The sequence below is a fragment of the Pelodiscus sinensis genome, chromosome 5, assembly GCF_049634645.1.
Source record: "Pelodiscus sinensis isolate JC-2024 chromosome 5, ASM4963464v1, whole genome shotgun sequence".
Taxonomy (NCBI): Eukaryota; Metazoa; Chordata; order Testudines; family Trionychidae; genus Pelodiscus; species Pelodiscus sinensis.
The window spans coordinates 35,207,417-35,428,008 of record NC_134715.1 but is presented as its reverse complement, the minus strand read 5'-3'; the positions used below and the strand labels follow the sequence as shown (position 1 = coordinate 35,428,008).

Here is a 220,592-nt window from a genome sequence, read left to right as displayed (position 1 = left end):
TGTAGAGGGAGGTGTTAGAAGAGGGGATGAGGAGAGGTAGCTCACATGATCAGAGTGGGGCTACTGGAGGAGTGGGCACAGGGGGGAGAGAAGGGCTGGTGGAGGGGGCCAGGTCGCAGGAGGGCTGAGGGCAGTGAGAAGGGCAGGAGTCAGGACAGCAGAGGAGGGTGAGGAGTTGGGGGGCAGCAGGCACCAGGGGAGCTGATGGAGCAAGGGGAGGAGACATGGCAGCAGAGAGAAAAGGTAAAGGTTTATAAAATATTTATTAATAACTTGGATGCCACAGTGGCACATCCAAACAAGCCACATGAACTCACTACTGGTGCACAACACAAAATTAATTATGCTCATGGGAGGAAACTCTTAGGCTATGTCTACACTGGCGGCTTTTTGCACAAGAACATCTTGTGCAAGCGTTCTTGTGCAAGAAGTCTTGTGCAAGAACACTTCCACACTGCCATGTGTGAACTGTGATTTTGCGCAAGAGCATCCATGGCAGTGTGGACGCTCTCTTGAGCAAGAAAGCTCCGATGGCCATTTTAACCATAGGGGTTTCTTGCACAAGAAATCCCTGCCGAGCATTCACACCGTCCTCTTGTGCAAGAGCTTACACCTGTTAGAAAAGAGCATAGCTCTTGTGCAAGATGCCCTCTCTTACCACGCTGTACTGTAAATTTCCTTGCACAAGAGCAGGCGGGCAGTGTGGATGCTCTGCGGGTTCTTGTACAAGAACGGCTGTACTTGCGCAAGAAGCCGCGGGTGTAGACATAGCCTTAGAGGGAACACTTCCCCCAGTCTCTCTGCCCCTGAGTTAATGTCACACACATTGGGTTAATGCAATTGCACGACAGTTGCATGAGGGTGGTGCATGGGGGCCAAACGAATCGCTGTTGGTAGGAAGACGGTGGGAAAAGTCCTTTGAGAAGGGTGACATGACACCTTTTACTTCTGGTCATGTGTCCATACCTCCAGGGGCTTGGCTAATGGGGGTCAGGGGCGAGGCTAACAGGGTTGGGGGCATGGCTAAAGGGACACCACCAAAAATGATAGAAACCTGCTGCCCCTGGCTGTGAAGCATGTTCTAATAGAAGCAGGGGCTAAACCAGTGAGGGGAGACCTAGACTAGTTAGTGGGCCACATGAGTAGCTTTCTTTCACCTCAGTGGGTTGCCAGATTGTTGTAACCAAGACAGTCCCAGGACAGGGTAGTTTTGCTAACTACACTTGCAAACCTAAAATTGGTGGGGTATGCCAGTTGATTGGCTGCAGAGGGAGTGTATGGCTCTCACAATGGGATGTGCAATCAGCATGCACCTCACTTTAAATGCCCTTGCTTTATGTGCATGTCACTTTAGTAATAATGGTAGGAAAAAACCCTACAGGGATGGAAACCAGCAGAATCTGGCAACCCTACATGTAATCAACAACAAACAAAATGTCTTGTAAGCCAAACATAGAATCCAGATGGGCGGAAGGTTGCCCGCCAGAGGGCTACACAGCTTAGTATGCTTGAACATTGGCCCTTTTTAACCTGCCTGTTTCCCAGCAGGCAGTATTTAAATTGGTGCTCCAGTAAAGATAAGACTGAAAGGTTACAGAAACATGTCAGCAAGCAAGGTTGGTAGCCCGTATAATTAGACACGAACATTTCTGGATTTCTTAGAATCATAGAATAATAGGACTGGAAGGGACCTCGAGAGGTCATCGAGACCAGTCCCCCGCCCTCAAGGCAGGACCAAGCTCCGTCTACACCATCCCTGACAGATGTCTATCTAACCTGTTCTTAAATATCTCCAGAGAAGGAGATTCCACCACCTCCCTTGGCAATTTATTCCAATATTTGACCACCCTGACAGTTAGGAATTTTTTCCTAATGTCCAATCTAAACCTCCCCTGCTGCACTTTAAGCCCATTACTCCTTGTCCTGTCCTCAGAAACCAAGAGGAACAATTTTTCTCCTTCCTCCTTGTGACACACTTTTAGATATTTGAAAACCGCTATCATGTCCCCCCTTAATCTTCTTTTTTCCAAACTAAACAAGCCCAGTTCATGAAGACTGGCTTCATAGGTCATGTTCTCTAGACCTTTAATCATTCTTGTCGCTCTTCTTTGTACCCTTTCCAATTTCTCCACATCTTTCTTGAAATGTGGCGCCCAGAACTGGACACAGTACTCCAGCTGAGGCCTAACTAGTGCAGAGTAGAGCGGCAGAATGACTTCACGAGTTTGCTTACAACACACCTGTTGATACAACCTAGAATCATATTTGCTTTTTTTGCAACAGTATCACACTGTTGACTCATATTCAACTTGTGGTCCACTATGACCCCTAGATCCCTTTCCGCCATGCTCCTTCCTAGACAGTCGCATCCCATCTTGTATGTATGGAACTGATTGTTCCTTCCTAAGTGGAGCACTTTGCATTTCTCTTTATTAAACCTCATCCTGTTTACCTCTGACCATTTCTCTAACTTGCTAAGGTCATTTTGAATTATGTCCCTATCCTCCAAAGAAGTTGCAACCCCACCCAGTTTGGTATCATCTGCAAACTTAATAAGCGTACTCTCTATCCCAATATCTACATCATTGATGAAGATATTGAACAGTACGGGTCCCAAAACAGACCCTTGCGGAACTCCACTTGTTATCCCTTTCCAGCAGTATTTAGCACCGTTAACAACAACTCTCTGACTACGGTTATCCAGCCAATTACGCATCCACCTTATCGTGGCCCTATCTAAGTTATATTTGCCTAGTTTATCAATAAGAAGTTATATTTGCCTAGTTTATCTTGTTTCTTTTTGCTTTATTTGCTGCAGTTTATTTATTGTAAAATATGCATGTAGCCTAGGACTTTAATTGGTGAGACTGGTTCTATTGTGTGTCTAAATAAGGACAGAAAACAACAATCTCCACATCTTTCTTGGTAACTAGAGATATTGGTCTTATACAGGAGGAGACATGGCTCTGCTTAAGCTTTTATGTTAGGGGGAAATAATCTGAGGCTATGTCTACACTATGGCTGTGTCTACACTGGGCCACTTATTCCGGAAAATCAGCCGCTTTTCCGGAATAAGCTGCGAGCTGTCTACACTGGCCCTTGAATTTCCGGAAAAGCAACGACGCTCTACTGTACAAAATCAGCCGCTATTCCGGAAAAACTATTCTGTTCCCGCTCGGGTATAAGTCCTTATTCCGGAATACTGCGAAAATGGCAGTCGGGGCTCTTTTCCGGAAAAGTGCGTCTACATTGGCCACAGACGATTTTCCGGAAAAAGGGCTTTTCCGGAAAAGCAGCCTGCCAATGTATACGCTCCTTTTCCGGAAAAACTGAAAACAGAATAGTATTCCGGTTTAAGCAGTTCCGGAAATTCATGCCAGTGTAGACACAGCCTATGGTTTTTGCCAGGGGAGGCATAAGGAGCTTGCGCAAAAAGGAAACATCCACGCTGCTTGTTTTTGTGCAAAAAACCCTTGAGCAAAAACGGCTCATTTACATTGCCTCTTTCGGAAAAAGCCATAGTGTAGACATAGCCAGAGTGACAGACAGACAAAGAATGGAGAGGAGAGCAGTGCTATCTTCTTCCTTGTCCCTCCAACACTTCCTATCATTTCAGGTGGCTAAAGCAGAATGGGTCTTTCCCCCAGGGGGCAGGGGACATGGAGGCTTCATCTACACAGCAGGGATTTTGCGGAAGAAATCTTTTGCGCAAGAGTTTTTGCACAAAAACTTCTTGCAGAAAAGTGCATCCAGACCTCAAAGCACATTGCAAAAGCCGTGTGCTTGTATGCAAGAGAGCGTCCACACTGCACGGATGCTCTAGTGCAAGAAAGCTCTGATGGCCATTTACAGAATGCTGTGCTTTCTCCAATAGGGGTTTCTTGTGCAAGAAACCCCTGCGGAGCGTCCACACCTGCCTTTTGGCGCAAGAGCTGTGGCACAAAAAGGAATTATTCCTCATGGGGAGAGGAATGACTCTACTGTCAAAAGCCCTCTGTCCTGTCGATTTTCTTGCACAAAAATGCGCTTGAGGTATGGAAGCTTTGCCGTTTTTTGTGCAAAAATGGCTGTTTTTACGCAAAAACCTTGTAGTGTAGACAAATCTGGAGAGTGCATGAGGAGAACATAAGGAGAGCCCTGTGCAGATACAAAATTTTGTATTCGCAACTGTATCTGCAAAAGTGAGCTGTGAATATCCGCATCTGGGGATGTGGCTGAGGGTGCCTGTGGATATAAAGCAGATATCTGCAGATATGCAGGGCTCGAGGGGTGAGAAGGGAAAAGAGTTGCAAAGCAAGCCCAGTCTGCACATACCCTGCAGCCACAGGTTCTGCTCTGTGGGACTGGCTGGGCTCAGTTCCCCATTCTGGCACTGCAGCCTGGTGCATGGAGTCACACGATTGCTCAGGTTTGGTCACCTCCCTGACTGGAGCAGACCAAATCTGAGTGAGTGTAGTGTTGTGACCTGGTGCCTGCCAGCCACTCATTTTTTAGCTCAGCTTCCTCTCCCCCATCAACCACTTGAACATGCACAGAGACTTTGGTGGGAAAAAGCGGGAAAGTCTCTGGACTGTACTCCAGCCATCCAGTGTAATTGCTCTCTCTATCCTTTCTTCCCCTCTTACATTTATTGTGATAGCCATAGAAGCTCCAACTAGCATCAGGTCCATGTTGTGCTAGCCAAATATACAGAAGAGACTACCCTGAAATGCTCAGAGTTTAAATTGACAAGCCAGAAAAAGAGATGGGAGACAAGGATACAGTTTAGAAGCCTAATACTGAGAACTGAGGAACAGAGAGATTAAGCAGATTAGCCAAGATCACACATAGAGTTCACAGCAGAGTCACAATTAAACTCTGATCTCCTGAGGCTTAATCCAGGGCCTTTACTTCATAGATGACCGAAGTCAGGCATCTGGCACTGGTCATCCAACTTTGCATTTTTTTCCCCTAAAAGTAAATGTTCCAAAAGTTTATATAGGTGAGTAGGCAGGAATTTAGTTTGAGATAAACAGTGTATCAGTGGATTGTATCCAACCAGGCTGACAGCTACCACAGATCCTGGGGCAAGATCGGGGCTGGGGGGAAGGTTCCAGCTCCCTGTACCCTAGAAAGGGTGGAGCCAAAATCAGAAGGGGGTGGAGCCAAAGGATGGAGCTAAGGGCACCCGGATTGCAGTGCAGCCCACCCCTCAGCCTCAGAGCCATGCAAAGTGGCATTCTGGCTCTCCCCTGGCAATTCAAAGGGGCTCAGGGCTCTGGCTGCTGCTGCTGCTGCAGTAGCAGTGGCAGCAGACAGGAACTCTAGGACTCCTTTGACTCTCCCAGGGCAATTGGCCCCTTCAATTCCCCCATGTTGGCGGGTCTGATTGTATCCTGAGGTACTTAATAAGTAAAGATAATGAGAGAATGGAAAAGACAAAAGGAAAAATGGATACTGTACAATGAGCTATTTAGTACCATGGTCTTCTTTGTTCTGTTTGTTCATCACCTCGCCCAATGGAGTCCCAGTGCATGACTAGACTCCTATGTGCTACACTAATGCAAGTAAAATAATGCCAACCACCATAAAGACAGTCTTTTTGTGAGAGGGAGAAGTCTAAGAGGAGAGCTACCCACTAAATACAATTCTAAGCATGCCTCACATACCTTGAAAGATACAGACATGATAGCCATACGCAGCTAAAGAGTGATAAACGTGTCATGAAGAAACTGGAGTTCATGGGTCATAGGCTATCCAGCATAAGTAAGCTTAGCTACAACTTATTATTATTGTATTACAAAACAATAGCATTTAGACCCTTCAGGAGACCTCACGGTCCACTGTGCTAGGCACTGTACATACACGTCGCAGCAGAGGGTTCCCTCTCTTGAATTTATAAATGAACAAGATTTATCGGGTGTTGCTCAGAACTGTAACTCAATTAATTTTGGGTTTTGGAAAATAAAAGGAAAATGTACATGCTTCATTTAAATTAGTGTTCTGGTGTGGGGCTGGGGATGAGGGGTTCACTATGCAGGCTGCCGTGGGGAAAGAGGACTACCCCAGCCATCCCTGACAGCAGCTTGGGGCCAGGTGAGAAGTGCCTCTCCAATCATGCTGTTTCTCCAGTGGGCATAGCCAGGGGAATGATGCATATCCCTCAGCTAGGGCAAGTCCAGGTTCAGCTGCCTCCTGCACTTCTCAGCCAGAGTGAGGAATGCAGCAAACTGTGCACTTCCCCTCACTCACTGACAAAGGAGAACAGCCAGCAATGTTCCTGTATGAAGGGGAGGGGGAGCTTCAGCCCCTCCATAAAGTGCGCCTGAAGGGTTGGAGGTTTGGAACTGGGGCAGTCCCAGATGGGGGGGGGGGGAACGTGCCCCCCAGCCAGTCTCTTTAACCTGCCTGGTGACTCTGTCTCTTTTCTGTTTTGTGTCTGAGAAGCAAACCCATTCTGGGCACATCCCATTTTTTCTGACACAACCAAACCATGACTGTGATCTCATTTATGATAAGAGGAAGCTGTATATTGAATTTGGTGGTCCTAGCTCTTACCATTTAGCAGGAGTTTTTGAACAGAAACACAGACACACGAACAGACAAACTCTCTAAGGGTATGTCTACACTACAAAGTTAATTCAAACTAACAGCTGTTAGTTCGAATTAAGTAGTTCAAATTAAGGGCTGTGTAGCCACTTAATTCGAACTAGTTGGAGGCTAGCCCTTCCCAGCTTGCCCTGGTGGCCACTCTGGGCACAAGCAGGGAAACTCTTCTGCCCCCCTCCTGGCCCCAGAGCCCTTAAAGAGGCACGGTTTGGCTACAGTGCTTGTGCCAGTGTAAGCAGGGTCAGGGTAAACTCTATCCTGACATCTAGTGGTGAACTGTGGCAAGTGGTGCAAAGAGACTTCAGGGGCTGAGCCCAATTTGCATAGACACACCCACCCTGTCTAGTATGTGCCACAGCAGCCCAAATCGTCACTTTGGCCACTGTGGGAGCCCCAGTCTCTCTGTTATTGAGGCGGAGGGGATAAAAGTGTTGTTACCCTGATTATGCGAATCAAGGACAATGGAATGGTGGAACTGTTTATGACAGAGGGATTCGCCATAAACTAAGTAGCACTCGCTAGACAAGGGGCATGGGTTCCAAACCCAGTCAAATTGAGAGAGGTTGGGGACAGGTCTTGATACCTGGTGGTGGGGCCCTGTCTGAGGGCCTAAACAACACTGATTGCACTCCCTCCTCCCTCCTCTCTCCACTGTGGACTATCAGAGTTAATTTAGATTCCATTAGGAGTCTAGTTGTGAGCTGTGGAGCTAACTTTGCTGTGGGCCAGCGCTAAGGCTCCTCTGTTATGAGCTGAAATCACTGTGTGCTGAGCTGTGGACAAGAGCTGAAATCACTGTTGCTGAGGGGAGCCTGGCGCTGTGCTGCTAGCAGAGTGGTTTGCAAGGGGCAACCAGCAAGCGCAGGCGGACAGTAGATGCAGCTGGCAGGGCGACCTGCGAGCAGACAGCAGAGCGGCTGATGGCAGCCTGCGGCTGGTAGGAGCGGCAGCTGGCGGAGCAGCGGCAGGAGCAACCAGCTGGCAGCCCGGAGCGTGGACAGAGACGGTTGGCGGATTTGCGGAGCCGGACAGTGGAGGCGGCTTACCTGACGACAAGTGGAGTGTGGTGGAGTGACTCGCGTTGACGGCGGCGGCACGGAGAGGCGGAGCCACCGCCGGGCCACGTAAGGTGCATCGATCCCCACCCCCCCCAGGTTGGGATGGTGAAACCCTGCCGGGTGGACTTTTGAACCCTGGGACGGCACTGACCCAGGGCTGAGACTCTTGGGGTGTTGGACTTTTGGGACGTTGGGGAGATTTGTGGCTGGGGGGAGGGCCTTTGATCATTGTTTGGTTGGTAAATCCGAGTTGTGGTGTTTCCCCAATTTAATGCAGATGTGGTTACCTCATGTTATTAAAGGTTTGCTACTATACTGAGGCTCTGTGCTTGCGAGAGGGGAAGAATTGCCTCTTTTGAGGCACCCAGAGGTGTATGTAAGATTTCCCAGGTCACTGGGTGGGGGCTCGAGCCGGTGTTGTATTACCTCGTTGGGAGGAGACCCCTAGATACTGAACCCGGCCCTTGCTGCTGCTATTTACTCGGCCTGGCAGAAGGGTTACACCAGTTGCAAGCCTACCAGCACCCAGCCAGCAGACCCTGCACCTGGCACGGCACGAGCCAGCCACCCGCTGCCACCCAGCCCTCCGCCTCTTCCCAGGACCAGGCTGGCGGCTCCCAGGAACATGCCCGGGGACGCAAGAGGCGGGTGCCCGCCTGGTCTAGTGCGGAGATCGTGGACCTCATCGAGGTTTGGGGGGAGGCCTCCAACGTCCATGACATCCACACTAGGCACAGGAATGCGGCTGTGTAGGGCAGGATAGCTGCCAGCCTGGCCACCAAAGGCCACATGCAAACCCAGCAGCAGGTTTGCATGAAAATCAAGTTGGTCCAGTGAGACCCCCGACCCTGAGCTCTGAGCTTAGAACATAAGAATGGCTGTACTGGGTCAGACCAAAGGTCCATCTAGCCCAGTAGCCTGTCTGTTGACAGTGGCCAGCAGCAGGTACCCTGGAGGGGATGGACCGAAGACAATGACCAAGCAATTTGTCTCATGCCATCCATTTCTAGCCTTCCACAAACAGAGGCCAGTGACACCATTCCTACCCCCTGGCTAATAGCACTCCATGGACCCAACCTCCATGAATTTATCTAATTTCTCTTTAAACTCCTGTTATAGTTCTAGCCTTCACAGCCTCCTGTGGCAAGGAGTTCCACAGGTTGACTATGTGCTGTGTGAAGAAGAACTTTCGCTTATTAGTTGTCCGTTCATTTCATTTGGTGTCCTCTAGTCCTTCTATTATGGAAACTAATGAAGAACTTTTCTTTATTCACCCTCTCCACACCACTCATGCTTTTATAGACCTCTATAATATCCCCCCTCAGTCTCCTCTTTTCTAAGCTGAAAAGTCCCAGTCTCTTTAGCCTCTCTTCATATGGGACCTGTTCCAAACCCCTAATCATTGTAGTTGCCCTTTTCTGAACCCTTTCCAAGGCCAAAATATCTTTTTTTTTGAGGTGAGGAGACCACGTCTGTACACAGTACTGAAGATATGGCGTACAATAGTTTTATACTTTCCCTCCTCCTTCTTCCCCTGGCTTCCCCCTTCCAGCTCCCTCCTCCTAGGTTTCCCCCTCCCCTCTCCCACCCTCTCTCTTCCCCACTCTCACCTCCTTTTCCAAGTCTCCCTAGAGGTTAATCCCATCTGCCCCCAGTTTTGTTAAATAAAGAGAGTTTCTATTGTTAAACACGCGTGTCCTTTATTTTTTACATCAGGAAGGGGGGCTAGGGAGGGATAAGTGGAAGGAGGTGAGGGAGGAATGGGGCATGAGCCCCCGATGGGGAGGGCAGGGATGGCTCTGCAGGCTCCTTGGGGTGGAAGCTCTCCTGCAGGGCCTCCTGGATCCTGACAACCCCCCAATTGACCCTCCCCCCCGGATGGCAGCCTGCGGCAAGTGCAGCCGGGCTGATGGCTGAGTGCTGTGATATGCCGAGTGAGGGCACTCAGGGCACTCCAAGACAGGACTGCTTTGCTGTCCCTCGTCAAGGTAGACAAGCAAGCGGGGAACCCTGAGAACTGTCTGTCCGGGGTGGGGGTCGGGTCCCTTTAAGCACAGCCCTCGGCTAGCCTGAGGCAGCAGCTCCACACTCTAAGTCCTAACCTGTTGCCCTGCCGGCACTGGTTCCAGCCAGCCTTAACTTCGGTTTAGGGTCCACTCAATGTGGACATGCTATTTCGAATTAGCAAAACACAAATTCGAATTAGTTTTTAGGTCTAGATGCACTAATTCGAATTAGCTTAGTTCAAATTAACTAATTCAAATTAAGTTAGTTCGAATTAGTGCTGTAGTGTAGACATACCCTAAAACATACAGCGAAAGCTGTCCCTTTCTCTCGCTCTGTCCCCTGTTGCTCAAATAGCTGTCCCAGTACCCATCTCTGGCCTCTTGCTGACTTTCTACCCCATATGCCCTGCTTCTCCACTGTGGTGATCAAATAGCAAAGCCCTCCATTTCCGTTTTACGAGAAGCAATCCCATTCCAGGAAATCCCATCTTCCTGGCACAACCAAACCCTTACCCTTAATTCTGATAAGAGAAAGCTGCATCCCAAAGTTGGTGGTCCTAGCTTTTATCATTTAGGAGGGGTTCTCGAACAAACAGACAGACAAATTCTCAAATATATAGTAGTTTTATAAACAGGCAAGATAGGAAAAAAATTCTGGGAGAGGTTATTATTCCCGTTTTATAGCCAGTGAACTGTGGTGTTTGCCAAAGGCCACGCAGTTCATTTCTGGCAGTGCCAACTTTTCTGAGGCCCAACCCTTCCAGTTTTTATTTCTTTAGTGAGAATTGTGCCTAATTTTATCAGTGATGAATTCGATCTTATGAGACTTTCAGATAAAAAAAAAAGCTACATTTATTTTAAAATGGCAAGAGAAAATTGCCTACGCTAACTTTTAAACTGGATAGCCATCCTTTGTGTAATAACTTACTCTGCTTTATTAGAGCTATATTCAGTGAATGGATCAAATTGTCACTATATGCAAATGTCCTGAAATACTCTATACTCTTGCACTATATATATATATATATATATATATATATATATATAGCTCTATACTCTATCTATACATAGCTGAGTAAATGAAAACTAGAGAAGAAATTTAGATCTGGTGTATAAATATCAGGCTAGTATTAAACCTTCAGTTCAACAGGGTCAGCTACAGTTTAATAGCCCATTCTGGGCCAAATTCTGCAGTAACGTATACCATTTAAAATTTAGAGTTCTGGTAAAGGTTATAGAATTATTCTGGGTTTACATAAGTGTTGGGCATGAGGAGCAGAGATTACTATATTTACTAGTCATGAAAGATTTGCATGGAGTTCTTTCAGTAGGAAGATGGATTATATTGGGGTCAGCAACCTTTTCAAACCTAAGAGCCAAATTACATCAAAATTCAGAACAAGTGGTCAACAAAGAGCCACATAAGAATGCCCATTTGAATGACTGAAAATATACAACTTAGTGTTATTGATAACTAGCTGGACTTACCTGGTGTTGCCCGGGATACCAGAGGAACAAAATTTAGAAAAACAGAAGCTGATCCTGACAGCCTCCAGGACACCGCAGCTGCCAGTGCCTGACATCTGGCCATTATGGCAGACCCCCATGCTTTTCTACTGCTGCATAAAGCAAAATCTCTGACTCAAAAAAGAGGCATTGCAATGTTGAGAATCAGAGCTATTTGACTTGGCAAACTTAGATACAAAAGTCACAATATAAACTATGTCTCTGTTTTCTTCCTGTGTCATGGGTCTTGGAGCCATTAAAAGCACAGTGGAAGGGAGAGCCCCCAAATCGCCATAGCTGGAAGCATATGGAGGTCCCTCTTTAATAGTGCAATGGTTTGCTTCCTATCAGATGGTATTTTTGCTAATTATCCTTGTAGCAGCTAATGTTTTTTTGGTAGGGGATAGGTATGCTGGGTCTGCAAATTCTCATCCAAGAGCTGAGTACAGGGATGCTTCAATCAATGGGGCTGGCCCTACTGAATCTGAGAGATTTCAAGGTGACACCTCAAACTCTTCTCAACATCTTTTTTGATGAAACTATAAATCAACTACCTGAGCCTGCTGGCACCTCTATAGGCCCTCCTGCAGCACCACTCCCTTGACCAGCTGCCCCTCCCATGCACTGCATCTCTCCCTCCCCCTCCCCCCGGATCATCCAGTATCAAACCCAAGACCAGTACCCAGATTTGAGGGATCCCCCCCAGCTGCTGAAGAAAGGGGGAGGGGAGGGGAAGAAAAGGTGGAGAGGGGAAAGAAAGGAAAGAAAAGGCAGCTGGTTTGGGTTCTCTAGTGGCTTAGTGAGCCTGGGGTTGTGGGTTTGAGTCCCCATGCACCTCCCCAGGAGCAGCTGGGTAGCCACCACCAGCTTTGCTGGGGCAGGCTTGGTGATTTGCTTGGGGCTGTGCTCTGACAGCCAGGCATTCCATTCCCTCCTCCAATTTTCCTGGGGCCGGAGCTGGCGGCAGGGAAGATAAGGCAGCTGCTGAAGGGATGTGGGGTGGAACCCAGTGGCTCAGCCCAATGCAGCTGCCCAGCTTCCCCCAGGGCTGTAGCTGGCATCACCTGAAGGTAAGGAGGGTCCTTGTAGCCTAATGGATATGACATCAGCCTCCTGGGACTGGGTTTGAGTCCTACCTACATGCTCCCTGCTGGTATGCATAGAAATCCCCCAGAGGAACAGCAGAGCATGGACACACTGCCTGGAAACTTTCCCCACTGCTCCCATTGGGCAAATTGCAGTCAAGGGGAGCATCAGGAGTTGGTCCCCCCTCCCCCAATCTCTCTTATGCCCAGATCCTGTACCACCTTCCCAAAGGCTGGAACTGAGATCAGGACAGGCTTCATGGCAAGCCTAGGGAAGCTGGTGGTGGCTGCTTCCAGGGCAGGGGCCTGCACCAAAGGCCCACTCTGGCACATGGCTGGGTGGAAGCAGCACTGTGGCCCAGACAGCATGCTAAGGCCTGCTTGCTCCCCACTTATTCTGGGGATGTGGAGCCATCCCCACGCCCATCTTGTCCTGGGGCTTGTGGTAGCTGATGGCCCCACTGCGTGTGGAGGCAGGCAGGGGGTCTGGCTAGGAGGAAGGATGTCGGAGCTGCCTGGGGGCTTGGCAGGAGTGTGGGTGCTCCAGCCTCTGTGGGAAGGTGACATGGGTGGGACTCAAACCCACAATCTCAAGCACTAGAGGCTGATGCTGATGCCTTATCCAGTGGGGGCTTGCTCAGATTTACCAATTCCAAACTCAGTGATCATTGCCCTCTTGCCCTTTCTGCTTTGTGTAAACTGGTGAAATGCCAGCTTTAGGAAGCTGGGAGATACGCATTTTAATAGGCATGAACTTCGGGATTATGACAACTAAATGATGAGATGCATAAATCCCAAATATTGAACTGCACAATATTACACTGACTATTCAGAATTCTGCTTCTTGATAAATGATATTCTCCCAAAGGTGTTTTCCCTTTTCCTTATTTCCTGTGAAATCACCTCATCTCTGTGGTCAGTTGCCATGATGCTATGGGCTTACACAGAGGTCTAAGCATTCTCTGAAGAATGTCTATGATCAGGCCTTTATGTGGCTGAGAATGGGTGTGACTTTATTTGTTGTATGACTAGAAGGCACCACACACACCTAAATAAATGTAAAAAACGGTAAAGTTGTATTTTGCCTTTTCTTGCTAATCTCCATAAGCAGTTGTACATGTTACCAAAGTAGTAGAATTTTATGTCTACTAAAAAGTCATTTTTGTGTGGACATCAAAATGTTAATTTTATCTCAGTGCTTTTGATTGTGATGGGAAACTCATAGCCTGTCCATGCATTTTTTCCTGATTTTTAATTATTTTCTTATTTTATTCACGTTCTCTTTCTACTTGACGTTTTGCGTCAACTTATCTTTTTTGAAAATAGCACTTACTTTAAAAGATTTGATACATACTTTGTGTTCATCAAATCAAAAACATTTGTAATGTCTAGTATACTTTGCTACCTAAGCTGAATAGATAGATGAAGAGGTCTTGTGCTAATTAAGCTTTGCCTTTTAATGGTAACTTGAATATCAGTACTGTATGAAGTATTATATCAATGCAAAAGAGTGTTTATATATCTTGTTCAGTTCAAGATCCAAAAGCTTTTGTAAAGAAGCTGCATGTTATGTAAAATGAAAGGAAAATGCAAAAAAAAAAATCCTCTTTTTTTTTTATTCAGAAGAAATTCACCTAACTAATTAAACTGAATTTTAGCCATTTCTGCATATTATTTTTCAGAGCATCAAAATCAAATTAATCTTGAGTTGCTAAAGTCAAGCACTAGGATTGGGCAAATCTGCCAATGTAATGACTGCTGGCACCAGGCAGATTAAGGCCCAGGTTCATGAAATTTGCTCAGGCTCACCAACTTTTTGGTGATTTCATTTTATCTGAGTTTTATTCTTTCCTGCAAACATTGCCTTGGACTTCTCATTTGACTTAAATCTTTTGTGGGTGTTCTACACATTACTTCTCCTGCACATCGCAGCTCTAGAGCCTATAAAGGCTGGGGTTTGGACCCTTCTTGCAGCCTTTGGAGAGCCTGTAAGTAAGACTTCTACTTCATAACTCACCCAGCGTTCAGAAAAGTATCATTGGCGTGCGCACGGGGTGTGCCAGGTGTGCCCAGGCACACCCTAATGTTTCAAAGGGCCGCCCTGGTGCACTGGGGAATGGACACTGCGCAGGGTTTGCCACACATGTGTGGCTAAAACCGGTGAGTCTTAGGACCCCACGGAAACAGGCAGCAGGGAGCAGAATCGTCACCCCGCCTCCCCAGCAAGCGAGGTAAGTTTAAACCCTGGGCGGGAAGGCAGGGGGTGGGAGCAGCGCGGGTAGGCTGGGGGTCGGCTCGGCTTGGCTTGGCTCAGCTCGGGAGCAGCACAGCTGGGCTCGGGGTTGGGAGCAGCGCGGCTGGGCTCGGCCCAGGGTCTGGGGCAACGTGGCTGGTCTGGCCCGGCCCGGCCCGGGGGGCGTGTGGGTCGGTGGCAACACAGCTGGCCCGGAGTCAGGGGACAGCATGGCTGGGTCTAGGCAACAAGGCTGGCCTGGAGAGGGAGGGGAGGGGGCAGCGCGGTTGGTCGGGGAGGAGGGGGTCGTGGGCAGTGCGGCTGGCCTCCGCCCTCCCAGAGCTGCTTCCCATCCCCCCTTCCTCCCAGCCCCCCTCTTCTTCCCTGCCAAACCCGCGTTCCTTGACCCCCCCCCCCCAGCTCTGCTTCCTGCACCTACTTTCTCCCGCCCCCCTTTCTCTCGGCCAGCCCTGTGACCCCTGACTCCCCGCCAGCTATGCTTCCTGCCCCCCCTTCCTCCTGGCCAGCCCCCCCCCACTAGAGGCTCCCAGTGCTGATTGCGCCCCACCTTCCAGTCATTCCCCTCATCACCACCAGGCTTCAGTCTGGCGCCCAGCCGGAAAACCAGGAAATACCAGACATTGCATGTGTCGGGTATTTTCTGGATTTTTTTTTTACCAGACAGAGGGCCCAAAAACTGGTCTGTCTGGTAGAAAACCGGACACCTGGCAACCTTATGAGTCGGACCCAGTGCAGGCACCAAGTGATGGGGAGATTGCCGGAACTTTGGGAACCAGAGACTGCGGGGTGGGGGGAGACAGACAAAGTAGGGGGAGCACCAGAAGGGTGACAGTCAGGGTGATCCTAGAACTCTGTTAGGGTATGTCTACACTACCATCCTAGTTTGAACTAGGGTGGTAATGTAGGCAACCGGAGTTGCAAATGAAGCCCGGGATTTGAATTTCCCGGGCTTCATTTGCATAAAGCCGGGCGCCGCCATTTTTAAATGTCCGCTAGTGCGGACTCCGTGCCGCGTGGCTACACGTTGCATGGACTAAGTAGTTCGGACTAGGCTTCCTAGTCCGAACTACCGTTACTCCTCATTTCACGAGGAAGCCTAGTCCGAACTACCTAGTCCGTGCCGCGTGTAGCCGCGTGGCACAGAGTCCGCACTAGCGGACATTTAAAAATGGCGGCGTCCGGCTTTATGCAAATGAAGCCCGGGAAATTCAAATCCCGGGCTTCATTTGCAACTCCGGTTGCCTACATTACCACCCTAGATCGAACTAGGGTGGTAGTGTAGACATACCCTAACAGACCAGCTGGCGGCTGCTGGAGGAGGAGGGAAAAATAGGGGGAAAGGGTCAGAGAGGAAAGGGCTTGTGCTGAGGGGAGGGGGGCAGGTCAAGAGAAGAAAGGAGATGGCATCAAGGGACAGAGTGGAGGAGAGACTAATGCCAGGGGGCCAAGTGGAGACAATGAGGAAAAGGGCAAGAGGGGAAGTGTCAGTGAGAGGGGGGACAGGATGCTGCTAGGAGAAGAGAGGGGAAGGGCTTTGGGGGGCTAGAGGGGAGAAGGGGAGGTGCCGGGAGAAGGTTTGAAAGAAGGGGTAGGCATGAGGAAGGCAAGGATGGAGCAAGGCATATGTGAGGGAACGGGGGAATGAAGGGAACAGGGGCAGAGGGTCATGAGGGGGTGGGCATCAGTGAAAAAGGGAGAAGTGGCAGTGAGGGAAGGGGAAGGCACCAGGAGGGTGCAGGGCTAAGGGAAGGTGCAGGTGCCAGGGGATTCTGGGGGTGAAGCAGAAGGGCAGACACCAGCAGGGGAGGGACCAGCACCAGGGTGTTAGACGAGGGGATGAGGAGGCATAGCTCACATGATCAGCATGGGGCTACTGGAGGAGTGGGCACAGGGGGGAGAGAAGGGCTGGTGGAGGGGGGCAGGTCTCAGGAAGGCTGAGGGCAGTGAGAAGGGCAGGAGTCAGGACAACAGAAGTGGGTGAGGGGTTGGGGGTGGGGGTGGGGGCGGGAGCAGCAGGCACCAGGGGAGCTGATGGAGCAAGGGGAGGAGATTTGGCAGCAGAGGGAAAGGGTAGAGGTTTATAAGATACTTATGAATAACTTGGGTGCCACAGTACTGGTGCACAACACAAAATTTATTGTGCTCATGGGAGGAAACTCTTAGCGAGGACACTTCCTCCAGCCTCTCCACCCCCACTCCGAGTTAATGTTACACACATTGGGTTAAAGGAATTGCAGGATAGTTGCATGGTGGGGGTGGGGGTGGGGGTGGTGGTGGGGGTGAGGGCCAAACTAATCCCTATTGGTAAGAGGATGGTGGGAAAAGTCCTTGGGGGGGGGGGTATCACATGACACCTTTTATTTCTGGTCATGTGTCCAAATTGCCCCAAAAGTATTACCCCCAGAGGCGTGGCTAATGGGAGGTCAAAGAGTACATTTTAAAAAAATGCTTTGAGTGCACACCCTAATGAAATGTTCTGCGCATGCCTATGGAAAATATATTCTGGTGAATGATGTTTGTTCTAGCTAGTGAGGGGCAAACAGTATAAGGAAGTCAATGTGAGTTCTGTTCAAATAGACACTCACACTTATGTCTATTTAGCTAAATTACCCACTCCCCACTCTTCCACTGTCCTCCTGCAATGTAACACTCTGGCTATGTCTACACTGCAGAGTTTTTGTGCAAAAACAGCAGGTTTTGTGCAAAAACTCGTGGAGCGTCCACACCTCAAGTGCATTTTTGCACAAGAAAATTTACAGTGAATCGACAGAACAGAGGGGGTTTTGCAGTATAGGTATTTCTCTTTCTACAAGGAATAACTCCTTTTTGCACAAGAGCTCTTGCGCAAAAAGGTGTGTGTGGATGGGAAACAGGGGTTTTTTGCACAAAAGCAGCCTATTGAGAGAAGCACAGGTGCCCGGGTGGCCATTCTGTTAATGGCAATCAGAGTTTTCTTGCGAGAGAGCATCCATGGATGCTCTCTTGCACAAAAGCGCATTGCTTTTCTGATGCGCTTTTGCAGTGTGGACGCTCTCTTGCGCAAGAAGCCTGCAATGTACACATAGCCTCCATCTCCAATTTCTCAGTTGCCCTCAGCCCCTAATGGGTCATGAGACCTTCCTCTCCAGCAACTATCCAGTCCTCTCTTCTCAGCAGACTGCAGCTTCTTCCTAACTGGTGCAGTCTCTGTGACCTGCTGCCGCTGGAATTTCAGTCTCTTTTTCAGAGTTTGACTAAGCGATCATTTCCCAGTTTTCAAGATGCCAGTAGGTGATGCTGAGGAATATAGAACATAATTCCTGGGTTTTGTAGGACTAAAATACCTCCATGCTGTTGTGCAGTACAAAGGGCTTCCTTTGTAAAGCTCTTTACTCATAGTAAATCCACGTAGGCTGCCTGGGATGGCACAACATAGAGTCCAATCACTGAAAAAGGAAGGGCCTACATGGGCCTGGGATGGAAAATTTTTGGTTTTCTGCTGAGCTCAGTTGATTTGAGTTGTTTTGCTACCACACCGAGGAGGCCATTTAAGTCTACACAGCAATTAAACACCCCTGGTTGACCTGTGTCAGTAACTCAGCTTGGGGCTTCAGCTCCAGTTCTGTTTAATTGCCATGGAGACATTGGGCTCTGGCTGGAGTCTGGGCTCTGGGACTCTTCCCACTCATGGGATCCTAGAGCAAGACATAGCTTATTGCCCAGGACAGGCTGGAAAGTTAATCTCTTTAAAACTTGGTAGCGTGGACCTGTGTATTTTAGTTAAGAGAAAACTATTTACTTTTTGAAGATAGTATCAACATTGCTTTAGAATTACAAGAATCCAACTTCCTATCACCATGATATCTGAGGGAAAAAAAATCTCTAAAAGCTGTGGATCATCCAGATCCTTTTTTGTTGTTGGTAGTGTATGTTTGTTTTCCCAGTACATATTTGAAATTTGGGGTAGGAACAGTCCTGAAATCCATGAGTTAAAACCACCACACAAAAATAATAATCTGCATGCTATACCAGATTCTGAAGCCTGTATCGAGATTAGTGAGTAGTTTGTCATGCTACTCATGTGAGTAATGATTTCATAATCTATCCTTTTGTAAATACGAGGGTTAGTTTCCTTGACATTGGCTGACAATATAACATAGTTATTTTCTTTTTTTTGTACAAAGCATTTGGTATTACTTTTTTAATAATAGTGCCTCTCTGTCTGTATTTGCCTTCAGTTAGCAGGCCTTTTGTTTTGAGTACTTTGCTAAATCTTTCACGTAATCACAACATCTGGATCCTATTCTTTTCTTGTGCAGGATGCAAGGAATTTGAGGAGAAAAGATGAAGTGCAATCAACTTTAATGAGTGCTATCTGACTTGAGCTGTGGACTTGAAGTTTTCCACAACATATTTTCAGTTGACCCTCATTTTGTACCATTTCTATAAAACTGAATTATTTAAACTGTGGCTCTGTTCCTTTCTGCTTCTTCTTGGTAGAAAATGTTAGAATTGTTTTCTTAAAAACAGAAAACTTCATAATATTCTAGGGCAGGAATTAAGCAGATACATCTCTGTCAACTTACATTAGGCTTGGGATAAATTTCATTCAGCTATGATTTTATAATTTGCTTTGATTTACGGTAGCTGTTAGAATAAATTTTGTTCAATATAATTTAGCTTGAGAACATCACAAGGCTGGGACTTCTACTAGTGCATTTGCATCAGCAAGATATTTTATCAGGAAGAGAATATTAGGTCAGTTTTGTTTTGAATAGATGAGATTGTAATTCATTTTTTCCCGAATAAACATTTTTCTTTTCTATTTAACTGATCATTTAAAGGCATTTTTCTTGTCATTTTAAAAAATGAAAAGCATTGGCTAAAACACTTTTTGCTATTGATTTTCCTAATCAGATCCTTAAAAAAAGGTCACATGATCCCAGCTAAACCTGGTTTTTAAATTGTTTTATAGCAGATATCATTAGAATCAACTATAGCAGTGATTGATATGTTTGTATGTTGTTGTAAAGCTAAGACAGATATATATAACTGCTTTACTCAGATTTTCTGTCTATGAATTCAAACAAAACAACTTCATATTTCAGCTACAGATGGAAACTTACATACATATTAAACAGGGCATTATTTCTGTTTATTTTTATCTATACAGGCAGTCCCCAGGTTACGTACAAGATAGGGATTGTAGGTTTGTTCTTAAGTTGAATTTGTATGTAAGTCGGAACTGGTACATATTGTAGGGGAAACTAGCCAAACATTTCTCTAGAGCTCAGTTTTATTCTCCCACACCTCACTTCCCTCAGTCCTTTATTCTCAAGCTGAGGTGTCTGCTGAGAAAAACGCTCCGCGTCTCCGTGGTCTGCTGGGGGGAAGCAGCTAGTGCGGGGTTGCCTCACCCCGTTTGTAAGTAGGGATCCGATGTAAGTCGGATCCATGTAACCCGGGGACTGCCTGTACACTTATATGACCCTCATCACCACAGTGTCTGAATCCTTTCTCTAGATTTGATAATAATGTCTCCTCTCTTTTGCTCATTCACTCTCTCTCCCTCCTAACAAGAAGCAAACTCAAGAGATGTGTTTTTTTGTTTTAATTAATCCATGACAGCACTGGTATTATCGGAAGAAAGCCTGTGTGAAGAGAGAGCTTTTCATATAGCCCTGACTAAGATGAGGGTGATGGACATTCTTATTCCTTCTGGCAATGAGTTCCATGTTCTTTGCCTGGCTCCTATCAAGAGCAATCTGACTGAAAGTTGATTTTTATACAAATCCATTGATACCTTCACTATTGCTTGGGTAGTACTGTAATGAACAAATGACCTGTATAAAGAGCTGCTAGTTGAAACTGCACTGAGATTGTGAAGACCAATCCATGTCTCAGGTATCAAAAACGTCAAACACAGGCAGACAGAGCTTGACACCGCATCTCCATTCTGCCATTTTTCATATAGGGAATTTATTTTTCTCTCAGATCAGATCCAGGCCACATTTTACCAGCATGTGGGTGGAGGGAATGGGAGTAGATTTATGAGATCAAGAACTATCCACATTTATTCTGTTTGGATGCGTCTAGACTGGCAAGATTTTGTGCAAAAGCAGCTGCTTTTGTGCAAAAACTTGCCAGCTGTATACACTGGCCGCTTGAATTTTCACAAGAGTACTGACTTTGTAATGTACAAAATCAGTGCTTCTTGCGCAAATACTTTGACGCTCCTGCTCAGGAAAAAGCCCTCTTATGCAAGTGTTCTTGCACAAGAGGGCCGGTGTAGACAGGGAAGAAGTTTTTTGCGTAAAAAAGCCCCAATGGCAAAAATGGCCGCCGGAGCTTTCTTGCACAAAATCGCATCTCTACTGGCAACGGATGCTTTTGCGCAAAAGCACTTTTTGCGCAAAAGCATCCGTGCCAATCTAGACGCGCTTTTGCGGAAATACTTTTACTGGAAAAACTTTTCCGTTAAAAGTATTTCTGCAAAATCATGCCAGTCTAGACGCAGCCTTTAAGTTTTGCCAAATATAATTCACTGTGGTGTTGTAGTCAAAAGAGAAGCTTTGGCCAAATACAAATCTTACTAGTTAGTGCCCAGCTTCTAATTTTGTTGGGGTTTTTGGGGGGGGGGGGGTGCAGGGGATAGAATTGAGAAAATTGTTGCAGAATAGATTTTTTATTATTATTCCTTTCAATCCAGCTCACTTACATCAGCCTCCATTTTATCTTGCACAAATGTCACAAAAATGGATTGTTCTGTCTTTATCAGGACTCCTGTATGATTTCTGACCAGTGGAGCAGAAATCCCAAAGGATGAAGAGAATGTGGAAAAAAGATAAGAATAGCATTAAAAATCAAGACACGCTGATACATAAACATGTAAGAAACACATATGGCACATGGGATTTTCTTTAGTGCTCATTGAAGAGTATTTCCTAGAGATTAGGAAGATCTTGACCTCTCTACTATAGGAAAATGGGAGTCACAGACTTCCGTTGTTTTTGTCACTCCTGGGTTACATGCAACAAGTATGGTCTTAAGAAAATAAAAGTCACTTGGACTGAATACAGTTACATTAACACACACAAAAATAGTAAAAAGAGGAATTCTACATTGCTTTTGGCCTCCTGGCAAGACCCTGTTCTTGGCTTTCAGTCCTAGACTGTGTCTAGACTACATCCCTCTTTTGACAGAGGGATGTAAATTAGACACTTCGAAATTGCAAATGAAGCGGGGATTTAAATATCCCGCACTTCATTTGCATAATCGCCTTATGGCGCTCTTTCGAAAAAGCGCCAATTTGAAAGTAAAACCGCGGTCTAGACGCGGTTCTGTCAAAAACTGCAGGCTTTTTCAAAAGATCCTGTACACGATTATGCAAATGAAGCACGAGATATTTAAATCCCCACTTCATTTGCAATTTCGAAGTGTCTAATGTACATCCCTCTGTCGAAAGAGGGATGTAGTCTAGACACAATCTTAGTGTCCCAGACCAATAGTGTATGCTCCAGGTTAGAAGTGAGCAAACAGTTGTTGTCATCACTTTACAGTTTTCCTTACCATCCGCCAAACCAGCTTTTCATCTTCCTCTGGAAAATGAACATTTGCCTTTCTCCCAAATTGGTGACTCTACCTCTCTCCCCCAGCCACTGGGGCAGACCCAACAACAGGAAGGGGAAGATAAAAGTGAAACAGCCCTGGCGTCCGGCGGTTCAAAAGGGCCTTGGGCCCCGTGCCACTGGAAGCATAGGCTCTTTAAATCACCGCTGGAGCCCCAATAGCATGGCACACTCTGGACAATGCTGAGGGCTGCCTGGGGAGGCTAGCTCTAGTTCCATCCCTTCTCCTCAAGCCCCACCTCTTGTGAGGGTATGGAAACCTCCCGCCTAGCCTAGGGGCCTGGCGACTGTGTCAGCCCCAGTGCACCAGAGACGTGCTTTTCTCCCCGGATATACACCACCTCTGAGGTGCAAAATAATACAACCTGCATTTAAAACATCATAAACAATTCTACAAGTGGGAGCCTTGGATGTTTCCAATCTTATGGCAGGCAGTCTGCCCATAGAATTGCCCGTTGACTATTAGTTAGCTTACATACTGAGGACAGCCAGTCACAAAGCACAAAGATTTATTACCCTAAAACACTGGGTATTGTTTGGAAACCTGACTGGATAACCAAAACTTGTTAAAACAGGAGAATAGCATGCGGCAAATAGTGAATTATGACTATTGTGAATAGTGAATGATGACTATTATAAAAGCAACAAGTAGTCCTGTGACACCTTAGAGAGTAACAAAAATATAATATAATAATGAGATATACCATCTCAGTGAGCTAGAGGGGCCCTTGAGAGGACATTGAATCCAGTCCCCTGCCCTCACTGCAGAGCCAAGTACCATCCCTGACAGATTTGACCCAGCTCCCTAAATGGCCCCCTCAAGGGCTGAGCTCACAAGCCTAGGCTTAGTAGACCAATACTCAACCCACTAAGCTATCGCATACATATAGTATCACCCTACCCAGCCGGGGCACTCTGAGGCTCTGGCGGGCGGTTGGAGCAATCTCACTATGGCACCAATTCCAGCTCCAGTGCCAACCACGTGGCCCAGCTTGTGGGCTGCTACCTTGAGGCGCTCTGACTAGAGCCAAGGCTGCACTGAGGCTGTTCCAACTGGTGCAGCCTCCCCAAGACCCTGGTTCCAGTTCCAGCAGCCACGTGGCCCGGCTGGCAGGGTGCATGGTCGGTGGCTGTCCCGGCTGGAGCCGGGCACAGTGAGGCTTTGACAGGCAGCTGAAGCCATGGCTACAATGCATCTTTCACTGCTGGGGCCACATATGCCAAGATTGGAGCCAGGGCTGTGATTGCTTGTAAATAGATAAAGATCTCCTTCCTCTTTTGTCTTGCTCAGTGTGGGGTTTTCTACCCCAGTACAAATGTCTATGGCATAAAAATATGTATTCAGTTATGTGCAAAGTTAGCATGTATCTATAGAACAGAGCTGGGATTAATTTGTTTTTCTAATATGCACATATGTTTCATATATGAAATATTCAAAGGGTTCATTTAAACTTCTTGTTTCTTTTCCTAAATCATTAAATCACATTTATATCAGTAGATAAATTAATTTAATTATTCTGTGACTTTACTGGCAATCTTAAGTGCAGAATTATGGATCTGATCCTCTTTTTCTTATCTTGTTCTTTTTTACAATTGTATTTGTTATAAAAAACATGGGGTATTGTTTAACCTGAATGAGTACACCTTTGGGTTCAAATTTCATTTGGTGTTATTGAGGGACAATAATCAGGAAACCTCACAATGCTGTTTTTACCACACTGCTTTCCAGAGCAGAATTACACTATATTCCTTAATGGTGTTCCCCCATTTCCAACATTGAAGACACACAGGCTTGAAAACTGTAGCATCAGACAAATATTAACCTTAGTATAGTTCTTAGAAGCTTGATCAAATCCTGAAGCGTGCTGAATGCTTCTTCTGCAGATTCTTATTACCCTCAAATTCCGGGAAATCGGTGGAAAATTAGGCTACCCAAAACTTCAAAGGAGGCCATAGTCCACTGAAAGATTGGGCTCAAAGTGAAGGAAAGGAAAAATTACTCAGAGATTTTTAGCTATCTTTTTTTCCTCCCTTTTTCATCTCATCCTGACAATTTCAAAGGAGCCAACTTCAAGAGAAAGAAATGTGATAGCGTTCAATGGCAAAAATTAGTGCAGGATTCATATGTGCTGAATTATTCATAGCTGCATAATGTTTAGTAGCCAAAATCAAGGCATTGGTAAACAGGGACTGAATCCATTATCTTTGTACAAAATATCCTGCTTCAAACCCCATATTATATAGATCACTTAAGCAATAGTTCTCCCCATAGTAGTGTCTGCATTTCAGAAAGAATTTATATTCCTTCAGACAACTACACTTTTTTATAATCTTAAGTATTTTTTTTATAAAAAGAGAATAGGCACTTCTTCTTCGAGCAGTGTCCCATGGGTGCTCCACTGTAGGTGTCGGGCTTGTCCTGGCACCACAGATCGGAGATCTTTTCAACCGTAGTCTGCCGGATCGCGCATGCACAAAGCACATCTCGTGTCTTTTCGCGCCATTTGTGTGCACGTGGTTCGGTTCCTGCCAGTTCCTCCTGAGCATCCTCGGCCACTGACGGAGAGAACCCCTTCTCCTCAGACTTCTGTCAGGGAGAGAGAGAGACAATTAATTAGTTAATTAGTTAGTTAGTCAGTAGTTATTCTTATAGTCGTAGTCGTTTGTATATATAAACATTTTATCGTTTAAAAAATAATAATAATCTTTATTTCCTCTTGTTTCCTGAAAATAGTTAGCACATTAGCAGAGTTGCCTTAAAATTACTTAGACAAATGAGGAGGACGACCACATTGGAGTCACCTGGCTTCAAAAAATGCGGTGCATGCCATAAGGCAATGCCCGCTTCCGATGGGCATACACTCTTTATAAGGTGCCTCGGCGAGGGGCACATTCCCCAAAAATGTCCCCATTGCTCAAAACTTATGGTGAGAGCAAGGAGGGACAGAGACATGTGGCTAATAATGCTCCTCTTTGATAGGGCACAAGACAGTGCCGCTCCCCATTCGTCAGAGTCCATGGAGCCCACTACACGACCATTTCCTAAGAAGACGAAGAAAAGACCATCGCCTTCTTAGTCTCTGGTCCCGACACGTGTTAGTGTGGGAGACAAACCAGGCACCTCTGGCATGTTCATCACACGTGGCCCGAACAAGCCCAAACAGAACCGCAGCACTGTACCTGTCCTCCTCCGGGTATACAGCACTGAACGCAGCGTTGGTTCCGTCACCAACACCGAAAGCAGCTCTGGCACCGACACATCATCAGGCATGGAAGCATGCATCGGCACCGACCACCGTCTCAACACCGCAAAGACAGATGGCACCGGTACCCAAGGCACCAGAGACCGCTCCAACAGTGGAACCACCGTCACATAAGACACCCAGGGAAGTCTCTACTCTCGCTTCATCCTCACCGGACCAATTCCCAGCACACACCACCACACGACAAAAAGCGCGAAGGTTGCCTACATCTTCTCCCAGCCTGGAGCACTTGCGTTTTTCATGGGAGCCGCCTTCACCTTCCTCAGTGCACTCCAGACTCTTGCTGAGACACTCACAGCAAAGTTACTGTTCCCCACATGTCTCACTGCAGAACCACCACTGTTACCGTCGGTCACCTGCGCCCACCTATGCATACCAGGGGAAGATCACGATCACCCAGATCTCCGACGTTTTCCACTCTTTCAGGGTACTATGTGACACACAGATGTCATTATTACTCAAGGTCTCCGCACAGATCGCATTACTATGATTGTTCACCCGACCGTTACCGTTACTACAGACATCTCTACCTTTCATCGCATCGAGACACATTCTTGTCACCATCTCCTCAACGATCTTAAGTATCGCCTGCCGAAGAGCGTCTGTCTGTGCCACCTCCAACAAGGCCACCCACCCCAACTGGCATTCCACCTTCCTTGCTGTCCACATCACAGGCTCAACAACAGCAACAAGCGTCTTCCGTACAGGAGGAGCTGCAGGAACAGTCACCCACCGATCAATCATCACCAGATGATGCGGTTTTTCAGGGTGATATATCTCCTTCTGATGACCTTCGTCAGCTCCAAGATTTATTCAGGAGAGTGGCAGACAGCTAAAATGTGCAGCTTGCCGAAATACAGCAAAAACACCATGGCTACGTCTACACTGGCATGTTCTCATGCAAAAACTCTTTTGTAGAAGAGTTCTTCTGTAAAAACTCTTCCAGAAGAGAGCGTCTACACTGGCGTGTGCTTTTGCTCAAGAGATGTGCTTTTGCACAAGAGCATCATGTTGCCTGTCTACATTGGCCTCTTCTGGAAGAGCTTTTGTGCAAGAGGGATTATTCCTGAGTGGGAGCATCAGAGTTCTGGTGCAAGAAGCCCTGATTTCATACATTAGAACGTCAGTTTACTTGTGTAAGAACATGTGGCCAGTGTAGACAGGCAGCAAGTTTTTGTGCAAGAGCGGCCGCTTTTGCACGAGATCGTGCCAGTGTAGACACAGCCCATTTGCTTAGGAATTTACAACCATCACACCAAGCTAAAGTGGCATTGCCGCTAGACAATGCCATCCTGGAAATAGCAGATGATATATGGCAGGTGCCAGCCTCAACTCCCGCTACAAATAAGAAAGCGGACAAGAACTACTTTGTCCCAGCAAAAGGGATGGAGTTACCCATCTACAACCAAGATTTTTTACCCATCTACAACCAAATTCACTGGTTGTGGGTGCAGCTCAACAAAGAGTGAAGGGCCCTCAACAAAAATCCAACTGCTCCGATAAAGATAACAAATGCCTGGATCTGTTTGGCCGAAAGATATACTCTTCCGCAACGCTGACTCTCCGCATGGCCAACTGTGCAGCATTATTAGCTAACCACAACTTTGATAATTATTCGCAGTTAGTCCCTCTCATGGAACACTTACCGGACAATAAGCGTGATATCCTCAAAGCAGTGGTCCAGGAAGGCTATATGGCTTCAAGAACAGCCCTACACATAACCTTGGACACAGCTGACACTGCAGCATGGACCACAGCCACCTCGGTGGTCATGCACAAAGCATCATGGCTGCAACAAGCAGCTGTGCCAAAAGATCTCCTGTCCAAAGTAGAAGATCTTCCCTTTGACAGGCAGAATCTCTTCTTGGAGAAAACCGAGCAAATCCTTCACTCCGGTAAAGACTCCAGGACTACATTCAGAACCCTAGGGATGTACATGCCCCCTTTCTGACACAAGAGGTACACTCCTTATCAAAGGCAAAGACCGTTCTCCTACCAATCGACCCAATACAGACAGCATGATCAGCAGCTCAACAAACAGCGCCAACAAAGGAGACAGCCTCAACCAAAAGCGTCTGGGCAACACAATACCAGGCAACAGGTTTGATGCTTCTGTCGAGGGACTGCAAACCATACCTCTCAACAACCACCCCCATGCCGCAGATACATTATTTCACCATTGTCTAAGACCATTCCAACACCAATGGTCTCACATTACCACCGACAGATGGGTTCTGCAAACCATCGCACTAGGTTATACCATCCCCTTCATCTCACTGCCTCCTCCCCACCCCCCATCCAGTCCCTCTTTAGGGACCCATCTCACGAACCTCTGCTAAAACAAGAAGCTCTTCATCTACTAACCAGTGGAGCAATAGAGAGGGTTCCAGACAAGTTCAGGGGCAGGGGTTTTTATTCCTGATACTTCTTGACAGAGAAAAAGTCGGGAGGATGGATGGAGGCCGATTCTAGGTCTTCAGGGCTTAAATTGGTATCTTCAAAAGCAGCATTTCAGGATGGTTACCCTAGCTACTGCCATTCCGACACTACACAGCGGAGATTTGTTCATGTCCCTTGATCGGCAGGACGCGTATTTTCATGTGGCAATACATCCGGCCCACAGAAGGTTCCTTCATTCCAAATAGGTACAGACCGTTTCCAATACAAGGTCCTGCCCTTTGGTCTCTCATCAGCTCTCAGGGTTTTCTACAAGACTCTGGCAGTTGTTTCAGTGTACCTCTGTTGTCTGGGTATAATGATATTCCCTTACTTGGACGACTGCCTAATGAGAGTACCTTCGTCAATAGAAGTGCTTCATGCAACGAACACCGCCATAGCAGTTTTTGAGGCATTGGGCCTGATTCTCAATATTGTGAAGTCAGTCATGATGCCCCACCAATCAATACAGTTCATAGGCGCGCACCTCAACTCAACCAAGACGCGAGCCTTCTTACCAATGACCAGGTTTCAAGCAATCCAAGACCCGATACAAATGCTTTCTATCAGTCCCAAAACATCTATACTTCACTGTCTACAGCTCATGGGATGCATAGCATCCATGACATATGTCATCAAACACGCGAGACTATATTTTCTGTGTCTTCAACACTGGATAGCCACTGGATAGCCACTCCAAGTACTCACGACATTCACAGGAAGGTTACAATACCTCTTTATGTCAAGAAATCATTAACTTGGTGGACTATCCCCAAAAATCTGATGTCCGGCATACCATTCCACGGTCCCAAACCGACAATGCAGCTGACTACTGATGCATCACTAGTCGGATGGGGCACCCACTTGAAACACGAACAGGTACCAGGCCTATGGTCTCCCACAGAATCGTTGATGCACATCAATTTCCTAGAACTACGGGCAGTATGCAGTGCCTGTCAGCATTTCCTCCCTGTGATCCATGACCAAGTCATACGAGTCCTCACCGACAATATGACTATGGTATATTACATAAACAGGCAGGGAGGAGCTCGATCCCAGTCGCTTTGTGCTGAAGCGATATGTTTGTGGAACTGATGCAACTGCCACAAAATCTCCCTCCTTGCGGAATACCTACCCAGCCAGCAAAATTCCACAGCCAATGCACTGAGCAGACGCTTCTCCTTGAATCACGAGTGGGAACTACATCCAGAAGTACTCTCCACAATATTCCACTGCTGGGGCTTTCCGGCAGTAGATCTGTTTGCCATATGCCTCAATGTAAAATGTCCCCAATACTGCTCTAGAGCCGGGATTGGGCGGAACTCCAAAGGGAACGCTTTCTTGTGCAGTTGGACAGTTGCCACTGTCTCCTATACACATTCCCTCCCATGCCCCTAATCCCCAGAGTCCTAGAGAAAATAGCCATAGACGGAGCTACTGTGATTCTGATAGTTCCCTTCTGGCCACGACAAACATGGTTCCCTTACCTCCATCGCATGTCGGCTTGCCCTCTATATCCTCTGCCCAGACACCACGACCTGCTCATGCAGAATCACTGGTGCACACTTCATCCGCAGATCGACCACCTTGCATTGACAGCCTGGTACCTGGTTGGTTCCAACAAATAAGGATGATCTGTTCACAAGCTGCTAAACACATTCTTTTACATAGTAGAACACACGCAAACCCTTAGAACCTCTAGCAACATGTGACCTGCACATTCTCACAATGAAGGTTATCTTCCTACTCGCAATAACCTCTGTGAGAAGAGCTGGCGAATTGGCTGCCCTATCAGCTTCGCCACCCTATACAGTGTTCACCCCTTCAAGGAACCATATTACCCCCCCAACCGAGCTTTCTCCCTAAAGTGAACGCACAGTTTCACATAAATGAACTGATAGTCCTCCCCATATTCTACCCGAAACCTCATTCCTCGGTGAAGCAAGCATGTCTTCATACCCTAGACGTCAGGCAGGTGTTGGCCTTTTACATAAAAAGAACTAGATCCTTCCAAAAGTTGAACACGCTCCTAGTGTCTACTGCTGAGTGCTCCATGGGCCATCCATTATCGGCACAACGCATTTCGTCAATCATCATTGCCTGCATAAAGAAATGTTATTCCTTGCACAATAGACCGCTACTACGCATACCGAGAGCGCACTCAACGCGAGCAATAACCACGTCAACCATCTTCCTCAAAGGTGTGCCATTGAGAGACATTTTCAGGGCTGCTACATGGTCTTCGGACTTCATGTTCGCCAAACACTATGCCATCTCCAACCTCCTCCAACCAGATGTGGCAGTGGCATCAGCAGTCCTCTCCACGGTTACAGCACGATAGCGCCAAATCTCTCCTCCGCTACAGAGGCTACTGCTGTAAATTCACTGATAGTGGAGCACCCATGGGACACAGCTCTAAGAAGAAGAAGTTACTCACCTTGTGCAGTAACGATGGTTCTTCGAGATGCGTGTCCCATGGGTGCTCCATGACCCGCCCTCCTCCCTTCTTCGGAGTATCTCTTTCTTATGTCTTTTAGACCAACAGGATCAGGAGGAACTGGTGGGAGCTGGACCACACACACACACAAATGGCGCAAAAAGACATGAGACACGCTTCGCACATGCGCAGTCCAGCGGACTACGGCTGAAAAGATCTCTGATCTGCAGCACTGGGACAAGCCCAACACCTACAGTGGAGCACCCACGGGACACGCATCTCAAAGAACCATTGTTACTGCACAAGGTTAGTAACTACTTCATCTCAATCAACAGCACGGTCACACTGAGGAAAAACAAATGTTTCTGTACCTTCCTCATAAAGTAGCCACTGGGAATGCTCCAGGTAAATCACAATTACTTAAATGCTCCATTTTCCCCACTACATTTCATATTAGAAGATTTGCCCGGTGTTGCTCATATCTTTAACTGAAATAAGTTTTGATTTTCTTCATTTAAATCATTGTTCTGGGATGGGCCTGGGGATGAGGGGTTCAGGATGCAGGCTTCCCTGGGGAGAGAGGACAACCCCAGCCCTCTCACACCACAGCTTGGGGCCATGTGAAAAGTGCTTGTCCATAGCTGCTGCACAGAGGCACAGCTGAAAGAGGGGTGCATGTCCCCTGTTTGACAGACACACACATACACACACAAACTCTCTGAAACATATAGTAGATAGCTGTGCCTTTTTCCACCTTTATCCCCTGCTGGTCCAATGGGTTTATGGCTCTCCCAGCCCCCATCGCTGCCCCCTTGCTACCCCTGTGGTCATTCCACAGTATAACTCCCTCCTACCAGATCTCTCTTTTTATTTCATGAGAAACAATTAAATTCCATACACATCCCATTGTCCTGGCACACCCAGGTGCTGACTACACAGCATTTATTTCGAAATAGAGCACTCGTCCTCCGATTTCCCTTATTCCTCATACGATGAGGGTTACAGGAGTTCGAGTAAGAAGCCCTCCAGCTTGACAGTATTTCGACATTGTTTTGAAATAACTGCTTGCTGTATAGATGTGGACTAAGTTATTTTGAAATAACGCTGGTTATTTTGAAATAATGTTGCTTTATAGACGTACCCTTAGAAATTACTACTTGTGTTGTGACACATTATTCTAATGAATTAACCAGAAAAATATGGAAGCTTTCCAGTGACCAAAATAATCCTGTAAATTCCCATACCCATGCATAATCACTAAAGTTAGAATAGCCTTGAGGATAAAATCACTGCATTATGTTTCACGCTTAATGAATTTAGTCTTGAAAATATTGCTGCACCTCCCACATATGTAATGGAGAGATGCTGCATTAGGCTTTTGAAGGCTTTTCTTTATACAAACTCACACCACTTCTTAGTTTATGTTAGGATTTTTCAGGGAAGAATGGAGTTCATAAACCATCTGTCAGATTAGGCTATTTATGCCTTTGTTTATTAGCAACATCTCAAGTACAAACAAATGACTAAAAAGGTTATCTTGACACATACTAAGTCTCGATCTTTCAAAGACTTACATACGTGCTTAACTCGATGCACACAAGAGGTACCAATGACTCAGAAGTTAAGCACATATCTTTGCAAAATCAGAGCTAAGTGATTCTATTCTGTATTTTCTACTCAAGCAAAGTTTCTAGGTGCTCAGCAGCTCTGAGATGCCTCAGATTGGAAACTCAAAAGCTTTTGAAAATGTTAGTCTTATTCTCTCTGTAGTCCAGTTTACCCACTGGTAAAACAAGAGTAATGTTTTTTTCCTGTCTCTTGGGTGTTGAGATATTCAATTATGGTTAAGATAAAATATATGAAAATTCAGCAGCATTTATATGTTGAACTACAACCCTTTATTGTCTTCAGATTTTTCTAAAACTAGAAAACCTCCAGCTCTTATATGCACATACTACATAAATCATTCGAATTGAGAAATAAAATATTTCTTATTGATTTACTTAATTGTAAAAATGTTCTGTCACAAAATGAATCATTTCCATAACAACTCCTGGAGAAGGTCTCCAAATAAATCACTGGGTACAGGTGTAAAAGAAGTGATCTACAACTATACCACTTTATGCTGTGTTCCCATCTGCTTTCATAAACTAAATAGCACCATGCCAGGTTTGTGTTCAGGATAAGGAACACTAAGATATTGTATAAATGATTTGGAGAGAGACACTTTTCCCTCTGACTCAGCAATGCACCAATACCTCAGCATGGTCTATGAGTGTGGTGACTTTGTAAATAAGATGAATAAACAAGATCCTAAACCACCAATAATCATTAAAAAGTCTAAGGCATGTTCCCAATGTAGTGTTTTTAATTCTCTGTGCTGACAAAATAATGAGTACATTATTTTTTGCTTATTTGAGTTCATCTTGCATTTTCAAATGGACATAGCATGTTTCATCTCCTGCCTTTTAAACCATTGTATGCATTGTTAAAAAGGTGCCACCTTTCACTTCAGAAGTGGTGACATTATAGTGATAAAGTGGTGGCCGTGTATAACTTCTATAACAACGTGTAAAGTGTTTTTACACTCCCAGCAGACCAGGGAGACACGGAGCAAAGCCGCAGAGAACGCGGGCAGCGGGACCGCGGCGCGTCTGGGCGGTCCCGCCACCCGCGTCCTCCGGGGCGAGAAAAGCCCCGTTCGTAAGTACGGATCCGACGTAAGTTGGATCCGCGTAACTCGGGGACTGCCTCTAGTCAGAGAAGAGTTTGACCAAGTCCGAGGCTCCAACACAGGGAACTGTAAAAAAAAGAGGGTGGTGGTAATTTTAAAGTGCCTCTGATGAAGTAGCAGAAGGGGCAATTCAACAGAACAGGGCACTGAAGCAGAGTCACCAAACTGGGAAAAGGGAGGAGACAATAATATAAATAAAAGGACCCCAGTGCCTAGAGAGAACCCAGCTGCCTGTAAAGAACATGTATCAGTTATTTGGGTTTTGGGTATTAATCAGGTCTCAAGAATAGTTCCTTCTTAAAGTTCCTTGAACATGACTTGTACCTGCAGCTTAGTTACCTTCACAATTTATATTTATTAACACAGCCTAGTCATATATGATGATTCTGGTCCCATAATTGTGGCATTCAAAACAACTGTTTCCATCTAGCTTGTGAGCCAAGAGTTCTAGCTTTTTGGACTGGTTATTCTTGTGAAAAGTGATCAAGGAAAAAACTGTCCTTCTCCATGGTTTATTCCTGAGGGGCAGAAGGGAAGATACATAAAGGTCTAAAAGTTGAACATTAGGTTAAATAGCATACTGTGATGTACTTTGAAAAAACACATAAAATACTAGATCATGTATAATAATGGTCAAAAATAATGTCCCAGCCAAAGGGTACAGTGAACATTTGGAGTCAGGAATCAAAGACCTTTGGGTACGTCTACACTGCATCCCTAGTTCGGACTAGGGATGCAAATGGAGACGACCAAAGTAGTTAATGAAGCGGGGATTTAAATATCCCATGCTTCATTAACATGATCTCGCCGGCGTGCTAGTTTGAATCACAGCTGATTCGAACCAGGAAGTGCGCGCTGGGATGCGTTAGTTCGGACTAAAGCCCTTAGTCCGAACTAACGTTACTCCTCAAAAAAAATGAGATGGTTGAGAAATACTGCTCATGCATGAAGTCAGACTAGAGTATTATAAATGGTTCCTCTGGCCTCATAGTCTATGAACCTATGTCAGAGAAATGCTGGGGAAGAGGAAAACAATGGGAAGAACAAGTAAAAAGAAACTAGGTACTCCTGCTTCATCTAAAACAATTATCCTTTCTGCCAGGTGCAGTCTGATTTATGCTTCTCTCAATCTCCAGAGGCCTTTTTGATCAATTAAACTTTTTTTTTTTAAATTGAATCTTGACTCTCTTTAATATTTTCCTAAAATTAAACTTTTTCATTTAACCAAAATCTATTTGCTGCTGGTAAAGGATGGTATTGGATTAGCAAATGTCCCTTGAGCTCATCCCTATATAAAGGGTTTCCATTCACAATATATAGGGCCCTACCAAATTCACAATTCATAGATTGTAATGACACTTTTAATGACTTCTGACATCCCTCTTGCTTTTTAAGACCAACTGGATGAAAAACACCGAGGCTATAGCTACACTACAAGGTTTTTGCACAAAACAGCTGTTTTTGCGCAAAAAGCTGGGGAGCGTCCACACCTCAAATGAGCTCTTGTGCAATTAAATGGTCAGTTAAACGGCAGAACAGAGGGCTTTTGCCGGTGTAGGTAAACCTACTTTTCTGAGGCATAACTGCTTTTAGTGCTACAGCTATTGTGCAAGAAGGCAAGTGTGGACACTCCAGAGGGGTTTTTGCACAACAACTGGCCTCCAGGGAAAAAAAATGGTGGCCGCTGGGCCACTCCGGCCAACCCAGTCAGAACTCTATTGTTCCTGTCTGCTAGCACCCTTTAAAGCCGCAGGCATCCTGCACAAGCCTTGTGGCTGCAAGTTTGCAGGAAGAAAGAGTGTTCACCATGCCACTCTGCTGCAGCCACAAATGGCCTCACGGCAAACTCCTCAGGATCCCCTTGGTCCTTCCAGCCACGGGAGTCACAGGACCGCATGTCCCCACCTGGAGCATGCCAGAAATAAAAACCCTCCTCAAATTGTGGTGCGAGAAGGACTCCCTCCAGGACCTCAGGGCCAAGCGCTGCAATGCTGTAATCTACTTCCGCATGGCTGCGTCCCTGGCGGAGCGAGGTCACCCTGCTGGGACATGGAACAAGTCCGGGCTAAGGTGAAGGAGCTCTGTCAGGGATACATGAACACCAGGGAGCGGAGAGGGGCGCATAGTGGCAGGACCCCAAACCTGCCCCTACTATAAGGAGCTTGACTACATCCTTGGGGGAAACCCTCTTCCCCCTCAATCGTGGTGGACTCCTGGCTGAAGCAGCCCATCCTCCAGCGCCTGGAGTCTGTCCCCGAGCTGGAGGAGATGGTGGGGCAGATCCAGCTGCCAACAGAGGAGGAGGAGGAGGACGATGATGATGATCAGGACATTGACACCGTCACCTTGTCCCAGGAGCCATTCTCTGCCAGCCTGGACATCTCCCAGACCTCTAAAGAGGCATAGGAGAGAACCTCAGGTACGTTGGCACACACAGACACACAGGGCGGGGGAGGTGGGTGCACAGGGGGCAAGGGGCACACTGTCGTGCCGGCTGCATGGTCCTTTGGCCACCTCGGGGTCCCTGTGACACAGGGCATGCTGTGCAGGCCACACATGGCCTTGCACCTGCTGCTCACAAAGGAGGGCGTAGCCTCAGGGAATGTGTGTGCAGGGTGGACTGACTGCCCCTCTTTCTTGTGTCTTCTCCACAGCCAGAGCAACCAGGATGGAGGGCCCAGCCACACCACTGCTGCAGCCACCACCCAGAGTTCAGACAAGCCGCAGACGAGCCAGGCCTGGGGAGGAACTGATGTGCCAGCACATCGGGGTGATGCGCGACATCCACGCCACCCTGTCACACTGGCTGAATGCTGACCTGGAGCGGCGGCAGCAAGTGTGAAGTGACCTGATGGTGCGCTGCAACACCCTGCTGGACGTTCTGTCCTGCCCGGGGGAACAGGCACCTGCTGCCGCTGCTCCCGCCTTCCACCCTCCTGCTCCCCCTCCTATCCCCATGGCCCACCCGTCTGCCTACCCTGCCATGCCTCTGTACCCTCCCTTCCCCATGACCATGGCTCCTCCTCCTGCCCCCCCCCCACTGATCCTGGCCCTGCTCCAGCCGCCCCTCCTGCCCCAGCACATTGAGGCCTCCAGAGCCGCCCAACCCCGACGACGTGCCCGCACACAAGGGGGCTCAGCTATCCGCCCCAGTACTCCTCCCAGTCCTCATCCCCCCTCCCACTTCACACAGCCCTCCTCCCCTGACCACCCTCATTTTTGTTAAATAAAAAAAGACTAATTTTGATTGAAAACCAAACAGGTGTGTTTATTGTGAGGCTGGGATAGAGGCAAGTGGAGGAAGTGAGAGGGGGAAGGGAGAAAGAAGGAAGGGTGGAGGCCCAGGGGAGATTTACAGTGGTTCCTGTGAGAATCTCTACCACAAGGCCTCCTGGATGTGCACCCCAGCCTCATGAGCCTGGCGGGTCACAGCTGTCCTGGGCTGCTCAAAGCTCCGGCCCTTGTGGGTGGCCTCTGCCACCCACGCCGGGAGGAAGGCCTCTCCCTTGTGCTCCACCAAGTTGTGGAGCACACAGCAGGCTACCCCCACCTCAGGATATTCTGCTTCCCAACATCCAGGCAGGTGAGGAGGCAGCAGAACCATCCTTTCAAATGCCCAAAGGTGCACTCTACATGGAGGCGGGATCTGTTCAGGTGGGCATTGAAAATGTTCTTTGTGCGATCCAGATGGCCAGTGTAGGGGCACATTAGCCAGGACATGAGTGCGTATGCAGCGTCCCCCGCTATGCACACTGGCATAGTCTGGTTGCCCACAGGGAACTCCTGTTGGGGTAAAAAGGTGCCCGCCTCCAGCTGGGCACACAGGCTGGAGATGCGGAAAACTCAGGCATTGTGAGCCCTACGTGACCGCCCCATATAAATGTTTCTGAAGTGGGCCCGGTGGTCCACCAGGGCCTGCAGGACTACAGAGAAGTAGTCTTTTCGGTTGACAAACTGGGCCACTCAATGTTCCGGGGCCCGGATGGGGACTTGCATGCCGTGGATTGCTTCCATGCAGCTGGGGAATCCCAGAACAGAAAGCCGCCCATGATGGAGCCCACGTCCTGGAGCTGGATGACTCTGTGCAGCAGCAGGGAGTTGATGGCCTGGAGGACCTGCAGAAGGAGAGACTGGAACACATATAACAGAGATTGAGAGAGGAGCTGTGTGCTCCCAGTGGGACGTGCCTGCCCCCCTCCCCGCAACCAGGCCAGTGTGAGGGTGAGAAGGCACTAGCCTGCAAGGCCAAGGCTTTCCCCCCACCCCTTTACAGTGTTGAGCCCCACCTGTCCTGAGGGTCCCCCTTACGCAACATTCCTCTCCCACATGCAGGGACTGCACCCTGTGATGTCCTTATCTGCATGAGGGGTTTTTGTGCGGTCCCCAAAGATCAAAGGGCAAACACAGCAGGCACTGCTGGAGGCTTAGCTTTGCCAAAGAGGCTAGCAAGCAGGCAGCAGAGAGAGAGAAGCAGCTGTCCAGGGGGTCCCTTTAAGCGTGCGTCTCTCGAGGGCTGCGGCAACAGTACTCAAGAGCAACTGGTGACCTCTAGCCCGGCTAATAGTGTGGACGCTCTCTTGTGCAAAAACGCCTCGCAAAATCAAGATGCTTTGATGTGTGGATGTGCTCTTGCGCAAGAAGCTTTTGTGCAAAAAATCTAGCACATCTTGCGCAAGAAGCCTGAAGTGTAGATGTAGCCTGAGGTATAGCATATCTTTTAGAAAGATATTCATTCTTGATTTCAAGAATTCAGGTGATCAAAAATCCACTGCATCCCTAAATAAATTGTTCCAGTGGTTAATTGCTCTCATTGTTAAAAATATGTGCCTTATGTAGAGTCATAACACTTTGACAAAAATATGTGCCTTATGTAGAGTCATAACACTTTGACATGCCTTCTAGACTATGAAGCCCTCCACCATCAGAAATCTTTCTCACATCTGGGGTATTAGGCAGTTATCACATCACGATTTAATCTTCTCTTTGATAAACTAAATATAATGAGCTGCTTTAGTCTCCCAATTGAATCATTCTTGTAGCTATTTTGTGAACCCTTTCCTATTTTTCAATCTTTTTTTGTGGTCACCAGTATAAGATACAATAATTTTACTAATGATTTCACCAATGCAGTATACAGTGATAATACCACCTTCCTAGTCTTGCTATTGATATTTCCTTATACTCCAAAGGATCACATGTGCTCTCTTAGGGCTTGTTTTCACTGTGCAGAAGATGGTCTACACTACAGGAAAATGCAGGACAATGTAGCACTTTAAAGACTAACAAGATGGTTTATTAGATGATGAGCTTTCATGGGCCAGACCCACTTCCTCAGATCAAATAGTGGAAGAAAATAGTCACGACCATATATACCAAAGGATACAATTAAAAAAATGAACACATATGAAAAGGACAAATCACATTTCAGAACAGGAGGGGGATGCGGGGGGGGGGGGGGGAGGAAGGGAGGTAAGTGTCTGAATAGTGATAGAGATGTAGCCGTGTTAGTCTGGGGTAGCTGAAGCAAAATGCAGGACAATGTAGCACTTTAAAGACTAAAAAGATGGTTTATTAGATGATGAGCTTTCGTGTGTGATGATATTAGAGGTGGGGAGAGTGGGATGTCTGTGAGCTAATGGTATTAGAGGTGATAATTGGGGAAGCTATCTGGTTAATTACCAATTATCCCCAATTATCACCTCTAATACCATTAGCTCACAGACATCCCACTCTCCCCACCTCTAATATCATCAATTCACAGACACTTACCTTACTTCCTCCCCTCTCCTCCCCCCCCCCCCCCCCCCCCCCCGCATCCCCCTCCTGTTCTGAAATGTGCTTTTCATATGTGTTCGTTTTTTTTAATTGTATCCTTTGGTATATATGGCTGTGACTATTTTCTTCCACTATTTGATCTGAGGAAGTGGGTCTGGCCCACAAAAGCTCATCATCTAATAAACCATCTTGTTTGTCTTTAAAGTGCTACATTGTCCTGCATTTTGCTTCAGCTACCCAGACTAACATGGCTACATTTCTATCACTACACTACAGGAGAAGGTCCAAGTAAGATTTGCAATTCCCACGGTCAATCTTCTGGAGTTCAATTTACCAGGTCTTAGCAAGGAGTAAGGGAAGCTGATTGAAGGATTTGCTCTGGTCTACTTCCTGCTGCAGAGATGGCACATAAACGCAAATTAAGGTTGACTCCAGCTACGTAATTAATGTAGCTGGAGTTTCATATCTTAATTTGACCTTCCTCTGTAGTGTAGACCTGGCCTTAGTGACAATACTGCTCCAGTATCTCACATTACATTAGTTTTCTACCATCACCCTCTGATTGACAATAATGTTAAAATCTAATCCTACTAATCAAACCGCACCTCTGCACCATCATCTAGGCTGTCAGTATTGTGCCCTCTGAAGGATCAGAGGCTACATCATGGGCAGCGGGTATGCTAGGCAAGGGAAGGCATTGCCTTCCCAAACTGATAGCCTGGCCTTGCCTACACTCCACCCCTAGAATGCCTCCCCGTCTCCTGGGGCCAGGGAGGTTGGGGCTGCATGCTCCACCTCCCCGTGGTGCTGGGGGGCAAGGCAACTTGGCTCCTGCAGGAGGGCAGGGCCTGGGCAGAAGGAATGGGGCTGGAGGCAGCTGCTTTTGCCCACCACCCATGGGCTACATCTCCCAAATGTTAAAGTGCCCTCACAATCTTGCCATCCCTACACATGCTGAGAGCACGAGCAAATCCTCAACGGGAAAAACCAAAACAACCCAAAGGGATGGTTTCAAAATGAGCTTTAAACAACAGAGAGTCCATCTCCCTGCCTAACTGGAGCCTGCGGGGGGGGGGGGGGATGTTTCCCAGCTCCCCCCCACCACGCCCAGCCTCAGGGGCACAGACTCCCCGGAGTCCAGGCGCTGGGGCTGGAAGAAAACACTAACTAGCGCCACCCTGCCGCTTCTTCAAGTTCTCCCCCCCCCCCCGCGCTCCCGAGGGCTGCAGCGCCGCACTGCAAGGGCAGGACCGGGCAGCTCCCCTCTGTCTGCCCTTCCCCGCGCGCTGCAGGGAGGTGCGGGCGGCGGCTTCGGGGCCGTCACTGCGCCTGCTCGGCCTCCGCTCTCGGGCATGCGCCTGCGCGCGGGAGCGTGGCCCGAGCCGGGCTGCGGGCGGCGGCGCGTGCCCGCGGCGGCTCCCGGCGCTCGCGCTCGCCGTGTTAGACGTGGCAGTTCCCTGGGCGGCCGCGAGCGCAGAGGAGCCGGGAGCCTCGCGCCGGAGCCAGCTGCGGTGTGAGCGGCCCCGCGCGTGCGAGCCACAGAGACACCACGGGGGCGGGGGGCTGCACGCCGCGCGCAGGTAATGGCAACCCGGGGCAGCCGTGGGGAGCAGGGTGCGCGGCCGGCCGGCCGGCACGCACCGCTAGCGGGGAGTGCATCCTATCTACTGCCTGGGAAGGGGCAGCGGGGCCGGGCCGCCCTGTATGCACAGCGCTGGTGGGGGGCCTGCAGGGTGGTGCACTACCCATGTGTACAGCTTGAGGGGTGCGGCGAGAGGGGGCACCCTGAATGCACAGCTGTGGGGATTTGGTAGTGCAGCCTATATACACATCATTGGAGGACAGCCGGAGGTGCGACTTATATAAGCTTCACTGGAAAGTTGGGGAGGGAATGGAATAATACATTTAATATAATAAATATACATGGGGTACATAAGGTTTATACAGCACTGGAGACCTGGGAGAGTAGTTCATCCTATATATGTATAGTGCTGGGAGTTGTTCTATACATACAGAGTTGGGCATACTTGCATGATGTATGCACAGAATTGGGGAGCAGCAGTGGAATGCATCTTATACACACATCCCAGAGTGAGAGGTGTGCTGGAGAGGGATGGGATGTACATGGGATTGGGTAGTAGTGCCATCAGGGGAGCATGCACCTTATAGGCACAAAACTAGGGGGGAGCCCATGTTGAGGGGTGTGTGTGTGTGTGTATATATATATCTATATCTATATATCATACATGCATAACTCAGGTGGGGGAGGAGTGTGTCTCATACTCAGCACTATTAAGGGGAAGCAGGAAGGTGCATTCTGTACACAGTATAGTAATGAGATGATGAAGAAGAATGGCATTGCTGTAGTGTTACAATAGTACTGTGTTGTAATAGTATTTGTTATATTGAAATAATAAATGTTTGCAGTCTTAATAAATTAGGAGGGAATTTTAAATGTACCCTTCCACAACTCCTTACAAGATGAATCAACTCTAATTAAATAGATTTTTACATACATGCTATCTTCAAGGCTTTTAGCTTGGACAGCTTTCTTGGGAGGGGTATAGTACAATTTTAGCATTTAATTATCTAAGTTAGTTTTTAAGATGCTAGGGACAGAGACCCTCTCTAGCTTTATGCTTTTTACAACATCAAACACCACTAGCACTTAAATCATGAAAATAATAACCAATTCCCTTGCATTGGTGTGAGGGTGTTTTATGTTATATTTACACATCCCTGATCTTACAACTTCACCTTTGTGGATTGGTCTTTGTGCTTTTGCAGAGCCACATTGATTTCAGTGGAATTCTGTATGGGCACAGCAGTTATACTGAATGAACTTAACTGCGGGATTGCAAGGTAGCTGACTGGTAATATCATTTGAATTAAATGGTGTTAGGGAGTGTGTGGGTTTGGGAGGGAGGTAGTGGCTTGGAACAGGCTTCACTATGTGTTCTGTATTTATATCTCTGGATGAGGGGGTCTTTATTATGATAATGTGAAGTAGAATATAGGAGCTGGCATTATGTGTGTTTGAGAGTCCCTCTCCTTCTTACACACAATCTCTGTTTTTAATACGTGTGGGAAGTTTGACGTGGCAGGTTTTTTTTTTTTTTTTTTTTTCCTTTCTTTCTGTGGTTGAGAAGTGGAGGAAGTCGTTTCCCCTGGATACTGTCTAAAAAGGCTACTGAAACATCCTCAGAGTGAACATCTTTCCCTCCTTACGTACTGTGCTTTAGTGCTGACTGTTAGGTAAATCTATGTGAGAGTGACCAAAGCTCATGTTGCCACGTCTCTCTCTGCTGTAGGGAAAAAAAAAAAAAAGTACTACCGGCAGTAACAAAGCACCCTCTAGGCTTTCTCTTTTTCCAAGCCTTACCCTAGTAAGTAAAAACAAATGACAGCTCTATCATCTTATTTGTTTGCAGTTGCTTATCAGTCAACAAAAATATATAAACAATTAGGGAGTTTTATGTATGAAACTGTGGTTAGCTCTGGAGGACAGGGTGTAAAGAGCTTTGGGACGTGTTCCCTTTTCAGTCACTGATTTCTTGTCTAAATTGGAAGGACACTTAGGCAACATTTTCCAGGAATGTCCACTAATTTGAGGTGCCACCTTTTTTTTATTATTATTATTTGATGTGTGCACAACTTAAGGCCCTGTCAAGAAGTGATGAGTACTTCCTGATTTCCCCCGGAGCTTTGAATGTTCAGTGTCTCTGAACAATCAGTCGCTTATTGGTTACCAAAAATCAGTTAATTTTTTTGTTCAAATTTTGACTTTAATCTTTCTGGTTTGATTTCTTCACTATGCAAAAAGGGATAAAGATAATGACCTAACAAAGCTGGGCAAGTAAATCATTTTAATGTCAGTAAAACATTTTCATTTATCATAATGAAAGGTTCCATGTAAATGCAAAGTACAGTTTGCACCTCCCTGGTCCAGCGCCCTCAGGACCTGAGTGGAGATGAGCCAGGGGAGGTCAATACACCCCTTATGCCTGCCTTGCTCCCAAGGCTGGGGCTCCCTACCCTGCTGCTTAGATCCACTAGCAGTGGCCCGGTTGGGGGTCCCTGCACTGCTGCCCACCACTTCCATCTGAGGTTCCTAGCCAGGACTACCTGACCGCTGCCGGACCTGCCACTGCCAGAGATTCCCTGGGGTTCCCCAGCCTGGGGCCACCCGACTGAAGCTATCTCTGTTGCCGCCAGGAAATTCCCTGGGGTTCCCTGGCCAAGACTTCTGGGCTCCTTCCTGGCCCTGCTGTCACCGGGGATTCCTGAGCTGGGGGCAAATGGCCATTTTGGCCCTGCTGCTACTGGAGGTTAGCTGGGATTTCCCAGCTACCATGTAGCCCCAGTGATGCCGGAGATTCCTCGACCAGGGCAGAGACTTCCTGGCCACCACCTGGTCCTGCTGGCATCGGGGCCTTCAGCCGGGGCTCCCCAGTCCTGTGTTCTCCTGGCTGGCTCCCACTCCCAGCCTCTGGGGCTCTTTGGTCCAGCGACATTTGTGGTCCTGCTGGACTGCGTATATTGCCGGACCAGAGTATTCCTGATTTGGGAGGTTCAACCTGTATTGCCATGAAATGTGGCAGTCGAGCTCATTACTGCCGTATATGTAAAAGTTGATAATACTCATCTTTAATGGTTAGCCCTACCCAGGGGAAAAGCACTGTTAAGTATGCTTGTAAATAAGACCTTCCTGTAAACAGATACCCAAAGAGCTAGGACAGGCGAGATCCAGTCTTAAAACACAATGAAATAAAATTCCTGGCATCAGAAGGTTTGAAGACTGAAGTCACGTGTGTGTTGGCTTTTGTTTCTCCTCAAATAAAGCACTAGTAAAAGGGGAGCAGGAGAAGGCAAGAGTGGTAGCTATAGTAGCTCTGTGGCTAGATGCTGGCAGTACCCTGGAAGGGGAGGCAGTTTTTTGTCTGTTGAAACACTTACGCATTTACTAGAAGGATCCATGTTGTGGTGACGTTGAACAGGTTTGTCAGGCCTGGGCAAGCAATGGAAAACAAATTTGAGTTTGCCAGGGAGTAAAAAAGCAGAAAGATAAAGGTAGTTGGTTGGCTGGCTGGGGGCTTTAAAGGCTAATTGGAGAGAGCCAGTGCAAGCCACCACCAGGTGTGAATATGAACCTGGGGTGGGTTAGGAAGCAGGTCTCTTGTACCCTGTAATTGTGTTCTCTGAGCCTCCCATGCCTCACTGTCCATCCTGCCTTGCTGTGACCAGAGGTTGGCTGGGAAGTCTGTGAGGAGCAAAGCTGGGTAGCAGGGAGTCAGACTGAGCAATTGGGGTAGAAAGGCCCTGTCAGATAAGTGAAACAACTGGTGATTGACTTACCTGCCACCTTCTCTTGGAGTACTAAAAATGGCTGCAGCAAGGGCCGTGAATAACTTTTTCTTCTGCTCAAATCTGAAAACGGGTCAAAGCCTGAGATGTGGTGATAATGCAAATGGGCGAGCTTCAGGATTTACATAATTATAGAGATGAATTCACCTCTGTGTGGTAGGCTCTTTGCCTCAGCTAAATAAGCATGAAAGGGACTTGACTCTTCCCTCACTACTTGGATGGGAATGTGACTGGTTCAGGAGGCTCGCTGGACAGTTGGCTCTATGCCTCCCTCCTCTTCTGCAAGACACCATTGGTGCAGGGGATGTATTGGGTTAGGAAGGGTAGTCATTGGAGTGGTTCTACCACTTTCTGGTTCTGTCTTTCTTACCCTTCTTATGTATCCTGTGGCATCCGTGGTGTTTGGGAAGTGAACCCACAGTCTGTTTTTTGGGGGAGCAAATGAAGCCTGTTCTGTCTCCTTCCAAATAGAATCATTTAAGGCATTTTCTACCACTGAGATCGGTCCCCAAAAAACAAATCCTAACTCTGTCATCTTTTTTCCAGAGGACCAAGTGACTATGTCCAGATAAACTAAGTGACTTGTTCAAATTCACACAGTCAGGCTGTGGAAGAGATGGGAACAAATTTGTTCTCTTGACTTCCAGGTTGCAGTTGTGTCGAGGAGTCCATTTCATCCCTTTTAGTAACACAAATGAGAGTCTTGTAGGATGCTATAAGTTGGAGTTGATGGAAATCTTTCCTTTACAGGCTCATCAGGAAGACTCCCATTTGGAATGAGAATAGTATTGGAATGAGTCAACAAGGTTATGTTGCCACGCCTCCCTATTCCCAATCCCAACCGGGTATTGGAGGTTTTTCTACAGGCTTTGGTGCACCCACTTCTTCGCCTCTTTATGGGCATTATGGCGACACAAACCCCTCGTACTCAGCACCTCCATCAGGTAAGGCAATAGTAATGTGTAGCATATGTTTGGGGCCTGAGTTTTATTTGTATTGAATCTCATGTAATCACTTACCCCAGTGAAGAATGCTCCATTTTGATTTGGCGGTGTTTTATACTAACATTGCACTTGTGCAGAGCAAGAAAGAATCAGACATTCTTACGCTGCATGTGAATTTTGATTTGCAGGGAACAGGTAGTAGTGTTTGTGTTTGGATACCACAGTACAGTAAAACTCCATTGGTCCAGCATCCAATGATCCGGCACTTCTGATGGTCCAGCACCATCGGGAACCTGGAAGTGCTCGGGGCAGCCGGACAATTGGAGCCGCTCTGCGCCCTGCTTCCCCGATTCAGCCGCTGCTGAAACTGCCCAGCAGCTGAATCAGGGAAGCCGGGGGCAGAGTCGCTGGGGTGCTGCGAGGTTGGTCCCGTAGCGCCGCCCTTCGGGGCTGCGGGACCAACCCAGCAGCACCCCAGCTGCTCTGCCCCAGGTGCCCCGATTCAGCCGCTGCTGAAACTGACCAGCGGCTGATTCCGGGAAGCCCGGGGCAGAGCAGCTCTGCCCGGGCTTCCTGGAGTTAGCCGCTGATCAGTTTCAGCAGCGGCTAACTTGGGGACGCCTGGGACAGAGCAGCTGGGGTGCTGCCAGGTTGGTCCTGCAGCGCCGAGGGGCGGTGCTACGGGACCAACCGGGCAGCACCCTGACTGCTCTGCCGCAGGCATCCCCGATTCAGCCGCTGCTGAAACTGACGAGCAGCGACTGAATTGGGGTCGCCTGGGGCAGAGCCAGACTATTGGAAGGGGGGGCTATGAAGTGACATCGCCCCCACCCCACCCCAGACCCCTCATAGCCCCCCCCTTCTGATAGTCCAGCATATTTGATAATCCAACACCCCCTGGGTCCTAAAGGTGCCGGATTATCGGAAGTTTACTGTAATATGACATTGCTTAATTTGAACAGACAAAAAGGGTTCCATTTCTTTTCTGAAAACAGAGAGAACTGTTTTCTGAGTTAATCTCTGTTGATGGGAGATGCCCACTTCAGCAGAAAACAACTCATTTCTGTAGGACCAGTAATTGATTAAAAAAATGAACAGGATTCTAACCAGAATCTTGACTCCGACCATACAGTTAGTATTGTACAGTTGAGATTCTTTTTTTCACTGGTGTGGTTAGTTGAAAAGAGGAAAATGTAAGCCAGCTATCTCTGATCATATAGGAGCCAATTGTCTCCTAATAGGGAAAATAACCTGGCAAGTTTTAATAGGCTGGGTGGGAAGTTGCACTGTATCTCAGCATGATGATTAATACACTGTAATTGACAAACATCAGAAAAAGCAAGCAGGACAAACGCCTAGGTGAAGCGAATATTTTTACTTGCACATATGTCATCGTACAAAATTAAAAAGAAATTGCCAAACTGAGGCTTCAGATTTTTTAAAGTAAAGCATGCATTTGAACTTAACATAGGGCGGACACTGATCTTGGTCATTTTTTTTGCAATGGCACCTTATATAAGAACTGATTCTCCACTCACTGACTTGTGTAAATAAGGTATAATTTCAACGATGTTAAGGGAGTATACCCGAGAGAAGAATCAGGGCACTAGCTTTTAACCAAAGAGTCAGACTTCAGAAAGGAGGTAGAAAGACCTAACACGTTGTTGGGCAAGATACTGAGTCTGCAAAGGGAAATGACAGAAGTTTCGGCCAGTATCACAGATGCACGTAGAGCACTTAGTGAAATATTAAAGGTGTTGGAGCAGTTCAAATTATTTATAGCAAGTGGATAAGAGAGGACTATAAGAAGATGAAAACTTAGATTAAGCTTTACATTTCTCAGATGTTGGGCAGGATCAGCAGCTTAGTAGAAGACTGATGACTACACTTTGTTGAACAGCCTATCTACTTTTCTTGCTCTAATGGAAGAAGAGTCCGGAACAAATTCAGCCTAGAGGGAGGAGCCAGAACACTCTGTCAAATACAGTGCAACCTTTATTCCAAGACTGAGTTTGGCCAAGATATCCTAAATGAAATAGAAGAGCCTCTAGAAATTTGAAGTTTGTTTTATTTGGAAAGTTCAGAAAGGAAAGTACCAAAGTTAATAGCCATGCAAACTTCAAGGAAAGTTAACCTAAACAAATCCAAGAGACATGGATAGGAACATTAGTTGCATTATTGGTCACTATAAATTGTAATCTCTGTACAGTTGGTCAGCAGTCTGGATTTCTCAATGTTTAAGTTGAGAACTGGTACTATAGGAATACTGGTTAGAGGTGAGGAGGTATTCTTATGATAAGCCTGTGTTGTCAAGCACTTTTGAAAAACACCATCTTACTTATTGAGGAAAACCAAAGCTTAATTATCAGTGTTTCTTTTTTCTTACTAAGAAGCTTAGTGAAGAGGAAGGTGCAAATTTCCAGGTAAGATTTCAATATAAAGTTGCTCAGGTTCTCTCTTACACTAATTTGGAGGCTCTCTTTCCTAGTTATTTTTTTTTCTCATCTTCCCCTTCTTGCTTTTTCTGCCCTACTATTTTTTCACATAAGGATCCATTTCACCTTCCTACTGTTTTCCTCTGCTTTAGTACACACTATTTTTCCTTCTTCTCTTCGTCCCATTTTTCTCCTTTGTTCCATTGTATTAATCTTGGTGCAAGAACCTGCTACAGCTTATCATGAAGGGTAATGTGAGGGCATGGAGTGAAATGAAGCAACATAGACAGACAATGAGAGGGAAGTTTGAGATGAGGATAGGGATGGGAATGGGTAACCAGTTGCCTAGTAAGTATCACCCTTATCAGGTACTGGTTAACTGGTAATTAGGAACAGCCTCCTCTCCCCTTTTCCCTTCATCCACGGCCTGCTGTGGTCAGAGGGCTGCTTGTATCCTGCAGAGGACAGGATCTGGCCATCCAGGCATGGGAACAGGGGTAGGAGGGAGCAGGAGCTGGAGTCCAGTCCAACCAGGCTGGAGGTGTCCCCTATGGGATCCTGATTAATCAGTTAAGTGGTTAAACTTAAGGTTTAACCAGTTAACTGGGATTTTACAAACCTAGTTGTGGAGAGGCCTGGGATCTGCCAGAGAGGAGGTATTTAGATGGGGGTTAGAGAAATAGTTAAAAAGAGGCGGCACTAACATAAAAATTACTGAGCAAGCTGTTTCAGGGGAAACTGAACCTTGAAGGGCGGCATGTAAGGAGCTTTGCTGCAAGGGACATAAAGCGTATGACTAGTGAGGTTAGCCACTGGGACACTGATAAGGGGATACAGTTTGGGTACCTGGAAAAAGGGGGGGCAGCCCTCCAGTTTGAGGAGCTGCCGTTTGTGGGTGAATCTGTTGGAAAGAGGTCTTATTGTTGTGCCAAAGTAAAGGAGACTCATTAACCAGAGAGAGATGAAGGGGATGCTGGAGACAAAGCTGGACTTTGCAGTAGAGGAGAGGAGCCGTTGGGGTGGCACAGCATGTTGTTGAAAAAGCTTTTTATTCTGCTGGTAACTTACAATTTATTTTTCTTAGCAGGTATTTAATGTTACCTTATTTTTATATTCTGTTTGTTCCAGTCAAATTTTTGGATTTACCTTCTTTAATAAAGTCGAAAATTTAACTTTAACGCCCTAGCCTAACTGGGACTGCACCATCTCTTTGTTAATGTGTGCTAACAAGCACAGAATATAAACTAGCATCCTTGAAATCAATAAAGGAAGGGAAATGTTGAAAGAGAGGCTGGTGAGAAGAAAGGAATAAATGATAAGCATTGTTGATGGATTTTTTTTTTTTAATTTCTGTGGCTGGCTCTGAATTCATCTAATCTTGCCTCTTGCTATCAAAACTTTCATTTGTACATATCCTGATGGTTATGTTCCAGTGAATCACCATTTAATGTGGGAATTTGCACTTTTACATTTATTATAAATGTATTTGAATGTGACTTATTTTAGGTATGTTGAAAGGTACTGTGCCTTTTGGGTCCTCTGCTCCTGTTGGATCGCCACCTCCTGGGACCCACCATCACAGCCAGACTAATCTCCAGAATGGCCCCCGTTCCAGTGGACATCAGCCACACAGGTGATCATCAAGAAATAACATAACTTTCAGATAACTTTCAGAGGAGGGCTGGAGCAGCATACCATCCGTTGGGGGCAGAAGGCTGCTCTAGTCTCGCAGGGGTCCCACCATAGACAGGAGCTGCTATGGCAATATGTTTAGCCAGTTATCCAATTAAATGAGATTTTACATCTCTAATTGAAGCATGGACTGCTGTTATCTTCAGACATTTCTGACCCATCTAATTTGGGAACTGTTTAGTATTCCAGCTTTTAAGTGTGTTGAAAGTATATTTTGGGTTGCAAGTTGCTTTGAAATGGTTAGCCAGTCTCCAAGGGATAGGAGAAGGGAGAGATGGTCCAAGAAGGAGTAGGTCAATTTAAAAGTTACTTAGGAACTATTCTTTTATTTCCAATGTCTGTTTCGAATAATTTTTAAGGTGGAAACATAGATTGTTCTTTAAAAAAATCTGTATTGGTACAAAATGTTACAATTAAAAGCTTTATTCACTGGTACACATTAATAAGCTGTTAGTGCTGAGTTATTGGAATATTTAGTTGATAGAAGGCAATTGGCTTTTGTCCTTTTTCTTGTAGTATATCTATGGTGGGTACCAATAGACTTCTAATATTTATGTTTGTATAAATAGTACATTCTGCTTTTCAGAAGAACAAGTCAGACAGAGCAGCTGTTTCAAATGAATGTTATGCTCTGGAATAGCTATTAGGGGTTAGAAGTATAAACCTGATTCACTGGGGGAAAACACAGATCTTTGAGTTCCTGGATCAAGTAACTATCTAATGTAGACTGAGGAATAATTTGTACCATGTGTTTCATACAACCTTTACGTAGGAATATTCCCTGAGTAGAGAACCACCTATGACCTTTTTTCTGTGTCTGATTAGAAGTATAAAAATAGAAAGTGAAACAGCACTTAGAAAAGCTTTAGTATTATTACACTTCTTTTTGTCTCCTCTACTTGGAGGAGACAAAGGCAACAAACAGGTGTGAGGAATACCATCTGTTATAGAAGTTACAGAAGATTAATGTATCTTTCTTAGTCAAGTTTTCTTGTAACTATAACCACTTGGTTCTTTATATAATGATGAATGCATGTCATCAGTTGCCAGTGAATTGAGGTTAGAAGCTTGTGCGTGTCTATGCATCAATATTTCGTTTTCCTGCTTAGCAGTTTTTTTAAGCCAACTTCCAACATCACGGACAAAACTCAACAGGGCGCACTAAAGATGTGTCATAATGATGCTCTGTCCAATTCTTGGAGACTGATGGCTGCCTTTTCTTGGTGTAATTCCCATGATTTCTTTTGTAGAGGAAGGATGATGTTTAGTGAGCTTTGATAGCTATTTATGCAAAAGCTAGAGTGAAGAGGAAGGGTTACAGGATGGGGTAGAAAAAGAAGAGAATGAAAGGAAATAGGGAAAGGAGAAAATGAAGATGGCAGAAGAGGGATAAGCAGAGAATGTGGAGGAAGATAATGACAAGGTATGAAGACAATGGAGAAAGTTAACCACAGAGTGGTTCAGTTTCATAATTCGTATTTTGTATAGTTATAAAAAAATATGTATGTAGCTGCCTTAAAACCTAAAATAGCTTGAATAAAATTGCTTTCATGGAGTAAGAAAAGAATTGCATAGTAAGTTTCTAAATTTATAATCGTAACTATGTTTGGTTGCATTTCCTTTATTTAATTTGGTGCTTCTAGCAGCAGTATCTTAGCCATCAGATAGTCAAACTACTAATGTATTTGTTTTCAGTTGTCATCCAGATATATTTGTGAATGGTTTATTTTAAATTAAAATATATTTTATATGTTCCATTTAGATATCAAAATTAGGAAGCTTCAATTATTCCTAGTAATGTTAAAGAATTTAGAGACACCAGCTCATATTGGATCCCCATTGCTTTATGCCTAAACATTTCAGTAAGAGACAGTCCCTGCTCTGAGCTGCTTGCTGCCTAAATAGGCAAGATAGACAAAGAATGGGAGGGGAGCCACGAGCACTGAGTAGAGTAGCAAGGTGACTGACCTAATGTCACACAGCAGGTCAGTGGAGATGTCAGGACTAGAATTTAACTCTTCTGATAACTGCTGTAGGCTATGTACCATATCTTTATCCTATCCCTATGTACTGCGTATGTTCTCACATTAGAAGGAATTGGTAGTTTAGTTCAGGCTATCCCTAGAACAGAATGGCAAGAAAACAAAGTTATTCCTTTTAAAGGAAAGAGGGGTCCCTCTTTGTTCACAAGTGAATTATGGTCAGAACAGTATAGAAGTCTTTCCGCTGGTGGTGGTCAAACAGGTCAACATTCTAGCCTTACCCCTTCCCCCCCCGCTCCCCCAAAATTAAGAAAATATGTAGTAGGAAAAAGGGCTTGTGGGTAGGGTGGTCTACTATTTCCCTCTCTGAACGTTACTAGAGTTGTATTTCTTTCCTGTACCCCACCCCTTTTCCTGCCTTCAATACCTTCTCTTTCCTCCAGATTCTCTTCTCTTTTGGCTTCTGCCACAGATGCATGGAGAACACCACCCACTGTTTCCCCACATGCTGTTCCTCCTTCCTTCCTCCACATACAGAGATTCTTCAATTGTCTCCCCAAAATCCCCTCCCACCCACCCTGAGAGATGCCAGCTAAGACTGACCCCTTGTCCTCATAGATGGAGAATGGGTCAGATGATTTGACATTAGGGTTCAGAATTTCAAAAGCACTTCTTAAAGTGCACCAGCAAAATCATACACACACAGGCTCCCTTCACATTTAATCACTTCTATTAAGCTATTGTGTGTGCGCAAATGAATACTTGCTCTCTTTATAGGCACATAGCTGTGTGCACACTTCATTTCTATTGTAACAAAAATATACTTTGTCTAGGGACAACCAGAGGTGATTCCTTTGTAACTTTGGCCCTTATAGTCAGCAGTTTCAGAATCATGTGTGAGGATAAATTAGACTGAGTTGTGATTGGCTCAGCTGAAATGATTTCTTTTTATATAACAAATTAATTTCTCTTCTCAGGTTTCAAGGCCCTTCACCTCCTAACAATGCATCACCTTCCTATCCCCCGTATTGCCCTCAGTTACAGCCATCCTACCCAAATACTGCGTCCTCTTCATCCACAGCACAACTGGCTAATCAACTCAGCACTCTGCAGATGAATAACTATGGTAATGATTGGTTACCATTTATCTGTTTTCTTTGGCTAAAATATGGTGAAAGAGCAAAGAGTTTATTTTGATATTTTAATATTGTTAAATAGGTCAAAAGTAAGATCTGTACAGATTGTACCTCCAAAATCTGGCACACTCTGGTCTGGTATCATCCGTGGTCCGGTAAGACCATGGATGCTCCTGGGGCAGAGAGCCTGGGAGCCTAAGGACAGGAAAGCCAGCTGGGTGGGGCATCAGGGTCGGCAGTCCAGCTGGGGGCAGCACAGGACCAGGGCTGCAGCCCTTCAGCAGCCTCCAGCAGCCCTCGGGAGAGCGGGCCTGAGGTTGGATCCCCACAGGAGCACGGGGCTAGAGTCCCCTCAGCACCCTAGGAGCCCTGGGCCAGGGCTGGAGCCCCGCCTCTGGCTGCACTGGGTTGGGGTTGGGGCTGCTGCAGCTGCATGGGGCTGGAGCTGAGGTCAGAGCCCCATGGCTTCCGCCCCTGGCTGCATGGTCGGGGTTGGAGCCCCAGCCCTGTGGCTGCCCCCAGCTGCGCAGGGCCGGAGCCCCACCCTCGCAGCTGCTCCTGGCTGCGTGGCACCGGAGTCCCGTGGCAGGAACCGGCACTTGTGCCACCCAGGTAGCCAGCAATAGCTGGGGAAAAAAACAGCCCAGCCAGGTTGAGGGGTAGAGTGAGGCAGGGTTGCCTGCTGGGGCATCCTGTCAGCTGCAGGCGATGTGCTTGGAGCCAGTGGCAGGACACCTCTCCTGGTTTGGCAAGTTCACTCATTCGGGACTGGTCAGGTCGTGACTATGCTGGACCATGGTCTCTTTGAGACCACCCTGTGTTGAACATTTTTACTTACCTAAAAACTTAAATTCATCCCAGTGTACTGTGAGTACAAATGCACAGTGGTGTTATACCATCTTTCCACACGGCTAGATTTGGTCCATCATTTTTATGATACTTCTGTGAAATGTTTCAGATGAGGCAAAAAGAATTGATTTGTGTTACAGATAATAGTGGTCCTTGAGAAAGAGATTGTGAAGGGTTTTTTTTTTTTTAAACCATTCTCCTGTCTTTTAAGCATAGACATTATATACTCCTTAGTCTATTGAAGGTATGAGTTTTATACTGCTCTGTCTTTTTCCTGCTTAAAATGCCTTTTCTTTTGTAGCTTAGCAGTCTACCAGAATATTAGTGTAAAATTTTAGGGACTAGATCAACAGCTAATCTAAATTGGTCTATGTCCATGGAACTCAGCATTTAGTTGGGTATGTCAGTTCATACCAGATGACGATATGATGGTCTTTTGTGTGCGAGGGTTTTGTTTTCAATTAAGATGTTTGACTCAAGATCTTTAAGTGTTTGTATAACAAGTTATTAACAATTGTTTGCTCAGAAAGCTTATGAGTTTTGTTTGACTTATTGTTAGCTGTCTTGAAAATGTTTCTTATGAGGTCTTTCAGGTGAAATATTACTCAAAATGTAGGTTTTGTAAAAACAAACATTTATAAGATGTATGTGTCAAAGAAATGTTTCTATAACCGTGATAATTCCATTTGGAAATTAAGATGTGAATGGGTGATGCTTACTGGGTACTGGTTAACCAGTATCCAAAAGTACTGTGGGGAGAGGGGCAGTAGGAGCGAGCCTCACGCCATGGGGGGCCTGGAGCAGAAGCAGGCCCACATCAATGATTAAGTGATTAACTGGGATTTTACATCTCAATTGAAAATAGGTTGTTTTTTTTCTTATAAGCATTCCCATGCAGAGTGTGTAAAACATACACTGCAGCATTTAGGAGATGAGAACCTGACATTTGAAGATGATTTTAAATATGAAATGGGTGACATGTTTTTCCCCCCAGTGGACTAATCGTAGCAAATTGGTGAAAGTAAACATGGTGTAAAAAAGAAATCAGACAGGTTAGTGTCTTTTGGCTTTAATAACCTAAGCCTAAATTTTCAAAAGTAAGTAGTCCCCAGATCAAGACATTTTAAAGACATTTTTTTCAGAGGATTATTACTCAATGTTTTGTGAAAAACAGACCTTACTGTCAAGTTAGGCCCCCAAGAGTACTAGTTGCTTTAGAAATCTTAAACTGTGAGATGTCATTTGTAACATGTCTAAGGATTATTATAAATACAACTTCAGAGGCACTGTCAGTTTAAGTTGTAGTATTCTTACACAGGCTGCAAATATATTGGCAATTAAGAACATTAAATGACTGTTAGCATGTTTTCAGATGATTTGATATATAAAAGTAATGTTCTTGCACAGGTCCTGGTGCTACTCAGAGTTCTCTCATGCCTTCTGGGAGTCTGGCATCTTTTCAAGGACCATGTCCTCCACCACCACCAGCAACACAGCAGCAAATGGCCTTGTTACCTGGATCTCAGATTCCTCCTGCACCAGCAAATAATCTCAATAGCATTTCCTCTCCACCCTCACTGCCTCCAATGGCTATGCAGGATGGTATCCTGGGATCTCTACCGGCAAATGCCAACTTGCAGCATCTTCCAGGACAACCCCCAGTGCCTGGGTATCACCCACAGACTGGTATATATGGATGTTTGGTTTCTTATTTAAATCACGTGCATTACATATTGTGCATTAGAACTTTGGCCATCTCTTGAATAAAGCTGAAACTAAAGGTGCAGTTTCACTTTTGACACTCGGCTAATCAGTCATGAGAGGCATTGCTGATTACACCCCAGCAGCCACGTGCAGGAGGGACTTTGGTACCTGGACATGTCATACCTAATTTTAGGCTTATCCTTCAATGAATCATGGGTGTAAACGTGCAGGTGTTTTTAATTATGCTTGCAAACCTGCAGCTACAAAAACAGAAAATAAAATCTGAATGTATCATATTATAAAACTACTCTGTACCCTTTTGGGGGGGCAGGAGAGAAACAGACTGAAAGCGTTAAAGATTTTTTTTTCATAAATACTATTTAAGGGTGATTCTCTCTCTTCCTCTCCCCATCACCTCTCACAAAGCACACTTTGCATGAAGCAGAAAGTAGTAAATACACATATTGTGTTTCAGTAAGATTTGTATGGCAAGATAAAATACACAGATATTGGCTGGAAGAAAGTCAGCACTTCATCATGGAATTAAAACACTTTACATTTGATGAATGGGTTTTTGTCCTTCTGCAGCCAACTTTGGCCCTCAGATGGCAGGCTCTCAGCTCTCTTATCCTGGTGCCTTTCCTGGAGGTCCAGGACAGCTTGCTGGTCCACAGCAGAGGAAGCTTGATCCAGACTCCATCCCAAGCCCAGTAAGTAATACAACATTTAGTTTTGTAGTGAACTGCATTCCTATTAGAATGTAACAAATACCAAAGCTCACTGTGTTTTTACATTGTTGGGGGGGGTTTAGACATTTAAAATGTGCCATGCCACAGAACTCCTAGAAAATGTTCATAATGTAACCTAAGTCTTTAATTATGCGGTATTCTGTGCTTAGAGGAGTGTTTTGTCAGTTTTGATAGTGACAGCAATGTGTAGCTTTAGTGTCATTTTTTTGAAAAATCCCTGATTCTTATTAGTATAAACTTTTCTAGCCTGCTAATGTATTGGTTTTTTTTATGTGAATTCTCTTCTGTGATCTTACCGCACGGTTCCCTTCAGAAACATCTGATCTGTTCCCAGGGATTCAGTCACACAGTTTCTACTCACAAACACTTCAGATAAACTACCATCCTCTGTTACTCCACAAAGAGCTAAAACTTTAATTGCATCTGAAATACGCTCATTTGAGCTAAGTTCCCAGAAGACTAGAAAAATCACTCAGATTCACTGGGGAATTGATAAATGATAGACAGTGAAGCAGCCAAAAACAGCCCCCTCTGACATGCCCCTGACTGAAAAGGAGAAAAACACTCCCCACCTTCCCCTCCCACACCAGAGCCTTGGGGGGGGGGGAGGGTAGCTCTTTGATGGGGTACCAGGGTTGGTGGAGTGCCAGTGTGGGCTCCCTAATGCTGGGCGGGGGGAATCCAGGCAAGCCGGGGGCTGCATCCTGAGGTCCCCCACCCCTGTTTTAGATTGTTGAAAACAGTGGAGTTACTCTTTATTTACACATGTCTGAGCGAAATTCTAATGAGGCCCTACAGTGTTAAGGAAAATGCACAGTTTGAAATGTGTTTAATTTGTCAGCTGGTCATCTTCCCTGTTATTAGCAGTGGCGGCCCATCCATAGGCTCAAACTAGGCAGTTGCCTAGCGCGCCAAATTAAACAGCCGTTGACGGGTTTAGAGGCGGGGACGCCGATCACACATTTCGCTTAGGGCACCAGTTGCCGGCAGCTCGTCAAGGCCGCTCCTGGTTATTAGTAATTAGCGGCTGCATAAATAGGATTTCACACTCATCTAGAAATGCTTTCTGTTTAAAGACCTCTTTAACTATCCAGTATTTACTGACAACAGCCCTGTGGTATGTAGCCTTGAACAGCTAATTCAGATTTTCTTAAACTGTGTTCCGTGGCACACTGGTGTGCCACGGGGCAGTCGGAAGTGTGCTGCAGAGAACAAGAGAATTCAAAATGGCTGCCCTCAAAGGGCAGGCAACTTTTTTTTTTCTCAATAACTTTCCCCCGACCTTTTTTTCCCCTCAGTAACTTTCCCCCCCGACCTTTTTTCCTCTTTACTTTTTTTTGAGCCAAAAATCTTTGCTTCCTCATAAAAAAATTGTTTGGTGTTCCTCGGTCTTAAAAGCTTTAAGAAACACTGAGCTAAGTGGACTGTTCGTTCCCCAAATTTATACATTATATACTTCCACTTTTTATTGTCCTTCCATAAGAAAGGAGCATGTATTCTTTGCAGTTTGACACACCTTAACTATTTCAGGAGCCCCCGTGTCCCTCTGCCCTCTCCTTAACATGACTCATAAGCCAGCAAGGGAACACATTTTTGATCTTTAAAGTCTTCAACCAGAGTTGGTTTAGTCTCTCTTTGCTTGGGCAAACCAACAAACTAAGGACAATATTGGACCAGAGAAGGGAGAAAACAAGGTCCAAAGCTGAGGAGCCTTTGCTGAAGATGTGCTGATAGGTTTGCAAGTCTGTCACCTGTATTTGAGAGGGACTTCAGCTCAGGCATCTATGTTGATCACAACTTTGAAAGTGTGGGGAAACAAGAGGCTGAAAAGTGACTTGCTGAAGAGCAGAGGGCCAATATGGGAATCAGGATGAACACTTGGGGTTTCCTAGTTCATGGTGCTGTACTCAAACCACTCTTGTTAAATTAGGTTCTTACAGTAATTAGCTGTGTGATACATACTCTGTCTAGGGATATTAAATTGTTAACTCGTAAGCATGAGACTTACCTGAAGGCTTACCAGGTCATTGATCCTTGCTGGAAAACTGGCTGCAGCCAGCCATGCTAGGCTGGAGTGGCCTAGTCACTAAAGGTTTGGTGCACCAGGCAACGGCACCTCATGGCTGCAACAGGACTGGCGTCAGGAACTCCTGGCCACGGTATAAATTCACAGCTCTGGCTGCAGTGGGGCCTGGTGGTGTGTTCTGAGATAAGACGGTTAACTGGTTAACCATTTTAACATACATAATTCTATCCATAGTATGTTTTAAAACACGTTTTCCTGTTCTGTGAGCAGTAGAAGATACGTAGGAACAGATCATGAATCACAGGAAACAGTGATTATTTTTCTGCTAAGCCTATTGACAAGTAAGATTTTCTAGATAGCAAGTTGCTGCTTTTGGTATTTTTGATTGCATATTAAATTGGAGTTCATTTTTCTTCTGAGTCTCAAATAGCATTGCTAGACTCCATTATCAATGAATAATGTGATTTATTTCCATCACTGGCATGCATTTTGAAGTTGTAGCATTACTGTAAGAGCCATTATTGCATTGTGCACTTGAACACTATGTTCTATGGATTGCAAATTCATTCTGTGAGCACTCTAATAGCTACTATGTCTGTTATTAAGAATAGCTTGCACTTAGGTTAAGGAGGAATACTTTTTGTTAAAATTGGCTATAATTGCAATATATCAATGTGTTACAATGTTCTAGTTCTTTACATCTCAATGTCTTCAAGAAATTAGACAGAACTCTTTCTCTCCTCTTTGCGCATTTGTACCATAAAATAGTTGCAATATTTTATCTTGGACGTAAATTCATATATTTGTTACTTCAAAGATGTGAAAGGGTATGATTTCAAAATCACCTAAATCACTTAGGAACACAAATCCTTCTTGAAGGTTACTAGGACTTGTGTGCCTAAGTCGCTTTTATCCAGATTCTCAGTGGCATTTAGACACCTAGCTTGCACTGAAAGTTTGGAACCTAAATATATTTGAACATCTGGGTCTTAGATACTTGTGAAAGCCCCACACCAAAACCAGAAGTGGACAGACAGCTGCACTATTGACTATGCATCTGTAGACTCTCATGTGTATTTTCTACATGAGTATGTGGAAGGAAGAATTTACACTAAATAAATATATTCTTAATAATCTAGGAAGTACTGTGCAGCTCTTGGGGTGGGAGGCTAAGATCACTCCATTGATCAGTTCAGACTCCATTTGGGAGGTCCTCAGGCATGAATGAAGATGTGTAACAGTTGACACCATAGAGAAGAAACCATGAGGGAAAAGACTGTCTGTTGTTCACTTCAGGTGTAACTGTGACAATCTCTTATTTAAAAAAATTTAAGTGTTTTTATGACTAGCAAGTATAGGCATTGCCTTTTGATTGGTAAGTCATCTCACCATTCACCATTTTCCAGAAAGCAGGATAACATGTTGAATTCTATCTAAAAAAAGTCTTCTGTGGAATAATCTGATGTCTTCTTTCCTTACCATAGGAGAATAAACAAACTTGGTAGTAACAGCAATTTTTTTTTTAAGTTGTTAAATGGTTTGTTTTAGCAGCACTGTAAGGATCAGAACGACATGTTTAAAAGAAAGAGATCTGGGTCAGTGAATGCAAAAGGCAACGAACTAATTGAAAATGAGGGATAAGAATCTCTGTATGCGTGTTATGTTTATATTATAAAATTACAATAGTGTTGTCAGCTAAATGCTTTTTTACATATAGCCAGTGCTGATTGGATTTTCATACAAATGTTAGATTAATCTGTGCTCTGACAACATCTGTGAAACGCAGCATCTGTACTTTGTCAACAGCTAGTTCCAAGAATAATGATATATTTAGGTCAATTAACTCTTGAGAATATTGTTTACATGCATTTTTTGCAGAGCTCAGTCTGAAAAAGCTTCACTTTCTTCAGCCAATGGATTTTTTGGACTAAATAATCGGTTTGCCTTTCCTTTGTGCAAGCAGCCAGCAATAGGTACACAAGCTAAAGAGGTAGAGAAGAGGTCAAGCAAATGGAAGATTACAACCAGCTGTCTAAGAGACATATTTGAAGCTAACAATGTAATCCAGAAATGTTGTAGCAATTTAAACAGACAGAATTAATTACAGTGGGAAAGATTCAAAATGGTACCGGGCCCCAAAATGTTTCCCAGTGTATTCCAGATACCTTTTAATAACCGTCAGTGGGCTCCATCCTGATGTATTTGTCTGTATTTGTGCTGTCTGACAGTGACTTCATGAGTGTCCCAACTCGGAGGGCTGACAGAATTGCAGGGTCCTGGGCAAGATGGGGAGGGGCTCAGTTCCAAGCCTCTTGGAAGGTACAGGACTGGGACAGACAGCCTTCCTTTACCCCCTTTCCCTATCGGCAGGCCTGCTCCTAGCCCATGTTAAATTATAGAAGCAAGTTAAACTGCTATAAACCTGACTTAATCAAAGGTCAGAATATCCACACCGTCCTCTTCAGTTTAGCTAAAGAACAACTTTAGTGACATAGGCCCCAATTTGTATTGTAGATGGGGCTGAAGAAGCAATTTATGGCAGTTTTTGCATCAAGGGGCTACTTGTTTCTGTGTCCTTTTCAGGCGCAGATTTAAAACTTTACTTAGTGTGACAGTTTGCCTCCTGGAGGCAGACATTGCAGTAGAAGATCGACCAGGTTGACTTTTCTGCTGTTTGTTATTCAGGGAGAGAAGTCTCTCCCTTCAATGGAATAATTGCACTGAACTTGGAGGAGCGAACTTTGCTGATACTACTTCCCTATTAGCCCAATCCCCTGATTTTCCTGCAGTAGAGGAAATTGGGCATTGTCTGTCTGACGCTCTTGGTTTGCACATCATTCAGATATACTAGGACAAAGTTTAGTCCTAGGCAAATAGGAACCAAGAAGGGAATAAAGCAGTTATGGACACAGATATATGTATATAATTATTTTGATCCTCTTTGGACAATACACAGTACAATATACTCCTCATGTTCTATGCACACGTGTCTAAATAATGAATGCTATTTGGGTTACTTGGGCTGGGCAATATTTTATTACTCTTTATGAAATTGAGGAAATTCAGTCTATCCTATTTCATGTTTTTCTCTTTACTTCTGATTCATCAGATTCAAGTAATTGCAAATGATAAGGCTTCCAGAGGAGGTCAAATCTATGCTACAAACATCAGAGGCCAAGTTCCTCCTCTTGTCACCACAGATTATATGATACAAGATCAAGGTAACTCTTTGTGTGATCACTTCAAGTTCTTTACTAGTTCAAATGGGGGAAAAAATTATCGACTGAAATTTTTCAAATTTTGTTTCTTAAAATCATGTTTCCATGTCCATATTTAGGCACTCAAACAGAGATGGTGGCATAACTTTAAAAACCACCAAAAGCTTCTGCACCTCTCATTAATTTCAGTTGAATATTTTATTATTTACCAAGCAATGAAAATCCACTTTTCTTTAAGAACATAACTGAAAAATATGAATGCAGAATACTGTTAATTCGTGGAATCATAGGACCCTGAGAGGTCAACTGGTCAGTCCTGCCATGAGTGCAGGGAACTATGTATTATCTAAATCATTCCTTATTCATTCAGTTCATTATTTAAGTCAAGATTTCCTGCTTGTTGATTTAAAATGGTGATTTAAATTACTTTGATTCACATCAATCCACCCAACATAATCCTTGCTTGATATGTTATTGTAGGCAATGCCAGCCCACGCTATATTCGATGTACTGCCTACTGCTTCCCATCCTCTTCAGATATGGCCAAACAAGCTCAGATTCCACTGGCTGCGATCATCAAGCCTTTTGCTATTGTTCCACCAAATGAGGTAAGGGATCAATAAACACCTGTCCAGAGTACCTACTTCTGCATTTCTCGTATTAGGATTGATTGTGGCAAACTAAAAATTAAGCAGAGGCAGAGGGGCCAGTTGCCCCAGGGCTCAGTGATTCAAAAGGGCCTGGAACTCAGGCTGCTGCTGCTGCTGCTGCAGTAGCAGTAGCGGTGGCTGGAGCTCCGGCCCCTTTGAATTGCTGCCAGAGTGACAGAACACCACTCTGTGCGGCTCTGAGGGCTGAACGGAGGGAAGCCAGTGCTGTGGTCTGGGTGTTGCTGAGCGGTGGTTGCCCCCGGCCCTGCCCCTTCTGTCCAATGACCCCTTTCCCCCCCCCCCTTTCTGGGCATGTGGAGCCACTCACCCCCACACCTTGCCCCAAGGCGGCTGTTGGTCCTGCTGCATTTCAGGTAACTATTGCTGTATCCTCAGCTTCTGCGAGCTCAGCCAGTGCTGCTACTTCCATTCAAACTCCATGTGAGTACAGACAAAACCAGTGAAAGGTGACAGCCACAAAAAGTCTTTCAGTAATTACTCTCTTATCAGTACCAAAAGTCACTTGAAGTCTTTTTCTGTGTTTAATTGCCCTCTCCCTACCCTCGCTGCTGTTTCTGTCCCACACAAACAGCTCCCAGCCTGTAAGCCTGCCAAGGCTGGGAGCCAGCAGCCCCAGGATCACCCGTTAAAGTTACCCATTCACATTCCTAGCTACAATGTGCCCATATGCTATTTCTGTAGACTTTCTTATGTGACTTGGAACAATTAAAGGATCTACAGTTCAGATGACAGTTGAACTATAAAATTGGTTGTTTACCAAGTCAGTGGCATAGCTGCCATTTGGTTTCCTTTTAATACTGGAGATACAGAGAGATAGATTTGCATTATGATGAGAAGAACTTTGAAAAGCTACATCATCTGCAGTGAGTCCATCATGATGATTATATTTTCTATATGGCAAGTGTCACTGATGTAATTAAAATAACATTTTAAAAGCTATGACCAATAGTTAGGTTCACTCACTTGCCTAATAGACCTCTGGGTGCAGCTTAAATAGTAAATACATAAATTATTATTAATCAGCATGCATGGCTCTTTGGGAACCATTGACACTTTAGGATGAATTCAGAATAGGATATACAATTCTCTTATTACAAGTTACTTTCTTAGTGGTCATTGTTGACAGGCTTATTTTTTGGATTTGATTGTGGTGACTATGGTGATAGCATCCAGTGGTGCTTGCTCTTCCCTTTTGGGTTCTGCTACCTAGAGCAGGGATTCTGCTTCCATTATTTTTGCTATTGCTTGCACTGTGGAGTAAACCATCTTATTAGGCAATGCAGCTGAATGGGAGTTGCATATAAAGTCATCCTTCTCCTCTGCTCTCTTTGCAGCCTTTCAGTTGCTCTATAAATATTGAAAACGTGGATATATTCATCATGTTAAATTAAAATCTGAGATGGTTAGAATTGTGTGTGCTTCTTTCAGGGATGAATTTTGTCCAAGGATTATAGGTATGGAGCCTGTATCTGGCTGGAGCAAGAGCCCTGCTTTTGGGGTACATGTTGGTACCAGCTAGAGAGTAAATCAGCTGGTATGCCTATTGAGAAAGCAGCAACTTCATATTTATGCTGTCTGGGATGTATAGACAGATGGCAGGGGAAACCATATTGATTCCTCTGAATGCAGCAGTTTGGTGATGATTGTGGGGGGTGGAAATGGAGATGACCAGGGGAGGGGAAGCATTTACAAGCATTCCTCAGCCCCTGAAGTCAGAATTGCTTTGTTCTTTATGCTCCAATTATTTGTAAACTTGTTTGGCCACACACGTGTGGCTCCTTCTCTTTCCAAAGTTTGTATTTGCAGAAAATGAGATGATAAATCCAGAATTCCTCATAGATAGGCTCTGCTCTGCACCCTGCTTTCTCCTTTAGGTCTCCGGTCCCCCTCCTTCAAGTCTGTTTCCCTCATCACCATTGCATAACCTCTCCACTCTCACTTTTTCCCTGCTCACCCCAGGGCTCCCCTCCACTCCTCCTTCACTGGTCTCTGCGTCTTCTCTCTGCCTCGCTTCTCCCAAAAGCTCTTTTATGTCTGTTAGATTCCTGGCTACGCAGTCTCACCATGCAGCATATTAAGTTGCTGCTTTGATGGGTATAGGCAGCAGCAAGGTGTGTTGGAGATTTCTTTATCTACAGCACCCAGCAGCCAGTACCTTGATTTTCCTCTAAACTAAGCTTTTCTGATTTTCCCCCAAATTAAGAGGGTTCTTTCCACTGATGCCTAGAATACTCCCAGAAATTTTTAAATTGTCTGTCAAACAGGATGACTTTTGAACACCAGAGCCAAACAGAAATGCCCTCTGGTGTAGGGCTCACTTGACTTGACCAATAGCATAGGGGAGAGAGAGGTCTTGGAAACTAATTCTAGACTTTGAAGGGGAAGTGTTTAGGTCTAGGACCTCGGTGATAGTTTTCTCTGAAATGCTTCCGGTGCCACATGCAGGTCCAGCTTAGCAGAAGGAACTTCAGAGTCTCAGTGCACAGTTGAGAAGAGGATATAAGCTGATGAATAGAATTTGGAACTAAATTAGAAGGGCCAAGATATATTCCTAAAGAACAAGTAGCTAACCATGTAAAATGAAAGAGAAATTCTTTAAGTACGTCAGAAACGGGAGACTTGCTAAAAAAATTTAAATCTGCTGGGTCATCAGGGTTTTAGGAGTAATCAAGGAAAATAAGGATGCTGCTAAGACTCTGAATGGTTGCATTGCCTCAGTCTCCACTGCTGAGGATTAGAAAAATACTTACTGTGAACCTGCTCTTTTCCAGTAGTAAAGATCATGTAGTACTCTGAGATTGAGGTGATGGAAATAGTAGTGCTGGAGTAAACTGATCATTTAAAATGCAACAAATTATCTTGTGAATGAGCTCAAATGTGAACTAGTTGAGCTGCTAACAGAAAATGGTAAGCTCTCATTGAAAGTAACCACTGATCCAGAGGATTGGAAATCAGAAAATGTTGTACATATATTTAAAAGACTTTGTAGAGGTCATCTGGGAATTGTAGATCAGTAAGTCTTAAAATTGTACCTGGAAACTTTTTGAAAAGATAATTAAAATCAGATTAATAAGCTCTTTTTCTCCCCTTAACAAAAGGCTAATTACTGTAGACATTATAATATGATATCTATGCTAACTTCTTATTTATTATTTCTCAGACAAAACAGGTTCTTTATCTTTAATATACTGATTCCTATGATGTATGAAAAGCATATGTGATAGTTTGTTTGACGGGACTTATTTTTAGCTGGCATTGCTTTAGCAACAGATTGTAAAAATAAACGTAATTCTCTCAGTTATCATCATAGACCAGGTCTTCCATGACTTTGTTTTGGAGATGTACAAATGTTTCCAAAGCATGGATAAACCCTGTGATCTTTGTTTAACATTTAACGCTGTGTGCTATTAATATTATTTTAGTTAGAGAAGTACTTTCATTTAAAAAGCAAACATTCAACAATTCAAAAAAATTAAATATGAATTTTTTGGTTTTATAAATATAGGTGATTTAGCCTGTGTTTAGAGTTATTCTCTTATAACGGTCTCGCCCTATTTCACAATACTTCCTGATTGTGATATGACATTATTTACAGAAATATTTGCTGATGAACAAATAATTTAGTGGTTTTTTTAAATTTTCTTCCTTTCAAGAGAGTAAATCCTCTAGGTATTTGACAATATTACTATGGCATAACCATACAGAACTACAGTAACTAAAGTACATTAAATAGACACTTGAACTCGAACTAGTAATGTAAGCATCTAGTCGAGTTGTCGAGATGCAGCAAGGGGGGCCGAGCAGGAGCTGGTGCTGATGGGAGCCAGCTTAAAAGCCAGTTCTCCCCAGAGTAGTCTCCGTAGTGCCGCCTGTCTCCTCCCTCCCCCCGTGCTGCTACCTCTATTAGAGATGGCAGTATGGGGGCAGGGGCAAGGGAGGCTGCCGCAAAGCAGCTTCTGCCCACTACTGGTCCAGGTTCACCATAAGCAGAGGCTTCCCCCACAGAGAGGGGTTGCTGGACCCAGTGCGAGTTGGGATTGATCAAGCCCGCTCAGTCCTGGCTCATGCTGGATCTGGGAGCTGCCTCAGCTGTGGCTCTGCATTTTAAATGTAGTAATAGGAGGGTGGCTCTTCCTACATTTAAAATGCAGAGCTGAAGCGGTCCCAGGCCTGACGCGAGGTAGGGCTGAGTATGCCCAGCTCTGTCCTGTCTCACGCTGGGTCCAGGAGCTACCCCCACTGTGGCTCTGCAGTGTAAATGTAGTAGGGGCCAGGCTGCCTGTGCACCTGGGTCCTACTATGTTTAAATTCAGGGACAGGCAATCATTTTTGAATGGGGGCCACTTCAAGCATTTTTGAAGTGGTGGCAGGGCCTTGGACAGAAAGGGGGGAGCCTTTAAATAGCAGGAGTTGAAAGGGCTCATGCTTCCCCTGCGGCTCCCAGGCATCATGTTAGTGAGGGACAGGAGCTGCAAGCCCTTTCAATTTCTGCTATTTAAAAGGGCTTGCTGCTCCTAGCCTCACTGCCAGGGATGCTAGAGTGTTCCCTCTAAGATTTTCCTTGGGCTGGTTGAAATTCCTTATGTGCACCAATATTGAGATGTTATGTGTCTGTGCACCTACCAGTACAAACAAAAACCTTAGATATAAATGTGTATTTTAAATAGTCTATAGGTGCGGAAGAAAATATATTAAAAGAAAAGATAATTAACAAGGAACAATGCTTATGATTATTTAATATGAAATCAAATGAAAAGAAAATTAACACTGCCCATGGCTGAAGAGGTGGACTGTGTTCAGGAAAGCTCATGATACTATTTATATATTTTTATTAGTCTCTAAGGGTATGTCTACACTAGCCCCCTAGTTCGAACTAGGGAGGCTAATGTAGGCATTCGAAGTTGCAAATGAAGCCCGGGATTTACATATCTTGGGCTTTATTTGCATCTTCCCGTCCGGGCGCCATTTTTAAATCCCCTTAGTCCAAACTAACTGCACGCGGCAGTCAAACATTAACTCAAACTGTTACATCTCGTGAAATGAGGTGTAACAGTTAACTCGAACTAAGGAGTTAGTTCGAGTTAACGTTTGACTGCCGCGTGTAGCCGCGGGCAGTTAGTTCGGACTAAGGGGATTTAAAAATGGCGCCCGGACGGGAAGATGCAAATAAAGCCCGAGATATGTAAATCCCAGGCTTCATTTGCAACTTCGAATGCCTACATTAGCCTCCCTAGTTCGAACTAAGGGGCTAGTGTAGACATACCCTAAGGTGCTACAGGACCATTGTTGTTCTTTAAGTTTTTAGGTGCTTTTTTTTTTTTTTTTTTTTTTTTTTTTTTTAAAGTTACAGACTTAACAGTGCTACCCCTCTGAGAATTTGGAGTACATGTAACATCATCCTTTCTAACAGACAGATGCATGTTTCAAAGAGGTTGCGAAGAAGGTTTCATCCTACAAAACAGCATCACTTGCTACTTCTAACCCATAAGAGCCAGAACTCTTACCACATAGCAAAGACCTGGCCTTAATGCAATACAATTTATGATGTATTAATTACTAACATGGGATTTAAAAACAAATCATTAAGATCAGAGTTTTAGACATCTGCAGCAGTCAAAGCATTCTGTTAAAAGAATCTTTTTCTTTCTTACCTTAAGCTATTAATACCTCTTTAAACTTTGCTTGAAATGTCATCATGAAATGTGGTGTGCACACACACACACACAGCAGGGAATTGTAACCCAGGGGATCCCAGCCCAGCCAGTTCCCCAACTGGAGGACTAAGGGAGAAGCAGGAAGTAGGGTTCCCAGGTGTCCGGTTTTGAACTGGACAGTCCAGTATTTGAAGGTCCTGTCCAGGAAACAAATTGAGAAAATACCAGACATTTTTTAGTTAGGTAAGTACTGTTATCATTAGGAGTATCAGAACGTAGTTGCATACTGCTTGGCTGGTAGACATGCCCAGTGTGTCTACCAGCCAGGCAATACACAACTACGTGGGTGGGGGGAGAATCCCTGGGGCCGGACTTGCTTGTGTTTTGCCGGGACTGTGCATGGAATGGGCAGCGCCCTGGGATCCAGTAGCAGCCCAAGGCCGGCTGCGACAGCTGGCGCCCCGGGCGGGCCACATGATCTGTGCCCCCGCCTGCACGGCCGTCAATGGCCGTGACGTCATCATCGGGCGCCCGGGCCAGCGGCGCTCTAGGCAACTGCCTAGTTCGCCCAGGCTCACAGGCCGCCCCTGCTGGGATCTGCGTGCACCCATGTCAGTCCCGCTCCCCGCAGGCTGAGTCTGCCCCTGCCTCTATCCCCCCTGCCAGCCCTGCTTCCTGCCAGCTTCCGCCCCTCCCCAATCTCCCCTGGCCAGCCCCGCTGCTCCCAACAGCCCCGCTTCCCACTGGCTGGTTCTCTCTCTCTCCTCCCCCCGCCTCCCAATCTCCCCTTGACCCCCTCCTGGACAGCCCTGCTTCTTGCTGGCCAGCCCCTCTCCATCTCCCTTGGCCAGCCCCGCTGCCTCCAACCTCTCCCTCTCCCCCCCACCCCCCATCTTCCTCGGCCAGCCCTGCTGCACCCTCCCCCCTGCCAACCCTGGTTCCCGCCAGCCGGTTCGCCCCTCTCCCAGGCAGCCCCCCCCCCCATCTGAGATCAGGTGTGTCTGGTATTTTTTTTTAAGCCAGCTGGTAACTCTAGCAGGAAGCAGGGAGGCGGCTACATTGTTAGCAGTTGACCAGGCAGGGGAGGATTTAGTAAAGAGGCAGAGAAGTTGAGCCCATCTGGGAGGCCTGTAACGTACCCAGCTTCTTACACGTGGCTGGTTGCAGGCAGTGAGGCAATGTTTGCTCCTCCCCTTCAGCAGCAGCTTCAACATGATCTAGGTCATATGTTCCCCCTGTGAGTACAGACCCTCCAGGGGGTGGAATAAGGAGTGGAAGGAGGACTGCAGTAGAGGCTGGAGTCAGTACAGGCAGTCCCTGGGTTACGCGGATCCGACTTACGAACGGGGCTTTTCTCACCCTGGAGGACATGGGCGGCGGGACCCTCAGACGCGCCGCGGTCCCGCCGCTCGCGTCCTCCGGGGCGAGAAAAGCTGCTCCGCGTCTCCCTGGTCTGCTGGGGGGGCCCTCCCCAGCAGACCAGGGAGACGCGGAGCAAAGCTGCGGAGGACCTGGGCAGCGGGACCGCGGCGCATCTCGGTCCCGCCGCCCACGTCTCCCTTGTCTGATGGGGGGGGGGGGGGGCGCAGCTAGTGCGCCCCCCCCCCCCCCCCCCCAGCAGACCAGGCTTTTCTCGTGGACGCCTGTGGTAGAGCAGCTGGAGCGCTGCCGGTTGGTCCTGCAGCGCTGCTCCTTGGCGCTACTGGACCAACCGGGCAGCACCCCAGCTGCTCTACCACAGGCGTCCTGATTCAGCCGCTGCTGAAACTGACCAGCGGCTGACTACAGGAAGCCCGAGGCAGAGTTGCTCTGCCCCAGGCTTCCTGGAATCAGCCGCTGATCAGTTTCAGCAGCAACTGACATGGGGACACCTGGGCTAGGGCAGCTGGGGTGCTGCGGGGACCTAACCGGCAGCGCCCCAGCTGCTCTGTCTCAGGTGTCCAGATTCAGCCGCTGCTGAAACTGATCAGCGGCTGATTCTAGGAAGCCCGGGGCAGAGCAACTCTGCCTCGGGCTTCCTGTAGTCAGCCGCTGGTCAGTTTCAGCAGTGGCTGAATCAGGACGCCAGTTCCAACTTACGTACAAATTCAACTTAAGAACAAACCTACAGTCCCTTGTACAGGCAGTCCCCGGGTTACGTACAGCAGGAAGCTGCTGCTGTTTCTGGTTGAGGAGCAGGAAGAAGCGAGCGTCTTCCCCCTTCCCCAGCATGAGCTCTGTGTCTGCCCCAGGGAGCTCTGAACCTCAGTGTGGGTTCAGAAAAGAGCTGGGCAGCCACGCCAGCGTGCAGCTTACAGGGAACCTTGCGCTAGAGGCCTTTCAGCTGCCTCTGTTTAATGGGCTCATGCAAGTCCTTTAAATAGAAACTGTTAAAAAAGGGCTCACTGCTCCCACTGCTGGCATTGCCTGGAAGCTGGAGACATGCAAGCTCTTTAAATAGAAGCAATTTTGAAAGGGTTCACGGGGCTCTGGATCCGAGGCAACGCTCTAGTGGGCAGAGCCAGGAACAGCCATGTGGGCTGGATCAAAGTCCTGGGAGGGCTGGATCTGGCCCACTGGGAGGCTTTTGCCCACCTCTGTTTAAACTGCAGAGCCACAGCAGGAGTAGCTCCTGGACCCAGCGCAAGCCAGGACAGAGCGCCAACCCTAACTGAGTAATTGTATAGTTGATACAATTTGTATCGACTACATGATTAGCCAGTTACCCACCTCTTAACATCCTTAACTCACACCAGTAGTAGAGCAGTGGTCTTGTCAAAGGAAACCCCTAAACAAGGAATAGAGTTACTTCCCGTAAATGAAGAAACTGTCTCTGAGCTGGAAGCTGGTTATTTTTTCAATTAGATCAGTATTTCTCAAACTATGGTCTGTGGAGCCCAGGGCTCCGCGAGACATCTCCAGCGGCTCCACGAGGTTGACAAACTGGAAACATCGATAGGTACAACACATACAATCAGTGGACCACTGGGGCTCCGCATGAATTTTTACGCCTGTAAAGGGCTCCAGAGCCCAAAAAGTTTGAGAACCTCTGAATTAGAGAAATTTAGAGGAAGTTATTGGCCTCAATCTAGTTCATCTAGAAGGAGAAGCCATGTTTGTAGAAATAAAAAGGATTAATAAATCAACTTGGAGCCACACCATGCCCAGTCGATTTCCTTAGAAAGGTTCAATGTGAATGCTAGTAAGCGAGAAGGTGGTGCGTGTCAAGTAAGGTGTGTAATAGTAACAGGAGAAAGTAAGGTAGGAGGTAAGAAGTACGTTGTAAATGTCACTGCATCAAGAGCACACTTGTAATTCCTGTAGCTGATTTTAAACAGCGAAGTAAACTGCAGTTTTATTTTGTCCCCCATCCCTGCATTCTTTTAGTTCTAAGTGGGCCTGTTTCTCTCTCTTGTTTCATACAGTAATAATACCTAGCTCTTTTATCTCTCACAATTTCATACGTCTGTTTGGTTGGTAGGCTTCCAGCTTATACTTTTTGGTTCACGTCCTGTGAACACTGTTGCTAGGGTACAACGCCTGTTCCTTTTCCTATTTTTTCTAGACCTTTACAAAGAGCCTGGAAAACAGCCCAGCTCCAGAATTCCTGTTTTGCAGCCTCAGTAGCATCATTTTCCATTTTAGAAGTTCCCTTTGGGTAGTGTCATATCAGTTGCCATGTTGAAATTAGCTGGCTTGTCAGAGATCATTGTCAGGCATGTCAGCACTGTGTCCATTCTAGGGATGTTAAATTGCGGATTATCTGCTGATCGAGTAGTTGATGGACTTTCCATTGACTACTTGATTAGTTGATAAGGGGGCAAACTACAGCGCTGAAGCGGGGTTAGTTCCCAGCTCGGGAGCTAACCCTGCGACAGCTCTGCCTTTTAAATATATTAAGAGCTGCTTGACTTTTCATATATTTCAAAAGCAGGAGGACAGAGGGGAGGACCTGTCTTGCTCCTGGTCTCCCTGGAGCCGGTGCTTGGAGGATCCGGCTTTTAAGCCCGCTCCTCCCAGAACCAGCTCCTGCTCCCTCCTCTCCTCCCCCACCCCATCTTGCTGCCTATCTCTGATAGAGGAAGCAAAGGGGGGGGGGAAGCGACTAGTCGAGTCACTTATCGGGTAATCAACTAGTCGCTTACATCCCTAGTCCATTTATTGACTGCTCATTCCTGTCTTTGTCTGGAGACTTAATAGATTCCCCCCAAAACTCACCTTTTTCAGTGCAGTCTCTCTGGCTTGTCTTAGAAGAGGCAGCAGATTTAATACAAGGATTGTGCTGTGCTTTGAAAAGTAGAAAGAACAGAGCTGTTCTCAGAGTCAACTGTTCTATTGTCTTCCCAGCTAATAAAGTCTGAACAACTCTGTCCAAAAGGGACTGGCTCTCTTATAGGTAGTGTTCCTCCAAACAGATATGATGCAGGCAGAAAATTACAGTTGAAGGATTTATTAACCTATATACAAGGCCAAAAGCTTAAAGCATAAGACAGATGAAACAGACAAAATTCACATGGCTGAGTTGATCACGCCAGTAGAAAGCTTTGACATAGCAGACAATAATAAGCTTTAAGAATTTTTTCTGAAGGACTGGAAGGAAGGTTGCCCATCTGGCTCCCTGTCAGTTTATTTTAAAATGTCATGCCCTTTTTCATATTGGTTTATGTGAGAGTTGACTAGTGACTTCAGTATGTGCTTGGGACATTATATCATTAAGATGCCTTTCCTCACCCTCACTGTTACTGAGAGGCTAAAGCGTGTTCTTAGTCGTTAGGGGAATCTGACCTTTTCCTATATGCAGGAAATTAATTTGTCTGCAATAAAGTTTAGCTCTGGGTTATTCAAGATCTCTTCACATCCCTTGAATTCAAATGAAGGTAGCCATCATGCAGAAATTTTCCTCCTGCCCTTGTCTAAAGATTCCTTCTCTCGTGCTCAGATTCTAGAATAAAGGCAACAGTAATGGAACCAGGGACCATGTAACCTCTGTTCATCTCCATTTTTCCCTTGTCACAATCAGGATCTGAGACTCTTGTTAAATGACAAACATTTCCAACGTTCCATTTTCCATTTTGGGAGATCTCCCCCTCCCCCCCCCCTCAGCCCCCCGGAGTGACTCCTTCAGCCTACAGAAAGGTGCTGTCAGTGCGGGGCGGAGGGGGGGGGTCATTTTCTCTAACCAAGAGCAAAGTCTAGGCCCTCCCTAGCCTCAGGGACTGGCATGTCCAGATCCTTACCACAAAGCTTTTCTTTAGTGCTAAAGATGATGAAGATGATCCAGTGATATAGTGTTCTTGGATTTTCAAAAAATCCTGATAAGGTCCCTCACCAAATGCTTTTAAGGAAACTAAGTGGTTATGGAGTAAAGAGGGAATCGGGTCTATTCATGGATCAGTAACTGGTTTTAATGGTAGAAAACAAAAGTGTGTGAGGAAACAATCAGTCTTCCAAGGACTTGTGCTGTTCAATGTATTCCTTAATGATCTGTAAAAGTGGCAACATTTGCAAATGGTACGAAATTTTCAAGATAGTTAAATCTAAAACTGATTGTGAAAAGTTACAAAGGGATCTCAAAAAAGTGGGCAATTGGGAAACAAAATGGCAGACAAAGTTCAGCGTTGACAAGTGGAAAAATATAATGCCGTTATCTGCATCCATCATACACTATTGCCTGGAATACTGGGGGCAATTATGATTGCCCCAGCTCAGAAAAGATATAGTCAAAGTGGAAAAGAGTACAGGAAGAAAAATCAAGCGTATGGAACAGAATCTATATGAAAGAGTAAAAATCTTAGGGCTGTTAATCTTGGAAAAGAGATGATAGGGGCAGGTAATAAAAGATCTATAAAGTCATGAATGGTGTGGAAAAAGCAACTACAGAAATGTAATTTATTCTTTTCCACTATCCATAAATCAGAGGATTAAATTAATACGCAATAGATTTAATACAAACAAAAGGAAGCACTTTTTCATATAATGCACATTTAACCTATGGAACCCTTACCATAGCATGTTATGACCAAAAGGATAACTAGGTTCAAAAAAAGAATTGTATAAGTTCATATAGAATAGGCCCATCAATGGCTACTAGTACAGATGGTCCGAGTAGCAGTTCTGGTGCTTGAGGCTACCCAAACCTCTGACTGCCAGAAGCAAGGAGTGAAAGACTTAGATGGATCTTTCAAAAATTACCCTGTTTTAGATTTTCCTCCTGAAGTTTTGGTACTGGTCACTGTTGGAGACAGGATACTGGGCTAGCTGGATCATAGGCCTTACCGAGTATGGCAGTTCTTACGTTCTGAGAGTTGCTATTTATATACCTTATTTTCCCAGCATACATTGCTTCTGAGCAGAAACCTAGAACAGAGTAGTGCTAGTCTCAGGGGTTTCCTTTATAAGGCATATACCCGCTCTGAGTCCCAGTTTGGAAGTTGAAAAGAAGCAGTGAGAATGGTGGTCCTCACTTAAGTCTGAGTTTCCTAAGCTCTCAGGAGAAATATTTTCTGGAATGTACTGTTTATGGGGCACAAAAATGCCTCTTATCAGTACAGACCTTCAGAGTCAAAGTGAGAAAGGGATGTGGCCCTTATAGCTGTTAGACTGTGGATGAAGTTTGATTAATAGAGTCTAAAGCATAGAAGGGAAACCTTTTGTCTGCAAACTGGATCATTCTAGAGTTTTACCTGGTTTTGGTGGCGATTGGCAATAAATGTTTTATTTTATTTTAATAGTCAAATAGAGATGATTTTCCATGTTAAATTTACTTATCTATTGGCTAAGGAAGTGATGAGGGTGCAGAGAAAAACTCCCCTTTGAAGAAATTTATATCTTTTAGGAATATTTTGGAGAAATACTAGCTGTTTTTTGTTGTTAATGTATAAAACAGATATTAGCATCCCTCTTAAGCCATAGAGAGTGTTCTGCTTTGGCTGAAACAGATTGACAGTGGATTCCCATATGCTAATCATAAACTTTTTCACCGTCTAAAATACCAGTTTTGTTTCCTGACAGTTTAAAGACCCTATCTATCAATCAGAATTATTTTCCTGTTCTCAATCTAAGCAACTTTAACTGTAGAAAAAGAATAAGGAATTGTGATATTAATAGTTACTGAGTAGCAATGTGTTGATTTTTTTTAATATAGTTTGAGTTACTAAGATCAAAATTATTCAGAGGGTTTTTTAAGAGATAATCTGTAACTAAAATAGCTGTTGGAATAACCTCTGTCCCTGTGCATGTGAATTTCTCTATGCAGACATCACCATCCGGAAAAGGGATAAGATTCTCCTCTTCTTCACTTGCCAAAGTTGATCATAGCAACAGCAATAAATTAAACAATGTAACTTTGTGCAAACTCTGACACTAAGCCTTAAGGGACATGACTCAGTTTCTACGGTAACATTATATACTATGAGCAGAGTGTTTGACACACCGTTTTTACTAGGATTAAGATGGCAAGTTTATAGCACTTTATTTTAAAACTGAAACACTATTTCACCTATTTTGAGTACATGTATTATTAATTGCTGTACACTTCTTGCACCATCACAGTTTGAGAGTAATAACCCTATAGGCTCCATAAAAAGGATTGACTTCTTTTGATGTTGATGAATAAGCAGCTGACCTTGATTTTTATAGTCTGGTGTTTACATTTTATTGAATTTTTCCTTTAGGTCACACACACTTCTGAAGAGCGTAATTAATAAACATGTCATTTGTTACACTAGGAATAGGCATCTTTAGTGGTTGCACTTGACTGTCAGATAGACATTACATCAGATTGCATTTAGGGCCAGAGCATGGCTGGTGGTACCTCAGCCCTGCAGGGAAGTAAGCCCTTAGTCCTTTCAGGATTTTAGCTGCATCTTGGTTCCAGTTGTGGTGGGGGAAGCAGGCCTCATGACTGCATTTTCCATGGAGAAGGACTAGGAATGATGATTGACTCCTTTACTGCCCCTCCAACCTGCTGGCCGGCAAAGCCAACAGAGCACGGTAAGTAATCCACATAGGAACAGGGTGGTGCAAATTACTCCTGGTCCCCAAAGTAGAGGGGCATCAGGGCAGATTGTGATTGCGTTACAGTTCCTTGCTGAGGCTCCAAAGATGGTGGCACAGCACCACACTGCCCCTCTTTCGAGCCACACTACCATGCTGCCTGTCACTTGGGCTCCTAGTAAAATATAACAGAAAGGAGAGAAGCAGTAGATGAAACATTTCCAATATCTGCAAAGTGTGATGGGGCCTGGATCTTATCTGGGGCCTCTGTGTCACTTCAGAACAAGTATTAGTCAAACAAAAATTCACTAATCTTACCAAGTTGGGTGCTTTTAAATTGACTACCAATTTTTATGTCAAAACCACAAAAATTAAACTGCTCCTTTTTATGGGAAATTAATGCCTTGATTTAATGTCTCTTTAAAGACATTAGCTCAGATCTGTTGAAGCTTGGAAACCAGTAAGTTCTTCAGTATTTTCTGAATAATTTTCTTCTTCTTCTTTCCAAATACTTAAATGGCAGATGTAAATGATAACTACTGGCCATGTTACTGTACCTGGCCTTCGGCAGTTGGAGCCTACTTTGACTTTATTCCTATTCCACTGCCTCCAACCATTTCTTCCAGTGGGAATGGGAATCTCATAACACTAGTCTTCAAATCACATTTTCAAATCATTCCCCTCTGTTGAAAGCACTGTTGTGAAACCCATCTCTAGTTTTTTAAGTACAATTCACTATTAAAAAGATCCTTCTGGCATGGATCCGTGTATAGTCAATAAAATATAGTTTTCCAAAAAAAATAAATAAATCTCAATACCATCCCCCCATAATGAGAAGACCAAATCCAAAAGAGAAACAATCCAGTGTTTGCAACAGGAAACATGGAGTGAAACCTCCCTCCATTCATCAGCCCTCTGCTGATGCTATAATTCTTAGATCGGGTTGGCTGCTGTTACAAAATATCCTGGATATCCACAGAAGAAGGAAAAATGTATGCTTGAATATCTATAGCATGCCCTTAGCCTAACTGATTGCTACATCTTGAGATCCAAGTTCATTTCTAATTCTTTTGGGAAAGGTGTTATTGACTGTTATGTTTGGCCCTCTCCTTTTGTGGCATCCAGTCCCGATGAAATAGCACTCTTAAACTCACAAAGTTACATTTAGATTTATTAGAAAGCATAATATTGTGTTCCTCCCAACCTAGAAGAGCACATTCCACAAGCACCATGTGGAGTGTTGCTTGATTGACTATCTTAGGGTCATTGCACAACCCATTAGAAATGGTAACAGCTGTCTTTTGTGTTTAATCATCTTTGACCTTCATAATAGAATTAATGTGTGGGTTTATGTTAGTGCATGTATTGGGCTGAACCAGTATTTCAAATTACTTTTGTTCCATTTTTCCTACTTTACCAAGTACATGATAAATCTATCTTTGGCACACTGACACAGATATTTGCTGAGAGCAGACAAAAGAGACTTCTGTTTTGTCTTTGAGGAGCTAGCAGTGTTTTACTTGGAGCTTAAACTCTGAACCATTCGTTCATCTTAGAAACTCCTAGGGTCCATATGTAATGATCTGCATAGAATACCATTTTGAAGAGAGAAGCACCTCCTCTCACTACATTTACTGCTGTAAATGGTACTAAACCAGATATATTTGTCAGCTTTGTGCTGTTTATTAATGGGCGTCTAGATTGACACAAATCAAAATTCCCTCTCTCTAATTCAGACCTGTTTTATTGTGAACATAAGAACGGCCATACTGGGTCAGACCAAAGGTCCATCTAGCCCTGTATCCTGTATTCTGACAGTTCCCGATGCCAGTTGCCCCAGAGGGAGTAAACAGAACAGAGAATCATCAAGTGATCCCTCTCCTGTCATCCATTTCCAGCCTTTGACAAACCGAAGCTAGGGACACTATTCCTACCCATCCTGGCAAGTAGCCATTGATGGATCTAACCTCCATGATTTTATCTAGTTCTTTTTTGAATCCTGTTAAAGTCCTGGTCTTCATAACATCCTCTGGCAAGGAGTTTCACAGGTTGACTATGAGCTGCGTGAAGAAAAACTTCCTTTTGTTTGTTTTAAACCTGCTACCTATTAATTTCATTTGGTGACCCCCTAGTACTTATGTTATGGGAACAAGTAAGTAACTTTTCCTTATTAACTTTTTGAATGATAGTCATGATTTTATAGACCTTTATCATATCTCCCCTTAATCTCCTCTTTTCTAAGCTGAAAAGTCCCAGTTTTTTAAATCTCTCTTCATATGGGACCCATTCCAAAACCCCATATAATTTTTTTGCCCTTTTTTTTTAACCTTTTCCAATGCCAATATATCTTTTTTGAGATGAGGCAACCACATATGTATGCAGTATTCAGGATGTGGGTTTAATAATATGGATTTATTATAGAGGCAGTAAGATAGTCTGTTTTATTTTCTATCCCTTTTTTAATGGTTCCTAACATTCTGTTTGCTTTTTTTGACTGCCACTGCACATTGAGTGGATGTTTTCAGAGAACTATCTACAATTATTGTGAAATTCTTGTAGCCGGTAAAGCTAGACTACATTCCTACAATCAGCAACTTCTGTATACAAACTTCCTAGAATCTGCCTCTTTGTCGTCTTCTTATTTACTATTCTGTATTGTGGTAGCTCTTAGGAGCCCCCATCATGAACCAGGACCCCCATTGTGCTAGGTTCTGTACAAACACAGAACACAAAGACAATCTCTGCTTGAGTTTTGATTGTTTAAAAATGCTGACATTTTGAAGGTCTTGTCCCCCACAGTTCCTTGATTATCATCTCACATTCCATTTTCACCCTCCTGCTTCTACCATCAGTTAATCCTGACTGTTGACCTTCACTTGAGATGCAGCATGTTACTACATCCAAATAACTATCAGTGCTTCAAAGCTGAAAAGTAGTTGGTGAGCCCTTTGTTGTTAACTCTTAATGTATCCTCTTTGGAATCCATAGGCATAAGAATTTGTACTTGGTGTCAACACTGAGCATTTTAGTTTTTGCTCTATCGAGGTGGTACAGTACTGTCACATTAAAAAAATGAGCTGATCTAAATAGGAAAATCATATCTCCTCTGCTGGAAAAGGTGGTTTGGTGGTAATATAAATAGCATTTTAATTTTTTGTAATAATATACAATTTACAAAAATAAATGTATTTGCAGTACTCCTTTGTACATTTTGAGATTTGATCTTGCAATTTCCTGTTTGCTCACTGCATTATGCATCTGCACTGATGTGTTTGTTCACTTGCACTTGCAAGTCCTTGCTTGCAGCCCCATCAGAAAAGAGGGAGTTATGTCTTGGTGAAGCCCTTATGGGCCTGGATTGCACTCTGATGCTATAGAATTGGGTCATATGCTAAATTGCTTCATATTAAATCCTTGTAGGAGTGGCGCCAAGAACACTGATAGCTCTCAACATGTGACAAACATCAGTAATAGGCCAAATCAGTTCTGGCTTCAGAAGGAATTTTGTCTGAGAGAGATGTAGAATGTAGTTTGCTAGTAACAGCGCAAAAGGAAATGCTTGTCATGACGCTTTTATGTGAACCATTAAAGCAAACTCCAGGCCAAAAGATTATTGTAAACTGGTTAATCTTTCCCAAAAATAAATTCCATGTGATAGGTCAAAAACTGTTGTGATATGTACTCTGCTTAAAATACATGTAGTTAATTTGAAGCAACAGAACACTGAATTACATCTTTTAAAGTTCTGACTATAGCACAATAAAGTTTCACTTCTGCTTAACTTAAAAAATAAGGATGGTCATACTGGGTTAGACCAATGATCCATCTAGCCAGTATCCTGTACTTCAGAGAATGAACAGAACAGGGCAATTTTGAGTTCTCTGTCCCTGATCATCCAGTCCCGCCATCTGACAGTCAGAGGTTTAGGGACCAGGAGTGTTGGGTTGTGTCACTGCCCGTCTTGGCTAATAGCCATTGATGGACCCCTGACCTCCGTGAACTTACCTAATTCTTCTTTAAACCCAGTTATACCTTTTGGCCTTCACAGCATCTCACGACAATGAGTTCCATGGATTAAATGTGCATTGTGTGAAATTGTCATTTTATCTGTTTTAAGCAGCTGTACTAATGAACTATAGATATTTATTTGAAATTTTTCCCCCCTGTAGTAAACTTTGTTCTCAGCTGTGGGGCTTTTTGGGTGTGTGTGTGGGTTGTTTTCTTTTTTTCGTGTGGGGGTTTTTTTTTGTGTGTGCTTTGTAAACCTATGAGGGCATATCAATTTATACATCAGTCTTAGAATGTTCTGTCTGATGTCTGTAGCTCTGCTGAACTTAGAATATCATTTAAACTGAAGTGACAATGATACATGACCTCAAAAGAGCTGCATATCAGCATGGTTCCCCAAAATACACTCTAAGGGCTAGCTGCACTGGTTTCAATAATGAGATGTTCTCATTCTTTAGAAACAGTAATCTAACATGTTTGGGTGCTTATGTCCTGGAAGAGTGGATTCCCCAAAAGTAGGTGATTTCAGAACGGCATGTCACCCTATATGTTTGTCCACTGAGAGATGTCACTGGGGAAAAGGCAACTTGTAATATAAAGTATGAATTGAAACATTGATCTGAGAGTGGGGAGTAATTTGTGATTGCCACGCTTACAAGCAGGATTTTGAAAAATAGCAGCAATTCTTCTTTGTATATATTGCCAAACATTTGTATTTCTTGTCAAATGCAGTCAGGCTTTCGAAGTGAGGCCCAAGATACTACACATACTTGGTAACTTGTACATAGTAATCTGTGTTCATGAATGGTAGGAGCATCCAAATTTATGTATGAAATTGAACTAATTCTGAAAGTCTGGCTCCTAATGCTAATTTTCACTATAGTTATGGAGTTATGTTATTATGTATGATAAAGGAACAGCTAGGAAGTCTTATCTGAACCTGATGAGCAGAACAAGGCAGATGGCAGACACTTACATATTTATGTAAGTTGAATTCATATTCACATCTACCAAGACAAACTGGGTAGCATGCTCTCTATACCAGGGGTTGGCAACCTTTTCAAATGAAAGAGCCAAACTACATCAAAATTCAGAAAAAGTAGTCAACAAAGAGCCATATAACCATGCCCATTTGCATGACTGAAAATATACAATGTAATATTATTGGTAATTAACATAATGATTAATACTAGCATAAATGAAACATTGTACTCACAGACTTTATTGATTGGGACTTCTGCTGCTGCATCTTTTCGCACAGTTCTTTGAAGTTTACATCATAACTGGTCAAATCCAACTTCATGCAGGCATTCAGGCTGTCTTCTGTCAATCTTATGTCAGGGGGCTGGGGATGTGGGGGAGCAGGAGTCTGGGTTGGGGTATATGAGGGGCTTAGGGCAGGAGATTGGGTGTATGATGGACTCAGGGCACAAGGCTGGGATATGTGGAGGTGCAGGAGTGTTATGGCAGGAGACTGGAAAGGTGCGGGTATGAGGGGGTCAACACGGGGTTCAAGTGGATGATGGATTCAGGGTTGGGGTGTGCAGGAGTGTTATGATGCTGCAACCAGATGGGGGCTGGGCCCCAATTGGGGGTTTGGTGGCCAGGTTTCATTTTTAACTACAGTAAAATATTTACTTTACTCTGGGAGCAGAAGGGGTGGGAGGATGTCTTGATTTATGGCAGGGGTGGAGAACCTTTTTTAGGTTGGGGGCCACTGACACACAGAAAAATCAGTTGGGGACCACACAAGTGAGAACCTAAAAAACCCCTCAAAATCCCCCAACCCTCCCTGATGTGACCCCCCCCCCCCAACTGAAACACCTCACTTCCCTTGTGCTCCAAACCCATAGTAGGGGGAGGGCAGGAAGGACTGAGGTTCAAGGCCTCAGGCCAGATTTACTCTTCTGGAGCTCCACAATTAGTGGATTTTGTGGACAAAAATGAGGGGTTAAGTGTTCAAGACAGAGCTGCCAGTAAATGGGATAGGGATGGGAGTGCAGGATCTGGGCAGGAGGAGGTAGGGTGTAGGAGGGGGTGAGTATGTGAGGTCTGGCTAGGGGGCAGGCTGCCTGGGCAGAAGAGGGCTTGGGGGTAGGCTGCCTGGCAAGGGGGCAGGAAGCTGGTTGCCTAGCCAGCAGGTGCCTGGGCACAGGGCAGGGAGGGAGGGGGGGAGGATTCTGGCCAGTGGAGATTCTGACCAGGGGGCAGAGGGCAGGGGGTGTCTGGCCAGGAGTAAGGAGGTTTCTGGTCAGGGAGCAGAGGTCAGGAGGTATTTGGCTGGGGGTGGGGGAGGTGAGTAAGGGAATGGGAGGGCCTGAGCATGAGGGTGTGGGGGCACTTGTTTTTGTGCCACATGGCAGGCACAGTGTAACACGCCTCCTGCTCCCATTTGCCAGATACTTCCAGGAAGGATTCTCAGGGGAAGCCTCCACTGAAGTGCTTCCCAGAGGACAAAAAAGGGCGGTGCGCATGGTGCCATTTTGGCCGCTTGTTTCCCACATGCGGAAACAAGAAAAAGAGCAGCACACTAAGACATTTTTTGCTCCCCTTGTTCCCGGCACACTGGATCTGGTGGGGAGACTCGTGGCTTTCTCCTTCAGCAGGAAGCTGACGCAACAGTCTTGCAGGAGGGCCGTAAGGCTGTAGCACCAGTGTGGGCTCCCTGCTTGGGGTGGGGGCAGAGAGAAAGAAGGTGCTGAGTTGGGGCTCCAGAAGAGCCATATCTGGCTCCCTAGTGAGCCATAGGTTGCCAACCCCTGCTCTATACATTTCGCTGGTTGGATGGTGCACAGAGAGAGTTTCCCTCAACATTCAGATTCTGCCTCCTTTTCCCCTATGCATGTCTCTTATTCTTCATGGATGTCCCACTCCCTTGAAGGGGCAGTGAAGGTACCAGTGCTACACGTGTAATGTACCAATGTAATATAGTTCAGTCACCATCTGCCTAGACGCAAGGAGTCCTAGACAGTGGTTTAGGGCCTAATTTTATAGTGAATGGCCTAACCATAGTGAGAGCAGTAATTCAGCATGCTTCATGTCAGTGGTGAAGCCTTCTTTTTTTTAGAATGTGTGAGAAATCTGATTTTGGAATTATGCCACCAGTGTCTCTAGGGCTGGTTTAATATTTCATTGAGCTCTGAGAGAATCTGAACATGGTTATTTTCAAAATAAAGCTCATGTTAGAACTAGTGATGGATTAAGTTAAGTTTTAATGGCTCAGCTGATCCAGGTCTTGCATTCCAGCAGGGCCCTCATGTTCCTTGGAGTGGCATGCCACACTGTACCTATCCCTTATGCCCTTCCCCTTCACTTTTACATAAACAGGACCTCGAGTCCTATCAGCAGCCTTTCCTTCTGGTCAAGCCAAGCCAAATATAGGCTATAGACTAGAACACTAGCTTTGCTCATTGTTACTGATATTTATATTATGTTGATGTCCAGAGGCCCACAATCAAGAGAAGAGGTTCCCATTTGTTTTTGTTTGAAGGAGCTTCTAAAAGGTTTGAAATCTAGAAGCCTCTGTTAATTGGCTGAGCCTCAGTCAGGGGGAGGGGCTACCAGGGCTTTATAAGCTATGAGTCACCGACCAGGGAGCTTGCGACCAGGAGCAGCTAACAGTGAGTTTGGAGAGGGAGTTTAGAGGGGGAGGTTAGAGGGCACTAGTGACTTCTGACCTTCTTTAAACATTACTTTTATAATAATCTATATTCCAGACATTTAATAAGAAGCCCAATTTATACTTAAACTTATTCATAAGAAAAATGGAGACAGAAGCCCAGCAGCAGAGTGGGGGCTATCCTGTTTATTGCGTCGAGTGTAACATGTATGATTACCTGCCCTGTGGGTGGGTGGCATACATATGCACCTGTTGCAAGGAGCTCCTGACCCTCAGAGGCCGAGTTCGGGCTTTGGAGGCCAGGGTGGCTGAACTGGAGGAGCTAAGGGAGGTAGAGAGCTACATTGATGAGACTCTCCGGGACACTGTGGTACTGTCCCACCTCCGGTCTGAGAGCCCCAGTGCTCTTAAAGAGGATGAAAGTCTCAAGGGAACAGAGCATTCAATGGGAACAGAGGAAAACCATCCAGTAGTTGGGACCCTCCTTCTAGAGGATGTTGTGGTATCCTCTCGCACTGAGGATACCTCTGAGGGAGAGGGAACGCCAGTTGTTAGGAAAAGACAGGTGTTAGTAGTGGGTGATTCAATCGTAAGAAACATAGATAGTTGGGTTTGTGATGACTGGGAGAACCGTATGGTCACTTGCCTGCCTGGTGCAAAGGTTGCAGATCTCTCAAGGCATCTAGATAGTCTTTTGTGTAGTGCTGGAGAGAGGCCCCGACGGCTTTGCTCGGGTGTTCCCGGTCTGCTGGGGGGGTCCAGCGGCTTTGCTGGACCCCCCCAGCAGACCCGAGGGACAGGAGCAAAGCCGCCCAGGCGGCGGGAGTCCCGCTGCCTGGACGGCTTTACTCCTGGGCAAACAAGCAAAGCCGCCCAGGTGGCGGCTTTGCTCTAGTGTCCCAGGTCTGCTGGGGGGGGGGGTCCATCAGCTTTGCTGGACCCCCCCCCCCCCCCCCAGCAGACCAGGGAGACCGGGAGAAGCTTTTCTCACCCCGGAGGACACAGGTGGCAACCCGCCGCCCGTGAGCTCCGGGGAGAGAAAAGCCCCGTTCGTAAGTGCGGATCCGACATAAGTCGGATCCGCGTAAGTCGGGGACTGCCTGTAATTCCATGCTCCAATAATAAGAAATTAGCAGTAGGGCTATATTATCGACCACCTGACCAGGACAGCGATACTGACATTGAAATGCTGAGGGAGATTAGAGAGGCTACCAAAATAAAGAACTCTATAATAATGGGGGGGTTTAATTATCCCCATATTGACTGGATACATGTCACCTCAGGAAGAGAAGCGGAGATAAAATTTCTCAATGGCTTAAATGACTGCTTCTTGGAGCAGCTGGTATAGGAACCCACAAGGGGAGAGGCAATTCTCGATTTAGACCTGAGTGGAGCGCAGGATCAGGTTCAGGAGATAACCGTTACAGGACCGCTTGGGAATAGTGACCATAATATAACAACATTTAACATTCCTGTGGTGGGAAGAACACCCCAGCAGTCTAGCACTCTGGCATTTAATTTCAAAAAAGGGAATTACACAATAATGAGGAGGTTAGTTAAACAGAAATTAAAAGGCACAGTGACTAGAGACAAATCCCTGCAAGCTTCATGGAAACTTTTTAAAGACACCATAATAGAGGCCCAACTTAAATGTATACCTCAAATTAAAAAACATAGCAAGAGACCTAAAAAAGAGTCACCGTGGCTTAACCACCATGTAAAAGAAGCAGTGAGGGACAAAAAGGTATCTTTTAAGAAGTGGAAGTCCAATCCTAGTGAGAAAAATAGAAAGGAACATAAAGGAACTGTCAAATCAAGTGTAAAAATATAATAAGAAAAGCAAAAAAAGATTTTGAGGAACAGCTAGCCAAAAACTCAAGAAGAAATAGCAAAATGTTTAAGTACATTAGAAGCAGGAAGCCTGCTAAAAAACCCCTAGACGATCGAGATATAAAAGGAGCAATCAAAGACGATAAAGCCATTGCGGAGAAACTAAATGATTTCTTTGCTTCAGTCTTCACGGCTGAGGACATTAGGGAGATTCCCAAATCTCCACCATACTTTGTGGGTGATGAATCTGAGGAACTGTCTCGGATTGGAGTGTCATTAGAGGAGGTTTTGGAACAAATAGAAAAACTTAATGTTAACAAATCTCCGGGACCGGATGGCATTCATCCAAGGGTTCTAAAAGAACTCAAATGGGAAATTGCTGAACTATTATCTGTGGTTTGTAACCTATTCTTTAAATCGGCTTCCGTACCTAATGACTGGAAGGTAGCCAACGTGACACCAATATTTAAAAAGGGCTCTAAAGGCGATCCTGGCAATTACAGACCGGTAAGTCTAACTTCAGTACCGGGCAAATTAGTCGAAACAATAGTAAAGAATAAAATTTTGAGGCACGTAGAAGAACATAATTTGTTGGACAAAAGTCAACATGGTTTCTGTAAAGGGAAATCATGTCTTACTAATCTATTAGGCTGTGTCTACACTGGCACCCTTTTCTGTAAAAGGGATGCTAATGAGACACTTCGGAATTGCAAATGCCACGGGGGATTTAAATACCCCCTTGAAAGTAGTCAGAAAGAGCTGAAAGTAGGAATAAGGGATCTTCCGGAAAAAGGGCTTATTTTCCGCAAGATCCCGTCTAGACTGGCGCTTTTCTCTGGCAAAACCCTGAGCTGGAAAAAAGCGGCAGCCATGTTCATGCAAATGCCACGGGGGATATTTAAATCCCCCGCGGCATTTGCAATTCCGAAGTGTCTCATTAGCATCCCTTTTACGGAAAAGGGTGCCAGTGTAGACACAGCCTTAGAGTTCTTTGAAGGGGCTAACAAACATGCAGACAAGGGGGATCCAGTAGATATAGTATACTTAGATTTTCAGAAAGCCTTTGACAAGGTCTCTCACCAAAGGCTCTTGTGTAAATTACATTGCGATGGGATAAGAGGGAAGGTCCTTTCATGGATTGAGAACTGGTTAAAAGAGAGGAAACAAAGGGTAGGAATAAGTGGACAGTTCTTTAAAAACTTCCACACAGTGTGCAGCGGTGGTCAAAAAGGCAAATAGGATGCTAGGAATTATTAAGAAAGGGATAGAAAATAAGACCCAAAATATCTTACTGCCCCTGTATAAAACTATGGTACGCCCACATCTTGAATACTGTGTACAGATGTGGTCTCCTCACCTCAAAAAAGATATTTTGGCCTTGGAAAGGGTTCAGAAAAGGGAAACTAAAATGATTAGGGGTTTGGAACAGGTCCCATATGAAGAGAGGTTAAAGCACCTGGGACTTTTCAGTTTGGAAAAGAGGAGACTGAGGGGGGAGATGATAGAGGTATATAAAATCATGAGTGGTGTGGAAAGGGCAAATAAAGAAAAGTTATTTATTAATTCCCATAATAGAAGAACTAGAGGACACCAAATGAAGTTAATGGGTAGCAGGTTTAAAACTAATAAAAGAAAGTTCTTCTTCACACAGCATGTAGTCAACCTGTGGAACTCCTTGCCGGAGGAGGCTGTGAAGGCTAGGACTATATCAGAGTTTAAAGAGAAGCTGGATAATTTCATGGAGGTTAGGTCCATAAAAGACTATTAGCCAGGGGATAGAAATGGTATCCCTGGCCTCTGTTTGTCAGAGGCTAGAGAGGGATAGCAGGAGACAAATTGCTTGATCATTGTCTTCGGTCCACCCTCTCTGGGGCACTTGGTGCTGGCCGCTGTCGGCAGACAGGCTACTGGGTTAGATGGACCTTTGGTCTGACCCAATATGGCCGTTCTTATTGTTATGTTCGTTGTGTTGGGAACATCTATGATACAGTTTCCATCCCACGGAGACTCTGAGGAAGGAAACAGGAGAGAGTTGGAGCAAAACAGCCTGTCATCAGAAGGGAAAAACTCTCCAGAGTAAAATTGTAAAAAGCCTTTGGGCACCAATGACATGTTTAAAAACAAAAACAAAGATGCTTAATCCTCATTAATTTTAGTCTCTTCCATCAAGTTAGAAAATCTGTAAAGCTTTAGGAAACAAATGAAATGCTTTGTAAAATTTGTTAATCTTATGCTCTGTTTTAGAATCTGAATGATTGATACAGATTCTGTTGTCAGTATAAACCCATATGAGCTCAGTGCTTCCGACACAGCTACTCTGGAATTAGTGCTGTTGCTAAGCTTACGATATATTTTATGGGTTTGTCAGGACTGTTCCCCATTCTGAAACTCCAACTGCAGAAGATGGAGGACCGCAAGAGACCTTAAATATCTTGCCTCTATAGGCTCTGCTTACAAAAATTTCCCAGAGTCACAGATTCACGGACTTTGGGAGGTAGCTGCCACCATCAAGTGGAATAAAAGAAAACCCCTTCCTTCTTGAACCCAGGAAGAAAGCACTTGGATACCCCAAGCTTCTCTGTCACAAGAGAGCTTGAAAAAAGAAACAAAAGAAAACAAACTATCTCTGTAGCTGACCTCTGACTAGGCAGACACACATACAGACCTCCTGTTTCTTTCCAGGACACAAGAATCAAATCAAATCACCTTTAAAAAAGGTGAGTTTATTTACAAAACAAAAAGATATGCTTCATAAAACTTACTTGGTTGCTAGGTGTTACCAAGCAACTGAGTAAAACAAATTAAAACAGAGAGAACATCTCGGGTTACATTCTTAGATAGTGAATGGGGGAAGGATGACATAGCTTCACATAGAGAAGTTTAACCAAACAACCAAAACAAAGAAAAATGCCCTGATTGCAACTAAATACACATTTTATTTACTCATTATCCGTTCCTGGTTCAGTCCACTTCCATGTCCTGAATTCCTTGGAGGCATGATAGTCCTGCCTGGGTTTAAGTCATTCTGTTTTGCAATTCCTGTCTTAACTGCCCCGCTCCTCCCTTCCCCCCCAGAAAACAGGCAAGGTGTATCTTACACAATTCAGGTTTCAGCACTGTATCCCATTGGTGGTTCTGGATCTCTTCCAATACCCCTGCTGACTAAATGAGTTTAACCTTTTAGTTACCGGGTGTTGGCCAGCACTCCTCCTATCCATCACAGGGTTTAGCTTTATTCAGTAATAAATTTTGCTTGGTTCCTTTAACTTTGTTCTGCTTTTAGGCAATAAAAATGTAAATATTGGGGGGAATAGAGAGCCGGGGAGAACACAAGCAAATCCTCCAACTAAAACAATACAAGTTAGCTTTTATACCAGCTTTTGATATATGTTTTGGCCAAGAAACTCAGTCTGCTCTCTCTGTGCCTCTTAAACTAAAGCGATGGAGACAATATAATAAATGGGCAGATAAATGAAGTTGAAGCAGAAGTGATTCTCAGTTTGGGGGGCCAAAGATGCAGTTCTAAAGATAGCAAATTATAGAGCTGGTCACTCCCAGGGAGGGCGAAGGGGGGTGGGGTGGGTGTATTTATCTTTTAAATAGTAAGTCACTGCTGCTTAATGTTTGGAAAATGATGTGCATGATGATTAAAATGGAAGATTGGTCAGGTCAGTGTCTTGGTTTCCACCCGTATCAAATAATAGGAAGTCTATTTATACACAAACTCAAAAAGCCAATGAGTAGTCCTGTGGCACCTTAAAGACCAACATATTTATATACGGGGGGGAGAGAGAGAGAGAGTGTGTGTGTATGTCATGGTCAAAACCCACTTCTTTAGATGAAAAAGTAGGTTGTGCGCATGAAAGCTCATGATAGTATCTACATCTTTTGTTAGTCTCTAAGTGCCACAGGACTACTCATTGTTTTTAAAATTACAGACTAACACGGCTACCCCACTGGAGGTATGTCTACACTGCAGAGTTTTTTCAGAAAAATGACTTTTTTTACGAAAAATTTCACATATGTCTGCATTACGATTTGCATTCTTTCAAAAAAAAATCGAAAGAACAGAGTTTTTTTTCCCGACATTGGTAATGTGAACGCTATCCTTCGAAAAAGCAGATCTCTTTTTCAATGTGCTTTGGCAGTGTGGATGTTCTCTGTTTGAAGACTTTTTTTCAGAAGATCTCGTCTGGAAAAGCTTCTTCTGAAAGAAGCCTGCAGTCTAGACGTAGCCAGAAACTTCAAAATCCAATGGGCACTTCCCCACGAAAAGAAAAATTCTCTGAGGATTCTCCTTGCTGAGCTTTCTTCCCTACTGTTCCATTGATGAAGATGATGTATTACCCCACCATGGGGCAGGCAGTGGGGCTGGCAGCCACAATGTGATTAAGAAAACTGCAGGCCGTTTGAATTAATAATAGGTCTTACACTGCACTAATTTACACCAGTCTAAACTGGAAGTAACTTGATTGATTTCAGTGAAGTTACAGTACAGTAGAGTCCCGATTATCCGACCTAAACGGGACTGACAGGCGATCGGATTACCAAAAATGTCAGATAATAGGGATAGCTGCCGGCGCCGCTTGGTCCCCATCCTTGCCTGGCCCCTTCCCTCCCTGCAGCTCCCAGGCACGGGGCCATTCTCCTGGCCTGCACCTGGGAGCTGCAGGGAGGGAAGGGGCCAGACAGGTTGGGGACAAAGCGGCGCTGGCAGGAGCAGCATCAGCAGCGCCAGGAGAGCGACGGGGCAGCGAGCGGGGCCATTCTCCTGGCCCGTACCCAGCAGCTGCAGGGTGGGAAGGGGCCAGGCAGGGATGGGGACCAAGTGGCGCTGGCAGGAGGCTCCGACCCGTGGGAGGCTGCTGGAGCCTCTTTAGCCGGGGAGGCTGCATGCGGCATAGCAGTGCAGGGAGGCTGGCCTTGAGGGCCGCATACTCGCATTGTGCTCTGCTGACAATGGTCCCACGGTTATGTCGGATAAAGCGGAATGTCGGATTACCGAAGGTTGGATAATCCGGACTCTACTGTACTGTAAAATTATTGTGAGGGGAGAATTAGGCCAGATATATGTAATGGGTGATACTCATTCAACCACAAATAATGACTGTTCTAAGTCAATGGGAAATAATGTCTGTCTGGTATTTTAAAATCCTGCTGCTTTAATTCTGGACCTTATCCCTCTCCACTGATTATGATGGCAGTTTTGCATTTGATTTCATGGGAACATGAGCAAGTTCTCTTCATATGATTTTCTGGTGCACAGTGACACCTATGGAAAGCAAGTTACAGCACATAGAAATACGGTTTTCATACCCTACATTATTTTTTAGCTTCAGGTATTTAGTTCTCTTGGTGTATGCTTTTGTATTATTTTTCCTTAGCGATTGTAATTGCATTCAATATAGACCCTTGCAAAATTCCCATGAATATATTTCAGCCTAGATACAAAAACTGTTATCCCACTCTGATAAAGAATATAGTTCCTTTAAAATTTTTTTTTTTTTTACCCCCTCCTCCCTCCAAAGAACATTGCTCATCCTGAGTGGGTGAACAAAATTTTGCATGGCTATAATGTGGGGTGGGTGGATATCTCACAATTAGCTGAAGCTTTCTTGAAAATCATTGCTCTTCTCTCTGAAATGGTTCTTTGGTAGTTTTGATTGGACAGTTTTGTTTATGCAGTCCTTGTCCTTCCAGTCACTTTAACTGTTATTAGATGTCTTTAGGTGGTAGTTCAAAATACAGTGGATATGCATAAAATGTTTTGTAATGAGATGCAAACTTCAGGAACTTTACAGAATGATATAAATAAGCATCTAGGACTCCTTTCAGGAATATGTACTGTTGTTATATTAAGACAAAACTTTTTAATACTGTGGTGTTCTGGAAGATGATGGTTCTACCAGAGTGTGTATATATATATTTTTGTAAAAGAGTATTATAACAAACATAGCCTGATTCTGTAATGTGATTTCCGAGGAATTGAGTTGAAATACTCTTATGTATATTAGAGTAGAATCAGGCTCAGGTAATGCAAAGAGAAATAAGTATTCTTAGGCTGTATCTTGCAAAAACTTACGCATTTATTTAATTTGGTGTATTATGCATACACCAAAGGGGGAGTACTTGGTGTGTAAAGATAAATATATTTGCAAGATTGGAGCTTTGGGCTGCTGTCCTCCCACTGGCAACTGCTTTTTTTAAGTGGGTTTAGGAGGTACAGATTCCATTCCAAATGTGAGAACAGAAGAAAGATCATGTTTGCGTTTTCTGTTTATGAAACCTGTCTCCAAGAAAGTAATTTATTAAATATAGAGAATGCAGTAGACACATGTACAATCTCTGAACTTAAAAAAAAAAAGTGCACCCTTCTGGCATTAATTTTAGTAAAGACTCTTATTTGTGCTTAAAGATCTGGTTTTCTTTGGGGCATTTTTTCAAAAAATGCAGTTGCGATAGTTTCCATTTTCTTAAGATGTTCGAGTATTTTCTTTATAGTGCTGTGAAATAATAGCCTGGGACTAGATGTATTCAAATTGAGGTTAGAAAAATTATTTGATTAATGTGCATAAATACAGATCCAATATCTGATTTCTATCCGGGTCTCTCTATGTAGTAGGGTAAGATTATCCATGTATTAGATCTATCTAAGGTTGCACAGTGTGATTGATGCAACCTGACATGCCATATTAAAATAACACAACAGATTGACGACTGGAAAATTGTAAACTAATTAACAAGCACAAAAGTGTTTACATTTTATTTTTAAAGCACGTGCAAGTGGTGCCCTTTTGGCACCCATGACTGAAAATTTTCCCTGACATATTTTGCTAAAATGTTGCTAGCTGACATTATTGGTTAATGTGTATTTGACTTTGCTTTTGAGTGTGGAAGAAAGTAAACTAATGATACTTCATTGGAGCAGAAGGACATATTTATGACAATGCAGTAAAATTTTAACATATGAAAAATCTTTGCCAAAACATTTAAAACCCTGGGGAGAAATAAAGGAGTGAAAAAATTGTCTCCATAAAAACACAAACAAAAAATAAAAGATGGTGTAAACAATGGGTTCTGACAGGAAAAATAAGGATTGCTATTTGCTACTATCTTATTCACATCTGTTAAACTGCAGTAAAAGACGAAAGTACATTATGGTTCTGTTTTGAAACATGCACATTCTTTATGAAGAGGCAGCATAATTTAGATGCAAAGCTCCAGTGGATTTACTAGCAGAAATCTAAAGCTTTTAACATTCTTCACCTTGCAGAGAGATACCTCCTATTACCCTCAGGATTTGCTTTTTTTTTTTTTTTTTTTTTTTGTTTAGGTGCACTAAATGGGGACTGAGACTTAGGGGAAAAAAAGTAAAGAAGTTTGTGCATAAGGGACCATCCATGATAATTGAAGAGCACACCCTCTGCTTCACTTACTAGCTTCAGATATGCTTTTGCGAACCCATGGAATATAATTGCAGGAATCCTTCAATTACTGCACGGCTGTTACTGAGAGAGACATCTGGAAAGTGTCTCCCATTAATTCTGATTTTGGCAGAAGCAGGAATTGAGTCTGTTCAATGTAATGAAACTGGCCAGAATTTGAGATACTCTATTTGTTTGCTGCTTGCGTTTTCCTTCACTGAATATTAATGGGGTTTCTAAATCTTGCACACTAGCAAGTGACCCTGACCCTACAAATTTTGACACCGTTGGTAGAATAAGAGGAAGATGCTACATCAAGAGATACAGGTAGGTTTAGGAGAAAACAGCTTTGGTTTTCTGGGCAGTGCATGTATGCTAGAAAGCTATGTATATTAGATTGGAAGCAGACTGGGTACAGAAGAGTGGAATGTCTTTGAGGCTGCCTGGGACTTGTGGAACTGCTTTGGGTGGAGAAGAGCCTGGAGCAATCACATATAAAGAAGCATCCCCCATTCTCATAATTATCTATACTGTACCTCTATTAGGGAGGTAAAACCCTGATTGATTAGTTAACCAGTTACATTTGTCATGCCCCTCCCGCCCCCCCAGTGTACGCCAACCACAGCCAGATCTGGAGTCCAGCTTGGCTGCTTCCAACACCACGCTGGGCTGCTGGCTCCCAGCCCATGCAGATTGGGAATCCGCATCCTCATACAGGGCCATAAGTGGCAGTGGTGAAGGGGGTGGCAGGGCTGCCGGCTCCCAGTCCATGAGTCTCTGCTGGCTGGGCACTTTGAATTGCCCCCCTCTGCTGCTGCTTCAACCCCCTCCCCGCATGAGCAGAGCAGTCCTCCACCTACAGCTGGCCACAGATAGGGGCTGCTCCCAGGTAATGCTTAACTGTTACCCAGTAAGCGTCACCCATTAAGTTTACCATTCGCATGGCTAACCACTTTCCCGGTCCTCGTGCAGCACTTCCTACAGCCTTGAGGTTGAATTAATTCCCATTTTGGGTTCTTTGTCTTCCAAGAAGGGCAAGTAGCATGGAACTGCTGTACCAGCAAAATAACCAAGTTAGCACAGTCCTTGTTGAAATGCTACGTCCTGCCCCACTGGAAGAGGAAGAATTGAGTTATCGGACTATCTCATCCCTAGGCGGATCCTCCAGTTCAGGGTTGAAGCATATTGGCAAAGAACTGTGAGGAGGCAACTGCTGCCTTGCCAGTACTGCGGGAAGATGTATTGTGAGTAGGAATGTTAGCGTCTAGTCGACTAATTGATAAGCAGAATCTTATCGATAAGCTATTGTCTAGTTGCTTCCCACCTCAGCTGCTGCTCTGCATTGTAAAGCCCAGGGAAGCCGGCGTGTGAATGCGCTCAGTCAGTCCCTGCTCTGCGGGTCTCTCTTCATTCAGCAGACTTCAAACGCATGCCCAGCTGCTGCTCTGCATTAAACAGCCCAGGGAAGCTGCACGCGAAGGCACATGCTCGATCCCTGCTCTGCAGGTCTCTCTTATTCATCAGACCAGAATGAAAAGAGACCCGCAGAGAGGGCTGAGCTAGCACCTTTGCGCGTGGCTTTCCTGGGCTGTTTAATGCAGAGCAGCAGCTGGAACGATTGTGCTGTGAATTGGCATGAGCCAGACTGAGCACCACAACTGCCTTTCCTTGTTGACTAATCGAATAGTCGACAGAAAATCTATCGACTTTTCGATTAGGGCATTTTAACATCCCTAATCATGAAAGCTGGCAATTTAGTAAACTTCACAAACACTTAACTTATTTTAAAAAATAGGTTGAATCCTTGTACTTTGAATTATTTTATAACTCTTGGAAATATTGCTGTCTCCTTTAAGTATGTTAATGATAGTTGTTTGGTCAAACATATTTGGGGATGAAATCCATCCTGCCAACTGAAACACACACACAAGAAACATTGCATATGGAGAACATAAGAACACAAGACTGTTCTATCTAGCTCAGTACCCTTCCAACTGGGGCCAAAGCCAGATCCTTCAGAAGGAATGAACAGAACAGGACAGTTATATTCTGATATGTCCCCTGTTGTCTAGTCCCAGCATCTGGCAGTCAGAGGCTTAGGAACACCCAGAGCATGGGGCTATATCCCAGACCATCTTTGTTAGTAGCCATTGATGGCCCCATGAACTTACCTAATTTTTTTTTTTTTGAAAGCATGTTATACCATTGGCCTTCTCAACACATTCCACAAGTTGACTGTGTGGTGTATGAAGTGCTTCCTTAGGTTTGTTTTAAACCTTCTGCCTGATACTTTTATCTCGTAACCCCTAGTTCTTGTGTTACGTGATGGGGTACATAATGCTTCCTTTACTCACTTTCTTCACATAGTAGGGATGTTAAATTTAGATTAACTGGCTAATTGGATAGTTGATGCAATTTGCATTGATTATTCGATACTCAATAAGCCTCCACCTTTGAAGTGTAGCAACAGCCCCAGGCTTTTTACTCACTCTGAATATGGAAGCTGTTTTATACTCCTAAGCATTTTTGTTGCCCTTTTCTGTACCTTTCCCAAGTTTGTATATCTTTTTTGAGAGGGAGCAATCAGAACAGTAATTCAGTGTGGGAATGAGGGTTCGGTATGCAGAGCTGCAATCAGTATTCAAGGTCTGGGCATACTATGGATTCATATGGTGATGTGAGACTTACTTGTCGTCCTAGCTATTCGTAATGGTTCCTACCATTCTGTTAGGTTTTTTGATTGCCACTGCACATTGAGCACATGTTCAGAGAACTAGCTACAATGACTTCAAAATCTTTCTTGACAGGTCTAAGCTAATTTAGACCTCATTATTTTGTATATATAGTTGAGATTGCTTTCCCGTGTGCGTTACTTTACATTTAGCAATGCTGAATTTCATCTGCCATTTTGCTGTTGGTGAACTATTGTAAATTAAGGAGAAATCAGATTCAGGAGAAGCGTTTAAACACATTCTAAACTTTAATCCTGTGTTAGGTTGACAAGGATGTAAGTATGTGCGTGAGAGAGATAGTTGAATAGAGATGCTTTTTCAAGGGAGGGGGTCTCACGTTAATTGTTTGCAGAGAATAACTGATAGAAGCCTATATCAACATTTGCATGCATTCAGAGGCAAATTCTGCCTTCCATATTTATACTGAATAATCCCTTATTATGCAGTTAGTCAAGTTGATCATGCTTATTAACAGGGCTCGCCGAACCGCAGCGAGCCCCGCTCGCCAGCCACGCTGTTCGGTGATCTGTGCATGCGCAAATCGCCCGAACCCGGCTCTTCCGGGTTACAATCTACTCGCCACGGGCAAGTAGATTGTATTATTTGTCAAGCACTGCTTATTAAGACATGGTTTATTGGGAATAAGGATGGACAAATTGGGCCCTGAATGGGAGTAATTGCAGTTCAAGGCAGCTTTCTCTCCTTTCAACTGACTAAAGCTCTACAGAAAAGATACTAAAACTGTTGTCATGGCACATTTCAGCAAGAAGAAAATTAGTCTCTTCTGTAGCTTCCCCAGCCTTCTTGAGCAGTACATGAAATACTTGCTCTTAACAAATTAAATGTTTCAAAATTGGGTGAATCCTGGACAGTGATTAGCTGATAGAGGCAATAATTAACAAGAGAGTTCAGATGCATTGGTACCTGCCCAGATGGTTTTTAGTATTTCAGCGATGTTTTTTACAACTCTATTTTTTGTTCTATGTAGACACCTCTTTATGTTGTTAACCATGGGGAGACTGGGCCAATTAGATGCAACAGATGCAAAGCCTATATGTGCCCTTTCATGCAGTTTATTGAAGGGGGAAGAAAGTATCAGTGTGGACTGTGCAACTGTGTTAATGATGGTAAGTGATATTTATACATTGCTAGAAAATTTACCCAGCATTGCTTGGGTCCTTAACTCAAATAATTTTTGTTTTTCTTCATTTAAATCATTGGGTTGGGGTAAGGCTGGGGATGAGGGTGTTCTGTATGCAGGCTGCCCTGGGGAGAGAGAACAACCAAGGCCCCCTCTCATCACAGGAGCTTGGGGCCTGATGAGAAGTGCTTGTCTGTGGCTGCTGCAGTGGGCACAGCTGTGGGAGGGATGCATCCCCCATGCTGGGGGACAGACATACAAACAAACTCTCTGAAATATATAGTAGATAGCTGTCTCTTTCTCCACCCCTGCTGGCCCCATAGGGTTTTAGCTGTCTTGGTCCCCATATTTGGCTTCTTGCTGCCCCCAGTAGCCATTCTGCAGCATAACTTTCCCTCCTGACAGACCCCCTCCCTTTCCATTTGGAGAAACAATTTAGTTCAAGGCACATCCCATTGTCTTGGCACAAACAAACTCTGACCTTGCTTTAAGTTATGATAAGAGGAAGCTGCATACCAAATTTAGTGGTCCTAGCTCTTGCCATTTAGAATGAGTTCTTGTACAAACAGACTCACAGACAGACACGCATTTCTAAACTATATAATAATAAGATTTGTATATATTATTCATTCATTAATGCAGGAAACAGCATTCACTGTGATGCAAATCTTCTATTCCTAGTCAGCCTGAATACATCTGAAAACATTTATTGGTCAGATTCTCAACTTTTTCAAATCAGCTTGGTTCTGTTACAGTTGGGAAAACTGCTCTGATTTTCACTGAGGATTGAGCCCTTCTCATCACTAGAAAAGTGAAAAGTTTTCAGGAAATATAATAGAACAGTTTTGAAGAAATAGCGGTAATTATATTTTGTAATGTCTTCAACTGAAATGAAAATAATTAGTGAGATGTACCCAGTAGTATTCCATCAGAATTATTTTTAAATAGTTTACTGAGGAAAAAATACCAAAACCTTCTGGTCAAAACCACTATTAAAAAGAAATCTACTGTAACAAAATATACATGTGCATCATAATGAAATCCAGTCTATAGCTCCATCAAAAATTATCTTTTTAAATATTTTGTCAACACAGGATATGTTTTTGCTCTATTCTAAACTGCTATCTAGAATTTCAAATGAAAATACATTTATTTAAATATGCCGTTAAGTGCTTGGCAAAGAACAAATATTTAGAACAGCGTAGGAGTTTGTGTCCAAACATTTAATGGTTAAATCACCTATTAATCTTACTATGACAAGTCTTGGTTTTCACAGAAGATACCATGCCATATTTGTTCAAGTGTGCTGCATGTGACTCATAAGTAACTGTTCTCTTTCTTTTGGCTGGGTCCCAAGTCCTTGCCAGAACTAGTCTTTCTAGACGTTTGTATCAAGTTGGATTTCCTCAGCAGGATCACAGTGGTATAGTACTTTCCCTAATACAGTAATCTTTTCAACTCTGAAACATGAACCTTTAAAGATTCATGCCAACTTTTTTTTTGGCTGGAAGCTCACTCTTTTGGGCAAAGAATAACAGATGGCAAGTTTGCATTGTTTGTTCAATTTAAATTCTCATAAACACATATGGTGTGCATTATAAACAGTGTAAATATTGTCATGTTTGCATGATAATATCACATTAAATCATGCTTTGTACTTCTACAGTGCCTTTCCTTCAAGGGTCTTAAAGCATTTGACATGTCACCTTTAATTGAGCCTCAAAACTCCCCTGCGAGGCAGATAAGCATTATCCCCATTTTAAAATGAGGAAAACTGAGATGCAACACATTTAAGTGAAGGTTATCAGGGAAGTAATTGGTGGAGATGGGACTAGCTAGACCCCAGAGGGTTGCTGTCTGTTCTTGCTCTAAAAATTAGACATGAAATGTTTTTGCCATCCTGCAGTTTAGATGAAATTATTTAATTTTTTTAGGACTCATTTCTTAAGGTTGCCAAGAATCCTGCAGCATAATCTGTCATTTGCTTTTAGTCCTCAAGCCCTGCGCCTCTTCTCTGTAATGGCAGAATGCTCCCGGCACAGTAGAACAGATTCAGTTCTGCTATATAGAAAGCTAAGATTGGTAAACCCTGTTAGAGCTACCTTCTGTGCAGCAGAACTTGTAGGTGGAATGGGACTGGCTGGTGGAGAGGTGCTGCTGCTGAGTCTGACTCCACAGATCCATTGGCTCTTGTCACTGGGACTATATCAGCTTCAGGTTCACCGCAACAAGCCTGAAGTAGCTCTACTGTCCCTGCATCCTGGGAAAGACAGATTCCTTTCTCCCAGCCTATACTATCCCCAGCTGCACAAGAATGAGTGTGAAAGATTCAAGTGTTGTGAGGGGGAAAAACATTTAGTTCTTCAAAGACAGTCAGTGCATGCGCATGATTGACAATATGCACAAAGTACCCTTTGAAAAAAACAGTGCTGTTGTGGCATAAAATCTGTTTCCCAGCTAAGCATTTGCCCTCCCCTGAGAAATGGGAGGCTGCCTTGGTTCAGTTGTGTTTATTAAAAGGAGAAAAATTAGTTTTGCTGTCCTTTGTTTCTTTAGTCCCTCCATTCTTTTTTCAACATCTGGACCACGTTGGCAGAAGAACAGACCACTATGAAAGACCAGAGTTATCTCTCGGATCATATGAATTTGTCGCTACATTGGATTATTGCAGAGTAAGTGTTTCCAGCTTGGAATGTTGTTTATGAATTTATGTCAAAACAAATGGAATCCTTTAAGTATCTAAAACGGAATGAAAGCTTTTCTACTTTGTACCAGAAGCTCTAAAGTCAATGAACATTTTCAAAATTGTAGATAAACTCCCAGAATAATGTACCAAAACTAACCTCCTCCTCCTCCCCCACTAATATGGTTGTTCATGGTTCCTGTTAGACTGACAAAATTCCTAGTAATTCCAAAGGAAGAAGGACCAAAGTCGGGTGTGCACTAATTTTTTTCTCGGGGCTACTTCGGAAATTTTCAAAGTGGCCCTGGGAAGAGGTGGGGCATCAAGCGGGAGAGATGAGGCCAAGATACTTCTGAATTCCCTACCCCCAGACAATGATTGGTCTGGGGGTAAGAGAGTGCCTTTGCCCTCCTCACGTTCTCCCTGGGTGCCCGTGCCCCTGGTATGGGAGGAGGCTTCGTGTGTTCCCCTGCCCCCAGGCTCTAATTGGCCTGGGGGTAGGGGAGCAGCAGGGCCTCCATGGGCTAGATCCACCCACTTGTCGGGCCAAATGATTTTCGTAAGCCTGTTTATATGTTGTAAGTTTGACAAACTCAGCAAGCTGATTAACTGACCTTCTAGTTCACTGGAGGCCTGATCCAAAGATCATTGAATTTGTTGGGAACTTTTTTGTTGACTTCACTGGGATCTGAATCAGGTCTTAGCTCAGAAATGAGCTGAAGTAGGGATATCCATTATAACCACGGTGTTCGACCAGTTCTGAAGCATTAGCCATTATAGTGGTTACTGCTATAACGAACTAGCCACACTCAAATGGCCAAATAGTCACATGTTGATAGTGGCTTGTGTGTTGGGCACCACAGATGTATAATTTAGGACTAAACTGCAGGACTCTCAGCTCGACTAAATGGATGTAGCTTCCATCAGTGTCAACAAAGCTGTCCTGACTTACGGCAGCTAAAGAGCTGCCCCATAAACTTTAAAAAATAAATGTTGTCTATTGAGTGTGCGCTAAAGTATCCTCAAGATGCATGTTATCCAGTCTACAATCTGATCCTTTCTGATGCTTGCATCTTCAGATAATAGTTTGATATGCAAAGCTCTTGTCATAAAGCTTAATTCATTCAAGAGCTCTGATAAATAGCTTTTTGTCAAGAAGCCTCCTATTTTAACTGTCTTCTCACAAAAGTGGGTATTCATGTGGATTTGTATCAAGTTTTTATTTTAAAATAAAACTGTTAGAAATATAAAGTCTCTCTGAAAGTATTAAGCTATGGTCTCTTGGGAACCTGACAGAGTCATTTTATCTTTTTTTATCTTTTTTTTTTTTTTTTAAACTTTGGTCTGAGTCAGTAAAGTTTATTTCTTTTCTAAATCTTAGACCAAACTGAAGGATCACTTCCTTTGCGCTTATCAAGTGATGAGGATGAACAGCAAAAGAAAATGTTAATAAATAACAGCTGTTTTATATTATTGCTATTCTATTAGGTGGAGATGGCAAAAGCACAACATTTCATTTCTCTCATATAGATGTCAGAAATTAGCCAAGATCTTTTTATAAACTGCTGTGGGATTTATAAAAGTACATTTGATTTTTTTAAGTGGGATCCAAATACTAAAATCAAAACAGCTTGTAAAAACGTGACCTGATTTTCCTCCCTGTAGAACTCCTGCCTTACAATAGTGTACGTGAAGGGAAAATGAGGGCCATAATTTTAAGTTTAGGGTAAATATATGGGGGATGTGAATGTTATAATTAAGGGGCTAGGTAATGAGAAAATGGAGTTTATCATGTAGTATGGATTTGTGTTTCCACTATGACTCACATGACTGGAACTATTTATCTGATGGCATACATTGGAACAGCATACATTGATGGGCTTTGGGCTATTTCCTAGTAGATGGGTGTCCACCTGATAAAAACAAGCACACAAAAACATCTTCGCACTAGACTGTAAGTAATGGTTATTGCTAGTTTTAGTAGGGAAGCTAAAGACTGAATAGTCATGGAAAATGAACTATTTTGTCTCCCCTAGCAGGGCCTTCAGAACAAAGCTAGAGAACATTTAGTGAAACGTTAAGCCAGGGCTACACTGCAAAGGTTTGTTGCTTTGTTTGTAGCTATGTCAGTGGTATGAAAGAAAACATATCCCCAACCAATATACTCATGCTGGTGAAGCCCCCAGGTGGACAAAATAATTCTGGTGGAAGAGTGCTTCTATTGGCTTACCCAGTTTGTGTGAGGGAAGTGGTTTAACTACACTGATAATGCCTTCACTTGGCATGCATTATGTCTACACTAGGGAATTCTGCTAGAACAGCTGAACCAGCAATCACATTTGTAGTATGTGTCATGGCTCCTTCCCCACTCTGGCATGATAAATGCAGAAGTGGGGGCCAGCAAGTGTACCCCAAAGCCTTATCTACCAGGCTTTGGTATAAAACTTCCCCCCAAGATCTTAAAAACCTAGATCTGGGGAATAAAACTTCCGCTGCCACCACCCAAATGTTGATAAAGAAATCAGGGGAAAGATCATTTGGGAAATCTTACCCCTAAAATAAAAATCAAGGCACACAATTAACCACTGCCAGGTTAATAAAAAGAAAAGAAAGAACTTTTATTATTACAACAATATTCCTGTTGCAACCATAATAACTAGATAGGGAGGTAACAAAATATACTCATGGAGAAACTCCATGGGCCTAGAACTTAGTTACAAAGAAAAGCCAAAACATCTTTTAAACAGTGCCAGATCTCAGATCCCATACCCAATCCTTAAAACAATAAAACCTAACGAAACTGCCTAAACTTTACCCTACTTACAGAAAATGAAGAATGGTGTCTTGGAGAGAGAGAGAGAGACATGCTTGTCCCTCTCTGTAGTTGCAGAGAACTCTGAGACAAAAAAGGAGAAAGGAAAAAAAACCCAAATTCCTTTGTCCCAGTTTGAAAAGTCCCACCTACATTGTTATTGGTCTCTCCACCTGGCTAGGTGTAGTTAACCCCTTAATCCCCAGGCTGCTGGCTAACCCTCATAATCATGACAGTATGGATAAAAGGTTAGATAAGATTGCATTGCTGCTGCCCAGGCTGTCTTTGATTTGTAAATAAAGCACTTCACTGTCTAGGTTGCTCAAACTAGTGTATTTCATTGAACGTTAAACTCTTAAAACCTTAAAACCTCCTTCACCAAAAAAGGACAGTCCACCAGTGAAGCAGACTGCATCATGGAATGAGCCACCCACATACTCTGAGAGAACCTGCTTCAGTCTGGCAATAAAACTCCCTCTGATTATACAACCTTAGTTGTTACCTTACCTTACATAGGTTGCAGCATGGTATAACTGAACAGGCCTTCAGACAATCCCCTAACCTCTCCAAGTTCATTGTCAGAAGCAGGCCTCCCACAGACCAGCACACACTTGCACTTAGCTGCAGCAGACTTTGCCAGAACAATTGATGCAAAAGCTGAAGACACTTCCCCATTGCTATAATGATAAACCCACTTCAGTAAAGACACACCTTTTGTGGTTCCTACACACAGTTATCAGAGCATGTGGTATCCCCACTCAAGGCCCCCAAAACAGCTAAGAGGGTGAAACAGACAATCACTACACACTCTTCCATGAACTGAGAAAAAAGATAGGGCAAAACCAATACGTTGCATGGTTCGCAAAACGGTCGCTCCATATCTGACCTCATAGTCTTCATCCTCAAAAGGAAACTTGTACCACATCTTCACAAGATGGGCCTGGAAACTTAAATTCCTAACTTTGCTAGACATTAAAAATCTTGGCCTGAATAGGGAATAGATTTAAGGCTTATTACAACAACCTGTAACCCACTAACAAACCTTCCCCCACCATCACCGCTACTACCTTTTTTTTTCTTTCCTTCCTTCCTTTCTGGGAAGACTAAAGAGGTGTTAATGGACCACTCCACTTTGAATGGCGTCTTGAAATATGTGTTAACTACTTATGCTAAATAATCTGTTCCATTTGCAGTATGTTTCCCACACCCAAAGAAAAGCTAGGTGTAAGCTTGAAACTTTTCTCTCACCATAAGAATGATATTACTCATCTACTTTTTAACAACTTTATAAATGCATGCTATACACAGAAACTTTTGGTGTAGTTTAGTATAGTATGTTCATTATTTGTTACAGTACAAACAAGAAACAACATGGAAGCAGTTTTACCCAAAAGAATCAGTCCCAATCCAACATATTGATAGCTTTTGTTTACGTATAAATGATGTGAACTTATGCTTTATTTATCTTATATAAAATCAGCTTTTTCCTAAAAGTACAGAGGGCCTTTCATTGGTTCCAAATTCAGCTGTTGTCAAAATTTGTTAGAGCACAAAACATACACTTTAACCGGCAGTGAAGAAGTATGTGTTGGCAAATTAGTATTGCAGGTGATTGAGCTGTTTTGTTTAATTCTGATTGTTCTTATAAATTATCAGTGTTTTGGTGAAAATGATGATGAAAATTGAAAAAATTATTATAGTGCAATGCTATTACACAAATGTAAATGGAAAGGAAAAATAAAAGGGGTTTAAGAGCCAGACATGTAAAAATATTTGAAAATTTCCAGAAAACTTTCCATATTTGTCTTCATCTGATATAAAACGTCAAGGTGAAGTTGTTTGCCAGCAGGAAGCTATTGCCCTGTAATAAAGTTTTATTCAAGAGATGGTGTTTTTCAAAAATTAGGTCATCATTTTTAGCTTAGTTTGTGAAGGTGTCAGCCATCAAATAATCGATTGCCTGATTGAGCAGTCTGTAGATTTTATTGATTGTAGCATATCTCTTTTTCTAGTTTTGCTCTGTGTATGTGGCTGATGATTGTGTCTTTTTTATAGAACAACAAGCCTCCAAACCCACCAGCCTATATCTTCATGATTGATGTGTCATATAGTAACATAAAGAGTGGCCTTGTTAAACTCATATGTAATGAGCTGAAGACTGTGCTGGATACACTTCCAAGGTAAAGAGATCAGTGTTTTTGTACAATTTTCCACATCTCAGCAACTCACTTGTTGACACCCCGCCCCCGCCCCAACGCTGCAGAAAGTATCAAAATTCTGATAAAAGTTTTAGGAGAGTATTTGACAGACAACACTAGACTACATATTTAACACAGTTGATGGTTTTAAAATAGATTGGCAATAACACTTGCTTAACTTGTGATGAGTAAAAAGTGGTTGTGTAAGGTCAAGATTTGGTTGGTTTTTATGGTTTTACAATTTTTTCCCCCTGGTAACACTGAGCAATAGCAGTACTGTCAATTGAATGCCAGTGAACTTTGGGAGTTTTCTTTGTGTCTATTTACTTCTTAAAGTCATTTCATTCATTGAAATCTGTTTTAGTCAAAAACAACACACACAGAATCTCTACCCTCTCAGAACTGACAGAACTAAAAATTCAAACCTGTTTTAAAAGATATAGCACTACTTTTCTTTAATACCTCTTTTTTTATTAGCAAACATTTCAAGCCCACCATTTGAGTTCTCATGCCAGCACCTCTGTTTAGTAAATATTTCTGTATAGTGCACTTTTGAGGAATATTTTTTTCCCAAGCTGCAAAAAAAGACTTTATATGTTGTTGAAAAGAATATCATAGACACAAGTTTGGTATCACTTGTAAAGCTTCTAATGTGGAAAGCCTTTTACCAGAACAGGTCTTGGCCTGAAAATGTTGAAGAATATACATGTCATAATAAAAAGCACTTAACACAGCAGGGATTGTGAGCAGACTTGAATAAAGACTGTTAAGAAAAATTATCTATCGTGAAAACATTAATACAAAGTACATGTACAGTACAAAGAAGACACAATTCCTGTCACCAACAGAGTTTTGTATAGTCATAAAGGCCTGTCCTAACTAATCTCAGTGCAAAATCAGATCCTAAATTCTGTAATTAGATTAAAAAAGGAAACACAGGCTCTTAATTTTTCTTCAAAAATTGTTTTGTTGCTGTTGAATACTTTTTAGCTCCTTTAAGGGAAATAGTATTAACATTATCCATATAAGGCAGTCTAACAAAATATGCGGTGTTTTTTTCCTTCATTCCATGGCACAGATTTCCCTCTGCTGCAGTAGATAAGTTTTGCAAGAAAATGAGATGAAATTACAGTAAGCATCGCCTCCTCAGTAAAATTATCAATATAAGCATTTCTGAGATGCTAAAGGACTTGCCTTTATTGTAATGAAAGGGGATTGCTGTTATCCTGTGATGGCATGTGCAAGGCCTAAGCTGAGTCTGGCAGACAGGGAAATAACTCTGTGCCCATTAGGGATGTAATAGTGTAGTCAATTAATTGATAAGCAAAAGCCTATAGGTTAATGCTATAGACTACACACATCCCCTCTCCCTCTGCCCACCTGTCAGTGAATTTTTTAGCAAGCTGGCCAGCAGCCCAGCTTACTTCGGGCTCGTGCCAGTTCCGGGACCTACCCCAATCATGACTAGTGTGGGGAAAAAAATGAAGAAGGAAATGTTATTTACTTATTCCCACAATATAAGAACTCGGGGTCATCAAATGAAATTAATAGGCAGCCGGTTTAAAACAAACAAAAGGAAGTTTTTCTTCACTCAGCGCATAGTCAACCTATGGAACTCCTTGCCAGAGGATGTGGTGAAGGCTAGGACTTTAACAGGGTTTAAAAAAGAGCTAGATAGATTCATGGAGGTTAGGTCTATCAATGGCCACTAGCCAGGATGCGTAGGAATGGTATCCCTAGCCTTTATCGGGAAATGGGTAGGGATGACATCAGGATTACTTATTGTGTTCCCTCACTCTGGGGCATCTGGTATTGGCCACCGTTGGCAGATAGGATACTGCGTTAGATGGACTGCTGGTCTGACTCAGTATGGCTATTCTTATGTTCTTATCCTGCTGCTGCTCTGCATTAAAAGTGTATTAGGAGCCATGCGGGCAGGTAGCTCGGTTCAGTTTTAGCTCATGCCAGGTCTGGGAACTGAGCCCCTCACCTGGACAGGGGCTGCTGCCACCCTGTGCCTCTGGATCAGAGGCAGCAGCACGGGGCGACAGGCAGCCAGTCCATGATAGGAGCTCGTTTTTAAACTGTCTCCCCTCGCGGACCAGCTTGTGCCTGCCAGCCCCCGCTTCTGCCTCTGGATATGTTTACACTGTAGAGCTTTTCCGGGATACAAAATATTTCGGAAAAGCAGACGTGTCTTTTTGGCATCCCTGTAAACCTCGTTCTATGAGGAAGAAACGATGTTCTGAAAGTGGGGGTTTTTTTTCTGACATTTGGCCCTGTGTAGATGGGCCAAATGTCAGAAAAGCCTCTTTTGGAAGAAAAGCAGAAAAAGATACGCAATTTGTGGTTTGCAATTTGCATATCATTTTCTGACTTTTCCCCGCAGTGTAGAATTAGCCTCTGATACAGGAGTAGCAGGGGGTCCTTGGGAGTGGGCCCAGAGCTCACTGGCTGTTGGCCCCATCCCCAGGGACTATAGAATAATTGACTAATCGAAGAATTCAAGAGGTTAATCGACTATTCAGTTAACTGATATTTAACATCCCTAGTGCCCATGCCTCTGGCAACGTATCCCTTGGGGACAAGGTTTGGTTGTCTCCTCAGCGCAATTGACACTAAGATCTTATGCCAGGCAGTCCTATGGAAATGGCTCACTGATAGGCAGTAGGGATATAAAATCCTGTTTAATCAGTTAACTGCTTAATGGGGGCGGGTGGGGACTGCTCTGGCCAACTTGGAGCACTCTGTGCTCCTGGCCAGGCCTCCAGTAGGCTCCTCCGGGCTGGAGCAGTCGCTTGCTTGCATTGGGCAGGGGAGCTGCTCCAGCCTCTGCCAGTTAATCGTCCATAATATTAATTTTCACTCCCCTAATAAGCAGGAGAAAGGGCAAGTGCAGACTGCAGTTGGTAAGGAGTGAGGACAGATCATCAAAGGCTCCTAAATGTCCTTGAAGGATCTGGGGCTAGGTCAGGAGAGGGCAAAAGAGCCTCCGCGGGCTGAATCTGGCCCACCAAGCGAGTTGATCCAGCCTATGGAGGCTCTGCCACTCTCTCACCCCCAGGCAAATCAGTGCCTGGGGCAGAGGGAAGTGCGCAGAGTCTCCTCTTGCCCTGCAAGGAGTGTGCGGTGCTTAGAAGCATCACCCATCCTGGCAGGGCAGGAGGAGACTTTGCACTCTTCTCCCTCCCTCCCCCCCGACCACAAGCCCTGATTGGCCGTGGGTTGGGGTAGCACGCAAAGCCTCCTCCTGCCCTGCGAGGGACGTGGTGCTTCTAAGCACTGCACGGGGCAGGGTGGGAAGAGACTTTGTGTGCTTTCCCTGCCCTGAAGCCAATTTGGGCTTGGGGGGTGGGGCAAGTGCATGAAGTCTCCTTCTGCCCTGCAAGGGGCTCGGCAGTAAAGTCAACTGCCAGCTGCTGCTCAGCTGGAGCTCCCTTGCAGGGCGGGGGCAGGGAGCCAGAGACTTCACTTGCTCCACCTCCCCAAGCTCTGATTTATCTGGGGCAGCAGGGAGGAGCACATAATGTCTTCTCTCACTGCCAGGGGCACTGTTCAGAGCAGCTGGCAGTTCTCTCTGGAAGGGGGAAGACTTTGAGTCCTCCCTCACTCCAGACCAGTCAGGGTCTGTGGGTGTGCAAGTATGGAAGTGTCCTGCCCTGCCCCTTCTGCCTGAGGCTCTACCCCTTCTGGGGTGGCCATAGGCCACTTCAAAAATTTCTGAAGTTACCCCCAGTCAAAAATTATTACCAACCCCCGGGCTAGGTTATGCCAAGTCTCAGAAAAGTCATTAGAGTTTTCTAAAGCCTTTTCTTGGCCTGTTTTTCCCCTATTTGCTTAAAACTGTGTGGCTAAAATGTTTAAATTTAGTTGCCAGTCTCAAAAACGCGTATTTAGGCACTGATGTCTCTGGGACTCGTGGGTGCCCAATGCCTTTCAAAATCAGACTCTGAAAATTAGGTATTAAAATTAGGTATCAAAATCCATGGCTTAGGTGGACTGCCTTAAAACTATTTTAAAATATAAAATTAATTAAAATTAAAATTAGGAATTAAACTCCGAACAGTAAAGCGCTAAAGAAAACTGTGTCCTGTGTGAGCCCTGTTAGCTCATGCTGCCTGCTTCCACATCCATGACTAATCATTAGTATTATGAGAGAAGAAACTGCAAAATTCACAGTTGAAGTGATAGTTGAAGTGTGTCCTCTTATAGAACTGCCCAAGAGGCATGTTGCTTTAGGGTGTTTTGATTAGCTAAATGCGTGCATCTCTTTTCAACACAGTAAAGGAACATTTAATTGCAGATTGTTATCAATTCCTTGGCCTCAGTGAGATATTGAATGTTGGAAAAGCCTTCCTGGTGGTTACATCAGTAACACAATAATAGTGTCTGAGTGGCAGGGGAGAATTAAAACCTTCCCTTTGGATGTGATTCATTTATCTAGGTGCAGTTTGTGAAGTTATTCCAAATATGTCATAATGTAGCACAGGAAATATAGGCCATTGATTCATTTTTGATCAAAGTAATCCTTTTATGGTCCAGCTGTGTTCCCATGAGCCAAGAACGGCAGATTAATTCTTGTGTTCATGTAGAACATTACAGATTGCGGACAAGAAAAATGAGTGTTTTTACATTTTAAGTTAACCCTGTGAATCACCACGGGTGAGTGATTTTTAGCATTATCTTGAAAACAGCTAAGTCTGATAGGAAATACCATGTCTTCTATGTAGCTATTTTCTCTTTATTGCTTGACCCTCAACAAAGTAGAAATTGTAATAAAATCCTGTTTTTATTTCATCTTCTCCCACTGCATTTGAGTACTGGATGTCCAGAGTTATAAGCAGGGGCTCAGCCAAAGGTTAGCTTATGGGCGATGGTTTCTGCTGGGATGACTCCACTGAAATCAGTGGGGTTATGCCAGCAGAAAAAAATGCATAATGGTCCACTTGGAGTAGCAGCTGATTTGCAAAGAAAATATTTCTGTAGTAAGATAAGAGGGCATTTTATTTAAACACTGTCATTTTTACAGTTGTTCCAGGCATAGTGTTATTTATGTTATTTTATGACTAGACTTGGCATTGTTCGGGCCCAGCCTGACACAGGGGAGTGGGTGGGGGAGACACATGGAGGCCTCCCAGTGGCACTCCCTGGGCCTGGATGTGAAGCGGAGTGGGGGGAGACAGGGCTGCACTGTCTGGGCCTGGTGCTGCTTTGAGAGGGGACATGGCAGCGGGGCCAGACAGTGCAGCCCTGTCTCTCCCTACCCCCTTTCACATCCAGGCCCAGGGAGCAATGGGGCCAAGAACTGTGGGAGAGGGGTTTGGAGTAGGTGGCCAGTTACCTGAGCTGGTGCCAGCAAGATGGTGAGCCCCGGCTCCTGCCGGCCATTTCCTTCCTTGTGCAGCAGCCTCCAGTGGTCACTATGCAGTACAGTTATCCCCTGCGCTCGCTGCCCCCAGTGGTGACTACAGTACCACATCCCTCCGATCACCCTTTCTATGTCATGGAAAACAGTTGAATTCCAGGCACATCCCGTTTTCCTGGCACAACCAAACCCGACTTGGCTTTAAGTTAGGGTAAGAGGAAGTGCATACCAAATTTCCTCAGGTTTTCTAAAAATAGTCAACTGTGGACAACCAGGATCAAATCCTGACTCTATGAGTGGCCGATGACTCTGCTGCCGGGGAGGCTAGCCCCCATCCCCTCCCATGTGACCCCCTCTTTGACCCTCTGTGACGTAGTGGGGGTACTTGCTGGGCTGTGGTGACCCCTGCTGTCTGGAGCAAGACCCAGCAGGGAAAACCTCACTAGGCCAAGGTAACGCCAAACTTGTTGAACCAGTGGCCAGACACCCCCCATGGAGAGGAACAAAGGAAGGTGGATGCTGCCCTGGCTGGGGGGCAGAGCTGGAAGGGAATTTAGTTAGTTGGTGGCTGGCTGTCTGTGAGGATGGAGGAGACAGCCTAGGGAGAGGAGCTGGAGTTTAGGGGCCCAGTCTCCCCCCAACTCAAGGGGGCCTGAGGCATCCTAGCCCAGCTCTGTGACCAGATTACATCTGTGCTGTGCTGTATCCTGGAGAGGCAATAAACTTCGTCTATTCCACCGGCTGGTGCAGTCTGTTTGTGCCATTTCGGGGTGCAGGAGACGGGGGAACCCAACGCGCCGTCACACTGGTGTCAGAAGTGGGATGCACTGCACCCCGTGGATGGAGCTTCCAGCGGCGAGCGACAAGGCGCCCTAGAAGCAAGAGCCCTGGAGCCAGGCATGCTGGAGACAGAGCGAAGCGGTTCCTGGGAATCGTGGGGCGCTGCAGCACTAGACTGGTGAGTCTGCACTAAGGGGACCAGCGGGCAGATGGCCTACGCCCCACTCTTGAAGGCAGAGCTGGTGGGGCTGTGCAAAGAGAGGGGCTTGCCTGTGCGGAAAGCAGCCAAGGCCCAGCTGATTGCCCAGCTGGAAGATAATGACCAGCCACAGGGCCAGGATCTTGTCCCCAGGGGAAGCAGCCAGACCCCCCCTGAGAGTGTGTCAGGCTCAGAGAGGGGGAGGAGTGCTGGAACCCACCGGAGAGATGAGACAGCTTCCCCCAGGAGGCCAGCAAGCTGCAGCCCATCTAGGGCAGGGGCCAGCCCAGCGGAGCTACGGCGGCTGGAGATCCAGCTGCGGATCAAGGAATTGGAAGTAGAGGACCGAGAGAGGGACCGCCAGGACCGAGAGAAGGAGTGCCAAGATCGAGAGAGGCAGCGGCAGCATGAGCTGGCCATGGCAGAGCGGAGAACCGGCGGGGCACCGGCTGCGCCAAGTGCGGATGGGCCCCAGGGTCCCGGGACTGCCAGGCGCTTGGAGAGGCTCGTGGTGGCCCAATTGAAGGACATGGGTGACATAGACGGGTTCCTCAGTGCCTTTGAGAGGGCCTGTGGACTGCAACGGGTTCCCCCAGCTGACTGGCTGCAGGAGCTCATCCCTGCACTGAGCCAGGAGGCGGCCGGAGTGCTCAGTCAGCTGGAGGACCTACAGCCAGGGGATTACAACCGAGTCAAGGAGGCCCTGCTGCACAAGTTCGGGCTGACCCCCGAGATGTACAGGAAGAAGTTCCGGGGGGTACAGAAAGGGCCACGGGAGACCTATGTGGATCTGGCCTCCCGCCTGGCGCAATACTGCCGCAAGTGGGTGTCTGGAGTCGGAGCCCAGACTGCAGAGGAGCTGCTCAAGCTGGTCATGATGGAGCAGTTCTATGAAGCGTGCCCACCCAAACTGAGGCTGTGGCTCAAGGACCGGAGACCAGAGAACCCCCAGGAGGCCGGGAGGCTGGCAGATGAGTTCACGGAGAGCCGGTCCGGGGGTGAACGGGAGTCCCGGAGAGAAGGAGAATCGCGCAGAGACCGGTTCCCGGCGGAGCAACGGAGAGAGACACCTCCGAGGCGAGCCCCAGGGACCAGGACCAGTCATCGATACCCCAGAGAACCAGCCAGGCCCTGGACAGAGACAGCCCAAAGCCTAACTTGCCAGTGCTGTGGGCAAAAAGGCCACAAGAGGGCTCAGTGCACCAGGTCCCAGGACCGGGGACTTTCCAGGGTTAACTGGCTGGGGCGAGAGGAAGGGCAGGCTGCCCCAGAGGCAGGGGCTGGCCGGCAAACCTCAGCTCAGAGTGGGGGGAAGGATGCTCAGTGCACCTCCCCTGGGAGGTCTGACCCTCGGGAGGCGGATCTCTCCGTGTACCGGGTGGGGGCAGGGCGGCCCCTGCGGAGCGAGTGCCTCATACCCCTGGAGGTGGATGGTAGGAAGGTGACGGGCTTCTGGGACACGGGGGCGGAGGTGACTCTGGCCCGATCCGATATAGTGGCCCCAGAGCGGATACTACCCCACACGCAGCTGACCCTGAAGGGCATAGATGGGTCCCCGTTTAAGGTGCCTGTAGCCAGGGTGCATCTGAAATGGGGGGCCAAGGAAGTGGGGGTGCACCCGCACTTGCCCACCGAGGTGCTGATGGGGAATGACCTAGAGGAGTGGCCCCATGACTCCCAGCGGGCTCTAGTCACCACCCAGAGCCAGCGGGGGGCTGACAACGTGGGTCCAGGGAAGGACTCCTGGCAGCGCCCTCAGGGTCCCATCCCAGTGGACACGGGGTCCAGCCAGGCTGGGACTCCGGACCTAGGCAGAGGTGGGGGACAGGTCCCGATCCCTGCCTCAGCAGCTGAATTCCAGGCTGAGGTGCAGGCAGACCCCTCCTTGCAGAGGCTGAGGGACCAGGCTGGCCTCCGTGCAGCTCAGCCCCGGGGGAGAGGTGGCCAGGAGAGATTCCTGCAGGAGCGTGGACTCCTGGTCCGTGAATGGCTTCCCCCCAGGAAGGTGAGGGCATGGAGGGTCCAGCGGCAGCTGGTCGTCCCCCGAAAGTATCGCCTCAAGCTGCTGTATTTGGCCCACGACGTCCCCGTTGGGGGCCACCGGGGGATCCGGAGCACCCGGCTGAGGCTGCTCCAGCACTTCTATTGGCCGGGAATCTTTACAGCCGTGCAGCGGTACTGCCGGTCCTGTGACTCCTGCCAGAGGGGCGGGAAGGCCCAAGACAGGAGGAAAGCGGCTTGGGGGTCTCTACCCCAAATAGAGGACCCTCTGGGCTTGCTGAGAGAGTTATGGGAGGGGAAGACCTCCCTGGATGGAGCATCGGGGGTGGAAGCTGCCCTGGCTGTCCAGAGAAGGCTCACTGGGCTCATGGCCTCGGCCCGAGAGACCCTGGCCAGAGATCAAGGCCAGCGGAAGGGTGGGTGTGACCCCCGAGGACAGGCCTGTGCCAGTCGCCCTGGAGCGGGGCGGCGAGTGGACAGAGGGGAGCCAGCTCATGTGGGGCCTCGCCACGGCCGGCCCGAGTCCAGGGGAGCACCCATGTCCCCAGGGCGGGTTCCCACGCAGAGGACCCGAACTTCCCTAGGTCACGAGCGGAGTGACCCTGCTCAGTTCGCTCTCGGAGGGGGGAGAACTGTGACGTAGTGGGGGTACTTGCTGGGCTGTGGTGACCCCTGCTGTCTGGAGCAAGACCCAGCAGGGAAAACCTCACTAGGCCAAGGTAACGCCAAACTTGTTGAACCAGTGGCCAGACACCCCCCATGGAGAGGAACAAAGGAAGGTGGATGCTGCCCTGGCTGGGGGGCAGGGCTGGAAGGGAATTTAGTTAGTTGGTTGCTGGCGGTCTGTGAGGATGGAGGAGACAGCCTAGGGAGAGGAGCTGGAGTTTAGGGGCCCAGTCTCCCCCCAACTCAAGGGGGCCTGAGGCATCCTAGCCCAGCTCTGTGACCAGATTACATCTGTGCTGTGCTGTATCCTGGAGAGGCAATAAACTTCCTCTATTCCACCGGCTGGTGCAGTCTGTTTGTGCCATTTCGGGGTGCAGGAGACGGGGGACCCCAACGCGCCGTCACACCCTCCCCACCCCTGCAGGAGCCCAAAGGACACCTACTGGTGCCCATGACCCCAGCACTGCTCATCTGGGGGCAGGGAGGCAAAGCCCAGCCATAGTGTGCCACATCTTCAGCACCCACTTAGCTCCTGGATGGTGCGGCCACTGCACCCAAAACCCCTGGGCTCTGGGCACCAGAGCACTGGGCAGGCAATGCAGCCAACCCCGACTCCCTGTAAGAAACACACTGTCCGGGGGGATGGGCAGGCTCCCCCTGCTTATAATGCCTGGCACCCATGCTGTTCTATTAATATTGTATTAAACCATAAATGAGCCAGATTCCGGTTACGTGTCTGTCAGTGTCCTGCTGAGAACGGAGACCTTGGCATGAACTGGCAATTAGTCCGCCAACATCTACTTAAGGAGAGGTTTTTGGCTTATATAAATGAGATAAAATGTATTTATGTGTGATATTGATATATATCAATCAAAGTTTCTGTAATCTATGATCTCATTGTAATCTGTGCTTTCAAAACAGACCTGACCTAGAGGCAATACTTGTTCAGTGTGGAAAGGGATATGCAAGCATATACACACACATTTTACTTTACATTTCATGTTAAAATTAATCCACAATATCAGACCAGCACAGATGAAAGTTTGAGTCTGGAAGTGGGGGATTTTACTTGTTTCTCATGGAAAGCCTTAAAACAACTCAGGCTTGCTTGAAAGTTCCATGAATCTTTCAGTGTTCCTGAGGCCTAACAACCGCAACATGTTTGGCAGCATGGGTCCATAGTGCTGAATGTCCATTGCCACATTGTATGGCTTGATTTCAGGCATTTAAAAGCTCCACAAAGTTATTACTGATCTGGTACAGCCAGATTCATCATGGCTGACCAGAAGGCCACCACTTGTTCATGGCAGGGCAGTGTTTCCTCCTGACTTAAGTCCTGACCTCAGGGCTCAGTGTGCAGGCACTTAATCTCTGAGGCAGACTGTATGACCAACAAGTTCCAGCTGGTATCAATCCTCTCAAGGCCAGTTCTCAATTTTACATACTTATTACTGATAACATTCAAACCATAAAAAATGCCCATCAGTGGCTGTTCACAATGTATGTGAAATGCCTCCAGTCTTCTGCTGTCTTGTCTAAGCAACCGGACAAGAGAGTGAGGGTAGCTGTGAGCCTGGCCCATTTAACCACAACAGATGAGGGAGCAGCAATCCCACAGCTATTAGGCTATGTCTAGACACATGGCTCTGTCGACGGAGCCATGTAAATTAGTTTACTCGGCATAGTCAAAGAAGCGGGGATTTAAGTAATCCCAGCTTCATTAAAATAAACATGGCCGCCATGCTGTTCTAACGATCAGCTGGTCTGGCACAGTGCGGCCATCTAGACAAAGGAAGCCTTTGTCAACTGCTCCGGTAAACCTCATTTCACGAGGCATACCCGAGTGGTCGACAAAGGCTTTCTTTGTCTAGACGGCCGCACTGTGCGGATGGCTGAATTAGGAATTGAACCTTGGTAATTCCAAGGGCTTCTTTTTAAGTAACGTTATTGTGTTTTTATGAGGGAAAAGAATCAGACACATTTTCTGACCAGCAGTAGTAATAATATTGCTGCCCAGGGAGCTGTAGAGGCACTGTCTTAATTAGAATAAAGGCTGAACCTATTTGCAAAGTTCCTGCAAGAACAACAGCTGTGGGATATGCAGTATGGCAGTCCCCTATCCATTGTTGACCTGACAGGAGCAAACATAGCCAGAAACAAGCAATATTGAACAACTTATACCAGCAATGGGGAACCTTTTTTTGATCAAGAGCCACTGACCCACAGAAAAATCAGTTGAGGACCATACACAAGCAAAACCAAACCAAATAAACTCCCTCACAACTCACTTGCTCCTAGTGCTCCCAATCCTAACAAAGTTTATATTAATTAATTTAATTAGATTTTTATTAACTGGCACTGAAGCTAAGATTGGGACATTTCATCTTGATGATGATTGTTCTACGGATGTTATCTGACAGCATCTTGCAATTCAAAGAACATTTTATGGTTGCGAAGTACATGTTTCAAAATTATTTCCAGTTCTGTTTTGTATTTTTCTCACAGAGAAGAGCAAGAAGAGACATCGGCTATTCGAGTTGGCTTTGTCACTTATAACAAGGTTCTTCATTTCTTTAACATAAAAAGCAACTTAGCACAACCTCAGATGATGGTAGTATCGGATGTTGGAGAAGTCTTTGTTCCTTTGCTGGATGGTTTTCTTGTCAACTTTCAGGAATCACGATCAGTTGTGAACAAGTAAAGAACTAATGTTTCATATTTGTATATGAATTGAATACTCTTTATTATGACTTATAGCAAATCATGATCCTTTCTAAAAATCAGCCAGAAATCTTGGATTTTGATTAGCTTGAATAAATGTAATTATTATATTCTGTATTTGTTTTTATCTGAAAGTGTTAGAGGTGAGCATGCATTTAGAAAGCCGTAACCTATTTTTCCTGTTCCAAAACACAGAAAATGGCTATTGGCTAGACTTCTTAAAGTTGAGATTGAAGGCAAAATTTACCCCCTATATGGGACAGAAGAAGAATTGGAGAAGAGTTTTGAGCATTGTTTAGTATACTACATGCATTTCACTCCACTGACATGCATGCTACAAGCCGGCCATATTTTTATTTGTGTCGTGTGTGACTTGATAATAGTCAGTTTTATCATTACATTTTTAACTGTAAATTGTAAAATTTAAAATTCTGACAGCTTTATAGTGCTTGTGTTATAAAATTGTGAAAAATTTGTGTTATGAAAAATTCCTTTGATTTTTATTTTCATGGGAAGCAAGTTCTTGTGTGACAGAGACTGGTATATTGCAGATTTTGAGGTATTAACACAAGTATTCTAACCAGCTGAAACACTGATCCTTTTTCTCTCTCATAGTTTGTTGGACCAGATTCCAGAGATGTTTGCAGACACTAATGAGAGTGAGACTGTCTTTGCTCCTGTTATCCAGGCTGGCATGGAAGCACTAAAGGTTAGGATGTTCCTCTCTGTGTGAGAACAAAGTCTTTATTCGGATAAGCTATGAAAATTCAGTTTGCTAATAATTATGCCAAATTCTCCCATAAATTACAGCAGGAAACCAGATGAAATCACTGATAGTTTCCAGAACTTAGATTCCATTGTTGACCAGGACAAGCAAGTGAATGACTGACAAGACATCTGGGATGAATTTCAAGAACAGACCACAGCTTTATTAATTATACTTTGGGGAGGGAAATTATATTTCCCACCCTGGTTCTCATGTATCCGGTATTTAAATGGGTCCAGTGAAAATTAGAGGACTTTTACCACAAACCAAACAACTCAGGTAGACCCATCCCAGTGTATCTTGAGGACTCAGCTCAGTTTTGAGACTCCCTCACCTATCCTATAAGGGTGGTGGAGTAACCCACAGGGCTGGGTGTGGGGAACGTCTGTCCACATAATCTTTAGATTCCTCCTCTCTGAGCACTAGGTCCGAATGCCCATTCTCAAGGCTCATTTAGCTCTGGGCGCTGGCCCTGTTAGCTTTTACCCACACTGGACAACAGCTGAAAGTTGTGATGAGTCACAGTGTGAGATGAACCATGAATCCCACTGTTTCTAACTCAGATGTGCCATCAGGAGGCTGCAAGAAAGGTGAACAGAAACAGCCCACTGAACTACAAGCCAGTTTGGCCTAGTGAAAAACAAAATCCTTCCTGATCCGTAAAACAAGCAAACAGTTAGTCCATAATGAGAAGAGGCAGAACTATAAATAAAGGGAGAGGGGGCAGGGCAGCTAACTGGAGAGTTTTGAACAAGAGGCTTTGGAAAAGCCTGGGCTTAGCTTAAATAGATGGTTTCAGGGAACACTGCAGCCAGTGAGCTGGCCTTGCCTCTTTTACCCTGCTAGTAGCTAAGCAGAGAATCCCTGCCTTCCCTCTCTACCAGTGTTCCTGCTAAGCTGGGCTGCAGCACAACTTCACAGATGATTAATCAGCCCCACCCAATCATCTAAGTGCTACATTGTCCTGCATTTTGCTTCATCTATGTGCACTGAGCCCTGAGCCTCTGACTAGGGGAGGCTGATTAATCACCTGTGAAGCTGTGCTGTTGCCACCTTAGAGGAAACACTGCTCCCTACCTCACCTGTGGTGGACATCTCTGATTCCCTGCTGGCCAATCTGACCACCTCCCCAGCTAAAGAGGGTATTCTAGCAGCACGTTGGAGCCACTCTACTGAAGTTTGTGTCAGTGTTTCCATTTTAATATCTGTTATCCAGTTTTTACTCACTGAGACACAAATGCTGACCCTAGCACTCAATCTCATAGACTGGATGCTTGGGATGAGAAAGGGATCAGGTGGTGAAGCAGCTGTTGGTGGTTATTTAACCTCAGTAACTTAAATAATATGCACTGGGCACTTAGCCCCCTTACCTTTGTATATACAGGAAATAAGAAGAATCAGTGCTGCAGTGGGACCTTCAGCCCTGCCCTGACTCCAGCCCCAAACTTACTCTTCTTTGTATACTGAACTGCATTAGTTCCACTTAACAGGACACTGCCAGGGCTGTGCAGGACAGAGCCAGATTTTCCCCTTAGTGAACAGCTAAAGGCGAAGTACACTGGACTCGGTGCATCTTCAATATTTTCCCATGTGCCTAGTGCTAACATTTGGCAATTAAAAGAAAGCCACCAGGCTGTGCTGTAGCTTTTGCAGGAACAAAGCAGCACCAGTGAGATCAGTCTATTTGTGAAACATTTTACCAAAAAAGCACAAACCCCCAGTTGACACCTTGTTGCGCTAAAAAAGAAGATTGTTTCCTAAGCCTTCTGGAGCTATTAATTTAATAGCTTGTTTCATCACAGTGCTTGTGTGTGCATAAGATTCATTCATTTAATCTATTCTCTCAGGTCCTTTTTCTAACTGTATTTACTTTGGGTTTTTAAAGAGTGAAATTGCCAGTCAGAACTATATAAGTTGTAATGTCCTCCGATGTTTGCAGAAAAAAAGTGAAATAGTCCTGATATTAACCTGTGAAGAAGTTACTGAACAGTAACTGCTCTTCATAAGGATAGTTAATGTATACAATGAACATTCTATGGGCATATTAACAAGAGAACAAATCCAGTCTGGAAGGAAAAAAACAGATTAAATTCCTGCTGGTGGAGATAAATTATAGCCCAAAACGTATTTTAAAACTGCCTAGCATATTTTCAATTCACAGCAGCTTTAACCAAAAGCAACTCTAAAAAACTTAAAAAAAACCAACAAATATTATTTAATCAGAAAGTACTTTTACTTTAGAAGCTTCTGAGGGGTGGGCAAGTTAGTCTGCAACAGGAACAACTTAAAAAAAAAACAAATAGTCTAGTAGAACCTTAAAGACTAACAAAACATGTAGATGGTATCATGAGCTTTCGTGGGCACAACCCACTTTTTCAAATGGGGGGGGGGAGTGTGAGAAGTCCAGATCCAAGAATAAATAAAGGAAGGGGAGAGATGGAGGGGGAGAAGGGAAAAAAAGAGAGACAGTAAGTAGATAGTTCAAATAGTTACAAGAGGCTGATAAGAACCATTAGCACCTTCATTGTTTGTTTGTTTGTGGAAGATAATGGTTTATACCATTTGCAAAAGAATTAAACTTGTGAATGAAGTTAAGTTCCAACTGTCTCTGTGTATTTCACTTGTGGAATTGGTCTGAAACAAAAGGTGACTTGGAGATCCATTGATGAGTGTCCAGGAAGATTAAACAACTGGTCTGGTAGCACTTTATAGACTAACAAAACATGTAGATGGTATCATGAGCTTTCGTGGGCACAGCCCACTTCTTCAGGTGACCGGAGTGTTCTCCAAGTGGTTTTTGTGTATTGTCTTTTTGGATATCTGATTTGTGTCCATTAATTCTTTCCCATAGAGACTCTTTTTTTTTTTTTCTTCCTCCCCTCCTTTTTCTCAATTCCTCCCCCCTTCCCATTTATTCTTGGATCTGGGTTGTGCCCACAAAAACATCTAAATGTTTTTTGTTAGTTTTTAAGGTGCGATTAGACTATTGGTTGGTTTTTAAGTTTTTCCTGTTACAGACTAATTCGGCTACCCCTCTGAAGCTTCTAAAGTAAAAGTACTTTCTGATTAAATAATGTGATAAATATGAATGTGATAAATAAGGCGCTGGCTTTAGCTTCAATAAAAGATGTTTTGTTTTAAAATAAACTTAAAAAATACTACATAAATTTCCTTGAACAGTCCTGTCTGAAATTGAAGCCTCACAGAAATAATTGGGACTTTTGTCATTAACTTCAGATTATTACCACAGGATTTAAAAGTTTACATTGAAACTCTTCATTCAGAGTGCAGCTCTTTTATGTCAGTGAGACTGTCAGGCACAATTTTGAATTTCCCAGCTTTTTTCAACACTCTGACACCTTAATTTACTGAAAGCTTGATTTGTTTTTTGTAAAGAGCATAACCCTTGGCTTGTGTAGTCAGGTGGTCCTTCTGTATAGTCTGTAGTCACTGGAATTGAAGTATAATTTAGGTGTGCAGTTATACACATCTTTTTAAATCAGGAACTTTAATATCTAAACAGATCTCAAAAAGGGCCATTATAATTTTGGCTTCCACTCCAATGTGCAGTCTTAACAGAATGATGAAGGATTAAATAAATGTGGATTTATCACTTGTGGATAGAAATGTCATTTAAATTAGAACTGGTTTAGGAGGGATACTTGTTCTGTTGCTGAATCTGCTGTTCTGGGAATTAAGGACATAAACTGACTGTGCTGGCAATCTGGAGCTGTTAATAAGTAGAACATTTTATTAAATTTTCAAGTAAAAAATTGAATATAATTGTTTTTACCTCATTCCTTAATTCCAGGAAGAAATTTTAAATACGTGTGTAGACACTATTAGTTTTGACTTTTCCATCAAGCATTTCCCCAAAGAATTAATTTGTTCTTATTCTTAAATAAAAACTGAAAAGTGGCTCGTGCACTGAATTAATTTTATTCAGAAATTTTACAAAAAAAGTACACATTTATGTATAAAAATTTAGAAAAATGGTAAATAGACATCTGCCATAAGTGATGGAAACAAATATCTAGCAGGTACTGACACAAGAAAATTAGAAACCTAGTAATGAATTCAATCTGGACCCACCTGGAAACGTCTTATGTACGTTTATTCTGCAAGTCACCCCATTAACCAAGCTGACTGTTTTCCTTTGTGTTCCTGTATCTGTAACATCACACTTTTGCCACCTATTCTTTTCACTTAGTGTGATTATTTTAATAATTACTATCAGCAAGCAGGACAGCAGTTGTTAGATTCTACTAAGAATGTTATTCGCTATCTTCATAAGCAGATCAAATTGTGGCAGACCTGTGATGGCAATGGTGAGTTAGTTAAAGAATATAAAGAACTTCCAAATTCCTGGGTATGGTATAAAGTCATTTTCTTAAAACTTACCACATATGCTAGATGCTGAATTAATGGACTTGGAGAAAGAGAGCCAGATCCTCAGCTGATGTAAATCAGCATCGCTTCATTGAAGCAAGCATGGCTTTGCTAACTTTCACTACCTGAGGATCTGACCCAGTGGTCTTCTGTGTACACATATAGCCCATATTGATCCCCTGCAACTTATGTGCATCTAGCTAGAATTGTAAGGGCCACCTGAGAAGGGTTATTTTGTTTTTGTTTTGTTTTTTTTCCAATTTCAGTGTCCATTGCTTTTTTATTTCTCCGGGTGGGTAGTTTAGGTTTATAAATGCTTGGTAGAGATCCTGAAGCTTCTGGTCTCTGTCAGTGGGATTAGAGCAGATGCGGTTGTATCGAAGGGCTTGGCTATAGACGATGGATCGTGTGGTGTTGGTTCAAGGTGGTAAAGATATTAAATTCCAATCATTTATTATAAGTAATGGTGTTTATTACATCAGAGGAAAATGGAAACTGCACATTTTAAACTTGCAGTTTCCTTCCAGTTCTTCTTCTCATCCCCATCAACAAAAGCATCAGGACAGCTGTGTGTCTCCCCCACCATTGGAAGAGCCTTTGGAGGGAAAGGTTTAAAACTGGAGATCCCTGGCCTCTCTCCTGTTTCTGTCCCCACTTTGTGTGTCTGCCATGTCTGGATAGCACAAGGTATTTTTTCTGGCTTGCAGGATAAATAATAAACATGTAGAATGAATACAAAGAATCTTTAAAAGTCTGGAAGATCATAGGAACCCTTCTTTTAGCCTAACTGTTAAGCTTTAGTCAAATATTAAGGTATTCCATGAGCAAAGTTTGGCTATTATTTGCAGACCTTTTAAAGATTCCTTGACTACAGCCTGTACATTCACAGTGGATACTCACAGTGATCCAAGAAGAAAGAAAAATCTCATTCCATGCATCATATGATTTAAATTTGAAGTTAATTATTTTCAACAAAAACCTTTCCAGATTTATATGCCTAACTTTCATTGATATTTATTCAAAAAGAAATGAGAGGAGGTCCAATTCTTCTGTATTTGTTCACACGTAATTCTGACTTCAGAGAGACACACTCATACATAATGACTACAGACTTGCAACTATCTGTTTATCCTTTATTTAACCTGGTTATTTAACATTTATATTTCAGTGACACCTTCTATTTAACACATGAACATTACATTGACAGCAGTCTGGGATGTACTGTTAATTTTGTCCCCTGAGACTAGATTTCTGTGTGGAAATTACTGTAACAAAATATATCACCAGACCTTCTCTGTTAGATGAATCTATTTATGGATATTAAATGCCCAGTGATTTTCTTTGGGGATTTTTGTGCCATGAAGAGTTCAGTGTCTAAACAAATGGACTATTGAGCTTATGAGGATTTAGGGAAAAGTTTACACTGGCATTTAAGACACACAAATGTATGAAAATTAGGTTCAATTGTTTTTACCAGCAGCAGAATAAAAGGTTGTTATGGTGTCTTTGTAACAGGCAGCAGAATGTGCTGGAAAGTTGTTTATCTTCCATTCTTCGTTGCCAACTGCTGAAGCACCAGGGAAGCTGAAAAATAGAGATGACAAAAAACTGGTCAATACAGATAAAGAGAAGGTATTGTCTATTTATAGCTTAAAATGAATTGAGAAGAAAATTGCAATGATTTTTGTTAGATTTCTTCAAATAATGGGTTGAATTTCAGTAACGGTGTATTAATGATTTAAGTTTATGAAGTTTGTATGAGTACTTTTGATCTACCTAGCACACATTAATGTTAATTTTAAGTCAGCAACAAAGTGATACTACCCTAAATCACCCCACTCCACCAAATAAATGAAGCCCATACAAGTGAAAAGGCCATTCCTTTTAACTAGGAATTTTAGTTACTGTGTCACCTCAATGCTTTGTTCTCTAGAAACTTATAAAATTAAGTTCTCACTACATTTTGAGCCTGTTTCCTAGAGCACAGATGATGAGCTGGTGGCTGGCATGGGTTTTAGAAGTGATGGCCTAATTCTTTATCTTAACAGTTGAACATCGGTGCCACCTGTACCAGTGTAATGAGTTCTTACATGTCCTAGAATCACACAGTTTGGTAGGCTCTGAGATTCAAAGGTTTCCACCATTATGAGTCAGGCTTCCCAAGCAACAGAAAAGGAATGTGCTATGTATTAAGATTCCAAGTTCATTTGTTCATTTAAGAGACAGGCAAGGAAGTAGCATTTCTTCAGTCTTCTTGCCTCCTTCCTCCCCCCCCCCCTCCAAAAAAAGCCATCAAGAAGCAGAGGAACAAAGCTGGGTCTTGCATTCCTCAGTGACAGACACCTTGCTTCTCCCATGACCAGACCACAGCCATGCTCTTCTTTCACAGTGACACATGCACCAACACCCAACTGTGTATCCTTTCCATTCTCACCCCCATTTAACGCTCACATTTCCACTCCTTCCAACAAAAGTTGGTCTCCACGCAAGTTTTGGTTGTGCCACCAGATGCCTTAGCAAAACTGCCCTCTGTGCTGGTTAATATCCCCCTCATATTCCAGGGCCTGTACTTAGCTATAAATTGAGAACTAAATTTTGCTCTGCTACATGCATAAAGTCGCCACTGATTTCAGTGGGAGTTGGGTATATGCAGCTGAAGGCTAAATTAGGGTCTCTAGCAGTTTTCATTCCATCATTTTTAATTTTCATGTAGACAGCTGAATTGTTAACATTATCAACAATAGCTTGAGCTATGTCCAGCGAGAAATTACCAAAATTTTAAATTCTCTGCAGATACTTTTCCAGCCTCAGGTGAATTTCTATGAGTCCCTGGCCAGAGATTGTGTGGCTAATGGCTGCTGCGTGAATCTATTCCTCTTCCCAAACCAGTATGTGGATGTAGCCTCGATGGGTCTTGTCACAATGTACACTGGAGGAACTCTTTACAAATACAACAATTTTCAGGTTAGTTCTAACAGATTCTTTAATTGCCAGAGAGTTGCTAGGAATTTACTGTTTTCTTTCCATTATAAAGGTGTACCTCCTACTCTAGCATAAAAAAATGAGTGACGCTGGAGAGACTGTGTGTTTCCCCTAGTGGACAGAATGCAAAACTTGGAAATGAGAAGTCTAACTCAAAGGCTTTGAAAAACTTCAGTCTCTTCAATCTCTGAAACCAGCTGGTTACTAACTTAAAATAAATCCTGCTTACCTAACTACATTAAGACATTTGAATTCATTGACTTATAAGCAGATGCAGCAATTACTGTTGAACATCACAAACAAATACTTCTATCCAAAAGGAAATGGGACAGCCTTTGGAAACAAATGAGAATCTAATCATATATTCAAAAAGTTTTGCGTATTTCCAAACATCCGCAGGAGTCACGGCTTTCCAGTAATGTTGCTTATAGGGTGAAATTCATTTCTGTGTAGAGGGGAGCCATATTTGAGAATTTCTGTAGGCAAGAGAGGATTTTCTCTGTGCACAAAATGATTTGAATATTTGTGGGGTTGTTTCTTGTCAAAACAAGCAAGAAAACATACAAAGTGCAAACAGTCCTGTCTGGGGCTTTGAAATGACACCGGTTGTCCACAAAGGGAATATCAGTGCAGCAGCTCAGTAATAGTCGATGGAATGCATCCTGTGGTATCCCTTTTGGGAGTAGAGGAATTCTAAATGTTCAAGATTGTAGAATTTTTGCTATTGAACTGGATGAATCTTGCACATTCTCATTTCTGTGCAAAAGTGAAATGCAGAATATTGCAGATGGCTCATTTTAAAGAGGATAATATTTTATATACACGCCCATTTAACAGAATACGGTATTTTAAAGACTGTATGGCATTTTTTGACTCTTTGCTGCCATCCAGTGGTAGATGTCAACTTTGGTTTTGATTTGTGTTTTTAGGTACATTCCGATGGTCCCCAATTTCTGAGTGACCTCAGAAAGGACATAGAAAAAAGAACAGGATTTGATGCAATCATGAGGGTTCGCACAAGTACAGGTAACACCCACCCTTTTGGATGAGAATTAACTTGAGTGCACATTTCAGTTTTATGGCATCATATTCATTAGTTCCTGAAGAATAGGATTGTTGAGAACTAACAGATCATAGTATTTTAAATAATAGCATGTTGGAAATTTTGTACAGGTTCTTTCTATGATGCCGTGTATTATTTTATACCTTGAGGGGCACTTCGCTAGAAAGCAGTGTGTGAAGAGTATACGCTTTTACATTTGAATATGCAGAGTTCTGCTTGTGTATGAAATTAATCTGCATATACAAATGCGGGTTTTGCTCATAGTACACGTATCTCCAGAGGTAGTGTTTCTGTAAATCACTTCTATCAACTGGTGTATACCCACTCGTTCCCAGGCTTTGTAAAATCCTCTGTTGTAGTCAAAAACTTGTTTTTTCAAATAATTTTTCCTACAAATATAGGGATTCCAGGGCCAGCTTTAAACAGGTCAGGTATCCAGAGGAGCACAAACTTTTCTGTGGATCTTGAAACACAGGACCAGTTCTGCAACAGCTCGTCCTTTGCTCTGGCTCAACTGCCAGATGGAGAGTGTCTTCTGTTACCATGCCTCTTTTTGGCAGTGAAAACAGAAGTGGCCAACTACTAGAGTACTTGAGGCTTCCCAGATGTTAAAGTCACTCTGAGAATGATTGAAAAAATAGTTCCTCTCCCTTCCTGCAGAGCATATTGAACATCAATAAATAATGGGTCACAAAGCCACATCACTTGCAAATGACAAATCAAAGTAAATTATGTTTTATCGGACTCCAGGTTTCAGGGCTACTGACTTCTTTGGTGCCATTTACATGAACAACACCACAGATGTGGAGATGGCAGCAATAGACTGCGACAAAGCAATAACCGTGGAGTTCAAGCACGATGACAAATTAAATGAAGACACTGGAGCCTTAATTCAGGTAACAAATGTTAGTTCTGTGTCCTTTCATTAAATAACGTGCAGGATTTATTTTTCAGTAATAATAAAATACCTCCCACTCATGGCATGGGTGTAGAGTATTGACTTGAGTCAGGAATAACTTATCTTGTACAAACTCAGTGCTGTCTTGCCAGGGATGTGCTGCCAATTAAGGTTCAGAGGCATGCTTTAATGAACAACAAAGTAGTAGTAATCTGCTATATAATTGTGTTTGTCTGTCTGTCCAAGAACTCCTAAATTGTAAGAGCTAGGCCCACCATATTTGGTATCCTCTTATCTTAACTTAAAGCAAAGTCATGGTTGGTTTGTGCACACACCCTCAGATTCATATAGGGATGCATAATATACCATACAGAAAAGAGACAATCACCAGGCAGGTGAAAGGGACTGTCTGTGCCCTCCCTCTGGGACTGCCCCAGACCCTGGCCTTCTACTCCCCAGGCACCCTTTAGGGATGGCGAAGCGGTAGAAAGCCTGCAGCTCCCCCATTCCAATTAATAGGGGGACATGGCTGGCTGTTTCCACTTGTCAGGGAGCAAGAGGAAAGTGCAGTTTGCTCTGTTGCTTCTCTAACTGGGGAACTAGGAGGCAGATGAACTTGGACTGCCCCAGTCCAGGCACATGCTGGAGCTGTAGTGGCCATAAGAAGCACTTCTTACTTGGCCCCAAGCTACTACAATGAGAGAGGGCTGGGGTAGTCTTCTCTCACTGGGGCAGCCTGCATACTGAACCCCTCATCCCAGCCCCACCCCAGGGAAATGATTTAAATGAAGAACAAAAAAAACTGGGAGGGGTGCATATCCCCTGGCTGGAGCAGTCCAGGTTCATCTGCCCCCTGGCTCCCCAGCCAGAGTGGAGAATGGAGCAAACTGCACTCCATTGATGAGGGGCACCCAAAATGCCAGCTAAATCTTCTATTGATATTAATAGAGTGCACCTCTTCCATCTGAGGATCTCAAAGTACTTAAGTCCCACAACTCTTCTTTGAGGTAGGTAAGCAGCATCTCCGTTTTATAGCTGGGTAGAGGGCGATTCATGGAATGAGATCCTGTTCACCATAAGTAGAGAAGGTAGAATCTGGCTGTAAATGACACTGTGACTAGCTGGCCACATAAAGCCAGGGAATTAAGTTCCCCATAAACTTCTGCCAGTGCAACATTTATGCAAACACTTCCCAATATGTTGACTTGCCTCATAGTTGTATTGGGCACAATTGGGGACTCAGTTGAAACTTCTGAAATCCATTTCATGTTTGACTTCAGCTTGTGTGAATCCTAGACATGAAATTCAAGGTGTGAATTCATTGTTGTGCCAACACCCTACTCACTTCTACGTGTTTCAGTACTAAAGAGGTAAACATTTCTGTAGATTCAGATTACTTTGTGTGAAAGCTAGATTATTTTAATTACGGATTTTTTAGAAAAGTTTATAAAATAACTTTAGGGTTTATTTTTAAAAATATTTCTCATTCTTAAAAAAATCCGTATAGAAGTACTCTCTATTGCATGTGTAGTTTATCGTCTCTCTAACTCAATGTAATTCAATTTTTATGTGGAAACCATTATTAACAATCAGCAACTAGGCTTATCTGTGAACATATACAAACATTGGGCCAACTTAATTCAATAAACTCTTCAGTTTCTTTGCTATTTCTCTGTTGGCAAGGGTAAGGTTTGGTCCTACACTTCCTCTGGAGAAGAGGCACAGAGCTCCTCTCCAGTGCCTGGAGAGCTCTTCTCCCAGGATCCACAAGCTTTGGGCAACCACATGGAAACCTCTTGCCCAAGCTCACAACTGCCTGCATCACAACTCCTGGAGAAGCCCCTCTCCTGCTCACAAGAAGTTCTATAGCACAGAGGTGGAAACTGTAATATGTGAGGTTGTACTTCAAGTTGAATTGGGGGAGTTTTGTTGCGTTTCTTTTTATGTAGTCTAACACTCCTGTTCAACTCCACCGCCTTGCCAGACAAGGCCTCTTCCTTACCTGGATCTACAGGCATTCATGGAAGTAGTGGGGGAGCATGGATGCACATCTAATGCACAAGAAATTAAATAGTTTTGAGTGCTCTGCTAACCAAGGCTGATGTCATCAATGCTCATGGTTTAGAACCAAAGTTAACAGGTGTTCCCAATAAAATGGGGATATTCTTGGAAATTTAAATTTAAAGATTGATTAGGGTTCAGAATTTTCTGCTGTTAAAGTTATTAGTGATGACTTTGATAGTTACATGCCTTAGAAGGATGCATCTCTCAATGAGTAATTGTCACCAGTTATAACTGCTTATTCATGACTTTTCTTTTTAACCCCCAGAAAATGATAGATTATGATCTTCGAAGCTAAGCCACAAAATTACCTAAACTGTTATTTTTTTGCTCTTTCTTCTGTCAAGCTCCTAGAAATCTAATGTATGATTCAGTAGTTAATCCTTGGGTAAATGCAGTTCATAAAACATAACAGGCCTTGGTATGTGTGAAATCATTTCCTAGGGCATAGTACAATATTGACATTGGATGTACATTCCTTGTAGAGTAATTTTAACATCTCCATTTCAAATGGGAGTTGTTCATTAAAGGTCTGATCAAGGCACACTGAAGTCAATGCACTTTTTCTATTTATTTTAGAGGGCTTTGGATCAGGCCCATCAATAATAAAACAATGACAATTTCATTCAGATTGCGAAAAGCATTACTGGGTACAATATTTAGATGAATATGGTTCAGGAAATATGTCTGACAAAAAGAAATCCTGTTCTCAATTCCTTTCTTATTTTATATCAGTTTCCCTAAATACTAGTGCCACATTTAAACAAAATAAAATTGGATTCTAGTGCAATGATAAAAAACTCTCGAATACAGCTTAACTTTATGCGACTGCGTTATTAATCTTTTCTTCATATTCTTTTCCTTCCTCCCTTTATTTTTATTATGTGATGACAGCAATAACGTGTTGTGTTGAATAGTTGTTAGATAGTTTTCTCCCTATTGTGTGGACTGTGTGTTCATTTACATTTACTTGCTGAACTGTTTTCTTTAATAAAGTTTTTCAAAATTTAAACGGCTAAAATCTTGTGACTTTTTAAAACAAAGTTGCTGCCAGTTCTTGCTGTTTTCCAATGATGTCATCTGTCTGTGGCACTGAGACCAGCAAGTTTTTTAATCACTCATGTTGTTGCTGTGTAAATTTTGAGATGAATTGTTTCTTTGATGGGTTTATATATCTATGTCTTTACATTGTGACTGTTGAGGAAATTGTTCCTATAGCTCATTAATATCTGATGAAAGTAGCTAGTCCATCCTCACATACAGCATCTGTCATTGTTGTTGCCTGTTGGAATTGTGAAGACCAGTTAGTATAAAATTAAAAAATCCATTAAAGTAAACTGTAGTGAAAACTAAAACTGTTCTTATCATTGCAGTTTGCTGTACTTTACACTTCGATAAGTGGGCAAAGACGACTCCGCGTACACAATATTGGCTTAAACTGTAGTTCCCAGTTAGCAGATCTCTACAAGAGTTGTGAAACTGATGCACTTATAAACTTTTTTGCTAAATCAGGTACATTTATGAACTCCCACTTATTTTTGCTTTAGAAAAAAAAATTATACATAGGAAACATGATTCTCCTCTAACTTACGCTGAAAAACTGAAGTCAGTGAAATCAATGGATTTACATCAGCATACAATACAGAAGAGATTCAAGACTGTATGTTTTTCAAGAAGCAGAGTTGTTTGTATCTGGAATATACTTAGACAAAGTTTGTATAGTACTGATTTATTTGAAAGTCAGGCAGCTGAAACAGATACTAATTTAAAATAGCTGCAGAAGCAATGTGACTTTCTTTAACATTGTATGCAGGTTTTACGTCTAATTTAGAACAGTAGTCAGCAAGTGATCAAGCATGATTTATTGTTGAATCCTGGAGACTGGTGGTGGAGTGGGGTTGCTAAAGCAGGCTTCCTGTCTTCCCTGACCCTACCCTGCACCTGAAGTGGCCAACATGTGGTCCAAAGGGAGGCCAGGAGGTTTCTCCACAGGGCTCTGCAAGCATTGCCCCTGCAGCTCCCATTGGCTGTGAATGGGGAACTGTTGCCAATGGGAGCTGCAGGGGGCAGTGCCTGAAGAGAGAGGCAGCATGCGGAGTATATGCCAGCCACAGGGGTGCATTGGCCTCTTTCGGGAGGATGTGGGGCTTAGCAGCAGCCCTGCTTCACTGCTACCATAGCTGGGAGCTGACATCTTAAACCTTCTCCCAGAGCCTGCACTTCATACCCCCTACTCCAGCCCTGGCCACCCCTCCCGCAGACAGCTCCCAATAGCCCCCCTGCACCCAAATGCTTTTCCAGAGTCCTCAGCTCCAGGCCATACTCCCTCCCAAACCCCTGGCTCAGCCTGGTAAAAGTGAGTGAAGAATGGGGAGAGTGAGTGGGGCAGGACTTCAGGGAAGGAATGGGATCCTTGGTTGCCCTTTAATTTAAAACAAAAATCTTAGGTGTAAGAAGGTTGGAGACCACTGCTTTAGGATGACCTTTTCCTTTATTTTGTAATTGCAGCTTTCAAAGCCATTTTAAGCCAGCCCTTGAAGACAGTCAGAGAGATCCTGGTGAATCAGACTGCTCGTATGCTGGCATGTTACAGAAAGAATTGTGCCACCCCATCTACAGTAAGCCAGGTAAAATGCAGTCCAAGGAAAATGCTCCATATTGGAGTTTGTACTAGAGTTAAATAACTTGCATTACAACAGCTGTGATGTCAGATGAAAATTTCAGAGCAAGGTTTAATTTCCTTTCATCCTGAATAATTTCTTTTTTTTAAAGAAAAGCAGTGATTGATTATAAGAAGAGTTATGAAAGTGCACTGGTATTTCTCACTATCATATTTTAGTGATAGAAATGTAGCCGTGTTAGTCTGGGGTAGATGAAGCAAAGTGCAGGACAATGTAGCACTTTAAGACTAACAAGATGGTTTATTAGATGATGAGCTTTCGTGGGCCAGACCCACTTCCTCAGATCACACTTTGTAACACACTAACCCTACTTTTTGTCCTATGACTACAGAGGTGCTAATGGACCATACTATCTTGAATGATCCATTAGAATACTTGTTAAATTCTATTTGACCTTGTATTAGCTGTGAGGCACTAAATACCTTTCCCAGAACTGAAGAACAGCTCTTTGTAGGGAAAGCCCATCTCTCCCCATGTCATTATGTATTTAGCAAATATGCTAACTATAGAGCAATATGTAGATGAGGAGGGAAGTGCATTCTCTAGTTTGGATGTTCTTTAATATTGCCAGCCAAGGAGCAACTAGTCTAAAAGGGCTTTCCGCAAATCCTTGTATCTTGTTTGTAGTTTCCACCAGGGGGTTAGTACCAGTGTAGTAACCAGCCACACTCTGGAATTGAATCCAGATTAAATGAAATGCTACTTTAACTTGTAAAAAGAAGACTCATACTTTTCACAATACTGCATGGTGGTCTACTCTGAAGGTAAAGTAGTGATTAGTCAGGACACCTGTGGCATGTTGGTTTGCTTTAAATGCCTTTTCTGTATAATAATACCTTTAGGATATTTATGCCTTTACAGTGTGATCTACTTGAATAGGCATAGGAGTGGGGATTCAAGAGCTGGATTCTGTTCCTGGTGCCCCCACTGGCCTATTGGGTGACCTTAGGCAAGTCACTTAATAGCTCTGTGCCTCAGTTTTCCCATCTAAAGAAGGATATTTTACATTATTTCCATTACATAATTAACATCTTTTTTTTCCTTCCTTGAAGAGGAACCCAGCAATTTATTGGAGTGATGATTATACTGAGTAATAAAATTATAATTGTTAGTTTATTTTGTTAAGTTACTCGGTGCCCATTCAAGCATAAAGGATATTTGTAACCACACTGGCATTTTAAATGTTAATTGTTTTAAGTTGATTTACAACAGGCTGATGTTTTATTGTGAGCATCACATTTTCATACTGAATAAAATACAGGACTATGTAGCACTTTAAAGACTAACAAGATGGTTTATTAGATGATGAGCTTTCGTGGGCCAGACCCACTTCCTCAGATCAAATAGTGGAAGAAAATTGTCACAACCATATATACCAAAGGATACAATTTAAAAAAAATGAACACACATGAAAAGGACAAATCAAATTTCAGAACAGAAGGGGGATGGAGGGGGGGGAAGGTAAATGTCTGTGAGCTAATGATATTAGAGGTGATAATTGGGGAAGCTGTCTTTGTAATGGGTAAGATAATTAATGTCTTAGGTTTAAACAAAGTGTAAAGTGTGAAATTTAAGCATGAATGACAGTTCAGAGGATTCTCTTTCAAGTGTGGTGTGAAAAGGTCTTTGAAGCAGGATGCAGGTACTCAAGTCATTGAGACAATGTCCTTTCTGGTTGAAATGGTAAGAAACTGTTTTTTCTTTGTGATCCTGCCTAATATCTGTTTTGTGGGCATTAATCCTTTGGCGAAGTGTCTGAGATGTTTGTCCAACGTACATAGCAGACGGACACTTTCGACACATGATAGCATAAATTATATTTTTGGATGCACAGGAATATGTGTTCTTGATCTTGTATCCTTTGGCATATATGGTTGTGACAATTTTCTTCCACCATTTTTATACTGGTACACCAAGATGTTGCATTCTGTGCTCAAATAGGGATGTAAGCGACTACTCACTTCCCCTCCCCCCTTGCTGCCTCTATCAGTCTGGGGGCGGGGGAGGGCGAAGAGGAGCTAGTGCTGGGGAGAACCGGTTTAAAAATTGGTTCACCCCCCTCCCCCAGCACCGTCTTTGCGGGGGGCAGGTGAGGCAGAGGAGTAGTGGAGACCCAGTGCCAGCCGGGAATCAGTTGATTCCCTGCTTGCGTCCAGTCACAGATGTTGCACCTCTGCTTTTTAAATGTATTAAGAGTTGGCAGGAAGCTAACCCCACTGAGCCCCCCCCCCCCCAGTTATCGACTAGTCAATTACAGTAACTTTAACATCCCTATGTCTAAGGGTACGTCTAGAGGCATGTAGATTAGGCTACCATACATAGTAAAATGAAGCGGCGATTTAAATAATCGCTGCTTCATTTAAATTTACATGGCTGCCGCGCTGAGCCAACAAAGAGCTGATCAGCGACAGCCAACAAAGAGCTCTGGTGACAGCGGCATGTAGTCTAGACGTACCCTATGTGCACATTAGAATGACGTTCTGCTCTCATTATGCCTTCAGGTGCTGGTCTGTTTACTATTGACGTAATATCATTCTCCATCATTCTCTTACAAAACTGGGAGAGGAAGAAGCTCAAGTAACTTCTGCATTTTGTTAGTGCTTAATTACTGACTCTAAATACTTATCTTTGCGATTTCTTTGCAAGCAGCTGCTTCAGATAGTCCTGAGTCAGCTAAAATAACACTAATTATTTCATAATTAAAATATCTTAAAAATAAATGGTAAAAGATTGTTTAGGAGAAGCTTAGAAATTCAATCCATTGAGTATATTAAATAAAGATCTTTATCTTTCAGCTTATCCTTCCTGATGCGATGAAGGTGCTGCCAGTTTATATTAATTGTTTATTAAAAAACTGTGTGCTAGTTGGCAGACCAGAAATTCCAACAGATGAAAGAGCTTATCATAGGCAGTTGGTCATGTCTATGGATGTTGCTGATACCCAGTTGTTGTTCTATCCACAGCTTCTTCCAATTGTAAGTATACATTAATAGTGAATTTTTTTCTAGTGGGGAAACTGTTTTTATGGGGTTTCAGTAAAAGTGATTCTTGGCTCAGACATGCAGAATTAAATTATCTGACTATGTGTATGTGCACAAAGTGTTTGTTTTGTATTGAGTGTTTCCATGTTGTAGAGGTACTGTCTTGCTTTTGTTGCTACATGTAGTCTTCAGCTGATCAAGCAGATTGAAATTTCAGTCTGAAAATGACTTGAGAAAGTTACTAACCAGAAAAAATAACTCCACAGCAACTGAGGACAATGAGACTGCATATACACAGATATAATCACTTTAACAAACTATCTAGACATTTGGGGCAAAGAGTGGATGCTTTTGTTTTGCTCAATATTGTGCTAACCTTGCTGAATTGTTTTCTTCATGTTGTTTTTTTCTAATTCAGTATTAAATGATGCTTACATTGTTAATTAACAGTTTTATTGGAATTTTAAAGAATTCCTGAATTAGAGGTAGTAAAAGATGACTATAGTCCACTTATGCACAGGAAGTTCTGTCTTTCAGAAATAATTGGCATGAGCAGAAGTATCAGAGGGGTAGCCGTGTTAGTCTGAATCTTCATAAACAACGAGAAGTCCTGTGGCACCTTATAGACTAACAGATTTATTGGAGCATAAGCTTTTGTGGACAAAGACCCACTTTGTCACATAGGATCATAGAGCTGGAAGAGACCTCAGAAGGTCATCAAGTCCAGCCCCCTGCCCAAGGCAGGACCAATCCCAACTAAATCAACCCAGCCAGAGCTTTGTCAAACAAACTTAAAAACCTCTAGGGATGGAGATCCCATTTCTTCCCTAGGTAACCCATTCTAGTGCTTCACCACCCTCCTAGTGAAATAGTTTTTCCTAATATCCAACCTAGACCTCCCCCACTGTAACTTGAGACCATTGCTCTTTGTTCTGCCATCTGTCACTACTGAGAACAGCCTCTCTCCATCCTCTTTGGAACCTCCCTTCAGGAAATTGAAGGCTGCTATCAAATCCCCCCTCACTCTTCTCTTCTGCAGACTATACAAACCCCTGAGCCTTTCCTCGTAAGTCATGTGCTTCAGCCCCCTAATCATTTTGGTTGCCCTCTCCAGTCCTTTCTATAGTGGGCGACTCAGAACTGGACACAATACTCCAGGGCTGTGTCTAGACTGGCCAGTTTTTCCAGAAAATCTTGCCAGCTGTCTACACTGGCCACTTGAATTTCCGCAAAAGCACTGACTTCCTACTGTAAGAAATCAGTGCTTTTTTGCGGAAATACTATGCTGCTCCCATTCATGCAAAAGTCCCTTTTGCGCAAAAGGGCCAGTGTAGACAGCTCAGATTTGTTTTCCGCAAAAAAGCCCCGATCGCGAAAATGGCGATCGGGGCTTTTTTGCGCAAAAGTGCCTCTAGATTGGCCACAGACGCTTTTCCGCAAGAAATGCTTTTGCGGAAAAGCGTCCGTGGCCAATCTAGACGCTCTGTTCCGAAAATGCTTTTAACGGAAAAGTTTTCCCTTAAAAGCATTTCCGGAAAATCATGGCCGTCTAGATGTAGCCTTAGTGTATTCAAAGTAGGGATGTAAGTGACTAGTCAACTAGTGACTTGACTAGTGGCTTCCCCCACCCCTGTTGCCTCTATCAGAGACAGTAAGGGGTGGGGGGAGCCGGCTTAAGTCAGTTTGCCCCTTCCCCCACGAAGACAGTGCTGAGGGGGAGGCATAGTGAGGGACCGAGCACAAGCAGAGAATAAGCTCTTAATACATTTAAAGAGCAGGGTTAACTCCTGTAGTTTTCCCCTCTTATCGAGTAATCGATTTAACATAATTTAACATCCTTAAATCAAAGTTGTCTGCTTGCATCAGTGATTAAGTTTTTACCACTGCCAGCTTTGCAGAGGCAGTACAACTATGAGAACAATGAGCTGAGTACTTTGCTTGCAAATCATTGACAGGATTGTTAACTAAATTCCAGTCAAAATTGTGCAACCCCGATGTCTCTGATTAGACAGCAAGGCACATCAATATAGTACAAGAGTAGTCTAGCAAACTCTTTGGCTGTGTCTAGACTGGCAAGTTTTTCTGGAAAACCAGCTGCTTTTCCAGAAAAACTTGCCAGCTGTCTACACTGGCTGCTTGAATTTCCGGAAAAGCACTGACTGTCTCATGTAAGATCGTCAGTGCTTTTCCGGAAATACTATGCTGCTCCCGTTCGGGCAAAAGTCTTTTTCCGAAAGACTTTTTGTGCAAAAGGGCCAGTGTAGACAGCACAGTACTGTTTTCCGCAAAAAGCCCCGATCGCAAAAATGCTTTTGCGGAAAAGCATTCTGCCAATCTGGACGCGCTTTTCTGAAAATGCTTTTAACAGAAAAGTTTTCCGGAAAATCATGCCAGTGTAGATGTAGCCTTTGGCTTAAGGAATCGATCAGGGGCAGTGATGTTTGAGCCAGAAAGAACACAGAGTCTTCCAAAACTTAAATTGAGAAAACTGGAAAGGAGTAATTGAGAGATAATAAATGTATGATCTAAAATGCCATTTTTTCATAGCTACACTGAAAAAGGAAATTGCACATTAAGAAGCTTCTTTATAGGACTTTTAAGGCATGTCTATACAGCGGTGGAACTCGAGTTAAGGTACACAACTTCAGCTACATCAGTTGCTTAGCTTAAGTCAAAATAGCTTAATTTGGCTTTTGACACTATCTACACAGCAGGAAGAGCACTTTTCCTCCGACTTCCCTTACTCTTCGTGAAACAAGGGTTACAGGAGACACAGTAAGAAGTCCTCCAGTGCAGATGCATGCTCTGTTACTCTGGAATAACAGCAGTTACTCTGAAATAGTGCTGCTGTGTAGATGTACCCTTTGTAAACTTAGCTACACTAAAAGACTGGCAGAATTCACAACTCTTCTTCCCCTTATCCTACAGCACACTATGGAAGTAAAGAGTGATGCTTTCCCGATGGCTGTCCGTTGCTCAGAGGAACGTCTGTCTGAAGGAGGAGTATTCTTCTTGGCAAATGGGCTAAATATGTTCTTGTGGCTAGGAGTCAGTGCCCCCCCAGAACTTATTCAAGGGATCTTTAATGTGCCATCCTTTGCACACATCAGCACAGAGGCGGTGAGTACATTGGCATGGAGGGGACAGGACTGGTCTGCAGAAAACTTATATAAATGGGAAGTGGTACAATAGTTACACCACTGAGACCATAACTTGAATAGAAAGGAGAGTGTAGGTAGTCCAGTCAGTGGCTCTTACTTTACCCTTCCAGGGGCCAGTAGCATAGGGGATGTGGCTGGGGAAAGAGATCCTTTTTGCCCCCATAATTCCCAGTGGCTGTAACAGCCACTTGGATACACTGGCCACCAGTGCAGGTAAGAGCACCTAAACTGTGCTGGATGATGACCAGCTCAACACAAAGTGATCAAAGGAGCACGGAAGACCACCTTTTGGCACTACCATTTCAATTCAGCTGAGGCTCTATCCCCCCATTGGTAGTAAAGTCACCTTAACCTCTACATTTCCTTATGATGACACACTAAGACACAATGCTAGATTTGCAAGGGCTAACACTAACCTGCAACTTCAAATGCTAGTTCACAATCCAACTTATTTGCATTATTAATAGAGGAAAGGCACCAAGGACAGCTTCAGAACTTCTCTCAAGAGAAAAGTAATCCCATCAAATGACAGACTGAAATAATTTGGCATTGTGGTGATGGGGCAGGAGCACAGCATGCTGGGCTGGAGCACAGTTGCTAAAATCTGACTACAGTTCCACCACACTGCTGCTACATCAATCTAGACTCTCTCTTACCTCCCCAACCTATTCAGAGCCTGGAAACCATCCAAATATGGTTCAAGTCTTCCCAGTACCCACAGGGCAAAGTACTCACTGCACAGCAATTGCACCGGCTCTGCTTGTGCAGTTTTACTACTAGTATTTAGTAGTAGAGAGCCCTGCAGAGAACCTCAACTTTTCCATGAATTTATCCTGAGCAAAAATGCTACATATTTGTTCATGGTGACAAAGTACATTTCCTATTCAGTGCCATCGAGGGTATTACTTTTGAAATTGCCTCCAATAGCATGAACCAAAAAAAGTATCACACAGTATAGGCAGAGTTAAGACAAAAGTGAAAAATGTTAGCTCTGAACTTCCCCTCTCATGACAACACTATGTTCTACTTATCTTTGAATAAATGCCATTACGTTGCATATAATCGCCATGGGTTGAGTATTTAAATAACTTCTGTGTTAGTTGTCCCACTGGAAAGCTGATATTTCATTGAAGGCATGCAGTTGAATTCATCTGCATAGATCTGGCCATTGGTATATCTTCCTGTTTGAAATGGGAATTGGTTACACCTTTCCACAATCAAAAAGTATAATTTTATTAGGTCTCTGAAAGCCTTTCCTACAAAACATATACACAGCCCTCTTAATGTTCTTAGTCACTAATGTTATCATTAACCCTTCAAATGATGTGTGTAGCCATATAACCACTCATCTTGTAATTCTGTTAGACTCTACTCCCTGTAGCGGACAATCCCTACTCAAAGAAGCTCAGATCAATAATGGATTACATCCAGAGCAAAAGGCCTTACACCATGAAGGTAGGAGAGAAAAAAAATTGTGGGTTTTTTTGTTGTTTTTTTTCAAGTAACTCAAGTCAGAATTCTTGTCCATGAAAAATACTTGTGCAGTGCTGGCACCTTTGTTACAGGTTATAAGTTTCCAGTCAAAGGGTCCCCTGTCCACAAATCCTTCTAACTGCATGGGCTTTTGACTTACTCAGGCCTTTCCCCTGATCCAGGGCATGCTGATGATCAGTCTATTTTTTTCTTGCTGGGTAAGAATTGTAGCTCTTGTCCAGAGGGAGTTCCATTCTGCTTCCACTGCTGTCCACATCAGTTTTACTATTGATTTAAATAGTAGCAAAGTCAGGCAGATATAGCACACTTTCCGTAAATGCCACAATAAAGCTGTAAAAGCTGGTAAAAGTCTCCCCTGCTGGTAAATACTCAGCAAATCAAGCAGTTCACTTGCAGTAATTAAAAAAAATCAATCTGGTGTTTTGAATGGGCTTGCATGTGAACTGAACAGACGCGGATTGATTTAGGGCAAGATCAAAAAATGGGTGTTTAGGCTGTTCCACAATACTAACACATTATAGGATAGTACTGCAGATACTAAGTCACCATTAAGGTTATACTATTACATCCAAACTGTGCATGCACTGAAGCTTATGAAGATGTAGTAGTATGAATTGCACATGGCAGCCTGACTTCCCAGTGTACATAGGTGCTTGTGCAGCCCTCATGGTCATTTTTAGTAAGCTGGCTGGATCAGTTAGCCTGGGGTGTCTGATTTACACTCTGTACTCCCGCAGAATAGTTGGTAGTGCTAAACTCACTGGAGACCCTATTTTCAGATCAATAGTTTTAACAAAAGCTTACTATATCCTGAATAATCAATATTTCTCATTCCAGCTGCAAATAGTAAAGCAACGAGAACAGGCAGAGATGCTTTTTCGACAATACCTGGTGGAAGACAAAAGTGTTTACGGTGGAGCTTCTTATGTCGATTTCCTATGCTGTGTCCATAAAGAGATCTGTCAGTTGCTTAACTAAAGGAAGCTAGACATATACTTCATCAGATATTCCTTGCATTTGTAAAAGGGACTTTTCATTTGGTGACTAACTCCAAGTAGTGCTTTACTAAACTTTTCCTAATCTACTTTTTGTACAGTTTCTAACTTCACATATTAGTGCTCATTTTGAGTATGTAGTCAACCTTATTAATATGTAGAATAGGAAATTCTGCACTCAGGTATAAATCTTTTAGGATGGTCTCTAAAGAGTGTCTGAAAGATGAAAATCTTGCTAAGCTGAAACCAGATAGGTTATATTTCCTACATATTCATGGAACATTCCAATATTCTCAATTATCCAATTGATTTTTTGCTATACATTTACATTTTAATCAACTTAATTAAACATGGAAAAAGTGCAAGTGAATAAAAATCCAGTTTGCAATATGTTCAAGGGGGCTTCTGCAGTGAGTTCCTTTTTGGTTAAACTTAAAAACCTAACAAAACATGTAGATAATCTGAAGAAGTGGGTTGTGCCCATGAAAGCTCATGATACCATCTACATGTTTTGTAAGTCTCTAAGGTGCTACATGACTAGCTGCTGTTTACGTTTTTCCAGTTAGTCTGTAACTCAGCTACCCCCTCAACCTTTTTTGGTTATCGTTGTGTGGGGCAGCTGGGGATGTTTTATGGTCCCTTAAAATATCTAGAGCTAATTCTGGCTCACCTTCCAGTATGAAGCAAGTTGTTCAGATAGCTTGTCCATGTCCAGAAAACAATCACCACAAAATGCACTACTCGTCTTAGGCTTACATGGCTCTTTCTTCCCCCATGAATCATGGCACTTCATACTGAACTACTTCTCTTTAACTAGTGCAGAGCTAAAGGTACACATGCCAGTCCTACTCTAGAACAGCTTTTATGCAAGACTACAGCCTTCTTTAAAACACTTCACTAAAAGGTTTACCATAGGAGTGCATTAATAATGGTGATCTAGGCTAACTTTGCACAGGGTGAGAGTGGAAAGTGTTGTCCAGGACAACCTTGCTGTTAAACAGGTTAGGCTTCAGACGTGACATAGGGTCAATACTGAAGTTTTGATATTTGTTTCAGATGACCTGGCTCTGTATATAAGTGAGACAGGGTGCAATGGGCTACCTCCAATGACTTACATCCATGTGTGGATAGTCAAGGCTACAGCAGTAAAAAGTCCATCTATAGCTAGCCCCATCTCTTTGGTTTCCCATTATGCTCAGGAAATATATACATGACAGAAGTTGGCCCATGAAAACCACAGTAATAAATACAACAAAAACTACCCTCGATTTGGTGGATACATTTCTCTGCCCTTATGAATCTTTTCTTTAATAACTGTAAAATGAGTCATTTACTACATACTTCAACAATAGTAAATTTGGCCTACTTCCTATAAAAAGGTTTCTAATTCTGAAAATGTAACTATATTACATCTAATTTAATATAATATGGACTATTATAATCCTTATTCACCAACTGGAATATTCATTGATTTTAACTTAAGAAAAATCTGCAATATGGTCTAAATATGTATCTTTTTGGAACTTCAAGGACTATAAGCACTTAATTTAACCAAAGGTCACATATGATGCTGGAAGCAACATTGTTATTTATTTACATACCAGTTATGTATTTCTGTGATGATTTAATTCAAAGACATTTGCTTTTAAAAAAAACCCAACCTAGATCACTGATTGGTATCAAAGGCAATGGCTAAAAGACTAAAAGGCAGTTTAAGTTTTCTATTGATTACATTTTCCTCATATGAAACTGTTACTGCATTAAATACAAGAGAAGAACATAATGATAAAGCTCACCTGCAGAGCTTGTCTCAACAACTTGGAACTCTCTCTGCACAAACACCATGGAAGGAAAGCAAACAGCCCTCAAAGTGTGATAAACTTTAGAAGCCTGCAAAAAAATTGTGCCTTTTAAAAAAATATTTTAGCATGTCAAGTAAATTAAAAGATGATGTAATGTTGTTGGTTCAAGAGGATACAAAGAGTTCAGAGCTCTCTTGACCAAGCTGGGGTATTCAAAAGGACATAGATGAAATTCAACTGGCAACTAAATCTGTTATTTCTTCACATAGCTGAAAATTTGTATAAGAGGTTTGTAGCTATTCCAATTCAGTGTACATTATGAATTACACCAGCAACTTTTGAAAAAATGTAAACAAATGTTTATTAAATATCATTACTATCGTGTGTTATTGATCATTCTTTGTGTTGTCCTCAGTTGAGGCTATAGTACATCGCCATGTAAGAAGCTCTGTACCATCAGCATGTGGCCTGAACACAATCAAGGGGCTTTGTTCCGGTGGTACTGTGCAAACTGTCTTGTACATTTATTACTGAAATAACTAGTATAGTACAAGAGATTAGAACTGTGGAAGATTTTGTATGCCAGTACATGAACTGAGCTTTAGGGGTGAGGGACCTGAAACTGATGATTGTGAGCCCAGTTTAAGTATGGAAAAGTTATAAAGACACCACCTGGGATTTGGATGAGATGAGTCTTTTGTCTCTGGTACCAATTTCTATTTAGTCCCAGGGAAGCAGTAACTGAAAATTACTGTCATCTGGTGGTCTCCACTGATGTTGCTGTATAGCACTGTCTAGTTATTTAGGCATTACAATGAAGACAGGCTACAGTTAACAGTGAGCACTCTTAAAAACCTTACAGCATAAATAACTATTCTAATAAATAGTTCCAAATGTTAGCCCTTTGCCCACTTTTCACTTTAGGATTTCATTTGCCTTCACATATTCTGGCAACAGTAATTTCTCTTCCCTAACTCGTTAAGATTGGGATGGACAGAAATCCTGACACAGAATGCTTGCACTAGGCAGAATTATTTATGGAGAAGCATTTGAACTTTATTTCTAGTAGCAGCAAAGTGTAGCTGACATTTGTTGATAGAACAAGGAGGCCCAGTGCAGATTACTTACATGCAAAATTCAGGTAACACTGTATTCTGAAGCAAGCTACTGCAGTACAATGGAAGTCTTCTGGGAACTTCAGAGTTTTCTTAAAAAAACGGAAGACTCCAAGTGAATATGAAAAATACAATTGGAACAATAATGCTTCTCTTTTGGTACTATATTTAAGTGTTGCAACATCTTCAAAATGCTAAACTGTTCAAGTTTTCAGGGGAAGGAAGTTGCAGAATCTTCATATTTGAGTTAGCACTCTGTTAAGATGAATGGATGAATTTGTCACTATAAACCAAAGACGGAGACCAGTTTAGTTTAGTGGATATGGCACTAGAGTCAGAAAACCTGAGCTGTGCCAGAACTGGATTTTGTGACCTGTGTCACTTTGTCACACATCAGATTTCCCGCACCCCCGGCAAACATGAATAAAAATCTTACCTATTTCAACAGATGTGTTGAGACCTTCAGATACTAGAGCAGCAAGAGCCATAAACTTACATAGACAGATGATGCTGGTTTGCTCCTCAGATTCTATGATCCATTATTTCAGACTGCCTGCAGAAAGAGGAAGGAAAAAACTAAGCCAAAACTCCCCCTGCTTTACAAGATTTCACTTCTGCATTTGTTTACTTTGTCCATAACACTACCAGTGAGAAACAAAAAACAGGATTATGTAGCACTTTAACAAGATGATTTATTAGGTGATGAGCTTTCGTGGGCCAGACCCACTTCCTCAGATCAAATAGTGGAAGAAAATTGTCACAACCGTATATCCCAATTAAAAAAAATGAACATGTGAAAAGGACAAATCAAATTTCAGAACAGAAGGGGAATGGGGGGGGGGGAGGTAAATGTCTGTGAGCTAATGATATTAGAGGTGATAATTGGGGAAGCTATCTTTGTAATGGGTAAGATAATTAATGTCTTTGTTTAACCCTAAGCGTAAAGTGTCGAATTTAAGCATGAATGACAGTTCAGAAGATTCTCTTTGAAGTGTGGTCTGAAAAGGTCTTTGAAGCAGGATGCAGGTACTCAAGTCGTTGAGAGAGTGTCCTTTCTGGTTGAAATGGCAAGAAACTGTTTTTTCTTTGTGATCCTGTCTAATGTCTGTTTTGTGGGCATCGATCCTTTGGTGAAGTGTCTGAGACGTCGGTCCAATGTACATAGCAGACGGACACTTTCAGCACATGATAGCATAAATTATATTTCTGGATGCGCAGGAATATGTGTTCTTGATCTTATAACTCACTTGGTTAGGTCCAATAATGGTATCAGCAGAGTGAATATGTGAACAAAGCTGGCAACGGGGTTTGTTGCAAGGGAAGGTACCAGGGTTGGTATTAGTGTGGTATGTCCTGTGGTTGTTGGTAAGAATCATCTTGAGGTTAGGTGGTTGTCTATAGGAGACTATGGGTCTGTCTCCCAGAGCCTCTTGGAGTTTAGTATCCTGTTCCAGTATTGGCTGTAGTTTATTGATAATGTGTTGGACAGGTTTAAGTTGGGGGCTGTCGGTGATGACAAGTGGTGTTCTACTGTTGGTTTTTTTGGGTCTGTCTTGAAGTAATTGGTTTCTAGGTATTCGTCTGGCTCTTTCGATTTGCTTTTTTATTTCTCCGGGTGGGTAGTTGAGGTTTACAAATGCTTGGTAGAGATCCTGAAGTTTCTGGTCTCTGTCAGAGGGATTAGAGCAGATGCGGTTGTATTGAAGGGCTTGGCTATAGATGATGGATCATATGGTGTGTTCTGGATGGGAGCTGGAAGCATGTAGGTAACTGTATGAGTCAGTGGGTTTACTGTAGAGAGTGGTGTCTAATTTTCCATTGGATCTCTCATGTAGAATGGTCCAGGCTAAGATTGATGGTGGGGTGTAGGTTGTAAAAAGGTTCTACACGCAAGTGAGAAAATTTATTTTAAAATGATATCAAAGTATACTACTGCAGAGAGATGGGAGTTCTGCATAAATGCTACTGTCACAGCGATGGCCTAGAGAAAAGACTGTTACTTACCTCGTAACTATTGTTCTTCAAGATGTGTTGCTTGTGTCCATTCCACTAGGTGTGTGTGTGCCGTGTGCACAACTGCCGGAACTTTTTTACCCTTAACAGCACCCGTTGGACCAGTCAGGGAGCCTCCAGTGTGGCACCAGTATAGCCATGCATATATACCCCTGCTAGCCCCAGCCCCCCTCAGTTCCTTCTTGCCCGATATTTCAACAAAGGGGAGGCAGGCGGGATTGGAATGGACACAAGCCTCACATCTCGAAGAACAACAGTTCCAAGATAAGTAACCGTCTTTTCTTTGAGTGCTTGCTTATGTCCATTCCACTAGGTGATTCCCAAGCCATACAAACGGAGGTGGGGTCGGAAGCCTAGAGCGAAACGGACTGCAACACAGCTGCCCCCACTGCTGCATCCTGCCTAGCATGTGGTGAATGTGTACTGATGACCACGTGGCTGCCCTACAGATATCCAGAATCGGCACCTGCGCCAAGAATGTCGTGGATGATGCCCAGGCCCTAGTTGAATGGGCTGTGATAGAGGGCACTGGTTTCCCCTTCAGGGCATGCTATGACTTGATACATGCAGTGATCCACGAGGATAGACATTGGGCTGACACCAGGCAACCCTTCATTCTCTCCGCTATCGAGACAAAGCTGCATGGATTTACGGAATTGTCTCGTCCTGTCCAACTAAAATGTAAGCACTCTCCTGACATCTAACGTGTATAATGCCTGTTCTTTCCCATGCGGTTTCGGGTAGAATACTGGAAGGTAACTCTCCTGGGACATGTGGAACAGAGATACCACCTTAGGCAGAAAGGCTGGGTGTGGGAGTAGGGTCACCTTGTCCCTAGAGAACACCGTATATGGGGGCTCTAAGGACAGGGCATGTAACTCTGAGGCCCTTCTCACTGAAGTAACAGGCAGCCAGCGGCTCAAACGGGACTCCCATGAGGCCATGAAGCACCAGGTTCAGATCCCATTGAGGGATGAATTGTCTAACTTAGGAGTACAATCTGTTGAGGCCCTTCAGGAATCTCTTAACTATAGCCAGGGCAAATACCAAGTGGAAGGCTGCAATGGCCGCCAGGTGTACCCTAACCGAGGAAGACAACACCACCTGCTGCTTAAGGTCAAGGAAATAATCTAGAATCATGTGGGTTGAGGTCGATACCTAGCAACCCAGGCCAAGACCCTTTTCCATGTAGCTGTATGGGTCGCCCTGGTGGACCACTTTCTGCTCTCCATCAGCACCCTTTTCACTGGGTCTGAGCAGAGGAGCTCCCCCACTCTAAGCCACTGATCTTCCAGGCAGTGAGGTGCAGAGACTGTAGGTCTAGATGACACAGGAGACCTTAGCCTATGTCCTGTGTTAGCAGGTCCTGAACCTATGGAAAGGGGATGGGGTCCTCCACCAAGAGGTTCTGTAGGACAGTGTACCAATGCTGTCGGGGCCACACTGGAGCAATGACGATCAGGGTCGCCCTGTACCTTCTGACCCTTAGAAGCACCTCATGAATCAGAGGAAAAGGGGGAAAGCATACAGCAGGTGCTTCGACCATCACACCACCAGGGCGTCCGCCATTGACCCTGGTTCCCTCCCTCGGTACGAGCAGAACCTAGGGCATTTCTTCTTGTGGTTTGATGCAAATAGGTCTAGGTAAGGAGTTCCCGACCTGCGGAAGAGCGTACTGGCCTCCTCCCCTTTGAGGGACCACTCGTGGGCCGCAAATGCCCTGTTGAACTGCTCCACCAGGGTATTGTGTGCTCCCGAAAGGTAGGTCGCTTGCACATGGATATCGTGTGCAATGCAGAGCTCCCAAAGGGCTATCGCCTCCTGGCATAGGGGAGAGGAGCAAGCACCACTCTGTCTGTTGATATAGTACCTGGTGGCTCTGTTGTCCATCTGGATGGAAACACAGCTGCCTTCAGGCAGGGAAGGAATGCTCGGAAAGCGAGCCGAACTGCTCTCAATTCTCTGACATTGATATGCAGTTTCCTCTCTGCCTCAGACCATGTACCTTGTGTCCGTAGCTCTTCCAGGTGGGCTCCCCAACCAGCGTCCAAGGCGTCCGTTCCCAGCTGTATCGTGGGGAGGGATTGGGCGAACGGAACTCCACTGCACACCTCTCACTCCCTCATCCACCAGTCCAGCGCCAACAGGACAGCTGGGAGGATGGTAACCACCGTGTCTATGTGGTCGTGGGCTGACTTGTAGACCCACGCCAGCCAGGACTGCAGGGGCCATAGCCGTAGTTTGGTGTGCCATACCACGTATGTACATGCTGCCATATGGCCCATTCCTTTTAGGCACTGTCTTGCCATCGTAATAGGGGCAGCCCACAAGCGGTGGATGATCCCCTTTATGGACTGGAACCTGGGGCTCGGGAGGTAAGCTCTCCCTGTCGTGGCGTCTAGCCTTGCCCCCACAAACTCGATGACCTGATGACCTCGTCGACTTTGCCTCGTTCAGCCAGAGTCCTAGTCGCACAAAGGTCTGCCTGGCTAGAGCTATGAACTGTTGGACCTGCTCTTGCGACTGACCCCTGATGAGCCAGTTGTCTAGATGGAGAAAATGTGAATCCCCTTCTTTCTTAAAAAGACCTGTACCAGCGCCATGAACTTCGTAAATGCCCTGAGTGCAATGGATAGGCCAAACAAGAGCACCACAAACTGGTAGTGGTCCTTCCCTACAACAAACCTCAGGAATCTCCTGTGCTGAGGGGAAAAGGAAATGTGGAAGTATGCATCCTGAAGGTGGCATACCAGTCTCCTAGATTGAGTGACAGGATAATGGAGGCCAACGTCACAATCCTGAACTTTGATATCCTTATGAAGGCATTGAGCCCTCTGAGGTCCAGTACGGGGCAAAGACCTCCCTTGGACTTTGGCATAAGGAAGTAATGGGAATAAAAACCCTTCCCCCTGAGGTCTAAGGGGACCTCTTCCACTGCCCCCAGAGATAGGAGTGTAGAGACCTCCTGCTGGAGGAAGTACTCATGAGAGGGGTCCCTGAAGAGGGATGGGGAAGGGGGGCAGGAGGAAGGGAGGGACAAGAATGGGATAGAGTAACCCCCTGCCACCAACTTGAGGACCCAACGGTCTGACGTGATGGCTCTCCAGGCATGGTGGAAAGGGAATAGTCTGTCCGAAAAGGGTCGATCTACGATAGGGGCTGGTGTGTCATCCTCAGGCATACCATCAAACTCTCAACCTAGGGCTCTGGGGCTTATGCAGTGGGCCCTGGTTGTGGTCCAAACTCGAATGAGAACGCCTTCTCATGTTCCTGTTGCTACTGCCCCAGGACCTACATCTGCTATCAAATCTGGCCCCTTGATTTTATCCCCTCTGCCCTTGAGACATCAGAGGGCATCGTTGTGGGGCCGGGGTATGCAGACCCAAGGATTTTAGGGTCACTCTAGAAACCTTTAGGCTATGTAGCCTACTGTCCGTCTGCTTCAAGAAGAGGCTCATCCCTTCAAAGGGTAAGTCCTGCAGAGTCGTCTGCACTTCCGGGGGAATGCTGGAAACCTGGAGCCAGGAACTCCGGAGCATGACTATGCCAGTAGCCATAGCCCGCGCAGCCGAGTCAGCCGTGTCAAGAGTGGTCTGAAGGACTGATCTGGCCTGTTGGGAGTCCAGGGGCAATCAGGCCTTGAACTTGTCAGCTGCCACCCAGGAGTTATAGGCCTACATGCTGAGCATAACCTGTTGGTTGGCTGTCCTCAATTGTAGACTGGCCGTCGCGTATGCTTATCTGCCCAGCAAATTGAGCTTTTTTGGCTCTTGGGTGTGGGGCCCATCTGCCCCTGCCTCTCCCTCTGGCAGGCCACCTGCACCACTGCCGAGCCCGGCGGTGGGTGGGAGAATAAATGTTCATGGCCTGCTGGGGGGACGTAGTACCGTCTTTCGACCCCTTTCTGTGTCGGTGGTATGGACCCCGGTGTCTGCCAAAGCGTTTTGGTAATTTTCACCACTGTCTTGTTCAACGGGAGGGCAATTTTAGTGGGGCCATCCGCTGTAATGATGTCCACCACTGGGTGGTCCTCCTCTTTCACCTCCTTAGCCTGTACCCCTAGATTTTGGGCCATCTTCCTGAGATCTTGATGAGCCCTTGTGCACATAGCTGGCATGGCAGGGGCTGGATCCGCCAGGGCTTCTTCCGGTGGCGAGGAGGGTTCCCTTGTCTCCTGCTGCTCCTGCGGAGGCACGTCCCCTGAGGCCTGCGGGGCTGGGCTGGCACAGGAGGCTGGGGACGCTGCTGTTGTGGAGCCACTGCTCCATCCGCCTCCAGGGTGGGGTGGCTCTACTCTCCAACTCTGAGTCTCTAACCAACAGGGTGACCAAGGGGGCCATTCTGCGCCTTGAGAGGAAGCACTAACTGACCCCGACCTCGTTGAGTCCTGTCCCTGGGACCTGGTGATACTCCCACAGAGTCCAGAAGGGCCACTGCAGAGGTGGCTGCCACTGGGGTGGCCAGGTCTGCCCCTCTGGAGGGTGATGTGCTTTGGACGGGTGCCAAGAGCTCGAATGGTGCCAGGACCTAGATCGGTACTGAAGGCTTGACCTATGCGACCTGCCAGAGCATCTAGAGGAGGCCCAAGAAGAGAGGGAGTCCACCTCAGAGGCAGAGGAATAATCTGAGGCCGACCAAGCTGGTGCCGTCGCCCATTCTTGGCTCTCCCATTGAATGTGACGAGTCATAGCTGATGGCTTTGCCACAGTGCCTTGGCGGTGCCAGTGGCAGCCTGGCCTCAAATTCCGGTGCTGGTGGGCACGGTACCCGGGGTCACATAGGATCTGTCCCACGTGTGCTCTTGCCCCGCAGTGGACGGTGCCAGCCACCACGCCTGGACAGATGGCACCGGTGCAAGTGGTGCCAGTACTGGCAGTGCTGGGGCAGGCGGTGCCTGGGTCAGAGGTGCTGTGGCAGGTGGTGCCAAAGCATATAGCACCAGGACAGGTGGCATCGGAGTGGACTGAACGCCCTGCCTTTCCCAGCTAATTTGGACCTCTGCACCCCCACGGTGCCGGTTCCGGGGATGCCATGAGCTCAGTTAGCTCCTGTGGCACCAGGAGTGTCTCTGGCATCAATGGCAGACAGACCTCCATAGGCAGATCCAGGGAGTCAGGACTACTCTCCCTGTGAGAACTGGGTCCACATCGGCACTGCTCCAGCGTCCGGGAGTGAGGGTGCCCTTCCTTCTGGCGCACCTCTCTTCCCCTTTGTGGGAGCGATCTGCCTCTGCGCACCCTCTTGTGTGTGTGCAGGCCCGGAGACTGGGAACGGTGACGTGGTACTGACCAGTGCTCCTGTACTGAGGAGTGTAGTTCCTGGTGCCCTGTTTCCAACACCCAGTACCGGATTAAGGGGGGGGCTAGCCGGGCAGCTGCCCAGGGTGCCAACCTATGGGGGGGCACCTGATGGCAACTGTAAGGGGCACCGCATGCCCAGCCACGCGGCACCCCATAGAGCTGCAATCAGGCGCTGCGCACCCAGGGCCCGGGCCGCACCGGTGTCCCTTAGAGCTGCTGGGAGGCGGGGCTGCGCATGCGCCATGCACCCGGGGGTGGAGCTGCGCATGCGTCGCACGCCCGCTGCCCAGGGCACAGGAATGGCTCGAGCCGACCCTGCCCACACCGACAGTGGCTCTGGTGCCTGGGGCTGAAGCACCGACTTCATCAATATGAATTTAAGTCTCAAGTCGCGCTCTCTCATAGTACAGGGCTTAAACGACTTGCAGATTTTACTAGAGTCAGTAAGATGCCCCTCACCCAAGCACTTTAGACAATCCTTGTGCGGGTCCCTTCAGGGCATAGCCTTAGAACAGCGCCGGCCCGCTCGCTCCCTTCCCCCCCCCCCCCCCCCCCGCCGGGAGGAGGGAGTGTTTCTAACACCCTAACTATGCACAACAAGGAACTAACATTAACTAAGACAGACAACTATTTACACTAGATAGCTAATCACTAAGGACTGTCTCCCAGAGCAAGACAAGCCTTCCGGTCCACTGTCACGGGCGGTAAGTAGTAACTGAGGGGGGTTGGGCCAGCAGGGGTATATATGCACAGCTATACTGGCGCCATGCTGGGGGCTCCCTGACTGGCCCACTGCTAAGGGTAAAAAAGTTCCAGCAGTTGTGCATGTGGCACGAGCACACCTAGTGGAATGGACATAAGCAAGCACTCGAAGAAGAATATTGCTTCCCCAATTGTATTCATTTTTTTTAGACATATAGCTCGGTAAACTAGCAATTGTAATATACAATAAAAGATGACTCAATAGCCTCTGCTATTGAATCTATGCTTGATAGCAGCAGGTTGAAAATCTGGGATCACGGAAGATGTAGCTTGAAAAAATTAGGTTTAGGAAATACTAGGTAGTTCTTGTCAAACCTTCCTTGAGAAAAGATGACTGCTTCAGCAGTTTGGTAAAAGGGATTATAATTAAACTACACTCTCTCACAGCAGAGGAAGTTTTAACCATGTTTGGTTCTCTCACTAATAAGTAATGTCACAAGAGCTAAGATGTTCATATATCGTTAGCAGAGACAGGCAATCCCTAAAAGGCTTTGAGAGAGGCAGGCAGCTTTGAAATGAAAGACTACTTTATAAATGGAGAATGTTATTTATAGTCTAGGGTAGAAAATCCAGACATAGTGTATAAGTAATACATTTAAAACAGATCAGTCACACTGTATTAGAAGTGAGTCTGGCCCACGAAAGCTCATCTAATAAACCATCTTGTTAGTCTTTAAAGTGCTACATTGTCCTGCATTTTGTATTAGAAGTGACTTCTTCAAATACCACCCTGCTTTTAAAAAGTTCATTTTACTGAACTAAGTCACCTTCTCAGAATGGTGAATAAGGCACTCAACTCTACCATGAATTTAACAGTATGGTTTATTATATGGTACAGGCAGTTACATGGGGCAGATCTGTGGACTGCTAAAAGCACCCACTTCCTGCTCAGTTTCCTTGATTTTAGCTGCTAAACTGCATGAAGGCAGCTAAAAATGCATTTTCCTCATGTCCTTTTTCCTAACAAACAATTGTTGTAGGTAGCTCAGGCAGGTTGGGGGAGCAGGGTTACATGGTTCCCTATGAGAAGACACAAACACTTTTTTTTGAAGAATTAGGGTTGTAGACTTTTTTTTTTTTTTTAAAGTACTGTGTATAAGGAAGACCTAAAGGTATTTTATCCAAATGGGGGAAGGGAGGAAGGTGGCACAAAAGAACCCGCACACTTACCTTGGCTAGATCAAGTCTAGTCTTTTCATGCTTTGCTGTAGGACAACTTCAGTGTATTGTGAGATCTCACTAATTGAAGTTGCTGGGATACTGAATGAGTCCTTTATCCAAAATGGCTATGAGACACTGTGTACAGATAAAGAACATCTATTTAATTTTTAAAAAATGGAGCTAACAAATGTAAACACTGATTAAAATCCTTCCCATCTCATTTGCTTAGCTTTCATTCTCTTGATATCATTTTACTAATTCTAATTTCAGACTGAACCAAACCTGAGTTTAAAGACAACCAGCAAATTTGTTTTGTTTTTAATGTAAAAGTACAAGCCCAATTCCTCTCTTTTAGGATGGTTCACCATAGGAACCAGTTTGAGACTCCTTTTTTCTATGTTAAGAGAGTAATAACCCAACATCCCCCAAAAGTGTTTATCTTTAGCCCCAGACTGCCAGAAATAGAATCAAATTCCATAAATTCAATTTTTAGCTATAACTAATCAACCAACTCAACGGAGACAGAGCATTGGCTAGTGGACAGGACACTAGATTGAATTCATTAACATAGTGTTAAATGGGCTCATAGCTTCATATAGTATCATTAGGGATGACATGTCTCTGCCAAAAGGCCTTGAGAGAGAGAGGCAGCTTTGAAATGTAACCACTTGATTTAGAAAGTGCTCATTTATAGTCTCTGTAAGTCGACTAAGATAGTAAGTCCTCATGCTGCGCAAGTCAATATTAGTATCACACATGAGGAACAGAAGAGTAACATTGTTGTAATACTCTACTATGTGACATTGGAAAGTCACAACCTTTGCTTCAGCCCATTATACATTTTGTTTTGTCTATGCAGATTGAGTAAGCTTTGACACAGGAGCGGTTTGGTTCATCTAGCACACTTTGCTTACAATTCAATTTTGACCCTTTGGTGCCACTTAATGCAAATAAATTACCTGTAAAGATGAGGGCAACTCAAAAGTGATATGAAAGCATAAGAGACAGTTACCTGTTCCATAACTGTTGCTCTTGAACGTATGTTGTTAATGTCCACTCCACATTGGGTGAGCGTGTTCTCCATATGCAGCAGTGCCAGATTTTTTTCTTTAGCAGTACCTGTAGGGGAGCACCCGCAGTAATCCTTGGAGAGGCAACTCCATAGGGCTCCTGCGCATAGCTCCTTCATGCCGGAAACTCTGACAGTGGGAAAGGCAGGATGTAGCACGGACGTGAGCAACACATCTTGAACACTAGTTACAGCACAGGTGACTGTCTATTCTTCTTCCAGTGATTGCTCATGGGCATGCCACAGTAGGTAACTCCCCAGCAGTATTCACCTGGAGGCAGGAAGGAGTCCCTACAGGGACAAGTAGGGAGCAGCACAGCTCTGGTGAACCTAGTCTGGGTGATTAGGGCATAGTTAATGCATACATTGATGGCCAGTGGGTGTGGCCGGAACTGGACTTTATGTTTATGGAAGACCATGCATGGCACTTCAGAGGTCAAGGCACAATGCTCAAAGACTTGTTAGGCTGATGTGATAGCCATGAGTAATGCTACTTTCCAGGACATATGGAACCAGAAGCATGTAACCAGAGGCTCAAAGGGAGGTCTCATGAGCCTGGACAGGCTTAAGTTCAGGTTCCCCTTGGGAACTGGGGCCTGACCTGAAGGAAAAGTTGCTTCAGAACCCTGGCCCTGTCTTGTCATGAGAGAAAAGAGTGTGAGACAGGACCATGGGGTGAAAGGTGGAAATGGCCCCCAGATGCATCTTGAGCAAAAAATCTGATTTTTTAGATGGAGCAGATAATCCAATACTGATTGGATCATAGTGGTCCAAGGGAAAACACCGTGATCAGCCACCCAACAGGAGACCATCGGCCATTTTGCAGGTAGGTCTGATGTGTCAAAGGTTTTCTGCTTCTGTGGAGGACCTGGAAGACACCCTCCGAACAGGTCTGCTCCTCTGGGTTAGCAAGGTTAGGATGGAGGAGGCGATTGTGGTCTCAGGATAAGAGGTCTGGGCTGTCCAGTAGTTGCCATGGGGAGAGCACCACCAGGTTTAACAAGGTCCCACACCAATGTTGCCTGGGCCATATACAAGCTATCATGATATCTCGGACCCTATCCGTCTTGATTTTCCAGCAGAACCTTGCTGATGAGCAGGATCGGGGTAAACATGTACAGCAAATCTCCTGTCCAACACATGAGGGAGGAGTCGGACAGGGAGCTCTCGTTCCAGCCTTGCCAGGAACAGAACTGAGAACATCACAACCACTTGGAGAGTGCCCCAACTCTCAACTTAAATGATCTGCCTGGGAGTTCTGGACGCCCGGAAGGTGACAAGACAAGGTTGTGTCTGATGCAAAGCCTGAAAGCCTCCCGGCAGAGGGCTGAAGAATGAGCTCCCTCCTTGCCAATTGATGTAAAAGATCAAGGCCATATTGTTTGTGTGGACTCCGAACACTCTGCCTGCCAGCTGATGGTAGAAGGCCCTGCATGCAACATGGATTGCCTGAGCAATTTTGATGGTGATGTGAAGCTCTTGTTACCTCAGTTTGAATGTTATATGTTTATTGGTGGTGTGGGAGAGGAATGTAGTGTGCTATGAGTGCTGTCCTTTCCAGACTAAGGAAGTTAAGTCGAACTAAGGAGTCAAACTATCAATGTTAATTCGAACTAAGGCTAGGAGGGAGGGGGTTTTCCCGCCTTTTCTCTAGTTGCACATGGCACTAGTGCTTTGCACATCTCTCTAATCCTCTGCACTAGGCACTAAACTGCTCTGCACTCCGCACTAAATACATGCACACGGTTCAAATTGTTATGCACCCCACACGCTACAGAGTGCACTCAGCACCCTGGAGACTTTCCCGCCAAAAGAGTTTATATACCCTAGTTCAGGAGAGGTTCAGGTTCCCTTTTTCTTCCTGGGTTCTAGTACGTGCGGTTCTGTGTATGTCCCTCTGTTGTAGTATGAATGGTAAGTTGAACGAGTGAGAGAGAGAGAGAGAGAGAGAGAGAGAGAGAGAGAGTCATAGCGTGAGCCTGAACGGTGTGAAGTCGCGTGAGTGTGGTGGGTATTTTGGGTTTGCCTATTACCTGTGGAGAATTCCCAGGGACTACCGGCTACATCCCATTGCATTACCATCAAGGAGCGGAAGGCCTTTGATCCAGAGTCCATTCCTCACTCGCTACCCGACTGGAGGCCAGATCCTGTGACATCATGGGACCTCCTCACAGCTCCTCTGCCACAGCTTCCAATTAGCTACGGCATGGAGGTCGTGAGCACCTTAGCCATCCTAGGCCATGAAAGTGTGTAAAGTATAACCCTATTGTGTCTAGGGGTCTTCACTGTCTGCTTTATTTCTGGGTAGAGGGTATTGAATTGCTGTTACATGCTGTTCTGTATTCCAAATTCTAAATTGTTCTGTATTTTAAACTTACAATATATGGTTTGGCCCCAAATTGAGACTCAAAGTTTCTTTTGTTTAGAAAACCACGCGTTGGTGATAGATACGACCACAAGCAATCGGCCTCAGGCGATCCCGTCTTCTGGGACTTGGGACATTTACTATCTCTAATATAAGTCAGGGCGTGTCCAATATTAAATTCTAAAATTAATCGTTACTGCATCCCAGGGTAACACACACTCATATCTGGGTCTTGAGCCCTTCAACAGAGATACGACAAATCCAATACTAGCTTGACTGTGGGAGGCGTGCACTAAAACATGACCCTTCAAGGGTGTTCCTAGGAGCAGTCCATCACCAAAAAGTGAGGTAAGTACTCATTTGTGATCAGTGCAGACCTTGTCCAATTGATCTTTGAACTGGGAGAAGATGGAAGCCAGCCGTATCTGCACAGATGGCATACGGAGCCTGACATGGTATATGACGTAGGTGCACTCTGCCACATGTCCCAGAAAATCGAAGCACACACTATCCGTTGTCATGGGAAAGCTGCTGACTGAGTCCATGAGGCCTACTAGAGCTTTGAACTTGTCCATTGGAAGAAAGGCTGTGTCAGTCATGGCACGTGGCACTGCTCCAACAAATTCTATCCTATCACATGGACTTTGTGTCATTCATCAACAAGCCTAGAAAAAGCAGCATGTGGACTGGAGGAATGCCACCTGGCTTTTGTTTTATGAATTTAAAAAAAAAAAAATCACTTTAAGGTGGTGATTTGATTCTTGTATCCTGGAAAGTAACAGGAGTCTGTGTGTATATTTGCCTGCCAGAGACTGCAGCTGGTTTTTCTTTTCTTTTGGGGGCAAAAGAGCTTGGGGTACCCCTCGGGGAGAATTCAAATGTTTGCCCTATTTTAGGGATAAAAATCACTTCTTGGTGGCAGCTACCCGCCCCCCCCCCCCGAAAGTCTGTGAATCAGTGACTCTGGGGGAGTTTTTATAACCAGTGTGTAGAGGCAAGGTATATTTAAAGTATATTTGCAAGCCCTCACCTTCTGCACTCTAAGTGCCAGAGTAGGGAACAGCCTGACACACCCTCACCTGGAAATTGGAGGACAAAAATCTTATCCCCCAAGTAAGTCCAGTCTCTTAGGGTATGTCTACACTACCACCCTAGTTCGAACTAGGGTGGTAATGTAGGCAACCGGAGTTGCAAATGAAGCCCGGGATTTGAATTTCCCGGCCTTCATTTGCATCTCGCCGGGCACCGCCATTTTTAAATGTCCGCTAGTGAAACGAGGAGTAACAGTAGTTCGGACTAGGAAGCCTAGTCCGAACTACCTAGTCCGTGCCACGTGTAGCTGCGCGGCACGGAGTCTGCACTAGTGGACATTTAAAAATGGCGGTGCCCGGCGAGATGCAAGTGAAGCCCGGGAAATTCAAATCCCGGGCTTCATTTGCAACTCCGGTTGCCTACATTACCACCCTAGTTCAAACTAGGGTGGTAGTGTAGACATACCCTTAGAGACTTTGTTTCTATGATCACTGTGAGCTGGCCCTGGTGTTCTATGTGGTTGATTGCCTTCACCACCAGAGGGGTAGAGGCTGAGTGGACAAAGATATTCATGTCCCTTGGTGGGCACAAAGTATTTCCTTTCTACTTTCTTCAAGATAGGTTTGTTACCTCAAGGGGAGGACGGTAACGCTTCTTCTAACTATGTCATAGCAGAGAACACAGAAATAGGAAAGTCCCTTTTCTAAGAAGGTGCAGATCTGCCTATGGCTATTCCAGAAGTGATAGATCCTGCAAAACAAGCATAGGTAGAAATAAAGAGGAGACAGCCAACAAGAGAACTGTATTAAGGATAAGAGTACAAAGTTGGGATACAGTGGAGAAAATAAACACAAGCCCAACAGTGCACAGTGACTGATCCCCAGAGCATGCAGCTCAGTTCCCAACTAATAACAAAACCTTCCCGTGGCTCCATAAAACAATAAACAATACCTCAAAACAGAAACCTATTTCCTGTTTAAATTCCAGGTGTTGATGGAAATGTGGCAACAGGGCGCCCAGGGCCTAGTATTCCCTCTAAACCGTGCACATATGCAGCCACTCGGGAGAGAGTCAAATGCTGCCCACAAGATTAGCAGAGCACCCACAGCTAGGTTTTTCATTTCTATTAGCAGTGCACATTTACACATGCCTTGGTGCACATAAAAATTATTCCACACATGCATGGAAAAGATTAGAGGGACTACTGCCTACAAATATCTTCGCTAGTTTGAAGTCTCTAAAGAGGAAACTATGGGGAGACCAACAAATGGTAGTCATCTTCACCAGCAGAGAAGCCCTCGAGGAAGATGGTGACACGGTCACTTGATTCACTATACATAAGCTGGATTCTCCATAGGATGATGGTATTAAAGATGTTCCCAGCAGGCTTTTCCTTTTCTCAGTCTCATCTTAGGAATGTTGGTATCCTTTAATGATATGTTGGAACAGCTTGGTGGCCTGTATTGCAATCAGTGTGTCTCAGATGGACAGCCCTGCACGTGCACTGTGCAAGTCCTTATACAGAAGTGTCGGCAGGAAAAGTAATGAGGCATTGGAACGTTGGGTTCTCTCTGGTGGGAGAAAGTGGTTCCATCTGGCACCTAAATGGACTAAGCAAATGCTTATCACATAGTCAACTAGTTGATTCCCCTTCCCCCTTGCTGTCTCTATCAGATAGAGACAGCAAATGGGGTTGGTGGAGGAGAAAGAAGAAGGGGGTACTTCAAAGCAGCAGTGCTGCACAGCTGATCCCTGGCTCAGCTGTGCAGCACTGCCCCTTTGAAATGCCGAGGCAGTGTTCAAAGGAGCAGCGCTGCACAGAGCCAGGGTCAGCTGGGGACTCCCCAATTGATCTCGGGCTCCACACAGCATTTCAAAGCAGCAGTGCAACATGGAGCCCAGGGTCAGCGGGGGATTCAGGGGGGAACCCCAGAGGGTCCCCACTGACTCTGGGCTTCATGAGGGCATTTCCACTTTGAAATGTACAAGAGCCCCCGCTGGGGACTCTTGTACATTTCAAAGCTGGCTCATGTGCAGCCCGGAGTCAGCAGGACTTCCCAGTGGCCCCGGGAGTTCCACACTCCTCCTTTGAAATGTACAAGAGCCCCCAATGGGGTTCTTGTACATTTAAAAGGAGGAATGAGGAAGTGCCTATCGACCAGTCGATGGGAATTTCATCAACTACTCGACTAGTAAATTAACCGCTAGTTAACATCCTTAGTATGCGCCAAGTGCCTGAATGATGATAGGAATGATAACAAAACAGCGTCCAGGAGTCAAAAGTTTCAAACTCCATATCGGATCCATGAAACTCCCTATTTTTACCCTGAGACTTTAACAAACAACAACTGACAGGTTTAAACATCTAACAGAGGGCAGGGAGGATGGAATTTGCCACAGGGCATTTATGATCTGGCAGTGCCACCCTGGCTGGTGCCATGGCACTGAACACATTAAACGGAGTTCCAGGGTTCCTCCAGGTCCTCCATCTGCAGGTTGAGACTAGAAGCTACACGCTTCAATAGCTCTTGATGAGCCTTAGTGTCCTTGGAAGGTGGAGGGACAGCCGGAGGAGATGCTATAATAGCCTCATTGAGAGAGAAGGACAATGAGGGCACAGTAACTGGTACTTCCACTAGTACAGCAGGCTCTGGGGCCATTCTCTTCCTCATGCTGGGGGGCTTTAGAGTCCCCTCCACTCATGCTTCTGGTGGGAATGAGAGACCGCTGCTGCCAAATGGGTGGTCTGGGGTAGCTGGTTGAACTCCCACAGACTCCACTGATATCATAGGCTACGTCTACACTGCAGGCTTCTTGCACAAGAACTGTTTTGAGCAAGAGTTCTTGCGCAGAAGGTCTTGCACAAGAGCATGTCCACACTGCCACGTGCTTTTGCGCAAGAGTGTCCATGGCGGTGTGGACGCTCTCTTGCGCAAGAAAGCTCTGATAGCCATTTTAGCCACCAGGGTTTCTTGCGGAAGAAATCCCCGTTGCCCATCCACACTGCCTCCTTGCGCAAGAGGGCTTATTCCTTGTAGGGAGAGGAATAACTCTTGCGCAAGAAGCCCTCTCCTACTGATGCTTTACTGTAAATTTACTTGCGCAAGAACACGCATGCAGCGTAGACGCTCCACAAGTTTTTGCGCAAGAATGGCCATGCAATGTAGACGTAGCCATAGTGCTGACCATGGCATCTGGTGCCCCTATCCACAGGTGCAGAACCATTGGAATGACAAGGCCCACTGCCAAGGGCTGGTCTAGAAGCTGGTGTGGGCCTTGGACTGCTGTGGGGCTATGATGCTGTTGACTACTATATGGAGACACGGTCCTTGGGTAGTTGGGTCAAAAGCGGTGCTGTGCCTGCACCCCTGAGTCTGGCACCAAGTTCAACTGCCACTTGAAACAGCTGCCCCGGAACAGCTACATGCAGCTGATCTGTGATGGCCAACTGGCAGCAATCTACGCCGCTGGCTAAATGAACAATGATGTGACATGACTGGGATCACAAGGCGGAGCAAGTCTTGGTGCCTACACATAACTGACCCGCACGATGCGTGAGGCAGGGATTGCCATCCAAACAGAGATTCCCTTGAGTTGGATGGGCAGCTCTGAGGGCTCAGGGATCTTCAGCACCAATGCCCCTGTTCTCAGGCAGAGATCTGTGCCAGGAATCCCTGTCTGGGCTGCCAGCCTGACAGTTGGAGGGAGGAGTCAGTGGGGCTTGTGCTTCGCTGCCCATCTCACAGTGACCACAGGGAACGCTGCCTGGATCCTCCCCTTGGTGCGGTTTGGCATCACTTAGGCAGACTGGGGAGGTGTATGAGCCTGGGCAGCCAGCCCCAACAGCATCATCATGTCCTGCATGCAGGGCCTCTGGCATGGAGGGCACCTGGATCTGGCTGGAAGTCATACCAACCTCCAGGGAGGTTTGTGTAGATTGTGCTGTGCTACTCTATTCCACAGAAGCCAGGGTCCAAGAGCTTGAGGGGGACCAAGAGCTCCCTGACATGGGTCTTTGCTTACCCCCAAATTTATCTTGCTGTTTGCAGGACCATGAACGGTTCTGCACTGTCTTCTGTGGCTTCTTTGCTGGAGCCACTGATGAGGAGCAGGTCGACTCCATAAGGATGAGAACCCCTCTTCTTTCTGGTCCTTGGCTTGCAGATATTGTGTTTGTCACTAATGTGACCTCCTCAAAGCAACTGCTCTATGAATCACTCATTGGCATAGGCTTCCTGCATGTGCTGCAGGATTTGAATCCCCAGCCTATGCAGAGCCCCAAAAGAGACAAGTCGTTAACTCTTGAGGTACTACACTAATAGGGAACTACATACACAAAAACAAAGGAAAATAGTTCAGTAAGAAGGGCTACATTGGGTAGCTGGAGTGAAGGCTGTTCTCTGCACCATCCCTGCTACCATGAAGGAACAGAGGGTGGGGAGATGTGCATAGTGCCCCATACCTGGAGGCACCACTCCAGGAACGGCTAAGGGCGCGCTCCTATGGGTATTACTAAGAGGGGAAAAAAACTTCTGGCACCAGTGCAAGTGGTGAGCATGCACACCTACTGTGGAATGCACATGAGTGATCACTTGCAGAAGTTTCATTTTTATTCCAGTAGGTGGTGTTACTGCATAATGTAATCTACTGTGTAAAGCTCACAAGATAAGCCAATATTAAACTGTTTATAAAACAAAGAGCAACATAGATTCCTTACTTTAAAAAAATCATTTTTCAATTACAGGTTTACTTACACAGAATTGCTCTCTAGGAAAGACATGTGGATGGTTTTACCTTAATGCAAGTTAGTAAAAGGCTGCACACATGGCTATTTCATTCAAGTATTTTTCTACTTATGAAACAAAAAAGGCATGTAGCACAATCTATCCTGATCTAACACTGACAAATCCCATGCAATTGCTTTTAGTGCATTCACTACTTATTTAGGCAACCCTTCATGTTTTTCTCAAGTCAAATCTTTATACTTTTTTTTTAATTCTATAGTGGAAGCTCATTTGCATCCAAGATATTTCAGATGGTTAATACATAAACTGTTTAGGTTTTATACAGATAAAGCCACCAGCTTCTGTGAATCAGTAGGAAATAGCAGTTCAGTGAAGCTTGGGTATCTCTATGTGGCCTGTCACTATCACCACCACAACAGCAGCGACTGGTGAACGTTGTTTAATTCAATGCATGAAGGATCCTCAGTTATTGTGTAATAAAAGCAAACCCTAGACATCTTTTTACTTGACATGAGGGGCTATATGGCCATACTGGTTTGTACCCGTGCAACAATCACTTGTAAAATAAAGTATTTGCATAGGAAAATGCAGCTGAAGTTAGAGTCTCCTTCCCTTAGGCAGGGAGAGGTTTGCAAATGAGTACAATAGCAGGATTGGACCCAGTATTTGTATGATTTATGTGCACAAACTTTTTTTGCCCATGAGAGTCTCTCACCTCATTGGTTTGGGCTCCTTTGGAAAACAGAGAGAAATATTTATCTTAGAGTGATTTAAGAGAGTGCAAAATGGAATAGACAAATACATTTTATATAGGAATGGACCTTTAAGTGAGGGGATGTTTACATTACATTACCCCATCCAAGTTATTAATTCCACTCTTTTTTGAGCAGTACTTATAAAAGGCATGTCTATACTAGGAACATAACTCAACCTATAGTAGGTTGACTGACCGCCACCACAGTAATTTCTGCAGTGCTGCATGGCCACCGTACCGTCCATGGATCAGTGGTGTGCATCTTTGCCAGGAGCACTTCCAGTGATTTAAGAGGGCAGTGTGGGGAACTGCAAGCCTTGTCTCAGATTCACTGGCAAGCTCGCTGCCAGGAATCTGGCTCCCCACAGGCTCTCAGCAGGCTGCTCCCACCCAAATCCTGCCAGGAGCCCAGCAGCCTTGTCAATTACACAGCCCAGTACAAATATATATGGAAAGAGGATAGACACACTTGCTATTAAAACTGTATCTCATCTTATTACATATTCTGTGCTAACCAGACCCTTCCATCATGCACATTTTTTACAGACCTTCCCACCAGCTCAAACATTTTCAGAGCAAACATTTATGCATATCATTACACAGGGAAGTAGACAAGAAGGTACAATAGAAAAGATAGATATGGGGCAACTGAATTACTGGGAAGTTTTCCTTTGTAGGTAACACTTCCTCTATCCTAATAATTTAAAAAAGAAGCCAATTAGACAATGCTAGCATAGTAGCAGATTAACTTACCTTTAAGCTTGAGGGTCAAAACATTCTGCCAAGCGAGCCTATGACCACTGAAGAGAAATGCGATTTTTAATGTGAAACAAAACATGGGAAGAAACCTTTGACAGAGGATTTATTTTGCTAAGATGTGATTTTATCTCCTGGGTAAGAAACAATAAAACCCCGTTAAGTTGTGAACCAACAATGCTATTCTATAGACCAACCCCTGTAACAAATGTTTGTCTACAAAAACATCGTTTTATCAAGAAGTCAAAAGTGGTTTTCAAAGCACCTAAGGCCCAGAAGTTTCAAACACACCTATGCTTTTAACTCACCTGTATCTTGCAGGCTACAACTTCCATTGTAGAAAAGACCTGAGTTGTGAAGTAGAACAGCAGTTTTCTCCCAGTGTTGAGCTGGGATACACTGCCCGGGGGAACAAAATGCCATCCTTAAAGAGACTAAGTAATGGGCAGATCAGCAACCCAAGACAGGTGAAGTAAAAAATAAGGTTTGTATCGGCCTCAACATACCTACTATATGAATTAAGGACAGAGAGCCCATTAAATAAGGACAGTGATGATTGAAGTGGCCTAAAATTGAATGTTACAGGAGCTCTTGTTTTTAAATCTTCCAATGAACCTTTCCAGAGTTTGAGAAAAGTCTAAGATACAGCACAGAATAGGACATGGCAACACAATACCCTTGACCAGATGCCCTAAAACTTAGACAACCTGGAGTAGAGGGGGCTATTTAAAAAGTTTACATTGGGCTGTTCTGACATTTCCTTCAAACTTCAATATCCAAGGGAAGGAAAACATAACCTCGTCTTGCTCTACATGGGACCCAAAAGGAATCTACCACCTAGCAGTCTAAGCATAGAACTAGAGGTTTGGACCATGGTAAACTTTATAGTTGTTTGCTAACTGACAGAACAAAGCCATATATGCTCATTACATATCCAGGTGAAACTGCTCTTTAATATAGCATTGAACAGCCAAAGGAGCTGCATCAACAGACAAAGCTGGCAAAGTCAAGCACTCAGAAGTTAGCACATGCCAGAATCAAGGTTGCCTGTGGAACTTAAACTTGCCCCCCCTTGTGCACGTGCACATTATGACAACCTATGATTACATGATCACACTCTTCCCCTGGCCATCAGGGCCCCAGCCTCATTCAACTGCAAAGCACAAACAATATTCAATTAATGGGATATTATCCATTTATTTTTATCCTCATCATTCATTGTGGTTGCCCAGGCTTTGTGTTACACACCACTCACAAACCCTGCACTGAATATAAAGTTATCCATTTCCTCATAGGCTGTTCTATTGTATCTTAGTTCTTTATTACCTATTAATTAATTTATCTTCACCAAACATACCCCAATGAGGCGAGGTATGTTATGGTCATTAATATTTATTTTAATAAGTAAAAAAAAGTTTTAAAACACTTTATTTTTATATTGTTGAAAGTTATGAACTAAAGCAAACTTCTGCTTAAACAGCATCTTTGTTAACCCCTCTTGTTAACAAAATACCAGCTAAATACAAGGTTGCTATCACATTGGCAGTAAATAAATATCAAACCACTAAAACAGAAGGATCTTTCAACAGAAAACTTGTGATTTTTTTGTAAAGCTCTGTTTTTGCCAACTTTGGCTGTTGCAAATAACTCATGAATGCAAAAGTGGTTCTGAAAGAACATCATTTTGTTTTTCTTGTTAAAGGAAGCAACAAAGCAAAAATGCCACCAGGCTTGAAGTTTTTCTATTAACCACTAATGTTTAAAAATTTCTCGGTTTGTGTAAATGTACAGGTTTAATGGCATAAACAGCAAAAAAGGGGTAAGTTTTTTCCATTTTTGCCCATTCTGGGCGTTCAGCCAAAGAAGTGATAAAAGCTGGTTTGTTCTGAAACATCTTACAAACATATAACAGCTGCAGTCTAAAGTTTTGTTTTAGCTACAAATAAAGTGACTTGTAAGGTTCTTCGCTTTGGTAACGTCTGGAAAGTTTAACATGTAATCAAGAAAGAATTGTAAGTGTACATTTTGAGAGAAGGAATTTGCAAATCTCAAAATATAACCAAGTACTCCCCACTCCCTTTTCCTTAATTCACTTAAGGTTTGTCTTTATAAATATGATTTTATGAACAAATATTCAATCCTAGTCAAAATGAGTTTATTAAAAAGAGGGATTTCCGAATACTGGGCAGATACATTTCACTAATTCTTTACTGTAAAAAGTAAATCAAAGTTCATGAAATGTTACAATAACCTATAACAAATAATAATGGAAAGTTAAGTTGCTTTCAATAATGTTATCAACAAGCACAGAGCCAAACTATATTAGTAGAAACAAAAAAGGTCATGTTGATAATAATGATGCTTAAAATTATGCATACTAAAAACAGATGTGGGACTAAAAATTAATGAATCAAAACTGGTATGGCAGACATTAGGCCTGCCTGACAAAATAATAATAAGGTGAACTATTCCATGTACCATTTTCTTTGTGGATTCTTAAAGACATTTCATGGGGAGAATGGATGGAATCTACTGGAGTGAGCTTCAGCATCATGGCTGTCATTCCCACAATTTCCCTTCGGCCTAACCCTAAGGAATGCCCTCACCACATCAAGTCAGAGAGAGGGATCCACATTACATGGCCATATCTACCAGCAGTTCCAGCTGAATCCCTAAACAGCATCGGAAACAAAAAGGGATCAGTCTAATACCAGCAATAGTTCCTGATCATGGGTATGTCTACATAGCAAAGTGATTTTGAAATAACAGCCCTTATTTCGAAATAACTTTCCTAGCGTCTACACAGCCAAACCGCCATTTCGAAATAAATTCAAAATAGCGGCACTCTTATTTTGAATTTGGTAAACCTCATTCTACGAGGAATAACGCCAAATTTGAAATAGCTATTTCAAAATAAGTGCTGTGTAGATACTTATTTCAAAATAGGGGGCCTCCAGCCTTCGCAGGGTGCCATGGTGGCCACTCCAGCCTCAACCAAGAATACTTCTCTCCTTCCCCCCTGCCCCTGGAGCCCTTAAAGGGGTTGACTCTGGCCACAGTGCCTGTGCCAACTCCAATCCTGCCAGCCCAGAGCCAGCAGTCACTGCCTCTGACCCAGTGGCCCCAAAACATGAGCCAGCATGCCACTGGTAGCCAGCCCTCCACCACTCCCCAGGAGCCATCTGCCAGCTCCCAGGAGCCTTCCAGAGCCTGGAGAAGGTGGGCGCCTTCCTGGTCCAGGGTGGAGATCATGGACCTTATTCAGGTTTGGGGGGATGTCCCCAACGTCCATGATCTCCGCACTAGATGGAGGAACACGGCCGTCTATGGCAGGAGAGCTGCCAGCCTGGCCACCAAAAGCCACATGCGAACCCAGGAGCAGGTTTGCATGACAATCAAGTTGGTCTGGCGAGACCCCCAACCCTGAGCTTCCCCCTTCCAGTTCCTTCCTCTCAGGCTTCCCCCTCCCCTCTCCCACCTCCTTTCCCCAGTCTCACAAGAGTTTCATTCCCTCCCCCCAGTTTTGTTAAATAAAGAGAGTTTGTGTTCATGTAAAATTTTACATTAGAAAGGGGGGTTAGGGAGGGGTAAGTGGAAGGACATGAGGGAGGAATGAGGCACAAGACCCCAGTGGGGCAGACCAGGGAGGCTCTTAGTGGTCCTCAGGCTGGAAGCTCTCCCGCAGGGCCTCCTGGATATTGACAGCCCCCCGATGGACCTCCCAGAGGGCAGCCTGCAGAAAGTGCAGACAGGCTCGCAACAATGCATCCAAGAGAAGCACCAGAGTGCCCAGGGGCAGCTCTGGCTCCATGTTACACAGAGTGCTGTGGTGTCCCGAGTGAGGGCAACCAGAGCACGCAGAGACAAAATGCTTTGCTGTGCCTCATCGAGGTAGACAAGCAAGCAGGGAACCTGAGAACTGGCTGTCCGGGGGGGGGTGGGGGGGGGGAAGAAGAGGAAGGGTGTCCCTTTAAGCACAGACCTCAGATAGCCTCAGGCAGCAGCTCAACACAGTAAGTCCTGACCTGGTACCCTGCTGGAACTGGTTCTGGCCAGCCTTAAACACGATTCAGAGTCTACTCAGTGTAGACGCACTAATAGCAAAATGCTATTTTTCAAAATGCATTTTGTGTGTAGATGTGTTATTTCGAAATAAGCTATTTTGAAATAACTATTTCAAAATAACACTGTAGTGTAGACATACTCTATCTGAATTAACTTTTTTCCTCAAAAAAGGACAATCATCATAGAATCATACAATAATTAGAACTAGAAGGGATCGCATGAGGTCAAGTCCAATCCCCTGAACTCAAGGGAGGACCAAGCACCATCTAGAATGGATTATCCCTGACAGGCGTATGTCTAACCTGCTCTTAGAAGTCTCCAATGACAGAGATTCATATTTAGTAATCTCTAAAAGATGGATCAGAAAGGGTACTTTTCCATATAAAACTCCAGCGAATTGGGATGGGAACAAGAAAGGCTGTTAAAAATGCAAGCCTTAACTAACACTTTACATGTCAGAGTTTTTGTTTTTCCTCCTCCTCCTAATCTGTAATAAAACATTAAAAGGATTTGGAATGGTTTATTTGGAATGGTTTGTTTGCCATGGTATTGGGCAGGCTGAGGTCTCTGTATAGCAGCAAACCCTAGACCTTGTTTACCACTGTTTAATATGTTAACACTTTGGGTTATTTAATTCCTTCAATTTGTACAACTGGTGGCATGATCCCTATTTTACACATGGGATATGGAGGCACATAGATTAAAGCCAAAATGGCCAGAAGTGACAACTAATTTGGGTACTCAATCTGAGAAGCCAAGGACCTGGTTTTTCAGTGTACTTAGCATTGTATATGTTCAGAGCTAAGGTTCAGAGCTAAGGTCACTGACCTCAATGGCAGTTGGAGTACTCACTCCATTTACTAATCAGGCCTCGGGGTTTGATACTCAGAAAATAAGGACCTAAGCTGGGATAAGATCAATTTCCTTTGGACAGCATTCAACTGCTTGACCCACCTTTTCTATTCCTACCAGTTCCCAGCCTCATTTCCCACTCTTTCCAACCTTCACAACCAATGAGGCTGGAGTCCTCCACACCTCTTATTCACTGCCCAACTCATTCATTCCCAGAGCTCAGTCCATCGTTTTTACTGAACAAGGCAAGAATCAGGTGGGAAAAGCAGTATATGACCATGTAATTCGAGACCACATCATAAATAGGGATGTTAAGGATTAGTTGATTATCTGATAAACAAATGCTTATCAGACAGTCGATAGGATAGTCGACTAGTCACACCTCCCTCCCCTTTGCTGCCTCTATTAGGTAGAGGCAGCAAGGGGGGGGGGAGAAAAGAGGGGTACTTCCAAGTGGCAACGCCGCATGGAGTCCTGGGTCAGCTGCTCAGTGCTGCTCTGCCACTTTGAAACACCACGGGGGGGTGTGTGTGTGTGTGTGTCCGTGCCATGTGGAGCCCAGGATCAGTTGGGAAGTCCCTAGCTGACCCCAGGCTCCATGCGGTGCTGCCCCTTTGAAACGCCACTACGGTGTTTCAAAGAGGCAGTGCCACGTGTAGCCTGGGGTTAGCTGGTGAGTCCCCAGCTAACCCTGGGATTCGTGTGGCACTGACCCTTTGAAACACTGCAGTACTGCCCTATCGACTAATCGAACAGCAAATGCTAATAGTCAATTACACGATACTTAAAATCCTTAGTCATAATGCATACACAGAAGGCATCAAATTAAGGTTACACCTGGAACCCAATTATGGCATTTCCTAATTTCTCAGTGTTTGGCTTTACAACCTAAATGTTTTAGCATAGTACTTCTGAAATAAGTACCTACATTTTAAAAAGATATAAATGTACAGGAACCTGCCATTAGAGTGAGATGGAAACGAACTTTACCAGTGGGTTTCACATCTGGCTGCTAGACAACAAAGAAATGTTGAGACTCAGTCACAAATGGATTCTTTTCCAGCTCCTTTAGGGGAGTGTGCTTTAACGGTTACAAACCCTTCTACCACATTCCTCTCCTTCTACCTAGTTCTCCCTTTCTGCTCTTATCCACCCAGTCCCCAATTTTTTGCTATGGCTGCTATTCCTCCCAGATCCTGCTCACCATGACTCCTGCTCTGCTACAGACTCTGCCGCTCCTATTCTCCCATTGCCCAGTTCTCTACCATGTTTTTCTCCCTCTTCCTTTCCAGAATCTGTTCTGGAACTCCACCCCTAATCAGTTACTACCCCATCCGGCCCTCCACCCCTCAGCTTTCATGTCAGGCTTACTCCCCTTCCTCTCCACATCCAGTAGAGAACGCAGAGTGTAAAAAACCCCAAAACACCACAACAACACTGTTCTCCCTCCTCTAGCAACTCAAAGAGACAATTGAGAAACGGGAAAAAAAAAGTCTATTCAGCTGCTGCAGGCCCTGGGATGGAGCATGTTTCAATCACTCTTAACTGTACACATGCACAGTCCATTTGATATATAAAAGCTGTGAAAGGTTTGAGCAAGCGTCAGAGAATGTAACTGTCAAGCCCTAAGAAGTCTCTACTGAACAGATTTTTTTTAAAAGGCTTATAACTTGGATACATGCAAACATTTCTTTATCAGAAGGGCAAATTGACATCACACCCTTACTCCAAGTGACCGCTCTGAGCCCTTGTTCCACAGAATGGCGAGGTTCTCAACAAAGAAGATGGAAATTTCCATCCCTAATAGCTTAACTTTGACAAACTTATATGTAACTTCAAACAAGAATTTATAATAGAAAATGCTTTTCAAGCTTAACTACAGTTGTCAGTAAAATATCACCTACCACCAAAAATAATCCAGACTAATAAAAGTATACTTTTATTCTTCAGAGAGACCAGGTAACTCTTTACACATTTAAAAAAAATCTTTAATACGCTCTTCTACATCTCTCTGATCCTTAATAGAATAATCTATCTGGCTAAAATTTGGTGCAATTTCTCAGCATATAAACAGCTCTTTTTTTTTTAAAAGAGTTATTACTGTACACAAAATAGGTGGAGTCATTTATGAAGTGCTTTCCTTTACTCTAATTATCCCTACAAGCAGATGTCATGGGTCAAAAAAGGACAAAGATGACAGGCAGAGGCTTGTACCATAACAAAATGAATACTCTAAGGCTACGTCTACACTGGTCCCTTCTCTGGAATAGGCATGCTAATTTAGAACTTTGGAATAGGGAAATCCGTGGGGGATTTAAATATCCCCCACGGGATTTAAATAAACATGGCCGCCGCTTTTTTTCCGGCTTGGGGAAAAGCCGGGAAAGAGCGTCCAGACTGGCGCGATCCTCCGGAATAAAGCCCTATTCCGGAGGATCTCTTATTCCTACTTGCAAGTAGCCTAAGAGTGTTCTTGATATAATCGTCTTTGCCCTAGCCACAGTTTTCATAACATTGTCATGAATCCCTTTGAAATTAAATGTCACTGAAGTCAATGGAAGAATCACAATGAATTAATTTCATTAGATCCAATGTGGATGCTAGTGGAAAAAAAACCCAGATGTATTCGCTGGAGTTGGATTGAATGGCATTTAATTCTCTCAAGTGTATTCAAAGTTACCTTACAGATAGGAAAAACTTTAAAAAAACAATGAATAGTCCAGTAGCACCTTAAAGACTAAGAAAACATGTAGATAGTATCATGAGCTTTTGTGAGTATAACCCACTTCCTCAGATGACAGGATCGGACCCAATCCTTTCCAAGAACATTAATAGTATTTGGATTTAGAGAACCAAAATGCTTCAAAACTAGAGATTTTCTTGAAAGCTGCAAAGTAATAAATGAACCCCAAAAGGTCAGGACTGGAGATCACGTTTTCCCAGTTTAAGGTAATATCTTGCACATAAAAGGTTTCATGCACATAATGGATTGAAATAAGTATTAGGAGCAGAAGATACAATCTCTTTTTAAATGTTCTATTGTCTGTTTCACTACCTTAAATCTTATTTCAGCAGTTTTAGATTTTTTCACTTGACTACGTACATAAGGTTCTATTTACTGTATACCAGTGGTCCCCAACCATTTGAGGTTGCCGGGCACCAGGGGGCGTGGCCGTTTGCCCAACGGGGGCCAGGGGGTGGGGACACTTGCGTGCCCAGGGGCGGCCCGCCCCCAAAGCCGCGCGCCCGGGGGCCGGCACTCCCCCTGCCAAGCGCCGCGCGCCCGGGGGCCGGCGCGCCCCCCGCCAAGCGCCGCGCGGCCGGCGCTCCCCCCCCCCCCGAAGCGTCCCGCGCCCAGAGCGCGGGCGGCCAATCCGCGGCACTCCCGGGGCCGGCGCTTACCGTGCGCCATGTGCCCGGGGCTAGGCCAGCCCCGAGCACTTGGCGGGCGCATACAAATGCCCCCGCGGGCACCATGGCGCCCGCGGGCACCGTGTTGGGGACCACGGCTGTATACAATAATGATATAACTATGAAGAGAGACAAGAAACCCAGTCACAGAATACGCCTTCAAACTCCTCCATAATGGCTGAAAAAAAAGCAAACCAATCCTAGTCAAAGTTCAAAAAGCTGGTATGTCTACAGAACTCACTGCTCTGTGGCTGTCTTACCACCTGCACTGTAACTATAAAAGGCAGTTCTCTATTAAGGCATTTACTGGACGCCAATCAACATAAATTAAAGTTCTAGTCACACAATGATGAATAAATTCTTCCTAGAAGCCTCAAATTCCTATAAATGTTTTCCACCCATTGGCACCTTCATATAAAGAACCAAAAGAGATATCCTAAGCTTCCACCAGAATCATTGCAAGATCTCTAGCAATCACTGTAGAAATAGATGAATTGTTTTACTGTGTCTTGTAGGCCAGTGTTTTTTAACCTTTTTTTATAAAGTACCACTTAAACAAAAATTATAAGTTCCCCCAGTACCTACAGTTTTCAGACAAATTTTTTTTCTACCATTGCAACACATTTGTTTAAACAACTTAATCGTAGCAGGCGATGAAATTTTTGGGTGTAAAAAATAGAAAAATAATAAAGCACTATAAAACTTAAAAATTCAGTTTTCTTCAAGTTTCAGTTGTGTTGATGTACCCCTAAGAGTACTTGTACCACTAGTTGAGAAACACTGTTGTAAGCTATGTATTTAAATTTTTAAGTAAATGTTCTCAGCTAAAAGTATACTATTTCATTAAAATTCTGAAAACATTGTTTTTTCAAACAATTTAACAAATTTATTACAAGTGACAGCATATTTATTGCATGTGTGAGCAAATGACTCAAGACAGCTAGATTTACACAAAAGAATTTATAGTTAAAATTTCTGTTTCAAAATTCTTCTGAAGCAGTTTGTATAGTCATTCCGGTAGGCTAGCCTTTGCAATTGTCAAATCCTTCATCTACCGCATAATTTTGAAGATCATACTTTATAAGTAACTGCCTGAACAGATGGACATTACAAGAACTAAGCAGCTATATTATAAAATAGGCTGCAGAATGAGAAACGGTGGCGTTAAGTATTTGACAAAATTTAAAATGGAGAAATTTGTTGGTTCTGTCTTCAAGGATTGGAGGTACTTGAATTAGTTATGTTAGATAAAAGACTCACCTGATAGGAAATTATGTACAAGTGTAATTATCACACCTCTCCTGTGAAAATGCTCCTGTTGAGAGACTGGATGATCATTAGTAATGGGATACAAAGCATTTCCTCTCAGAATCCAAGTGCCAGTGTGACCCAGGTGAGTAGTGATCAGAAGTTACCAAAGGGTGGCATTTTTATATCTTACTAGTTGATTTACCCAGCATTGCTTGGGTCCTAAATCAAATAAATTTTATTTTTCTTCATTTAAATCATTGGGGTGGGACTGTGGGTGAAGGGCAGGCTGCCCCGGGGAGAGAGGACGAAATGCAGCCTTCTCTCACCGCAGCAACTTGGGGCCAGGTGAGAAGCACCAGTCCATGGCCACAGCAGCTGCAAGTGGGCACAGCCGGGGAGAAGTGCATGTCCCCTGGATGGGGAACAGACAGACACACACACACTTTCTGGCCCTTACTGCCCGCGGTGGCCATTCTACAGTATATCTCCCTACTACTAGCCCCCTACCTTTCCATTTTACGAGAAAAACAAATTCCAGGCACATCCCATTGTCTTGGCACAACCAACCCTGACTTTAAGTTATGATAAAAGGAAACTGTATATCAAATTTGGTGATCCTAGCTCTTATCGTTTAGGAGTTCTTGAACAAAAGGACTCACAGATGGATGGAAAGACAGACACGCATTTCTAAAATATATAGTAAGAAGATCTGAAAAGAGTATCACCTCACTTCAGGTTCTGTTGAATGGAGGTCAACATCATGAAGCATTAATGAGCTGCATATGCTGTCAGTCAAAGACAGACCAAATACAGGTAACATCCTACCTTGTCACATGAAGAGGAAGTCTCTCTGTATCAGTGTTGCCATGACAATAGCATACCTCAGGAACACAAAAACTGCCATGGATTAGGGATGTTAGATGGCAGGAATTTGAACAGCCTTGTAACCGCATGAAATCTTTGCAGTTACATGACTACTCACTCCCAGGGAGCCTCCTACCAACGTGCACTGCTGACTCTGATACAGCGGCAACAAGGGTCGGGGGGACGGGGAGAGAGAGATGCAAGTAGTCAACAAGATTAACTGATAAGCTTAGGCTTATTGGTTAATCATCTAGTCAACTACTTGCTAACATCCCTACCAAGGATGGAGGTTTCTTTGTATTTCTGAAACACACAAAACTGCCAAGGAAGACATTCAAGAATCCATATTTGCCTGTGAATCAACATCAGGTAACAAGGAGCAAGTTGTTTGTCAATGCGTCTACTGGACTTTCAGTGACATCAATGGGAGCAGTGTGCATCCACAGGCAGTCAGCATATTAAGAGTGATTGGCAGGTATTTACTGCTTTCCTTACATTGTTTTAGCTGCTTTGCTTTGACAGAGAGACACAAGAAATCTCAACTCAAGTCCTGGTAAGTAAATACAGAGGAAGTGATTTTCAATTATTTTGTTTCTGAAGTTTACATGCTTCACTAATTTGAGATCTTAAACAGTCTTTTCAACTCTGCTTTTCTGAACTAAACCAAAGCATCTCAGTTCTCCTTTAAAAAGTTATTTTTAGGTTAGACTGCAGTATCGAGGATTAATTGCTCCTTTCATATTTGATGCCAGGATACTTGTTCTTCAGTTGTAGAGAAGAAGCATGTGAGGAACAACCACCAGTGGAAGAAAGCGCTGAATTAATATCGCTTTCCTTCTCACTGTGCAGAGGTTGTTTTCAGTGGCATGGGGTTGTCTGGGGTTCAGCATCTACAATATTCACTACTAAAACATAGGATGAGTGCAAAACAATCAGGAAAAATAATCATTCCCTGCTTGTGGCACATAACTGTCAAGCATTCTGGGTTTATTCCAGATGCAATCCATTCCAAGCATCAAAGATGTTCAAATGAGCTACTAATATAATAGAAAATCAAAGATTCAAAGACCCCAATTCAATCAGAAATTGACTTCTAATTCCAGTCACTGCTCAGCTTTGGAGGGTGGAGGGGGAGATAGGATGTGCGTGCGAGTGTGTGTTTTTAAACCTTAAGCAAAACAACGATGGAGATTTCATCCAGCAACACAACAGGAACCTCTGTTTCTATACAAAGGAAAGCTGAATTGCCCAAGCAGAAAATCTACAAAATAAAAATCTTTAAAGGGAAGCTGAAGAATAAATAAAACTGGCATTTTTAAATAAAACCAAACAATCCTTGAAAATATTAGGAAACATTTTTATAAAAAAATACTGGAAGAAATATCACTATTCAACACTTCACAAGACATTTATAAAAGTTCAGTAGATGAGAAGTACAAGACACCTAGAGCCAAATTCTAGCCCAGATGAAGTCCATAGCAAAATCCCCTGGACTGTAGTGAGGCCAGGATTTATTCATATGCATCAAGTACTGTACAACCAGTTTACAGAGCTGGCTTTTCTACGAACAAATACCACACAGCTGCAACACGTGTGAATCACTTTCTCTTTAGAAGCTGTATTCTGGAGATGATTTCCTATAAGACGTTCTCGGCACCTCATCACTTACTGTTTAAAGATCCGCTGGCAAAGCAAAGCTAAAACACGATTTTTCAGTTACTGAACATAGTGTTTACAAGGTGAAATGTATCCAGATTTCTCTAGAAGCGCTTTTCATGGCTTTCTCCCCTTTCTCCAAATACTACCTCAATGGGGCTGTTTCAGTATTCATACTGAATTTACTGTAATAAAACTTGGCTTTCCCTAGTCATGAACAACACAGTTAACAAGCACTGGGCAAGACTCTCTACTTAAAAACAATACATGTCTATGTAAACAGAAGTTCTAGATCAAATATGGATCACTGCCACTTTCTGCTTTCCGTAAAGCATTAGAAAGAAGTGACAACATAGAATTGTTTCTTGTTTTTCAATCCAAACAGCAAAGATAAAAGTGTTTTAAATATATCTGACAAGTCAAAAATAAAAATACTAGAAAATTACTCCCAGGAATGAGTGGGGAAATTTAAAACAAATAGAAAAAATAGAGCTCTATTTATTCAATATTACACCAGTTTACTTATGAATCTAGGGGAGGAAGAAAGAGATGCCAGTATGGACAGCTTTTTTCCTTCCATAAATACAATGCAAGTCTATATCATCATCATGCAAAATCAAATTGCATTTCTGAGTCCTGACCCATTATATTGGCAAAAGAAACTAATATCTACATGAAGTATAAAGGGTGATTTGTTCAGAGTTTAAAGGGAAGTGTTAAAGTAAAAAAAAAAAATTAAAAAAATAGTTTTTTAAATTGAAAAAGATCAAAGCAAATGACTCCTCTTCAATTCTTATTCACAGCTTGGGAAGATAACCTCTTCTTGATGTTCCCAGTCTGCTCTGCCATCCTTCCTGGTGAATGAAAGCTGTCAGAAGGCATTTTAGCTCTTTGCCATCAGATTCTGTATCCCATCTGCCAAGTACAGTGATGTGCTAAATGCGGGCAGGCAAAGTATCTGAAACTGCTTGCAGAAAGCATAAGCAATTAAAAAAAAAAGTCATCTTGACCCTAGTTGCTGGAATGACTCCCCTTAGTAAAAACAAGACTTAAAAAAAAGATACAGAGAAAAAAAGGCATAGGACCAGAGAGAGAACTAATGACTCAAATGTAATCAGCGTGGGGGAAAACCACCCCGGTGAGTGCCTCCACGGCCCCCTCTGAATCCACCTCTTTCACCTCGGAAATTAGTTCTATTTCTTTCTCTGCCTCTCTCTCCCCGACCAGCTGAAGTTCCGCCTCTTCCTCCTCCTCTGGGTGCTCCACCTCCTCGGTCTGACTTGGATTTTGGAGGTGGAGATTTAGGTCGAAGTCTCTCAATCTCTTCCGTACAACCAGTGAGATGAGAATTTGGAGCAGTGAAGTATGAGGCATAGGTTTCTGCATTGAAATTACTGTTTGTGAGAGTGGGTCCCACGGTCAGCCAGCCTAAAGAAAATAAAAACCCACACAAGGTAGAAGATTAGCAAGAGCAACAAACTAAATGTTATGCTTTAAGGACATACTCAATTTTCTTAACATCTTTGTGTGGATGTTAACCAAAGGTCTAAGTTGACAGCAATGTTTTCTGAAAAACAATTCTGTTAGGTCTATGAGAAGCCGTGTGAACTCTTCTTAAAAATAGAAATGTGCATGGGAAAGTTGCCAACTTGTGGAAACATGAACATTTCAGTTTGAAATGTACACCAGTATCAATACCAAGGCAGGCGAGGTAATATCTTTTCTTGGACAAACTTCTACTGGTGAGAGACAAGCTTTTGAGATTCACAGAGCTCTTCTCTTTCATTAACAGAAATTGGTCCAATAAAAGATATCACCTCACCCGCCTTGCATGTCTCATATCCTGGGATAAATACAGCTACAGAAACACTGCAAACAACTGGGCTGAAAAGGCATGTATGTGAATGTGTAGTCCTCATATTAACTAATTTATGTAAAAATGAAGATATCAGTCAGGGAAAATGAAGTTACCAGAAAGACATTGAAGAGTAAGAGTGCACCTCATGATTCTACAAGCTAAATAAGTTGCCCAGTATTTTACTCACCAAAGAATTCCTGAAAATGGAACTTACAATTAAACATCACTTACAAATAAAAAAGATGGGGCTTAATGGACTCAGTGCCAGCAGCAAGGAACAAATTAAAATCTGAGCTCTAATACTGACTTCCTGGCCTTTGCAAAAGTCAACTAAAAGTTTGCATCACTGACCCCAGCTCCCAATTTTAAAATAGGGAATAAAAATACTAGGTTAGGTTTACAATAGGGATGCAAAATCCCTATCAGTTAACCTGCTAAATGTTAGGTTAACATTAATTATCTTACCCATTACAAAGATAGCTTCCCCAATTATCACCTCTAATATCATTAGCTCACAGACATTTACCTTCCCCTCTGCCCCCCATTCCTCTTCTGTTCTTAAATTTGATTTGTCCTTTTCATATGTGTTCACTTTTTTTTTTAAATTGTATCCTTTGGTATATATGGTTGTGACAATTTTCTTCCACTATTTGATCTGAGGAAGTGGGTCTGGCCCACGAAAGCTCATCACCTAATAAACCATCTTGTTAGTCTTTAAAGTGTTACATAGTCCTGTTTTTTGTTTCAGCTACACCAGACTAACACGGCTACATTTCTATCACAGGTTAACCTAATGTTTATCTAGTTAACTAAGCAGAATCCTGAGCAGGGGACCACTCCAATCCGGCTGAAGCAGCCACCAGCCATGCAGGGCCAGCTCACATCCCTAACCACCAGTCATGTGGGGCTGACTGGTAGGGCTGGCTCCTGTCCCAGCCTCCAGCCGCATGGACGGTGGCCCCACACAGGGGTCCAGTGGGCAAGGACAGCTCTTAGGAAACCAGTTAACTATTACCTGGTAAGCATCACCCCATAAAGATGATATTAACCGGTTACCCGCTCACATCCCTAGTTTACAGCTGTCAGAGTGTTGTAAGAATTTCTTAGCAGTTGTTTGAAAAGCATTCTGAAAATGAAAAATGTTACTTAAATGCTAATCATCACTGGCAAGTAACAGTGTGCTCTGCTAATTTTTGTCATTGCCTGAATTAACAAAAGAGAGGTGCCACTGTTAGTCTAGTGAGCCAATCATATCATCATTAATTCCAAAGAACATGAGGACCTTATCACTAGCTTAAAACACAGAAACAGCCCACTAGGTGAAGATACCATGAGATGAACTAAGTTATGTGAATCTCTGCAGTACTGACAGAAAGAAGCCTCAAGGGCACAATGTTGTCTCTTTCTCAAAGACATATATAACGAACCAAATGAAGATTGAGGCCACCATATAGAGAACATTAGAAGGCTGGCTAGATATAATAAAAGCTGGTTAGTCATTTATGTAACAAGTTACTGGGGAAGCCAGACTACAGTTTTGGAAAGGGCTCAGAATGCACTGTTTTCTGTTGTACCATTCTCCTTTCAACCTTAAATGGACTAACTTTGTTTTTATAAGCAAGCCTTACCTCTTATAAATGGCATAACACGTCTAACTAATGTAATACACTTTCCTAGTTTATTCAAACAAAGTCACTTCCATTTAGTCCAATACATTGTTTAAATGAGAAAGATACTTAAAGAGTCAAATCACAGCTTGGAAGTTTCCCTGCAAATATGCATCTTTTTAATAAATGTGTTACTATCCTGAACAAGTTGTTTTAATATCCAAAGCTCAGACTAATGAGATAGACAATCTCATTAGCACAGTCATTAACCAGGGAATGACAAACAGTGAAAGTAAAAGCAAGAGTTAGCTGATTTTAACCATTTTAAGAATATTGCCAGATAGCAACCATTCCTCTGGCAACAAAAATGTTTTTGAAAACTAACTAAAGTCAGTTTCCAAAACCCAATTTGTATTATGCCCTATAATGATAAAATACCATCTACTAGTGGTGTGAAATTTGGTAAAAGTGTGCACAAGAATGAATTTTATTCTATGTCAATATATTTTTCCTAATGAAACTGCATTTCATATAGGAAAGTGATGAAAGGAAGGGTCCAGGGCAGAGGAAATGTGCAAGACTCTAAACAAAGGAGCCTCTGAAAGTGTGATGCAAGCACTGGTAATTTCTAGACTAGTCACATAGTAGATATTCTAGTTTTAGATTTGGAGCTGCTACAGGGATGTGTTTTAAAGTGCTGGCAATACCATTCAAGCTCGGACAGCTATTCAAATTAGAGTTAAAATAGCTTTTGAACAAGATGGCCCTGATAAGATGTAAAAGATGGTTCTGACAAGATACCAGTCATAGTATTTTATCTGACATTAGCTCAGCAATAATGAGAAAGGCCACTTAGAGCTGGTGAGGATGTCTACCGTATGTTTAAAGGAAGGCATCTCTCCCTTCTCTAAAAGCAATGGCTGACGCTTTCCAGATATAGCTGCTTTTTAGTGATTGCCTGCTTGGTTGGTGATGTGGGAGGAAATCTGTTCTTAATTTATTTGAAATCTAACACCGATCCAGGACATATCTGTCTAAAAAGCTCTTTAGGATATTCACACTAATTAGAATTTACAACCAGCAGCGAGTAGTATTTCCTGCATTGCACATGATGAAGACATTCACTTTCCAAAGCTGCTATGGAATCTGCTGTTGTAACTCTTTTTTAAAATGAATTCTGACAAGAGGGAAGACATCAAAATGGCTTTAAAAAAAAGGTATAATGTGTTTTAGTTTTCCAAGTGAGAGCCTGAACTGTTTAAACACAGACAGTACACTAAAAAGATATTATGAGAAAGCTTGTAAGCTGGAGTCACAGCATTTTGTTCATTTTTAAAAGTAGACACAAATACCTGTACATTTATAAAAAAACAACTTACTGGTGAGCAGTGCTAAGTTGGATTCTTGATCTATTGCTATACCGCTCACTGATGGCCACATGAGCAGCAGCAGAAGGTATCGCCCTAGAAATAAAATAGCCAACACCCCACTCCAGCAAGGGAGGTGAAAGTACATCCCTTTTTTGTGTGCATAGTATTCCATCTACAGGTACAATCCTAATCCGCATTTGTAAGTGCCTCTCCTATTCTGATCAATAGTGAGGGGCAATAGCCCATGACTAATACTAGGATCTAATCCCTATGTTTCTTCACTGTTGGTAGAGGTCCCCAAATATAGATGACTTCTTCCCACTTCACAATCACCAGGACCTTTTGTTTGCAAAATGGAAGTGTTCTGCCCAACGGTTCCTGCTGGATGAGCTCCATTTTGGAAACATCACTAAGAAATTTTCTGTTGGCCACAGCTTCGAGTCAAACAAGGATTACTGAAATCCATTTTATTGGAGTTTTTAAAGAGAACATGCTGTCTGTGACTAGTGCAGACCTAAGCAATATAAATGTACATTAGACTAAGGATATTAAATGCAATTATTTGGCTAATCGTATAGTTGATACAAATTGTATCAACTATACAATTAGTCGATAAGCACCTCTGCAGAGCCACAGCAGGGGTAGCACCAGAGAAGCTGACTCGAGCCAGGACTGAGCAGTCCTAGCTCATGCCAGCTCCAGAGCTACCCCCCGCTACAGCTCTGCATTTTAAATGCTTGGTCCCGGCTGGCGCTGAGTCCAACAGCCCCTATTCGCAGCAGACAGCCCTGGCCACCATGAACAGAGACTGCTCCGGCACCAGCCCCTGTTCATGGCAGCCAGGGCTGGCTGCAGACAGGGGCTGCCGCCTGAGCAGCCCTTGCCCGTGGCCAGCCCTCAGCACCACAAATGGGTTGTTTGGCAGCAAAAGCCGCTGTCCACAGGGAGGCCCAGCTCCCTGCTGGGATCCCTGCGAACAGGGGCTGCTTCGCTGCTGTGGGGGAGGAGAAGGGAAGGCAGAGCCCCAGAGATGGTGCTGGGGGGAACTTGCTTTTAAGCTGGCTCCTCCCAACACTAGTTCCTGTCTCCCCCCCCCCTCACTGAGGCAAAGGGGGAGAGGGGGAGGCGCTGTAGAGAGTACAGGGCGAGCAGAGACTGCTTGAGTCCCCGCTTGCCCTGTACTCCCTATGGCACTTCTGCTTTTGAAATGTACAAATACTGTAGCTTCACAGAAAGCACCCGCAGTGGGAACTGAAACAGTCCCTGCTCGTACTGTTTTCCCTGCTGTGCCTCTGCCTCCTCTTCCCCTCACAGACACAGTGCTGGGGGGGAGGGGGGAGGGAAATCGGCTTTACCAGTTTTCCCCCCAGCACCGGCTCCTGCTCCCTCCCCCTTGCTGCCTCTCTCTGATAGAGCTAGCAGGGGGGAGGAGATGGGAGGTTTGAAATTCCACCTTATGTTGAAGTTATGAAGGGAGGGACAATTAGATTAAATGAACTTCAACCTATTTGACAAAACAGAACACCTGCCTGGTCGGATTGTACTATCCCTTCCAAAGAGATGAAGGCGTCTTCTTCCAAGGCAGAAATGTTCAATGATGTGAAAAATCTCTACAGGCTTTTCTATGTTGCCAATCTCAGGCTCTTCTGTGATAATTAAGTCAATATCAACATTAGCATGGATGAAGTCACCATCTGTACTGCGGCGGACTGTTCCTTTAATTCCCATAAGGCAGTGTTCCTAGACAGAACAAGAAAAACCATTACAGAGGGTGTCTCATCCTGAAGGATGCTTAAGCCCAATACAAACTATATAAGTACAATGCAATCATTTCTAAATCGAGGACGACATCAACTGACTAGTGCTCAGCACAAGTTTAGGAAATGTTCTACAAAAACTACATGGCAGGCCCCTATCTTTAAGATAAATTACAAAGGACTGACTCAACATGAACAGGTTTTAAGGTCTTAAAAAAAGAATGAAACAAAGAACAAAGGTAACAAGAACCCTTCTAAAACAATGAGAAGAGAAATCCTAATTTAAAGAGTTTCTGATTGTGTCCATTTTCTGACAGTCAAACTGTCCTGTAAATCAAATTATTCAGGGTCCAAAATAGGAATTTATTATAGATTCTAAAGCTGTTTCAAATTACTACTAAAAGGGAAGAGTCATGAAGAGGTATAAGATGGAAAAGAGTCCTTAGATTATCTCTTGAATCCATAAGGAGTACAAGATGGTGCTACAACTCAATGCCCCCCCCACTGCACTGGCACAAACATTAAACTAAATCATGATGCTAACAGAGGATCTACAAAAGGGGAACCTCCTTATTGGGTAGAAGATGAAACGAGGGCTGTGCATACTAATGTCACATGTGAAATTCTTCTGTGAGCACTACACTCAAATGAGCAGTTCTTCTCAGATCATAAAACACTAATTTATTAAGCATTACCCAATGGTTCGCAAAAAATCACAGTGTATAATCATTTCCAGATTTTTGGCAGAAGGGTTGGGGTTAGAGAGTGACTGTGAAAAAGCAAAGAAAACTGATCTAGCCAACATATTGAGCTTTCTGACAGCACTTTAGTTTTAGATTTCACCATTTCTCAGACAAATACTCAAGTAGACTAAGACAAAGCACAAAGGATAGCTAGACAAATTACCCATCAGGTCATACCTGGGGCTTACCAGCATATCAGTGAAAAACAATCTTTCTAACATGGGAAATACAGTTTACAAATGCCTCTGCTTTACATTATATTTAAATGAAACAACCTACACCAAGAGATATTAATTTCTTGTCTTAAGTATGACACATGATACTGTAGAGAAAACACTACCTTTTCAACAATCGATAGAGAATATGAATTTGGCCATCTGACAGATGCAAATAAAATTGTTTCTTATGTCTCACATTTTCTTGTTATATATTCCGACACCAACATTGTTATAAAATTCATGTATAAACAACATTACACAGGAAAATTCTCAAGTTACCAGCACTCAATAATGTAACTCTGACAAAACTAAATTAAGATCAACCTTATCTCCAATGTACATAAAAGCTTTAAATCCTTAGTCACAAAAAAATTGTAAAATATCTCACCTTTAACAGCTACCATACACAGTAAATAATACTCACCCACACCTATCCCCTATTTACATTAAATGCATATAAACTCCTGGCACAAATCCCATTCAGGTCACAGAAATACAAGTAAGATTAAAGCTCAAAGAGCAATAATCATTGAGATTCAGCTTAATGATCCACCCATGTCAATTTGATGATCAGGTCAGTGAAGTTTTAAATTGTTAAGTCAAGATTTGAGACATAGCTCCCTATAACCACTCCCACAAATCTGTTCTAACTACTATGTAAAACAGTTCCTAGAGACTGTGGCATATTTATATCACTGTAACTCTCACAATGTTAAGTTTTCTAACCTATAAGCTACTCTTACTACTACTCATTCAAGACACATCTAATTTGGTCTACATCATCAAGTACATGTTTAATTTGAACCAAAGTTTAATATGCATGCCTCTTCCTTTTAAGGTACTAGGAGATAACTGCCATACACCTGTATCCTTAAGGTCCATGTTCCTTAAAAAAAAGGTAGAAGAGCATGCCTATGTATGTTTTTCAACATCATTTTTACTGTAAGAGATCAGCAATGTGCTTTTAGAGTGCCCATGTCAATTTATCATTAAAAGCTTTAAAAACAGTAAACATCTTTAAATTAATGAATACTCACGTTGTACAGTCAAACTAAGTAATTCAAACAAAAGCAAATGTTCCCAAAAATCCTGTTGCCATTCTGATTTAGAAGGAAGTTTGTAACTAGTGTGCTCCAGAATTAAATAAATCAGTTTCTATACAGGACTAATGTAAATCCCAACCCAATTTCCATCTATCATTTGAGCAAATAATTAGAGGAAACATTTGTGAAGCCAGCATTTGCTCACACAACATGCATCATTTACATTTCAATGATGAGTTTATAAATTTTGACAAGCTAAAGTTAAAACACAATCAACTCTAGCAAGAGGTAAGTGCAATGAAAGCAATACAAACTTGTATCCCATTTTCATCATCTTAGGGACGGCTGATAGAATGGGAAGCATTTCTAAGAACCCTCTTGAGACTTGAATGAAGAACATACGATTGCATATTTAATCAAACTGAGTAAAGATTCTAGAACTGTTAAGAAATTAAATACCAACTCTGTGAAAACCAATCTATTGAAGAAAATAAGAGAAATCTAAAACCCTAGCACCTATTTTTTTGAAACTACAGAGGCCACTAATTGCAACCCAACATCTGGTGTTTGTTTAGATCAACTGAGAGGGGAGGAGGCACATTCAGATAGACCTGTACCTTTGTTCTTTGGAAAACAGCTTTAGGGTCCAAAGTCTTGGTCTTCCCAGGATTGTTTTTATTTGTTTTAATCCAACAAATATCTTCACATCGTCTGTAACCCCACTTGCGTAGACACTAAAATATTTCAAACAAAAATAGACACAAAGATGCTTGTATTATATCAAATACTGAAATAATGTATTTAAGGTTGACTTTGTAAGATATTAATTGATCTGGAGCATATGCGAGGCTTCCAGGCAAGGGCCGAGCGTTGGGCAGTCAGGCGAAACGCCCCGCGTATGTCAGGGTACTGACTTGGGAACCGTTATGAATAGGTTTGTCTTCTGTACTTGTTTAAAGGAAGGGGTCAAGCTTCAATATATAAAACACATATCTCCACACTTTTACCATGTTCTGAAATCAAGTTTCGTAGTAGGGATGTTAACTGGCAAAATTTCCTCTAAGCTACATGGCTGCGCAACTATGCAGCTATTTTCTGAGCCACACTCAGAGGCAGGGCATCTATAAAGAGCAGCTAAAGGTTGCTCAGTGCTGAACAGAAGAGCTCCCAGAGCAGAAAAGCAGAAGAGATAAGCAGCCAAGATAAGGAGGCAATAAGTGTGTGTGGGGAGGGGGGGGGGGGGGGAGTCATTAATTAATTGGCTTGAGGGAAAATCAGAGGGAAGGAAAGTTTGGAGAGTCCTATCTGGGGGGGGCCAGGGGCGGGAGGGCAGGCAGAAGCCTAGCAGACTCTTCAACCCTCCTGGGCTGGGAAGGGGGAGCTAAGGGGCAGACTGTATGGGGTAGGTGGAGGAAAAGAGGGGGTGGGTAGGTGCTGGCATCTGTGAAGTGAAGTGGTGGCATGGGGCAGTTTGTTTTGGGTGTCAACTTGCTGCAATCCTCTCTGGGTGAGTTGGAGGGAGGGGACAAAGCAGGCTGAATGGGGTATGTGCATGTGCTAGAAGGATATTTGCATGATTGCATTTCAAAGTTTGCATATGTATTAATGGCTTAAGATAGAAAAAGGTGCTTTAAAATATTTTTTTGGAGTGTTGCACATATTCTAAATCTCTGAACTTAATTTTTTTTAATTGTTTTACTAATTAATACATAGTAAATTGTATTTAATAACGGACAGATCTTTGCAAAGTGGTAACATTCTGGCTCTTATGACCCAGAAGTAGCAAGTGCTAAGAGTGATGCTAGTTTGGTAGGATGAAACCTTATTTGCAAGCTCTCTGAAACATGCATCTGTCCGCAAATCTTGAATGCATGTGTTAATTTGTTCTGGGACTTCTACTCTTCCTCAAATGGAAGAAGGGTAATTCCCTAGCTTTGTAGTCACTAATGGTACCTCAAAGCAACTATATACAGATGCCTTGTTTTAATATATTTTCTTCCACAGATATGGACTGATTAAAATGTGTGAGAGTGAGAGAGGGGTTGTGAGTGCAGGGTTTCAGTGGAAGGTGTCAATTAAGAGGCTAGGGGCGCAGGCACTTGTTAGGATGGTGAGTGGGGAGTTAGAAGTGTGGGGTCCGTAGCCAGACACAAACCCCATCTTGTTTTTCCATGAACCCCATCTTGTCCCCCCCCCCCCCCCCCCGAGAGCAAGAGAAAGGCAGTCAGCCTTTGATGCCCTGGGAACGCAGGTGTGCTGCCTGTCCCTGACTCTACCATAAACAGAAACCAGACAGTAAATGGGCTAGCTGACGACTGGGAGGCCTCCCGTCGCCGTGATGGCTAGTATCAGCAATTGACATGCCTGCACTGTCTCAGGAGAGGAATCTTCGCCCATCACATACCAGAGGTGCCCATTGTCTGCATTTTCCCAAGTGTGAATTATGCTTTGCACCCTTCGTGGGAAACTTGGCATTCAAAGCCATTTTTCCTAATTGGCCACTTGAGACCAGGAAGAAGCCCATGTGACCCAAGGGGTATAAAGAGGGTTTAGTTGCCCATCCCATTTGAGCTCCAATCATCTATACCTGCTGGCAGGTATTGATTGTCTCCCGAGGTCTGTGGGACGCCCAACCTCGCCCTACTTCTTCCCGAGAGATTGAGAGAAAGACGCTGGCCACGCCAAGTCTGGAACGCAGGGGTGAGAATTGTACCTGCAATGTGTTTTCTTTATGTGTACACTTTAATTGTCTCTCTGTTATAAGTTTAGTTACTTTATTATAGTTTCTTAAGGCAAACTGCTTCATTTCTATTGTAAACTGCCTTTGGTAAGGTGATTTAGCTATAAACTTTGGGAATAAGTGGGATGCCCTCACACACACACACACACACACACACACACACACACACACAACCAAGTTTCTTTATTTTATTTTCTCTTTCTTTCTCCTATAATAAGCCAGTGAGTGTCAAGCTTCTGACTTGAACCCGTGCTGCTGTACCCGAACCAAACACAAACAAAAGAACTTCAGCCGGTCACAGGGACAGGTATAGGGAGAGCTTGGGCGTTTTGGATTGTGTCACTCCCAGGTGGCAGATCCACTGGGGCACCTCTCAGCCTCCCCAGGCTGCCCGCTGCGAAGGAATCTTGGATTCTAGCAGCTAAAATCTGAGGTGTTATAAGCTCTCCCTATAAACTTATTCGGGCGCCCGTCAACCTCCTCCAGGTTGCCCACTGCAAGGGACCCTGGTCTCAGCAGTTGAAGTCTCGGGTGTATAGCACACACACACACCGGGGCATCTGAGAGCCTGTTGGCTGCCCTCTGTGACGGGACCCCGGTCCTAGCAGTAAAGTCACAGACGTTAAACTATATTTTCGGGGCACCCTCCAGCCTCCTAGGCTGCCCACTGCAATGAGACTTTGCGTCTCAGCAGTTGAAGACTTGGGTGTAACACACACACACACACACACACACACACACACACACACACACACACACACACACACTGCCCTGACCATTTCGGCTGACAGGGTCTTAGGTTGGGGGAGTGCAGGGCAGCTCCCCGACTGCCCCAGCACCCGGGAGCGGGGAGACAGAACACAGAGTGATGTGTAACTACTAGGATTTTTAATGGTTACACAGGTTTTTTTTTTTTTTAAAAAACAGGAGGAGTTCTATTGTTTTTCCATCCCGACCTACTGCTAACACAGACTGAAAAAAAATCCTGTACTCTGAAACCATGCTGGCTATTTATCATGTTTGAAAACTACTCAACCAACTTTCAGCACAAGTTACTGAGTAAGTCTGTATAAAAAAAAAATCTAAGATAAAATGTACTTTATAGAAAGAAATTAAGGGCCATATACTACCTTTTATTTGAAGGCAGAACATCTCATTAGCCTTAATCTCTCTTTCCTGACATTAGTACAAATAAGCATAACTGCTCTGCTAAGGGTAGATTGATTTAATTAAAGGCTATTTAAATTATTGATTTAAATCACTAAGAAGTAATCATTGATTTAAATCAAGTTTCCTACGGATACTTCACATATTTCTTAAACAATGGTGCAAATCTGATTATTAAAATACAGGCAGTCCCCGAGTTACGTGAATCCGACTTATGTCGGATCCGCAGTTACGAACGGGGTTTTTCTCGCCCCCGAGGATGGAGCGGCGGGACGCCCAGATGCGCCACGGTCCCGCCGCCCGCATCCTCTTGGGCGAGAAAAGCTGCTCCGCGTCTCCCTGGTCTGCTGGGGGGGGGGGGAGCCCCCCCCAGCAGACCAGGGAGACGCTGAGCAAAGCCGCGGAGCACGCGGGCAGCGGGACAGCCGCAGCGCGTCTGGGCGGTCCCGCTGCCCCCGTGCTCTGCGTCTTTGCTCCGCGTCTTCCTGGTCTGCTGGTGACCAGCAGACCAGGGAGACGGGGAGCAAAGCCGCGGAGGACCCGGCGGCAGGACCGCGGTGTGTCTCAGTCCGCCGCCCGCGTCTCCCTGGTCTGCTGGGGGGGGGGGGGGGGGGCGCACTAGCTGTGCACCCCCCCCAGCAGACCAGGCTTTTCTCCGGACGCCTGTGGCAGAGCAGCTGGGGCACTGCCGGTTGGTCCCGTAGCGCCGGTCTGGGCGCTACTGGACCAACCCGGCAGCACCCCAGCTGCTCTGCCCCAGGCGTCCTGATTCAGCCGCTGCTGGTCAGTTTCAGCAGCGGCTGAATCAGGATGCCTGGGGCAGAGCAGCTTGGGTGCTGCTGGGTTGGTCCAGTAGCGCCGAGGAGCGGAGCTACTGGAGCAACTCAGCAGCACCCCAGCTGCTCTGCCCCAGGCGCCCCCAAGTCAGCCGCTGCTGAAATTGACCAGCGCTGACTACAGGAAGCCTGAGGCACAGTTGCTCTGCCCCGGGCTTCCTGGAATCAGCCGCTGATCAGCTTCAGCAGCAGCTGACTTGGGGGCACCTGAGGTTCTTAAGTTGAATCTGTATGTACGAACTGGCGTCCAGATTCAGCCTGTTGAAACTGATCAGCGGCTGATTCCAGGAAGCCCGGGGCAGAACAACTCTGCCTCGGGCTTCCTGTAGTCAGCCGCTGGTCAGTTTCAGCAGCGGCTGAATCTGGATGCCAGTTCCGACTAACATACAGATTCAGCTTAAGAACAAACCTACAGTCCCTATCTTGTACGTAACCCGGGGACTGCCTGTACATTAATTTACAACTCAGTACAGCATTTTACAACATCTAAGAGGTTTATTTTAAGATTTTTTTTTAGATAACTTGATTAATTTAGGAAATAGTACATAATACTCATTACCTGCATCAAACTGCAGATTCAGCAGCAGTACATTAGAAATGGTAAGAATGAAATTACACACAATAGCATTTGTCTCCCGCTCTCAATAATTTACCTGCAGGACAATAGAGTGATGTCATCACAACACTCTGAGTCCCATCTGCCTCCTTCCAACCTCCCTAGTGTTCAGGAGCCAGGGTCGTACCACAGCCTCGTCACACACCTCCCCCCCCCCTTCCCCGGCAGGGGGATGAGCACAGAGCCTGGCAAGGTATTGGCCTGCCCCTCCCCTCACCACCTGGTAGCCAGGGGGGAGAGCAAGAGGCTGGCGAGGCCTCGGCCCAGCCCTCCGCCCTGGTGGCTGGGGAAAGAGAGCCCCTTGGCCCTCCTCATTGGCTGGGGAGTAGGGGAGGAGAGTGGGGCTGGCACGGCCCAGAGGGCGGGACGGGAGGAAGGGGCTAGATCTGGGGCTGGTGCAATCTTGGCCCTGCCCAACAGCTGGGGAGGGGAAGAGGACAATTTAGGGTTGCCACTTCTTAGCTGGTCCCCCTGACAGCTGAGGGGAGAGCCAGGGCTGCCTACCTCCAGAGAGAGGGTGGTTGGTGACCATAAGAAACAGGGGGTGCAGCCCCCTAGTATTTTATTGAATATTAAATGTTACATAAATGTTTCACTTTTGTAATTGCAGCTGTCTCCTGAGTTGCCAGTTGATGTCTGTCCTTAAACTTTTTTTTTTTAATTTTCAAATTTTATTAACTCTAAGCACACAAGTCCTCAAAACACTAAATGAACAGTGTCCTTATAACTTCTACAACTAACTCTTTTATGTTGTTTCATTCTTGCAGCTAGAACCTGTATCATCTTCTTGCATTGCTTATACTTGACACATTTTCCTTTTTACCCACAGACTGAGTTTCTTCAAAATATTCCCAAATAGGGTCTCTCTCTTATGACCAAAAGTCGTGACAGTTTTTCTATGGCAAAACTGTGGGGGAATATAAGAAGCTGTGTGCGTGCTGAATATGGTCTTCCCTTTTTTCTTTCCCGTCCACTCCAATTCTCTTGTCTATGCTGTCTCCATGCTTTCCTATATGTTGTCTCTTTGTCTTTAAGATAATGTCTTAACTAACTCCTCTGCCATCATTAGTCCAAACCAACCATCACGTAAGTAGAGAACAAAAACAATCCTGTACAGCCTGTTTCTTTCTTTGCACGTATTACTTTAGTCTGCTAAGAAACAGAAATTGAAAGGCCAGAACTTTCAAGAAGCAAGAACTGCACAGACTAGAGCCATTAATTCATTTTTATGAGACTGTAGGTGCAGGATGTTTGTGATGAAATATAATTGCAATTTTTAGATAAGTTTAGTATTTTATTGATTTTTTTTTAAATCTGAATTTTGATTTTAAAAAGTCATTGATTTTTAACCACCCTGGCTCTGTTCAGCTAAGGAAGCTACACTGCAGGAGATGAAAGATTTTAAAGCTCAAAAATGTTTCTACAGGGATCAGAATAAAAGATATATGGTAAATAAGAGTATGCCTGAATGTAGGGTAGATACAGACACATTACTGCATAACAAAAAAAATTATACTACAACTTTGTACACCTCACTAAAAATATCACTAAGAGCTTAAACTCACCTTAAAAAAAAATAAAGCTAACAGAGTTTATTCTAGTTCACTGAAAAACTAACATTCTGCTGCTATTTGTTTAGATTTCTGCACAGTGACGTAATCATCTAGAACTGTGGTTCTCAACTGGTGGTCCATGGTGACTTTTTTGGAGGTCCACAGGAACATTGTCCAAAGTCACACGGCGTTAGCAGGTGCCACCGTTAGGCTGTTTTACGCCTTGTTCACAAGCACGCAGTGCATCACCCATAGCGTCACCTAGGACGCAACCATGTTGTTTTGCCAGTAACTTCTGTCTGAGGCTCTGAGCATCAGCATAGCTGCTGCCGTCGTACGGAGCGGTTGCTGGGTCGTTCGTCTTGTGCTACACGTGCTGGAGGTGGTCCATGAAAATTTTTTGATTGGCCTGGTGGTCCATGGACTGAAACAAGTTGAGAACCACTGATCTAGAATAAGGCACCCTACTACTACTGCAATCACATACAAACTAGAAATAAAAATATAATTTAGCTCTTTGGAGAACACAAACTGTATTCATCCTCAGATATTTACAATTACACATCAGGAAAACAAGTGTCTAAAGGATTAATTTCCCCTCTTTACCACTTATCGTAACAAAAAACCCTTCAGCATTTAAAACTGAAGTGTCTATGCAAAGCAAAGAGACCTTCATAGGCGACTTGCATGAATGTTTATTTTGTCTCAGCCTAGACTTAATTTAAAATATGTTCTTACCACTCTGCCAAGATCCAGACCCTCTCCTGAACCACACCACAGAAAAACAAAAGACCGTGAGGCTGCAATCTCTTCAATTTCCAGTTTCATAATCTACAAAAACAGAATGGGACAAAATGTTGCATCAAGAAGAACATTTACTGTATATTTAATACTGCTGTGTCAACCTTAAAATACATGTTTTTAGCATTTATCTAGATCAGGCATGGGGAACTTCAGGCCCTGCGGCAGAATGTTGCCCCTAGCTTGTCTGGATCTGGCCCCTAAGGCTCAGGGCTCCCCCCACCCCAGATTTGGGGAGCCTGCATGGACACTCCAACCACCACGGGCTGGAGCACACAAAATCTACTAGCCTGGGCCCCTCTAGACTCTGGTGTGCAAGGGGAATGTGGGGAGCACCCTTCTTTCTCTCAGCTGGGAGCACCAACTTTTGCAGTTGTGATGTGTGTGTGTTTTGGGAGGGGGGGGGTTTTTTTTTTTTGCTTCTCACTTGTATGTAGTCCTCAACTGATTTTTCTGTGGGTCAGCAGCCCCCGACCCAAAAAAGTTTCCTCACCCCTGATCTAGATCCTCATTCTCTTCCCTAGTGCCACTTCAAATATATTTGCAGGAGAATGGACTATAAAATTATTTTATAATGTTTAACTGGTTAACCAACTAAGTGGAAGCCTGACTGGCTCTGCCAGCTTCCAGCCTGCACGCTGGGGCTAGGACTAGCGCTGGCTCCCAGCTCCCAGAGTAGCTCCTGCCTGTGGGCACCCAGGCCTGCCATGGACGGAGGCTACTCTGTGCAAGAGCAGCCTCTGTCCAGGGTGGGACTCCTGTGGGGCAGGAGCAACCCCTACCCATGACAGGCAGGGAGCTGCTCCAGCTCTCACCAGTTCATGGGAACCAGTAAACATCACCCATTTAGGGTGATGCTTATCAGTTAACCATTCAAATCCTTAGTTCCAATAAGAACAAAATAAATTCAAGAAAGATAGGTCCATCAATGGTTACTAGCCAGGATGGGCACGGATGGTGTCCCTATCTTCAGTTTGCCAGAATGGGTAACAGGGGAAGGATCACTCCATTATTATTCCTTCTGTTCATTCCTTCTAAAGCACCTGGCACTGGCCACTGTTGAAGACAGGATACTGGGCTAGATGGATCTTTAGTCTGAACCAGTATGGACATTTTTATATAGAACCCAAATGTATCTGTCCCTTGCTGTAACTCACCAGATCACACTCTCCTTCCAGATCTGAGACAGAGCCCAGGAGTCCTGACTGTGTGTCTGTCTCTCCGCACAGAGTTAGTAACTAAGGGTATGTCTACACTACCCTTCTAGTTCGAACTAGGAGGGTAATGTAGGCATACCGCACTTGCAAATGAAGCCCGGGATTTGAATTTCCCAGGCTTCATTTGCATAAGCAGGGAGCTGCCATTTTTAAAACCCCGCTGGTTCGAACCCCGTGCAGCGCGGCTACACGGGGCACGAACTAGGCTTCCTAGTTCGAACTACCGTTACTCCTCATTTCACGAGGAGTAACGGTAGTTTGAACTAGGAAGCCTAGTTCGAACTACCTACTTCGTGCCCCGTGTAGCCGCGCTGCACGGGGTTCGAACCAGCGAGGTTTTAAAAATGGCAGCTCCCGGCTTATGCAAATGAAGCCGGGAAATTCAAATCCCGGGCTTCATTTGCAAGTGCGGTATGCCTACATTACCCCGCTAGTTCGAACTAGCGGGGCAGTGTAGACATACCCAAAGTAAGAACATACATTAAAATGTTAACCCTAATCAGTGTTCGGTAAGTGACTTGCCACAAGATGTCAGAATGTTAGTATTAGAAATGAATCAATCTAATGTTAAATTAATTTTCTCTCTTTTATACCGCTATACGTTGCCCTGGTATATGTTGTGCTCCACACTAGCATCACTGACGCTTGCGGGAACTGTTCTGTTTTAAGTCTTCCCATTACCCCCTCTTCCATCACACAAGAAAAAAAAGAGACCAATTTGCACAAACAGAAGTCAACTGTGGGGAAAAAATTCCTCTCTTTGCGTCCTTTCACTATACATCCACTTTTTTTTTTAAGCATATCTTGGATGTATAGAAGGGGCGCCCTGTATAGAAATGTAATTAGGTACATTACTCCTGTCAGCTAATTGCTAACTTACCAGCCAAAAAACTAGAGTTTTCCAATGCTTTTGTAACCCCTGGAAAGAGGTGATATGGGATGGGGGATGAGGTTGATCTCCCTTCCCCAATTAGCTGCTTGTCTTGTACTGAGCATGTTCAGTAACAGTCCTGAAGCCGCTGTCCTCACTTTATCCCCAGATTCTTCACTCTGTCCCCTATTGTCATAACTTGCACAGTTTGGCCTCTGCTACTAAAATCTGAAATGACACCCCTGCACTCAGTTTTGGACCCCTCACTCCCATCCGCACCCTCCCATCCTTCCCCTAGAGCTGTGGTTCCAAATAGAGGACAGACATTGGCATGACTATGAAAAGTTTCGGAATCACTGTTTTGGAATAAAAGCAGGAGAGTGGTCGGCACATTAAATTAAAATGAGTCAATTACCACTGCTTTAGCTACTTTTGGAAACAAATACTTGTTGGCCATAGTGTTGAGTTCTTAGGTCTTATTCCATCCTGCGCTTCTCAGAACACTGGGCTACCCATATTTTCCATGCTTGCTTATCAGCTGCCGTGTAACCTAAATCCTCTCATTTCAAATTAAATTTTTCTATGTTGTTGACAGCTGTACACTTCTCAGTTATCCTAGATCTACCCCTATTTGTTGGTGGATTTTCTGGCTTCCAACTGACAGCCATAATCAGTAGTCAGTTATGATCCATTTGTAACATGTCCTAGCCATTGATGACTTCTCTTACAAATTATGTGTGACAGAGACCTCACTTTAGCCATTTTTCTAATCTCATGATTCATTTCTCTTTTTTCATAGCTTACTCCTGATATTCTCTGCAGGCTCTTATGTTGAAACGTATCTAATTTCTGAGCAACTGTTTTCTTAAGTTGCCAGATTTCACTACCGTAGGTTGCTATGGTTAAGAGTAGATGCTTAGTTTTGTATGTAAGGAGACTGTATTAGGTTTCCGAATGTTCCTAATTTTACCTTCATCTGCGTTCGCTTTCCTCAAATAAATCTACATAGAAGTGAGTATTAAAGACTTAAAAAAATATATATCTATATTCAAACAATTTTCTTGAAAACACGAGAATATCTTAATCTCATCTCATTAGACGTTTTAACCCAGAAATACTCAGCTTCACTTATCCAAAACCAGTCACAAGATTTAGGCCAGGTCTCTACTAGCGGAGAAAATTGATACAAGATATGCAACTCCAGCTACATGAACTGTGCACCTTGCATCAATTTTCTGGAGTGGCCCCACAGTGGACAATGTTGACAGGACTTCTCTAATTCCTTGCAACTGTGAGGAGTTCCAGAGTCAAGAGGGGAAGGGGGGGGGGGGGCCTGAGTGTTCAATTTAGTGGATCCTTACAAGATCAACATCTGAAGTGTCTATCTTCCCAGAAGTGTAGATGTGTGCTTACCTGATACATATTTATTCATATTATTTATTATGTATAATATAAATATATACTATGTATTTATATTTAGGTATTACATTTTTATTTATTATTGTTATTTATTTATATGTAGCTGATACATATTCATTTATATGAGAAGCATTCTTTTCATTTCCGGGTTTACAGAAAATAGGGAAAAAAAGCATCAAAATTGAGGCTAAAAAACAAGACTAACATTTAGAGTGAAACAACTTGTAATGACTAACAGATGCACACAGGTTGAAAGGATTCTCATCTATGACTTCCTAATGCAGCAAAACAAATCTCATTTACTTCAATGGCAAAAAAAATAATGAAGCAACCAGAACTACTACAAGATAAAACAGTAAAACTTAACACAAGTTGCTCTTCTTTTATGCTTTCAATTTCCCTCCTCTCCCAGATTATTAGATGTGTTATGCTTCTTAATTGCTTCAACTATATTTTCTTGCTGAATCCTAAGACAAAAGGCTACCATCACTGGTAAGGTATGACAGTTTCAAACACATTTATTACAGATGGATCCAAGATATGAGTTACCAGTTGCTTCCCTTATTTTTCATCTGTGCCTACTGAACATCTGCACCTGCATATTAGCCTGTTGCTCTCTGAGCAGAAACCACAGTTGTGCTTGTAAGTCAGGACAAACAACTGAGCTGGTCAAGGGTATATAAAATTAAATTACAAGACACTGGAGTAACAGAACTAAGTCACAAGATCCCATCTGTTGTCCAATAACTGGGGGAGGGAGGGAGACACATAATTCAGAGCTCACTGAAGTTAGAACAAGGTGATTTTCTTCTTCAATAAGATCTGGGCATGTCATTATGTTTGGGTGGAGGGCATTTTAAAAGTGTATTTTGTGTCTCATTTTCCTACTGCTAACAAAAAGAATGCATGCATTTAAATAAAATAAATACTACAGTAAACAAGACCCACAAAGGGAAAAACTGGACTTTTTTTAACTTCTTTATGATGTACAAAGTCTGAAAAGATTTATCCAGAAGCTTCCCTCTTTATTTTTTACATTAGCAACTCTGATCTTGTCTATCTTGGAAAAGTCTATAGTGACTTGACATTTAGTAAAAATGACATTAGGGAAACAACAATTAAGGGAAAGAATTTTTAATCAGCCTTTTCAGCATTATGGTGAGTTTCTGTTGTCTTGTAACCCCAATACATAATGAACACGTGGAGAAACGATGTCTGTTAAATATTCAATTATCGCACCCCTTCAGTTAAGGAACAAGTGACCCTAATACACATCTGAGACCTCCCCAAGAAGTTTTCCGGAAAAAACAATGGAGATCAGACTGGGTATTTCCTAAGATTTCCAAGGTTAAAAACATGCAGTAAGAATGAAGGTGGTTTTTTTGAGGGGGATATAGGGGTGGGTATTTAAAAAAAAAAAACATTCAGGGCTTCCTTAATCATCATAAAGGACCAAAAAAGGTTATACACCTAGTTTTTAAGAAATACTTGAAGAGTCATCTTTAACAATGTAAGTGTGTGTACACAAGCACAAAGACCTTAGTTTTTACAAAACCTCACTTTTCTCAAACAAATCCTATATCAAAAATTCCACACACACAAATCTACACGTCAATCTATTTTATAATGGCATTTGCAAAGACTTTATGCATAGTAAGAAAAAAAGCTTACATCATCCCAAGTCCAGCACTTCTCATTGGCTGTGATGCCGGTCTCTCTGTAGTATTCTTCCAATGGTGGTTCCAGAAGAATCACATCAAATTTGGATTTCAGTTCTCTAACGTCAAAGGCCTCCAAGTCTGCTTGTAAATACCTATTTAAAGAGATAATAAATTGTGACAAATTGCTTGGAGAAGGCAGAACTGCTTGTGATTCTTGGAAAGATGCTTGTCCTTTTGGTTTCTAGGGGCTACAATACATTGAACAGATGTAAAAATACATTAACATCTTGAACATAAGCAAGTTCTATGGTGACAACACAGATATAGTGAATAACGAATAAGAGTACAGGAAGTCCCCAAGTGATCTACATACACCATTACACTATGAAAGTCCAATACAACTAAACTAATGACATTTTCAAAGAAAGGTCCTTTTAAAGACATAGCAATAAGGACTGATGGATAGAGAGTAGGGAAGAGCAAACAACTATCCACACATGATCTGATACAGAATCAAGGTACAGATTATTTACATGGAACATTTAAAAAAAATCTCAATTTAAAAAGAAAAGCCAGGTGCTGCTCAGATGTGATTTTTTGGGGGTGGGCGAGGGAATAGTACATATACAGTAGTGAAATTGCAATGCTAGAATATATAGTTTCTATCTGCTCTACGTGAACTCTACAAATACGGAGGACAATTACATTCGGTGTATTGGGAATGTAGCTTTACTACTGGAAATTTTGCTTTGAGCAAGCTATTTAGTATTTGTCCCATTTCCTGCTCATGTATATTGCACCCTCCTCACCAGTTGCTAATTACTGTTCTATCTACACTTTTATGAAAGTCTTGCTAGGTTTGACTTACGGAATACTCTCTCTCCTGGCTATATCTAGGAAGTTTTGTTTGATTTATTTAGGGAATGCTAATTGGATTTTTTTTATTAGACAGATAAAGGGTGATGGTAAGAAAAATGCTATCATATTTTTAAACCACTATGATTTTTATTAGCCAACAATTAATGTTAACGTATGCCAATTGATTTCAATCAAGTTAACTGGATAAGTAAGGAATACATATAATTACTCTCTAGGTACAGATTAAAGCCAATCCAAAACTGCATCAGTCAACATTCATGAGGTTCAAAAATATGGGTAGAAAAATAGAGTATTTTAAAATACAGCAGAAATTCTGCAGGAACTGGGAGAAAACAAACAAGTTATAACATGGCAAGCCACCTCTCAAGCCAATCTCCTTTTGAAAGGATCTTTCAAAAAAGGCTTTTCTTTTTGAAAGAACCATATCTAGCCCGTGGCTTCACTTTCGAAATAGCGTTTTTAAAAAAAACCCACTGTGACGCAATTATGCAAAGGAGGCACGGGAAATTCAAATCCCAGCTTCATTTGCAATTTCGATATGTCTAATTTACATCCCTCTTTCGAAAAAGGGATGTAGTCTAGACAAAGCCTTATTGTAAAATAGATCTGGATGACCTGGACACCAGGTGTGGTACACACATGTGAAAATTATACTTATTAAATAGCATTTTCACAATATTTGGTACACAGAAGATTAAATAAATTGCCAAATTTTCTTTTAAAAGTTTGTACTGTGGTTTGAAACTACATTGTTCTATGTCAAGTTTTTTCATATATATTTCTCATTTTTGACAGCTAGATGTATGTTTGTATCTCAGTGAGATTGAAACCACAGTCTACAAAAAATCTTTTTCAGGCTTCATGAACTATCATGCTCTGGTAAGAAAATCTAAATTTATATACAATTAAACACTCAATTAAATTATCCAAAATAAAATGGTTACATTCTCTTTAGGATTCACTGATTTAATTTACATTCACAAACCAGAAATAGAAAGTGTAAATCTTAAACAGGTGCTGAAAGATAAAGAGATTTGTGGAGCAGACAGTTAACATTAAGAGAGTCTGGAAAGCAGAAACCAGTTTCTACCAAAACACTTACATGGGGGGAGTGTTAGATTTAGATATTAGCTCGTCCTTTAGTCTGATGAGCTCTCTAAGTTTGGGATATTCTTCAAACCTGTCTGCTAAGCCTGAGGAAAGTAAGAAAATTAGTTAATTTTCGATTTGTTCTAGGAGAAGAAAACCTGTGCAGACAGCTAATAGACAAATCCATTAAGTATTCTGAAATAGACCCAGATGTTTTAGTAACTCGTTTTATTTAAAAAACAAAAGAACAAGCAAACAAAGTTCTTCAAAACAATCAACAACCTATTCAGGTTACCCCAATACTTAATAAAAGCTTCCTATCTTCATTCAGTTGTCCATGCCCAAAGTTATTGAATATTTTAATCAATGGAATTTCTCTACAATAATAAAATGAAGAAATATTAGAAAAGATTATGAATGACACTTTGTCCAAAAATCTCCAAATCTTTCTAGTAACCTATGATTCACTTTTGTTCAAATTAATTTGGACAAAAGACATACAGTGGAGAGTTTTATATTTTCCCCTGTAATTTTAGTTTAAGTTTATTTTATATATTAAAACAGAATGACACAAATATTTAGTGATAACAAATATATACATTATTGTCTCCAGAACAACTGACCTTTAAAGACCACTTCTAATAGGCAACTGATTGCAGCTCCTCACTTAAATTGGGTTAATTTTAATTGTTACACTAGCAGATGTGCATACACAGAAGTTTCATAGACATTTTCATTTCTTAATAGACTTGAAGGCAAAATTTTGGCTCTGGTATGTATAAGGTACAGACCTTGTTATCTTCATAGCATTTATATATTGGCTGTGAGCAATTCTCCCTACAATCCTCCTCCAACCAAAAGAAAAGTTAAATGGAAATATTTTTGTAAATCCTATTAATACCCTAAATATGGGGAAACAAAGGATCCTGATGTATTTCCCTCTCCCAAACAAATATCAGCTCAACTTTGAGTAACTTGCAGAGCTTTTCTTATTTGAATTGTTCTACTTTGTGACCTTATGAGACTTGGAAACCATAAAGATTCTCTTTTGCTTTTATATTTGTGAAAATTCCTGTCCTGGTTATTTTAATGCAGAACAGTGGCTTCAGCCTCTACCTCCAATTTCATGGGAAAAAAAAATGTGTTGGATATTCCTAAACTCCACCCCAGCTGACATCACAGCTATTTGTATCTAATGAAATGGAAATATTTTCTTCTCTTATACATACACTTCACTTACAGATTGCATTAAACCAGTTATGTTTTCAGTAACAGCCACTACTTTAGCCCACCTTCACAGCACAATGAGAGTGGGATATAGAAAACTTTGACAGCAGGTTTTATATCATTAGGATATAATGCTGATCTTGTACCAAAAGGAATCAATGGAAATGAACTGTTGCTTCTGACAAACCCTGCAACTTTCAACAGAGACTTATCAAAAAGTTCGCCAGAGTTGCATCTCAACTGTGGTTTTGATCTACATACATGTTTAATATTCAGTTAGTAACCATGATCAGCTAACAGTGCATCACACCTACCAGCTGCCTCATATGGCACAAAACAGTCTTCCTGTAACTGGTTAACATATTTGTTTCATAAACAGGACACCATAATCATGTTCTTGTAATCAAGTTTGGGCACGTCCGCCTCCCTCTCAGCTCCACACGCAGCAGAACATCCCACAATGTATTGTCTCACATGCTATTGCATGCATATTGTCTGAGCACCCAGTTCCCAGCTAGCACTATGAATATCTGCCTAGACTTGCTTTGAAAGATTGTCCAGTGGTTAAGGCACTAGCCAAGGAACTGAGAAGCAGGTTCAAAATATAATCCTTTTTCAAAAGGAATCTGTTTAAGGGGAAACCTGAATACAATATAAAACACTAAACTTGTTATAGTCTCTTAAAACAAAAAAATAAATATGATGAATCCATGAGCATCTATCAAAAGCTTTAAAGGCTTCTTTTCTATATGAAGAATCACAGGGAAAATACTTAACTTTTGAGGTCAAGCTTTATAACTATGAACTAATAGGTCGTGTATTATATTAAGGACTTGATCCTGTGGGGAACAGAGGAGCTATGCTACAGGGTGAAAGAGACTGGCAAAGTCATCACAGGCATTCAGACCCAGCCAATAACTCTTGGAGATACTATAATTTTTTTTATGGCTACACAATACATCAGAGCAACTACGGACAAGGCAAGCAATCATTCATTATCTTCATACACAAAGTATTCATTATTCTCAATAATTTGTAAAAATAGTTAAATAAAACTTTCAAGCATATGAACATCTCATGTAACAAATATAAATATATCGGACTCAAAATATGCAGATTGTGTTATGAGTGTTAGAGCTATCAAAATGAATAAACTATTTATAGTGGAAAGAAGTCAGTTATCTAAAACCTCTTATTTCAAAAGCTTATGCCAAAAGGTTTTTTTCTTAAAGTGTTCAGAAGACTGTTACAAGAAGCATGTCTATTCTGAAGTAGCATCCAGGTGCCATGATTAAGATGTGTTTGTACAGCTCTTAGCACAAGAGCTGAAAGTCCTGTAATTAGTTCAAAATGAGATAAAACATTTCAGAGAATTTTTTTAAATGCTAAGTTGGAATGACACATCTATGTTGGAGGACAGGACCAAGGGATGTTATTTTAATTTTACAAATTCAAAACACAGAACAAGTTGGTATTTACATAGCAAACAGTAAATTCTCCATTGGCCTGAACATGTGAAACTAAATTGACGTAATAGTTTAGAAGAGCATAACTATTTAATGAAGTTATCCTAATAATGAATTTTCAGCACTTACTTTACATAGTATTATTCCTATTTTATAGATCAAGAAAACACACAGATGTCAAGTGAGTTCTCTGGGGCAGCACTGTGAAACCAATCGCTAAACCAAGATTAAAAAATAACTGTCCGTGGGAGCCAGGGATTCTCAATCTATTTTTTTTGGAGCACCCCTCCAACATGCTATAAAAACTCCAAAGCCCAGAAAGCACACTCTTCCCCCCTCCCCCCGGCACAGGTATAGTTTGACTTCCAAGTGGAGGAAGGGACACAGCAGCAAGGGCCAGCGTGGCTCATGCCAGCTCCACCCAGCAGAATCCGGGGAGGGAGCAGCACCTCCACTCCCGACCCCTCTCAACAGGTCAACCAGCTTATTCACACTGTAGGGCAACCAAAAATTATAAATGAAGGTGGAAGGAGCGGGGGCCCGAGACTCAGCCCTGCCATAGGTGCTGGAGTTTCAGGATTCACACCTGGTTCCAACCCCACATAGGCCCCAGGACTCTGGGTTTCAGGTGCAGGGCACTGTGCGGACCAATGGTTGAAAACAGCTGCACTTTATCACAGTGGAACATGAAATTTGCCAGTTAAAAGGCTTTTAATACTCAACTATTTAAAATAAAATGGGCAATAGCATCTTCCTACCTCTATATAACTGATATGACAAAAAACAAAACAAAACAAACAAACAAAAAACACACACTTGGTAATTTTACAAATGGAAGATCAGAAAGAAAGACTCTCTTCCACTACCTTTCTTGTTTCAATTAAAAAATTATATATAGCATGCTCAAGTATAAGTAATTATGGTTGTGGGGGAGGGGGAACAGGAGGAAGAAAAAGGAATATATTACAGCAAACAGAAAGAAACATTCTTAGATGACTGACATACCCACATCTCTGATAAAATTCTGCGGTCTGTGTCCTGTATCCACAAAATGTTGACAATAATCATTGTGAGGATTTAAGCTCTGGGTTCCCTAGAGAAAAAGAAAAAAAGAACAAAAAAGAGAGGGAAACAATTCAAGATATGCACATTTCCAACTGATTTAACATGCTACACAGCAAATACTTTCTAGCTTACAAAATACTGTTCTGCCCCTTCCTCAACATGTCATTCTATGCTATAAAGATTCAACAATACACAAGTTATGCAATAACATAAACTTTAGCCACTGGTACAGGTTCACAGATACTATGGCTCACTGCAAGCCAGAAACAGGCCTAAAATAGAACAGGCTGATAACATGCACTCATTTAGTCAGATGTTGGCCAAGTGATTCATGAACAATGGAAAGGCCATGTGCTTATGGATGATGTGAAATTAAGTTCCCTCATTAACCTCATAATCAGAGAAATAAGTTCATCCCATAAAATATTTCAAACTTCTTTAGCTGCGGATGCATCTTACAGTAACCACATGATGGGAAAGCAATGGCTGCAAGGTGCAGAGGAGGCTTACCTTAAGAAAGGTACTGGAATCTTTGTAAATCTCTTCTTCATAGGGCAGGTTCTCTTCATCTTGATGCAGCTCTACTTCATCCTTTGGAATAAAGCAGATTTATATGCATGTAGGCACATCCTGTTTCTCTCCTCATTATGACTCCGCTTCTTAATAAAGGAGGAACTGGGCTGTCTATGAGTATAAGCCTCCTGCAACAGTAGATCATGAATGTTTCCAATGCCAGTTTTGGAAAAGAAATAACTGACATGTTGCCAAAAAGGGCACTGTCTTTCTCTTGTTGTTGAGTAGGTTAGCTTACCAACAAGGCCTTGAAAATAAGTACAAGTAATAAAGTAAGAAACATTTATAAAGCATTACAAATATATGATGTGCTTTACATCACAAAATCAGACATGCACTGTCCTGAAGAGTTTACACCCCCTTTTTCATCTCTATCCACCAAAAGTATTATTTTTACACAAGGTAAACTGGAAAGCCTTAGTAATTAAGACACTCTCTTGTAAGTTACTGTCCATGTTTTAATGAGTCCCTATAGCCCATTATAAAAGCCAACATTTTAACTCCTTCTCCCTAGCCATATCTTCAAAAATACCTAACAAACAAATAGAACACAAAGCTTTTACAAAAAGGGTGACTGACTTACCTTTGGCTCAGTAAAGGATGCTACCTTTAAAGAGCTTCAAGAAATTTCCTTTCCCTTTAAAAGTAAGTCATCATCATCTATGTATGTTTATACATAGATACACTCAAGAGAACAAAACTAAAAGATGCCAATCTGGTTCACTCACAATCTAAAGCACAACAATGACCAGATCAGAATTTGGTTCTGCTCAGTGTATCACTCTCAATATATTATTTGCAAACAAAAGCTGCTCTCACCTGCTCTGTATAAACCAAATGGATTTATTATGCACCCTCAGAGTAAATATACTGGGAGAAAATATATATGACAGTCAGACAAAGTAAGGGAAAATTATTATTTTTTGCCTTAAAAATAAAAATGGTTCTGTTACAGAAGTTCACTAAGACAGCAGTTAAATCTTTGAACCTGAGTATCCCTCAACAATTTTCCCCAAAAGTTACGTCTCTCTTCCCTGTCCCCAATCTCTTGGTTTTCTGTAGTTACTTAAGCCCAAGTTAATGGTGGTGACAGTCGGATCTAGGCCTTAGACTTCAAACTCCCCTTGGAACAAAGAATGTTTAATTTTTTTGTTCATACAGTCTGTCCAGTGCAATCAGACCCCATCGACTGGCTTCTACAGGAACAAAACCAAAAAAGACTGAAGGGTTGGACTGCAATGATGAAATAAGCAAAGGAAAACTTTGCTTCCGCCTTCATTATCTTCTCTAATGCATTTTTGCACTTTGTATTTTAATACTAAAATGAATTCTTATTTGCTTTTCACAAATCTGAAAAGTTACTAATGCAGTCAAAGAAAAGAAAAGCTAGCCTTGTGGGTTAAAGGCTAAGGACCTAAGTTTGCTTTTGAGCTCAGCCACATATTTCCTGTAACCTAGACCAGTGGTCACCAACCAGTAGATCGGGATCTACTGGTGGATTTTGGAGCCTCTGACAGGTGACCCTGACTGGTTTGGCCAAGAGGCTATCAAGTGCAGCGCTTCATCTGCGCTTCCCCGCACAGCTGCACACCTCCTGCCCTTTGTCTTGGAGCTGCCCCTCTCCGGGAGCCTCCTGCTTGCTATACAGAGCAGGGAAGGGAGAAGAGTGGTGCTTATGTCAGGGTGCCCCTCTCCCCTCCTGTATTCTACCTCCACAGAGCAGAGAGGGAGCACAACAGGGCTTGGGATGGAGGGAGTTTGCTAGCTGTTTCTGAGAGTGGTGCAGGGCCAGGGCAGGGGTGAGCCTGCCATAGCCCCACTTCACCACCACTCAGGAGCCACCTGAGGTAAGCAGTGTCCATCTGGAGCCAGCGCCAATCCCCTGCCCTAATAATGAACCCCCTCTTGCGCCCCCAAGCCTCTGCCCCAGGCTCAGTTCAGAGCCCCTCTCACACTCTAAATCACTTAGCCCAAGACCAGAGCCTGCGTCGCAACCCTCTGCCCGACTGATGAAAGGGAGGGAGAATAGGGGTGGAAGGGAAGATGGAGTGAGCAGGGGCAGGACCTCGGAGAAGTGGCACGAAGGAGGCGGGGCAAGTGTATTTGGGTGTGAGGTAAATCTTGGACTGCACTTAAATACAAAAAGTGATCTTGTGCTTTAAAAGGTTGGAGACCACAGACCTAGACCAATTAAGCCCATTCTATCAGAACTCACTTTCTCATTTCTAAAATGAAAACTACTTCAGAAAGGATGAATATCTGCAAAATTTAGTGTGATATTCAAATGAAAGGCAATGTAGCACCATGTGAGCTATAGGGATATAAAAAGTTAACTGGTTACCCAGTAAATATTAACCAGTTAACCTTACCAGCATTCTTACCTGGTAACTGAAGGGCTGGGCACAGGAAGCAGCTCCCACCTGCCTACAGCACAATCTTCCCCCAGGTGGGCAACAACCCTTCCCCCTCCACCCACGGCATGGCATGACACCAAGTTGCCAGAGCAGCTGCTCCCCAGCCATGGCAGGAGGACAAATGCCAGCCATATGATTAACTGGCTAAATTATTACAATTAATATCAATTAATTGGTTAACTTTTAACTTAATTGGATATTTTCCTAACTAGAGACCCATCAGTTCACAGAACAGAATTATAGAAATGCAATATAAAAATACTCTACATTTCATAAGCTTGGTACAGAGGAGAGAGAAAATCTGTGCTACAAAATAAAACTCACAAGTCTTGAAACACACAAACACAAAACCCTTGACTTTGTGCTCAAAAAAGTACAAATTCCTCTTTATTTAATTTTCATTCAGCAATGTTAACATGGCAAATAGACACTTAGGAATAATGTACATTATTAGTTAGGACTATATTAAGCAACATGATTTGAGTATCAGAAATTCCTGAGTGTCTGGATTGGGCTATGCATAATTGCACTACTGATTTCTGCAAACCTGAGCTCAACCTTGCTTTAGATAATACTATGAGTTTTCCAGTCTTCATTATATCTTTGGCAAATTTTGGTCTGCATAACCAAACTACAACATAATTAGGCTTTAAGGGCTACCTGTGCTGACTGTGGCTCTTGGATCAGAAAACTACAAAGACTATTGCAGGTTAATACTGCAGAGAGAGAGAGAGAAGCAGGAAAACTTAAATCAATACGATCTGTCTCTTATTTTCATAAACTTGACAAATCAATCTATAACTGCTTATTAATGTTATCCCTGGAAGGAATATTTAGTCTAAGGTACACACACGTTTTACAAAGGAGTACTTTAACTTTTACACTTAGTAGGGATTCAGACTTAGACCACTCATGAGTTTGTATTACTAAATTATTAAATTTAACATGCTTAAGCTAACAATGAAAAAATATTAAGCAAATTCAAAGGCCAAAATTTTATTAAATAAACCTCCCCCCCGACCATTAGAAAAACTGCAGTCTATACAAGATAGTTCTTTGCTGTATTTTAGTCAGTCTATTGGTAATTTTAGATTTTCATGCGAGTAATTAAATAATATACAGGTCTCAAGTCTGAGGCTTTATTCGTGTACTTATTTTTTAAATTCAGTAATATCGCTACAGATTGGTCACCCACCTAAAGCCTTGTGTACACTACCGCAAGCTGTCTACCTCAACTTCAGCTACATGAAAACATAGAGGAAGTCGACATTCAGAGATCTGCTTATCTCAATACAGTATCTTCACCACTGTAAAGTTGACAGCTGACATTCTCCCATAAACTCTGCTTACTCTTCTCTTTTTAAGAGAGCACTAGAGTTGACAAGTCGATTTGTCTATACTAGGGATGTAATAGTGTAGTCGATTAGCCAATTAGCAAAAGCTTATAGGTTAACGATATAGACAACATGCATTTCCCCCCATCCCCACCAGTAAATTTTTTAGCAGGCTGGCCAATAGTCTAGCTTGCGACGGGATCGGCCCCTGCTATGGCTCTCCATTTAAAGTGTATTAGGAGCCAGGTAGCCCAGCTCAGTTCTGGCTTGCACCGGATCCGGGAGCTCAGACCCCCACTGGACAAGGGCTACTGCCACCCTATGCTGCTGCCTCTGTATTAGAGGGAGCAACATGGTGAGACAGGCAGCCAATCTGCGAGGACAGCTAGTTTTTAAACAGGTTCCCCTGGCAGACCAGCTCCTGCCTGACACCCCATACTACAGAGGCAGCAGTGCGGAGTGGCAGGGGATTCCTTAGAATAGGGCTGGCGCACACAGGTTGCCTATCCCACCCCCAGGGACTACAGAATAGTCAAGTAACTGATAAGAATTCATTAGGTTACTCGACTACTCAATTAACAGCTATTTAATATCCCTAATCTATACTAAACGTGATAAATCAACTCCTGCTGTATTGATCACTGCCTGTCAATCCAGACAAGCCCTAAGTAGCAACAGGCTAATTAAGAATAGGTTATTTACTTTTCATACGGTACTGATAATCAGGGCTCGCCAAGCGGCGGCGAGCCCTGCTCGCCAGCCACGCGGTTCTGCACTCTGTGCATGTGCAGATCGCTCTGCACCAGCTCTTCCGGGTTGTAATCTACGCCATGGGCAAGTAGATTACATTATTTGTCGAGCCCTGCTGATAATCTTTGTGTATTAATTGTATGTGTTTTGGTCACTTAAGTATTTTAGAAACAAATTAATTCAATTTACCAGAACACAAAAATAATTGATAAGGCCTATAAATACTTGTTTCTGTATTCTATTCCAATGATACTTTCAATATATCAAAGGCTCACCTTATTTTATGTTTGCTTTCTTTACTCAGCTCAGTGAATGTATTTTTCTCATGATACCCCTATAGCTAACTTATTGTACATATGGAAGTGGGTATGAAACAGACTGTTTCAATGATCCTCCCAATTCCAGTGATTATACTATTTTTGTGCACCCAGAAGTACTATAAGCAACATCTCATTGATTTGATATAAGTCAATAGTGAGTGTCATCGAAAAATAAGGAAAAGGGAGAAAGACAATGGTAACAATTAACAAGATCACAGCTAATCAGTAAGATACACATGCCTTGAGAGTCACTATTTGGTTCAACCTTCTCCACCAATCATTTATCCGAAGAGTCAAAAATGAATTTTTAGGAAGTACTTAAATGAGATAAAGGAAATAGGCTGTCACATATGTCTGGGATAGGTGTCTCAGGAATATGAGGAAGCAAGGAAGACTGACTTTTAACCAACATTTCCTTTGTAAAAAATATCTTCTGATGTCTTATCTTAAACAAAACATGGACACAAACCAACCTCCTGATCTCTCCTTCCAACAAACTCTTTCTTTTGCCTTTACTGAGCACACAAACATTCATCCTCTTTGTCACTTTGCCCATACTTCATGGGAATCTTCAACTCCCTGACCTCATCTAAAGCCAACTCCTACCACTTTAAAAATCCAATCTATTTTGCTTGTACTGCAAGTTCTTGGACAGGAAATCAAAATGAAACCTCTTTGGCCTCTCAGCAATACATCACACCATTTCATTTCATATAAAATTACTAGTTACGTATTCCTGGCCATTTCCTCTGACCATATCACACCTTTCCTTGAATCTGCCCACGTGTTCAACCTTCACCACTATACTCATCAGTGCTGTCATGGCCCTCTGTAATTCTGCCTTTTCACATGTATTCAGTCTGGTCTCTTCCATCACTAGCCATCCCTCCTCACTGTAACAATGCTTTTTTACCATGTTAAAAAAATATTTTCTTTGGACTGTTATTTATCTTTTTACCTTATATTCTTCAATTTCTTCTTCATCAGCTTCTCCCTCATCTGGATATTTGCGTTTTGCATTTGATGCTGAAGTATCATAAGAAGCCCTAAAAAACATATAAAAAAATAGATATAATGCAATTTCTCTTGCTTCACTACATTAGAACATATATTATAACCTATGATTATCTACAATGAATGCATATTGGTTTCTGATTCTAATTTAAGGGTCTGGTTGTACTCTATAAAGCCTAAAATTGCTTGGGACAACCTCTCTGCTAATGCTATAGCTTTCTGACAAACGAACTCTTCTAAGGAGTAGTCTCTCATTTTCTCAAATGTTCACATTGTTATAACCTTAAAATAACACCTTTACTTTGCAGTGTTTTATACTAACCAGACCCAAAACAGTCATATTATAAGGACAGCTGAAGCAGTGAAAATCCAGTAGTCATTCCTACTGACGTTATAATTTCATTAGTGTAAATGTACAGTAACAACGGCCATGCTGGATCAGACCAAAGGTCCATCTAGCCCAGTATCCTGTCTGCGGACAGATGTCCCAGAGGGATGGATCACAACAGGTAATCTTCACTTGATCCCTCCCGTCTCTCACTTCCAGAGAAACAGAGGCTAGGGGCACCATGCCTACCCATCCTGGCTAATAGCCATCAACTCTGCGCTGATTAGGCATCAGTTGGAGTACTGTGTCCAGTTCCGGGCACCACATTTCAAGAAAGATGTGGAGAAATTGGAGATGGTCCAGAGAAGAGCAACAAGAATGATTAAAGATCTAGAGAACATAACCTATGAAGGAAGACTGAAAGAATTGGGCTTGTTTAGTTTGGAAAAGAGAAGATTGAGAGGGGACATGATAGCGGTCTTCAGGTATCTAAAATGGTGTCACAAGGAGGAGGGAGAAAACTTGTTCTTCCTGGCCTCTGAGGATAGACCAAGAAGCAATGAGCTTAAACTGCAGCAAGGGAGGTTTAGGCTGGACATTAGGAAAAAGTTCCTGTCAGGGTGGTTAAATACTGGAATAAATTACCTAAGGAGGTTGTGGAATCTCCAACTCTGGAGATATTTAAGAGTAGGTTAGATAAATGTCTATCAGGGATGGTCTAGACAGTACTGGGTCCTGCCATGAGGGCAGGGGACTGGACTCAATGACGTCTCGAGGTCCCTTCCAGTCCTAGTATTCTATGAACCTAACCTCCATGAATCTAGCTAGCTCCTTTTTGAACTCTGTTAAAGTTCTTACCAGAGGATGCGGTGAAGGCTAGAAGTTCCACAGGTTGACTGTGTGCTGTGTGAAGAAAAACTTCCTTGTGTTTGTTTTAAACCTGCCACCTATTAATTTCATTTGGTGACTCCTAGTTCTTATATTGTGGGAATAAGTAAATAACTTTTCCTTTTTCACTTTTTCCATGCCAGTCATGATTTTATAGACCTCTACCATAGCCCCCCCTAGTCTCCTCTTTCCTAAGCTGAAAAGTCCAAGTCTTTTTAATCTCTCTTCATATGGGACCTGTTCCAAAACCCAATAATTTTTGTTGCCCTTACAGTAACTGAAAATAGTGTCTGTCTCCAAGGATGAATTTGAAGATGGGGTCTAAATTCTACTTGCCTTAAACAATTACTTCAAGGGGGTTCTGAGGACCACTTCAACAGCACTGGAGCAGCCCCCAGCCCTATGCTGGAGCTGGCTGCCGGCTCCATTGCCAGGTCCCACCTCCGGCCAAGCAGCCACTGCTAGCGGGGCACCCAGGCCCACCGCAGACAGAAGCTGATCTGGAAATTGGAGAAGCCCCAGCCTGCAGAGTGCCTAGGCTCCCGCCATGGACAGAAGCAGCTCTGGATGAGAGCAACCCACGGTGGGTTTCCTACAGGGCTGGAGGAGGCCCCTGACTGTGGCAAAGGGTGATCTGCTCCAGCCCCCACTGTTTACCAGTTAACAAGAACTGGTGAGCATTACCCATTTAGGACTCTACGTGGCATTTCAAAGTGGCAGTGCTGCATGGAGCCCAGAGTCTGGCCCCAGGCTCCACACAACGCTGCCGTGTTGAAGTACCTCCTCTTCTCCCCCCTTTTTGCCTCTTTCTGATAGAGGCAGCGGAGGGAAGAGGGAGGAGTGACTAGAGGACTATCCTTAACATCAGCATTTGCTCATCGGTTAGTTGACTAGTCCTTAACATCCCTTCTTGTGACTGTGAAATATTTTTTTAATTCTTCTTTTCTGGTGTGAACTAATGTTTCTTTACTTTCGTTAACATGGATGAAAAAATGCTTGTCTTAAGAAACCAATCCTATTTGCTTCTTCCCCTCTTTCAAAAACCATAGTCTCACACCGTGCAAGATTTCTAACAGAGAACTACATCAATACCAACCTGCAAGTTTCTCTTGTTTCAGCGATCTCCCTCTGATCATCTTTGCTGTTCAATACGGCACCAATACTATCTGCACTCTCAGCTCCCAACTGAAATAAGGGCAACACACCACTTTTTTGTTTGTTTGTTTCAGGCAAAGCATGCAGGCAATTAAAAAAAATGGGTCAAACCCTCAAACCCAACTGACCCCTTGTGATGAAAGTTAGACACCCCGGATCCCACAGTGACATTCCACATGCACAGGTCTGGAGACCAGAGCACAGGAGGGACCTCGGGAGCACACATGGACATGGCGGGTGGCGCCTCACACGCCCTAGGCACAAATCTGCCCCCGCCACTTAGTGCTCAGTAGGAGTCTAACCAAATAACCCATCAGCCAAGCTCTGCAGCCGCCTCCCTAGGAGCAGAGCCGGCAGCCAGGCCACTCTCAGGGCGGGGGCTGGGCAGTAGAAAGTTTAAGCTTTGCACCGCCAAACCCACAGCACGTGCACCCACCGATATTTCCAGCGGGTACACGGTTACCGTTTAACCGCTTTCGCGCTTCCCCGGAGCGCCGCCCCCCCCCCCCCGGGGCCTAATCACCAGCTGGCAGAGGGGCCATGCGGCGATGACGTCACCAGAAGAGGGCACTGGGCAAACCCGCACCTGCCACAGGGGGCCGCGCGCGCGCGCAACACTCACAGCCTCCTCCTGCCCTCCCCCCGGCTCGCGCCTGCCACAGCTGTGGGGGCGGGGTCAAAGGATGAGACCCACCCCCGTACGCCCAAGGTAGCTGCGCGCCGGGAGCGCTACGGCCCTTCCCCCACACGCCCTCTTGCCTAACCCGCCCACCGCTACCTGCTGCGCTAAGAGCTGCCGGCGGAGTTTCTGTCGCTCCCTGATCTCCTGCAACCGGCTGTTCATCGCCATGCAACCGAGGCGGGCACGCCGCTGGCGCTTCCTTAAAACGTCACTTCCGCTTCCTGCCCTAACTTCTCCGGAGACTTCGACGGCACGGGGAGGCCCGAGCGCGCGAGTCACGTGACGCAGCCAGTCGCTTTTTGCCGCAGCTGGGCGGCAGTTTCTGGGGGGAGGGGGGGAGATGCTTGGCTGTTTGCTCTGCGCATGTGCGGCTGGGCCTGACTGTCCAGGCACCTCATGCTCATAGCAGTCAGTACCACAGTCTCCCTTTGCCTCCTCCTCTCCGCCCCTACCTGGGCTGTACTCCAGTAACAGCCAGCTGGGGTGCCTGTGTCTGACTGTACCAACTCCATTGCTGTGTGCCTGCCACAGGGGCTAGTGCACTTTATGCAAGTCAGCGCTGCCCCTTGACTTTCACCCTGGATTCTTGCATTTCCTTGGCTCTCAGCTGGGTCCTGTACCTGCGGGACCAGCTGTCATAATACTTTGTACAGTTCTGCAAGTCAGCATGAATCCCAGAATGCAACAACACAAAAATGTCACAAAATGATATTGCCCCAATGTCACGTCACAACTCCCTCACTTCACAACACAGCATTCACATATTGCAATACAACAGCCACATTAAAAATGCAACATCCTATTGCCAAAATTACTTGAAAGTGAATGGACGGTTATGTTCTGCTTTTAGCAACAAAAAGCATGAACCAGAGTTTAATTGTGCACGAATTTTAATGATATGCCACATAGGTGTGGATCTGTATAAAAGTATAAAAAATAGATTTATGGATGCATAATATGACTACTCCATATGGCTTTCATCATTTTAAATGTAGCACAGTTCTACCTTCAATCGGCCTGCTCCCTGCTCTCCCCGCTATCAGTTACACTGTTTTCTCATATACTGTCTTGGTGAGAATCCTGTTTTTCCTGCTCTCTTCCTCAATCCAGAGATACCACATCCATTCTCTCCCTCTAGAGTTCAGTCCCAACTGTTGCTAACTTCTGGCTTCCCATCTTATCACATCTAATAGCTGAGTTTTTAATTTTTTTTATGCCTACAGTTCTACGTTTTTACATCGTGCCTATGACTATAGACTTCAAGTGGCTCTGTAGTAACTGAGCAGCATTGATTGAATAGTGAATCATACCAGTATTTTGACATTGTTAGATACCATTAGATACTATTTGTTGGATAGCAAATCATACCTGGTAAAAGACACTTACCTGATTATTGACTAGATCTGTGGAATCCAATAGTCACTAACCACATGTATCTTGAACAATGTGGCTATTTGGCTGGTTGAGTATGGCTAGTTCACTATAGTGGCCACTATATAGTGACTACTGCTTCAGAACTGATTGGACTGGTTGCACCATGGGGCTAGACTGTCTTGCAGTTAGACAAAGGAGAAAAAATAGGAAACTAGCATATGAACTAGATCCTAGTTACCAGACATTTGACTGGCTGAAACTGCTTAATGACTTTCAAGTCTATCATTCTTTGATAGAATTAATGCCATAAAATGAATACTCTGCAAGACAACCATGTAAATCTTCATGAAGGAAAAAGCCACTTATCCATCATCTTTTGCTGTGTGTCCCTGGAATATGTATACATATGGCTTTTTTGTTGGGTTCATTTCTGTGTTTCAATTTAAAAGAGAGAGAAAGAAAGATTAAAATCCTTTTAAAAACATTTGGTTGTAATCTCCCATTCACAGCTGCTTCCAGTACTGACCTTTCAACTGTGTCATTTATTTGAAGGGTTTTGTATAAGGGATAACCATCAGTTTTGCAGAAATGCCTAGATAGCAAGAATTAGAATGATATTTAATGAGGATTTGATTACTTTGGAACTGTGAATGATGTACATGTATGTGTGTGTGCATGTGAGGAGCCCTTTTCCCATGTAAAAAATGCAATTTCCAGTATTTTTGAGGAAAGACATAATATTCAGACAAAATTGCCAATAAAACAATGGGAAAATTCTGAATAATAAAAGTAAGCATCATCGTATCATCAAGTATTTACACATATTACTGCAGGTCTGTCGTTGCTTTTCTTCAATAGGATGCTGTGACAGATATGGCAATTTCCTGCAACATCCTGGACAAACCTTATTGAATTAAGATTAAGTATTTCAGAAGTTCATTGTATTAAAATGCAAATATTATTGTGGACTGTATGTAACTCCTGTATGGGCCATGACCATGATTAAAGTAAAACTTGGGAAGTTTCCGGAGTTTCAAAGGAGTCTTTGAAATTATGTGCTAGCTAAATAAATAAAATTAAGTGAGATTTCCAGGAAACACTTGGAAGAAAGAGAAAGCCACTTCTCATTTCCAGACCCATCCTTTTGATGCTGCAGCCTGAGGAGAAACTCATTGTCTACTGATCATCTGTTTCTTTAGGGCCAGACCAGAGTCCCAGAATAGATAAAAAAGCAATTCATAGATAGAGACTGGCTTGGATTGCATCTGCATCTCTATCTGCAAAAATGAGTCGCAGATACCCGCAATGACATCCACAGATGCAGATACCCACGGATATAAAATGTATATCTGCAAATTTGGAGGGAGAAGATACAACATTTCTGAAAAAAATGAGCCACGGATATTCACATCCACAGATGCCCACATATATAAAGCGGATATCCTCAGATTTGCTTGGTTCTACTCTCAGATTAATGGGTGTGTTCATTTTGAGCTAACATCTGTTATGAATTTGAGATTACAGGAAAACCCATTGGTGGATTTTAATATTCAGCAGCCAGAGTCCTTGTTGGAGTGAGTGGGTTATTGCTAAGAAGCTTATTAATACGAATATAGATTCTTTCATTGCTTTTTAATATTTTATATAATGCTCTTATCTTAAGAATAAAAATGCTTGCTTCCAAAGAGCTATGTGGTAACTTAACTGTGGCAATTATATTGTTTATTTATATTGAGAAGACAAAGCAGGCCAGCTGAAGCAATCTGCATAGCTGGAGGATTCACAATGTAATGGGAACTGTGCAGTCTGGAAATACCCTGTCAGAAGGGAGAGCCACACATGTCTTTCTTTGCCCTTAGACAGGAGACAGCAATTGGAGTTGGAAGCTTGAGAGTGGATCCCTAGCTGGATCACAACGGTTAAATACATGGTCAGTTGTCTTGAGGTATGACAGATGCAGGTGTGTTACCTGATCCTGGTAAAAGTCCCATATTCAGAAAGTCCCACTGTGTGACTGTAAACTTTTCCCTGGTTTCAAAGTTTTAATGCTGCCTAATTTTCAATAATCTTTTTACATGTGTTGGGGTCACTGGGCATGATCCTAGGTAACTCGGAGGAGTGGAAGATCAAAAGAATTGATGAAGCGCCCCACTCTAGGCCCAAGCACCCTAAAAGCACCCCCCCTTCCGCCACTTTCCCCCTCCCAGGCATAACTTTTCTCTGGCTCACTAATAGCTGGGAACAGCAAGACAGACCTTGAGGTTGCCTAGTTACTATCAGTGGTATAGAAGAAGAATTCAGATATGTCTCTGTAGAGGGGAGGAGGAGGATAGGGCTGGCAACATGTCCCAGCGTGGGAATCTTGCTACAGTTCACTATTTTCCTGCAAGTAAACAACCTGGGTATATAAGGAGGGGAAACTGCTTACGTTGGTGTGCTTGATCTGAGATGTCTAGTCTCCTGGCACCTATCTGAGCGTTCAAATAAACTTTTTTTGCTTCTCCACACCGGTGTGTTTATTGAAGCGCGCACACCGGGCACCGAACCCAGCTGTTGCCTCCCTCGGGCACTCTGTGCTGGCAACACATGTGTACTGCATAATACTGATTCTTACAAAAGGGTTGGGACAAAATACTTTCCAGTACTACTTCAGCAGACCGGCCCACAACATTTTGGCACCTTAGGTGGGGAGCTCAAATGACGCCCCCCTGTTCCCTTGCTTGAGCCAAAACTTTGAAAGTTCTCAATTCTGCCTTCTTCCTGTTCTATTTCTCTCATGGTACTGCTTTGCTACCTACCCCAATAAAAGAGAACTAACAACTTAAAATGCCTTGTTCAAAAATTTGAAGTAACACTTAACTTCCAGAGTAGAGAGAATACATATGCACCAGCAGCAGACAATTTTCTACACTCTTGGTCCTAGTGGCGCCCCGCCACAGTCTGGCACCTGAGGCGGCTGCCTTAGTTTGCCTTATGGTAAGGCCAGCCCTGCACTTCAGATACCAGCTATAGTACATTGCCATTAAGTTCCACTGAAGTACTTGTTCTCCCAAAGGAACGTCAGCAATTCAAACACATGGCTATGCTATACTAAAACTCAGCTTGCAAGTTTGTACAGCAACAAAAAATATTTTAGAAAAAAAGAAAGAAATGCAAACACTTTGATTTTTACAAAATTATTTTATGTTACAGTTTGAGAGTAGGACTGTAACTGAGGCAAGTCTCCAGACTGTGACACAGAGGTCAGTGTCACAGTACTCTTCATTATGTGAGAAAACAAATAAGAAGCTTTTGGATACATTACGTAAGAATTAAACTCCAGTCACTTTTAAACATGAGTGGTTGTGGCCCAATGGAATTCAGGCCTGCATAGCTAAAGAGCAATTTTGATTCCTGGTTATTTTGGAAATAATGAGTCTTATTCTCAGTTACAGTACTTTGTTCTTGTTCTTGTGGTAGAGAGAGCAGGATGTGGGGGGAAGATGGTTTTAAACCATGTTTATGCTCCCTATAGTCCAGGCTTTGCAGGAGCCTGTCTTGAATGCTATGTAAATTAGGGCAGCTCTAAATTATACTGACTTCTCATGGCCTATGAGCCCTGGGTAGATCTTTGCAACATGCTAACATATACCTCTGACCAACCTGATGACCTGGAACTTTTTCTCCGTCTCTTAGTACTGGTGTGAAAATGTTACTGGTACTTTTCTTCTCCTCCCCTCTTTGCTCTTAGGCTTTTATGTCTACTTATGTTTTCCTGACTTTTCCTTATTTGTTTCATTAAGTTTAAAGCACTGATCTTTACAGTGTGCTTTTATTTTTGTAGTGGTCCAAAGGTTATTTCTAGCAAAAGTTTTATAGTGTTTTTCCTCTGGCTTTTGATATTTTATTCCTTTTTATTGAATTTATTCCATAATTGTTATACCGCAAACCTACTTTTGTCCAATTAGCAATTTGTTCTAGAATGAGAATTAAAAATGAATGAAACAAGGATCAAACAGGCTTGATTCAAATGCCTCTGAATAGGCTTCAGTTCTTGGTGCCTTCCTGGGAGAAATTGATGAAACAGTAAAAAAATATCAAAAACTGTAACAGTAATTCTAACTCGTTTAAATCTTTGTTCTCTCATAATAGACCAATTGTTCCTACAGTTGTCTGACCAGAAAATGTGAACAGCAAGAGCTGAAGAATAGCAATATTTATCTTTTATAGTAGTATGTATCCATTATATAATATGTATCTATTATAGCCAAAGATAGTGTTCTTTTACCATGAAGTGTTCTAATGTGGTGCCAGATGTTACTCCTGGGTGCTATAGTATCAGCTGTTATTCTGATTATGATATGTCAACAATTTGTTGTATAGTAAATTTAAAACCGAGACAAGGAAATTACAGAATTTTGGAATAATGAAAAAAGAAAATATTTTCACTCATCAACCTTTCTCAAGGAGATGGAGATTTCATACTACCCTAACTCTGAATTCTGTAAGATGATTTAATATCTGCCTTAGTGATGAGGTTACTACTTATACCATCCCATCTACAGAAACTCCATGGAAAAAAAATGCGTTCTTAAACTACGATACACTTTGCTAGTACTGAGATGAGAGGGGTAGCTGTGTTAGTCTAAATCTTCATAAACAATGAGAAGTCCTGTGGCTACTTATAGACTAACAGATTTATGGGAGCATAAGCTTTCGTGGGCAAAGACCCACTTCATCAGATGCATGATGAAGTGGGTCTTTGCCCACGAAAGCTTATGCTCCCATAAATCTGTTAGTTTATAAGGTGCCAAAAGACTTCTCAGTGTGTTTGCTAGTACAGGCAGTCCCCGGGTTACGTACAAGATAGGGACTGTAGGTTTGTTCTTAAGTTGAATTTGTATGTAAGTCGGAACTGGTACATATTGTAGGGGAAACTCTAGCCAAACATTTCTCCAGAGCTCAGTTTTATTCTCCCACACCTCACTTCCCTCAGTCCTTTATTCTCAAGCTGAGGTGTCTGCTGAGAAAAGCCGCTCTGTGTCTCCCTCGTCTGCTGGGGGGGGGGGGGGTGCTAGCTTCGCGTCTCCCTGGTCTGCTGGGGGGAAGCAGCTAGTGCGGGGTTGCCTCACCTCGTCTGTAAGTAGGGATCCGATGTAAGTCGGATCCATGTAACCCGGGGACTGCCTGTACTGTAATGAATACAGCAGGAGTCCCTGCACAGTAACAAAATCACTTCCTCTTGGATATATGGACTTCCACAAATATATATAGCTATGATGAAGGAGAAGTTTGTATGAGTGTGAATGCTATTTTTAGAACTGGTTTGTAAGACAAGGTAGTTTTATTGCTATTCTACAGGCTGTGAAAAACAGAAGATCGTGTTATGTATCTGTACTGATTTAAAATAAAACGTTAATATTATTGCAAAATGCTGTTTGCCTTTTCTTCTTTTTTCTATGTGGTGCCATTTGGCTTTCTAAGGTATCGACATTATACACAATTTATACTGTTTTTTTCTATTAATAAATACTGGGACAAAACAGGCCAGTCTAAAGCCAAAGGAAGCTGCATGTATGCAACCCTGACAGCACAATTCAGCCTGTGGCTTTGGTTTTGACAACCTTGAGTATGTTGCTTATAATGCCAGATGCAGAGAATAAGGACATGATCCATGTTGCTTTGTACCTTTCATAGCCATTTACACTGGTACAAAGTGGATATAAAATACTCCTACACAAGAATGATTGTATTTTACAGTATGTTTGCACTCACATTGCACTGATGTATATGCTTATGCAAGGGTGCAGGTAACACAGAATATGTTGGGCTAATAAACCATGGCTTCTGACTCTGCACTGGTGTAAATTACTATATGAGGTGTAGCAACTCATGCTTAAGCTCTTATCTTAATAAAACACAATCTCAGTCTAACTCTCCTTTCCCTTTGCAAAGATAAAACTAAATTATGCCCAATTAAATGCTCATTTAAATTGCTAAATTAAGGCCACTGAATGATCAAATAGTTGCAATGGAGGGAATGCCATCTGTCATCTCATCTCATCTCAAAGAAAGAGAAAATGATCTAGTATAATGTCAGCACAGGACTAGAACTCAGGAAATCTGGGTCGTTTTCCTAGCTGAAACATCCTTCCCATACTTCACATGTGAGTTCTTTAGACAAGTCACTTAGGCCTATATCTTGAAAAACACTTACTAATTTTGTTAGCGTCAGTTCTTGAACCCACTGTGAGCACCTGCTGAGCACCCACAAATCCCATTGATTTCAGTTGTGTGCACTTTCCAACTCTGAAAAAAGAGAGTACTTGGTGTTGCAAGTTGGTTATGCAAGAATGGAAGCATCCTAAAGAAGTGGACACTTTTGAAAATGTAGTCCTTAATCAATTAAGTATCTATTTTCTAAAGATGATAAATATTTTTCCACAAGAAAACAGTGTAAGTTGTTCCCACAAGTGTGCTCCAACTCCTTTTTAATTATAGTGGAAGCCTAATGGTTCTGAGCCAAGGAGTCATAGGCTCCGTCTAGACTGGCAAGTTTTTCTGCAAAAGCAGCTGCTTTTGCGGAAAAACTTGCCAGCTGTCTACACTGGCCACTTGAATTTGCGCAAGAACACTGATTATCTAATGTAAGATTGTCAGTGTTCTTGCGCAAATACTATGCTGCTCCCATTCGGGAAAAAGCCCTCTTGCCCAAATGTATTTTCACTAGAGGGCCAGTGTAGACAGCTAAAAACTGTTTCATGCAAAAAAGCCCTGATGGCGAAAATGGTGATCGGGGCTTTCTTGCGCAAAACCGCATCTAGATTGGCACAGACGCTTTTCCGCAAAAAGTGCTTATGTGCAAAAGTGTCCGTGCCAATCTAGATGCTCTTTTCCGCAAATGCTTTTAATGGAAAAACTTTTCCGTTAAAAGCATTTGTGGAAAATCATGCCAGTCTAGATGCAGACATAGTGTAAGCACCTGGCTTACCAAGTGGAGTACAGATGTATTTTTATTATGTTTTCTGTAAATTTTGCAAAAGAGCATTTTTGTTTTTATTATGCTTTCTTTTTGTGGCTGTATATTTCATTTTACTTTGTTAGAGTAATTCATGCAAAATAATAAAAATGTTTTAAAAGTGTAACAATTTTTCACATTTGTTTTAAAATACATACACTTATAAACCTGCATTTTAAAGAAAAAATGTATTTGAGATTGAAAAGTGCTCTAACTGGTGCAAGGAGAAGGACCAGTCATGTCTACAAGTGCAGGCAACACCTGAAAAACAGCCCCATGCAATGAACTTTGTTTCTTCTCTGAGAAAAAAAATCCATTCCCAGCTAGCTCTTGTTGCTGAATGTTCTCTGTGTTCGCTGGCATAATTTATAAACATGTCTCTTAAGTTGCACATGACACCCTCTTGTAAAATGAGGTACCTATGCTTGTGCACTAATTAGTTGTACTGTACTTGCTATGGAGAAATCCTGTTTCTTGTTTGGGAAAAAGGCTCCTTTAAGCCCAGTTTTCCCTATTTGCACAATAGAAAGTAGGATTTAGCTCTTTGTAGCAAAATACTATATATTTTATATTGCTACCTCCACAGAACAAGTAAGTATTTTCCCATGTACTACATATGGCCTGAACCAAACTGAAACCACCTACAGTAGGGGTGTAAGAGTAGAATTTGCTCTATAGTTCTAGGTAGTTTAGGCATTCCAATTTTGGTAAGATTGTTAGATTTACTCATGTAAGATTTTACTCCACATGAACACGATGAGACTACTCACAGAGATACTAGGAAATGTGAGTAGGGGTATTGCAATCTGATATTGTTCTTTTCATCACTGTAGTATATTGCATATTATTTCCTTATATTCAGATTATACATGATTAGTATCTAGCTGCCTCTCACTGAGAAGGCACAAGATGCTAGTCAAATATATTTAATATTACTACTCATTATTCTACAGTCACATCTAGCTAGCTTGTCAAAGATTCATCAATGATATGTCGCAAATATTTTAATAAGCAGTTCTCACAGAAATGTTCCTTTTTCTAATAAATCCAAAGAACCATGCAAATAAGTTCATCAAAATACCATGCAAATTAACTCTAAAAGGATTGTCAAATTTTAACGGAACTTAAAAGTTCACAAGAGTCCACTTTCAGCACATCACATGGGACTTGAATATTAATGATCCCATTCACTATGAGGCTGAGTTAAAAAAATGCAGCCAGCTTTCTCACTGAAATGGCTGTATATGTAAGTTTCAAAAAAACTAACATGCTGCAATGCTTTTTCTGAAGCCAGATGGATGTTGTATTGAATCTAACCCACACTTTAAATACATTGTGTAAAATTCAACTCCCAGTAACACAGATGCAAATCTGGAGTTACTGCATTGACTTTAATAGAGATACATAGTTTGATGGAGTTACTCATTGTAACTAAGAGCAGAATTTGGTCCTCTCTCCTCAAACACAATATAAACATAATTACGTAACATCTGTTGGCTTTATTATTTTAATTTTAGAAACATTATGCTCCAAATACCAAAGAAGCCTAATAGCATTCATTTCAGCATACACTGTCTTTATAGACTTAAATCCATGAGCAGGAAGATGAGAAAACATTTTGTGTATATTTTTTCCATTTGGTCTTCCTTCACACAATACATTTTATACTGCCAATTATATACAGTATACAGAAATTAAGTCCTGTCATGCTTATGGGTGTGATGCAATAAAAATAACAATTTTTATTGTTTAACATTCTGTATTCTGCCATTTCATGTGCCTATACTAGC

The 220,592-nt window shown here is 43.6% G+C and overlaps 2 protein-coding genes and 2 long non-coding RNA genes across 5 annotated transcripts; 1 reads left to right on the top strand and 3 right to left on the bottom strand.

The window, feature by feature from the left end:
- The first annotated feature begins 40,149 nt into the window (after positions 1-40,149).
- Positions 40,150-140,983, top strand: SEC24D (SEC24 homolog D, COPII component). Its single transcript, XM_006112609.2, has 23 exons — positions 40,150-40,329; positions 44,864-45,057; positions 48,999-49,125; positions 52,144-52,292; positions 54,559-54,837; positions 55,444-55,565; positions 60,740-60,851; positions 61,329-61,456; positions 95,749-95,887; positions 98,458-98,573; positions 103,452-103,576; positions 115,111-115,302; positions 115,942-116,035; positions 121,997-122,113; positions 123,275-123,445; positions 124,393-124,489; positions 125,277-125,422; positions 128,859-128,997; positions 129,994-130,112; positions 132,962-133,141; positions 136,076-136,267; positions 137,674-137,763; positions 138,640-140,983. Exons 2-23 carry the CDS (start codon positions 44,907-44,909, stop codon positions 138,778-138,780), a joined length of 3,126 nt encoding a protein of 1,041 aa, XP_006112671.2. The 5' UTR covers positions 40,150-40,329; positions 44,864-44,906; the 3' UTR covers positions 138,781-140,983.
- Positions 121,936-122,726, bottom strand: LOC142829570 (uncharacterized). Of its 2 annotated transcripts, none has more exons than XR_012904094.1 (2): positions 122,439-122,726; positions 121,936-122,065 (listed from the first exon to the last, which is right to left on the bottom strand). It is a non-coding gene; the product is annotated as an uncharacterized LOC142829570 (long non-coding RNA). The 2 variants fall into 2 exon arrangements; XR_012904093.1 differs by having other exon boundaries at positions 122,442-122,726.
- Positions 140,984-140,999: 16 nt separating the features above from the next.
- LOC102459277 (uncharacterized) lies at positions 141,000-155,535 on the bottom strand. The gene is made up of 3 exons (XR_331302.4): positions 150,960-155,535; positions 142,211-142,267; positions 141,000-141,997 (listed from the first exon to the last, which is right to left on the bottom strand). It is a non-coding gene; the product is annotated as an uncharacterized LOC102459277 (long non-coding RNA).
- A 17,922-nt stretch (positions 155,536-173,457) lies between these two features.
- METTL14 (methyltransferase 14, N6-adenosine-methyltransferase non-catalytic subunit) lies at positions 173,458-210,668 on the bottom strand. The gene is made up of 11 exons (XM_006112610.4): positions 210,528-210,668; positions 209,691-209,779; positions 207,323-207,410; positions 201,484-201,564; positions 200,914-201,001; positions 197,229-197,319; positions 195,258-195,399; positions 190,017-190,109; positions 182,984-183,100; positions 180,135-180,345; positions 173,458-175,198 (listed from the first exon to the last, which is right to left on the bottom strand). The coding sequence occupies exons 1-11, from the start codon at positions 210,597-210,599 to the stop codon at positions 174,885-174,887; spliced, it is 1,386 nt and encodes a 461-aa protein (XP_006112672.1). The 5' UTR covers positions 210,600-210,668; the 3' UTR covers positions 173,458-174,884.
- Between the last annotated feature and the right edge of the window lie 9,924 nt (positions 210,669-220,592).

What these genes read in the sequence shown, in the direction of transcription:
- SEC24D (XM_006112609.2), top strand. Translation starts at nt 44,907, where the DNA reads ATGAGTCAACAAGGTTATGTTGCCACGCCTCCCTATTCCCAATCCCAA. An exon ending in AGTGGACATCAGCCACACAG is followed by an intron (nt 49,126 to 52,143) that starts GTGATCATCAAG and finishes TTCTCTTCTCAG; the next exon opens with GTTTCAAGGCCCTTCACCTC. An exon ending in CAGACTCCATCCCAAGCCCA is followed by an intron (nt 55,566 to 60,739) that starts GTAAGTAATACA and finishes CTGATTCATCAG; the next exon opens with ATTCAAGTAATTGCAAATGA.
- METTL14 (XM_006112610.4), bottom strand. Translation starts at nt 210,599, where the DNA reads ATGGCGATGAACAGCCGGTTGCAGGAGATCAGGGAGCGACAGAAACTC. An exon ending in GAAACAAGAGAAACTTGCAG is followed by an intron (nt 207,411 to 209,690) that starts GTTGGTATTGAT and finishes TATGTTTTTTAG; the next exon opens with GGCTTCTTATGATACTTCAG. An exon ending in GAATTTTATCAGAGATGTGG is followed by an intron (nt 197,320 to 200,913) that starts GTATGTCAGTCA and finishes TACTTTCCTCAG; the next exon opens with GCTTAGCAGACAGGTTTGAA.